Source organism: Nycticebus coucang, chromosome X, assembly GCF_027406575.1.
Source record: "Nycticebus coucang isolate mNycCou1 chromosome X, mNycCou1.pri, whole genome shotgun sequence".
In the NCBI taxonomy this organism is placed as follows: Eukaryota; Metazoa; Chordata; class Mammalia; order Primates; family Lorisidae; genus Nycticebus; species Nycticebus coucang.
This window is the reverse complement of record NC_069804.1, coordinates 65,452,833-65,741,190: the sequence shown is the minus strand read 5'-3', so window position 1 is coordinate 65,741,190 and position 288,358 is coordinate 65,452,833.

Genomic DNA, 288,358 nt, shown 5'->3' with positions numbered 1-288,358 from the left:
GATTGTATATGAAACCAACACATTGTATCCCTTGATTGCACTAATGTACACAGCTATGACTTAACAATAAAATAATAAAATAAAATAAAGAAAAAAAAGAACCAGAATGTTATGTTTTACATAACAATAATTTGCATAAATATTTAAATAAATATTCATAAATATATAAAATAATGCTAAAATATTAGCTCACTCTCTCACATTAATTTACTGTTCTCTTTCGTACTGTATAGGAGGTGACACTATCATGCTAAATGTAAGATGAATGAAGAGGAGATAGATATTCTGAAAGAAATTGTTCTGACTTTGGTATCATCAAGACTTACAATAGGGGTCAAGAATAAAAGAACTTTGAATTTAAAAAGGAGATGCAACAGATACATGCATAACTCTCAAGTACCAATAATATAGGCAAAAATATCAACTTTGAGTGTGTTAAAAATGCAGACATATTGAGAGTGACCATGTAGATGTATTTTTATACTATAAATGAACTTTAAAGAGAGGAGACTTAAATGAGTCTAAATAATGTAGATTTGAATAGAAGACAATGTTTCTGTCTCTGGAGTGATGGCTATGTTCTAAAATACAGGAATATTATCTCTAATTAACTATTAACAACAAGAATATGTTTTTTTGTCTGCATGTTCAGAGTACATTTCAGAGAAGAGAAAATTATTAGAAGTTTAGAAAACTCAATATTATTATTTATATACTGTTTTCTGATGGTTCAAAAGAAGATGTATAAAAAATAAATCCGTTTATTGTGTTCTGCTGGTGGTTGGGTGGGGAAAATAGCTTGACAAATTATTAAATTACTCTTGAAGCTGTAACTGTTGTTATTTCTTTTGTAGCAATCCATGTGAACTAACACTTGTTAATAAAATCTATGCATAGAAAAAAATTACAGTAACTAAAATAAAATATTAGCATAGTATTGCTAATATTACTCTCAGGGGTAAGAGTCTAATGCCTGTGGCTTTTCCAAGCTGTGGTTACATGCTGCAGGTGGCTCCACCATTTTTGAGTCTGGCAGGTGGTGGGCCCATTTGCACAACTCCACTATGCAGTTACACAGTGAGTATTCCTTACTGGGACTCTAAATCCATATTTCTCCCTCAGCACTGCCCTAGTAGAATCTCTCTGCTCTCTCTCCTGTGAAAGATATCTGCCAAGGTACATTTGAAAATTATATGGAAACTGGCAAGTCTTCATGGCTATTGCATTCTTTGTGCCTACAGAATAGACACCACATGGAAGTATACATGTGCTCTCTGGAACATCAACCTGAGAAGTACTTGGGGCCCTTTGAAATACAGCTGGAACCATAGTAGCTGGGATATTTGGGAATAGCATTTGAAGCAGCTCAGGACAGCAGCACCCTAGGCCCAAGCCCTGAAATCAGACTGTGTTTTTAAGCCTCTGGGCCTGTGACAGGATGAAGCCTCAAAAATTTCTGAAATGCCTTTGGGGCTTTTTCCTCATTGCCTTGACTATTATAACTTGGATCCCTTTTCTGTTCAGCTTTACCTTCATATTTCTTTTCTGAATGAAATACTTTTTATCTTCTGAACAACATGGTTGCAAATTTTTGGCATATTTATGCTCTGCTTTCATTTTAATTGTAAGTTCTATCTTTAGTTCATTCATTTGCTTTCATTTCTGATTGTAGGCTTTTAGAAGTAACATTGCCACTTTCTGAACTCTTTGCTGCTTAGAAATTTCTTCCATGAGAGACTATAGATCATGACTCTTAAATTCAACCTTCTGCAAAGTCTTAGGACATAGACACAATAAAGCCAATTTTTTTGTTGTTGTTGTTGTTGTTATGGCATAACTAAGTTGTCCTTTGCTCCATTTCCCAGTAAGTTCCTCGTTTCCACCTGAGGCCTCATCAGCCTGACCTTCACTGTCCATATTTCTATCAGCATTTTGGTGACAACGACTTAACCAGTATCTAAGAAGTTTCAAACTTTTACTCATTTTCTTGTTGTTTTCTGAGCCATCCAAACTCTTCCAAATTTTTCCCATTATTTAGTTCCAAAGGCACTTGAACCTTTTTAGATATTTTTATATTAATACTTTATTACTCAATACCAGTTTTCTGTCTTAGTATGTTTTATATTTCAAAATTATCTTTTTTTTTTATCACAGTTCTTCAGGTTGCACATGAATTATGTCATGTATATCAGCCCCTGGATAAGGACCTAAGGAGATTTTAAGTAATGACAGAAGGTGAAGGGGTAAGTGTGTCACGTGATAACAGAGGAATCAAGAAATAGGAGAGAGAGGTGTCAGGCTGTTGATAACAATAAATTCTTTGAACTCAAAGAGTGAGAACTGACTCATTAACACAAAGATAGCACAAAGTCTTTCATAAGGGATATGCTATCATGACCAAAATGCCTTCCAGTAATCCTCACCTACAACACTGGGGATCAAATTTCAACACAAAATTTGGAGTGGACAAATATTCAAACTCTATCAAAAAGTTATTCTTAAATGTATGTATGTGAAATTTCAATGCATCCAAAATAGCCAGAACAATCTTGAAAAGGACAAATTCAGAGGATTCACACTTAACAATTTTAAAACATATGACTAAGCAATGATAATAAAAACATGTGGAACTCTCATAAAATGGGCATATAAGTCAGTGGAATGAAATTGACAGCTCAGAAATAGACCCAGACTTTTAATGTCCAAATTAGTATTTGACAAGAATGCTCAGTTACGTCAATAAGGCAAGAATAGTCTCTTCAACAAATGATTCTGAGAGAAATGGGTATTCATATGCAGAAGAATGAGGTTTGATCCCTATATCACACCATGTAGAAAAATTTGAACTCATAATGGATCATTTACTTAAATGAAAGAGCTAAAAATATAAAACTATTGGAAGAAAATATAGGGATAAATCTTTGTGAATTTGGGTTTGTCAGCAGTTTATTAAGACACCAAAAGCATAAAAACATACAAATAATAGATAAATAGGAATTCATTGACTTTAAACACTTTTGAACCTCAAAGGACATTGGGACCACAGCTATGGTGCATCTTACAAGGGTACATATGAAATTTACTAGGTGTAGAATATAAATGTCTTAATACAAAAACTAAGAAAATGCCATGAAAGCTATGTTAACCAGTTTTATACAAACATTTCAAGTTGTATATAAAACCACCACATTGTACCCCGTGATTGCCTTAATGTACACAGCTATAATTTAATAAAAAAGGGGGGGCATTGTCAAGAAGGTGAAAACAACTATAGAATTGTAGAAAATATTTGCAAATGATATATCTAATAAGAGTTTAACATACAGGATAAAGAAGTATTAAATAACAAAAAGATAAGCTCTCAGTTTAAAAGTTGCAAGAGACTTATATAGACATTTCTACAAAGGAGGTATACAAACTGCAACAAAAGATGGCTAACACTATTAATCATTAGAGAAATACAAACTGTTATCACAACAAAATTTCATTTTATACCTACTGGTGGGGGTATAATGATTTTTTTTTCATTCTTTTTTTTTTATTGTTGGGGATTCATTGAGGGTACAATAAGCCAGGTTACATTGATTGCAATTGTTAGGTAAAGTCCCTCTTGCAATCATGTCTTGCCCCCATAAAGTGTGATACACACCAAGGCCCCACCACCCTCCCTCCGTCCCTCTTTCTGCTCCCCCCATAACCTTAATTGTCATTAATTGTCCTCATAACAAAATTGAGTACATAGGATTCATGCTTCTCCATTCTTGTGATGCTTTACTAAGAATAATGTCTTCCAAGCCCATCCAGATTAATACGAAGGATGTAAAGTCTCCATTTTTTTTTAACAGCTGAATACTATTCCATGGTATACATATACCACAGCTTGTTAAACCATTCCTGGGTTGGTGGGCATTTAGGCTGTTTCCACATTTTGGCAATTGTAAATTGAGCTGCAATAAACAGTCTAGTACAAGTGTCCTTATGATAAAAGGATTTCTTTCCTTCTGAGTAGATGCCCAGTAATGGGATTGCAGGATCAAATGGGAGGTCTAGCTTGAGTGTTTTGAGATTTCTCCATACTTCCTTCCAGAAAGGTTGTACTAGTTTGCAGTCCCACCAGCAGTGTAAAAGTGTTCCCTTCTCTCCACATCCACGTCAGCATCTGCAGTATTGAGATTTTGTGATGTGGGCCATTCACACTGGGGTTAGATGATATCTCAGGGTTGTTTTGATTTGCATTTCTCTAATATATAGAGATGATGAACATTTTTTCATGTGTTTGTTAGCCTTTCATCTGTCGTCTTTAGAGAAAGTTCTATTCATGTCTCTTGCCCATTGATATAAGGGATTGTTGGATTTTTGATGTGTATTAATGTGAGTTCTCTATAGATCCTAGTTATCAAGCTTTTGTCTGATTCAAAATATGCAAATATCCTTTCCCATTGCGTAGGTTCTCTCTTTGCTTTGGTTATTGTCTCCTTAGCTGTACAGAAGCTTTTCAGTTTAATGAAGTCCCATTTGTTTATTTTTGTTGTTGTTGCAATTGCCATGGCAGTCTTCTTCATGAATTCTTTCCCCAGGCCAATATGTTCCAGTGTTTTTCCTATGCTTTCTTGGAGGATTTTTATTGTTTCATGCCTTAAATTTATGTCTTTTATCCATCTTGAATCAATATTTGTGAGTGGGGAAAGGTGTGGGTCCACTTTCAGTCTTTTACATATAGAAATCCAGTTCTCCCAACACCATTTATTGAATAGGGAGTCTTTCCCACAACGTATGTTCTTATTTGGTTTATCAAAGATTAGGTGGTTGTGAGAGAGACAAGATGGCGGACTGAAGCCAGCTTTCAACAGAGGCTCCCGTCCAGAAGGAGAGTTAAGGGACAGGAATTTAGTAAGTATCCTGGTGGACTTGAGATTCACCAAGAGAGAAGTTTGAAGAACGCACATCAACACCGCTGAGGTAAGCTGCCATCACAAAGACGCAAACAAAAGGTACAAAATCCACCACCAAAGGACGGGAGTCCCCTTCCCCCATGGGACCGGCTCAAGAGCCCCACAATTAAACAAGCGGGCCGAAATTAAAGGCCCTACAACTACACTCCATGGGAAAGACCTTCGAAAAACTGGACCTACCCCCACTACTGGGGTGCCGTGGCGTTCTCCTGCCAGACATAAAACGGAATAAAACTTTGGGAATCCGTTGCCGGCAACCCTCCCGGGGCTCCCCTCACGCCCACTGAGGTCTGGAGGCCTGTCCCCCAGGAGTTCGGAACCTTGGGTGATTTCTCAAGGGGAGTGGACAGTCCCCGAGTTGCGACTGGTCAGCATGGACTCTGAGGCGCGCGAGTGAGGAGAGGGCACCAGGCTGAAGGGGAGTCACGCCTCGCGGCGCTTCCCTACGTTGCAGTGCAGCAACCCTCCCCGGGAACAAAACTGAATAAGACTCTAGCTTCACCGCTGAGAGCTGAGAGCCCTACTCTCACTCGGGGTCTGAGGGCCTTTTCCCCAGGAGTTCGGACCCTTGGGTGATTTCTCGACGGGAGTGCACAGTGCCTGAGCTGCGTCAGGTCAGCGCCGACTCTGGGACACGTGAGCCAGGAGAGGGCACTCTGCTGAGGGGAAATCAAGCCTTGGCGGCACTTCCCTGCGGTGCAGTGCAGGAGCCCTCCCCGGGCCGTATTGTTGCTTAAAACTGAATGAAACTCTAGCTTCCAACACCCCAATCCCATTCGGGGTCTGGGGGCCTATCCCCCAAGAGTTCTGATTCTTGGGGGATCTCTTGAGGGGTGTGGACCCAGCACAAACTGTGGCCGCTCAGTGCTGACTCTGGGGCGAGAGACAGAAGAGAAAAGGGTCGCCTGAGTGCCAAAACCAGAGCAGCAGTTCCCTGGAGGTAGATCAACAGCCGTTTTTTCTTTAACAGCAGAACGCTCAATTCTGGATATACTGAGGCCACACCCCCTGTCTCCCTGGGCAACCAGAGGACGCCACCAGTGAGGGGGGATTTCCTGACACTGCTCACAAACCCGGGAAGCTTCGAGGGCGGCCGACCCAGAGAGGTGATCGGACTCAAACTTCCAAAACCAAAGACGTTTGAACTCAAAACAGCTCATCTTCTGTAGGCGATTTTTACAGGAACAGAGACAGAACCCCGCAAAGTTGTCTGTTCTGTTCTGTTAGCAACATCCATCAGGGATGGAGCTAAGCATGACTTAACACCTCCCTCCCATCACCCGCATCAAACAATCATAGATGTCAGGCCCCCTCTCCTCCTGCTAGATAGCGGCAGTCTGCAGGGGCCTGGAAGACTTCCTTGCGATTCAGGCAGGTGCAAACCCCTGGAGTGTCTGTTCACTGCAGGCAACTGGGTTAGCCATATGCAGAGATACCAGTGACTGGGTCCGACGGAGGGGCAAAGTGGGGAAGGAGACGTCAACCTTCCTAGACTGCTCTGTTTGCTGGGTGGCTCCTCCTGACTCCACGCTGCACTGGGGTGAGCCGTGTCAGAGCAGTCACCAGGCCCCTGTGATCCAGTTCCCAGAGACCTCTTGAACTCTCCACCCGAGAAAAGTGCCTATTGAGAGAGTAGATTCAGAACTTTTCAACTGGGCTAATAGACTGAGGACTTTTCAGGTGATGCCCTGGGTGTATGGTTGTAGGAAGGTTGATTCTCCTTTTCCAACTGGAGCCAGAGGTGGGCAGGCGGGGTGACTTAATTGCTGATTTTTCCACACAGCTGAGACTTCAAGCCAGAGTAGAAGTTGCGATAGGATCGAACAGAAACCAGCTGAAAAGAAGACAGAACCACTTTGCTCCACCACACCAGACAGGGCCCCAGTTTCTCAGGCCACAACACTGTACGGGCTTTCGAAAAAACCCCAGGGGAAAAACCAAAGGGAGTAAAATAACCATGGGGCAGAATCTTCAGAAAAACTCTGGTAACATGAAAACCAGAATAGATCAACCCCCCCAAGAAAAGATATGGCAGATGTGATTGAAGATCCCATTCATAAACAACTGGCTGAGATGTCAGAAATCGAATTCAGAATTTGGATGGCAGACAAGATAACTAAAGTGGAATTAGGAATCCGAGGAGAAATTCAAAAATTGTCTGAAGAATTTAACGAATTTAAAGACAAAACCACCAAAGACTTAGACACACTGAAGCAAGAACTTACAGCCCTCAAAGATATGAAAAATACAGTAGAATCCCTCAGTAACAGAATGGAGCAAGCAGAAGAAAGGATTTCTGACATTGAAGATAAAGCCTTCGAACGCTCCCAAACTCTCAAAGAGGAAGACATATGGAGAGCAGAAACGGATCACTCACTCAGAGAACTCTCAGATAATTCGAAAAAAAGCAACATAAGGATTATAGGAATTTCTGAGAACAATGATGTGGCCTAGAAGGGCCAAGAGGCCCTTCTGCATGAAATTATGAAAGAAAATTTTCCAGACATGCCTAGAGAATCTGAAATTCAGATAGCAGACAGCTTCAGAATCCCAGCACGATTGGACCAAAATAAGTCATCCCCCAGACATATCATAATTAGTTTCACTAAAGTAAACATGAAAGAGAAGATTCTCAAAGCAGCCTGGCGAAAGAGAACTATAACGTACAAAGGTAAGAATATTAGAATAACTGCAGATCTCTCTGCTGAAACTTTTCAACCCAGAAGAGGTTCGTCATCAACTTTCAATCTGCTAAAGCAAAAAAACTTTCAACCCAGGATCTTGTATCCAGCTAAACTAAGTTTCATCTATGATGGAGAAATTAAATGCTTCAATGACATTCATACGTTGAAAAAATGTGCCATAAGTAAACGAGCTCTTCAGCATATTCTCAGACCTATCCTCCACAATGACCAACCCAATCCTATACCACAAAAGTAAACTCACTCAGAAACTTCGGATCAAACTCCAACTTCCACACTGGCGAAAGGATTAAAAATGTCCACTGGACCTTTGAAAAACTCGATACCCAAAATTCCACCAGACTTATCAATACTCTCCATCAAGGTGAATGGTTTAACCTGTACTCTAAAGAGGCATAGGTTAGCTGACTGCATACAAAAACTCAAGCCAGATATTTGTTGCATACAAGAGTCACATCTCAACTTAAAAGACAAATACAGACTCAGGGTGAAAGGATGGTCATCCATATTTCAGGCAAATGGTAATCAGAAAAAAGCAGGTGTTGCAATTTTATTTGCAGATACAGTAGGCTTTAAACCATCAAAAGTAAGGAAGGACAAGAATGGTCACTTCATATTTGTTAAGGGTAATACTCAATATGATGAGATTTCAATTATTAATATCTATGCACCCAACCAGAATGCACCTCAATTTATAAGAGAAACTCTAACAGACATGAGTAACTTGATTTCCTCCAGCTCCATAATCGTCAGAGATTTCAACACTCCCTTGGTAGTGTTGGATCGATCCTCCAGAAAGAAGCTGAGCAAAGAAATCTTAGATTTAAACCTAACCATCCAATATTTAGATTTAGCAGACATCTACAGAACATTTCATCCCAACAAAACTGAATAAACATACTTCTCATCAGCCCACGGAACTTACTCCAAAATTGACCACATTTTAGGTCACAAGTCTAACCTCAGTAAATTTAAAGGAATAGAAATTATTCCATGCATCTTCTCGGACCATCATGGAGTAAAACTTGAATTGAGTAAAAACAGGAACCTGCATACCCATACAAAAACATGGAAGTTTAATAACCTTATGCTGAATGATAGCTGGGTCAGAGATGAGATTAAGAAAGATATCGCCAATTTTTTGGAACAAAACGACAATGAAGACAGAAACTATCAGAACCTCTGGGACACCGCAAAGGCAGTTCTAAGAGGGAAGTTTATAGCACTGCAAGCCTTCCTCAAGAGAACGGAAAGAGAGGAAGTTAACAACTTAATGGGACATCTCACGCAACTGGAAAAGGAAGAACATTCCAACCCCAAACACAGTAGAAGAAAAGAAATAACCAAAATTAGAGCAGAATTAAATGAAATTGAAAACAAAAGAATAATACAACAGATCAATAAATCAAAAAGCTGTTTTTTTGAAAAGGTCAATAAAATTGATAAACCTCTGGCCAACTTAATCAGGAAAAAAAGAGTAAAATCTCTAATATCATCAATCAGAAACAACAAAGACGAAATAACCACAGACTCATCAGAAATCCAAAAAACCCTTAATGAATATTACAAGAAACTTTATTCTCAGAAATAGGAAAATCTGAAGGAAATAGACTGATACTTGGAAGCACGCCACCTTCCAAGACTTAACCAGAATCAAGTGGAAATGTTGAACAGACCCATATCAAGTTCAGAAATAGCATCAACTATATAAAACCTCCCTAAAAAGAAAAGTACGGGACCAGATGGTTTCACGTCAGAATACTACCAAACCTTTAAAGAGGAATTAGTACCTATATTACTCAACCTGTTCCAAAATGTAGTAAAAGAAGGAAGACTACCCAACACGTTCTATGAAGCAAACATCACCCTGATCCACAAACCAGGAAAAGACCCAACAAGAAAAGAAAATTATAGACCAATATCACTAATGAATATAGATGCAAAAATATTCAACAAGATCCTAACAAACAGAATCCAGCAACACATCAAACAAATTATACATCATGACCAAGTTGGTTTTATCCCAGGGTCTCAAGGCTGGTTCAATATACGTAAATCTATAAATGTAATTCAACACATAAACAAATTTAAAAAACAAAGACCATATGATTCTCTCCATTAATGCAAAAAAAGGTTTAGATTATATCCAGCATCCCTTCATGATCAGAACACTCAAGAAAATTGGTGTAGAAGGGACTTTTCTTAAACTGATAGAGGCCATCTACAGCAAACCCACAGCCAATATCATATTGAATGGAGTTAAATTGGAATCATTTCCACTCAGATCAGGAAACAGACAAGGCTGCCCATTGTGTCCATTGCTTTTCAACATTGTAATGGAAGTTTTAGCCACCGCAATTAGGGAAGAAAAGGCGATCAAGGGTATCCATATAGGGTCAGAAGAGATCAAACTCTCGCTCTTCGCAGATGATATGATTGTGTATCTGGAAAACACTAGGGACTCTACTACAAAACTCCTAGAAGTGATCAAGGAATACAGCAGCGTCTCAGGTTACAAAATCAACATTCATAAATCGGTAGCCTTTATATACACCAACAACAGTCAAATTGAAAAAGCAGTTAAGGACTCTATCCCATTCACAGTAGCGCCAAAGAAGATGAAATATTTGGGAATTTATCTAACAAAAGACGTGAAAGAACTCTATAAAGAGAACTATGAAACTCTAAGAAAAGAAATAGCTGAAAATGTTAACAAATGGAAAAACATACCATGCTCATGGCTAGGAAGAATCAACATTATCAAAATGTCCATACTACCCAAAGCAATATATAATTTCAACGCACTCCCTATTAAAGCTCCACTGTCATATTTTAAAGATCTTGTAAAAACATTACTTCGTTTTATATGGAATCAGAAAAAACCTCGAATAGCCAAGACATTACTCAGAAATAAAAACAAAACAGGAGGAATCACACTACCAGACCTCAGACTTTACTACAAATCGATAGTGATCAAAACAGCATGGTATTGGCAAAAAAACAGAGATGTAGATATCTGGAACAGAATAGAGAACCAAGAGATGAATCCAGCTACTTATCGCTATTTGATTTTTGACAAGCCAATTAAAAACATTCAGTGGGGAAAAGATTCCCTATTTAACAAATGGTGCTGGGTGAACTGGCTGGCAACCTGCAGAAGACTGAAATTGGACCCACACCTTTCACCATTAACTAAGATAGACTCTCATTGGATTAAAGATTTAAACTTAAGACATGAAACTATAAAAATTCTAGAGGAGAATGCAGGGAAAACCCTTGAAGAAATTGGTCTGGGTGAGTATTTCATGAGGAGAACCCCCCGGGCAATTGAAGCAGCTTCAAAAATACACTACTGGGACTTGATCAAACTAAAATGCTTCTGCACAGCTAAGAACACAGTAAGCAGAGCAAGCAGACAGCCCTCAGAATGGGAGAAGATATTTGCAGGGTACATCTCTGACAAAGATTTAATAACCAGAATCCACAGAGAACTCAAACGCATCAGCAAGAAAAAAACAAGGGATCCCATCGCAGGCTCTGCAAGGGATTTGAAGAGAAACTTCTCTGAAGAAGACAGGCGCACGGCCTTCAGACATATGAAAAAATGCTCACCATCTTTAATCATCAGAGAAATGCAAATCAAAACTACTTTGAGATATCATCTAACTCCAATGAGACTAGCCTATATCACAAAATCTCAAGACCAGAGATGTTTGCGTGGATGCGGAGAAAAGGGAATACTTCTGCACTGCTGGTGGGAATGCAAATTAATACATTCCTTTTGGAAAGATATATGGAGAACACTCAGAGATCTAAAAATAGATCTGCCATTCAATCCTGTAATTCCTCTGCTGGGCATATACCCAGAAGACCAAAAATCACAACATAACAAAGATATTTGTACCAGAATGTTTATTGCAGCCCAATTCATAATAGCTAAATCATGGAAAAAGCCCAAGTGCCCATCGATCCACAAATGGATTAATAAATTGTGGTATATGTATACCATGGAGTACTATGCAGCCTTAAAGAAAGATGGAGACTTTACCTATTTCATGTTTACATGGATGGAGCTGGAACATATTCTTCTTAGTAAAGTATCTCAAGAATGGAAGAAAAAGTACCCAATGAACACAGCCCTACTATGAAACTAATTTGGGACTCTCACATGAAAGCTATAACCCAGCTACAATTTAACAATAGGGGGAAGTGGGAAAGGGCTGGGGGTGGGTAGAGGGAGGGGGATCGTAGGATCACACCTGTGGTGCATATTACAGGGGTATTTGCGAAACTTGGTAAAGGTAGAATGTAAATGTTTTGGCACAGTAACGGAGATAACGCCAGAAAGTCTATGGTATCCACTGTGATAAAAATGTGCTAAATGGTTTATGAAGCGAGTGTATGATACCCCATGGTCATATAAATGTATACAGTTATGATTTAATAAAAAAAAGACTATATATTGAAAAAAATGATTAGGTGGTTGTAAAATGTTAGTTTCATTTCTTGGTTTTCAATTCGATTCCAAGTGTCTATGGTCTGTTTTTGTGCCAGTACCATGCTGTCTTGAGAACAATGGTTTGTAGTACAGTCTAAAATCTGGTATGCTAATGCCCTCAGCTTTATTTTTGTTACAGAGAACTGCCTTAGCTATACGGGTTTTTTTCCGGTTCCATACAAAACGCAGAATCATTTTTTCCAAATCTTGAAAGTACAATGTAGGTACTTTGATAGGAATGGCATTGAATAGGTAGATTGCTTTGGGAAGTATAGACATTTTAACAATGTTGATTCTTCCCATCCATGAGCATGGTATGTTCTTCCATTTGTTAATATCCTCTGCTATTTCCTTTCTGAGGATTTCATAGTTTTCTTTATAGAGGTCCTTCACCTCCTTCGTTAGGAATATTCCTAGGTATTTCATTTTCTTTGAAACTATGGAGAAGGGAATTGTGTCTTAATTAGCTTCTCATGTTGACTGTTACTGGTGTACACAAAGGCTATTGACTTGTGGACATTGATTTTATATCCTGAAACATTAGTGTATTTTTTGATGACTTCTAGGAGTCTTGTGGTTGAGTCTTTGGGCTTCTCTAAGTATAATATCATGTCGTCAGCAAAGAGGGAGAGTTTAACCTCCTCTGCTCCCATTTGGATTCCCTTTATTTCCTTGTCTTGCCTAATTGCATTGGCTAGAACTTCCAGCACTACGTTGAACAGTAAAGGTGACAGAGGACAACCTTGTCTGGCTCCAGTTCTAACAGGAAAAGCTTTCAGTTTTACTCCATTCAGTAAAATATTGGCTGTGGGTTTGTCATAGATGGCTTCAATCAGTTTTAGAAATGTGCCACCTATGCCTATACTCTTCAGTGTTCTAATTAGAAAAGGATGCTGGATTTTATCAAATGCTTTTTCTGCATCTATTGAGAGGATCATGTGATCTTTATTTTTGCCTCTGTTAATATAGTGGATAATGTTTATAGACTTGCGTATGTTAAACCAGTCTTGCATCCCTGGGATGAAGCCTACTTGATCATGATGAATGACTTTTTTGATGATAAGCTGTAATCTATTGGCTAGGATTTTGTTGAGAATTTTTGCGTCTATGTTCATGAGTGAGATTGGTCTGAAATTCTCCTTTTTGTTTGGGTCTTTTCCTGGTTTTGGTATCAGGGTGATGTTTGCTTCATAGAATGTGTTGGGGAAGATTCCTTCTTCCTCAATTTTTTGGAATAATTTCTACAGTACAGGAATAAGCTCTTCCTTGAAGGTTTGATAGAATTCTGGAGTGAAGCCATCTGGACCAGGGCATTTTTTGGTTGGAAGATTTTTTATTGTTTCTTTGAACTCAGTGCTTGAAATTGGTCTGTTCAGGAGCTCTATTTCTTCCTGGCTGAGTCTAGGGAGAGTGTGTGATTCCAAATATTGATCCATTTCGTTCACATTGTCAAAATTCTGGGCACAGAGTTTCTGGTAGTATTCAGAGATCGTGTCTTGTATCTCTGTGGGATCAGTTGTTATTTAACCTTTATCATTTTTGATTGAGGTTACTAGAGATTTTACTTTTCTATTCCTTGTTAGTCTGGCCAATGGTTTATCTATTTTATTTATTTTTTCCATAAACCAACTCCTTGTTTCATTAATTTTCTGAATGGTTCTTTTGTTTTCAATTTCATTGATCTCTGATTTGATTTTGTATATTTCTTTTCTTCTACCGAGTTTAGGCTTAGATTGTTCTTCTTTTTCCGATTCCATAAGATCCCTTGTGAGATTGTTGATGTGCTCTCTTTCAGTTTTTCGAATGTAGGCATCTAAAGCGATGAATTTTCCTCTCAAAACTGCTTTTGCAGTATCCAACAGGTTTTGGTAGGTTGTGTCTTCATTGTTGTTATGCTCAAGGAAGTTAATGATTTCGTATTTTATTTCTTCCTTCACCCATCTGTTACTCAACAGAAGATTGTTTAATTTCCATGCCTTCGGGTGGGGTCGAGCATTTTTGTTAGAGTTGAGTTCCACATTTAGTGCCTTATGGTCTGAGAAGATACAAGGTAATATTTCAATTCTTTTGATTCTGTTGATATTTGTTTTGTGTCCCAGGATATGATCAATTTTGGAGAATGTTCCATGGGGTGATGGGAAGAATGTATATTCTTTATCTTTGGGATGGAGTGTTCTATATGCATCTATCAAGCACAGTTGTTCTAGGGTCTCATTTAAATCTCTTATATCCTTGTTTAATTTCTGTTTAGAGGATCTGTCCAGCTCTATAAGAGGAGTGTTAAGGTCCCCTGTTATTATGGTATTATCAGATATCATATTGCTCAGACTGAGTAAGGTCTGTTTCAAGAATCTGGGAGCATTTAAATTGGGTGCATAAATATTTAGAATTGAAACGTCTTCTTGTTGTATTTTTCCCTTGACCTATAAAAATTGACCATCTTTGTCTTTATCGACTTTAGCTGCTTTAAATACACATGTATCTGAATATAAGATTGCAACTCCTCTTTTCTTCTGAATTCCATTTCCCTGAAAAATTTTCTTCCAACCCTTGACTCGGAGCTTGATTTTGTCTTTTGAAGCCAGGTGTGTTTCTTGCAGACAGCAAATGCATGGCTTGTGTTTTTTAATCCAGTCAACCAATCTATGTCTCTTCAGTGGGGAATTCAAGCCATTATCATTTATTGAGATAATTGATAAGTGTGGTAGTATTCTATTCGTCTTATTTTGTGAGAGTCCATTGCTTAGTTTTATCTTTTGCATCAGTGTGGAGGTTTGGTTCTGTCCTTTAATTTCTGAGTTCTTACTTTGCTGCTGATACATTGTGGTGGTCAGTGTGTAGAACAGGTTGAATTATTTCCTGTAGAGCTGGTCTTGTTGTGGCGAATTTCCTCAACGTTTGTATATCCGTAAATGATTTGATTTTTCCGTCAATTTTGAAGCTTAGCTTAGCAGAGTACATAATTCTGGGCTGGAAATTGTTCTGTTTAAGTAGATTAAAGGTAGATGACCATTGTCTTCTTGCTTGGAAAGATTCATTAGAGAAGTCTGCGGTCACTCTGATGGATTTGCCCCTGTAGGTCGACTGGCGCTTACTCCTGGCAGCTTGCAGAATCTTTTCTTTTGTCTTGACTTTGGACATGTTCATCACAATGTGTCTTGGAGAAGCTCGGTTAGAGTTGAGGCAACCTGGGGTCCGATATCCCTCTGAAAGCAGTGTGTCAGAATCTTTGGTGATATTTGGGAAATTTTCTATTATAATATTCTCTAGTATGGCTTCCATTCCTCTGGGGCATTCTTCTTCCCCTTCTGGAATTCCTATCACTCGTATGTTGTAATGCTTCATAAAGTCCCATAATTCTGACAGTGAACATTCTGCTTTCTCTCTCTTCTTTTTTGCCTCTTTTACTATCTGAGTTATCTCAAGAGCTTTGTCTTCTACCTCTGAAATTCTTTCTTCTGCATGGTCTAACCTGTTGCTGATACTTTGCATTGCATCTTTAAGTTACCTAATTGACTGTTTCAGTTCCTTCAGCTCTGCTATATCCTTTTTATATTCTTCATATCGTTCATCTCTTCTTTGATTCTGTTTTTGGATTTCCTTTTGGTTATTTTCCACTTTATTAGCAATTTCCTTCATTGTTTCCATCATTTCTTTCATTGTTTTCAACATGTGTATTCTAAATTCCTTTTCTGTCATTACTAACATTTCTTTATAGGTGGAATCCTCTGCAGTAGCTACCTCATGGTCCCTTGGCGGGGTTGTTCTGGACTGGATCTTCATGTTGCCTGGAGTTTTCTGCTGATTCTTCCTCATGAGTGGTTTCTTTTATCTGTTTCCTTGCCCTAATTTTCCTTTCACTTCCTCTTGCTCTTTAAGTTCTCGAGCCTGATTACTAAGGGTTACAGGACCAGAACTGTGAGAAGGTTGAAGAGTAAAAAAGGGATGAAAGATATGAGACAGAGTGATAAGGAAAAAAAAAAATAGAGAAAGGAGAGGGGGTGGGTTAAAGGAATATTGACAAAAAGAAAAGAGGCACAGAAAAGGGAGACAGAGCAATATAGGTGTACAGTAGGGTACTTTGACACAACCTTAAAAAAAACCCACCTTCTGGGGGTACCCAGTTGGGTGGTTCCCTTGAGGTCAGCAGCTCTTTGCTAACCTGATCAGACACAGTACCCCACCTCCACCAAGTAGAGAGGAAAGACAAAAATGCTGTAAATCAAACCAAAACAAGCAAACAGAAAACTTTACGGGATAAAATTGGGTGGAAAACCAAATAATATCGGTAGAAACACTAACAAAAGTGAAGTTCTAATTATTGAAATAGGCAGCAATGGGAAATTATAATTAAACTAGAAAAATTGATAAGGAAAATGGATCTGTATGGAAAAGGTTGAACTTAAAAAACAAAACAACAATCAGCAGCATCAAAATAAACAAAAAACAACAACCCAACCAAAAAAAAAAAAACCACAACCAAAAACAAAGCAGTATGAATATGTTATTGAATATTGTCTGGGCTACACGTGGTCTTCTAGGGTATGAAATATTAATCACAGTTCTGATACGACTGGAGACTGGTAGTTTCTCAAACCCCAGCAGGTAGACACCCGAAATCTCTCTTCAGCCCACTTTAAAGGCACCTTGAACTTGTTCACTTGCTGAGCAGAAACTTTCCCAGGGTTGTGCTTGTCACTCGAATCACTCCTGAAGTGGCTATCCACTTACCCTGTGTGCCAAAACTTGTCTCCCTCTGCCCCCGAGGGTTAGGGCTGCAAGGCGGCTCAGACACTGCCCTTAGGCTACTTGGTCACTGGGTTACCAGCTCCAACCCAATTCTAGCTCTGCGACCCTGAGAGTGGAGCTTGCCGGGGCAGATCACTCACAATGGCTGCCTGTGACCCAGAGCCAAACACTATTAGCTCCTTCTGGCTCATCGGCTCAGACTGGGGCCCTAGACAAAGGCCAAAGTTCTCCGCACTCCCGCTCAGGCTCTCCCCAAGGCAGTTCAGCGGAGTGCCAAGTCCAAAGACACCAAAACAGTTCACAGGTAAGGCCTTTCTGGTTTGCAGTCTCGCTGCTACTGATCTTTCAGTTGCGGGCGGGTTTTGACAGATTGAACACACGTGACCACTTGCTGGTTTTCCACTGTTTTAGTCCTCCTCTTGGGGTCCAGAAGTCTCTCGCTGACTCCCTGTATCCTCTCAGGGGTGATGATAGGCAGATCCCACCAGCCAGAGATGCCTGGAGTCCTATCTCCGCAGACTCACGGTGCCCAGATGCAAGGAAGCTGTTACTCGGCTGCCATCTTGCTCCGCCTCCTATAATAATTATTTTATAAAGGAAAATTACAATCATCACCAAGTATGTGGAGAAATTGGAATTCTAATATGCCAGTGTTTTGCCATGGAAAAATAGAAACCGGATATTTGGGAATGTAAATTGGTGCAGCTACTGTGGCAGTTTCTCAAATGGTGAAACAATTGCACCCTTTTCATTGAAAACAGATATTCACATATTTATGTTTATATTTCAAAATTTTCACAATATTATTCACAAAAGTGAAAAAGGTGGAAGGAAACAAGTATCCTTCAACATATTAAAATAGAAAAGATTAGGCTAAGTGCAATAATACAGACACAAAAGGATAAATACTTTATGATTCTACTTACATAAAATATCTATAACAGATATATTCATAAAGATAGAATGTAGATTAAAACTTGTCAGGTTTGGGGGGGAGAATGGGATGTTTTTACTTAATGGTTACTGAAGTTGTATTTGAAATGATGAAAGAGTTTTGGAAATAGAGTTAATGGTCACACAAAATTATGAATGTAAGTAATGTCACTGAACTCAGCACTTAAAAACATACTAAATGACAAATTTAATGTTACATCAAGAATATGTGTATATACAAACAATATTAACAATTAAAAAGAAAAATAAATGTATTAAATAGGGGCAGAGACAAGATGGTGAACTGAAGCCAGCCTTCCACAGAGGCTCCCGTCCTGAAGGAGAGTTAAGGGACGAAAATTTAGCAAGTAACCTGATGGATTCAAGCAGCACCAAGCAAGAAAGTTGAAGAATGCACATCAACCTCGCTGAGGAGAGTTGTGACCACAAGGACTCAAACAAAAGGTACGAATCCCACCACCAAACGTACGGGAGTTCCCCCTCCCCCACCTGATCGGCTTAAGAACCCCACAAACAAAAGGGCAGAAATCAAAGAACCTCCCACTACACTTACTAGGACCTACCTCCCTTACTAGGGTGCCTAGGTATTCTCCTGCCAGACATAAAACTGTATAAAACTGTAAATATCCTTTGCCAGCAACTCTGAGCTCCCAGAACTTCCCTCCACTCTCTCTGAGGTCTAAAAGCCTGGCCCCCAGGTGTTCAGATTCTTGGATAACTTCTAGAGGAGAGAGGACAGTCCCCGAGCTGCGGCTGGTCAGCACTGATTCTGGGGCATGGGAGGGAGGTGAGAACAGTTAGTGGAGGATGACCCTCACCAGGGTGGTGCTTCCCTGAGGCGTGGTGCAGCAGCCCTACTTGGGCAAAAATACAACCAGGCATGAAACTGAGCAGAACTGTGTGACCTTGCTACCGGTGACTCTTGGCTCCCTGGCTCCCAGCATTCCCTCCGCCCTTGCTCTGTGGTCTGGAGACCTGAGTGCCTGCCGTGTGGCCAGGCAAGGAACTGGGTCAAACTGAGTCTGTTTGCTGCCAGTGGCTCTGGGCTCCAGCTGCTCCCCCCACCCCGCCCTCACTCTGAATCCCAAAGGATTAAGCTGCAGCAGTACAGGCAGACGAGAGACTGGGAGAGAACTGAGTGTGCTCACTGCCAACAGCTCTGGGCTCCCGGTGCTCCCCCCAACCTCGCTCTGTGGTCTGGAGACCTGCTTTGTGGCCAGGCAAGGAACTGGGTCGAACTGAATCTGTTCGCTGCCGGGGGCTCTGGGCTCCAACTGCTCCATCCAACCAGCCCTCAATCTGAAGCCTGAAGGCTTGAGCTGTGGCAGTGTGGACCCGTGAGAGACTCTGGGCTCTGGGGTCCCGGTGCCCCCTCCGCCACCACTCTGTTATCTGGAGGCCTGAACGCCTACGGGGTGGCCGGGCAATGAACTAAGTGGAACTGAGGGTGTTAACTGCTGGTGGCCCTGGGCTCCCACAGCTTCCCCCACCCCATCTCACTCTGAAACATGGAAGCTTGGGCTGTGGCAGTTCAGCAGAGCTAAAGATTGGGAGGAACTGAGGGTGCTCACTGCCGGCAGCTCAGGGCTCCCGGCGCCCCACCCCAGCCTCACTCTGGGAACTGGAGACCTGTCCCCTGGGAGTCCATATTCTTGGGGGATTTGTCGGGGCATGGACAGTGCCCGAACAGCAGCAGGTTGATCCTGAAACTGGGACACAGGAGTGAGGCTAGGGGAGAACCACATCAGAGCGGCAGTTCTGTGAGGAGGCTGAAGCCACACCCCCTGCTTTGCTGGGCAGAGGAGGTCACCATGAGTATAGGATTTGCCTCAGGTGACTCACAGACCTAGGAAACTTACAGGGCAGGTCTGACTCAGAGAACTGTGACTTCAACCCAGAGCAAGTGCTTCACTGGGGTCAAACAGAAGCCAGCTGACGATAAATCAGAACCACTTAGTCCCACCACACAAGACAGGGCCCCAGTCTCTCAGGCCACAACACTGAACTGGCCCTCAACTAAACCCCACGGGAAAAATCAAAGGAAGTAAAACAACCATGGGCAGGAATCAGCAGAAAAACTCTGGTAACATGAATAACCAGAATAGGTAAAACACCCCAAGGAAAGATATGCCAGACGTAATTAAAGATCCCATTCAAAAACAACTGGCAGACATGTCAAACATTGAATTCAGAATTTGGATTGCAGACAAAATTGATAAAATGGAATTAGGAATCTGAGGAGAAATTCAAAATTTGTCTCAAGAATTTAATGAATTTAAAGACAAAAAAAAACAAAGATTTAGACACACTGAAGCAAGAATTTGCAGCCCTTAAAGATATGAAAAATACAGTAGAATCCTTCAGCAACAGAATGGAGCAAGCCGAAGAAAGGATTTCTGACATTAAAGATAAAGCCTTTGAACGCTCCCAAACTCTCAAAGAGGAAGAGAAATGGAGAACAAAAACGGATCATTCTCTTAGAGAGCTCTGGAATAATTCAAAGGCCACTATATGAATAATAGGAGTTCTGGAAAACAATGAAGTGGAATCGATGGGCACAGAGGGCCTTCTGCATGAAATTATGAAACAAAATTTTCCAGACATGCCTAGAGACTCTGAAATTCAGACAACAGACAGTTTCAGAACTCCAGCACGATTCAACCCCAATAAGCCATCCCCCAGACAAATCATAATTAGCTTCACTAAAGTTAACATGAAGGAGAAAATTCTCAAGCTTATCAGGCGAAAGAAAGCCATTACCTATAAAGGTAAGAACATTAGAATGACTGTAGATCTCTCTGCTGAAACTTTTCAAGCCAGAAGAGGGTGGTCATCGACTTTTAATCTCCTAAAGCAAAATATCTTTCAACCCCAGATCTTGTACGCAGCTAAACTGAGTTTCATCTATGATGGAGAAATTAAATACTTTAACGACATTCATATGTTAAAGAAATTTGCCACAACCAAACCAGCTCTTCAGGATATTCTCAGAAATATCCTCCATAATGACCAACACAATCCTCTACTACAAACCTAAACTCACTCAGAAACTCCTGATCAAACTCCAACTTCTACAATGGCGAAAAGATTAGAAATGTTCACTGGACTTTTGAAAAACTCGATACCCAAAATTTTGCCAAACTTATCAATAGTCTCCATGAAGGTGAATGTTTTAAACAGAACTCTAAAGAGACATAAGTTAGCTGATTGGATAGAAAAACTCAGACCAGATATCTGTTGCTTACAAGAGTTGCATCTTAACTTAAAAGAAAAATACAGACTCAGTGTGAAAGGATGGTCATCCAAATTTCAGACAAATGGTAACCAGAAAAAAAGAGGAGTTGCAATTTTATTTGCAGATACAATAGGCTTTAAACCAACAAAAGTAAGGAAGGACAAGAAAGGTCACTTCATATTTGTTAAGGGTAATACTCAATATGATGAGATTTCAATTATGAACATCTATGCACCCAACCAGACTGCGTCTCAATTTATAAGAGAAACTCTGACAGACATGAGCAACATGATTTCCTCCAGCTCCATAATAGTGGGATATTTTAACACTCCTTTGGCAGTGATGGAACAATCTTCCAACAAAAAGCTGAGTAAAGAAATTTTAGATTTAAATCTAACCATCAAGCAATTAGATTTAGAAGACATCTACAGAACATTTCATCCTAACAAAACTGAATACCCATACTTCTCATCAGCCCACGGAACTTACTCCAAAATCCATCACATCTTAGTTCACAAGTCTAACCTCAGCAAATTTAAAGGAATAGAAGTTATTTCATGCATTTTCTCAGACCATCATGGAATAAAACTTGAGCTGAGTAACAACAGGAATCTGCATACTCGTACAAAAACATGGACGTTAAATAACCTCATGCTGAATGATAGCTGGGTCAGAGATGAGATCAAGAAGGAAATTGCCAAATTTTGGAACAAAACGACAATGAAGACACGAAATATCAGAACCTCTGGGACACCACAAAGGCAATTCTAAGACGGAAATTTATAGCACTGCAAGCCTTCCTCAGAAGAACAGAAAGAGAGGAAGTTACCAACTTAATGTGACATCTCAAGAAACTGGAAAAGGAAGAACACTCCAACCGCAAATCCAGTGGAAGAAAAGAAATAACCAAAATCAGAGAAGAACTAAATTAAATTTAAAACTAAAGAATAATACAACAGATCAATAAATCAAAAAGCTGGTTTTTTGAATAGGTCAACAAAATAGATAAACTGAAGGCCAACCTAATCAGGAAAAAAAGACTAAAATCTCTTATCTCATCAATCAGAATGACAATCAGAAATGACAAAGACGAAATAACAACAGACTCCTCAGAAATCCAAAAATATCAGAACCTCTGGGACACCACAAAGGCAATTCTAAGACGGAAATTTATAGCACTGCAAGCCTTCCTCAGGAGAACAGAAAGAGAGGAAGTTACCAACTTAATGTGACATCTCAAGAAACTGGAAAAGGAAGAACACTCCAACCGCAAATCCAGTGGAAGAAAAGAAATAACCAAAATCAGAGAAGAACTAAATTAAATTTAAAACTAAAGAATAATACAACAGATCAATAAATCAAAAAGCTGGTTTTTTGAACAGGTCAACAAAATAGATAAACTGAAGGCCAACCTAATCAGGAAAAAAAGACTAAAATCTCTTATCTCATCAATCAGAATGACAATCAGAAATGACAAAGACGAAATAACAACAGACTCCTCAGAAATCCAAAAAATTTTTAATGAATATTACAAGAAACTTTATTTTCATAAATATGAAAATCTGAAGGAAATGGACAGATACCTGGAAGCTCATCAACTTCCAAGACTGAACCAGAATCAAGTGGAAATGTTGAACAGGCCATATCAAGTTGGAAATAAAATCAACCATACAAAACCTCCCCAAAAATAAAAGCCCGGGACCAGATGGTTTCACATCAGAATTCTACCAAACCTTTAAAGAGGAATTAGTACCTATACTACTCAATCTGTTCCAAAAATTAGAAAAAGAAGGAAGACTACCCAACACGTTCTATGAAGCAAACATCACCCAGATTTCCAAACCAGGAAAAGACCCAACAAGAAAAGAAAACTATACACCGATATCACTAATGAATATAAATGCAAAAAATTTCAACAAGACCCTAACAAACAGAATCCAGCAACACATCAAACAAATTATACATCATGATCAAGTCGGCTTTATCCCAGGGTCTCAAGGCTGGTTCAATATACGTAAATCTATAAATGTAATGCAGCACATAAAGAAATTAAAAAACAAAGACCATAAGATTCTCTCAATCAATGCAGAAAAAGCTTTTGATAACATCCAACATCCCTTCATGATCAGAACACTTAAGAAAATTGGTATAGAAGGGACATTTCTTAAACTGAAAGAGGCCATGTACAGCAAACCGACAGCCAATATCATATTGAATGGAGTTAAATTGAAATCATTTCCACTCAGATCAGGAACCAGACAAGGCTGTCTGTGGTCTCCGTTGCTTTTTAACATTGTAATGGAAGTTTTAGCCACCGCAATTAGGGAAGAAAAGGCGATCAAGGGTATCCCCATAGGTCAGAAGAGATCAAATTTTCGCTCTTCGCAGATGATATCATTGTATATTTGGAAAACACTAGGGACTCTACTACAAAACTCTTAGAAGTGATCAAGGAATACAGGAATGTCTCAGGTTACAAAATCAACATTCATAAATCGGTAGCCTTTATATATATCAACAATAGTGAAGCTGAAAAAAACAATTAAGGACTCCATCCCATTCACAGTAATGCCAAAGAAGATGAAATATTTAGGAGTTTATATAACAAAGGACATAAAACACCTATATAAAGAGAACTATGAAACTCTAAGAAAAGGGATAGCTGAGAATGTTAATAAATGGAAAAACATACCATGCTCATGGCTGGGAAGAATCAACATTGTTAAAATGTCCATACTACCAAAAGCAATACATAACTTCAAGGCAATCCCTATTAAAGTTCCACTGTCATACTTTAAAGATCTTGAAAAAACAATACTTCGTTTTCTATGGAATCAGAAAAAACCTTGACTAGCCAAGACATTACTCAAAAATAAAAACAAAGCTGGAGGAATTACTCTACCAGACCTCAGACTATACTACAAATCGATAGTGATCAAAACAGCATGGTATTGTCACAAAAACAGAGAAGTATATGTCTGGAACAGAATAGAGAACCAAGAGATGAATCCAGCTACTTACCATTATTTAATCTTTGACAAGCCAACTAAAAACATTCAGTGGGGAAAAGATTCCCTATTTAACAAATGGTGCTGGGTGAACTGGCAGGCAACCTGTAGAAGACTGAAACTGGACCCACACCTTTCACCATTAACCAAGACAGACACTTACTGGATTAAAGATTTAAACTTAAGACATGAAACTATAAAAATTATAGAAGAGAGTGTAGGGAAAACCCTTGAAAAAATTGGGTTGGGCGAGTTTTTTATGAGAAGGACCCACAGGGCAACTGAAGGTGCTTCAAATATACACTATTGGGACTTGATGAAACTAAAAAGCTTCTGCACAGCCAAGAACACAGTAAGTAAAGCAAGCAAACAGCCCTCAGAATGGGAGGAGATATTTTCAGGTTATGTCTCCGACAAATGTTTAATAACAAGAATCCACAGAGAACTCAAGCACATTAACAAGAAAAAAACAAGTGATACCTTCGTAGGCTGGGCAAGGGATTTGAAGAGAAATTTCTCTGAAGAAGACAGGTGCGTGGCCTTCAGACATATGAAAAAATGCTCATCATCTTTAATCATCAGAGAAATGCAAATCAAAACTACTTTGACATATCATCTAACTCCAGTGAGACTAGCCTATATCACAGAATCCCAAGACCAGAGATGTTGGCGCGGATGTGGAGAAAAGGGAACACTTTTGCACTGCTGGTGCAAGTGCAAACTAATACATTCCTTTTGGAAAGATATATGGAGAACACTTAGAAATCTAAAAATAGATCTGCCATATAATCCTGTAATTCCTCTGCTGGGCATATACCCAGAAGACCAAAAATCACATCATAACAAAGATATTTGTACCAGAATCTTTATTGCAGCCATATTCATAATCTCTAAGTCATTCAAAAAATCCCAAATGCCCATTGAGCCACGCATGGATTAATAAATTGTGGTATATGTACACCATGGAATACTATGCAGCCTTGAAGAAAGATGGAGACTTTACTTCTTTCATGTTTACATGGATGGAGCTTGAACATTTTCTTCTCAGTAAAGTATCTCGAGAATGGTAGAAAAACTATCCAATGTACTCACCTCTACTATGAAACTAATTTAGGACCTTCACATGAAAGCTATAACCCAGTTACAACCTAAGAATAGTGGGAAGGGGAAAGGGTGGGGAGGGAGGGGGGAGGTTGGCGGGCATTGAAAGGATCACACCTGTGGTGCATCTTACAAGGGTATATGTGAGGCTTGGTATATTTGGAATGTTAATGTCTTAGCAAAGTAACTAAGAAAATGCTAGGAGGGCTATGTCAACTAATGTGATGAAAATGTGTCAAATGGTCTATGAACCAAGTGCCCCAAGATCATATTGATGTACACATTTTTATGTACACTTAAAAAAATAAAAAATAAAAGTATTAAATAGAATTATTCCCTAAGAGAGTTTGAAGAAGAAATTGAATAATTCTACTATATAAGTGCACTTGATAGCTCTTATTTGTTAAGGGTGAGACGAGGAGTTGAAACAAATATTTAGTTCCTAAGTATCAGGGAGCAAAGACTGTAACGTTACTCCATAGAAATGTCTTAAAATCATTTTTCTTTACTTCTTCAGGTAGCTTCTGAATAACTTTATATCACTATGTATCTCTAATCCAATGTGGAGTTGAGGTGAGGTTAAATCACCAGATTATGATGGATAATAATGTCTATTGTCCTTTCGTCCCTCAGAAGTCTTCATATAATATAAGTGAATACATTTAGGAGAAAAATTTAAGAGTCTACTGATGGAGGCATGACAGATGTGTGACCTAGAATCTTGTACCTGCAACTCATGCTCTAGGTATCCACTTCCTATCTTTCCATGGCAGAGCTCACTTCAGAGGTTTAGGCACACAAATGTTTGACGTCAATCTGTCCTTTGATTCTTTGCATGTGTTTGTGGTAGGTGAGATGTTGCTACTGATATCTGTTATTTTTACTACATTTGCTATCCTGATGAGGGGAAAAACTATAGTCAATGGACTGATTTACATTTTTGAAGTCATAAGGATACTTTGTTTACTTTTCTGGGGGTAATTAATCAATAATTATATTCCAATTCTGCAATGAAAAAAATTCAAATCCAAGTGTTGATTTAAAACTGTGATATAGGGCTTCACAAATGACCATTTCTGACTACAAAGCCACTGTACAAGTGATGACCATGTCAGGCCCAATAGGCTGTATGAGGCCAACCTACTTCTTTATCAAGAACACTAAACAGCAGAGAAATTAAAAAATATGGTCGGAAGTGGGCTGTTTACTCCTTAAGATAAATCAAGGAACTCAGGAAAATTGTATTTATTAACCTTGTTTTATAGGCTGAATATTTGTTTCCCACCCCCACCAAATTCAGATGTTAAGATCTAACCCTCAATGTGATCATATTTAAAGAGAAGGCCTTTCTATGGCATGAACATTTGTGTCCTCCGAAAATGAAATCTAACCACAAAGGTAGTGATATTAAGAAATGGAGCCTTTTGGAAATAATTAGGTCATGAGATCTCAATCTTCATAAATTGAATCAGTGACTTATAAAAGAGGATTAATGGAGCCTATTTTCCCTTTTATTCCATGAAAGGGAAGAGCAGAAAGTCACCATCTACGAGGAATGGGCTTGAAAAAAATACCCGAATGTGCTGACAACTTAATCTTGGACTTCTCAGCCTCCAGAACTCTGAGAAACAGATTTCTACTGTTAATAAACTTCACAATGTAGGATATTGTTATAGAAGCCCAAATAGACTAGACAGTCATTGTTACTGAGAAATGAGGTGTTGTAACAAATACCAAAGAATGTGAAAACAGTTTTCTGATAATGGGTAGATTCTGAAAGAATTTAGAAATGCACATTAGAAAAATTCTCTATTGCCATGAAACAGATAATAAAGGGAGATTCTAAAAAGGGATATAAGAAGAAGAGAGATTCAGATAAGCCTAAACATTCTTAGAGATTAGTTAGTTGGTCATGAGCAGAATGTTGGTAGAAATATTAACAGTGCAATCATTCTGATGAGATGTTAGACATACATGAGAAGTATGTTTCTGGAAACAGGAGGTATTGGGTACAAGGCCCAATAATGCTATTTTTTCCCTCCCAGTGGCTTGGTTAAAATGAGAGGATGAAGAAAATGAAAACACAAAGACAAAGAGAAAATTTAAGAGATAGGTTGGCGAAGAGTCTGCATGATCTTCTTAGTGAGGATCAACACACATGCAGAATTTTGTTTCAGGCCAGCTCCATTTTTATTTCATATACCATTGTTTTAATCACAAATCTTATGAGGGAAAGGCAAACAATGATAATATGGTTCTTCTTATGCTTGCATTTATTTTTATTGTTGGGGATTCATTGATGGTACAGAGAACTAGCTTACAATGATCTCATTTGTTAGATAAAGACACTTAAAATTATTTACTGCCTCCAAGAAGTGTGTCACACACCATGATCCCTCTGTCCCCCACCTTGTTCCCTCTCTCTGCTCCCTAATTCCACCCACCCATCAAGTACTAAATCATCAATTTTCCTCATATAAGAATTGAGTACATTGAGTACATTGGATTCTTGTTTCTTGATTCTTGTGATGTCTTTACTAAGTAGAATGTGTTTCTTTCTTTTTTTTTATTGTTGGGGATTCATTGAGGGTACAATAAGCCAGGTTACACTGATTGCAATTGTTAGGCAAAGTCCCTCTTGCAATCATGTCTTGCCCCCATAAAGTGTGACACACACCAAGGCCCCACCACCCTCCCTCAGTCCCTCTGTCTGCTTTTCCTCCCCCCATAACCTTAATTGTCATTAATTGTCCTCATATCAAAATTGAGTACATAGGATTCATGCTTCTCCATTCTTGTGATGCTTTACTAAGAATAATGTCTTCCACTTCCATTAAGGTTAATACGAAGGATGTAAAGTCTCCATTATTTTTTAATAGCTGAATACTATTCCATGGTATACATGTACCACAGCTTGTTAATCCATTCCTGGGTTGGTGGGCATTTAGGCTGTTCCACATTTAGGCGATTGTAAATTGAGCTGCAATAAACATTCTAGTACAAGTGTCCTTATGATAAAAGGATATTTTTCCTTCTGGGTAGATGCTCAGTAATGGGATTGCAGGATCAAATGGGAGGTCTAGCTTGAGTGCTTTGAGGTTTCTCCATACTTCCTTCCAAAAAGGTTGTACTAGTTTGCAGTCCCACCAGCAGTGTAAAAGCGTTCCCGCCTCTCCACATCCATACCAGCATCTGAAGTTTTGAGATTTTGTGATGTGGGCCATTCTCACAGGCATTAGATGATATCTCAGGGTTGTTTTGATTTGCATTGCTCTAATATATAGAAATGATGAACATTTTTTCATATGTTTGTTAGCCATTTGTCTGTGAAATTTAGAGAAGGATATATTCATGTCTCTTGCCCATTGATATATGGGATTATTGGCTTTTTTCACGTGGATTAATTTGAGTTCTCTATAGATCCTAGTTATCAAGCTTTTGTCTGATTCAAAATATGCAAATATCCATTCCCATTGTGTAGGTTGTCTCTTTGCTTTAGTTGTTGTCTCCTTAGCTGTGCAGAAGCTTTTCAGTTTAATGAAGTTCCATTAGTTTATTTTTGCTGTTGTTGCAATTGCCATGGCAGTCTTCTTCATGAAGTCTTTCCCCAGGCCAATATCTTCCAGCGTTTTACCTATGCTTTCTTTGAGGATTTGTATTGTTACATGCCTTAAATTTAAGTCCTTTACCCATCTTGAATCAATTTTTGTGAGTGGGGAAAGGTGTGGGTCTAGTTTTAGTCTTTTACATGTATAAATCCAGTTCTCCCAACACCATTTATTGAACAGGGAGTCTTTCCCCCAAAGTAAGTTCTTGTTTGGTTAATCGAAGTTTAGGTGGTTGTAAGATATTAGTTTCATTTCTTGGTTTTCAATTTGATTCCAATTGTCTATGTCTCTAATTTTGTGAAAGTACCATGCTTTCTTGACAAGTATGCCTTTGCAGTACAGACTAAAATCTGGTAAGCTGATGCCCACAGCTTTATTTTTATAACAAAGAACTGGCTTAGCTATACGGGATTTTTTCTGGTTTCATAGAAAACACAGAATCATTTTTTCCAAATCTTGAAAGTACAATGTTGGTATTTTGATAGGAATGGCATTAAATAAGTAGATGGCTTTTGGAAGTATAGACATTTTAACAATGTTGATTCTTCCCATCCATGAGCATGGTATGTTCTTCCATTTGTTAACATCTTCTGCTATTTCCTTTCTGAGGATTTCATAGTTTTCTTTATAGAGGTCCTTCACCTCCTTCGTTAGGTATATTCCTAGGTATTTTATTTTCTTTGAAACTATGGTGAAGGGAGTTGTGTCCTTAATTAGCTTCTCATCTTTACTATTATTAGTGTATACAAAGGCTACTGAATTGTGGACATTGATTTTATATCCTGAAAAATTACTGTATTTTTTTTTTATTTTTCTTTTTTTTTATTAAATCATAACTGTATACAATGATATGATTATGGGGCATCATACACTCACTTCATAAACCATTTGACACATTTTTATCACAGTGGTTAACATAGCCTTTCCGGCGTTATCTCGGTTACTGTGCCAAAATATTTACATTCTACATTTACCAAGTTTCGCAAATACCCCTGTAATATGCACCACAGGTGTGATCCCACCGATTCCCCTCCCTCTACCCACGCCCCCCTTTCCCACTTCTCCCTATTGTTAAGTTGTAGCTGGGTTATAGCTTTCATGTGAGAGTCCCAAATTAGTTTCATAGTAGGGCTGTGTACATTGGGTATTTTTTCTTCCATTCTTGGGATACTTTACTAAGAAGAATATGTTCCAGCTCCATCCATGTAAACATGAAAGAGGTAAAGTCTCCATCTTTCTTTAAGGCTGCATAGTATTCCATGGTATACATATACCACAATTTATTAATCCATTCGTGGATCGATGGGCACTTGGGCTTTTTCCATGACTTAGCTATTATGAATTGGGCTGCAATAAACGTTCTGGTACAAATATCTTTGTTATGTTGTGATTTTTGGTCTTCTGGGTATATGCCCAGCAGAGGAATTACAGGATTGAATGGCAGATCTATTTTTAGATCTCTGAGTGTTCTCCATATATCTTTCCAAAAGGAATGTATTAATTTGCATTCCCACCAGCAGTGCAGAAGTGTTCCCTTTTCTCCGCATCCACGCAAACATCTCTGGTCTTGAGATTTTGTGATATAGGCTAGTCTCATTGGAGTTAGATGATATCTCAAAGTAGTTTTGATTTGCATTTCTCTGATGATTAAAGATGATGAGCATTTTTTCATATGTCTGAAGGCCGTGCGCCTGTCTTCTTCAGAGAAGTTTCTCTTCAAATCCCTTGCCCAGCCTGCGATGGGATCCCTTGTTTTTTTCTTGCTGATGCGTTTGAGTTCTCTGTGGATTCTGGTTATTAAACCTTTGTGAGAGATATACCCTGCAAATATCTTCTCCCATTCTGAGGGCTTTCTGCTTGCTATGCTTACTGTGTTCTTAGCTGTGCAGAAGCTTTTTAGTTTGATCAAGTCCCAGTAGTGTATTTTTGAGGCTGCTTCAATTGCCCGGGGGGTTCTCCTCATGAAATACTCACCCAGACCAATTTCTTCAAGGGTTATCCCTGCATTCTCCTCTAGTATTTTTATAGTTTCATGTCTTAAGTTTAAATCTTTAATCCAATGAGAGTCTATCTTCGTTAATGGTGAAAGGTGTGGGTCCAATTTCAGTCTTCTGCAGGTTGCCAGCCAGTTCACCCAGCACCATTTGTTAAATAGGGAATCTTTTCCCCACTGAATATTTTTAATTGGCTTGTCAAAAATCAAATAGCGGTAAGTAGCTGGATTCATCTCTCGGTTCTCTATTCTGTTCCAGATATCTACTTCTCTGTTTTTGTGCCAATACCATGCTGTTTTGATCACTATCGATTTGTAGTAAAGTCTGAGGTCTGGTAGTGTGATTCCTCGTGTTTTGTTTTTATTTCTGAGTAATGTCTTGGCTATTCGAGGTTTTTTCTGATTCCATATAAAACGAAGTAATGTTTTTTCAAGATCTTTAAAATATGACAGTGGAGCTTTAATAGGGAGTGCATTGAAATTATATATTGCTTTGGGTAGTATGAACATTTTGATAATGTTGATTCTTCCTAGCCATGAGCATGGTATGATTTTCCATTTGTTAACAATTTCAGCTATTTCTTTTCTTAGAGTTTCATAGTTCTCTTTATAGAGATCTTTCACGTCTTTTGTTAGGTAAATTCCCAAATACTTCATCTTCTTTGGCACTACTGTGAATGGGATAGAGTCTTTAAATGCTTTTTCAATTTGACTGTTGTTGGTGTATGTAAAGGCTACCGATATAGGAATGTTGATTTTGTAACCTGAGACGCTGCTGTATTCCTTGATCACTTCTAGGAGTTTTGTACTAGAGTCCCTAGTGTTTTCCAGATACACAATCATATCATCTCGAAGAGCGAGAGTTTGATCACTTCTGACCCTATATGGATACCATTGATCGCCTTTTCTTCCCTAATTGCGGTGGCTAAAATTTCCATTACAATGTTGAAAAGTAATGGAGACAATGGGCAGCCTTTTCTGGTTCCTGATCTGAGTGGAAATGATTCCAATTTAACTCCATTCAATATGATATTGGTTGTGGTTTTGCTGTAGATAGCCTCTGTCAGTTTAAGAAAAGTCCCTTCTAGACCAATTTTCTTGAGTGTTCTGATCATGAAGGGATGCTGGATATTATCAAAAGCTTTTTCTGCATCAATTGAGAGAATCATATGGTCTTTGTTTTTTAATTTGTTTATGTGCTGAATTACATTTATATATTTACGTATATTGAACCAGCCTTGACACCCTGGGATAAAACCAACTTGGTCATGATGTATAATTTGTTTGATGTGTTGCTGGATTCTGTTTGTTAGGATCTTGTTGAATATTTTTGCATCTATATTCATTAGTGATATTGGTCTATAATTTTCTTTTCTTGTTGGGTCTTTTCCTGGTTTGTGGATCAGGGTGATGTTTGCTTCATAGAACGTGTTGGGTAGTCTTCCTTCTTTTTCTACATTTTGGAACAGGTTGAGTAATATAGGTACTAATTCCTCTTTAAAGGTTTGGTAGAATTCTGACGTGAAACCATCTGGTCCCGGGCTTTTCTTTTTAGGGAGGTTTTGTATAGTTGATGCTATTTCTGAACTTGATATGGGTCTGTTCAACATTTCCACTTGATTCTAGTTAAGTCTTGGAAGGTGGCGTGCTTCCAGGTATCGGTCTATTTCCTTCAGATTTTCATATTTGTGAGAATAAATTTTCTTGTAATATTCATTAAGGATTTTTTTGATTTCTGATGAGTCTGTGGTTATTTTGTCTTTGTTGTTTCTGATTGATGATATTAGAGATTTTACTCTTTTTTTCCTGATTAGGTTGGCCAGAGGTTTATCTATTTTATTGACCTTTTCAAAACACCAGCTTTTTGATTTATTGATCTGTTGTATTATTCTTTTGTTTTCAGTTTCATTTAATTCTGCTCTAATTTTGGATATTTCTTTTCTTCTACTGGGTTTGGGGTTGGAATGTTCTTCCTTTTCCAGTTGCGTGAGACGTCCCATTAAGTTGTTAACTTCCTCTCTTTCCGTTCTCTTGAGGAAGGCTTGCAGTGCTATAAATTTCCCTCTTAGAACTGCATTTGCAGTGTCCCAGAAGTTCTGATAGTTTGTGTCTTCATTGTCATTTTGTTCCAAAAAATTGGTGATTTCTTTCTTAATCTCATCTCTGACCCAGCTATCATTCAGCATAACGTTATTTAACTTCCATGTTTTTGTATAGGTATGCAGATTCCTGTTTTTACTCAATTCAAGTTTTATTCCATGATGGTCCGAGAAGATGCATGGAATAATTTCTATTCCTTTAAATTTACTGAGGTTAGACTTGTGACCTAAAATGTGATCAATTTTGGAGTAAGTTCCGTGGGCTGATGAGAAGTATGTGTATTCAGTTTTGTTGGGATGAAATGTTCTGTAGATGTCTGCTAAATCTAAATATTGGATGGTTAGGTTTAAATCTAAGATTTCTTTGCTCAGCTTCTTTCTGGAGGATCGATCCAACACTGCCAAGGGAGTGTTGAAATCTCCAACGATTATGGAGCTGGAGGAAATCAAGTTACTCATGTCTGTTAGAGTTTCTCTTATAAATTGAGGTGCATTCTGGTTGGGTGCATAGATATTAATAATTGAGATCTCGTCATATTGAGTATTACCCTTAACAAATATGAAGTGACCATTCTTGTCCTTCCTTACTTTTGATGGTTTAAAGCCTACTGTATCTGCAAATAAAATTGCAACACCTGCTTTTTTCTGATTACCATTTGCCTGAAATATGGATGATCATCCTTTCACCCTGAGTCTGTATTTGTCTTTTAAGTTGAGATGTGACTCTTGTATGCAACAAATATCTGGCTTGAGTTTTTGTATCCAGTCAGCTAACCTATGCCTCTTTAGAGGACAGTTTAAGCCATTCACATTGATGGAGATTATTGATAAGTCTGGTGGAATTTTGGGTATCGAGTTATTCAAAGGTCCAGTGGACATTTTTAATCCTTTCGCCAGTGTGGAAGTTGGAGTTTGATCCGAAGTTTCTGAGTGAGTTTACTTTTGTGGTATAGGATTGGGTTGGTCATTGTGGAGGATAGGTCTGAGAACATCCTGAAGAGCTGGTTTACTTATGGCAAATTTTTTCAACATATGAATGTCATTGAAGTATTTAATTTCTCCATCATAGATGAAACTCAGTTTAGCTGGATACAAGATCCTGGGTTGAAAGTTTTTTTGCTTTAGGAGATTAAAAGTTGATGACCAGGCTCTTCTTGCTTGAAAAGTTTCAGCAGAGAGATCTGCAGTTATTCTAATATTCTTACCTTTGTACATTATAGTTTTCTTTCGCCGGGCTGCTTTGAGAATCTTCTCTTTCATGTTAAATTTAGTGAAGCTAATTATGATATGTCTGGGAGATGGCTTATTGGGGTTGAATCGTGCTGGGGTTCTGAAGCTGTCTGCTATCTGAATTTCAGATTCTCTAGGCATGTCTGGAAAATTTTCTTTCATAATTTCATGTAGAAGGGCCTCTGTGCCCTTGGCAGCCACTTCATCGTTCTCCGAAATTCCTATAACCCTTATGTTGTTTTTTTTCGAATTATCTGAGAGTTCTCTGAGTGGGTGATCCGTTTTTGCTCTCCATTTCTCTTCCTCTTTGAGAGATTGGGAGCGTTCGAAGACTTTATCTTCAATGTCAGAAATCCTTTCTTCTGCTTGCTCCATTCTGTTACTGAGGGATTCTACTGTATTTTTCATATCTTTGACGGCTGTAAGTTCTTGTTTCAGTGTGTCTAAGTCTTTGGTGGTTTTGTCTTATAATTCGTTATATTCTTGAGACAATTTTTGAATTTCTCCTCGAATTCCTAATTCCATTTTATTAATCTTGTCTGCAAACCAAATTCTGAATTCGACTTCTGACATCTCAGCCAGTTGTTTATGAATGGGATCTTCAATCACATCTGCCGTATCTTTTCTTGGGGGGGTTGATCTATTCTGGTTATTCATGTTACCAGAGTTTTTCCGCTGATTCCGCCCCATGGTTTACTCCCTTTGGTTTTTCCCCTGGGGTTTTATCGAGGGCCCGTACAGTGTTGTGGCCTGAGAAACTGGGGCCCTGTCTGGTGTAGTGGAGCAAAGTGGTTCTGTCTTGTTTTCAGCTGGTTTCTGTTTGATCCTATTGCAACTTCTACTCTGGCTTGAAGTCTCAGCTGTGTGGAAAAATCAGCAATTAAGTCACCCCGCCTGCCCACCTCTGGCCCCAGTTGGAAAAGGAGAATCAAACCTTCCTACAATCACACACCCAGGGCACCGCCTGAGAAGTCCTCAGTCTATTAGCCCAGTTCAAAAGGTCCGAATCAACTGTCTCAATCGGCACTTGTCTAGGGTGGAAGGGTTCAAGAGGTCTCTGGGAACTGGATCACAGGGACCTGGTGACTCCTCTGACACAGCTCACCCCAGTGCAGCATGGAGTCAGGAGGAGCCACCCAGCAAACAGAGCAGTCTGGGAAGGTTGACATCTCCTTCCCCACTTTGCCCCTCCGTCGGACCCAGTCACTGTTATCTCTGCAGATGGCTAACCCAGTTGCCTGCAGTGAACAGACACTCCAGGGGTTTGCACCTGCCTGAATCGCAAGGAAGTCTGCCAGGCCCCCGCAGACTGCCGCTACCTAGTAGGAGGAGATGGGGCCTGACATCTTTGAGTGTTTGATGCAGGTGATGGGAAGGAGGTGTTCACTCAGGCTTAGCCCCATCCCTGATGGATGCTGCTAACAGAACAGAACAGAACAGACAACATTGTGAGGTTCTGTCTCTGTTCCTGTCGTCGCCTACAGAATACGGGCTGTTTTGAGTTCAAACGTCTTTGCTGTTGGAGTATTGCGTCTGAACACCTCTCTGGGTCGGCCCCGCCCTGGAAGCTTCCCGGGTTTGTGAGCCGTGTGGCCGGAGGCCTCCTCTGGTTGCCCAGGGAGACAGGGGGTGTGGCCTCAGAACATCCAGAAGTGAGCGTTCTGCCGTTAAAGAAAAAACGGCTGTTGATCTACCTCCAGGGAACTGCTGCTCTGGTGTGGGCACTCAGGCGACCCTTTTCTCCTCTGTCCTGCGCCCCAGAGTCAGCACTGAGTGGCCGCAGTTTGTGCTGGGTCCATACCCCTTAAGAGATCCCCCAAGAATCAGAACTCTTGGGGGATGGGCCCCCAGACCCCGATTGGGAGTGGGGGGGGAAGCTTCAGTTTCTTTCAGTTTTACGCAATACTATGGTCCAGGGAGGGCTCCTGCACTGCACCGCAGGGAAGTGCCGCCAAGGCTTGATTTCCCCTCAGCAGAGTGCCCTCTCCTCGCTCACGTATCCCAGAGTCAGCGCTGACCTGACGCAGCTCAGGCACTGTGCACTCCCCTCGAGAAATCACCCAAGGAGCCGAACTCCTGGGGGATAGGCCCTCAGACCCCGAGTGAGAGTAGGGGTTCACAGCTCTCAGCGGGGAGGCCAGAGTCTGATTCAGTCTTGGGCCCCGTATGCCCGGGGAGGGTTGGTGCACTGCACCGCAGGGAAGTGCCGCGAGGCGTGACTCCCCCTCAGTCTGGTGCCCTCTCCTCACTTGCGGGCCTCAGAATCAATGCTGACCTGTCGCAACTCGGTTACTGTCCACTCCCCTTGAGAAATCACCCAAGGATCCGAAGTCCTGGGGGCCGGCCTCCAGACTTCAGTGGGTGGGAGGGGAGCGCCGGGGATTCAGGGTTGCCGGCAAAGGATTCCCAAAAACTTTTATTCAGCCCTATGTCCGGCAGGAGAACACCATGGCACCCCAGTAGGGGAGGTAGGTCCAGTTTTTAGAAGGTCTCTCCCGTGGAGTGTAGTGGGAGGGCCTTTAATTTCTGCCCACTTTTTCAATTGTGGGGCTCTTGAGCCGGTCTCATGGGGGAGGGGGACTCCCGTCCGCTTGGTGGTGGATTTTGTACCTTTTGTTTGCGTCCTTGTGATCACAACTTGCCTCAGTGGTGTTGATGTGCGTTCTTCAGCCTTCTCTCTTGGTGAGGCTCAAGTCCACCAGGATACTTACTAAATTCCTGTCCCTTAACTCTCCTTCTGGACGGGAGCCTTTGTTGAAAGCTGGCTTCAGTCCGCCATCTTGTCTCCCGACTATTTTTTGGTTGCAGTTTGGCCTGGGCCGGGTTTGAATCTGCCACCCTCGGTATATGGGGCTGGTGCCTTACTGACTGAGCCACAGGCGCCGCCCGCTAGCAATATATATTTTCAATGCATTCCCTATTAAATCTCCACTGTCATACTTAAAGATCTTGAAAAAACAATACTTCATTTTGTATGGATTCATGAAAAACCTCAAATAGACAAGACATTACTCAAAAATAAAAACAAAACAGGAGGAATTACGCTACCAGACCTCAGACTATACTACAAATTGATAGTGATCAAAACAGAATGGCATTGGCACGAAAACAGAGAAGTAGATGTCTGGAACAGAATAGAGAACAAAGAAATGAATCAAGCTACTTACCATTATTCAATCTTTGACAAGCCTATTAAAAACATTCCATGGGGAAACTATTCCCTATTTAACAAATGGTGCTGGGTTAGCTGGCTTGCAACCTGTAGGAGACTAAAAGTGGACCCAAACCTTTCACCATTAACTAAGATAGACACTCACTGGATCAAAGATTTAAACTTAAGACATGAAAATATAAAAATACTAGAGGAGAGTGCAGGGAAAACCTTTGAAGTGATTGGTCTGGGCGAGTATTTTATGAGGAGGACCCCCCAGGCAATTGAAGCAGCTTCAAAAATACACTACTGGGACTTGATCAAACTAAAAAGCTTCTGCACAGCTAAGAACACAGTAAGTAAAGCAAGCAAACAGCCCTCAGAATGGGAGAAGATATTTGCAGTTTATATCTGTGACAAAGGTTTAATAACCAGAATCCACAGAGAACTCAAACGCATTAGCAAGAATAGAACAAGGGATCCCATCACAGGCTGGGCAAGGGATTTGAAGAGAAACTTCTCTGAAGAAGAGAGGCACGCGGCCTTCGACATAAGAAAAAACGCTGAACATCTTTAATCATCAGAGAAATGCAAATCAAAGCTACTTTGAGATACCATCTAACTCCAGTAAGACCACTGGCGCAGATGTTGGCACAGATGTGGAGAAAAGGGAACTCTTTTGCACTGCTGGTGGGAATGCAAATTAATACATTCCTTTTAGAAAGATATATGAAGAACACTTACAGATCTAAAAATAGATCTGCCATTCAATCCTGTAATCCCTCTACTGGGCATATACCCTGAAGACCTAAAATCACAACATAACAAAGATATTTGTACCAGAAGGTTTATTGCAGCCGAATTCATAATTGCTAAGTCAGGGAGGAAGCCCAAGTGTCCATTGATCCAAGAATGGATTAATAAATTGTGGTATATGTACACCATGGAATATTATGCAGTCTTAAAGAAAGATGGAGACTTTACCTCTTTCATGTTTACATGGATGGAGCTGGAACATATTCTTCTTAGTAAAGTATCTCAGTAATGTTAAAAATTACCCAATGTACTCAGCCCTACCATGAAACTTATTTAGGGTTTTCACATGAAAGCTATAACCCAGTTACAACCTCAGAATAGGGGGAAGGGGGAAAGGGAGGGGAGGGAGGGTGGCGGTTTGTAGAGAGAGGGGAATTGGTGGGATTACACCAGTGGTGCATCTTACAATGGTGTATGTGAAACTTGGTAAATGGTCTGTGAATCTAGTGAATGCTGGCCCATGATTATATCAATGTACACAGCTATGATTTAATAAAAAAAAATTTATTTTAGGAATCAAGGAATCACTGAATTATATATCAATCATTCTCAGCCTATATTTAAATGATGGGATAAATTAATCCCAAATGTTTTCTTTTCATTTGAATAATTCGCAACACATTTTACGCATTTCTGTTACTTCTTCATTTGTAAACACAAGCTTTTCTTAGTTTCCAAGGGCTGCATTATTGCTGATATATTTTGTGTAAAAATTGTACCAGTCTTCATGTGTGCACAGAATTCAAATAGTAGATATCAAATTTAGTCACTCTTTTGCCAAACAATATTACCTTGTTTCTTTTTCAAATGTATGTTTAACCTGATGAGTTAATTTTATTTTTTAAAATTTAAACCTGAATATTAACAATTTGATGAGAATTTTCGACTCTGTACACTTTAGCATGATGTAGTGTATGAGTTATATATGCATTGGGCATGTGTATTACCTATGAAAGTATCTGTGATGTTTCCCTTTTACAAATATTGCCCATAAATGTTTAGAAAAAAAAAATCAATTGTGGTATATGTACACCATGGAATACTATGCAGCCTTAAAGGAAGATGGATACTTTACCTCTTTCATGTTTATGTGGATGGAGCTGGAACATATTCTTCTTAGTAAAGTATCTCAAGAATGGAAGAAAAAGTATCCAATGTACTCAGCCCTACCGTGAACCTAATTTATGGCTTTCATAGGATAGCTGTAACCCAGTTATAACCTAAGAATATGGGGATGGTGGAAAGGGAGGGGAGGGAGGGGTGCGGTTCACGGAGGGAGGGGGATTGGTGAGATTATACTTGCGGTGCATCTTACAAGGATATATGTGAAAATTAGTAAATGTGGAATGTAAATGTCTTAGCACAATATCTAATAAAATGCCATGAAGGCTGTGTTAACCAGTGTGATGAAAACGTGTCAAACGGTCTATAAAACCAGTGTATGGTGCCCCTTGATCCCATTAATGTAGAGAGCTATGATTTAATAATAAAAAATTTAAAAAATTAAAAGAACTTAAAATTTAATAACAATAACAATGTTTAACATAAGGATTACAAGCAATAACCTTGTAAAGAACGAACGAACATAAATACATTCAGAAAAGGAATAGGACAATTGCTACATCGAAATATTAAGCAATAATTATAATAATAATGCAAAGATATTAACATTCACATTGTCAAATAAGACTATGTCTATTATAGAATGCTTTGACGCTGAGATTAAGTATGGTGTCATCAGTTAACTTCTTATTTTTTTAAAATATCAGAAATAGACAACTAATAATTATAAATGAAAGTAAAAGATAATTTGTAAAAACAGATTATGCTAAATCTTATAGACAACAGAAAAAGAAGAAATAAATCAAAATCATTCTACTTTAATATTAGGCTACACCTGATATTAAAGTTGGAGAAAATATATTATTATAAAGGAGAAATTACAAACATATGCCCCTTATAAATGAGGATACAATATCCTAAACAACATGTTAACCTGTTGGGTTAAAAATTAAAGTTTAATTAATATACTTTGGTCAAAATTAAAAACAATTTATGTGAAGATTAGTCACTATTTTCTTTTCTTTTATTGTTCATTTTTTTTCATCTTTTCCTTTCCCGCAGCCCTTCCCTCCTTCTTTGTCTACTCTCCCTTTCCCCCATGCCCCAGCATGTCATTAATTGTCATTAATTGTCTTCAAATTAAAGTTAAGTTCATAGGATTCATACTTCTCCACTCCTGTGATGCTTCACTAAGAATCATGTGTTCCACCTCCATCCAGGTTAGTACAAATGCTGAAAAATCTCCATTTTTTATGGCTGAATAATATTCCATCATATACATATACCACAGCTTACTGATCCATTCCTGGGTTGTAGGACATTTAGATTGTGTCCACATTTTGGGAATTGTAAACTGGGTTGTGATAAACATGCTAGTATAGGTGTCTTTATAGTAAAAGTTTTTTTTTTCCTTCTGGATAGATGCCCAGTTATCGGATTGCAGGATCAAACAGGAGGTCTAGGTGGAGTTTTTTGAGGTTTCTCCATACTTCTTCCAAAGAGGTTGTATTAGTTTGCAGTCCCACCAGCAGTGTAAAAGTATTTCTTTCTCTCCACAACTGTACCAACATCCGCAGTTTTGAGATTTTGTGATATAGGTCATGCTCGCTGGTGTTAGGTGATATCTCAGGGTGAATTTAATCTGCATTTCACTTACAATTAGGGATGATGAACATTTTTTCATATGATTGTTGGCCATTTGTCTGTCATCTTTGGAGAAGAGAATATTCATCTCTCTTCCCCATTGATGTATGGGATTGTTGTTTTTTTCTTGTGAATAAATTGAAGTTCTGTATAGATCCTGGTTATTAAGTGTTTGTCTGATTCAAAATATGCAAATATTCTTTCCCATTGGGTAGGTTGTCTATTTGCTTTCGTTGTTGTCTCCTTGGCTGTACAGAAACTTTTCAATTTAATTAAATACCATTTGTTTGTTATTGCTGTTGCCGTGGCAGTCTTCCTCATAGAATCTATCCCTAGGCCAATATCTTCCATTGTTTTTCCTATACTTTCTTTGAGAATTTTTATTGTTTAATGCCTTAAATTTAAGTCCTTTATCCATCTTGAATCAATTTTTGTGAGTGGAGAAAAGTACGGGTCAAGTTTCAGTCTTTTACATGTGGATATCCAATTCTCCCAGCACAATTTATTGAATAGCGAATCTTTCCCCCAGTAGACACTCTTGTTTGGTTTATTGAAGATTACATGGGTGTAAGTTGTTGATTTCATTTCCTGGTTTTCTATTTGATTCCAAATGTCTGTGTCTCTATTTTTGTGCCAGTTCCATGCTGTCTTGACCACTACGGCCTTGTAATACAGCCTAAAGTTTGGCATGGTGATACCCCCAGCTTTGTTTTTATTACTAAGAATTGACTTAGCTATACAGGGTTATTTTTTCTTCCATACAAAATGCAGAATTATTTTTTTAAAGTCTTTAAAATAGGATGCTGATATTTTAATAGGGATGGCGTTGAATCAGTAAATTGCTCTGGGAAGTATAGACATTTTAACAATGTTGATTTTTCCCAGCCATGAGCATGATATGTTCTTTCATTTGTTAAGGTCCTCTGCTATTTCCTTTCTTAAGGTTACATAATTTTCTTTATAGAGATCCTTTGCCTCTTTTGTTAGGTATATTTCTCAGTATTTCATTTTCTTTGGGGCTATAGTGAAGGGAGTTGTGTCTTTAATTAACATCTCATCTTGGCTGTTGTTGGCGTATACAAAAGCAACTGACTTGTGGACATTGATTTTATATCCTGAAAAATTACTGTATTTTTTTAATGACTTCCAAGAGTCTTGTGGTTGAGTCTTTAGGGTTTGCTAAGTATAAGATCATATCACCAGCAAAGAGGGAGAGTATTACCTCCTCTGCTCCAATTTGGATGCCCTTTATTTTCTTGTCTTGTCTAATTGTATTGGCTTTAACTTCCAGCACTATGTTGAATAGTAAAGATGACAGAGGACAACCTTGTCTGGTTCCAGTTCTAAGAGGAAAATCTTTTAGTTTGACTCCATTCAGTAAAATATTAGCTGTGGGTTTGTCATAAGTAGCTTTGATCTGTTTCAGAAATATGCCACCTATGCCTATACTCCTCAGTGTTCTAATTAGAAAAGGATGCTGGATTTTGTCAAATGCTTTTTCTGAATCTATTGAGAGGATCATATAGTTTTTAGTTTTACTTCTGTTAATATCCTGAAAATATTTATAGACTTCCATAAGTTAAATCAGACTTTAATCCCTGGGATGAAATCTACTTGATCATGATGTATGACTTCTTTATGATAAGCTGTAATCTGTTGGCTAAGATTTTTTTTTTTTTTCAGATTTTGTTGAGAATTTTTGTATCTACATTCATTAGTGAAATTGGTCTGAAATTCTCATTTTTATTTCGGTCTTTTCCTGGTTTTGTTATCAGAGTGAGGTTTGCTTCATAGAACGTGTTGGGGAAGATTTCTTCCTTCTCAATTTTTTGGAATAATTTCTGCAATATAGGAATAAGCTTTTCTTTGAAGGTGTGAAGCCATCTGGACCAGGGCATTTTTTTGTAGGAAGATTTTTTTTATTGTTTCTTTGATCTCAGGGCTTGAAATTGGTCTGTTCACGACATCTATTTCATATGGGGTAAGTGTAGGAAGAGAGTGTGATTCCAAATATTGATACATTTCCTTCACATTGTTGAATTTCTGAACATAAAGATTCTGGTAGTATTCAGAGATAATCACTTGTATCTCTGTGGCATCAGTTGTTATTTTCCCTCGCTCACTTCTGATGGAGGTTACTAGGGTTTTTACTTTTTTATTTCTAGCTAGTCTAGCAAATGGTTTGTCTATTTTATTCATTTTCTCAAAAAACCAATTCCTATTTGTTTATTTTTGTTGTTGTTGCAATTGCCATGGCAGTCTTCTTCATGAAGTCTTTCCCCAGGCCAATATCTTCCAGTGTTTTTCCTATGCTTTCTTTGAGGATTTTTATAGTTTCATGCCTTAAATTTAAGTCCTTTATCCATCTTGAATCAATTTTTGTGAGTGGGGAAAGGTGTGGGTCCAGTTTCAGTCTTTTACATGTAGACATCCAGTTCTCCCAACACCATTTATTGAATAGGGAGTCTTTCCCCCAGGGTATGTTCTTGTTTGGTTTTTCAAAGATTAGGTGGTTGTAAAATGTTAGTTTCATTTCTTGGTTTTCAATTCGATTCCAAGTGTCTATGTCTCTGTTTTTGTGCCAGTACCATGCTGTCTTGACCACTATGGGTTTGTAGTACAGGTTAAAATCTGGTATGCTGATGCCCCCAGTTTTATTTTTGTTACAGAGAACTGCCTTAGCTATACGGGTTTTTTTCCGGTTCCATACAAACGCAGAATCATTTTTTTCCAAATCTTGAAAGTACGATGTTGGTATTTGGATAGGAATGGCATTGAATAGGTAGATTGCTTTGGGAAGTATAGACATTTTAACAATGTTGATTCTTCCCATCCATGAGCATGGTATGTTCTTCCATTTGTTAATATCCTCTGCTATTTCCTTTCAGAGGATGTCATAGTTTTCTTTATAGAGGTCCTTCACCTCCTTCGTTAGGTATAGTCCTAGGTATTTCATTTTCTTTGAAACTATGGTGAAGGGAGTTGTGTCCTTAATTAGCTTCTCATCTTGACTGTTATTGGTGTACACAAAGGCTACTGACTTGTGGACATTGATTTTATATCCTGAAACATTACTGTATTTTTTGATGACTTCTAGGAGTCTTGTGGTTGAGTCTTTGGGCTTCTCTAAGTATAAGATCATGTCGTCAGCAAAGAAGGAGTGTTTGACCTCCTCTGCTCCCATTTGGATTCCCTTTATTTCCTTGTCTTGCCTAATTGTATTAAACTGAAAAGCTTCTGTACAGCTAAGGAGACAATAACCAAAGAAAAGGGACAACCTACACAATGGGAAAGGATATTTGCATATTTTCAATCAGACAAAACCTTGATAACTAGGATCTATAGAGAACTCAAATTAATCCACATCAAAAAAGCCAACAATCCCATATATCAATGGGCAAGAGACATGAACAGAACTTTCTCTAAAGACGACAGAGGAATGGCTAACAAACACATGAAAAAATGTTCATCATCTCTATATATTAGAGAAATGCAAATCAAAACAACCCTGAGATATCATCTAACCCCAGTGAGAATGGCCCACATCACAAAATCTCAAAAGTGCAAATGCTGGCATGGATGTGGAGAGAAGTGAACACTTTTACACTGCTGGTGGGTCTACAAACTAGTACAACCTTTCTGGAAGAAAGTATGGAGAAACCTCAAAGCACTCAAGCTAGACCTCCAATTTGATCCTGCAATCCCGTTACTGGGCGTCCACCCTGAAGGAAAAATATCCTTTTATCATAAGGACACTTGTACTAGACTGTTTATTGCAGCTCAATTTACAATCGCCAAAATGTGGAAACCGTCTAAATGCCCACCAACCCAGGAATGGATTAACAAGCTGTGGTATATATATACCATGGAATAGTATTCAGCCATTAAAAAAAATGGAGACTTTACGTCCTTCGTATTAACCTGGATGGACGTGGAAGACATTATTCTTAGTAAAGCATCACAATAATAGAGAAGCATGAATCCTATGTACTCAATTTTGATATGAGGACAATTAATGACAATTATGGTTATGGGGGGGAAACAGAAAGAGGGAAGGAGGGAAGTGGGTGGGGCCTTGGTGTGTGTCACACTTTATGGGGGCAACAACATGATTGCAAGAGGGACTTTACCTAACAATTGCAATCAGTGTAACCTGGCTTATTGTACCCTCAATGAATCCCCAACAATAAAAAAAAAAAAGACATTTGTGTTCTACACATGATAATCCAACTTGTACTTGCAATGTGCTCCATAGTTGTGGCCCCCCTACTATCCCCTACAATCCTTCCCATCCCCTACCCATCCCTCTCCCTCCCCTTCCCTCCTTCATCCTAGGCTAAAGTTGTGTTTCATTTTGCATATGTAAGTGTGAGTTATTACAAATTGGTTTCACAGTACTACTGAGTACATTGGATAATTTTTTCCCATTTCTGAGATACTATACTAGGAAGGATATTTTCTAGCTCCATCCATGCAAACATAAAGGAGGTAAAGTCTCCATTTTTTTACAGCTGCATAATATTCCATTGTATACATACACCACAATTTATTAATCCATTCATGGGTCAGTGGGCACTTGGGCTTCTTCCATGACATGGCTATTATAAATTGAGCAGCAATGAACAATCTGGTGCAAATATCTTCATTGCAAAATTATTTTTGGTCCTTTGGATATACACCTAGAAGAGGAATTGCAGGATCAAATGGCAGATCTACATTTAGATCCCTGAGTGTTCTCAAAACTTCCTTCCAAAAGGAACGAACTAGCTTGCATTCCCACCAGCAGTGCAGAAGTATTGCTTTTTCTCCATATCCACACCAACATCTGTTGTTTTGGGATTTTGTGCTGTGGGCTACTCTTACTGGAGTTCGATGGTACCTCAGAGTAGTTTTGGTTTGCATTTCTCTGATGGTTAAAGATAATGAGCATTTTTTCATTTGTCTGTAGGACATGCGCCTGTCTTCTTCAGAGAAGCTTCTGTTCATGTCTCTTGCCCACAAGGAAATGGTATCACTTGTTTTTCGCTTAGTAATATGTTTGAGTTCTCTGTGGATTCTGGTGATTAGACCTTTGTCAGTAGTATAACTTGCAAAAATGCTGTCCCATTCTGAGGACTGTCTATTTGCTTTACTTAGTGTGTTCTTAGCAGTGCAGAAGCTTTTTAATTTGATCAGATCCCAGTAATTTATTTTTGATGTTGCTTCAATTGCCCAGGGTGTCTTCCTCATGAAGTATTTTCCCAGGCCAATTTTTTCAAGCATTTCCCCTGCGCTCTCTCTAAGAATATTAATAGTTTCATGTCTAAAGTTTAGGTCCTTTATCTAGTGAGAGTCAATTTTTGTTAGAGGAGAAAGGCGTGGGTCCAGTTTCAGTCTTCTATAAACTGCCAGCCAATTCATCCAGCACCATTTACTGAATAGGGAATCTTTCTCCCAATTTATATTTTTAATAGGTTTATCGAAAATCAAATGACGATAAGTGTCTGGGTTGACCTCTTGGTCTTCAATTCTGTTCCATACATCTACCTCTCTATTTTGTGCCAGTACCATGCTGTTTTGATCACTATTGATTTATAATGAAGTCTGAAGTCTGGAAGTGTGATACCTCCAGATTTGTTTTTATTTCTGAGTAATGTCTTGGCTATTCGAGGTTTTTTCTCTTTCCATATAAAAAGAAGTACTAATTTTTCCAGATCTTCAAAATATGAGAGGGGTGCTTTAACAGGAATGGCATTAAATCTGTAAATTGCCTTAGGTAGTATAGACATTTTAACAATGTTTATTCTTCCCAGCCATGAGCCTGGTATATTTTTCCATGTGTTAACATCTTCAGCTTTTTCTTATCTCAGATTTCATGGTTCTCTTTATAAAGATCTTTCACGTCCTTAGTGAGATACACTCCCAGATATTTCATCTTCTTTGGCACTATTGTAAAGGGAATCGAATCTTTGATGTTTTTTCCCCTTGACTATTGTTGGTGTATTTGTTGCAGGAAGACAAAGCCAAACGGAGAGAAAGAGCACCCAAACAACACGTTTATAAGAGGAAGTGCTTTATTCACCAGCCGGGAGCTTATAGCATAGAAGAATTCCAAATGGCTGTGATCCTCGATTTCGTTGGTCTTTACCTTTTTATTGACAGGCAAAAGTTCCACCCCAGAGGTACCCTACTCATTGGCCAGTTTGAATCAAGTGGAAGATGCTATTCCCACCCCTACAGAACTACAGGATTTCACAGAACTTGGAAATTTTCAAGTTTCAGGAAGTTAAGTTTACAAATTCCCAAGAGCTGAGTCACCATGAAGAGGCCCCTGCATGTGTATCCTTGTGGTCTCCTTTAGAAGAACTGTTCTTCTAGACCTCACCCTTCTTGGGTATCCTCTTTCATTTCCCCCTTTTGAGACTCTAATATATTTTAATTTGAGTTCCTCAGTATCACCTTGTTTATGCATGTGCCAATATTCCTTTTCAGCACTGAGGTTTTAGGGACTGTGACTCTTCTTGGGTTCTCTACTCAGGCCTTTATAGTACCATGGTGGTGGGCTAATATACATACGAGTTTTTACTTTGCGCTGTGACATTTCTGCCCTTTTTCCAACGTTCAAAGTCCAATTAAGACAAGTCCCTCAAGGAGTTTCCTCAGGCCTCAGCCATGCATTGACCAGCCAGCTCCCAGTATGTGGCTGGAGCAGGACATGTTGATTATCTTAAAAGTTACCTTTACTTTCCAAGGGGCAGTGAAGCCCTATTCAGCCAGCTGTGATGACTACAGGTGATGATTCTTTTCACCTTCACTGCTGTGCATGTGGTCAGAATGATGGTGTAAAGTTTTTTCTACCTTGGTTTCAGGGGGACCAGGTTCTGATTCCAGACCTACATTCGGTTCTTTTGAACTTCCAGAGAGAAAAGATGTACAGACACAAAAGACAGAACACAATTAATTACACCAGTGGAGATTTTTCTTGTTACTCTTTCTAGGAATTTTTTCTATTCAGTTCAGTCTTTTCCAGTTCCTTTAGGAGGTCCTGCTAAAATGCAGAGAACTGATAGATGCCTCTTTGAACAAGACCTGCATCCAGTTAAACTTTGCTTCCTGGCAGAGTTTACCAATTTCTGCTCTTATGGTCATGTTTATGCACTTTATCCTGTCTAAGCTTTGAGGCCAATAAATTATTCAGAACTTTAGCTTATTATTTTCACTAGTTTTTCTATGACGCCTAGCCCATTGTTAAATTTAAACCAAACTACAACCTAAGAACGGGGGAAGGGGGAAAGTGTGGGGAGGGAGGGGGGAGGTGGGTAGAGGGAGGAGGATTGAAAGGAGCACACCTGTGGTGCATCTTACAAGGGTACATGTGAGCATTGGCAAATGTGGAATGTAAATGCCTTGGCAAAGTAATTAAGAAAATGCCAGGAGGGCTATGTCAACTAATGAGATGAAAATATGTCAAATATTCTATGAAACAAGTTTATGGTGCCCCATGATCATATTGATGTACACAGCTATGATTTAATAAAAATAAATAAATAAATAAATAGATAAATAAATAAATAAAATAAATAAATAAATATACCTGGTGGGAGAGCCAGGAATGCAATAGGGCTGTAAAAAAAATAAATAAAATAAAATTAAAAAATAAAATAAAATAAACTAGAGTGGCAGCCTAAATCATGGGACGATTTCTCTGGGCAATCTTTTTACTACTTTAGAAGTCCTTTTTATCCTGGTGGGGAAGGCTTTTACCTATTCCAAGTCTGATAGACCATCATGAGCCAGTACTTGTTCCCTCTAAACCTGGGTATTTCAGTAAAGTCTACCTGGAAATACTTGAAGGACATTGTTCCATACAAGTGGATTCCTGGGGATACTGCTGGTTCTTGGCACGTGTTGAACTGGGTGCCCGTGACACACTGTAGACTGACAGTTTTGGCCAGGGCTGCCAGGTGGGAAATGTAGAAGCACTAGCCCAGCAACTTCATCAAATACTCCTATCACCACGGTGGCTCCTAGAATCTGGGGACTGCTACTCGTCCGTCTGGCATCTTTATTCATCCTCCCTCTGCTTCCTGGCTCCCTTCTGCTGCCAACGACTCCTTGTCCTCTCAGGAGTAGATAGGGGTGATCTCCGGGACCCATGGGATGAGGGGAGCCACTTGCAACACCTGGTGTGGCTGGGAGGCAGCCCTCTCTGCCTCAGTGTCAGCTCTGGTGTTCCCCTTAGCGATGGTGGAAGCATCTCTTTGATGTCCAAGACAGTGCATAACTGCCACCTTTGGGGGTTTCCATACTGCCTCTACCAATTGGAGTATTTCTTGCTGATAATGTCTTTTTTCTCAGCATTTAAGAGTCCGTTCTCCTTGTACAATGTCCCACATACTTGGAGAGTCAGAAAAGCATCCAAATTTTCCCTTTGACTAAGTTCTAGGGCTTAAGCCAAGGCAATTAACTCAGCCTTCTGAGCAGATGTCCCTTCAGGTAGGCGCTTAGCCTTCACAATCTCTGTTAAGATGACCACTGCATACCCAGCCCACTGCTCACCTTGTGCCGTCATGTAACTGCTTCCATCTACATACAAGTCCCAGTCTGTATCTGTCCAGGGCTGGTCACCCAAGTCAGGTCTGCTAGAGTACACATTATCTATAACTTCTGTACAGTCATGCTCAGTCTCTCTTCCACTGACTGGAATGAATGTCGCTGGGTTCAGGGCGTTACATACTTCAACAATTATGTGTGGGTTACCACACATTAAGCTTTGGTACTTAGTTAATCTTGCATTAGAGAGCCAGAAATGTCCCTTTGTATTCATCAAAGTGACCACAGGGTGAGATTCTGAGTTCCTGCCCTAGTGTCAACTTATCGGCTTCTTGCAGAAGGAGAGTATTAGCGGCTAGAGCCCATAAGCAGGGTAGTCATCCTTTTGCCACTCAATCAAACTTCTTAGGGAGGTAGGCTACAGGTCTTGGCCAGGACACAACCAGCTGGGTTAACACACCCACAGCCATTTTATCTCTCTCTGAAACATACAGAGTAAAGGGCTTGGTCAAGTCTGGTAGTCCCAATTCAGGTGCAGTCATTCTCCTTATCTTTAGCTGGGAGAAGGCACGTTCCTGTTCTCCTCCCCACTTCAAGGGCTTTCCTTCCTTTTCTTTAGTTGCCTCATACAAGGGCTTAGAAAAGACAGCCAAGATGGCAAAGTTGGGAATCGAAAGGTGACAGAAGCTGACCAGGCCTAAGAATTTCCAAACATGCTTTTGGCTCATGGGGCTGAGGAGGCAATAAATGACCTGCTTCCATTTCATGCTTAGATACCTCTACCCCTGCTGGAAAGTAAATCTTAGATAATGTACTTGCTGCTGGCAAATCTGGGCCTTCCATTTGGATACTTTATCAGCACATACCTCTAGACATCCTATAAGACAGTCCATGCCTTGAGTGCAGCCCTCTGGCGTAGGGTGTCCTGAAAGGAGGTCATCAACATATTGGAACAGCACACATTCTAATTGCTCAGCCGGGAATTTCTGTAGGTCACGATCCCGCCTTTCTCCAAAAATCGTAGGTGTTTTGAAACCCTGTGGCAACCTGGTCCATGTATACTGTTTCCATGTCTGGTCTCTCCCACTGGAAATCAAACAGTCTCTGGCTTCCCAGAGCCAGCCTTATACTGAAAAAGGCATCTTTTAAGTCCAGACAAGTGGGCCACTTGGCTTCTGCTGTCAGCAGATTCAGCAGAGTAGGATGCAGTGTTACAATTACACCATTTACAGGGAAATTCCAGATAACATTTAATACTACACAAGTTTTTCCAGTGTAGCCAACAGATGACCTTTGTTGAGTTTAAAGGCTTCAGAGTAAATAGAATTACTGCATATAATTCTATACTTTTTGGTCAGTCTCTTAGTCCCATTTAAAAGATCAATTTAGTAAAACAGTTACGTCTCATTTTATGAGTACAGACAAGGCTGGGATCTGAATACAGGTGGACCACAGCCTATTTATCCTCCTTTTAAACTATTTTTCTCTCTCCAATTTCTCTCTTTACTAAAGGCAAAGTATAGTAGAACTAACTTATTTGTCAAAATAAACTGTACCTTCAGTATATGGGGTCTAATTATTTGCATAAAGTGCTGTAAGAATAATTAATTATTAGCCATCTAGGCTCTTCTTTCCTTTAAAACTGGCTTTGCTGGAACCTTTTATAAGGAATCTCAGGCTGGACTTTCTGAAAGCCTTTCAGAGCCCAGGTTTCATCTGTGCCATTAGATACCTGTATGCATTGGGTAAATCCCTCTTCTCTTGAGGTCCCCAAGCACATTTCAATTCCCGGACATGTCAGCAAGCGACCTTCATTACTTACCACAGATCAGGAAATGTTACTGATGGGTATCTGGTCAAAGGGCTTTTTTATTGGCCTTATAAAATCAACCTTAATTTTTTAACGCAGTCTGGACACCTCTGGAAAGGCTATTAAAGCGAAAGCCTTGGTAAATAATCAGTGCCTTCATCATGTCCTACAGAACAAAACGGATTCTTATTGAACTTATGCAAATAACTGTATTGTCAGAAATTAAGAATACTTACCAATGGCTTTCAAATTTTGGTGAAATCAAGGAGAGAGAAAAATAAATGTTTCAAATTCTGCTCATAAGTACATACATTGCTTGAAAAACTACAAATATCTTAAAAGACAGAAAATTATTTTCTTGAATTCTGGAAAACATAACACAGAAAGAATTAACAATATTTCGCACAAAAAGCCATTGCAAACTATCCCAGTTCCATGTGACTGATTTCAGTTCTATTGAAGTTAGGTTAGCCATACTCATAGACATGTTAACCGACAATATATATTAGGACAGACTAAAGTCTTATATGTTAGGACAGAACAATTCTTTTTTTTTTTTTATTGTTGGGGATTCATTGAGGGTACAATAAGCCAGGTTACACTGATTGCAATTGTTAGGTAAAGTCCCTCTTGCAATCATGTCTTGCCCCCATAAAGTGTGACACACACCAAGGCCCCGCCCACCTGCCACTTCCCTTTTTCTTTCCCCCCCATAACCATAATTTTCATTAATTGTCCTCATATCAAAATTGAGTACACAGGATTCATGCTTCTCCATTCTTGTGATGCTTTACTAAGAATAATGTCTTCCACGTCCATCCAGGTTAATACGAAGGATGTAAAGTCTCCATTTTTTTAATGGCTGAATACTATTCCATGGTATACATATACCACAGCTTGTTAATCCATTCCTGGGTTGGTGGGCATTTAGGCTGTTTCCACGTTTTGGCGATTGTAAATTGAGCTGCAATAAACAGTCTAGTACAAGTGTCCTTATGAAAAAAGGATTTCTTTCCTTCTGGGTAGATGCCCAGTAATGGGATTGCAGGATCAAATGGGAGATCTAGCTTGAGTGCTTTGAGGTTTCTCCATACTTCCTTCCAGAAAGGTTGTACTAGTTTGCAGTCCCACCAGAAGTGTAAAAGTGTTCCCTTCTCTCCACATCCACGCCAGCATCTGCAGTTTTGAGATTTTGTGATGTGGGCCATTCTCACTGCGGTTAGATGATATCTCAGGTTTGTTTTGATTGGCATTTCTCTAATATATAGAGATGATGAACATTTTTTCATGTGTTTGTTAGCCATTCGTCTGTCGTCTTTAGAGAAAGTTCTATTCATGTCCCCTGCCCATTGATATAAGGGATTGTTGGCTTTTTTCATGTGGATTAATTTGAGTTCTCTATAGATCCTAGTTATCAAGCTTTTGTCTGATTGAAAATATGCAAATAACCTTTCCCATTGTGTAGGATGTCTCTTTGCTTTGGTTATTGTCTCCTTAGCTGTACAGAAGCTTTTCAGTTTAATGAAGTCCCATTTGTTTATTTTTGTTGTTGTTGCAATTGCCATGGCAGTCTTCTTCATGAAGTCTTTCCCCAGGCCAATATCTTCCAGTGTTTTTCCTATGCTTTCTTGGAGGATTTTTATTGTTTCATGCCTTAAATTTAACTCCTTTATCCATCTTGAATCAATTTTTGTGAGTGGGGAAAGGTGTGGGTCCAGTTTCAGTCTTTTACATGTAGACATCCAGTTCTCCCAACACCATTTATTGAATAAGGAGTCTTTCCCCCAAGGTATGTACTTGTTTGGTTTATCAAAGATTAGGTGGTTGTAAAATGTAAGTTTCATTTCTTGGTTTTCAATTCGATTCCAAGTGTCTATGTCTCTGTTTTTGTGCCAGTACCATGCTGTCTTGAGCACTATGGCTTTGTAGTACAGACTAAAATGTGGTATGCTGATGCCCCCAGCTTTATTTTTGTTACAGAGAACTGCCTTAGCTATACGGGGTTTTTTCCTGTTCCATACAAAACGCAGAATCATTTTTTCCAAATCTTGAAAGTACGATGTTGGTATTTTGATAGGAATGGCATTGAATAGGTAGATTGCTTTGGGAAGTATAGACATTTTAACAATGTTGATTCTTCCCATCCATGAGCATGGTATGTTCTTCCATTTGTTAATATCCTCTGCTATTTCCTTTCTGAGGATTTCATAGTTTTCTTTATACAGGTCCTTCACCTCCATCGTTAGGTATATTCCTAGGTATTTCATTTTCTTTGAGACTATGGTGAAGGGAGTTGTGTCCTTAATTACCTTCTCATCTTGACTGTTATTGGTGTACACAAAGGCTACTGAATTGTGGACATTGATTTTATATCCTGAAACATTACTATATTTTTTGATGACTTCTAGGAGTCTTGTGGTTGAGTCTTTGGGCTTCACTAAGTATAAGATCATGTCGTCAGCAAAGAGGGAGAGTTTGTCCTCTTCTGCTCCCATTTGGATTCCCTTTATTTCCTTGTCTTGCCTAATTGTATTGGCTAGAACTTCCAGCACTACGTTGAATAGCAAAGGTGACAGAGGACAACCTTGTCTGGTTCCAGTTCTAAGAGGAAAAGCTTTCAGTTTTACTCCATTCAGTAAAATATTGGGTGTGGGTTTGTCATAGATAGCTTCAATCAGTTTTAGAAATGTGCCACCTATGCCTATACTCTTCAGTGTTCTAATTAGAAAAGGATGCTGGATTTTATCAAATGCTTTTTCTGCATCTATTGAGAGGATCATGTGATCTTTATTTTTGCCTCTGTTAATATGGTGGATAACCTTTATAGACTTGCGTATGTTAAACCAGTCTTGCATCCCTGGGATGAAGCCTACTTGATCATGATGAATTACTTTTTTGATGATAAGCTGTAATAAATGGGCTAGGATATTGTTGAGAATTTTTGCGTCTATGTTCATGAGTGAGATTGGTCTGAAATTCTCCTTTTTGTTTGGGTCTTTTCCTGATTTTGGTATCAGGGTGATGTTTGCTTCATAGAATGTGTTGGGGAAGATTCCTTCTTCCTCAATTTTTTGGAATAATTTCTGCAGTACAGGAATAAGCTCTTCCTTGAAGTTTTGATAGAATTCTGGAGTGGGAGGGGAGACAAGATGGTAGACTGAAGCCAGCTTTCAACAAAGGCTCCCGTCCAGAAGGAGAGTTAAGGGACAGGAATTTAGTAAGTATCTTGGTGGACTTGAGCCTCACCGAGAGAGAAGGCTGAAGAACGCACATCAACACCGCTGAGGCAAGTTGTGATCACAAGGACGCAAACAAAAGGTACAAAATCAAACACCAAGGGACGGGAGTCCCCCTCCCCCATGAGACCGGCTCTAGAGCCCCACAATTGAACAAGCGGGCAGAAATTAAAGGCCCTCCCACTACACTCCACGGGAGAGACCTTCTAAAAACTGGACCTACCTCCCCTACTGGGGTGCCGTGGTGTTCTCCTGCCGGACATAGGGCTGAATAAAACTTTGGGAATCCTTTGCCGGCAACCCTGAATCCCCGGCGCTCCCCTCCCGCCCACTGAGGTCTGGAGGCCTGTCCCCCAGAACTTCGGATCCTTGGGTGATTTCTCAAGGGGAGTGGACAGTCCCCGAGTTGCGACTGGTCAGCATTGATTCTGAGGCGCGCCGAGTGAGGAGAGGGCACCGGGCTAGGGGGAGTCATGCCTCGCTGCACTTCCCTGCGGTGCAGTGCACCAACCCTCCCCGGGCATAGGGGGCCCAAGACTGAATCAGACTCTGGCCTCCCCGCTGAGAGCTGAGAACCCCTACTCTTACTCGGGGTCTGAGGGGCTATCCCCCAGGAGTTCGGCTCCTTGGGTGATTTCTCGAGGGGAGTGCACAGTGCCTGAGCTGCGTCAGCTCAGCGCTGACTCTGGGACACGTGAGCGAGGAGAGGGCACTCTGCTGAGGGGAAATCAAGCCTTGGTGGCACTTCCCTGCGGTGCAGTGCAGGAGCCCTCCTCGGACCGTAGTATTGCGTGAAACTAAATGAAACTCTAGCTTCCCCCCGCCCCACTCCCAATCCGGGTCAGGGGGCCCATCCCCCAAGAGTTCTGATTCTTGGGGGATCTCTTAAGGGGTGTGGACCCAGCACAAACTGCGGCCGCTCAGTGCTGACTCTGGGGCGCGGGACAGAGAAGAAAAGGGTCGCCTGAGTGCCCACACCAGAGCAGCAGTTTCCTGGAGGTAGATCAACAGCCGTTTTTTCTTTAACGGCAGAACGCTCAATTCTGGATGTTCTGAGGCCACACCCCCTGTCTCCCTGGGCAACCAGAGGAGGCCACCGGTGACACGGCTCACAAACCCGGAAGCCTCCAGGGCGGGGCCGACCCAGAGAGGTGTTCAGACCCAATTCTCCAGCAGCAAAGACGTTTGAACTCAAAACACCCCGTCTCCTGTAGGCGACGACAGGAACAGAGACAGAACCTCACAAAGTTGTCTGTTCTGTTCTGTTCTGTTAGCAGCATCCATCAGGGACGGGACTAAGCCTGAGTGAACACCTCCTTCCCATCACCTGCATCAAACACTCAAAGATGTCAGGCCCCATCTCCTCCTGCTAGATAGCAGCAGTCTGCGGGGGCCTGGCAGACTTCCTTGCGATTCAGGCAGGTGCAAACCCCTGGAGTGTCTGTTCACTGCAGGCAACTGGGTTAGCCATCTGCAGAGATACCAGTGACTGGGTCCGACGGAGGGGCAAAGTGGGGAAGGAGACGTCAACCTTCCCAGACTGCTCTGTTTGCTGGGTGGCTCCCCCTGACTCCACGCTGCACTGGGGTGAGCCGTGTCAGAGGAGTCACCAGGCCCCTGTGATCCAGTTCCCAGAGACCTCTTGAACCCTTCCACCCGAGACAAGTGCCGATTGAGACAGTTGATTCGGACCTTTTGAACTGGGCTAATAGACTGAGGACTCTTCAGGCGGTGCCCTGGGTGTGCGATTGTAAGAAGGTTTGATTCTCCTTTTCCAACTGGGGCCAGAGGTGGGCAGGCGGTGTGACTTAATTGCTGATTTTTCCACACAGCTGAGACTTCAAGCCAGAGTAGAAGTTGCAATAGGATCGAACAGAAACCAGCTGAAAACAAGACAGAACCACTTTGCTCCACCACACCAGACAGGGCCCCAGATTCTCAGGCCACAACACCTTACGGGCCCTCGATAAAACCCCAGGGGAAAAACCAAAGGGAGTAAACCATGGGGCGGAATCAGCGGAAAAACTCTGGTAACATGAATAACCAGAATAGATCAACCCCCCCAAGAAAAGATACGGCAGATGTGATTGAAGATCCCATTCATAAACAACTGGCTGACATGTCAGAAGTTGAATTCAGAATTTGGTTTGCAGACAAGATTAATAAAATGGAATTAGGAATTCGAGGAGAAATTCAAAAATTGTCTCAAGAATTTAACGAATTTGAAGAGAAAACCACCAAAGACTTAGACACACTGAAACAAGAACTTACAGCCCTCAAAGATATGAAAAATACAGTAGAATCCCTCAGTAACAGAATGGAGCAAGCAGAAGAAAGGATTTCTGACATTGAAGATAAAGTCTTGAACGCTCCCAATCTCTCAAAGAGGAAGAGAAATGGAGAGCAAAAACGGATCACTCACTCAGAGAGCTCTCAGATAATTCGAAAAAAAACAACATAAGGGTTACAGGAATTTTGGAGAATGATGAAGTGGCTGCCAAGGACACAGAGGCCCTTCTACATGAAATTATGAAAGAAAATTTTCCAGACATGCCTAGAGAATCTGAAATTCAGATAGCAGACAGCTTCAGAACCCCAACACGATTCAACCCCAATAAGCCATCTCCCAGACATATCATAATTAGCTTCACTAAAGTTAACATGAAAGAGAAGATTCTCAAAGCAGCCTGGCGAAAGAAAACTATAACGTACAAAGATAAGAATATTAGAATAACTGCAGATCTCTCTGCTGAAACTTTTCAAGCAAGAAGAGGCTGGTCATCAACTTTTAATCTCCTAAAGCAAAAAAACTTTCAACCCAGGATCTTGTATCCAGCTAAACTGAGTTTCATCTATGATGGAGAAATTAAATACTTCAATGACATTCATATGTTGAAAAAATTTGCCATAAGTAAACCAGCTCCTCAGGATGTTCTCAGACCTATCCTCCACAATGACCAACCCAATCCTATACCACAAAAGTAAACTCACTCAGAAACTTCGGATCAAACTCCAACTTCCACACTGGTGAAAGGATTGAAAATGTCCACTGGACCTTTGAAAAACTCAATACCCAAAATTCCACCAGACTTATCAGTACTCTCCATCAATGTGAATGGCTTAAACTGTCCTCTAAAGAGGCATAGGTTAGCTGACTGGATACAAAAACTTAAGCCAGATATTTGTTGCATACAAGAGTCACATCTCAACTTAAAAGACAAATACAGACTCAGGGTGAAAGGATGGACATCCATATTTCAGGCAAATGGTAATCAGAAAAAAGCAGGTGTTGCAATTTTATTTGCAGATACAGTAGGCTTTAAACCATCAAAAGTAAGGAAGGACAAGAATGGTCACTTCATATTTGTTAAGGGTAATACTAAATATGACGAGATCTCAATTATTAATATCTATGCACCCAACCAGAATGCACCTCAATTTATAAGAGAAACTCTAACAGACATGAGTAACTTGATTTCCTCCATCTCCATAATCGTTGGAGATTTCAACACTCCCTTGGCAGTGTTGGATCGATGCTCCAGAAAGAAGCTGAGCAAAGAAATCTTAGATTTAAACCTAACCATCCAATATTAAGATTTAGCAGACATCTAGAGAACATTTCATCCCAACAAAACTGAATACACATACTTCTCATCAGCCCACGGAACTTACTCCAAAATTGATCACATTTTAGGTCACAAGTCTAACCTCAGTAAATTTAAAGGAATAGAAATTATTCCATGCATCTTCTCGGACCATCATGGAATAAAACTTGAATTGAGTAACAACAGGAATCTGCATACCCATACAAAAACATGGAAGTTAAATAACCTTATGCTGAATGATAGCTGGGTCAGAGATGAGATTAAGAAAGAAATTACCAATTTTTTGGAACAAAATGACAATTAAGACACAAACTATCATAACATCTGGGACACTGCAAAGGCAGTTCTAAGAGGGAAATTTATAGCACTGCAAGCCTTCCTCAAGAGAACGGAAAGAGAGGAAGTTAACAACTTAATGGGACATCTCACGCAACTGGAAAAGGAAGAACATTCCAACCCCAAACCCAGTAGAAGAAAAGAAATAACCAAAATTAGAGCAGAATTAAATGAAATTGAAAACAAAAGAATAATACAACAGATCAATAAATCAAAAAGCTGGTTTTTTGAAAAGGTCAATAAAATAGATAAACCTCTGGCCAACATAATCAGGAAAAAAAGAGAAAAATCTCTAATATCATCAATCAGAAACAACAAAGACGAAATAACCACAGACTCATCAGAAATCCAAAAAATCCTTAATGAATATTACAAGAAACTTTATTCTCAGAAATATGAAAATCTGAAGGAAATAGACCGATACTTGGAAGCACGCCACCTTCCAAGACTTAACCAGAATCAAGTGGAAATGTTGAACAGACCCATATCAAGTTCAGAAATAGCATCAACTATACAAAACCTCCCTAAAAAGAAAAGCCCGCGACCAGATGGTTTCACGTCAGAATTCTACCAAACCTTTAAAGAGGAATTAGTACCTATATTACTCAACCTGTTCCAAAATGTAGAAAAAGAAGGAAGACTACCCAACACGTTCTATGAAGCAAACATCACCCTGAGCCCCAAACCAGGAAAAGACCCAACAAGAAAAGAAAATTATACACCGATATCACTAATGAATATAGATGCAAAAATACTCAACAAGATCCTAACAAACAGAATCCAGCAACACATCAAACAAATTATACATCATGACCAAGTTGGTTTTATCCCAGGGTCTCAAGGCTGGTTCAATATACGTAAATCTATAAATGTAATTCAGCACATAAACAAATTAAAAACAAAGACCATATGATTCTCTCAATTGATGCAGAAAAAGCTTTTGATAATATCCAGCATCCCTTCATGATCAGAACACTCAAGAAAATTGGTCTAGAAGGGACTTTTCTTAAACTGATAGAGGCTATCTACAGCAAACCCACAGCCAATATCATATTGAATGGAGTTAAATTGGAATCATTTCCACTCAGATCTGGAACCAGACAAGGCTGCCCATTGTCTCCATTGCTTTTCAACATTGAAATGGAAGTTTTAGCCACCGCAATTAGGGAAGAAAAGGCGATCAAGGGTATCCAAATAGGGTCAGAAGAGATCAAACTCTCACTCTTCGCAGATGATATGATTGTGTATCTGGAAAACACTAGGGACTCTAGTACAAAACTCCTAGAAGTGATCAAGGAATACAGCAGCGTCTCAGGTTACAAAATCAACATTCATAAATCGGTAGCCTTTATATACACCAACAACTGTCAAATTGAAAAAACAGTTAAGGACTCTATCCCATTCACAGTACTGCCAAAGAAGATGAAATATTTGGTAATTTACCTAACAAAAGACATGAAAGATCTCTATAAAGAGAACTATGAAACTCTAAGAAAAGAAATAGCTGAAAATGTTAACAAATGGAAAAACATACCATGCTCATGGCTAGGAAGAATCAACATTATCAAAATGCCCATACTACCCAAAGCAATATATAATTTCAACGCACTCCCTATTAAAGCTCCACTGTCGTATTTCAAAGATCTTGAAAAAACATTACTTCGTTTTATATGGAATCAGAAAAAACCTCGAATAGCCAAGACATTACTCAGAAATAAAAACAAAACAGGAGGAATCACACTACCAGACCTCAGACTTTACTACAAATCGATTGTGATCAAAACAGCATGGTATTGGCACAAAAACAGAGAAGTAGATATCTGGAATAGAATAGAGAACCAAGAGATGAATCCAGCTACTTACCGCTATTTGATTTTTGACAAGCCAATTAAAAACATTCAGTGGGGAAAAGATTCCCTATTTAACAAATGGTGCTGGGTGAACTGGCTGGCAACCTGCAGAAGACTGAAATTGGACCCACACCTTTCACCATTAACTAAGATAGACTCTCATTGGATTAAAGATTTAAACTTAAGACATGAAACTATAAAAATTCTGGAGGAGAATGCAGGGAAAACCCTTGAAGAAATTGGTCTGGGTGAGTATTTCATGAGGAGAACCCCCCGGGCAATTGAAGCAGCTTCAAAAATACACTACTGGGACTTGATCAAACTAAAAAGCTTCTGCACAGCTAAGAACACAGTAAGCAGAGCAAGCAGACAGCCCTTAGAATGGGAGAAGATATTTGCAGGGTATAACTCTGACAAAGGTTTAATAACCAGAATCCACAGAGAACTCAAACGCATCAGCAAGAAAAAAACAAGGGATCCCATCGCAGGCTGGGCAAGGGATTTGAAGAGAAACTTCTCTGAAGAAGACAGGCACACGGCCTTCAGACATATGAAAAAATGCTCATCATCTTTAATCATCAGAGAAATGCAAATCAAAACTACTTTGAGATATCATCTAACTCCAATGAGACTAGCCTATATCACAAAATCTCAAGACCAGAGATGTTGGCGTGGATGCGGAGAAAAGGGAACACTTCTGCACTGCTGGTGGGAATGCAAATTAATACATTCCTTTTGGAAAGATATATGGAGAACACTCAGAGATCTAAAAATAGATCTGCCATTCAATCCTGTAATTCCTCTGCTGGGCATATACCCAGAAGACCAAAAATCACAACATAACAAAGATATTTGTACCAGAATGTTTATTGCAGCCCAATTCATAATAGCTAAGTCATGGAAAAAGCCCAAGTGCCCATCGATCCACGAATGGATTAATAAATTGTGGTATATGTATACCATGGAATACTATGCAGCCTTAAAGAAAGATGGAGACTTTACCTCTTTCATGTTTACATGGATGGAGCTGGAACATATTCTCTTAGTAAAGTATCCCAAGAATGGAAGAAAAAATACCCAATGTACACAGCCCTACTATGAAACTAATTTTGGGCTCTCACATGAAAGCTATAACTCAGCTACAACTTAACAATAGGGGAAGTGGGAAAGGGGGTGGGTGGGTAGAGGGAGGGGAATCGGTGGGATCACACCTGTGGTGCATATTACAGGGGTATTTGCGAAACTTGGTAAATGTAGAATGTAAATGTTTTGGCACAGTAACTGAGATAACGCCGGAAAGGCTATGTTAACCACTGTGATAAAAATGTGTCAAATGGTTTATGAAGGGAGTGTATGATGCCCCATAATCATATCATTGTATACAGTTATGATTTAATAAAAAAATTAAAAAAAAAAAAAAAAGAATTCTGGAGTGAAGCCATCTGGACCAGGGCATTTTTTGGTTGGAAGATTTTTTATTGTTTCTTTGATCTCAGTGCTTGAAATTGGTCTGTTCAGGAGCTCTATTTCTTCCTGGCTGAATCTAGGGAGAGGGTGTGACTCCAAATATTGATCCATTTCTTTCACATTGTCAAATTTCTGGGCATAGAGTTTCTGGTAGTATTCAGAGATGATCTCCTGTATCTCTGTGGGATCAGTTGTGATTTCCCCTTTATCATTTCTGATTGAGGTTACTAGAGATTTTACTTTTCTATTCCTCGTTAGTCTGGCCAATGGTTTATCTATTTTATTTATTTTTTCAAAAAACCAACTCCTTGTTTCATTAATTTTCTGAATGATTCTTTTGTTTTCAATTTTATTGATCTCTGATTTAATTTTGTATATTTCTTTTCTTCTACTGAATTTAGGCTTAGATTGTTCTTCTTTTTCCAATTCCATAAGTTCTCTTGTGAGATTGTTGATGCGCTCTCTTTCTGTTTTTTGAATGTAGGCATCTAAAGCGATGAATTTTCTTCTCAAAACTGCTTTTGCAGTATCCCACAGGTTTTGGTAGCTTGTGTCTTCATTGTTGTTATGCTCAAGGAAGTTAATGATTTCCTGTTTTATTTCTTCCTTCACCCATCTGTTATTCAACAGAAGATTGTTTAGTTTCCATGCCTTTGGGTGGGGTCAAGCATTTTTGTTAGAGTTGAGTTCCACCTTTAGTGCCTTATGGTCTGAGAAGATACAAGGTAAAATTTCAATTCTTTTGATTCTGTTGATATTTGTTTTGTGTCCCAGGATATGATCAATTTTGGAGAATGTTCCATGCGGTGATGAGAAGAATGTATGTTCTTTATCTTTGGGATGCAGTGTTCTATATGCGTCTATCAAGCACAGTTGTTCTAGGGTCTCATTTAAGTCTCTTATATCCTTGTTTAATTTCTGTTTAGAGTATCTGTCCAGCTCTGTAAGAGGAGTGTTAAGGTCTCCTGTTATTATGGTATTATCAGATATCATATTGCTCAGACTGAGTAAGGTCTGTTTCAAGAATCTGGGAGCATTTAAATTGGGTGCATAGATATTTAGAATTGAAATGTCTTCTTGTTGTATTTTTCCCTTGACCAATATAAAGTGACCATCTTTTTCTTTTTTGACTTTAGTTGCTTTAAATCCACATGTATCTGAAAATAAGATTGCAACTCCTCTTTTCTTCTGAATTCCATTTGCCTGAAAAATTGTCTTCCAACCCTTGACTCGGAACTTTAATTTCTCTTTTGAAGCCAGGTGTGTTTCTTGCAGACAGCAAATGGATGGCTTGTGTTTTTTAATCCAGTCAGCCAATCTATGTCTCTTCAGTGGGGAATTCAAGCCGTTAACATTTATTGAGATAATTGATAAGTGTGGTAGTATTCTATTCGTCTTATTTGGTGAGAGTCCATTGCTTAGTTTTATCTTTTGCATCAGTGTGGAGGTTAGGTTCTGTCCTTTAATTTCTGAGTTCTTACTTTGCTGCTGATCCATTGTGGTGGTCAGTGTGCAGAACAGGTTGAAGTATTTCCTGTAGAGCTGGTCTTGTTGTGGCGAATTTCCTCAATGTTTGTATATCCGTAAATGATTTGATTTCTCCATCAATTTTGAAGCTTAGCTTAGCAGGGTACAGAATTCTGGGCTGGAAATTGTTCTGTTTAAGTAAATTAAAGGTAGATGACCATTGTCTTCTTGCTTGAAACCTTTCATTAGAGAAGTCTGCGGTAACTCTGATGGATTTGCCCCTGTAGGTCAACTGGCACTTACTCCTGGCAGCTTGCAGAATCTTTTCTTTTGTCTTGACTTTGGACAGGTTCATCACAATGTGTCTTGGAGAAGCTAGGTTAGAGTTGAGGCCACCTAGGGTCCCATAGCCCTCTGAAAGCAGTGTGTCAGAGTCTTTGGTGATATTTGGGAAATTTTCTTTTATAATATTCTCTAGTATGGCTTCCATTCCTCTTGGGCATTCTTCTTCCCCTTCTGGAATTCCTATAACTGGTATGTTGGAACGCTTCATAAAGTCCCATAATTCTGACAGTGAATGTTCTGCTTTCTCTCTCTTCTTTTCTGCCTCTTTACTATCTGAGTTATCTCAAGAACTTTGTCTTCTACCTCTGAAATTCTTTCTTCTGCATGGTGTAACCTTTTGCTGATACTTTCCATTGCATCTTTAAGTTCCCTGATTGACTGTTTCATTTCCTTCAGCTCTGCTATATCCTTTTTATATTCTTCATATCGTTCATCTCTGATTTGATTCTGTTTTTGGATTTCCTTTTGGTTAATTTCCACTTTATTAGCAGTTTCCTTCATTGTTTCCATCATTTCTTTCATTGTTTTCAACATGTGTATTCTAAATTCCCTTTCTGTCATTCCTAACATTTCTGTATAGGTGGAATCCTCTGCAGTAGCTACCTAATGGTCCCTTGGCGGGGTTGTTCTGGACAGGTTCTTCATGTTGCCTAGAGTTTTCTGCTGATTCTTCCTCATGGGCGATTTCTTTTATCTGTTTCCTTGCCCTAATTTTCCTTTCACTTCCTCTTGCTCTTTAAGTTCTTGTGCCTGTGGACTGTTAATATAAGATACTGTAAGTATTAGAGAATTGCTCCTTTAGAAGAACCAGATGCATCTGAGCTGCCTTCTCTCTCTGGAGCTCCAACATAACATCGGGGTGCTGGGCAATCTTGCAGCCTTTGTTCTTATCTAAGGCAACATCACTCCGAACAATATCATCCTCATAGTTTTTTAGATAGTAATCCGGTCCCGGGCCCCCGCGGCTTTTCGCCGGGTTCCTCAGGTTCTGGAACTGCAGGAAGTCGGTTCTTTTGCCCCCGAAGTGCAGAAAGGCGGGAGAAAGTCCCCGGGCTAGGGTCACCAGACGCTTGGAGCTGCAAAGGTAGAGAAAGGGAAGAGGAAAGGATCCCAGGAGAAGGCGAGAGTAGGACAGAACAATTCTTTATAGGTGATTACAGACTAATGTTTTATAATATTGGAATATATATATAACCATAACTCACACAAAATGAATCACCATTTAATATTTGACAATGTTTCCTGTATATTTTGAATAAATTAAATAAGTTTAATTTGTTTTCCCATGACTTTCAGTGGTCTTAATATTTCAAGAAGACCAAATTTAGAGTGTTACTTTTGTTGTTGTTGTTGTTGGCCTAGGCCAAGTTTGAACCCGCCAGTCTTAGTGCATGTGGCCAGGATCGCAACCACTGCCTATGGGCGCCAAACACCAGATTTAGAGTTTTTATTTTGGAATGTTTGTCAAATATCAAAGGCCTAAAACATTTGTTTAAAGAAAATTATAAGCCAAAATATTTTAAAGAAAATACATAGTCAACTGGATCACATGTAAATTCTTTCACAAATTCCCTTTTATGAGCTTTATTTAACCTGCACAGACTATCTACAAACATTCTAAACTTTCTTTAACTTTTTCCCTGCCTTTCACTTTCTTACACAAACACTCTTTTTCAGGCAAAATTTATCACACAAGATTCTTTCTTTACACCATGCCATTTCTCCTTTCTGTCTAATTTATCTTACTTTCAAAAACTCCCCACAAAATAGGATCCCAGTTTACCATGAAGTCACTCATTCACTCAGCCAAACTGATAACTAGAAGGTTTTAAAAGGCAAGAATCTTATCCTTTGACGAAGACTCAGTTTCCCCAACAATTTAAACAACCAAATCATTACATTTTACAAATGAGAGACATTTTATCAGATATAAGATTGATACAGGATTTTCCCACACAGGGCTAGACAGGGAACCCCCATTTTTCAGGCTTAGGTAAGTTTAGACATCAGACTCCCATCTCGAGGCACAAATCTTCTGAGCCCCAGCAAGATCATGGATAAAGCAGCCTGGAACCTTTTGGACAGCTCCACCCTGACTAAGGAGCACACACCCTAATTCCCTCCCCAGACATAAACTGTAGCAAAGACCTAATAACTTTGTCCAAGGTGATTCACTGCATTCATTCATTTGGTAGAACATCCCTTCAGTTTGTAAAGGTATTTTTCCATCTACCCAGTCCTGGCCAAAATATCTCTCCAGGCCAATTATTTACCCCCAGAAAAAGGACTTATGCAGGAAAACTCCGATCTGGGCACCCTCCCCACTTCCAGAAGCTGTTCACCTTGGAGACCTGTTGCTTATATGGATATAGCCTCATCCAGCATGAAATTTACACTCTCTTCTCCATATTTTCAAGGGCCATCCAGAGCTTACTGGACTGCCTGAATCACAACACTTTTCAAGGCATGACCCCTCTGCCAATAGCTCTGGCACTCTCCAATCTCTCTGCATGCCCTTCAATCCAACAAAATGCCTTTTTATCACTGATCTGTGGCCTGCAGGCTCAATTCTCAAATTCCTGGGACCAAACATTTACTGAAGAAATTCCATTAACAAAACTACAACAACATTCTTTCTAATGGCTTTTTATTTTCTCCCAAGTCCCACATGGCCACATGGCCACCACAAAAGACAGAATGAGGAAAACCTGGAACTTCCAGTTTCTCTCAGAATAGCTAGGAGGCAAATTTGGATCATGGAAGAAGGGCACACTCACACATTCGTTTCACCCCACCGATTGTTACCCATCTCAGTCATTCTCAATGCACTCACCTGCACACAATTTCAGCCAATTTCTTAACCTGGGCAGCCTCGATTTCCCACTCAAGCTGCCACTTAGCCATAGGAGGCAAACCAACACTCCCCTAAGCCCTGTGAAGAGAGGTCCAACTCTATCCTCGCAGTTCTCTCAGTCACAGCACATCCACACACTCTCACACACTTCTCAAGAGACCTGCTGGCAATCTAATACCGAAGGAGTTGATCAGGCTCCTCTTCCCCTAAAACTGTAGTGGGATCCCCTGGTTGATCATACCCTGTCTTAGATGTCTTCCTGTAAAGGTACCTGTTCCCGCATGCCAGTTCCACCTGGTGTTTGACTCCTTGAAGACCCGCCGAAGGGGTCATATCTCAGCCCAGTTGAGGTGTCCACACAGGGAAGCCAAACTGCCTCCCTGGTGCACTCAGTGGTTCACATTGCCCAGGCCAATCAGGGGCCCCCACGTGGGTGTCCACAGGATTGGTGGCAACTACCAGGTGCGTGTTCTCTCCAGGGGTGATCTCGCTTCCTGGTCATGGAACCAAAAATGTTGCAGAAAGACGAGTCTCAACGGAGAGAAAAAGCACCCAAACACCACGTTTATAAGAGGAAGCGCTTTATTCATCAGCCGAGAGCTTACAGCATAGAAGAATTCCAAATGGCCGCACTTCCTGACTGTCTTGGTCTTTCTCTTTTTATTGACAGTCAAAAAGTTCCAATCCACAGGTACCCTTCTCATTCGTCAGTTTGAATCATGCGGAAGATGCTATTCTCGGCCCTACAGAACTACAGGATTTCACAGAACTTGGAAATTTCCAAGTTTCAGGAAGTTGAGTTTACAAACTTCCAAGAACTGAGTCACAGTGGAGAGGACCCTGCATGTGTATCCTTGTGGTCTCCTTGAGAAGACCTGTTCTTCTACACCTCACCCTTCTTGAGTATCCTCTCTCATATATAAAGGCTACAGATTTATGAGTGTTAATTTTGTATCCCGAGACATTACTATATTCCTTAATCACTTATAGTAGTTTTGTAGTTGATTCCCTTGGGTTTTCCAGATATATGATTATATCATCTGCAAAGAGTGACAATTTGATCTCCTCTGGTCATATTTGGATCCCATTGATTGCCTTCTCTTGCCTAATTGCAGTGGCTAAAACTTCCATTATAATGTTAAAAAGCAGTGGAAAGAGACGGCATCTTTGCCTGGTTCCTAATGTGAGCAGAAATAATTTTAATTTTACTCCATTCAGTATGATATTGGCTGTGGGTTAGCTGTAGATGGCCTCTATCAGTTTAAGAAATGTTCCTTCTATACCCATTTTCTGAAGCATTCTGATCAAGAAAGGATGCTGGATATTGTCAAAAACTTCCTCTGCATCAATTGAAAGAATCATATGGTCTTTGTTTTTTAATTTGTTTATGGGTTGTATTATATTTATGGATTTATGTATATTGAAAAATCCTTAGGACCCTGGGGTAAAACCCACCTGGTCGTGGTGTATAATTTGTTTGATGTGTTGTTGGATTCTGTTTGGTATAATCTTATTGAATATTTTTAGATCAATATGCATTAGAGATATTGGTCTATTCTTTTCTTCTTGCTACTTTTTCTGGTTTTGGGATCAGGGTGATATTTGCTTTGTACAGTGAGTTGGGAAGTATTCCTTCTTTTTCTATGTTTTGGAAAAGATTAAGTAATATAAGTACTAGTTCCTCTTTAAAGGTTTTGTAGAATTCTGATGTGAAGCCATCTGGTCCCGGGTTTTTCTTTTGGGGGAGATTTCTTATAGTTAATGCTATTTCAGAGCTTGTTATAGGCTTGTTCAACATTTCCACTTCTTTCTGGCTAAGTCTGGGAGGGTGACATGTTTCCAAGTATTGATCTATTTTCTTCATATTTTCATTGTTTCGAGAGTAGTTTTATGTAGTGTTCATTAAGAATTGGCTGAATTTCTGAGGAGTCTGTTGTTATTTGGCCTTTATAATTTCTGATTGATGAAATTAGGGATTTTACTCTTCTACTTCTGGTTAAGTTAGCCAATGGTTTATCTATTTTATTGACCTTTCCAAAAACCAACTCTTTGATTTGTTGGTGTATTGAGTGATTATTTTGTTTTTAATTTCATTAAGTTCTGCTCTAATTTTAGTTATTTCTTTTCTTCTGCTGGGTTTAGTGTTGGAAATTTCTATCTTTTCGAGTTGCTTGAGATGACCCATTAAGTTATTGACTTTCTCTCTTTCCGTTCTCTTGAGGAAGGCTTGCAATGCTATAATTTTTTTCTTTTAAGACTGCCTTTTCTGTATCACAGAGGTTCTGATAGTTCATTTCTTCATTATTGTTTTTTTCCAAAAAATTGATAATTTTCTTCTTAATCTCGTCAATGACCCAGTTATCATTCAGTATGAGGTTATTCAGTTTCCATGTTTTTGTGTGAGTGTGGAGATTCCTTTTGTTACTGAGTTAAACTTTTACTCTGTGGTGGTCCAGAAAAATACAAGGAATGATTGCTATTCTTATAAATTTGCTGAGGTTAGATTTGCAACCTGAGATGTGATCAATTTTGGAGGATGATCCATGGCCTGATGAGAAGAATGTGTATTCGGTTTTGTTAGGATGAAATGTTCTATAGATGTCTATTAGATGTAAATGTTGAATCGTTAAGTTTAATTCTAAAATTTCTTTGCTTAATTTCTTTTTTGAGAATCTATCCAACACTGCCAGAGGAGTGTTAATATAGCCAACAATTATGGTGCTGGGGGAAATCAAATTGCTCAAGTCAGTTAGACTTTCTCTTTTAAATTGTGGTGCATTCTTGTTGGGTGCATAGATGTTGATAATTGAAATCTCATCATGTTGAGTGTTGCCCTTAACAAATAAGAAGTGACCATCATTGTCTTTTCTTACTTTGATTGGTTTAAAGCCTATTGTATCTGAGAATAAAATTCCAACATCTGCTTTTTTCTAATTTCCATTTCTCTGAATTATAGATGACCATCCCTTCACCCTGAGTCTATGTTTATCTTTTAAGGTAAAATGAGATTCTTGAATGCAGCAGATGTCTGGCCTGAGTTTTTTTTATTCAGTCAGCCACCCTGTGTCTCTTTAGAGGACAATTTAAGCCGTTCACATTAATTGAGAGTAATGATAAACCCAATAGTGTTTGGGGTATCGAGTTGTTTGAAAGTCCAGTGCACATTTCTAATCCTTTTGCCACTATGGAAGTTAGAATGTGATCAAAAGTTTCTGAGTGTTTTTACTTTGGTGGTGGTGGATTATGTTGTTCATTATAAAGGATAGGTCTGAGAATATCCTGAAGATCTGGTTTAGTTATGGCAAATTTCTTCAACATGTGAATGTCTTTAAAGTACTTAGTTTCTCCATCATAGATGAAACTCAGTTTAGCTGGATACAGGATCTTGGGTTGAAAGTTATTTTCTTTAAGGGGATTAAAGGTCGATGACCACCCTCTTCTAGATTGAAAGGCTTCAGTGGAGTGATCTTCAATCATTCTAATGATCTTCTTCTTGTATGTAGTTGTTTTCTTACATATTTCAGAATTTTCTCTTTCATATTAACTTTAGCAAAATTAATTATAATGTATCCCAGAATTTTTATTCCAGTTGAGTCATGCCAGTGTTCTGAAACTCTTTGCTGTCTGAATTTCAGAATCTCTGGGCATGTCTGGAAAATTCTCTTTAATTATTTCATGAAGCAAAGCATCTGTATCCTTCACAGCAACCTCATCACTTTCAAGTATTCCTATAAGGCGAATATTAGACCTGTTTGAATTATCCCAGAGCTCTCTGAGAGAATGATCTGTTTTTGTTCTCTACTTTTTTTCCTCTTTGAGTGTTTGGGAGGGTTCAAAAGCTTTCTCTTTAATGTTGGAGATCCTTTCTTCTTTCTGCTCTATTCTGTTACTGAGGGATTCTACTGTATTTTTTTAGATTTTGAGGGCTGCAAATTCTTGCTTTAAGGTGTCAAAATCTTTGGTCATTTTGTCTTTAAATTTGTTAAATTCTTGAGAATATTTTGAATTTCTGTATTAAATTCTAATTTCATCATTTCCTCTATTTTGTTGATACTATTTGTTATTCAAATTCTGAACTTGATCTGACAATGGAGCCATTTGTTGTGAATAGGATCTTGTGCTGTGTCTCCTTTATTGTTTCTTGGGGAAGTTCATCGACTCTGATTATTCATGTTGTCAGAGTTTTTTTGTTGATTCTGCCTCACGACTGTTTTTCACTGTTGGCTATGTGGTCTGGTAAGGTGAGACTGGATTTGTGTTTTCTGAGGTTGCAGTTAACCAGCTCTTTGTTAAGGATCTGAGACTGATGACAGCAGCTTTTTCTCTTTTAACTTTGCAAAGGACCTGCACAGTATTACATTCTCATGCTGGGGAAAGCTGCTTGGTGTGGTGGAGTCAGGTGGCTCAGTCTTGTACTCAAGTGGTTCTTGTCCGATCCTGGTAGATCAGTGAATCTGGCGAAGTCTTAGCTGTGAAGAAATACAAGCATTTAAAAAACCCTGCCTCCCCAGTCAACACCTCGAATAGGAAAATCAACTCTTCCTGTTACTACACAACCAGCGTATCATGCGAGAGGGTCCTTGGGTGATTGCCCCAAGGTAGGGGTTCTGAACCAATTTGCCCTGTCAGTATTAACTCTCAGGTGGGAGAGTTTGAAAGTTTTCAGCAGGTAGATAGCAGAGGTCTAATGGCTGCTCAGATTTGGCTCTCTTTGGTGCTCTACGGAGTCAAAAATGCCTGCCAGGTAGCACAGTAGTATCACGGGGCTGAGTCTCTTTCTAAATTTTATTCCTTTTCCTTTCTTTTTTTTTATTGGATCATAGCTGTGTACATTGATATAATAATGCGGTATCATTCACTAGCTTCACAGACCATTTAGCAAGCTTCACATATACCCTTGTAATATGCACCACTGGTGTAATCCCACCAATCCCTTTCGCTCCACCAACCTCCCGCCCCCTCACCTCCCTTTCCCACTTCCCCCATTCTTACGTTGTAACTGGGTTATAGTTTTCATGTGAAAACCCTAAATTAGCTTCATAGTAGGGCTGAGTACATTTGGTGCTTGTTCTTGCATTCTTGAGATACTTTACTAAGAAGAAGATGTTCCAGCTCCATCCATGTAAACATGAAAGAGGTAAAGTCTCCATCTTTCTTTAAGGCTGCATAACATTCCATGGTGTACATATACCACAATTTATTAATCCATTTGTGGATCGATGGGCACTTGGGCTTCTTCCATGAATTAGCAATTATGAATTGGGCTCCAATAAACATTCTGGTACAAAAATCTTTCTTATGATGTGATTTTTGGTCTTCTGAGTATATGCCCAGTAGAGGGATTACAGGATTGATCCAGAGACAAATGGCGGACTGAAGCCAGCTTTCCACAGAGGCTCCTGTCCAGAAGGAAAGTTAAGGGACAAAAATTTAGTAAGTATCCTGGTGGATCTGAGCTGCACCAAGAGAGAAGTTTGAAGAACGCACATCAACACCACTGAGGCAAGCTGTGATCACAAGGATGCAAACAGAAGGTACAAAATCCATCACAAAGCGGACGGGAATCCCCCACCTCCATAAGACAAGCTCAAGAGCCCCACAATTAAACAAATGGGCAGAAATTAAAGGCCGTCCCACTACACTCCACAGGAGAGACCTTCTAAAAACTGGACCTACCTCCCCTAGTGGGGTGCCATGGCGTTCCAGTGCCTGGCATAAAAATGTATAAAACTTTAAATATCCTTTGCCATCAAACGTGAACTCCCAAAATTCCCCGAAATTCACACTGAGGTCTGGAGACCTATCCCCCAGTAGTACAGATTCCTGGGTGATTTCTCAAGGGGAGTACACAATCCCTGAGCTGCGAATGGTCAGAGCTAACTCTGAGACATGCAAGTGAGGAGAGGGCACTTGGCTGAGGGGGAGTCACTACTCGGCGGGACTTCCCTGCAGGGCGGTGCAGGAGCCCTCATTGGGCAACAATATGGCCAGGCATAAAACTGAGTAAAACTGTAGCTTCCCCATTTCCAGCACTGAGCTAACAGCATTCATTTCAACTCTCACTAGAGGGTCTGGGGGCCTGCCCCCCAGGAGTCCGAATTCTTGGGAGATCTCTCGAAGGGTGTGGACAGAGCATAAACTGCGGCTGGTCAGTGCTGACTCTGGGGCATGAGACAGAGGAGAAAAGGGTCAGCTGGGTGCCCACACCAGAGTGGCAGTTTCTGGAGGCAGATCAACAGCCGTTTTTCTTTAACAGCAAAACGGCTCACTTCTGGATATTCTGAAGCCAAACCCCCTGTCTCACAGGGCAAACACAGGAGGCCACCAGTGAGCAAAGAATTTGCCTGACACTGCTCACAAACCCAGGAAGCTTTCAGGAAAGGGCCGACTCAGAGAGGTAATCGGACACAGAACTCCAGCAGCAAAGACGTTTGAACTTAGAAAAGCCTGTCTTCTGCAGGCGATATTAGCAGAAACAGAGACAGAATGCCGCAAAGTTGTCTGTTCTGTTCTGTTCTGTTAGGAACATCAACCACGGATGGGGCTAAGCCTGAGTGAACACCTCGCCCCCGCCACCTGCATCAAGCACTCAAAGATGTCAGGCCCCATCTCCTCCTACTAGATAGAGGCAGACTGCAGGGGCCTGGCAGATTTACTTGCGATTCAGGCAGGTGCAAACCCCTGGAGTATCACTTCACTACAGGCAACTGGGATAGCCATCTGCAGAGATACCAATAACTGGGTCCGACAGAGGGGCATAGTGGGGAAGAAGACAACAAAAAACATATGATTCTCTCAATCGATGCAGAAAAAGCTTTTGATAATATCCAGCATCCTTTCATGATCAGAACACTCTAGAAAATTGGTCTGGAAGGAACTTTTCTTAAACTGATAGAGGTCATCTACAGCAAACCCACAGCCAATATCATATTGAATGGAGTTAAATTGGAATCATTTCCACTCAGACCTGGAACCAGACAAGGCTGCCCATTGTCTCCATTGCTCTTTAACATTGTAACGGAAGTTTCACCCACCATAATTACTGAAGAAAAGGCAATAAAGAGTATCCATATAGGGTCACAAGAGATCAAACGTTCGCTGTTTGAAAATGATATATGATTCTGTATCTGGAAAACACAAGGGACTCTACTACAAAACTCCTAGAACTGATAAAGGAATGCAGCCACGTCTCAGGTTACAAAATCAACATCCATAAATCGGTAGCCTCCATATACACCAACAATAGTCAAGTTGAAAAAGCAGTTAAGGACTCTATCCCATTCACAGTAGTGCCAAAGAAGAGGAAATTCCTGGGAATTTACCTAAAAAATGAAGTGAAAGATCTCTATAAAGAGAACTATGAAACTCTAAGAAAAGAAATAGCAGAAAAGTTTAACAAATGGAAAAACATACCATGTTCATGGCTGGGAAGAATCAACATTATTAAAATGTCCATACTACCGAAAGCAATCTATGATTTCAAGGCAATCCCCATTAAAGCTCTACTGTCATACTTTAAAGATCTTGAAAAAGCAATACTTCGTTTTATATGGAATCAGAAAAAAGCTTGAATTGCCAAGACATTATTCAAAAATAAAAACAAAGCAGGAGGAATCACGCTACCAGACCTCAGACTACACTACAAATAGATACTGATCAAAACAGAATGGTATTGGCACAAAAACAGAGAAGTAGATATCTGGAACAGAATAGAGAACCAAGAGATGAATCCAGCTACTTACCGTTACTTGATCTTTGACAAGCCAATTAAAAACATTCAGTGGGGAAAAGATTCCCCATTTAACAAATGCTGCTGGGTGAACTGCCTGGCAACCTGCAGAAGACTGAAATTGGACCCACACTGTTCACCATTATCTAACATAGACTCTCACTGGATTAAAGATTTAAACTTAAGACATGAAACTATAAAAATACTTGAGGAGAGTGCAGGGAAAACCCTTGAAGAATTCGATCTGTGCGAGTATATTATGAGGAGGCTCCCCCAGGCAATTGAAGCCCCTTCAAAAATACACTACTGGGACTTGATCAAACTAAAAAGCTTCTGCACAGACAAGAAAATAGTAAGTAAAGCAAGCAAACAGCCCTCAGAATGGGAGAAGATATTTGCAGGTTATATCTCCACAAAGGTTTAATAACCAGAATCCACAGAGAACACAGACGCATTAGCAAGAATAGAACAAGAGATCCCATAGCAGGCTGGGCAAGGGATTTGAAGAGAAACTTCTCTGAAGAAGACAGGCACACGGCCTTCAGACATATGGAAAAATGCTCATCATCTTTAATCATCAGATTAATGAAAATCAAAACTACATTGAGATATCATCTAACTCCAGTGAGACTAGCCTATATCACAAAATCTCAACACCAGAGATGTTGGTGTGGATGTGGAGAAAAGGGAACACTTTTGCACTGCTGGTGGGAATGCAAATTAATACATAACTTTTGGAAAGAGATATGCAGCACACTTAGAGATCTAAAAATAAATCTTCGAACAATGAATGAAAAGATGGCGGACTGAAGCCAGCTTTCAACAAAGGCTCCCGTCCAGAAGGAGAGTTAAGGGACAGGAATAGTAAGTATCCTGGTGGACTTGAGCCTCACCAAGAGAGAAGGCTGAAGAACGCACATCAACACCGCTGAGGCAAGTTGTGATCACAAGGACGCAAACAAAAGGTACAAAATCCACCACCAAGCGGACGGGAGTCCCCCTCCCCCATGAGACCGGCTCATGAGCCCCACAATTGAACAAGCGGGCAGAAATTAAAGGCCCTCCCACTCCACTCCACGGGAGAGACCTTCTAAAAACTGGACCTACCTCCCCTACTGGGGTGCCGTGGCGTTCTCCTGCCGGACATAGGGCTGAATAAAACTTTGGGAATACTTTGCCGGCAACCCTGAACCCCCGCTGCTCCCCTCCCACCCACTGAGGTCTGGAGGCCTGTCCCCCAGGAATTCGGATACTTCGGTGATTTCTCAAGGGGAGTGGACAGTCCCCGAGTTGCGACTGGTCAGCATTGACTCTGAGGCGCGCAAGTGAGGAGAGGGCACTGGGCTGAGGGGGAGTCACGCCTCGCGGCACTTCCCTGCGGTGCAGTGCAGGAGCCCTCCCCGGGCACAAGACTGAATAAGACTCTGCCCCCCCCCCGCTGAGAGCTGAGAGCCCCTACTCTCACTCGGGGTCTGAGGGCCTATCCCCCAGGAGTTCGGCTCCTTGGGTGATTTCTCGAGGGGAGTGCACAGTGCCTGAGCTGCGTCAGGTCAGCGCTGATTCTGGGATACGTGAGCGAGGAGAGGGCACTCTGCTGAGGGGAAATCAAGCCTTGGCGGCACTTCCCTGCGGTGCAGTGCAGGAGCCCTCCCCGGGCACAAGACTGAATAAGACTCTGCCCCCCCCGCTGAGAGCTGAGAGCCCCTACTCTCACTCGGGGTCTGAGGGCCTATCCCCCAGGAGTTCGGCTCCTTGGGTGATTTCTCGAGGGGAGTGCACAGTGCCTGACCTGCATCAGGTCAGCGCTGATTCTGGGATACGTGAGCGAGGAGAGGGCACTCTGCTGAGGGGAAATCAAGCCTTGGCGGCAATTCCCTGCAGTGCAGTGCAGGAGCCCTCCCCGGGCACAAGACTGAATAAGACTCTGCCCTCCCCGCTGAGAGCTGAGAGCCCCTACTCTCACTCGGGGTCTGAGGGCCTATCCCCCAGGAGTTCCGCTCCTTGGGTGATTTCTCGAGGGGAGTGCATAGTGCCTGAGATGCGCCAGGTCAGCGCTGACTCTGGGATACGTGAGCGAGGAGAGGGCACTCTGCTGAGGGGAAATCAAGCCTTGGCGACACTTCCCAGCGGTGCAGTGCAGGAGCCCTCCCCGGGCACAAGACTGAATAAGACTCTGGCCTCCCCGCTGAGAGCTGAGAACCCCTACTCTCACTCGGGGTCTGAGGGCCTATCCCCCAGGAGTTCGGCTCCATGGGTGATTTCTCGAGGGGAGTGCACAGTGCCTGAGCTGCGTCAGGTCAGCGCTGACTCTGGGATACGTGAGCGAGGAGAGGGCACTCTGCTGAGGGGAAATCAAGCCTTGGCTGCACTTCCCTACGGTGCAGTGCAGGAGCCCTCCCCGGACCGTAGTATTGCATAAAACTGAATGAAACTCTAGCTTCCCCCCCCACTCCCAATCGGGGTCTGGGGGCCCATCCCCCAAGAGTTCTGATTCTTGGGGGATCTCTTAAGGGGTGTGGACCCAGCACAAACTGCGGCCGCTCAGTGCTGACTCTGGGGCGCGGGACAGAGGAGAAAAGGGTCGCCTGAGTGCCCACACCAGAGCAGCAGTTCCCTGGAGGTAGATCAACAGCCGTTTTTTCTTTAACGGCAGAACGCTCACTTCTGGATATTCTGAGGCCACACCCCCTGTCTCCCAGGGCAACCAGAGGAGGCCACCAGTGACAGCTCACAAACCCGGGAAGATTCCAGGGCGGGGCCGACCCAGAGAGGTGTTCAGACGCAATTCTCCAGCAGCAAAGACATTTGAACTCAAAACAGCCCGTCTTCTGTAGGCGACGACAGGAACAGAGACAGAACCTCACAAAATTGTCTGTTCTGTTCTATTCTGTTAGCAGCATCCATCAGGGATGGGGCTAAGCCTGAGTGAACACCTCCTTCCCATCACCTGCATCAAACACTCAAAGATGTCAGGCCCCATCTCCTCCTGCTAGATAGCGGCAGTCTGCGGGGGCCTGGCAGACTTCCTTGCGAATCAGGCAGGTGCAAACCCCTGGAGTGTCTGTTCACTGCAGGCAACTGGGTTAGCCATCTGCAGAGATACCAGTGACTGGGTCCGACGGAGGGGCAAAGTGGGGAAGGAGACGTCAAACTTCCCAGACTGCTCTGTTTGCTGGGTGGCTCCTCCTGACTCCACGCTGCACTGGGGTGAGCTGTGTCAGAGGAGTCACCAGGCCCCTGTGATCCAGTTCCCAGAGACTTCTTGAACCCTTCCACCCGAGACAAGTGCCAATTGAGACAGTTGATTCGGACCTTTTGAACTGGGCTAATAGACTGAGGACTTTACAGGCGGTGCCCTGGGTGTGCGATTGAAGGAAGGTTTGATTCTCCTTTTCCAACTGGGGCCAGAGGTGGGCAGGTGGGGTGACTTAATTGCTGATTTTTCCACACAGCTGAGACCTCAAGCCAGAGTAGAAGTTGCAATAGGATCGAACAGAAACCAGCTGAAAACAAGACAGAACCACTTTGCTCCACCACACCAGACAGGGCCCCAGTTTCGCAGGCCACAACACTGTACGGGTCCTCGATAAAACCCCAGGGGAAAAACCAAAGGGAGTAAACCATGGGGCGGAATCAGCGGAAAAACTCTGGTAACATGAATAACCAGAATAGATCAACCCCCGCAAGAAAAGATACGGCAGATGTGATTGAAGATCCCATTCATAAACAACTGGCTGAGATGTCAGAAGTCGAATTCAGAATTTGGTTTGCAGACAAGATTAATAAAATGGAATTAGGAATTCGAGGAGAAATTCAAATATTGTCTCAAGAATTTAACGAATTTAAAGACAAAACCATCAAAGACTTAGACACAATGAAACAAGAACTTACAGCCCTCAAAGATATGAAAAATACAGTAGAATCCCTCAGTAACAGAATGGAGCAAGCAGAAGAAAGGATTTCTGACATTGAAGATAAAGACTTCGAACGCTCCCAATCTCTCAAAGAGGAAGAGAAATGGAGAGCAAAAACGGATCACTCACTCAGAGAACTCTCAGATAATTCGAAAAAAAACAACATAAGGGTTATAGGAATTTCGGAGAACGATGAAGTAGCTGCCAAGGGCACAGAGGCCCTTCTACATGAAATTATGAAAGAAAATTTTCCAGACATGCCTAGAGAATCTGAAATTCAGATAGCAGACAGCTTCAGAACCCCAACACGATTCAACCCCAATAAGCCATCTCCCAGACATATCATAATTAGCTTCACTAAAGTTAACATGAAAGAGAAGATTCTCAAAGCAGTCCGGCGAAAGAAAACTATAACGTACGAAGGTAAGAACATTAGAATAACTGCAGATCTGTCTGCTGAAACTTTTCAAGCAAGAAGAGCCTGGTCATCAACTTTTAATCTCTTAAAGCAAAAAAACTTTCAACCCAGAATCTTGTATCCAGCTAAACTGAGTTTCATCTATGATGGAGAAATTAAATACTTCAATGACATTCATATGTTGAAAAAATTTGCCATAAGTAAACCAGCTCTTCAGGATGTTCTCAGACCTATCCTCCACAATGACCAACCCAATCCTATACCACAAAAGTAAACTCACTCAGAAACTTCGGATCAAACTCCAACTTCCACACTGGCGAAAGGATTAAAAACGTCCACTGGACCTTTGAAAAACTCGATACACAAAATTCCACCAGACTTATCAATACTCTCCATCAATGTGAATGCCTTAAACTTTCCTCTAAAGAGGCATAGGTTAGCTGACTGGATACAAAAACTCAAGCCAGATATTTGTTGCATACAAGAGTCACATCTCAACTTAAAAGACAAATACAGACTCAGGGTGAAAGGATGGTCATCCATATTTCAGGCAAATGGTAATCAGAAAAAAGCAGGTGTTGCAATTTTATTTGCAGATACAGTAGGCTTTAAACCATCAAAAGTAAGGAAGGACAAGAATGGTCACTTCATATTTGTTAAGGGTAATACTCAACATGACGAGATCTCAATTATTAATATCTATGCACCCAACCAGAATGCACCTCAATTTATAAGAGAAACTCTAACAGACATGAGTAACTTGATTTCCTCCATCTCCATAATCGTTGGAGATTTCAACACTCCCTTGGCAGTGTTGGATCGATCCTCCAGAAAGAAGCTGAGCAAAGAAATCTTAGATTTAAACCTAACCATCCAATATTTAGATTTAGCAGACATCTACAGAACATTTCATCCCAAAAAAACTGAATACACATACTTCTCATCAGCCCACGGAACTTACTCCAAAATTGATCACATTTTAGGTCACAAGTCTAACCTCAGTAAATTTAAAGGAATAGAAATTATTCCATGCATCTTCTCGGACCATCATGGAATAAAACTTGAATTGAGTAACAACAGGAATCTGCATACCCATACAAAAACATGGAAGTTAAATAACCTTATGCTGAATGATAGCTGGGTCAGAGATGAGATTAAGAAAGAAATCGCCAATTTTTTGGAACAAAACGACAATGAAGACACAAACTATCAGAACCTCTGGGACACTGCAAAGGCAGTTCTAAGAGGGAAATTTATAGCACTGCAAGCCTTCCTCAAGAGAACGGAAAGAGAGGAAGTTAACAACTTAATGGGACATCTCACGCAACTGGAAAAGGAAGAACATTCCAACCCCAAACCCAGTAGAAGAAAAGAAATAACCAAAATTAGAGCAGAATTAAATGAAATTGAAAACAAAGAATAATACAACAGATCAATAAATCAAAAAGCTGGTTTTTTGAAAAGGTCAATATAATAGATAAACCTCTGGCCAACATAATCAGGAAAAAAAGAGTAAAATCTCTAATATCATCAATCAGAAACAACAAAGACGAAATAACCACAGACTCATCAGAAATCCAAAAAATCCTTAATGAATATTACAAGAAACTTTATTCTCAGAAATATGAAAATCTGAAGGAAATAGACCGATACTTGGAAGCACGCCACCTTCCAAGACTTAACCAGAATCAAGTGGAAATGTTGAACAGACCCATATCAAGTTCAGAAATAGCATCAACTATACAAAACCTCCCTAAAAAGAAAAGCCCGGGACCAGATGGTTTCACGTCAGAATTCTACCAAACCTTTAAAGAGGAATTAGTACCTATGTTACTCAACCTGTTCCAAAATGTAGAAAAAGAAGGAAGACTACCCAACACGTTCTATGAGGCAAACATCACCCTGATCCCCAAACCAGGAAAAGACCCAACAAGAAAAGAAAATTATAGACCAATATCACTAATGAATATAGATGCAAAAATATTCAACAAGATCCTAACAAACAGAATCCAGCAACACATCAAACAAATTATACATCATGACCAAGTTGGTTTTATGCCAGGGTGTCAAGGCTGGTTCAATATACGTAAATCTATAAATGTAATTCAGCACATAAACAATTAAAAAACAAAGACCATATGATTCTCTCAATTGATGCAGAAAAAGCTTTTGATAATATCCAGCATCCCTTCATGATCAGAACACTCAAGAAAATTGGTCTAGAAGGGACTTTCCTTAAACTGATAGAGGCTATCTACAGCAAACCCACAGCCAATATCATATTGAATGGAGTTAAATTGGAATCATTTCCACTCAGATCAGGAACCAGACAAGGCTGCCCATTGTCTCCATTGCTTTTCAACATTGTAATGGAAGTTTTAGCCACTGCAATTAGGGAAGAAAAGGCGATCAAGGGTATCCATATAGGGTCAGAAGAGATCAAACTCTCGCTCTTCGCAGATGATATGATTGTGTATCTGGAAAACACTAGGGACTCTACTACAAAACTCCTAGAATTGATAAAGGAATACAGCAGCGTCTCAGGTTACAAAATCAACATTCATAAGTCGGTAGCCTTTATATACACCAACAACAGTCAAATTGAAAAAGCAGTTAAGGACTCTATCCCATTCACAGTAGTGCCAAAGAAGATGAAATATTTGGTAATTTACCGAACAAAAGACGTGAAAGATCTCTATAAAGAGAAGTATGAAACTCTAAGAAAAGAAATAGCTGAAAATGTTGAAAAATGGAAAAACATACCATGCTCATGGCTAGGAAGAATCAACATTATTAAAATGTTCATACTACCTAAAGCAATATATAATTTCAACGCACTCCCTATTAAAGCTCCACTGTCATATTTTAAAGATCTTGAAAAAACATTACTTCGTTTTATATGGAATCAGAAAAAACCTGGAATAGCCAAGACATTACTCAGAAATAAAAACAAAACAGGAGGAATCACACTACCAGACCTCAGACTTTACTACAAATCGATAGTGATCAAAACAGCATGGTATTGGCACAAAAACAGAGAAGTAGATATCTGGAATAGAATAGAGAACCAAGAGATGAATCCAGCTACTTACCGCTATTTGATTTTTGACAAGCCAATTAAAAACATTCAGTGGGGAAAAGATTCCCTATTTAACAAATGGTGCTGGGTGAACTGGCTGGCAACCTGCAGAAGACTGAAATTGGACCCACACCTTTCACCATTATCTAAGATAGACTCTCATTGGATTAAAGATTTAAACTTAAGACATGAAACTATAAAAATACTAGAGGAGAATGCAGGGAAAACCCTTGAAGAAATTGGTCTGGGTGAGTATTTCATGAGGAGAACCCCCCGGGCAATTGAGGCAGCTTCAAAAATACACTACTGGGACTTGATCAAACTAAAAAGCTTCTGCACAGCTAAGAACACAGTAAGCAGAGCAAGCAGACAGCCCTCAGAATGGGAGAAGATATTTGCAGGGTATAACTCTGACAAAGGTTTAATAACCAGAATCCATAGAGAACTCAAACGCATCAGCAAGAAAAAAACAAGGGATCCCATCGCAGTCTGGGCAAGGGATTTGAAGAGAAACTTCTCTGAAGAAGACAGGCACACTGCCTTCAGACATATGAAAAAATGCTCATCATCTTTAATCATCAGAGAAATGCAAATCAAAACTACTTTGAGATATCATCTAACTCCAATGAGACTAGCCTATATCACAAAATCTCAAGACCAGAGATGTTGGCGTGGATGCGGAGAAAAGGGAACACTTCTGCACTGCTGGTGGGAATGCAAATTAATACATTCCTTTTGGAAAGATATATGGAGAACACTCAGAGATCTAAAAATAGATCTGCCATTCAATCCTGTAATTCCTCTGCTGGGCATATACCCAGAAGACCAAAAATCACAACATAACAAAGATATTTGTACCAGAATGTTTATTGCAGCCCAATTCATAATAGCTAAGTCATGGAAAAAGCCCAAGTGCCCATCGATCCACGAATGGATTAATAAATTGTGGTATATGTGTACCATGGAATACTATGCAGCCTTAAATAAAGTTGGAGACTTTACCTCTTTCATGTTTACATGGATGGAGCTGGAACATATTCTTCTTAGTAAAGTATCCCAAGAATGGAAGAAAAAATACCCAATGTACACAGCCCTACTATGAAACTAATTTGGGACTCTCACATGAAATCTATAACCCAGCTACAACTTAACAATAGGGGGAAGTGGGAAAGGGGTGGGTGGGTAGAGGGAGGGGAATCGGTGGGATCACACCTGTGGTGCATATTACAGGGGTATTTGCGAAACTTGGTAAATGTAGAATGTAAATGTTTTGGCACAGTAACTGAGATAACGCCGGAAAGGCTATGTTAACCACTGTGATAAAAATGTGTCAAATGGTTTATGAAGTGAGTGTATGATGCCCCATAATCATATCATTGTATACAGTTATGATTTAATAAAAAAAAATAAAATAAAATAAAAAAATAAAAAAAATAAATAAATAAAAATAAATCTTCCATTCAATCCTGTAATCCCTCTACTGGGCATATACACTGAATACAAAAATCACATCACAACAAGGATATTTGTATCAGAATATTTATTGCAGCCATATTCATAATTGCGAAGTCATGGAAAAAGCCCAAGTGCCCATCGATCCAAGAATGGTTTAACAATTGTGGTATATGTTCACCATGGAATATTATCCAGCCTTAGAGAAAGATGTAGACTACCTCTTTCATGTTTACATGAATGGAGCTGGAACATTTTCTTCTTAGTAAAGTATCTCAAAATGGAAGAAAAAGTACCCAATGTACTTAGCCCTACTATGAAACTAATTTGGGGCTTTCACATGAAAGCTATAACACAGTTACAACCTAACAATAGGGAAAAGTGGAAAGGGCTGGGAGATAGAGGGGTGTTCTGTAAAGGGAGGGAGATTTGTTTAATTATACCTGTGTTGCATATTACAGGGGTATTTGGGAAACTTGGTAAATGTACAATGTAAATGTCTTGGCACAGTACCTGAGATAATGCCAGGAGGGTATGTTAACCATTGTGATTAAAATGTGTCAAATGGTTTATGAAGTGAGTGTATATGGTGCACCATAATCATATCATTGTATACAGTTATGATTTAATAAAAAAATTAAAAAAAAATAAAAATAAAAATAAAATGTGTCAAATGGTCTATGAAGCAAGTGTATGATGCCCCATGATGATATCAATGTACACAGCTATGATTTAATGAAAAAATTTTTAAAAATGAAAAAAAAATCCATGGCAGATCTATTTTTAGATCTCTAAGTGTTCTCCATATCTCTTTCCAAAAGGAATGTATTAATTTGCATTCCCACCAGCAGTGCAAAAGTGTTCCCTTCTACATTAGATTCATAATAAGGGTGAGTACATTGGGTACTTTTTCTTTCATTCTTGAGACACTTTACTAAAAAGAATATGTTACAGCTCCATCCATGTAAACATGAAAGGAGTAAAGTCTCCATCTTTCTTTAAGGCTGCATAATATTCCATGGTGTACATATACCACAATTTATTAATCCATTCGTTGATCGATGGGCACTTGGGCTTTTTCCAGGACTCACATGAAAGCTATAACCCAGTTACAACCTAAGAATAGGGAGAAAGGGGAAAGCGAGGGGAGGGAGGGAGAAGGAGGGGGATTAATAGGATTAGACCTGCCGTGCATCTTACAAGGGTATATGTGAATCTAGTAAATGTGGAATGTAAAGGTCTTAGCAAAATAACTAAGAAAATGCTACAAAAGCTATGTTAACTAATGTGATGAAAATGTGTCAAACGATCTATGAACCAAGTGTATGGTGCCCCACGATCATACTAATGTACACAGCTATGGTTTAATAAAAATAAATAAAAAAAAAAGTGTTCCCTTCTCTTCAAATCCGTGCCAACAACTCTGGTCTTGGCATTTTGTGATACAGGCTAGTCTCACTGGAGTTAGATGGTATCTCAAAGTAGTTTCGACTTGCATTTCTCTGATGATTAGAGATGATGAGCATTTTTCAATATGTCTGAAGGCCACGCACCTGTCTTCTTCAGAGAAGTTTCTCTTCAAATCCCTTGCCCAGCCTGCGATGGGACCACTTGTTCTATTCTTTCTAATGCGTTTGAGTTCTCTGTGGATTCTTGTTATTAAACATTTGTCAGAGACATAAACTGCAAATATCTTCTCCCATTCTGAGGGCTGTCTGCTTGCTTTACTTACTGTGTTCTTGGCTGTGCAGAAGATTTTTAGTTTGATCAAGTCCCAGTAGTGTATTTTTGAAGCTGCTTCAATTACCTGGGGGTTCCTCCTCATAAAACACTCGCCCAGACCGATTACTTGAAGGTTTTTCCCTGCACTCTCCTCTAGTATTTTTATAATTTCATGTCTTAAGTTTAAATCTTTAATCCAGTGAGAGTCTATCTTGGTTAATGGTGAGAGGTGTGGGTCCAATTTCAGTCTTCTGCAGGTTGCCAGCCAGCTCACCCAGCACCATTTGTTAAATAGGGAATTTTTTCCCTACTGAATGTTTTTAATTGTCTTGTCAAAGATTAAATAATGGTAAGTAGCTGGATTCATCTCTTGGTACTCTATTCTGTTCCAGACATCTAGTTCTCTGTTTTTGTGCCAATACCATGCTGTTTTGATCCCTATCTATTTGTAGTATAGTCTGAGGTCTGTTAACGTAATTCCTCCTGTTTTGTTTTTATTTCTGAGTAATGTCTTGGCAATTTGAGGTTTTTTCTGACTCCATATAAAACGAAGTATTGTTATTTCAAGATCTTTAAAGTATGACAGTGGAGCTTTAATAGGTATTGAATTGAAATTATATATTGCTTTGGGTAGTAAGAATATTTTAACAATGTTGATTCTTCCCAGCCATAGCATGGTATGTTCTCCCATTTGTTAATATTGTCAGCTATTTCTTATCTTAGAGTTTCATAGTTCTCTTTATAGAAATTTTTGTGTCTTTTGTTAGATAAACTCCCAAATATTTCATCTTCTTTGGCATTACTGTGAATGGGATAGTGTCCTTAACTGTTTTGTCAACTTGTCTATTGTTGGTATATGTAAAGGCTACTGATCTACGAATGTTGATTTTGTAACCTGAGACACTGCTGTATTCCTTGATCACTTCTAAGCGTTTTGTAGTAGAGTCCCTAGTGTTTTACAGATAAACTATCACATCATCTGCGATGAGCAAAAGTTTGATCTCTTCTGACCCTATATTAATACCCTTGATGGCATTTTTTCCCTAATTGCGGTGGCTAAAACTTCCATTTCAATGTTAAAAATCAATGGATACAATGGGCAGCCTCGTCTGCTTCCTGATCTGAGTAAAAATGATTCCAATTTACCTCCATTAAATATGATATTGTCTGTGGGTTTGCTGCAGATGGTCTCTATCAATTTAAGAAATGGCCCTTCTATACCAATTTTCTTAAGTGTTCTGTGCATGAAAGAGTTCTGGATATTATCAAAAGCTTTTTCTGCATCAATTGAGAGAATCATGTGGTGTTTGTATTTTAATTTGTTTATGTGCTGGATTACATTTATAGATTTATGCATATTGAACCAGCCTTGAGACCCTGAGATAAAACCAACTTGGTCATGATGTATAAATTGTTTGATGTGTTGCTGGATTATGTTTGTTAGGATCTTGTTTTTTTTTTTTTTTATTTTTATTTTTATTTTTATTTTTTTTAATTTTTTTATTAAATCATAAGTGTATACAATGATATGATTATGGGGCATCATACACTCCCTTCATAAACCATTTGACACATTTTTATCCCAGTGGTTAACATAGCCTTTCCGGCGTTATCTCAGTTACTGTGCCAAAACATTTATATTCTACATTTACCAAGTTTCGCAAATACCCCTGTAATATGCACCACAGGTGTGATCCCACCGATTCCCCTCCCTCTACCCACCCCCCCCTTTCCCACTTCCCCCTATTGTTAAGTTGTAGCTGGGTTATAGCTTTCATGTGAGAGTCCCAAATTAGTTTCATAGTAGGGCTGTGTACATTGGGTATTTTTTCTTCCATTCTTGGGATACTTTACTAAGAAGAATATGTTCCAGCTCCATCCATGTAAACATGAAAGAGGTAAAGTCTCCATCTTTCTTTAAGGCTGCATAGTATTCCATGGTATACATATACCACAATTTATTGATCCATTCGTGGATCGATGGGCACTTCGGCTAGGATCTTGTTGAATATTTTTGCATCTGTATTCATTAGTGATATTGGTCTATAATTTTCTTTTCTTGTTCCGTCTATTCCTGGTTTGGGGATCAGGGTGATGTTTGCTTCATAGAACGTGTTTTGTAGTCTTCCTTCTTTTTCTAGCTTTTGGAACCGGTTGAGTAACATAGTTACTAATTTGTCTTTAAATTTTGCTAGAATTCTGCCGTGAAACCATCTGGTCCCGTGATTTCTTTTTAGGAAGGTTTTGTATGGTTTATGCTATTTCCAAACTTTATATGGGCCTGTTCAACATTTCCACTTGATTCTGGCTAAGTCTTGGAAGGTGACATTCTTCAAACTATTGGTAATTTTCCTTCAGATTTTCATATTTCTGAGAATACATTTTCTTGTAATATTCATTAAGGATTTTTTGGATTTCTGAGGAGTCTGTTGTTATTTCTTCTTTGTAGTTTCTGATTGATGAGATTAGAGATTTTAATACTTTTTTCCTGATTAGGTTGGCCAAAGGTTTATCTATTTTATTGACCATTTCGAAAACCAGCTTTATGATTTATTGATCTGTTGTATTATTCTTTTGTTTTCAATTGCATTTAGTTCTGCTCTAATTCTGGTTATTTCTTTTCTTCTACTGGGTTTGGGGTTGGAATGTTCTTTCTTTTCCTGTTGCTTGAGATGTCCAATTAAATTGTTAACTTCCTCTCTTTCCATTCTCTAAGGAAGGCTTTCAGTGCTATAAATTTCCCTCTTAGAACTGCCTTTGCAGTGTCCCAGAGGTTCTGATTGTTCGTGTCTTCATTGTTGTTTTGTTCTAAAAAATTAGCAATTACTTTCTTTACCTCATCTCTGACCCAGCTATCATTCAGCATAAGGTTATATAACTTCCATGTTTTAGTATGCTTATGCAGATCCCTGTTTTTACTTAGCTCAAGTTTTATTCAATGGTGGTCCAAGAAGATGCATCAAATAATTTCTATTCCTTTAAATTTACTGAGGTCAGACTTGTGACCTAAGATGTGGTCGATTTTGGAGTAAGTTCCATTGGCTGATGAGAAGTATGTGTATTCATCTTTGGGGGATGAAATATTCTGTAGATGTCTGCAAAATCCAAATGTTGGATGGCTAGGTTTAAATCTAAAATTTCTTTGCTCAGCTTCTTGCTGGAGGATCGATCCAACACTGCCAAAGGTGTGTTAAAATCTCTGTGTATTATGGTGCTGGAGGAAATCAAGTTGCTCATGTCTGTTAGAGTTTCTCTGATAAATTGAGGTGCATTATGGTTGGGTGCATAAATATTAATATTGGAAATCTAATCATACTGCGTATTACCCTTAACAACTATGAAGTGACCATTCTTGTCCTTCCTTACTTTTGTTTGTTTAAAGCCTACTGTGTCTGCAAATAAAATTGCAACAACTGCTTTTCCTGATTACCATTTGCCTGAAATATGGACGACAATCCTTTCACCCTGAGTCTGTATTTGTCTTTTAAGTTAAGATGTGAGTGTTGTATGCAACAAATATCTTTCCTGAGTTTTTTTATCAAGTCAGCTAACCTATGCCTCTTTTGAGGACAGTTTAAGCCGTTCACATTAATGGAAAATATTGATAAGTCTAGTGAAGTTTTGGGTATCGAGTTTTTAAAATGTGCAGTGGGCATTTTTAATCCTTTCACCAGTGTGGAAATTGGAGTTTGATCCGAAGTTTCTGAGTGAGTTTACTTTTGTGGTATAGGATTGGGTTGGTCATTATGGAGGATAGGTCTGAGAATATCCTGAAGAGCTGGTTTGGTTATGGCAAATTTCTTGAACATATGAATGTCATTAAAGTATTGAATGCCTCCATCATAAATGAAACTCAGTTTAGCTGGATGCAAGATACAGAGTTGAAAGTTATTTTCTTTAGGAGATTGAAAGCCGATGACCACCCTCTTCTGGCTTGAAAACTTTCGGAAGAGAGATCTGCAGTCATTCCAATATTCTTCCCTTTGAAGGTAATGGTTTTCTTTCTCCTGACTGCTTTGAGAATTTTCTCCTTCATATTAACTTTAGTAAAGTTAATTATGATATGCCTGGGGATGTCTTATTGGGGTTGAGTAGTGCTGGTGTTCTGAAGCTGCCTGCTATCTGAATTTCAGAATCTCTAGACATGTCTGGAAAATTCTCTTTCGTAATTTCATGCAGAAAGGCCTCTTTGCCCAGTGAGGACACTTCATCTGCCTTTGGAACTCCAATGATTTGGATATTTGCCTTCTTCAAATTATCCCAGAGCTCTTGGAGGGAATGTTCCATTTTTGCTCTCCATTTCTCTTCCTGTTTGAGAGTTTGTGAACGTTCAAAGGCTTTATCTTCAATGTCAGAAATCCTTTCTTCTGCTTGCTCCATTCTGTTTCTGAGGGCTTATATTGTATTTTTCATATCTTTGAGGGCTGCAAATTCTTGCTTCAGTGTGTCTAAGTCTTTGGTGGTTTTGCCTTTAAATTCGTTAAATTCTTGAGACAACTTTTGAATTTCTCCGTGAATTCCTAATTCATCTTTGTTAATCTTGTCTGCAATCCAAATTCTGAATTCAATTTCTGACATCTCAGCCAGTTGTTTATGAATAGGATCTTCAATTACATCTGCCATATCTTTCCTTGGGTGGGTTGATCTATTCTGGTTTTTCATGTTACCAGAGTTTTTCCACTGATTCCACCCCATGGTTGTTTTACTCCCTTTGATTTTTACCCCTGGTGCTTTGTTAAGGGCCCTCCTGTACAGTGTTGTGGCCTGAGAAACTGGGGCCCTGTCTGGTGTGGTGGGGCTAAGTGGTTCTGTCTTGTTTTCAGCTGGTTTCTGTTCTACCCTAGTGAAACAGATACTCCAGATTGAAGTCTCATCTGTGCAGAAATATAAGCTATTAAGTCACCTTACCCCCCACTGATAAACAATTGTAAAAGAAAAATCAAACCTTCCTACCATCGTGCATCCAGGACACCACCTGATTTGTCCTCAGGTGATTGGTTCAGTTCAAAAAGTCCAAATCAATTGTCTCAGTCTGCACCTGTCTTAGGTGAGAGAGTTTAAGAGGTCTCTGTGAACTGGATCACAGGGGTCTGATGACTACTCTGGTGTGGCTTGCTCCAGTGCTGCTTGGAGTCAGCAGAAGCCAACCAGCCAATAGATCAGTCTGCGATGGTTACTGCCTCCTTCTCCATCTTGCATCGCTGTTGCACCCTGTCACTGATAGCCCTGCAGTTGGCTGACCCAGTTGCCTGTAGTGAATTGGTACTGCAGGAGTTTGCACCTGCCTGAATCACAAGGAAGTCTGCCAGTCTGCTGCTGTCTGCATCTCTCTAGCAGGAGGAGGTGAGGCCTGACAACCTCGGGTGCTTTATGAAGGTTGGGGGGTTTTCACTCAGGTCCAGTCTCACCCCTGATTAATGTTACTGACAGAACAGAACAGAACAGTTTTGGATTTCCCCTGCAGAAGTGAAGCTGAATTGAGATCCTAATCAGCTTGTCTTTGCTCTTGTATTGTCTATAGGCTGACGATCCCCTGAGGGCCTGGTGTTTAGTAAAGCGGACCTCTGGGTCAGCCGCACCCTGGGAGTTTCCCCGGTTTGCAAGTTGGAGTTGCCTCAGGCAAATCCTATACTCAGAGTCTCTGGTTGCCCAGGGAGACGGGAGTGTGGCTTCAGAATATTCAGTAGTGAGCTGTATTGCTATCAAAAGAGGGATGCTGTTTTATGGTGCAGGCAACCACTGCTCCAGTGTAGATCCCTTCCGGCCCACCATCCTCTCTCTGCTCCCATACCCCAGAGTCTGCACTGACCAGCTGCAGCCTAGCACTTTCTACACCCCTGAAGCAATCGCCCAAGAGTCTTTACCCCTATGGGACAAGCCTCCAGACCTTGGAGCGAGAGCAGAGGGGAGCACGGGGAGCGCTGGTAGCCTGGGGTTGCAGGCAGAGAACAAACACAGCTTTACACAGTTTTATGCCTGGCTGTATTGTCACCAAACGACGGCTGTCACACTGTGCCTCAGGGAACTGCCACTCTGGTGTGGTCCCCTCTCCGCTGACCGGGATGGCCTCCAGACCTCAGTGTGAGTGAAAGGGTGTGCTGGGAGCTCAGAATTCCAGGTAGAGACTATATACAGTTTATACAGTTTTATGCCTGGCAGGAGGATGCTGTGGCACCCTAGTAGGGGAGGTAGGTCCAGTTTTTAGATGGTGTCTCCTGTGGAGTATAGTGGGAGGACCTTTGAACTCTGCCTAGTTGTTTGTGGGGCACCCTGAACCGTTCTCATGGGGGAGGGGACTTCAGTCCGCTTGGTGATGGATTTTGTACCTTTTGTTTGTGTCCTTGTGGTCATAGCTCGCCTCAGCACGGTTGACATGCGTTCTTCAACCTTCTCTCTTAGTGCCGCTCAAATCCACCAGGTTACTTGCTGAATTTTTGTCCTTTAAATTTTTGTCCTTTAACTCTCCTACTGGATGGGAGCCTCTGTGGAAAGCTGGCTTCAGTCAGCCATCTTGTCTCCTCCCTCAACTTTGTTCCTTTTTCATGCCCAATCACGGATGACCCCACAGGGCTGCAGTCTTGTTCCCTCCAATAATGCAAAGTGCCAGGGCTTAGTGCGTGTTAGAGTCAAAGGAAGGTCAATGCCTCTGAGGCCCAGCCAATGCCCTCGGCTACCAGCCATCTGGGGGAGCTGAGGCCTGCCTGCCTCAGTTGTTCTATTACCACTGGCAAGTGTTCCACTTGGGGTCCAGTCGAATCCTTGGGGTACCAGTTCTTCAAATGCTTATCTCCCTCAGCTGCCGCATCTTTGCCCCTGCCGCTCTGCAGCACCAGTATCCCTATAGAGTGACTTCTGGTTTCCTCTGTCATTGCACAGATTTGGTGGGGTTTTCTCCAAGATTAGACCCCAGCGTGATCACTCTATTGTTGCTGGATCTTTGTGGGAAGTGCCCCTGCCCAGCTCACTGCCACTGCCAAAGCCAGAGAATTCCGGCTGTAGAGCAGCTCTAGGAGCATACTGCACACAGATCTGGCAGCAGGAGCTGGGTATACTGCAAGCAATTCTGCCAGAATCCAGCTCCCAGTGACTTCATCAATTAGAACACTACTCCACTGGCAATTCTGGTCGGGCAGGGGCCTAGCGTGGATGTAGGGTGGACGTGGTGTGTGGCTTCAGCAGTCTTCAGTCGGGCATGGCACAGCACGTGGCCTCAGCAGTCCAGGCGGGTGATGCACAGCACAGAGGCAGGGAGGGCACTGGGGGCACAGAGCGGCTTGGAGATAGGGAGGGAGCGGGGGACCTACCTGGCTGGGCACGGGGCACTTGGTCAGGCAGGGTAGGGGAGCGCTAGTCCTGAGCCTCCTCCCTCAGTCTCTGCAGGGTTTAGGGATCTTGTTTAACCAGCTAGGGATGAAGGATGGACTGACAGTTCTGAATTTCAGGAAACTAACATTTCAGGAAAAATGTTAGTTCAGTTTTTCTGCCTGGTAAGAGAATGTTGAGAGTCACTGCAGGGTCCCTCTGGAGGAAGTAGTCCCCACTTCTTATTGCTTTCACCAGTGATTTGAGACAAGAGATCCTCAGTTCACTACTTGCCTGTAGAAACCCCATAGGAGCAAACGGAGTACGAAAGGAAAAAGAAAAAAGAACCCATAGATTTCTTCGGGGAGGGGTTGGGCATTTTTCCTTTCGGTTGAGTTTTGTACCTGGAGATTGTTGTCTTGGAATCACAGCTTGCCCCAGAAAGGGTGGCCTGTAGTTATCTCTCTTCTCTCTTGGCTGGGCTTCCTGTATTCAGCTCAATTGAATACCCTGTGGACATTATCCTTCTCTCTGGACAGCAGCCTATGTTGGAGGCTCCTCTCAGTCAGCGATCTTGCCCCTCCCCTGAAATTCTAATTGTTAATGAAGGCAAAAATGAAAGATTGTATTTAAACTAGTATAGTGGAGAAAAAAAAAAGAAAAAAGAAAAATACCAGGGGATAATGTTGAAATTAAGAAAAAAAAAAAGAACAAACATAAAAAGAAAACCCCCCAAAAAACCCCACCCCCCCCAAACCGAAGAACAAAATATTATACATATCTTGCTTAATATTGTCCTGGCAACAGGTGATCTTCTGAGGTATAAGATGTTAATCACAATGTTGATACAGCTCTATGAGATGGACACTGGAGGCCTCTGCTGATCTCTCATACCTCATGGTCTTGGGAGCCCAAAAATGTCCTCAGCCCACTTAAAAGACACTTCAAACTATGATCCTTGGCCAAGCAGAAGCTTTCCAAGGAATGCACTTATCCCTGGGATTTTTCCCAGTATGGCTACCTGCTTATCCAGTGCATCAAATCCAGACTCCCACTATGCCCCTGAGGGCCAAGGCTGTTAATCTACCACACTTGGAATTCTGCACTTCCCCACTGTCTCAGTACCCTCCTTTGGGCAGCTCGGTCACTAGATTGCTCACCCAAGTTCTCCCAGGTGATCTCTGTGCTGCAACACACAGAGGCAGCTCTCCCACAGCAGTTGTGCCTGCAGCCCACAGCTGAATGATATTAGTTCCCTTCTGGCTCAGCATCTCAGACCGGGGCCCCAGACAACACGCAAAGCCATCTGCACACACCAGCCCAAGAACTCCCAAGCAGTTCAATCGAGTGCCCAAGTCCACGAAAATCAAAACAGCCCACAGGTGAGGCTTTTTCTGCTTGCATTCTTGCTTTTGCTATGGGTACAGCTGTAGGCAGCCTCTGACCGAAAAAACACACCCACCACTTGTGAGATTTTCCACTGCTTCTGTCTTCCTCATGGGGTTCAGAAGTCTCTCACTGGCTTCTTGTGTCACCAAAGGGAAGCCTCTGAATAAAACCCACTGGCCAGATATGCCTGGGGTCTTCTCTCACCACTGTCACTGCACCTGGCTGCACAGAAGCTGTTACTCGGCAGCCATCTTTTCTCTTCTCTCGATAGTGGTTTTTTATATTAATCATTGATCTTTTGTATCTCTGTTATGTCTGATGTTATCTCCCCCTTTTCATTTCTGATTGAAGGTATTAAAATCTTATCAATTTCTAGTTAATCTGGCCAAGAGTTTACCAATTTTTTACCAATTAAACTTTTCAAAGAACCAGATTTTTGTTTTACTGATATTAATGGTCCTTATGTTCTTAATTTCATTTAATTCTGATACGATTTTGGTTATTTCTTTTCTTCTGCTAGGTTTGGGATTGAATTGCTGTCCCTTTCCAGTTCCTCAAGATTGTTCATTAGTGCATTGATGTGTGCTCTTTTACTTTTTTAGACATGGACTTTTAATGTAATAAATGTCCCTCTTAGGGGTGCCATTGCTGCATTTCACAGGTTTTGATGGCTTTTTGATTGATTATCATTTTATGAAAGATATCTAATGATGTCCTTCCTTATCTCTTCCTTATCCCAGCTGTTCAGCATAAGGTTGTTGTTTAGGGTCCATGACCTTGTGTGGGGATACATGTTTTAATTTATTTCATGGTGGTCAAAAAAAGATACAAGGTATAATTTCTAATGTTTTAAATTTTTTTCAATTTGATTTGTGCCTTTAGATATTATGAACTTTGGAGAATGCTCTGTGGGCTGATAGTAACTAGGTATACTCAATTTTATGAGGATGGAATATTCTGTATAAGTCTGGTAAGCCCACTTTTTCTAAGGTCATGTTTACTTCTAGATTTTTTGTTTAGTTTCTGCTTGGAGGAACTGTCTAGTCTATGAGAAGGGTATCACAATCCCTAATATTATGGTGTTGTAGAATATTATATTATTCATGTTGGTTAGAGTTCATTATATATATCTAAGTTGGGTGCATACATTTTTAGAATTAAAATGTCTTCTTGTTAAATTGTTCACTTGACCAGTACATAGTGTCCATCTTTGTATTTATTTGTTTTTGTTGTTTTAAATCCAATTGTGTCTTCACATAAGATGCAACACTTGCTTTTTGTTTTTGTTTTCCATTTGCCTACATATTGTTTTCTGACTCTTCACTGTGAATTTCCTCAATGTTTGCATGTCAGTTAAAAACTGGATTTACCAATTGAATATGAAATGTTGTTAATCAGGATACAGAATCCTAAGTTGAAAATTGTTTTGTTTAATAAAGCTAAAGGCAAACGTTCATCATCTTCTGGCTTAAAAAATTACAGCTAAAAAGTCTATTGTCACCCTGATAATTTTGTCCTTGAAGGTAAGCAGTTGTTTACACCTGAGTGCTTGCAGAATATTCTTCTTCATTTTGACTTGGCTCAATTAATTACAATGTATCTTGAAGATATTTTGTTTGAATTAAGTCATTCTGGGGTTCTGAATATATCTAGTATATGAATTTCTCACAATGCTTCGGAAATTCTCCCCCATGATGTTTTGAAGTAGAATTTCCATACTTTTAGGATTGTCTTTTTCTCCTTCAGGAATCTTTATGATTCAAATATTTGTATTTGGTATAGTTCCTTGTCTCCCTCAGAGAAATTTAAACTTTTATTCTCTTTTTCCTGCCTCTTTGAATGATTGTGTTAGTTCAAATGTTTCATCTTCAATTTCTTAGATTTTTTTCTTCTCCATGTTCTGTTCTGTTGCTGTTCTGTTCTCAAACCCCCCCCCTTTGGTTGACTCCTGCATATCAGATATTTACATTACAAATGATAACAGTAGCAAAATTACAGTTATGAAGTAGCAACAAAAATAATTTTATGCTTGGGGTCACTACAACATGAGGAACTGTATTAAAGAGTTGTGGCATTAAGAAGGTTGAGAATCACTGCTTCAATGCCTCTTTTAATTCCTTATGCTCTGCTTTATCCTTCCCAATTATGTTCTAATCTTTGATGACTTTGTCTTTAATTTTACTAATTTCTTGAGACAGTTTTTGTATTTTCTATTGGATTCATTTTTCTATCTTCTACTCATTTCCATTCATCTTATTTATCATCCATATTCTGAATTCTATGTTTGTCATTTCAATAATTTATCTATTAATCCTATTTTCAGTTGTTTTTCCTTTTAACCTTTTGGGGGATTTGACCAGCTCTGATTTTTCATGTTTCTTGGTTCTTCTGCTGATTACTTTAGGTGTCTTTTTAATTTATTTATATATTTATTATACTTTTAAGCTGAAATATTAGGTTGTCCCTAAATCATTATTAAGAGATTATTTAATAGATATTTCTTAAGCTGTAATGAGAAGACCTGTTTGAACACCAAAACTAGTGGGCTTAAGTCATATCTAAAGTCTCCAGGTTGTGGAGCTCACCAATCCCCTTCACCACTTACTCCAAATGAATAGTTGCTTATATCTGTACCTCTTCCCACACACAGCCTCCTGTAGCTTTCTTAGAGGACTTTAGAATATTGGAATCCCTGAGGACTGTCCTTGCTTTGTTCAAGCTGGGTGTAATGGGACAAGGATCAGGACCTCCACATTATGGTCCTAGGCCAGAGGCGGCTCCCAAATTGCAAGCCACACTGTCTTTGTAGAGTTATAAGCCACCTGTGGCCTATTTCTCTAAGAAATTAAATATAGTAGAAAAAGGGTGGCCCATTTGTTTGACAGCAATTGCTGCTATTTGCAATATTTTGAAGGAAGCAGAAAAGTTTACATTTGAACAAATGGTAACTGTTCATGCAGTACATTATGTGTTACTCCTTCTATAATAGAAAGTGGCTGGCAGTTAACAGCTAGCTAACTGGGCAAATATCAATATACTCTGTTACATAATTCTAATGTAACTTTATAAGAAGCATCCAATTTGAATTCTGACACTTTGCTACCTATAGACTCTCATTGCTCAATTCATGACTATATTAAAATCTTTGACAACATATGTTTTTGGTACCTGGATTTAAATGATTAGTCCTTGTCAAACCTAGATGAGGAGTTTTTCACAGATTGGAGCAGCTTCATGGAGCATGGAAAACATAAAGATGCATATGTTGTGGTTATCAACCAACAGATAATTGAGTCACAAACTTTACTTGCTGAGACATCTGCCCAAAAGTCAGAATTGATTTTATTAACCAGAGCCCTATATTATGGAAAAGTAAGTATATCAATATTTATACAGATTTGTAGTATGGCTTTATGATGGTACATGCTCATGGAGCTATTTGAAAAGAGCAATGATATCTTACTTCTAGAATAAAGAAATGATATATAGTCCCCAAATACTTTAACTATTAAAAATAATTTCACTGGGAAGAGGCAAGATTGCTGACTGAAACCAGTGTTCAGCAGAGGCTCCCATACAAAGGGAGAAATAATGGCCAGAACCAACCCCATAAAGCAGAAGATTGAAAGCTAAGCTTACAGAGAGAATTGATAGGTTCACTTCACCCCTGCTGAGGCAAGCTGTGACTCCAAGGAAACAAATTACAGGTACAAAACCTGTCCCAAAGAGGATGGAAATCCTTCCCCTGCTCCCCCACGAGAGCATCTTAAGGCGAGTAGTAAGAGAATACCTTCTGTTTCACCAAAGGGGAGAGACTGACTGAGAGCTGGGACTCCCTCCACAGAGAGATACAACTGCAAGCCCAGGCAGTCTCTTGTCTGGGCCAAAAGTTGAACTAATATTCTCCCTACCTCCCCAAACCCCCAATCCACCCTTCCATCCTCTCCTGGTGGTCTGGTGGACAACCCCCTGCAGAGTCCAGAGTGTCTGGTGAGTTTTTGCTGGGGCAGAGAATCTCATGAGCTGTGGGTCAGTTGTGCTGAAACTATAACTTTAATAGAAGCAGGTAATCACAGAGGGGAGAGAGACTTACCCCTTGTTGGAAAGAGCATAGCAGGGGACCTGCACCACCAACCACTGGGGACTCCCATGCCACTGGCACCCCGCTGGCTTCTGCTACCCACTTGTCACTACCCACCAGCTCCCCACCCAAGTCCTGTAACCTGTGCAGCTGGAGGCCCAAGGCCAGTGGGTCCACCCTCCAGCTCCCCACCTGGCTCCTGCAACCCATGCGGCCAACTGCTGGTTCCCTGCCCAGCTCCTGCAACCCACATGACTGGTGACAATGACCCCCAGCTCCCCACCCAGTTCCTGTGACCTACACACAGCAGTACCACAAACCATTGGCACCACCCTTGACAGTGGCAGTGCCACCTCTGACAGTAGTGGCAGCTCCACAGTCACTTCCACTGGGGTCAATTTGGGAAAGACACCTCTCCAATTCTGTGGAACATGAAGAAAACCTGATCTGACCTGCAGGGGGTCCAGAGGTGGAGTGTGGTCAAGGCAGAGAACCACACTCCTCCATGGTAACCCCTGGCTAAGTACAGACACAGATGGAACATTCCCCAGTTTCCAATGATCACTGAAGGGAATCAGGCCTGAACTAGTCCCACCTGCAGGTCGCACAGTGAGATGGCCTGGTCAGGGAGGCATTGTCTCCTCTTTGACCTAGCTGCAAATCTCTGGTGTACTTAAGTATTAGAGAGAGCTGGGCTACAGCTCTGCTGGGTAACCAGTGACAGGTGATGGTGGTACAAAGTGGGAAAAGAGGCACCCAGAATGAGTCATACTTGAGCTTCCAGTGGACCCCTGCTATCCAGTTGCTGGAGAACTTTTGAACTCTCCCACTTGACGTGTGTTTGTGCTGACTAGGAAAACTGGTTTGGAATGTTTGATCTGGGCCAATCACCCAGGGAATCTCAAAGGTTATACCCTGGCTGTGTTGTAGAGGGAGGGTGTGATTCTCCTCTCCCAGTTATTTCCAGTGGGGGGCAGGGTGTCTTAATTGCTTGTATTCCTCCACAACTTAGATTTAAACCCAAAGTCACTGATCCACTAGAATTGGTCAGAGTCTAGCTAAATACAAAACAGACCCCCCTCACCCCATCATACCAACTGGATCCCCAGAGTCTCAGACTGTAGTACTGAATGGGAACTTGGTAAAGCCACAGGGGAAAAGCTGCAGGCACTATTCCCAGCACTCTGGTAAAAGTCTGATTAATTACATCTCCAGGAGCCCTCAATTTAATTTCACTTTATCAGCCTCTCTTAAAAATTGGTGAAAAATGACCAGGAGGTGGAATCAGTGAAAAAATTCAGGCAACATGAATAACCAGAGTAGACCAACTCCCCCAAGGTACAACAAAGGAGATGCAACAGAAGGTCTTATTGATAAACAAATGGCTGAGATGTTAGAAATTGAGCTCATAATTTTAATAGTATATAAGATTAACAGAATTGAAATAAAACTAGAAATAGAAATTCAAGGAGTAATTCAAGAGTGAGTTTAAGAATTCAATGAATTCAAAGATAAAATCACAAAAGATTTTCACAAATTGAGGCAAGAATTTGCATCCCTCAAAGACCTGAGAAATACAGTAGAATTCCTCAGTAATAGGATGGAGAAGGAAGAAGAAAGAATCTCAGACATTGAAGAAATAGCTTTTGAACACTCCAAAATGCTCAAAGATGAAGAGAAATGGAGAGCAAAAATGGATCATTCCCTGAGAGAGTTTTGGGACCACTCCTAAAAAAGCAAACATTTGTATTATTGGACTTCCTGAAGGTGATGAGAATGATTTGAAAGGCACAGATGCTCTACTCCAAGAGATTTTAGAGGAAATTTTTTCAAACATGGCAAGAGATACTAAAATTCAGATAGTAGTTTCAGAACCCAGCACAACTCAGTCCAAATAAAGCATTCCCTAGACACATTGTAATAACTTTACCAAAGTTAATATGAAAGAGAAAATTCTGTAATCAACCAGACATAAGAAAATCATAAACTACAAGGAGGTTGTTAGAATGACTGCAGATTGTTCTCCTGAAAATTTTCCACCCAGAAGAGGATGCTCATCAAACTTCAATATCCTAAAACAAAATAACTTTCAGCCCAGGATCCTGAATCCAGCTAAAGTGAGTTTCATTTATGATGAAGAAGTCAAATACTTTAATGACATTCACACATTGAAGATATTTGCCATAACTAACCCACCATTTCAAGATATTTTCAGATCCATACTCCATAATGACAACCAAAGTAAACTCACTCAGAAATTATTGATCAAAACCGAAGTTCAACAGTGATGAAAGGATTAAAAATGTCCACTGGTCTTTTCAAAAACATGACACCAAAAATACTAACAGGCTACTCTAAATTAATGTGAATGGCTTAAAATACTACTCTCAATTAACGTGAATGGCTTACATTATCCACTACAGAGGCACAGGTTATCTGACAGGAAATGAAAACTCAGGCCATATATCTGCTGCATACAAGAATCTCATCTTATCTTAAAGGATAAATACAGACTCAGGGTGAAGGGATGGACAACTATACTCCAGGCAAATGGACAACAGAAAAAAGCAGGGGTGGCAATTTCATTTGCAAATACATTATGCTTAAAACCAACAACAGTAAGAATAGACACAGATGGTAACTTCCTATTTGTTAAGGGAAACACTTAACATGATGAGATATCAATTATTATTTGTGCACTCAACCAAAATGCTCCTCAATCTATAAGCAAGACCCCAACAGGCATGAACAATTTGATATCTTCTAGCACTATAATAGGTGGAGGTTTTACAACACCTTTGGCAGTGTTGGAGAGATCCTCCAAGAAGAAACTAAGCAAATAAATTCTGGACTTAAACTTCAGCACACAACAATCAAATCTAATAGACATCTACAGAAGATTTTATCCTAACAAAATCGAATACACATTCTTCTCATCAGCCCTGGGAACATCCTCCAAAATTGATCACATCTTAGGTCATAAGGCTAACCTTAGCAAATTTAAAAGAATTGAAATTATTCCTTGTATTTTCTCAAATCATCACAGAATAAAAGTTGAACTCAACAATAACAGGAATCTGCATGCTCATACAAAGACACAGAAACTAAATAACCTTATGCAAAAGACAGCTAGGTCAAAGATGAGATTAAGCAGTAAATTATCAAGTTTTTGGAACAGAATGATAATGAATATATGAATTATCAGAACCTCAGGGATACTGCAAAGGCAGTCTTAAGAAAGAAATTTATAGCATTTCAAGTCTTCCTTAAGAGAACAGTAAGAGAGGAAGTCGACAACTTAATGAGACATATCAAGCAACTGAAAAAGGAAGAACACTCCAACCCCAAACCAAGCAGAATAAAAGAAATAACACAAATTAGAGCTGAATTAAATAAATGTCAAAAACAAATGAATTATTCAAAAGATCAATGAATCCAAAAGTTGGTTTTCTGAAAACATTAACAAAATTGATAAACCCTTGGCTAGCCTAATCATAAATAGACAATTAAAATCTCAAATTTCACCGTTCAGAGTTGACAAAGGTGAAATAACAACAGGCACCTCAGAAACTCAAACAATTCCTAATGAATACTACAAAAAACTCTATTCCAGAAACATGAAAATCTGAAAGAAATTGACCAACACTTGGAAGCAAGCTACCTTCCTCGACATACCAGAAGGATAGAAATGTTGAAGAGACCTATATCAAGTAGTGAAATACCATTAAATACATGAAATCTCCCCATAATGAAAACTCCAGGACCAAAGGCCTTCACATTGAAAATCTACCAAACCTTTAAAGAAAAACTAGTACTTATATTACATAACATTTTCCAAAACACAGAAAAAGAAGGAATACTTCCCCAGACATTATATGAAGCAAACATCACCCTGATCCCAAAGTCAGGAAACGACCCAACAAGAAAAGACAATTAGGGAAGAGGAGAGCAAGGTGGGGGGTGATACGGGAGGAGAGAGGGTGTTTGCGGGGACATCACCTAATGTGCATGATACAATGCTATGTTTCAAAACAATTAAGAACTGAGCATAATTGTGATGGATGTATTACTTAGTTCAATATAAGCATTTTAGGATGATGGGAAGATGGCGGACTGAAGCCAGCTTTCCACAGAGGCTCCCATCCTGAAGGAGAGTTAGGGGATGAAAATTTAGCAACTAACTTGATGGATTCCAGCAACACCAAGTGAGAAAGTTCTAGAAAGCACATCAACCCTGATGAGGAGAGCTGTGACCACAAGGAAGCAAACAAAAGGTACAAAACACATCACCAAGCGGACAGGAGTCCCCCCTCCCCCACCTGATCGGCTTAAGAGCCCCACAAACAAAAGAGCAGAAATCAAAGGCCCTCCCACTACACTTCACGGGAGAGACCTACTACAAACTGGACCTACCTACCTTACCAGGATGCCTAGGCATTCTCCTGCCAGGCATAAAACTGTATAAATCTGTAAATATCCTTTGCTGGCAACTCTGAGCACCCAGCACTTCCCTCCACTCTCTCTGAGGTCTGAAAACCTGTCCCTCAGGAGTTCGGATTCTTGGGTGATTTCTAAAGGGGAGAGGACAGTCCCTGAGCTGTGGCTGGTCAGTGCTGATTCTGGGGCATGGGAAAGAGGTGAGGACAGTCTGCGGAGGGAGACACTCACCACGGTGGATCTTCCCCGAGGAGAGGTGCAGCAGCCCTCCTTGGGCAACAATACAACCAGGCATAAAACTGAGTTGAACTCGCTACCAGCTACTCTGAGCTCCCTGCTGCTCTGAGCTCCTGGTGCTCCCCCCGCCCTCGCTCTGTGGTCCGGAGACCAGAGCGCCTGCTGTGTGACAGGGCAGGGAGCTGGGTGGAGCTGAGTCTGTTTTTCGCTGCCTGGTGGTTCTGGGCTACAGCCGCTCCCTTCACCCTGCCCCCACTCTGAAGCCCGAAGGTTTGTGCAGCGAAGGTACAACCAGGCAAGAGACTGGGAGGAACTGAATTTGCACACTGTCCACCAGGCTCCCTACGCCTCGGAGCCCCTGCTGGCTCTGGGCTCCAGGTGTTCCCCCCACCCTCACTCTGTGATCTGGAGACGTGAGCGCCTGCCATGTGGCCAGTCAGGGAACGGGAGGCAATCGAGTCTGTTCGCTGACTGGCTGTTCTGGGCTCTAGCCGCTCCCCCCACCCAGCCCCAACTCTGAAGCCTGAAGGCTTGAGCTGCGGTGGTACAACCGGGAGAGAGACTGGGAGGAACTGAATTTGCTCACTGTCAACTGGGCTCCTGTGGCTCGGAGCCCCTGCTGGCTTTGAGCTTCTGGCACTCCCCCACACGCTAGCTCTGTGGTCTGGAGACCAGAGTGCATGCCGTGTGGCTGGCCAAGGAACTGGGTGGAGCTGAGTCTGTTCACTCCCCAGCAGTTCTGAGCTCCAGCCGCTCCACCCACCCCACCCTCACTCTGAAGCCTGGAGGCTTGGGCTGCAGGGGTGCGGTGGAGCCAAAGATTGGGAGAAATTGAGTGAGCTTGCTGCCGGTGGCTCCATGCTCCCAGGGCCCCACCTCACCCCCACTCTGGGATCTGAAGGCCTGTCCCACAGGAGTCCAGATTCTTGAGGGATTTGTCTGGGCGTAGAGAGTGCCCGAACTGCAGCTGGTTGGTCCTGACTCTGGGACACAGGAGTGAGGCTGGGGGAGACCCACATCAGAGCAGCAGTTCCCTGAGGTGGCTGAAGACATACCCCATGCCTCCCTGGGCAATGAGAGGAGGCAACCCCTGAGTATAGGATTTGCCTGAGGTGACTCACAGACACCAGAAACATCCAGGGTAGGGCCGACTCAGAGAACTGAGACTTCAACACAGAGTAAGTGCTTCACTGGGGTCAAACAGAAGCCAGCTGACAATAAGACAGAACCACTCAGCCCCACCACACAAGACTGGGACCCAGTCTCTCAGGCTACAACACTGAACAGGCCCTCAACAAAACCCTAGGGGAAAAATCAGAGGGAGTAAAACAACCGTGTGGCGGAATCAGCGGAAAATCTCCGAAAACATGAATAACCAGAATAGATCAACCCCCCAAAAAAGAAATGGCAGATGTAATTGAAGATCCCATTCATAAACAAATGGCAGACATGTCAGAAATCGAATTCAGAATTTGGATTGCAGACAAGATTGATAAAATGGAATTAGAAATATGAGGAGAAATTCAAAAGTTGTCTCAAGAATTTAATGAATTTAAAGACAAAAGCACCAAAGACTTAGACACACTGAAGCAAGAATTTACAGCCCTTAAAGAAATGAAAAATACAGTAGAATTCCTCAACAACTGAATGGACCAAGCAGAAGAAAGGATTTCTGACATGGAAGATAAAGCCTGCCAACGCTGAAAAACTCTCAAAGAGGAAGAGAAATAGACAGCAAAAACGGATCATTCTCTAAGAGAGCACTGGGATAATTCGAAGAAGGCAACTATACAAATACTAGGAGTTCCGGAAAACGATGAAGTGGCATCTATGGGCAAAGAGGCACTTCTGCATGAAATTATGAAAGAGAATTTTCCACACATGCCTAGAGATTCTGAAATTCAGACAGCAGATTCAGAACTCCAGCACGATTCAACCCCAATAAGTCATCAACCAGACATATCATAATTAGCTTCACTAAAGTAAACATGAAGGAGAAAATTCTCAAGGTTATCAGTTGAAAGAAAGCCATTACTTACAAAGGCAAGAACATTAGAATGACTGCAGAACTCTCTGTTGAAACTTTTCAAGCCAGAAGAGGGTGGTCATCTACTTTTAATCTCCTAAAGCAAAATAACTTTCAACCCCAGATCTTGTACCAAGTTAAACTGAGTTTCAGCTATGATGCAGAAATTAAATAATTTAACGATATTCATATGTTGAAGAAATTTGCCACAATGAAACCAACTCTTCAGGATATTCTCAGACCTATCCTTCATAATGACCTACCCAATCCTCTACTACAAACGTAAACTCACTCAGAAACTCCTGATCAAACTCAAACTTCTACAATGGCGAAAAGATTAAAATTGTCCGCTACAATTTTGAAAAACTCGATACCCAAAATTTCACCAAACTTATCAACAATCTCCATTAATGTGAATGGCTTAAACTGTCCTCTAAAGAGACATTGGTTAGCTGACTGGATACAAAAACTCAGACCAGATATCTGTTGCTTACAAGAGTCACATCTTAACTTAAAATACAAATACATACTCAGGGTGAAAGGATGGTCATTCATATTTCAGGCAAATGGTAATCAGAAAAAAGCAGGTGTTGCAATTTTATTTGGAGACACAATAGGCTTGAAACCAACAAAAGTAAGGAAGGACAAGAATGGTCACTTCATATTTGTTAAGGGTAATACTCAATATGATGAGATTTCAATTATTAATATCTATGCACCCAATCAGAATGCACCTCAATTCATAAGAGAAACTCTAACAGACATGAGCAACTTGATTTGCTACAGCTCCATAGTAGTCAGAGATTCTAATACTCCTTTGGCAGTGATGGATTGATCCTCCAACAAAAAGCTGAGTAAAGAAATGTTAGATTTAAAACTAACCATCCACCATTTAGATCTAGCAGACATCTACAGAACATTTCATCCTAACAAAACTGAATACACATACTTCTCATCAGCCCACGGAACTTACTCAAAAATGGATCACATCTTAGGTCACGAATCTAACCTCAGAAATTTCAAGTAATAGAAGTTATTCCTTGCATCTTCTCGGAACATCATGGAATATAACTTGAGCTGAGAAACAACAGGAATCTACATACTCATACAAAAACATGGAAGTTAAATAACCTCATGCTGAATGATAGCTGGGTCACAGATGAGATCAACAAGGAAATTGCCAAATTTTTGGAACAAAACGACAAAGAAGGCACGAATTATCAGACCCTCTGGGACTCCTCAAAGGCAGTTCTAAGAGGGAAATTTATAGCGCCGCAAGCTTTCCTCAGGAGAATTGAAAGAGAGGAAGTTAGCAACTTAATGGGACATCTCAAGCAACTGCAAAAGGAAGGACACTCCAACCCCAAAGCCAGTAGAAGAGAAGAAATAACCAAAATCAGAGCAGAACTAAATGAAATTGAAAACAAAAGAATAATACAACAGATCAATAAATCAAAAAGCTGGTTTTTTGAAAAGGTCAACAAAATAGATAAATCACTGGCTAACCTAATCAGGAAAAAAAGAGTAAAATCTCTAATCACATCAATCAGAAATGACAAAGACAAAATAACAGCAGACTCCTCAGATATCAAAAAAAATCCTTAATGAATAGTTCAAGAAACTTTACTCTCAGAAATATGAAAATCTAAAGGAAATGGACCAATACTTGGAATTCGTCACCTTTTAAGACTTAACCAGAATCAAGTGGAAATGTTGAACAGGCCCATATCAAGTTAGGAAATAACATCAACAATACAAAACCTCCCGAAAAAGGAAAGCCCGGAACCAGATGGTTTCACACCAGAAATCTACCAAACCTTTGAAGAGGAATTAGTACCTATACTACTCAACCTGTTCCAAAAGGTAGAAAAAGAAGGAAGACTACCGAACACGTTCTATGAAGTAAACATCACCCTCATCCCCAAAACAGGAAAAGACCCAACAAGTAAAGAAAATTATACACTAATATCACTAATGAATATATACGCAAAAATATTCAACAAGATCCTAACAAACAGAATCCAGCAACATATCAAACAAATAAAACATCCTGATCAAGTTGGCTTTATCTCAGGGTCTCAAGGCTGGTTCAATATACGTAAATCCATAAATACAATTCAGCACATAAACAAAGTAAAAGTCAAATATCATATGATTCTCTCAATCGATGCAGAAAAAGCCTTCAATAATATGCAGCATCCCTTCATGATCAGAACACTTAATAAAATCGGCATAGAAGGGACATTCCTTAAACTGATAGAGGCCATCTATAGCAAACCGACAGCCAATATCATATTGAACAGAGTTAAATTGGAATCATTTTCACTCAGATCAGGAACCAGACAAGGCTGACCATTGTCTCCATTGCTTTTTAACATTGTAATGGAAGTTTTACACACTGCAATTAAGGAAGAAAAGACAATCAAGGGCATCCACATAGGGTAAGAAGAGATCAAACTTTTGCTCTTTGCAGATGATATGATTGTATATCTGGAAAACACTAGGAACTCTACTACAAAATTCTTAGAAATGATCAAGGAATGCAGCAATGTCTCAGGTTAAAAAAATCAACATTCATAAATCGGTAGTCTTTATATATACCAACAATAGTCAAGCTGAAAAAACAATTAAGGACTCCATCTCCTTCACAGTAATGCCAAAGAAGATGAAATTTTGGGGCGTTTATCTAACAAAGGATGTGAAAGATCTATATAAAGAGAACTATGAAACTCTAAGAAAAGATATAGCCGAGAATGTTAATAAATGGAAAAACATACCATGCTCATGGCTGGGAAGAATCAACATTGCTAAAATGTCCATACTACCCAAGCAATATATAACTTCAATGCAATCCCTATTAAAGCCCCACTGTCATACTTCAAAAATCTTTGAAAAACAATACTCCGTTTTATATGGAATCAGAAAAAACCTCGAAATGCGAAGAAATTACTCAAAAATAAAAACAAAGCAGGAGGAATTACGATACCAGACCTCAGACTATACTGCAAATCGATAGTGATCAAAACAGCATGGTATTGGCACAAAAACAGAGAAGTAGATGTCTGGAACAGAATAGAGAACCAAGACATGAACCCAACTACTTACAGTTATTTAATCTTTGACAAGCCAATTAAAAACATCCAGTGGTGAAAAGATTCTCTATATAACAAATGGTGCTGTGTGAACTGGCTGGCAACCTGTAGAAGACTGAAACTGGATCCACAGCTTTCACCACTAACCAAGATAGACTCTTACTGGATTAAAGACCTAAACTTAAGACATGAAACTATAAAAATACTAGAAGCGAGTGCAGGGAAAACTCATGAAGAAACTTGGTTGCGTGAGTTTATTATGAGAAGGAGACCCCCCAGGCGATTGAAGCAGCTTCAAAAATACACTTTTGGGACTTGATCAAACTAAAAAGCTTCTGCACAGCTAAGAACACAGTAAGTAAAGCAAGCAAACAGCCCTCAGAATGGGAGAAGATATTTGCTGGTTATGTCTCTGACAAAGTTTTAATAACCAGAATCCACAGAGAACTCATTCGTATTAGCAAGAAAAGAACAAGGGATAACATCACAGGCTGGGCAAGAGACTTGAAAAGAAACTTCTCTGAAGAAGACAGGCGAGCGGCCTTCAGACATATGAAAAAATGCTCATCATCTTTAATCATCAGGGAAATGCTAATGAAACCTACTTTGAGATATCATCTAACTCTAGTGAGACTAGCCTATATCACAAAATCACAAGACCAGAGATTTGGCACAGATGTGGAGAAAAGGGAACACTTTTGCACTGCTGGTGGGAATGTAAACTAATACATTCCTTTTGGAAAGATATATGGAGAACACTTAGAGATCTAAAAATAGATCTGCCATTCAATTTTGTAATCTCTCTGCTGAGCATATACCCAGAAGACCAAAAACCACATCACAACAAAGATATTTGTACCAGAATCTTTATTGCAGCCCTGTTGATAATTGCTAAGTCATGGAAAAAACCCAAGTGCCCATCGGTCCACGAATGGATTAACAAATTGTGGGATATGTACACCATGGAATACTATGCAGCCTTGAAGAAAGATGGAGACTTTACCTCTTTCATGTTTACATGGATGGAACTGGAACATATTCTTCTCAGTAAAGTGTCACAAGAATGGAAGGAAAATTATCCAATGTATTCACCCCTACTATGAAACTAACTTAGGACCTTCACATGAAAGCTATATCCAAGTTACAACCTAAGAACAGGAGGAAGGGGGAAAGCGTGGGTAGGGAGGGGGCGGTGGGCAGAGGGAGGGGGATTGAGAGTATCACACCTGTGGTGCATCTTACAAGGGTACATGTGAGGCTTGGCAAATGTGGAATGTAAATGTCTTGGCAAAGTAACTAAGAAAATGCCAGGAGGGCTATGTCAAGGAATGAGTTGAAAATGTGTCAAATATTCTATGAACCAAGTGTATGGTGCCCCATGATCATATTGATGTAAACAGCAATGATTTAATAAAAAAAAAAAACAATATAAGCATTTTACATTGTATAATAAAGAAGTACCAAAACACCATAAATGCATCAATGTGCAAAGCTATGGTTTAATAAAAGTGAAAAAATAAAATTATAGACCAAATTATTTAATGAATATAGATGCAAAAATATTCAATAAGATCCTAGCAAATACATTCCAGCAAAACATCAAATTACACACCATGACCAAGTTGGTTTTATCCCAGGATCTGAAGGATAGTTCAATATATGTAAATCTATAAATATAATACATCACATAAACAAAATAAAAAAGAAAGGCCATATGATTCTCTCAATTGATGCAGAAAAAGCTTTTAATAATATCCAGTATCCTTTTATGAACAGAACACTTAAGCAAATATGTATAGAAGGGACATTTCTTAAACAGATAAAGGCCATCTATAGCAAACTCACAGTCAATATCGTATTGAATGGAGTTAAACTGAAATCATTTCCACTCCCACCAGCATTGCAGAAGTATTCCCTTTTCTCCACATCCACATGAACATTTATAGTTTTGGGATTTTGTGATGTGGGCTACTCTTACTGGAGTTAGGTGGTATATCAGAGTAGTTTTGATTTTGATGATGCAGTTTGCATTTTCCTGATGATTAAAGCTGATGAGCATTTCTGTATGTGTCTGTAGACCATGTACCTGTCTTCTTCAGAGAAGCTTCTGTTCATGTCTCTTGCCCACAATGAAATGGGATCACTTGTTTTTTTCTTAGTAATAAGTTTATGTTCTCTGTGGATTCTGGTTATTAGACCTTAGTTGGAAATATAACTTGCATAAATGCTGTAATTGGGTAAATGAGAAACAAGATATGTTGATCAGTAGGATGTAAGCACTCCAATTTGTACAAATAATCAACACATCGAATCCCATAATGGAATAAATTTATTTATGGTCTATACAAATGACTTAATAAAAAGAAAGAAAGAATTTTCACTCAGATCAGGAACAGACAAGGTTGCCCATGGTCTCCCAAGATTTTTAACACTGTAATGGAAGTCTTAGCCAGCGCAATAAGGCAAGAAAAGGTGATCAAGGATATCCATATATCAGGGTCAGAGGAGATCAACCTTTCACTCTTCACAGATGTTTGTATATCTGGAAAACAGCAGGGATTCAACAACAAAACTCTTAGAAGTGATCAAGGAATACAGTAGCATGTCAGGTTACAAAACTAATACTCAAAAATCTGTGGCCTTTATTTATACCAACAATAGTCAAGCTGAAAAAATAGTTGAGGACTCTATGCTGTTCACAGTACTGCCAAAGAAGATGAAATATTTGGGAGTTTACCTAACAAAAGACATGAAAGATTTCTATAAAGAGAAGTATGAAACTCTAAGAAAAGAAATAGCTAAAGATGATAACAAATGAAAATCAGACCATGCTCATGTCTGGGAGGAAAGAACATTGTTAAAATGTCCATACTACTCACAGCAATATACAATTTTAATGTAATCCCTATTGAAGTTCCACTGTTATACTTTAAAGACCTCAAAAAAATAATACTTTCTTTTATATGAAACCAGAAAAAAATCTTGAATAGCCAAGACATTACTCGGAAATGAAAATAAATAAGAAGGAATCATGTTACTAGCCCTCAGACTACACTATAAATCGATAGAGATCAAAACAGGATGGTACTGTCAAAAAACAGAAAGGTAGATATATGGAACAGAATAGAAAACCAAGAATGAACCCAGCTACTTACCATCATTTGATCTTTGATAAGCCTATCAAAAACACTCAGTAGGCCGAATTGAATGAGGTAATAAAACTGAGCCACAAGATGGCGGCAAAGTAGCACCTTCCTTGCAACTGGGCACCATGAGTCTGGGGAAACAAGACTCCAGGGATCTCTGGACGGGATCTGCCTATAATCATCCCTTTGAGGACACAGAGAGTCAGGGAGAGACTTATGGACCTCAAGAGGAGGACAAAAGCAGTGGAAAACTGGCAAGTGGTTGCATGCGTTTGTTCTGTCTAATCCCACTTGTAGCTGTAAGTACGGCAGCAGTGAGATTGAAAACTGGAAAAGTCTTACCTGTGAGCTGTTTTGGTGTTGTTGGACTTGGCACTCTGTTGAACTGCCTTGGGAGTGTGGAGAATTTTGTGCATTGTCTAGGGCCCCAGAAGGAGCCACTGAGCCAGACGGAGCTTAGTGTTTGGCTGTGGGTCATGTGGAGCCATTGTGGGAGAACTGTCCCTGCAAGATCTATCCTCAGGGTCACAGAGCAAGGATTGGGTGAGAGCTAGTAATCTAGTGACTGAGCAGCCTAAAGGCAGGGACTGAGCACCTTACACCTTTAACCCTCAGAGGCAGAGTGAGACCAGTTTTGGCACACTGGGTGAGTGAATAGCCACTTCAGCAGCAATCCCAGCGACAAGTGCTTTCCTGGGAAAGTTCCTGCTTAGGAAAGTTTAGAAATTTAAAATGCCTTTTAAGAGGGCTGAAGAAAGGTTTCAGGTCTCCATCCAGTGAGGTTTGAGAATTCAGCAGAGGCCTCAAGTCATATCAGCATTGGGATTAACATCTCAAACGCCAGAAGATAACTGTTGCCCGAACAATATTGAACAAGATATATATACTGCTTTGTTTTTGGTTCGGTTTTTGTTGTTCCTGTTGTTGTTGTTTTGTTTTTTAATTTCAACCTTTTCCCTATAGATTTTTCTTTTTTTTCTTTCTTTTCTTTCTCAGTTTGTCTGCTTTAAATACAATTTCCCATTGTCGCCTTTTTTAATAATAAGAACTTCATTTTTCCTAGTGTTACTACTCCTATTATTTGTATTTCCAGCCAATTTTATCCCATACAAGTTTTCTGTTTGCTTGTTTTCCTTTGATATCTAGCATTTTGGTCTTTTCTCTCTACTTGGTGGAGGTGGGGTACTGTGTCTGATCAGTCTAGCAAAGATCTGCTGACCTCGAGGGAACCACCCAATCAAGCACCCCCAGAGGTTGCAGTTTTTCTTTAAGATTGTGACAAAGTACCCTACTATATGCCTATAAAGCTCTTTCTTCATCTTTCTGTGCCTCTCTTCTCTTTGTCAATATTCCCTTTTACCCATCCACTCTCTTTTCTCTTTTTTCTTTCTTTCTTTCTTTCCTTCTTTCTTTCTTTTTCTTTCTTTTATCCCTTGTTGCTCTTCAACCTTCTCATTCTTCTGGTCCTGTACCAAAAGAACTCATCGAAACCCTAGTCCACAGGCACAGCAACTTAAAGAGCAAGAGGAAGTGAAAGGAAAATTAGGGCAAGGAAACCGATAAAAGAAATCACAGATGAAAAAGAATAAGCAGAAAACTCATGGCAACATGAATGAGCAGTCCAGAGCATCACCTCTAAGGGACAATGAGATAGCTACTGCAGAGGATTCTACCTATACAAAAATGTTAGGAATGACAGAAAGGAAATTTAGAATACACATGGTGAAAACAATGAAAAAAATGATGGAAAAAATGAAGGAAACTGCTAATAAAGTGGAAAATAACCAAAAGGAAATAAAAAAACAGAATCAAATACCAGATAAATTTATGAAGAATATAGAAAAGATATAGCAGAGCTGAAGGAACTGAAGCAGTCAATAAGGGAAGTTAAGAATGCAATAGAAAGTAGCAACAGATTAGATCATTCAGAAGAAAGAATTTCGGAGGTAGAGGACAAAGTTCTTGAGAGAACTCAGATAGTTAAAGAGGCAGAAAAGAAGAGAGAGAAAGCTCTCTCTTCTATATTCTATAAAGAATGTAGAACAGATATAGCAGAGCTGAAGGAACTGAAGCACTCAATAAGGGAAGTTAAGAATGCAATAGAAAGGAGAGGGAGACAAGATGGCGAACTGAAGCCAGCTTTCAACAAAGGCTCCCGTCAAGAAGGAGAGTTAAGGGACAGGAATTTAGTAAGTATCCTGGTGGACTTGAGCCTCACCAAGAGAGAAGGCTGAAGAACGCACATCAACACCGCTGAGGCAAGTTGTGATCACAAGGACGCAAACAAAAGGTACAAAATCCACCACCAAGCGGACGGGAGTCCCCCTCCCCCATGAGAACGGCTCTGGAGCCCCACAATTGAACAAGCGGGCAGAAATTAAAGCCCCTCCCACTACACTCCACGGGAGAGACCTTCTAAAAACTGGACCTACCTCCCCTACTGGGGTGCCGTGGCGTTCTCCTGCCGGACATAGGGCTGAATAAAACTTTGGGAATCCTTTGCCGGCAACCCTGAATCCCCGGCGCTCCCCTCCCGCCCACTGAGGTCTGGAGGCCTGTCCCCCAGGACTTCGGATCCTTGGGTGATTTCTCAAGGGGAGTGGACAGTCCCCGAGTTACGACTGGTCAGCATTGACTCTGAGGCGCGCCGAGTGAGGAGAGGGCACCGGGCTGAGGGGGAGTCACGCCTCGCGGCACTTCCCTGCGGTGCAGTGCACCAACCCTCCCCGGGCATACGGGGCCCAAGACTGAATCAGACTCTGGCCTCCCCGCTGAGAGCTGAGAACCCCTACTCTCACTCGGGGTCTGAGGGGCTATCCCCCAGGAGTTCGGCTCCTTGGGTGATTTCTCGAGGGGAGAGCACAGTGCCTGAGCTGCGTCAGGTCAGCGCTGACTCTGGGACACGTGAGCGAGGAGAGGGCACTCTGCTGAGGGGAAATCAAGCCTTGGCGGCACTTCCCTGCCGTGCAGTGCAGGAGCCCTCCCCGGACCGTAGTATTGCGTGAAACTGAATGAAACTCTAGCTTCCCCCCGCCCCACTCCCAATCCGGGTCTGGAGGCCCATCCCCCAAGAGTTCTGATTCTTGGGGGATCTCTTAAGGGGTGTGGACCCAGCACAAACTGCGGCCGCTCAATGCTGACTCTGGGGCGCGGGACAGAGGAGAAAAGGGTCGCCTGAGTGCCCACACCAGAGCAGCAGTTCCCTGGAGGTAGATCAACAGCCGTTTTTTCTTTAACGGCAGAACGCTCACTTCTGGATATTCTGAGGCCACACCCCCTGTCTCCCTGGGCAACCAGAGGAGGCCACCGGTGACACAGCTCACAAACCCGGAAGCCTCCAGGGCGGGGCCGACCCAGAGAGGTGTTCACACGCAATTCTCCAGCAGCAAAGACGTTTGAACTCAAAACAGCCCGTCTCCTGTAGGCGACGACAGGAACAGAGACAGAACCTCACAAAGTTGTCTGTTCTGTTCTGTTCTGTTAGCAGCATCCATCAGGGACGGGGCTAAGCCTGAGTGAACACCTCCTTCCCATCACCTGCATCAAACACTCAAAGATGTCAGGCCCCATCTCCTCCTGCTAGATAGCGGCAGTCTGCGGGGGCCTGGCAGACTTCCTCGCGATTCAGGCAGGTGCAAACACCTGGAGTGTCTGTTCACTGCAGGCAACTGGGTTAGCCATCTGCAGAGATACCAGTGACTGGGTCCGACGGAGGGGCAAAGTGGGGAAGGAGACGTCAACCTTCCCAGACTGCTCTCTTTGCAGGGTGGCTCCTCCTGACTCCACGCTGCACTGGGGTGAGCTGTCTCAGAGGAGTCACCAGGCCCCTGTGATCCAGTTCCCAGAGACCTCTTGAACCCTTCCACCCGAGACAAGTGCCAATTGAGACAGTTGATTCGGACCTTTTGAACTGGGCTAATAGACTGAGGACTTTTCAGGTGGTGCCCTGGGTGTGCGATTGTAGGAAGGTTTGATTCTCCTTTTCCAACTGGGGCCAGAGGTGGGCAGGTGGGGTGACTTAATTGCTGATTTTTCCACACAGCTGAGACTTCAAGCCAGAGTAGAAGTTGCAATAGGATCGAACAGAAACCAGCTGAAAACAAGACAGAATCACTTTGCTCCACCACACCAGACAGGGCCCCAGTTTCTCAGGCCACAACACTGTACGGGCCCTCGATAAAACCCCAGGGGAAAAACCAAAGGGAGTAAACCATGGGGCGGAATCAGCGGAAAAACTCTGGTAACATGAATAACCAGAATAGATCAACCCCCCCAAGAAAAGATACGGCAGATGTGATTGAAGATCCCATTCATAAACAACTGGCTGAGATGTCAGAAGTCGAATTCAGAATTTGGTTTGCAGACAAGATTAATAAAATGGAATTAGGAATTCGAGGAGAAATTCAAAAACTGTCTCAAGAATTTAACGAATTTAAAGACAAAACCACCAAAGACTTAGACACACTGAAACAAGAACTTACAGCCCTCAAAGATATGAAAAATACAGTAGAATCCCTCAGTAACAGAATGGAGCAAGCAGAAGAAAGGATTTCTGACATTGAAGATAAAATCTTCGAACGCTCCCAATCTCTCAAAGAGGAAGAGAAATGGAGAGCAAAAACGGATCACTCACTCAGAGAGCTCTCAGATAATTCGAAAAAAAATAACATAAGAGTTATAGGAATTTCGGAGACTGATGAAGTGGCAGCCAAGGGCACAGAGGACCTTCTACATGAAATTATGAAAGAAAATTTTCCAGACATGTCTAGAGAATCTGAAATTCAGATAGCAGACAGCTTCAGAACCCCAGGACGATTCAACCCCAATAAGCCATCTCCCAGACATATCATAATTAGCTTCACTAAAGTTAACATGAAAGAGAAGATTCTCAAAGCAGCCCGGCGAAAGAAAACTATAACGTACAAAGGTAAGAATATTAGAATAACTGCAGATCTCTCTGCTGAAACTTTTCAAGCAAGAAGAGGCTGGTCATCAACTTTTAATCTCCTAAAGCAAAAAAACTTTCAACCCAGGATCTTGTATCCAGCTAAACTGAGTTTCATCTATGATGGAGAAATTAAATACTTCAATGACATTCATATGTTGAAAAAATTTGCCATAAGTAAACCAGCTCTTCAGGATGTTCTCAGACCTATCCTCCACAATGACCAACCCAATCCTATACCACAAAAGTAAACTCAATCAGAAACTTCGGATCAAACTCCAACTTCCACACTGGCGAAAGGATTAAAAATGTCCACTGGACCTTTGAAAAACTCGATACCCAAAATTCCACCAGACTTATCCTTACTCTCCATCAATGTGAATGGCTTAAACTGTCCTCTAAAGAGGCATAGGTTAGCTGACTGGATACAAAAACTCAAGCCAGATATTTGTTGCATACAAGAGTCACATCTCAACTTAAAAGACAAATACAGACTCAGGGTGAAAGGATGGTCATCCATATTTCAGGCAAATGGTAATCAGAAAAAAGCAGGTGTTGCAATTTTATTTGCAGATACAGTAGGCTTTAAACCATCAAAAGTAAGGAAGGACAAGAATGGTCACTTCATATTTGTTAAGGGTAATACTCAACATGACGAGATCTCAATTATTAATATCTATGCACCCAACCAGAATGCACCTCAATTTATAAGAGAAACACTAACAGACATGAGTAACTTGATTTCCTCCAGCTCCATAATCGTTGGAGATTTCAACACTCCCTTGGCAGTGTTGGATCGATCCTCCAGAAAGAAGCTGAGCAAAGAAATCTTAGATTTAAACCTAACCATCCAATATTTAGATTTAGCAGACATCTACAGAACATTTCATCCCAACAAAACTGAATACACATACTTCTCATGAGCCCACGGAACTTACTCCAAAATTGATCACATTTTAGGTCAAAAGTCTAACCTCAGTAAATTTAAAGGAATAGAAATTATTCCATGCATCTTCTCGGACCATCATGGAATAAAACTTGAATTGAGTAACATCAGGAATCTGCATACCCATACAAAAACATGGAAGTTAAATAACCTTATGCTGAATGATAGCTGGGTCAGAGATGAGATTAAGAAAGAAATCACCAATTTTTTGGAACAAAATGACAATGAAGACACAAACTATCAGAACCTCTGGGACACTGCAAAGGCAGTTCTAAGAGGGAAATTTATAGCACTGCAAGCCTTCCTCAAGAGAACGGAAAGAGTGGAAGTTAACAACTTAATGGGACATCTCACGCAACTGGAAAAGGAAGAACATTCCAACCCCAAACCCAGTAGAAGAAAAGAAATAACCAAAATTAGAGCAGAATTAAATGAAATTGAAAACAAAAGAGTAATACAACAGATCAATAAAACAAAAAGCTGGTTTTTTGAAAAGGTCAATAAAATAGATAAACCTCTGGCCAACCTATTCAGGAAAAAAAGAGTAAAATCTCTAATATCATCAATCAGAAACAACAAAGACGAAATAACCACAGACTCATCAGAAATCCAAAAAATCCTTAATGAATATTACAAGAAACTTTATTCTCAGAAATATGAAAATCTGAAGGAAATAGACCAATACTTGGAAGCACGCCACCTTCCAAGACTTAACCAGAATCAAGTGGAAATGTTGAACAGACCCATATCAAGTTCAGAAATAGCATCAACTATACAAAACCTCCCTAAAAAGAAAAGCCCGGGACCAGATGGTTTCACGTCAGAATTCTACCAAACCTTTAAAGAGGAATTAGTACCTATATTACTCAACCTGTTCCAAAATGTAGAAAAAGAAGGAAGACTACCCAACACGTTCTATGAAGCAAACATCACCCTGATCCCCAAACCAGGAAAAGACCCAACAAGAAAAGAAAATTATAGACCAATATCACTAATGAATATAGATGCAAAAATATTCAACAAGATCCTAACAAACAGAATCCAACAACACATCAAACAAATTATACATCATGACCAAGTTGGTTTTATCCCAGGGTCTCAAGGCTGGTTCAATATACGTAAATCTATAAATGTAATTCAGCACATAAACAAATTAAAAAACAAAGACCATATGATTCTCTCAATTGATGCAGAAAAAGCTTTTGATAATATCCAGCATCCCTTCATGATCAGAACACTCAAGAAAATTGGTCTAGAAGGGACTTTTCTTAAACTGATAGAGGCTATCTACAGCAAACCCACAGCCAATATCATATTGAATGGAGTTAAATTGGAATCATTTCCACTCAGATCAGGAACCAGACAAGGCTGCCCATTGTCTCCATTGCTTTTCAACATTGTAATGGAAGTTTTAGCCACCGCAATTAGGGAAGAAAAGGCGATCAAGGGTATCCATATAGGGTCAGAAGAGATCAAACTCTTGCTCTTCGCAGATGATATGATTGTGTATCTGGAAAACACTAGGGACTCTACTACAAAACTCCTAGAAGTGATCAAGGAATACAGCAGCGTCTCAGGTTACAAAATCAACATTCATAAATCGGTAGCCTTTATATACACCAACAACAGTCAAATTGGAAAACCAGTGATGGACTCTATCCCATTCACAGTAGTGCCAAAGAAGATGAAATATTTGGGAATTTACCTAACAAAAGACGTGAAAGATCTCTATAAAGAGAACTATGAAACTCTAAGAAAAGAAATAGCTGAAAATGTTAACAAATGGAAAAACATACCATGCTCATGGCTAGGAAGAATCAACATTATCAAAATGTCCATACTACCCAAAGCAATATATAATTTCAACGCACTCCCTATTAAAGCTCCACTGTCATATTTTAAAGATCTTGAAAAAACATTACTTCGTTTTATATGGAATCAGAAAAAACCTCGAATAGCCAAGACATTACTCAGAAATAAAAACAAAACAGGAGGAATCACACTACCAGACCTCAGACTTTACTACAAATCGATAGTGATCAAAACAGCATGGTATTGGCACAAAAACAGAGAAGTAGATATCTGGAACAGAATAGAGAACCAAGAGATGAATCCAGCTACTTACCGCTATTTGATTTTTGACAAGCCAATTAAAAACATTCAGTGGGGAAATGTTCCCTATTTAACAAATGGTGCTGGGTGAACTGGCTGGCAACCTGCAGAAGACTGAAATTGGACCCACACCTTTCACCATTAACTAAGATAGACTCTCATTGGATTAAAGATTTAAACTTAAAACATGAAACTATAAAAATACTAGAGGAGAATGCAGGGAAAACCCTTGAAGAAATTGGTCTGGGTGAGTATTTCATGAGGAGAACCCCCCGGGCAATTGAAGCAGCTTCAAAAATACACTACTGGGACTTGATCAAACTAAAAAGCTTCTGCACAGCTAAGAACACAGTAAGCAGAGCAAGCAGACAGCCCTCAGAATGGGAGAAGATATTTGCAGGGTATATCTCTGACAAAGGTTTAATAACCAGAATCCACAGAGAACTCAAACGCATCAGCACGAAAAAAACAAGGGATCCCATCGCAGGCTGGGCAAGGGATTTGAAGAGAAACTTCTCTGAAGAAGACAGGCGCAAGGCCTTCAGACATATGAAAAAATGCTCATCATCTTTAATCATCAGAGAAATGCAAATCAAAACTACTTTGAGATATCATCTAACTCCAATGAGACTAGCCTATATCACAAAATCTCAAGACCAGAGATGTTGGCGTGGATGCAGAGAAAAGGGAACACTTCTGCACTGCTGGTGGGAATGCAAATTAATACATTCCTTTTGGAAAGATATATGGAGAACACTCAGAGTTCTAGAAATAGATCTGCCATTCAATCCTGTAATTCCTCTGCTGGGCATATACCCAGAAGACCAAAAATCACAACGTAACAAAGATATTTGTACCAGAATGTTTATTGCAGCCCAATTCATAATAGCTAAGTCATGGAAAAAGCTCAAGTGCCCATCGATCCACGAATGGATTAACAAATTGTGGTATATGTATACCATGGAATACTATGCAGCCTTAAATAAAGATGGAGACTTTACCTCTTTCATGTTTACATGCATGGAGCTGGAACATATTCTTCTTAGTAAAGTATCCCAAGAATGGAAGAAAAAGTACCCAATGTACACAGCCCTACTATGAAACTAATTTGGGACTCTCACATGAAAGCTATAACCCAGCTACAACTTAACAATAGGGGGAAGTGGGAAGGGGGGGTGGGTAGAGGGAGGGGGATCGGTGGGATCACACCTGTGGTGCATCTTACAGGGGTATTTGCGAAACTTGGTAAATGTAGAATATAAATGTTTTGGCACAGTAACTGAGATAACGCCAGAAAGGCTATGTTAACCACTGTGATAAAAATGTGTCAAATGGTTTATGAAGCGAGTGTATAATGCCCCATGATCATATCAATGTATACAGTTATGATTTAGTAAAAATAAATAAAAAATATTAAAAAAAAATATAACAGAGAAATCAAATCATTTACTGATATACAAACATTGAGGAAATTTGCCACAACAAGATCAGCTCAACACGGACTACTACAACCTGTTCTATAGACTGACCATCAGAATGGATCAGCAGCAAAGTAAGAACTCAGAAATTAAAGGACAGAACCTAACTTCTGCACTGATGCAAAAGATAAAACTAAGCAATGAACTCTCACAAAATAAGATAATTAGAACACTAAAGCACTTATCAATTATCTCAATAAATGGTAATGGCTTGAAATTCCCACTGAAGATGCATAGATTCGATGACTGGATTAAAAAAACACAAGCCATCCTTTTGCTGTCTGCAGAAAACACACCTGGCTTCAAAAGACAAATTACAGCTCCGAGTCAAGGGTTGGAAGACAATTTTTCAGGCAAATGGAATTCAGAAGAAAAGAGGAGTAGCAATTTTATTTTCAGATACATGTGGATTTAAAGCAACTAAAGTCAAAAAAGACAATGATGGTCACTTTATGTCTGTCAAGACAAAAATACAACAAGAAGACATATCAATTCTAAATATTTATGCACCCCATTTCAATGCTCCCAAATTCTTGAAACAGACCTTACTCAGTCTGAGCAATGTGATATCCAATGATGCCATAATAACAGGGGATTTTAACTTTCCACTTACAGAGCTGGACAGATCCTCTAAACAGAAATTAAACAAAGATATAAGAGATTTAAATGAGACCCTAGAACAACTGTGCTTCATAGATGCATATTGAACACCCAATCTCAGAGATAAAGAACATAAATTCTTCTCATCACCCCATGGAACATTCTCCAAAATAGATCATGTCCTAGTACACAAAACATACATCAACACAATCCAAAGAATTGAAATTTTACTTTGTATCTTCTCAGACCATAAGGCACTAAAGGTGGAACTCAACTATAACAAAAACGTTTGACCCCACATGAAGGCATGGAAATTAAACAACCTTCTGTTGAATGACAGATAGGTGTAGGAAGAAATAAAACAGGAAATCATTGACTTTCTTGAGCATAACAACAATGAAGACACAAGCAACCAAAACCTGTGGGATACTGCAAAAGCAGTTTTGAGAGGAAAATTTATCACTTTAGAAGCTTACATTCGAAAAACAGAAATAGAGCGCATCAACAAACTAACAACCCATGGAATTGGAATAAGAAGAACAATCTAAGACTAAACCCAGTAGAAGAAAAGAAATATCGAAAATCAAAGCAGAGATCAATGAAATGGAAAACAAAAGAATCAGTCAGAAAATTAATGAAATAATGTTATGGTTGTTTGAAAAAATAAAAAATATAGATAAATCTTTGGCCACACTAACTAGAAATAGAAATATGAATTCTCTAGTAACCTCAATCAGAAGATAAAGGGGAAATAACAACTGATCCCAAAGAGATTCAAGAAATCATCTCAGAATACTACCAGAAACTCTATGTCCAGAAAGTTGACAATGTGAAGGAAATGGATCATATTTTAGAATCACACCCTCTCCCTAAACATAGCCAGGAAGAAATAGAGCTCCTGAACAGAAAAATTTCAATCACTGAGATGAACGAAACAATAAAAAAGCTTCCAACCAAAAAATTGCCCTGCTCCAGATGGCTTCACACCAGAATTCTATCAAACCTCCAAGGAAGAGCTTATTTCTGTACTGCAGAAATTATTCCAATAAATTGAGAAGAAAGGAATCTTCTCTAATACATTCTACAAAGCAAACATCACCCTGATACCAAAACCAGGAAAAGGCCCAAATAAAAAGGAGAATTTCAGATAAATTGCACTAATGAATACAGCTGAAAAAATTCTGAAGAAAATCCTAGCCAATAGATTACAGCTTGTCATCAAAAAGTCATACATTATGATCAAATATGTTTCATTCCAGGGATGGAAGGCTGGTTTAATGTTCTCAAGTCCATAAACTTTATCCACCAAATTAAGCGAGGCAAAAATAGAGACCATATGATCCTCTCAATAGATGCAGAGTAATCATTCAATAAAATCCAGCATCCTTTTCTAACTAGACCACTGCAGAGTATAGGCATAGGTGGCACCTTTCTGAAATGGATTAAACCTATCTATGATAAACCCACAGCTAACATTTTACTGAATGGCATAAAACTGAAAGATTTTCCTTTTAGAACTGGAACCAGACAAGGCTGTTCTCTGTCACATTTACTATTCAACATAGTGCTGGAAGTTCTAGCCAGTAAAATTGTAAAGACAAAGAAATAAAGGGAATCCAAATGGGAGCAGAGGAGGTCAAACTCTTCCTCTTTGCTGATGACATGATCTTATGCTTAGAGAATTCCAAAGCCTCAATGACAAGACTCCTGGAAGTCATCAAATAATAGAGTAATATCTCAGGATTTAAAATCAATGTCCACAAGTCAGTAGCCTTTGTACACACCAATAACTGTCAAAATGAGAAGCTAATTAAGGACACAAATCCCTTCACTATGGTTTCAAAGAAAATGAAATACCTAAGAACATACCTAATGAAGGAGGTGAAGGAACTCTATAAAGAAAATTATGAAATCCTCAGAAAGGAAATAGGAGAGCACTTTAACAAATGGATGAAAAAACCATGCTCATGGCTGGGAAGAATCAACATTGTTAAAATGTCTATACTCCCCAAATCTATCTACCTCTTCAATGCCATTTCTATTAAAATACCAACATCGTACTTTCAAGATTTGGAAAAAGTGATTCTGCATTTTGTATGGAACCAGAAAAGGCCACGTATAGGTAAGGCAGTTCTTAGTAATAAAAATAAAGCTGGGGACATCACCATACCATATTTTAGGCTGTACTACAAAGCCATAGTGGTCAAGACAGCATGGTACTGGCACAAAAATAAACACATAGACACTTGGAATCGAATAGAAAACCAGGAAATGAAACTAAAGTCTTACAACCACCTAATCTTTGATATACCAAACAATAACATTCATTGGGAGAAAGACTCCCTATTCAATAAATGGTGTTGGGAGAACTGGATATCCACATGTAAAGACTGAAACTGGACCCACACCTTTCCCCACTCACAAAAATTGATTCAAGATGGATAAAGGACTTAAATTTAAGGCATGAAACAGTAAAAATCCTCAAAGAAAGCATAAGAAAAACACTACAAGCTTTTGGCCTGGGGAAAGTCTTCATGAAGAAGACTGCCATGGCAATTGCAACAGCAACAAAAATAAACAAATGGGACTTCATTAAACTGAAAAGCTTCTCTACAGCTAAGGAGACAACAACCAAAGCAAAGAGACAACCTACACAATGGGAAAGGATATTTGCATATTTTCAATCAGACAAAAGCTTGATAACTAGGATCTATAGAGAACTCAAATTAATCCACATGAAAAAAAGCCAACAAACTCATATTTCAATGGGAAAGAGACATGAATAGATCCTTCTCTAAAGAAGACAGACGAATTTTAACAAACTTATGAAAAAATATTCATCATCCCTATCTATTAGAGAAATGTAAATCTAAACCACCCTGAGATACCATCTTACCCCAGCGAGAATGGCCAACATCACAAAATCTCAAAACTGCAGAGGCTGGTGTGGATGTGGAGAGAAGGGAACACTTTTACTGCTTTTTCACTGCTGGTTCAACTTCAAACTAGTACATCCTCTTTGAAAGAATGTATGGAGAAAACTCAAAGGACTCAAGCTAGACCTCCCATTTGATTCTGCAATCCCATTACTGGGCATCTACCCAGAAAAAAAAAAAATCTTTTATCATAAAGACACTTGCACTAGACAGTTTACTGCAGCTCAATTTACAATCGCCAAAATGTGGAAACAGCCTAAATGCCCACCAACCCAGGAATGGATTAACAAGCTGTCATATAGGTACACAATGGACTACTATTCAGCCTTTAAAAAATGGAGACTTTACATCCTTTGTATTAACTTGGATGGAAATGGAAGACATTATTTGTAGTAAAGCATCACAAGAATGATGAAGCATGAATCCTATGTACTCAATTTTGATATGAGGACAATTAATGACAGTTAAGGTCACCATGGGGTGAGGGAAGTGGAGAGCAGAGAGAGAAAGAAGGAGGCAGTGGTGGAGAAAGGAAGAGCAGAGAGAGGGAAGTAGGAAGGAAGGTAGGGCTTTTGTGTGTGCCACAACTTTTGAGGGCAAGTCAAGATTGCAAAAGGGACTTTGCCTAACAAATTCAATCAGTGTAATATGGTTTATTGTACCCTCAATGAATCCCCAATAATAATAATGATAATAATGATAAAACACTCAATGGGGGATAGACTCCCTATTTAACAAATGGTGTTGGTTGAACTGGCTTGCAACCTTAGAAAACTGAATCTTGACCCACTCCGTTCCTCATTAAAATAATTGATTATAAGTGGATAAAAGATTTAAACTTAAGACAAGAAACTATAAAAATGCTAGAAGAGAGTGCAGGGAAAACACTTGAAGAAATCGGACAGAGAGAATATTTTATGAGGAGGACCCCCCCCCCAGGCAATTGAAGCAACACCAAAAATACATTACTGGAATCTGATCAAACTAAAAATCTTCTGCACAGCCAGAAACACAGTACATAAAGCAAGCAGACAGCCGACACAATGGGAGAAGATATTTGCAGGTTAGGTCTCTGACAAAGGTTTAATAACCAGAATCCACAGAGAACTCAAACATATTAGTAAGAAAAGAACAAGTGATCCCATCTCAGGCTGGGCAAGGGACTTGAAGAGAAATTTCTCTGAAGACAGTTGCATGGCCTACGGAAATATGAGAAAATGCTCATCATCCTTAATCATCAGAGAAATGCAAATCAAAACTACTTTGAGATAACATCTAAGTCCAGTAAGATTAGCCCATATCACAAAGTCCCCAAACCAGAGATGTTGGCATGGATGTGGAGAAAAAGGAACACATCTACACTGCTGGTGGTAATGCAAACTAATACATTCCTTTTGGAAAGATGTTTTGAGAACACTTAGAGATCTAAAAATAGACCTACGGGGGGGGGCGGAGACAAGATGGCTGACTGAAGCCAGCTTTCCACAGAGGCTCCTGTCCAGAAGGAGAGTTAAAGGACAGAAATTTAGCAAGTAACCTGGTGGATTTGAGCTGCACCAAGAGTTGAAGAATGCACATCAACCACGCTGAGGAGAGCTGAAACCACAAGAATACAAACAAAAGGTACAAAATCCATCACCAAGTGGACAGGAGTCCCCTCCCCCATGAGAACATCTTGGAGTGCCTCACAAACCAACGGGCAAAGTTCAAAGGTCCTCTAACTACACTCCATGGGAGAGACCCTCTAAAAACTGGACCTACCTCCCCTACTAGGATGCCACAGCTTTCACCTGCCAGGCATAAAACTGTATATGTTCTCTACCTGCAACTCTAAGCTCCCAGCACTCTCCTCCACTCTCACTCTTAGGTCTGGAGGCCTGTCCCCCAGGAGTCATTATTCTTGGGTGATTTCTTGAGGGGTATGGAGAGTGCCTAAACTGCAGCTTGTCAGTGCTGACTCTGGGGCTCAGGAGCGAGGAGAGGACAGTTGGCTGAGAGGGAATGACACCAGAAAAGCAGTAACCTTATTAACAGAGCAGCAGCCATCTTTTAACAACAACATGGCTCACTCCTGGATATTCTGAAGGCACACCCCCTGTCTCCCTGGGCAACCAGAGGAGGCCAGCAACCACCACAAACAGATCTGGGATGGAAATACAGGCCACGTGAGTAAAGGATTTGCCTGAGGCAATACCCACCAAAGTGGAGAGCAGGGACGAGAAAAGCACTCGCAGATCCCGGAAGTTCCCTGGGTGGGGCTGACCCAGAGGACCACTTTACTGAGCCTAAGATGCAACTGGCCTGCAGGGGATTGTTAGCCTGTAGACAAAGGAAGGAAGCAGGATAGAACTGACATGGGAATTTAGCAGGAACAGAAACAAAATCCCACATAGTTGTTCTGTCAATAACATCAATCAGGGGCGGGGCTGGAACTGAGTGAACACGCCCCAGCCATCATCAAGCACCCAAGGTTGTCAGGTCTCACCTCCTCCTGCTAGGTAGAGGCAGAGTGCAGTGGCCTGGCTGAACAGATATAGATTTCCTTGTGATTCAGGGAGGTGCAAACCCCTGGAGTATCTTTTTACTACAGGCAACTGGGTCAGCCAACTGCAGGGCTATCAGTGACTGGGTGTGACAGAGGTGCAAGGGGGGGAAGGAGGTATCAACCTTCCCAGACTGATCTATTTGCTGGGTGGCTCATCCTGACTCCATGCAGCACTGGAGTAAGCCATATCAGAGTAGTCACCAGACACCTGTGATCCAGTTCCAAGAGACATCTTAAATTCTCCCACCTGAGACAGGTGCTGACGGAGACAATTGATTTGGACCTTTTGAACTGAGCCAATAGCCTGAGGAGTATTCAGGTGGTGCCATGGGTGTGTGGTTGTAGGAAGGTTTGATTTTCCTTTTCCAATTGTTGCCTGTGGTGGGCAGGGTGACTTAATTGTTGTTTTTTCTCCACAGCTGACACTTCAACCAAGAGTAACTGCTTCACTTGGGTCGAACAGAAACCAGCTGAAAACAAAACAGAAACACTTAGCCACACCACACCAAACAGGGCCCCAAATTTTCAGGCCATAGCACTGTATGGGTCCTTGGCAAAGCTCCAGGGGAAAAATCAAAGGGCGTAAAACAATCATGGGGCAGAATCAGCTGAAAAACTCTGGTAACATGAATAACCAGAATAGAGAAACCCCCCAAAGAAAGATGTAGAAGATGTAACTGAAGATCCCATTCATAAACAACTTGCTGAGATGTCAAAAATTGAATTCAGAATTTCGATTGCAAGGAAGATTAATAAAGTGGAGTAAAATTTGGAATGAGAAATTCGAGCAGCAATTTAGAAGTTGGAATTAAAAATTCAAGAAGAAATTCAAAAGTTTTCTCAAGAATTTAACGAATTTAAAGACAAAACCACCAAAGATTTGGAAAAACTGAAGCAAGAATTGGCAGCCCTCAAAGATATGAAAAATAAAGTAGAATCCCTCAGTAAAAGAGTGAAGCAAGCAGAAGAAAGGATTTCTGACATTGAAGACAAAGACTTTGAACGCTCCCAAACTCTCAAACAGGAAGAGAAATGGAGAGCAAAAATGAATCATTCTCTCAGAGAACTCTGAGATAATTCGAAGAAGACTAATATCTGCCTCATTGGAATCTCTGAATCCGATGAAGTGACCTCGCTAGGCACAGAGGACCTTCTCCATGAAATTATGAAAGAGAATTTTCCAGACAAACCTAGAGATTCTGAAATTCAGATATCAGACAGTTTCAGAACCCCAGCACAACTCAATCCCAATAAGACATCCCCCATATATCATAATTAACGTCACTAAAGTAAATATGAAGGAGAAAATTCTCAAAGCTGCCAGGACAAAGAAAACCATTACCTACAAAGGAAAGAATATTAGAATGACTGCAGACCTCTCTGCTGAAACTTTTCAAGCCAGGAGAGAGTGGTCATTGACTTTTAAAATCCTAAAGCAAAATAACTTTCAGCCCCGGATCCTGTATACAGCTAAACTGAGCTTCACTTATGATGGAGAAATTAAATAATTTAATGACATTCATATGATGAAGAAATTTGCCATAACCAAACCAGTTCTGAAGGATATTCTCAGACCTATCCTGCATAATGACCAATCCAATCCTCTACCACAAAAGTAAACTCACTCAGAAACTTTTGATCAAACTCCAACCTCCACACTGGCGAAAGGATTAAAAATGTCCACTGGACGTTTGAAAAACTCGATACCCAAAATTTTACCAGACTTATAAATATTCTATATTAATGTGAACAGCTTAAACGGTCCTCTAAAGAGGCATGGGTTAGCTGACTGAATACAAAAACTCAGGCCAGATATTTGTTGCATACAAGGGTCACATCTTAAATTAAAAGACAAATATAGACTCAGGGTGAAAGGATGCTCATCAATATTTCTGGCAAATGGTAATCAGAAAAGAGCAGGTGTTGCAATTTTATTTGTAGATACAATAGGCTTTAAACCAACAAAAGGAAAGAAGGGTGAGAATAGTCACTTCATATTAGTTAAGGGTAATACTCAATATGATGAGATTTCAATTATTAATACCTATGTACCCAACAAGAATGCACCTCAATTTATAAGAGAATCTCTAACACACATGAGCAACCTGATTTCCTCCAGCTTCATAATTGTCACAGATTTCAACACTCCTTTGACAGTGTTGGATTGATCCTCAAATAAAAAGCTGAAAAAAGAAATTTTAGATTTAAACCTAACCATCCAACATTTGGATTTATGAGACATCTACAGAACATTTCATCTGAAAAAACTGAATACACATACTGCACCTGAGCCCACGGAACATACTCCAAAATCGATCACATCTTAGCTCACAAGTCTAACCTCATTAAATTTAACGCAATACAAATTATTCTTTGCATTTTCATGTAGCAACATAGAATAAAAGTTGAGCTCAGAAACAACAGGAATCTGAATACTCATACAAAAACATGGAAGTTAAATAACCTTATGCTGAATGACAGCTGGGTCAGAGATGAGATTAGGAAGACACTTGCCAAATTTTTGGAACAAAACAACAATTAAGACACAAATTATCAGAACCTCTGGGATACCGCAAAGGCAGTCCTAAGAGGGAATTTTATAGTACTGTAATCCTTCCTCAAGTGAACAGAAAGAGAAGAAGTTAACAACTTAATGGGACATCTCAAGATACTGGAAAAAGAAGAACATTCCAAGCCCAAAACCAGTAGAAGAAAAAAAATAACCAAAATTAGTGCAGGATTAAATGAAATTGAAAACTAAAGAGTTATACAACAGATCAATAAAACAAAAAGTTGGTTTTTTGAAAAGGTCAATAAAATAGATAAACCTTTGGCCAACCAAATCAGGAAAGAAAGGGTAAAATCTCTTATCTCATCAATCAGAAACGACAAAGACAATATAACAACAGACTCCTCAGAAATTCAAAAAATCCTTAATGAATATTATGAGAAACTTTATTCTCAGAAATATGAAAATCTGAAGGAAATTGACCGATACTTGGAAGCACGTCACCTTCCAAGAATTAGCCAGAATCAAGTGGAAATGTTGAACAGTCCCATATCAAGTTCTGAAATAGCATTAACCATACAAACCCTCCCTAAGAAGAAAAGTCCAGGACCAGATGGTTTCACTTCAGAATTTTACCAAACATTTAAAGAGGAAGTAGTACCTATATTACTCAACCTTTTCGAAAAGGTTGAAAAAGAAGGAAAACTACCCAACACGTTCTATGAAGCAAATGTCACCCTGATCCCCAAACCAGGAAAAGACACAACAAGAAAAGAAAATTATAGACCAATATCACTAATGAATATAGATGCAAAAATATTCAACAAGATCCCAACAAACAGAATCCAGCAATACATCAAACAATTTATACATCAGGACGAAGTCGGTTTTATCCCAGGGTCTCAAGGCTGGTTCAATATCCCTAAATCTATAAGTAAAATTCAGAACATAAAAAAATTAAAATCAAAGACCGTATGATTCTCTCAATTAATGCAGAAAAAGCTTTTGATAATATACAGCATCCCTTCATGACCAGAACACTTAAGAAATTTGGTATAGAAGGGACATTTCTTAAACTGATAGAGGCCATCTACAGTAAACCAACAGCCAATATCATATTGAATGGAGTTAAATTAAAATCATTTTCACTCAGATCAGGAACCAGACAAGGCTGCCCATTGTCTGCACTGCTCTTTAACATTATAATGGAAGTTTTAGCCACCGCAATCAGGGAAGAAAAGGCGATCAAGTGTGTCCATACAGGGTCAGAACAGATCAAACTTTCACTCTTCACAGATGATATGATTGTATATCTGGAAAACACCAGGGATTCTACTACAAAATTCTTAGAAGTGATCAAGGAATACAGCAGCATCTCAGGTTACAAAATCAACATTCATTAATGAGTAGCCTTTATATATACCAAGAATAGCCAAGTTGAAAAAACAGTTAAGGCCTCTATCCCATTCACAAAAGTGCCAAAGAAGATGAAATATTTGGGAGTTTATCCAACAAAGGACGTGAAAGATCTTTATAAAGAGAACTATGAAACTCTAAGGTAAGAAATACCTGGAAATGTTAACAAATTGAAAAACATATCATGCTCATGGCTGGGAAGAATCAACATTGTTAAAATGTCCATGCTACGCAAAGCAATATATAATTTCAATGCAATACCTATTAAAGCTCCACTGTCATACTTTAAAGATCTTGTAAAAAAACAAAACTTCATTTTTTATGGAATCTGCGAAAACCTTGAATAGCCAAGATATTAATCAGAAATATAAACAAAGCAGGAGGAATCACGCTACCAGACCCCAGACTATACTACAAATCGATAGTGATCAAAACAGCATGTTACTGGCACAAAAACAGAGAAGTAGATGTTTGGAACAGAAGAGAACCAAGAGATGAATATAGCCACTTACCGTTATTTAATCTTTGACAATCCAATTAAAAACATTCAGTGGGGAAAAGATTTTCTATTTAACAAATGGTGCTGGGTGAACTGGCTGGCAACCTGCAGAAGACTGAAATTGGACCCACACCTTTCACCGTTAACTAAGATATACTTTCACTGTATTAAAGATTTAAACTTAAGACATGAAACTATAAAATACTAGAATAGAGTGCAGGGAAAACCCTTGAAGAATTCGGTCTGGGTGAGTATTTTGTGAGGAGGACTCCCTGGGCAATTAAAGCAGCTTCAAAAATACACTACTGAGACCTGATCAAACTAAAAAGCTTTTGCACAGCCAAGAGCATAGAAAGTAAAGCAAGCAAACAGCTCTCAGAGTGGGAAAAGATATTTGCAGGTTATTTTTCCTACAAAGGTTTAATAACCAGATTCCATGGAGAACTCAAACGTATAAGCAAGAAAAGAACAAGTGAGCCCATCGCAGGCTATGCAAGGGACTTGAAGAGTAACTTCTCTGAAGACAGGCACACGGCCTACAAACATATGAAAAAATGCTCATCATCTTTAATCATCAGAGAAATGCAAATAAAAACTACTTTGAGATATCATCTAACTCCAGTAAGATTAGCCTATATCACAAAATCTCAAGACCTGACATGTTGGCGTGGATGTGGAGAAAAGCGAACCCTTCTACACTCCTGGTGGGAATGCAGATGAATACATTCCTTCTGGAAAGATGTTTGGAGAACACTTAGAGATCTAGAAATAGATCTGCCGTTCAATCCTATAATTCCTCTACTAGGCATATAACCAGAAGACCAAAAATCACATCATAGCATAGATATTTGTACCAGAATGTTTATTGCAGCCCTATTCATAATTACTAAGTCATGGAAAAAGCTCAATTACTTATTGATCCATGAATGGATTAATAAATTTTGGTATATGTACACCATGGAATATTATGCAGCCTTATATAAAGATGGAGACTTTACCTCTTTCATGTTTACATGGATGGAGCTGGAACATATTCTTCTTAGTAAAGTATCTCAAGAATGGAACAGAAAGTATCCAATGTACTCAGCCCTACTATGAAACTAATTTATGGCTTTCACATGAAAGCTATAACCCATTTACAGCCTAAGGATAGGGGGAAGGGGGAAAGGGAGGGGCGGAAGGGGGGAGTTGGGTAGAGGGCGGCAGATTGGTGGGATTACTCCTGCGGTGCATCTTACATGTGAAACTTAGTAAATGTGGAATGTAGATGTCTTAGCACAATAACTAAGAAAATGCCAGGAAGACTATGTTAACCAGTGTGATGAAAATGTGTCATGAGGTCTATGAAACCAGGGTATCGTGCCCCATGATCACATTAATGTACACAGCTATGATTTAATAAAATAAAAACATAAATAAATTTAAAATAAAAATAAAAATAGACCTACCATTCCGTCCTACAATTCCTCTACTAGGTATATATTCAGAAGACCAAAAATAACATTAGAACAAAGATATTTGTACCAGAATGTTTATTGCAGTCCAATTATGATTGCTAAATCATGGAAGAAGACCACGTTCCCATTGACCCACAAATGGATTCATAAATTGTGGTATATGTACACCATGGAATAATAAGCCACCTTAAAAAAGATGGAGACTTTACCTCTTTTATGTTTACATGGATGGAGCTAGACCATATTCTTCTTAGCAAAGTATATCAAGAATGGAAGAAAAAGTATTCAATGTACTCGTTCCTACTATGAAACCAATTTTTAAGTGCACACACTTTCATAGGAAAGGTATAACCCACCTACCACCCACAATGAAGAGGAAAGAGGAGAGGGAGGGAATAGGAGGCAGTAAGATGTGTTGAGGAAGGGTAATTGGTGAAACCACACCTATGGTGCATTTTATAAGGGTACATTTTAAATCTACTGAGTGTAGAATGAAAGTATTTCTAATTGTATATAAAAGCAGCCCATTGTACCCCATAATTGCAGTAATGCACACAGCTATGATTTAATAAAAATAAATAAATAAATAACAGAACAAAAAAATAATAATTTTACTGACTAAGGAAGTAGTCATCATGCACTGCTGGTGATAGAAAACAGACACATATATTACAAAAGGGAATAATTTGTAGATCAAATGGCAATAGGACAGACTGATAAATAAATTGGCAATTAACTCCAGTTTCCTCTTTTCAGTTAGGTAAACATGATCCCTGATATTCTAAATAGAATCTGGAATGAGATAAATAATGGGAATTCTCTACAATATAATAATCATAACTGGCTCAAGAATAAGGAAGTAAAGATCCTACTTCTCAAATTTCTTGTCAGGCCAGTGCTTGAGTAGATTCTTCAAAGTACACGTTTTAGAAGAGATGTCACTTTACAATGAGTACAGTCTCATATGACTGGGCACCACTTGCAAAGAACTATTTAAGCATTAATCCAAAGCTGCCCATATGCTTAAAGTAATCTAAATCCTCCTGGACACTCACATTTTTTCTAAATTAGGGAACACAGTGGACATAGAGTTTCTTAGAAGTTGTCTGGCTGGTAGACTTTACCATGATGCCACAAGTCTCTTGAAATTTTTATTATTTACTGGTCTTTGTTGATACTTTTTTAGTATGGGTTGAATATTAACCTATCAAATTTAGATGGGCATCAGAAGTCAATAAGACCATTTTAAAAGAAATCATTCTTAGATTTTAACTTCCATTAACTCTACAAAGTGATAATGGAGCAGCCTTTATTGCCAAAATCACCCAAGAATTATTAAAAATTTTAGAATTGGTTGGAAATTGCATTTATCATGGAGCCTCCAGTCTTTAACAAAAACCGAACACATGAATAGAACCTTAAGAAAGACTTTCTTCAAAATCTGTCATGAAACCAATTAAATTTGGGATAAGGTGTTATTCCTTGTCCTGTTGAGAATTCAGATGTCCCCCAGAAGTAAGTCAACACTTAACTCTTATGAAATTTTATGTGGAAGACCATTGCTAAGAGCTTTCAGTCAGGGCTCATTCAATGATTGTCTGCCTCCACAGATGGAGGCTCATTTATATGTAAAACAACTCAGTAATATGCTAACTAGTATTTCTAAGTTAGTTCCCAACAGGCTGTAGTTTCCAACAGAGGTCTCCCCTCAGTTTGTAAAGCCAAGGAGACAAGGCGTTGCTGAGAACCTGGAGAAATCAACATCCTGAAGACCAACTATAGCCCCAATGAATCACTCCACTGAGTTGCTCCTGACGACTCATTTATCAGTTAAACTCACAGGAGTTAGGTTGTGGATTTCTCAATTTCAGATAAAAGAGGCACCCCATGACATAACTCACACCTCCAGGGTTCATCACCCTTTGAGAGACTTAAAAATGAGTGGGCTTGTGATCCCTTTCAGGACCTAAAGTTATTCTTCCATATAAAATATAACTAACATCAAGTTATATACCCTATGCATTTTGTTTGCTCTTTGGAGATCTCTATTTGCCTGGGAAAACAACTCTTTAGTCTGAATTTCTCAAGCTATGCTAATTTGTCTAACTGCTGGGTATGTCATCCCAAACCTGATGCAGCACAAGACCATTCTGATACTATAGTTGTCCCTGTATACAATTTCACTAATGTACCCTCTTATATTTGAATTTATGAATACTGTCTCTTGAATCATTTACAGCATATGATTCCATACTTAGAAGTTCTATTGTGCTTTCTGACATAGCAACTTATCAAACATTATGTACAAAGTGACAGTGAGTACTCATACTCTCACAAGTGTACTTTCTGCTTGGTGATTTGTCCCTCTTAATTAACCACTTATTGTAAAACTGCAACTATTATAGTCTTTTCTGCACCATCCTCTTTAAAATGTTTTAATCCCTTGGATAAATATCATAGGGAACCTATTTGTGTCATAGTACACCAGCAAAAAAATGTATCCTCAAAGCTTATGGAAACTAAGTCTGTTAGCTTCTGTTGGGATAGGATCAAAACCCTTATACAGACTCTTGATTTAAAAATTTAAGCCACCTACGATGCATTGTAGAAGGGTACAGGTGAAATTTATTAAATGTAGAATATAAAAGTCTGAACACAATAATTAAGAAAATGCCATGAAGGCTATGTTAATCAGTTCAATGAAAATATTTCAAACTGTATATAAAACCAGTACACTGTACCTCATGATTGCATTATAGTACACAGCTATGATTTAATAAAAAATAAAAATAAAAATTTAACCCTAATATTGTCTAAAACTAAAAATGCTTATATAAACCTTTAAACAAAAACAGATACTATTTGTGTATCCCTTAGGTATAATTTTGTCTGTGGAAAAAATAAATCTCCTTAGGCTTATGATTGTTTATCTTGACAATAAAAGCACTTGTTTATTAAGACTCCTCACCACTCCCTTTTTGGTTCCTAACAGATTTAAGAGACTACATCTGGAGTACTCAAAAACAGTATCTCTCAAGGAAAATCCCGAATGGAAATGACTACTACCATGGTGGGTAGTGACAGCTCACCAACACATTCTCAATAAACCTATCTATCTGTAAGCACAACAGAAATCTTTAGATCCTTTTGCTCAAGTGTTTCTTGACAATCACATTACTTATGACAACATTTTAAAAGAATAGGGGATATTTGTGTCATAGGAAATTGTCTATACTACACTTCTACAAATACCTCTACAAAAATGAAAATATATCTTGATAAAATTAGACAATAGCTTGGTGATTACAGCAGGCTAACAAAAATAATCTAGAAATAGGGAATTAGTTCTCCAAATTATTCTTTTATGTTTCTTAGGCTATTTGTTTATTCTTTCAAAGACTTCAAAATTTAGCCTTTCCTTTTTACTTTTTTATTTACTACAAAAACAAATATACAACCTATTAAGTATAAACTAAAATGTCATTTCAAAACAATGGCCAAAAACACTCAAATTATGCTAATGGAGATGTTCAATTATTCACCCATAACATGTGAGTACTTTTAACAGCAGGCTCAAAAACTTTTATTACTCATAGCCCAATTATGTCCGCACTTTAGCAGGAAACAACCAGATTAATAGATTCCTTGCTTACCCAAGATTGAGGCATGAACAAAGAAAGGGGGAATTGCATTTGGCTCCATAAGCAAGAAAACAGTTCTTAAATACTTTTTGTATTTCTTTTATGTATTAAGCTCCCAAACCAGTAATATTTGCTGACCAGAACTTTGTAACTTCTTGTTTTACTGATGCATTCTTTCCAATTTGAGTTTCTTTCCCAGGAATGGCAGGACATCCTTACAGCCATGAGACAACTGCAGAGTCTTATACCACCTATTTGTCAAAAAAAGACAAGATAAGCAATTCGCCACCACAGATTGTACTCAAGGACCACTACACCTGCTCACAAGGCTAAAAGAATGAATAATATTAAACCCTAAATTATACTTAAATTCGTGCCCTGGGAGGGACTTATCCATCATTCTTTTGCTCATGAAATGTATATACTAACACGATTTCTCACTGCACTTGCATGCCCTGCACTCCACCCCCAATGCATAGTGATGTTCATCCTTCTTATACATTATGCATTATCTTTTCTTTCTTTCCTTTTTTGTTTTTTGAGACAGAGTCTCAAGCTATAACCTTTGGTAGAGTGCAATGGTGTCACAGATCACAGCAACCTCAAATTCTTGGGCTTAAGTGATTCTCTTGCCTCAGCCTCCTGAGTACCTTGGGACTACAGGCACCCACCACAACGCCCAGCTACACATTATTCATTTTCACCTTCATAACTCTCCTGACCTGTTGATTCGAGAGATGGATTTGAAGTAGACTATGCCTCTACTTACCAGTCAATGCATCTTTTGACACTAATCTTTTCCTGCTTGATAATCCTCATAGTCTCAATAATTGGCTTTCTGTGCAGGGAACATGAACACCCCCCTTGTGGCTTTGTTAATAGTTGCATTGGCTATTCAAATTTGAAGAGAAACTTCTCTGAAGAAGACAGGCGCGCAGCCTTCAGACATATGAAAAAATGCTCACCATCTGTAATCATCAGAGAAATGCAAATCAAAACTACTTTGAGATATTGTCTAACTCCAGTGAGACTAGCCTATATCACAAAATCTCAAGACCAGAAATGTTGGCGTGGATGTGGAGGAAAGGGAACACTTTTGCACTGCTGGTGGGAATGCAAATTAACACATTCCTTTTGGAAAGAGATATGGAGAACACTTAGAGATCTAAAAATAGATCTGCCATTCAATCCTGTAATTCCTCTGCTGGGCATATACCCCGAAGACCAAAAATTGCATCATAACAAAGATATTTGTACCAGAATGTTTATTGCAGCCCTATTCATAATTGTGAAGTCTTGGAAAAAGCCCAAGTGCCCATCGATCCACGAATGGATTAACAAATTGTGGTATATGTACACCATGGAATATTATGCAGCCCTAAAGAAAGATGGAGACTTTACCTCTTTCATGTTTACATGGATGGAGCTGGAACATATTCTTCTTAGTAAAGTATCTCAAGAATGGAAGAAAAAAATACCCAATGTACTCAGCCCTACTATGAAACTAATTTAGAGCTTTCACATGAAAACTATAACCCAGTTACAACCCAAGAATAGGGGGAAGGGGGAAAGGGAGGGGAGGGAGGGGGCAGGTGGGTAGAGGGAGGGGGATTGGTGGGATTACACCTGTGGTGCATCTTACAAGGTTATATGAGAAACTTAGTAAATGTGAAATGTAAATGTCTTTGCACAATAATTAAGAAAATGCCAGGAAGGCTATGTTAACCATTGTGATAAAAATGTGTCAAACGGTCTATGAAACTAGTGTATGATGCCCCATGATCATATCAATGTACACAGCTATGATTTAATAAAAAAAATCTTTTCTGACTCCATACAAGTTATAGAACTATTTTTCTATATCTTCAAAAAATGACAGGTATTCTTAAATGAATTACATTCACTCTGTAAATTACTTTGTGTAGTATAGACATTTTAACAATGTTGATTATGCTGATCTATGACCATGATATCTTTTTGCATCCATTTATATCCTCTGCAGTTTCTTTCTTCACTGCTTATTATACTCCTTATAGAAGATTTTCACCTCCTTATTTAAATATATCCCTAGTTATTTTATTTTCTTTGTTGTTATTTTGAAAGTTATTGTGTCTTGTCTTTGATTTGATTCTCAACTGGACTTTTGTTGGTGTATGGAAAAGCTACTCCTTAGGGTACATTGATTTTATATCCTGGGAATTTGCTGAATTTAATTATCAATTCTAGGAGTCTCTTGATTGATACAATGTGGTTTTCTTGAGATAAGATCATATCATCAGCAAAAAATGTTAGTTTGACCTCTTCTTTCCCCATTTGGATACCCTTGATTTTCTTCTTTTGTCTGATTGCTCTCGTTAGGACTTCCAGAACTATGTGGAATAGAAGTGGTTACAGTAGTCGATCTTGTCTGGTTCCAGTTCATGCTTTGAATCTTTTCTCCATTCAGTGTCATGTTGGTTGTGGGTGTACTGTATACAGTTTTAATAATTATGATCTATGTCTCATCTATGCCTATTTAAAAAAGTATTCTTGTCATAAAGAGGTGGTGAATTTTCTCAAAGTCTTTTTTAAGCATATATTGAAAGGATCATATGGTACTTGTTTTTGCTTGCATTTATGGGGTAAATTACATGTATAGATTTCCATATGCTGAATCAACCTTGCATCTCTGGGATGCAGCCCACGTGGTTTTGGTGATTATGTTTTTCTTTGATGTGCAGCTAAATTAGGTTTGCTAAGATTTCTTTGGAGAATATTCGTATCTATATTGAAAAGTTACATTGGTCTGTAGTTTTTCTAGTTTTTTTTTTGTTTGCGTGGTTGCTTATTGTTATGGTTTGTATTCTTTTCTGGATTTGATTTCAAAGTGATATTGGCTTCATAGAATGAGTCTGGCAGGATTTCTTCCTTCTCACTATTATAGAATAATTTCTGAAGTATAAGTACAAGTTCTTCTTTGTAGGATATTTTAAATTTGAAAAGCCCTGGTTCAGGATTGTTGTTGTTAGAAAAAAAAATTTTTTTTGGCACATGCAGTTGGAAACATGGAGCTGATATACTGGTTCAATGCAGAGTTGTCACAAAACTTCAATTTATAAAAAAAAATGTAATATCTGCAAAGCACAATAAAGCAAAGTGCAGCAAAATGAAGTATGCCTGGACAATGTCAGATCTAAATCTATCACAGAACTGGGAGCAGCAGTGTAAAATAGAGTGAAAAGCATGAGCTCTACAATCCCAGTGATACAAATATGTGGGGGCTTTGTTGTTGTTGTTGTTTTTTTCTTGTAGAGACAGAGTCTCACTTTATCGCCCTTGGTAGAGTGCTGTGGCATCACACAGCTCACAGAAACCTCCAACTCTTGGGCTTAGGTGATTCTCTTGCCTCAGCCTCCAGAGTAGCTGGGACTATAGGCGCCCACCACAATGCCCAGCTATTTTTTTGTTGCAGTTTGGCCGGGGCCGGGTTTGAACCCACCACCCTTGGCATATGGGGCTGGTGCCCTACCCGCTGAGCCACAGGCACCACGCACGAATATGTTTTTATCTTATCCTCTTTTAGGAAGAATAATTTTTCTGGGTACACAATTCCAAATTGAGGGGATTTTAAAATTGATATTCAGCATGATTTTACTTTCTTCTGGCAGAAGATTTTTTATTGCTCCTTCAGTTTTGGGACTTGATATTGGTTTGTTCAGTTCTATTTCTTTCTTATGGCACTAGGGAGTTTGTGTGGTTCCAAGATTTTTTCCATTTCCTCTACACTGTCAAGGCTATAAACATAGATATTTTTATAGTATTCAGAGATGATGACTGTATTTCAGTGATACAAGTTGTAATACCTCCTTTTTCACTTCTGGTTGGGCTTACCGGAGTTCTTTCTTTTCTATTTATGGTTGATCTATAAAGAGTCTTGTCAATTTTGTTTATCTTTTTAAATAACCAACTATTTGTTTCACTTATCTTCTGTATAATCCTTTTTTATCAATTTCACTTATTTCTTCTACAATCTTTGTTATTTCTTTTCTGCTGATGGGTTTGGGTTTAATTGGCTCTTTTCCAGTTCCTTGAGATGATTCATTAGATTGTTGCTTTGTGATGTTTATGTCTTTTGGATGTAGGTATTTATGGCTGTGAGTTTTCTTCTCAGGGATGCTCTTCCCATATCCTGTGTATTTTGATAACTTGTGTTACCATTATCATTTAGTTTGAAGCATCTTTTAATTTCTATCATTATCTCATCCTTGACCCAGCTATCATTCAGCAATAGTTTGTTTAGTTTTCATGACTTTGCATCGGTTTGAATGATTCTGTTGGAACTGATTTCTAGCTTTACTTGACTGTTGTCTAGGATGATACATGATACAATTTCTATTTTTTAAAATTTTTTTGAGACATGTTTTGTGGCCTAGAATGTAAGAAATCTTTGAGAATCTCCCATGAGCTGATAAGAAGAATGAATATCTAGTAATTTGTGGGAAGAATATTCTCGAATGTCTGTTAGGTCCATTTTTTTTCAGAGTTTGTATAATTCCATTGTTTGTTTGCTTATTTTTGGTTTGGAAGATCCATTCAGTTTTGTCAGTGAGGTGTTGAAATCCCTGGCAATTACAGTGCTGCTGTTTGTAATTTTGTTTAAATCAAGTAGGATTTACGTTATGAATCTGGTCATTCCCATGTTAGGTCCAAATATATTTAGGATTGTTATGTCTTCTTGTTGAATTGATTCCTTCATCAACATATAATGACCAACTTTTCGTTATTTACTTTTGTTGATTTAAATGGCTACTCTAGCTTTCTTTTGTTTTCCATTTGGATGGAATGTTGTTTTCCTTTCGTTCACCTTGAGTCTGAATGAATCCTTGTGGGTTAGGCATATTTACTGGAGGCAACAGATACTTGACTTATGTTTCTTCATCCGTTCAGCCAGCCTATATCTTTTGAGTGCGGAGTTTAAGCCATTCACATTTATTGAAAGAATTGATAAAGGGAGTTGATTTCTCATCATTGTGTTGAATAGACCCTTATTTCTTTGTTTTATCTCTTGAGCCATTTTGGTATCTAGGCTCTGAAATTTAGCTTTTAGATAGTTTCATAGTAGTGGGTCTATATTGTGCTGATCAGTGTGCAATGCAGATGTGAAAATTACCAAAGAGCTGATATGGTCTTCACAAATCCCCTAAGTGTTTTCTTACCCAAGAAAATATTTATTTTTCCTTTATATAAGCAAATTAGCTTTGCAGCATGCAAAATTCTAAGCTGACCTTTGTTCTGAGGATGGGGATCTAATTCCATTTTCCTTGTAAGGAACCAGTTGAGGAGTTTGAAGTTAGTCTTAACAGTTTTCATTTGTTAATTAACTGCTACTTTTACCTTACTGCTTGTATTTATTTGTTGTTGTTGTTGCTGTTGATATTGTTGTAGATTTCGGCAAGGGTGGAGTTTGAACCCACCACCTCTGGTATACGGGGCCAGCACCATATTCCTTGAGCCACAGGTGCCACTCACCTTACTGCTTGTAAGAGTGACTCTTTTTTGATTAAGTTGGTCAGCATAAAGACTAGGTGTCATAGTGATTTCCTATTTATTATGAATTTCCTGGGAGTCCTATGTGATCCTTGTTCCTGGATAGTGAGATTTCTAACAAGGCCAGTGAAATTCTTTTTAATTATTCCCTCTTTCTCTTTGCTCTTACACATGCCATGATTAATTTGTTTGGCCTCTTTATATAATCCCAAATTTTTTGTAGGCTTTATTTGTTACCCTTATTTCTTTGTACTTTCTATTGGACTGGCTTGTTTGGGTCATAGGTATTATCTTCGAGTTCAGTGGGTCTTTCTTCTTCCTGTTCTGTTCTGATTTATTATTAAAACTTCCTACTATGTTTTTTCTTTTTTTTATTAAATCATAGCTGTGTACATTGATATGATCATGGGGCATCATTTTCATACCATGTTTTATATTCCCTTAGTAAAATTTTTTACTTCCAGAATTTATTTGCTTTTTCTTAATAATTTGATTTTTTTAGAGAATGTGTTATTCTTTTTCTGCCTTGATTTTGTGGCTTCTTTGTTTGGGTTTCTATTTTATCTTACATGTTATTGAGCTTTTTATAACTTGTATTCATAGTTCTTTATCTTTCACTGAATTTGTTTTGGAGAGGACAGGCGGGCTGGACCTTCCCTGTGTGTGGATTATTGTAGTGGAAAGACAGTTGGAGAGGCCCAGTGAAGTGGTGGATTGCTATATATGAGGGATAATTTAAAATCACAGACTCTGTTGTAGAGATTCTTCCCTGCTCAGCCATGCCGGCCAGCAGGCCCCTCCCTTACGGAGGTCAGCAGCTTGTAAATGCTGACAAAACCCAATTGACAAATAATCATTCCTGAACTGAGGGAGGCATCTGAAAGGAGAGCCACTCAAAAACACAGGGAGCTGGGCAAACTGTTGGACAATTGAAGGGAAGGGATCCTGCCTGGGAAACAGACATTTTGAACTACACAAAAGGGCAGGCACCTTTCCCCCAGGTGTTGGTGGGGGCTGGCAGTTTAGGCTGCGTGGCGAACTGGCGGGTGCCAATCCAAAATAGAATCTCTGAACCATAAAACCCCAAATATGTACCCGGAATGCTCCAACACTGGGACCCAGCTTGAAGCCGCGGACCCGGCTTTGGCTGCTAAAGCCAGGAAGATACTGAAGCTGCGGACCCGGCTTTAGCTGCTGAAGCCGCGAACTTGGCTTCAGCCCCGGGAGACAGCTACAACAGATAAAACCGCAAGCCTGCCAATGAATACACGAACTCAGCACCACTCCCCCTAGAGCCGATTGCAGTTGCCAGTTTGCAGGAGAACCTGGGAAAAGAGTGGAAAGGCTTGAGAATCATGGACACCTGCACTGAGTGGGAAAGTCAGTCGCAAGTGCTGTCTGGAAAAGAACAGCAGAGGTTACACAATTCTTAAGTGACAAACTTTTACAGAAATTCCAAAATGGCGATCGGCCATGGTAAGTGGTTACCATGGTAACAGTATAAACTGTAAATCAACTATAAGCCTTGGAAGCACTCACAGAGCCACCTGGTGTCCAGAAAGTATACTGCAGTATGAATATATTCCTACAAAAGTTGATTCCTAAAGCACACATGTAGATAAACATAGGTATACTTCTACACGCAAGAATATTTTTCTAGTTGGTGCCTTTTTTTCTTTGGTTTTCGTGCTTTTGTTTGTTTGTTTTGTTTTTGTCTGTTTTTTACTCACCATTTTCTTAGAGAACATTTCGATAATTTTTTATTATTACTTTTCATATAGATATATTTTTTATTTCTATGTCTTCTAAATTTAATTTCTTCTTTCTTTTCATTTAACATTCCTAATAACACCACTTTTTTCTCTGTTTTTTTTCTTTCAATCAATTTAAGATTATCACTATTTTAATTGCAGTTGTTCTTATACTGCTTTTGACGTGGTGGAGACATACTGCTCTTGACATACCTGTATGTCTATGCGTTTCTGTCTGTCTCTGTATCTATGGCCCCGTGTGCCTGGCAATCTTCGTATCTGTTTATTTGTTCATTTGGTCTCAATGAGCTTGGTGTTACAACCTGCAACTCTGAGCTCCTAACACCCCCCTCCACTCTCACTCCATGATCTGGAGACTTGCCCCCCCCAGGAGTCCAGATTCTTGAGTGAACACTCGAGAGGTACAGACAGGACCTGGACTGCAGCTGGCCAGTGCTGACTCTGTAGCAAAGGAGCAAGAAGACGATGGTCAGCTAAAAGGGAATTACACTGCAGGGGTGGTGCCATGAGGTGCAGAGCAACAGCCGTCTTCAGCAATAACAAGGCCCACCCCCAAATATCCCACAGCCTCTCCTCCTATCTTCCTGGGCAACCAGATGAGGCCAAGCATCTTCTCAGATGGCAACCACCATGGAACAGACACTGGGACTGAAACACAGGCCCTGTGAGTAAAGGGTTTGCCTGAGGAGAAACTGACCTGGGTGGAACACGGGGACAAGAAAACACACCCGCAGAGCCAGAAACTTCCAAGGTGGGGCTGAACCAGAGGAATGCATGACAGAGCCTAAGATGCACCTGGCCCTCAGGGGATCACCAGCCTATAGACAAAGGAGGCAAAGAGGCTATAGCCGACAACTGATCGTGCTGCGAATACAAAACCACAGGACAAAAGACAGGGCCTGAAGGCACAGGTTCTGGGAATTCAAATCAGCTTCTCCTCTGCAGCAGAATCTAGCAGTATCAGAAACAAACTCCCACAGGGTTGTTAAGTTCACCCAGTAACATAAACTAAGGGTGGGGCTGGAACTGAGTGAACACCTCCAGCCTCCATCAAGTGCCCGAGGTTGACAGGCCATACCACCCCCTGCTGGATAAAGACAGAGAGTAGCGGACAAGAAGAGCAAACACAGAATATCCTGTGACTTAGGCAGGTGCAAACCCCTGGAGTATCTGCTTACTGCAAACAACTGACTGGGTCACAGCCCTGTGGGGCTAGCAGCGACTGGGTGTGACAGAGCTACAATGTGGGTAAGGAGGCATCAATCTTCCCAGACTGATCTATCTACTGGGTGGCTCTTCCAGACTCCATGCAGCACTGGAGCAAGCCATATTAGAGCAGTCAGCAGACCCCTGTGATCCAGTTCCCAGGGACTTCTTGAACTCTCCCACCCGAGGCAGCTGCTGACTGAGACAATGGATTTGGACCTTTTGAACTGAGCCACTCACCTGGGGACTATCCAGGTGGTGCCCTGGGTGTGTGGTTGTAGGAAGGTTTGATTTTCCTTTTCCATTTGTTGCCTGTGGTGGGTGGGGTGACTTAATTGCTGGTATTTCTCCACAGCTGAGACTTAAACAAAGAGTAACAGTATAACTAGGGTCAAATAGAAACCAGCTGAAAACAAGACAGAACCTCTTAGCCCCACTACAACAAACAGGGCCCCAGTTTCTCAGGCCAAAACACTGTATAGGTCATCAACAAAACACCAGGGAAGAAATCAAAGGGAGTAAAATAATCATGGGGCGGAATCAGAGGAAAAACTCTGGTATCATGAATAACTAGAATAGATCAACTAACCCCAAGGAAAAGTACGGCACATGAAATTGAAGATTCCATTCACAAACAACTGGCTGAGATGTCAGAAATCGAATTCAGAATTTGAATGGCAAACAAGATTAACAAAATGGAACTAGGAATACATGGAGAGATTCAAAAGCTGTCTCAAGAATTCAATGAATTTAAAGACAAAACTACCGAAGACTTAGAAACACTGAAGCAAGAATTTGCAGCGCTAAAATATATGAAAAATACAGTACAATCCCTTAGCAACAGAAAGGACCAAGCTGAAAAAGGATCTCTGACATCGAAGATAAAACTTTTGAACATTCCCAACTCTCAAAGAGGAAGAGAAATGGAGAGCAAAATTGGATCACTCTCTCAGAGAGCTCTGGGATAACTCAAAGAAGGCAAATATCCGACTCATAGAAATTCCTGAAACAGATGAAGTGGCCTCACTGGGCGCAGAGGCCCTTCTGCATGAAATTATGAAAGAGAATTTTCCATCCATGCCTAGAGAACCTGAAATTCAGATAGCAGATAGCTTCAGAACCCCAGCACGACACAACCCCAATAAGACATCCCACAGGCATATCATAATTAACTTCACTAAAGTCAATATGAAGGAGAAAATTCTCAAAGCGGCCAGGCGAAAGAAAACTATAACCTTCAAAGGGAAGAACACTAGCATGACTACAGATCTCTCTGCTGAAAATTTTCAAGCCAGAAGAGGGTGGTCATCAACGTTTAATCTCCTCAAGCAAAATAACATTCAACACCAGATCTTGTACCCACCTAAACTGAGTTTCATTTATGATGGAGAAATTAAATACTTTAATGACATTCAGATGCTAAAGAAATTTGCCATAACCAAACCAGCTCTTCAGGATATTCTCAGACCTATCCTCCATAATAACCAACCCAATCCTCTACTACAAAAGTAAACTCACTCAGAAACTTCTGATCAAACTCCAACTTCCACAATGGCAAAAGGACTAAAAATGCCCACTGGACTTTCGAAAAACACAATACACAAAATTTCACAAAACTTCTCAATACTCTCCATTAATGTGAATGCCATAAACTGCCCTCTAAAGACATAGGTTAGCTGACTGGATACAAAAACTCAGGCCAGACATTTGTTGCATACAAGAGTCACATATTAACTTAAAAGGCAAATACAGACTCAGAGTGAAAGGATGGACATTCATATTTAAGGCAAATTGTAACCAGAAAAAAGCAGGTGTTGCAATATTATTTGTGGATACAATAGGATTAAACCAACAAATGTAAGGAAGGACAAGAATGGTCACTTAATATTTGTTAAGGATAAGACTGATATGATGAGATTTTAATTATTAATATCTACGCACCCAACCAGAATGCACCTCAATTTATAAGAGAAACTCTAACAGACATGAGCAACTTCATATCCTCTGACTGTATAGTAGTCGGAGATTTTAACATTCCTTTGGCAGTGATGGATCGATCCTCCCAGAAAAAGCTGAGTAAAGAACTTCTAGATTTAAATCTAACCATCCAGCATTTATGTTTAGCAGACATCTACAGAACATTTTATCCCAACAAAACTGAATACACATACTTCTAAGCAGCCCACGGAACTTGCTCCAAAATCAATCACATCTTAGGTCACAAGTCTAACCTCAGTAAATTTAAAGGAATAGAAATTATTCCATGCATCATCTTGGACCACCATGGAATAAAACTTGAGATGAGTAACAACAGGAATGTGCATATTCATACAAAAATATGGAAGTTAAATAACCTTATCCTGAATGATAGCTGGGTCAGAGATGAGATAAAGAAAAAAAATGCCAAATTTCTAGGAAAAAACAACAATGAAGACATGAAATATCAGAACCTCTGGGACACAGCAAATTCAGTTCTAAGAGGGAAATTTATAGCACTGCAAGACTTCCTCAAGAGAACGGAAAGAGAGAAAATAAGCAACTTAATGGGACATCTCAAGAGACTGGAAATGGAAGAACACTCCAACCCCAAATCCAGAAGAAGAAAGAAATAACCAAAATCAGAACAGAACTAAATGAAATTGAAAACAAAAGAATAATACAACAGATCAATAAATCAAAAAGCTGGCTTTTTGAAAAGTTGAACAAAATAGATAAACCTTTGGCCAACCTAATCAGGAAAAAAAGAGTAAAATCTCCAATCTCATCAATCAGAAATAACAAAGACGAAATAACAACAGACTCCTCAGAAATCCAAAAAATCCTTAATGAATATTATAAGAAACTTTATTCTCAGAAATACGAAAATCTGAAGGAAATTGACAGTTACTTGGAAGCACGTCACCTTCCAAGACTTAACCAAAATCAAGTGGAAACGTTAAACAGGCCCATATCAACTTCAGAAATAGCATCAACCTTACAAAATCTCCCCAAAAAGAAAAGCCTGAAACCAGATGGTTCTACGTCAGAATTCTAGCAAACTTTAAAGAGGAATTACATTACTCTATATTACTCAACCTGTTCCAAAAGGTAGAAAAAGATGGAAGTCTACCCAACACGTTCTATGAAGCAAACATCATCCTGATCCCCAAACCAGGAAAAGACTCAACAAGAAAAGAAAATTATAGACCAATACCACTAATGAATATAGATGCAAAAATATTCAACAAGATTCTAACAAACAGAATCCAGCAACATATCAAACAAATCATACATCATGACCATGTCGGTTTTATCCCAGGGTCTCAAGGCTGGTTCAATATACGTAAATCTATAAATGTAATTCAGCACATAAACAAATTAAGAAACAAAGACATGATTCTCTCAATCGATGCAGAAAAAGCTTTTGATAAAATCCAACATCCCTTCACGATCAGAACACTTAAGAAAATTGGTATAGAAGGGAAATTTCTTAAACTGCTTGAGGCCATCTACAGCAAACCGACAGCCAATATCATACTGAATGGAGTTAAATTGGAATCATTTTCACTCAGATCTGGAACCAAACAAGGCTGCCCATTGTTTCCATTGGTTTTTAACATTGTAATGGAAGTTTCAGCCACCGCAATTAGGGAAGAAAAGGCAATCAAGGGTATCCACATAGGGTCAGAAGAGATCAAACTTTCGCTCTTCGCAGATGATATGATTGTAAATCTGGAAAATACTAGGCACTCTACTACAAAACTCTTAGAAGTGATCAAGGAGTACAGCAGCATCTCAGGCTACAAAATCAACATTCAAAAATTGGTAGCCTTTATATATACCAACAGTAGTCAAGTAGAAAAAACAATTAAGGACTCTATCCCATTCACAGTAGTGCCAAAGAAGATTAAATACTTCGGAGTTTATCTAACAAAGGACGTGAAAGATCTATATAAAGAGAACTATGAAATTCTAAAAAGAGATAGCTGAGAATGTTAACAAATGGAAAAATATACCATGCTCATGGTTGGGAAGAATCACCATTGTTAAAATGTCCATACTACCTAAAGCAATATATAATTTCAATGCAATCTCCATTAAAGCTCCACTGTCATACTTTAAAGATCTTTAAAAAACATTACTTCGTTTTATATGGAATCAGAAAAAACCTCGAATAGCCAAGACATTACTCAAAAATAAAAACAAAGAAGGAGGAATCACGCTACCAGACCTCAGACTATAGTACAAATTGATAGTGATCAAAACAGCATGGTACTTGCACAAAAACAGAGAAGTAGACGTCTGGAACAGAATAGAGAATCAAGAGATGAATCCAGCTAATTACCGTTATTTAATCTTTGACAAGCCAATTAAAAACATTCGATGCAGTAAAGATTCCCTATTTAACAAATGGTGCTGGGTGAACTGGCTGGCAACCTGTAGAAGACTGAAAGTGGACCCACACCTCTCACCATTAAACAAGATAGACGCTCACTGGATTAAAGATTTAAACCTAAGACATGAAACTATACAAATACTAGAAAAGAGTGCAGGGAAAACCCTTGAAGAAATTGGGTTAGGTGAGTTTTTCATGAGAAGGACCCCCCTGGCAATTGAAGCAGCTTCAAAAATACACTATTGGGACTTGATCAAACTAAAAAGCTTCTGCACAGCCAAGAACACAGTAAGTAAAACAAGCAAACAGCCCTCAGAATGGGAAAAGATATTTGCAGGTTATGTCTCTGACAAAGGTTTTATAACAAGAATCCACAGAGAACTCAAACGCATTAGCAAGAACAGAACAAGGGATCCCATCGCAGGCAGGGCAAAGGACTTGAAGAGAAACTTCTCTGAAGAAGACAGGCACATGGCCTTCAGACATATGAAAAAATGCTCATCATCTTTAATCATCAGACAAATGCAAATCAAAACTACTTTGAGATATCATCTAACTCCAGTGAGACTAGCCAACATCACAAAATCCCAAGACCAGAGATGTTGGCGTGGATGTGGAGAACAGGGAACACTTTTGCACTGCTGGTGGGAATGAAAATTAATACATTCCTTTTGGAAAGAGATATGGAGAACACTTAGAGATCTAAAAATAGATCTGCCATTCAATCCTTTAATCCCTCTACTGGGCATATACCCAGAAGACCAAAAATTATATCATAACAAAGATATTTGTATTAGAATATTTATTTCAGCCCTATTCATAATTGCTAAGTCATGGAAAAAGCCCAAGGGCCCATGGATCCACGAATGGATCAATAAATTGTGGTATATGTACACCATGGAATATTATGCAGCCTTAAAGAAAGATGGAGACTTTACCTCTTCCATGTTTACATGGATGGAGCTGGAACATATTCTTCTTAGTAAAGTGTGTCAAGAATGGAAGAAAAAATACCCAATGTACTCACCCTTATTTTGAAACTAATATTGGACCTTCACATGAAAGCTATAACCCAGTTACAACCTAAGAATAGGGAGAAGGGGGAAAGGGAGGCGAGGGGGGGTAGGTGGATTGAGGGGGATTAATGGGATTACACCTGCAGTGCATCTTATAAGGGAATATGTGAATCCTAGTAAAAGTGGAATGTAAAGGTCTTAGCAAAATAACTAAGAAAATGCCACTAAAACTACGTTAACTATTGTGATGAAAATGTGTCAAACGGTCTATGAACCAAGTGTATGGTGCCCCATGATCATACTAATGTACACAGCTATGATTTAATAAATGTAAATATATATATATATATAAGAAATTGTTTCCTTTATATTGGTAAGAAGTTATTGATTTTTGGAGGTGTGTCTTTTTGCTCTGAATTTTCATGTTTCCAGATATCTTATTTTGATTGTTTCTCATCTTGTCTCTTAATTCAGAGCTGCAGGTGATAGATATGGCTTGTGTACCTGTCTCTGTGTCCCCAAGGATTTATCCCTTACCATGGGGAGGAGTGCTGGTACTGAATTGCCTTTGGGATGTTTTAGAAAGTTTGATAAACCTCTCAGGTTATCTCTAACTTAATTTTCTTCACATCTTTCAAATGGAGTGTAATTCATTTGGTCCTCCTGTTTAATCTCTGAGCTAGTGGATTGTATTTGTGAGTACAAATCTGCTTCTCCCTCATTGTTTCATTCTGCTTAGATATGGTGTTGTTCCCCCATCATTTATTAAAATTTGTGTATTTGAACATGCTTTTGAGATGTTATTTTGTGCCTGGAGTGGGCTCTGGTCATCCAGATAGGACACAAACATGTTCTAAGCTTTAGGAAGGACCCTGTAGTTCCTGAGAGTTTTCTTGATCCCTACTCCCCGGGAAGTGGAGAGAGGAGAAAAACAGACTGTGGATGCAATGTGAGATACTGAAAGGCTTTGCTATGCCTCCACAGGACTCTGTGGTTAATTATCTGGCCTCTAAGCGCATGTGTTGGTATGGACTTCAGGGCAATCTCTCCACCGTGAGTGCATCTTGAGAGGCATTCAGGTGAAATAAAAGGCCCTAGGCCAGGCTTTTTATGTCCCTGTGGAAGGAGCTAAGAAAATTTCACCCCAAAATATGATTCCTTGGTATAAAGTTTATTTTGAATTAAAGGATATTCATGATCAGGAAACATTGGATGAAGACTTTCCTATATATACCTAAAATCTGAAGGGGGTGCTTGCCCCCTCGTCACATTCTAATAGATCTGGCTTCCAGGTCATTTGAAATATAATACCTATCTATCAGGTTAATTTACAAATCTATCTGTTTCCCTTCATTACACATAACCCCTAGCAATCACTTTTGCACCTATGCTTCATAGTTTCTCTCTTCCGTCCCTTCTGAAAGGCATCTTTAAAAGTCACTGACCTTCACTAAGTTTTTAGGAAAATCATTCTTGTTGTTGCCCCCCACCATGCTCATGGTATTGGGAAATAAATTTTTCTCTTATTAATCTACCATAACTGTGAGTTGAACTTTTCAGCGAACCAACCAAAGGGAACAGGGCAAGTTTCATCGTGATGCCTACAGTTTTAGGTAGTTGTCAGGATCTCAAAGCCACAATGCTCTCCAGAAGGCCACAGTGGGAGAACTGGAACCCCGAAACCAGTTGGCACATCAGGCATCCCATCTGTGAGCTCTAGTTGAGCAGATGTTAAAAGATCTTTGTTCTTTCCATTTTTAAGGTTAATGAGAGAAATATTTTTGTTGGTGACTAGTCTTGTAAGTGACTCTGGTACTTGTATATTCTTTGTGGTATATGAATATTCATGTTGTTTGATTCCATCTCCTCCCAGAAATAAATTCTAACTGCTGTCATTGTTATTGCTTGTTTCTGTTTTGTCACTTGTCTTTCTGTATCATTTTGTCTAAAGAGGGTTACCATAGGGTGAAACTTGGGCCTAGCCCCTCACCAGCCTGACATTCAAACCAGCCCTGCATACTAGCAGTTATATAGTTTCTGCTGGTCTGGTGTCTTTTAAGATGAACTTTATTATGGGTCCCTGAAACTAAAACCATATGAAGTTTCCCTCTCATTCTATTTTATGTCTCTGCACTTGAATTTGTGACTGTGTGAGAATTCTCTCCTCCGTCTCAATCATCCAGAGGGCATTTTTTCTTGGGAACATGTCAGGGGGCTAGTATGGAAAGACTGGTAGTCCAGGACCCATAAGATTCTAAGTAGCACACTGTGTGTACTGAACATGTCAAGTTCTGAGGTGTAAGTCTTCTGTAATTGTCTATTCTAACATAAATCTATTTCTGAGAGTGAAGTTTGAAAATCGTGGAAACTGTATCCTCTAAGCGTTTTCCAGGAACACCTCAACTTTATATGGTAAAATTTTCCTCTAAACCTAGAAGGCTACCACCAGGGCTTTCTATAAATTGGCTTATTAGACTGAGTCATTTTTGAAATAAATATACCATAGAAAATTCTAATTATAAATGGATAGAAGATGGATCCTTTGAACTAGAAAAACTCCTTAATTTGAAGAAAATTTTACAAAGGTCTCATCTGAAGCAATTGCCTTATTTATATTTATGGGAAGATCAAATTAAAAGTGAAACAAACATCAGTGTTGTGGCTAGCCTCAAAAATTCTCTTAAATAAAACTGAAGAGCATAAATCTGAATTAAAGCAAAAGTTAAAATCTGTCTCCACCTTAAACCTCCCTCCAATTTATCCTCTTTTCTATCCTCAATTACCTGTTTCTTATCCTCCAGAAGATCTTTTGAATCACTATGTTCCTGGTCAAAATAAATCTCAAAATCCAACCCCAATTCTTCAACAATCATTCTTAGGAGATACTAAAACTATCACGACCACACCTTTTCCAGGAAACTGTGCTGATAACCACTTGCCTAACTTAATCTCTGTATCTCTCTAAAATTTACAAAAGGCCCTTAGGCCTAATTTATAATCCCAAAACATACAGGTTGATTGCATAACAACTGATAAGCAAGAAGTAGGCCTATCACAGAGCCAAAGTAAAGCTCGATTTTCTGTGCCATACAATGCCTCGTATTTCCCAGAGCAGTATAATCTAACTCCATCAGTCCTGGACCTCCCTATGCAGTGCCCTTTAAGAATGTATCCAGGCCCTCCAACACAGAGAATTCATGTCTCCTGGACTGCACCAGATATCCTGAATTACAAAACCCTTTTGCCTACACTTTCAGAAGATCACACCAAATTTAGAGATGAATTAGAGAGGCTTATAGCCATTGATAATCCCACACAAAGAGATCTTGATTGGCTGCTGAGGGGTATTCTCCTCACACATAATTATACTGCAGTCATTAGACAAGCCAGAAGGCCTCTAAGAGAAGATTCTATCCCTAGAGAGAACAGGTGGCAAGATCCTCTTCCTGGACACCCTATGAATAACCAAGAAATTACTCAGCTAAATGCTGACATTCAGAGTCAATTAAGGGAAATATTAGATGCTTTCTGTCCTAAAGTAATTTGGTCTAAAGTTGAATTATGTACTCAGAAGGAGGGAGAGCATCCTAAAGCCTTTATTGAAAGATTTATCCATGTTTTCCAAAGACATACATCATTAGATCCTGAAGCGCCAGAGCAATCTTGTAACTTCTGCCATAGTTGGAAATTTACTTTCAGACATAATAAAAAAAAAAATCAAAATAGTATAGTTGGCTGAACTGGTCAAACTTTAAGTGTTATAATAGAAGCAATTACACAGTTTTCTGAAAATAACTTACAAGGAAACAATAAAAAGAAAGATCTAAAATCCACAATCCTTGCTTTGAAAATTAAATCATTGCAGAAGCAAAAACAGTTCTCTGAAAATAAATTAAGATCATCTTATTTAGTTCCTCCAGATGTCTACAGATACTGCAGAAAACCTGGGCTTCGAAAAATTAACTGTCTGGCCCTTAAGAAAAAGGGAAACTCAAAGATAAACTTCCTCAAGTCTCAGAAAGTTAATTTTTCTCCTTTGAGACAATACCCAGTCAATTTACAGGGACAGCCAATCCTCACTCACACCCCAGACTCCACCATTAAACTCAAAATAGAGGATAAGGAACTAGAACTTTTAATTGACACTGGTGCAACATTTTCTACCATTCAAGCAGAAGAATTATCTCTACCTATCACCTTTAATTCTATTAAAGCTATTGGAGCTTCTGGACAACCTACTTTGTTACCTGTCTCTCAAGTTATCCTGTACTTCTAGGTCCTCTAAATACTCACTATGCCTTTCTAATATCTGATTCTTCACCACCAAAACTTTTTGGTAAAGTACTGTTATGTAAATTTATTTATTTATTTATGTTATTAAATCATAGTTGTGTACATCAATATGATCATGGGACACCATACACTTGGTTCATAGAATATTTAACACATTTTCATCTCATTAGCTGACATGGCCCTCCTGGCATTTTCTTAGTTACTTTGCCAAGACATTTACATTCCACATGTGACAAGCCTCACATGTACCCTTGTAAGATGTACCACAGGTGTGATCCTTTCAATCCCCCTCCCTCTAACCACCTCCTCACTCCCACCCCACGCTTTCCCCTGTTCTTAGGTTGTACCTTGCGTATAGCTTTCATGTGAAGGTCCTATGTTAGATTCATAGTAGGGGTGAATACATTGCATATTTTTTCTTCCATTCTTGAGAAACTTTACTGAGAAGAATATGTTCCAGTTCCATCCATGTAAACATGAAAGATGAAAAGTCTCCATCTTTCTTCAAGGTTGCATAGTATTCCATGCTGTACAATACCACAATTTGTTAATCCATTCGTGGATCGATGGGCACTTGGGTTTTTCCCATGACTTAGCAATTATGAATACGGCTGCAATAAAGATTCTGGTACAACTATTTTTATTATGATGTGGTTTTTGGTCTTCTGGGTATATGCCCAGCAGAGGAATTACAGGATTGAATGGCAGATCTATTTTTAGATCTCTAAGTGTTCTCCAAACATCTTTCCAAAAGGAATGTATTAGTTTGCATACCCACCAGCAGTGCAAAAGTGTTCCCTTTTCTCCACATCCGTGCCAACATGTCTGGTCTTGAGATTTTGTGATATAGGCTAGTGTCACTGAAGTTAGATGATATCTCAAAGTAGTTTTGATTTGCATTTCTCTGATGATTAAAGATGATGAGCATTTTTTCATATGTCTGAAGGCCGTGCACCTGTCTTCTTCAGAGAAGTTTCTCTTCAAGTCCCTTGCCCAGCCCGCGATGGGATCACTTGTTCTTTTCTTGCTAATGCATTTGAGTTCTCTGTGGATTATGGTTATTAAACCTTTATCAGAGACATAACCAGCAAATATCTTCTCCCATTCTGTGGGCTGTTTGCTTGCTTTACTTACTGTGTTCTTGGCTGTGCAGAAGCTTTTTACTTTGATCAAGTCCCAAAAGAGTATTTCGGAAGCTGCTTCAATCACCCGGGGGGTCCTTCTCATAAAAAACTCACCCAACCCAATTTCTTCAAAGATTTTCCCTGCACTCTCTTCTAGTATTTTTATAGTTTCATGTCTTAAGTTTAGGTCTTTAATCCAGTAAGAGTCTATCTTGGTTAATGGTGAGAGGTGTGGGTCCAGTTTCAGTCTTCTACAGGTTGCCAGCCAGTTCACCCAGCACCATTTGTTAAATAGGGAATCTTTTCCTCATCGAATGTTCTTTTTTTTTTTTTTAATTTGGCCGGGGCTCGGTTTGAACCCGCCACCTCTGGCATACGGGACCGGCACCCTACCCGCTGAGCCACAGGCACCGCCCCGTCATCGAATGTTTTTAATTGGCTTGTCAAAGATTAAATAACGGTAAGTAGCTGGATTCATCTCTTGGTTCTCTATTCTGTTCCAGACATCTACTTCTCCGTTTTTGTGCCAGTACCATGCTGTTTTGATCACTATCCATTTGTAGTATAGTCTGAGGTCTGGTAGAGTGATTCGTCCTGCTTTGTTTTTATTTTTGAGTAATGTCTTGGCTATTCGAGGTTTTTTCTGATTCCATATAAAACGAAGTATTGTTTTTTCAAGATCTTTAAAGTATGACAGTGGAACTTTAATAAGGATTGCGTTGAAGTTACATATGGCTTTGGATAGTATGGACATTTTAACGATGTTGATTCATCCCAACCATGAGCATGTTATGTTTTTCCATTTATTAACATTCTCGGCTATCTCTATTCTTAGAGTTTCATAGTTCTCTTTATATAGATCTTTCACATCCTTTGTTAGATAAACTCCCAAATATTACATCTTCTTTCGCATTACTGTGAATGGGATAGAGTCCTTAATTGTTTTTTCAGCTTGACTATTGTTGGTATATATAAAGGCTACCGATTTATCAATGTTGATTTTGTAACCTGAGACGTTCCTGAATTACTTGATCACTTCTAGGAATTTTGTAGTAGAGTCCTTACTGTTTTCCAGATATAATATCATATCGTCTGCGAAGAGCGAAAGTTTGATCTCTTCTGATCCTATTTGGATGTCTGTGATCGCCTTTTCTTCCCTAATTGCGGTGGCTAAAACTTCCATTATAATGTTAAAAAGCAATGGCGACAATAGGCAGCCTTGTCTAGTTCCTGATCGGAGTGGAAATGATTCCAATTTAACTCCGTTCAATATGACATTGGCTGTCGGTTTGCTGTTGATGGCCTCTATCAGTTTAAGAAATGTCCCTTCTATATCTATTTTCTTAACTGTTCTGATCATGAAGCGATGTTGGATGTTATCAAAAGCTTTTTCTGCATCAATTGAGAGAATCATATGATCTTTGTTTTTTTACTTTGTTTACGTGCTGAATTACATTTATAGATTTACGTATATTGAACCAGCCTTGACACTCTGAGATAAAGCCAACTTGATCATGATGTATGATTTGTTTGATATGTTGCTGGATTCCTTGTTAGGATCTTGTTGAATATTTTTGCATCTACATTCATTAGTGATATTGATCTATAATTTTCATTTCTTATTGGGTCTTTTCCTGTTTTGGGGATCAGGGTGATGTTTGCTTCATAGAACGTGTTGGGTAGTCTTCCTTCTTTTTCTACATTTTGGAACAGGTTGAGTAATATAGGTACTAATTCCTCTTTAAAGGTTTGGTAGAATTCTGATGTGAAACCATCTGGTCCCGGACTTTTCTTTTTAGGGCGGTTTTGTATGGTTGATGTTATTTCCGAACTTGAAATCAGCCTGTTCAACATTGCCCCTTGATTCTGGTTAAGTCTTGGAAGGTGATGAGCTTCCAAGTATTGGTCCATTTCCTTCAGATTTTCATATTTCTAAGAGTAAAGTTTCTTGTAATATTCATTAAGGATTTTTTTGATTTCTGAGGAGCCTATTGTTATTTCGTCTTTGTCATTTCTGATTGATGAGATTAGAGATTTTATTCTTTTTTTTCCTGATTGGGTTTGCCAACGGTTTATCTATTTTATTGACCTTTTCAAAAAACCAGCTTCTTGATTTATTGATCTGTTGTATTATTCTTTTGTTTTCAATTACATTTACTTCTGGTCTGATTTTGGTTATTTGTTTTCTTCTACTGGGTTTGGGGTTGGGGTGTTCTTCCTTTTCCAGTTGCTTCAGATGTCCCATTAAGTTGTTAACTTCCTCTCTTTCCGTTCTCCTAAGGAAGGCTTGAAGCTCTATAAATTTCCCTCTTAGAACTGCCTTTGCAGTGTCCCAGAGGTTCTGATAGTTCATCTCTTCATTGTCGTTTTGTTCCAAAAATTTGGCAATTTTTTTCTTGGTCTCATCTCTGACCCAGCTATCGTTCACCATCAGGTTATTTAACTTCCATGTTTTTGTATGAGGATGTAGATGTCTGTTGTTACTCAGCTCAAGTTTCGTTCCATGATGGTCTGAGAAGATGCATGGAATAACTTCTATTCCTTTAAATTTACTGAGGTTAAATTTGGGACCTCAGATTTGATCGATTTTGGAGTAAGTTCAGTGGACTGATGTGAAGTATGTTTATTCAGTTTTGTTAGGATGAAATGTTCTGTAGATGTCAGCTAGATCTAAATGCTGGATGGTTAGATTTAAATCCAAAATTTCTTTACTCAGCTTTTTGTTGGAGGATTGATCCCTCACTGCCAAAGGAGTGTTAAAAACTCTGACTATTATGGAGCTGGAGGAAATCAATTTGCTCATGTCTGTTAGAGTTTCTCTTATGAATTGAGGTGCATTCTGATTGGGTGCATAGATATTAATAATTGAAATCTCATCATATTGAGTATTACCCTTAACAAATATGAAGTGAACATTCTTGTCCTTCCTTACTTTTGTTGGTTTCAAGCCTATTGTGTCTGCAAATAAAATTGCAACACCTGCTTTTTTCTGTTTACCATTTGCCTGAAATATGAATGACCATCCTTTCACCCTGAGTCTGTATTTGTCTTTTAAGTTAAGATGTTACTCTTGTGGCAACAGATATCTGGTCTGAGTTTTTGTATCCAGTCAGCTAACCTATGTCTCTTTAGAGGACAGTTTAAGCCATTCACATTAATGTAGATTATTGATATGTTTGGTGAAATTTTGGGTATTGAGTTTTTCAAAAGTCCAGTGAAAAAATTTAATCTTTTCGCCATTGTAGATTTTTGAGTCGATCAGAAGTTTCTGAGTGAGTTTACGTTAGTAGTAGAGGATTGGGTTGGTCATTATTAAGGATAGGTCTAAGAATATCCTGAAGAGCTGGGGTTTTTGTGCCAAATTTCTTCAACATATGAATGTTGTTAAAGTATTTAATTTCTCCATCATAGATGAAACTCAGTTTAGCTGGGTACAAGAGCCGGGGTTGAAAGTTACTTTGCTTTAGGAGATAAAAAGTTGATGACCACCCTCTTCTGGCTTGAAAAGTTTCAGCTGAGAGATCTGCAGTCATTCTAATGTTCTTTGTAGGTAATGGCTTTCTTTCGCCTGATAACCTTGAGAATTTTCTCCTTCATGTTGACTTTAGCGAAGGTAATTATGATATGTCTGGGGGATGACTTCTTTGGGTTGAGTCGTGCTGGAGTTCTGAAACTGTGTGCTATCTGAATTTCAGAATCTCTAGGCATGTCTGGAAAATTCTCTTTCATAATTTCATGCAGAAGGGCCTCTGTGCCCATCGATGCCACTTCACCATTTTCCGGAACTCCTCTTATTCGTATATTTGCCTTCTTCGAATTATCCCAGAGCTCTCTAAGACAATGATACATTTTTGCTCTCCATTTCTCTTCCTCTTTGAGAGTTTGGGAGCGTTCGCAGGCTTTATCTTCGATGTCAGAAATCCTTTCTTCTGCTTGGTCCATTCTGTTGCTGAGGGATTCTACTGTGTTTTCCATATCTTTAAGGGCTGCAAATTCTTGCTTCAGTGTGTCTAAGTCTTTGGTGGTTTTGTCTTTAAATTCGTTAAATTCTTGAGACAACTTTTGAATTTCTCCTCGTATTCCTAATTCCATTTTATCAATCTTGTCTGCAATCCAAATTCTGAATTCAACTTTTGACATGTCTGCCAGTTGTTTATGAATGGGATCTTCAATTACATCTGCCATATCTTTCCTTGGTGGGGGTTTATCTATTCTGGTTATTCATGTTACCGGACATTTTGCTCTGATTCTGCCCCATGGTTGTTTTACTCCCTTTGATTTTTCCCCTAGGGTTTTATTGAGGGCCCATTCAGTATTGTAGCCTGAGAGACTGGGTCCCTGTCTGATTGTGGTGGGGCTGAGTGGTTCCATCATATTTTCAACTGGCTTCTGTTTGACCCCAGTGAAGCACTTACTCTGGGTTAAAGTCTCTGTTCTCTGAGTTGGCCCTACCGTGGATGTTTCCGGAATCTGTTAGTCACCTCAAGCAAATCCTATACTCAGGGATGGCCTCCTCTTGTTGCCCAGGGAGGCAGGGGTATGGCTTCAGCGGCCTCAGGGAACTGCCACTCTGATGTGGGTATCCCCCAGCCTCACTTCTGTGTCCCAGAGTCAAGACTGACCAGCCACAGTTGAGGCACTTTCCACGCCCCAACATATCCCTCAAGAATCTGGACTCCCAGGGGACAGGCCTCCAGATCCCAAAGTGGGGGTGGGGTGGGGCTCTGGGAGCTCAGAGCCACAGGGAGCCCAGTTGACAGCAAGCAAATTCAGTTCCTCCCAGTCTCTCGCCGGTTGTATCGCCCCAGCTCAAGCATTCAGGCTTCAGAATGTGGGTGGGGGGAGTGGCTGGTGCCCAGAACTGCTGGGCAGTGAACAGACTCAGCTCCACCAAGTTCCCTGCCCAGCCACAGGGCAGGCACTCAGGTCTCCAGAGCACAGAGTGGGGGCGGGTTTAGCACCAGGAGCCCAGAGCCATCAGGGGCTCCAAGCCACCGGGAGCCCAGTCGGCAGCAGGCAAATTCAGTTCCTCCCAGTCTCACTCAGTTTTAACGCCGCAGCTCAAGCCTTCAGGCTTCAGATTGGGGGCAGGGTGGGGGGAGCAGCTGGAGTCCAGAACCACCCAGAAGCGAACAGACTCAACTCCACCCGGTTCCCTGCCCAGCCGCAGGGCAGGGGCTCAGGTCTCTGGACCACAGCGTGAGGGCGGGGCGAGCACTGGGAGCCCAGAGCCAGCAAGGTCTCAGAGCTGCAGGGAGCCCAGTTGGCATCGAGCAAATTCAGTTTCTCCCAGTCTCTCGCCAGGTTGTACTGCCGCAGCTCAAGCCTTCAGGCTTCAGAGTGGGCGTGGGGTGTTGGGGAGCGGCTGGAGGCCAGAACCGCCGGGCAGCGAACAGACTCAGCTCACCCCAGTTCCATGCCCAGCTACACAGCAGGCGCTCAGGTCTCTGAACCACAGAGTGAGGTCGGGGGAACTCCTGGAGCCCAGAACCAGCAGGGCCTCCGAGCCATAGGGAGCCCGGTGGACAGCGAGCAAATTCAGTTCCTCCCAGTCTCTTGCTCGGTTGTACCGTCGCAGCACAAACCTTCAGGCTTCAGAGTGGGGGTGGGGTGGAGGGAGCAGCTGGAGCCCAGAACTGCCAGGCAGAGAAAAACAGACTCAGCTCCACCCAGCTGCCTGCCTAGTCACATGGCAGGCGCTCAGGTCTCCGGACCACAGACAGAGGGCGGAGGGAGCACCAGGAGCTCAGAGCAGCAGGGAGCTCAGAGCAGCTGGTAATGAGTTCGACTCACTTATATGCCTGGTTGTATTGTTGCCCAAGGAGGGCTGCTGCACCTCTCCTCGGGGAAGATCCACCCTGGTGAGTGTCTCCCTCCGCAGACTGTCCTCACCTCTTTCCCATGCCCCAGAATCAGCGCTGACCAGCCACAGCTCGGGGACTGTCCTCTCCCCTTTAGAAATCACCCAAGAAATCGAACTCCTGAGGGACAGGTTTTCAGACCTCAGAGAGAGTGGAGGGAAGTGCTGGGTGCTCAGAGCAGACAGAGCTGCAAAATATGCCACAAAAAATGGTCCCCCATCCTTTTTCCATTCAACTTATTACCCTCCCCTTATCTGGCATCATTAATCATCAGATTAATACACCACAATCTGAAAAAGATAAATGGATACATAGTGGTGCTAAACAGTTATCAAATGGATTATATATTTGACTAAAGGGACTCCCTGTGACCCCCTTTCTTTTAGCTTTGGGACTTTCACTTATCTCCTACCAAGTGGGACATATGCACAAATGGGGATAATTAAGGAAGTAAAAAATAGTTGGTACCACCTTGGAATCCAAAAAAATCTCTGACCAAGTTATTTCTTAATGTACTATTTGTAAATCTCCCCAAATCTCTGGAGGAGACAAATAACCTTTAGGGATCCCAAAAGACCCACATTGCCTTTTGCGGCACTCCAAAGTGATTTTATAGATTTACCTCTAGCTTTATGTTTTTCTCATTGTTTAGTTATTGTCTGAGTGTTTAGTTGACGGACTGAATGTTATCCAACCTGACGTGCAGATGCTACAATAGTAAAGAAATTGGTAACTGAAATAATTCCTTGATTTGCTATACTTTATGGATTGAATAAGATCAAGGAACACATTTTACAGCAGAAATAAATATCTACTTGCAAAGGTTATGGGATACTTATTAAAATTTCATGCCCCATATCACCCTCAATCCTCAAGATAGGTAGAATGTAAAAACTTAGACATAAAGATAACTTTGGCAAAAATATGTCAAGACATTGGTCTTAAATGGCCAGAAGCATTATTCCTGGCCCTTATAAAACCATATACCTCAAATAGAAGACATAGTTTAAAACACTTTGAAATAGTGTTTGGCCACACTATGTCTACTGGCACCTCTAAAACTCCTGGGATGACTGGAAAGTAAAGGGATATGATACCATGACCAGCTATATATAGGCACTAACTAAGGTACTTAGAGAATATCATCAAAGGTGTAAAGGGTATGGCCTTTGCCAACTGACAAGCTTTGCCATCCCTTCCAGCCAGGAGATTGTGTATATATCAAAGTTTTTAGAAGAAAACATGCACCGTCACCCCACTGGGAAGGCCCTTATGAAGTACTGCTAACCACCTATACTGACATAAAAGTGAAGGAAAAGCCCTTCTGGATTCATATAAGCTGTACCAGAATACACTGAGACAGTTGGAAGATGTCCCCTACAGGTGATCTGAAAGTAAGGGTTTCCAGGGCCAATCCCCAGGCTCCTGAAGCAGATGACTCCACAAAGTAGACAACTGTTCCCAAGATCACAGATCAAGAAACCTCATTTAAATCTATATTCCCTGCCTTCAAAATCCCCAGTACTCACTTTTAAGCAATTTTTCCTTTAGCTATCCCCCTCCACTTTCAGAAGTTAAAACATTGTAAGCTGAGTGAAGATTGCCTCACTCTATTCCATTCTCTCTCTCTCTCTCTTTTCTTTTTAATCTTCCACTATAGCTCTTCTTTGAAACTATGCCTTACTCTTTTCAAACTAACCCTTAGTATTTCTCCAGCAGGTCAAGTGCAGACACGACACCCCTTTGCACCAGTCTTTCAAACCCTGGCCACACTAACTAATCAATCTGATTGCTGGATATGTCAACATCTAGATCATACAAGAGAACATGAATTCATTTTTATCTCTGCTGATGTGAGTGCCTGGTGGAACCAATCTGGAAAATGGATGAATGATAAGATGTGGCATCCACAGCCAGAGAAGAAGCAACATGCACCTTCATCTGCTGGTGAGACAACTGGACATAGAAAAATTGTGGAACTGCCTTTTGTTCAGGTGAATTCACTAGACAAGCAGTTTTTCCTCTGCATTGAAAATTGTAATGATGCTGGATCTTTTTAGATGACATCCTGGAACACTATTGTGATCAAAACCTATGGTTTGATTCTACAGATGGCATTCTTGCAACTCTCACCAAGATCATAAATGATGCCAACACTCACCTTCATATTGACAGACAGTACATGCCAAATCATAATATGTTATGAACAGCCTACAGGCCAGGCATGTGAAACTTGGGACAGTTTACTCTCTCCCTCTGTTAAATGGCCAGGCACTAACAATTACATTTGTATTGAGCAAAAGTCTGGACTTACATGGTTAGGCAACAGCAGCAAGCCATATAACTGTCAAAGCCAGATGAAAGGCCTTTTATATCAAATATTCCTCAACCTATTCTGTTTCTACAAATTAACAGAGACACATGACAACTGTATATGTGAATGTGGCAGTGAGGAGGAGAAGACAGCAAACACCAGGCTGGAAGGTCACAAGTTCTAACCTGACTCTGTCATAAATAACACCAGTCTTTGTATCTTGTGTGGTAGCAAGGTATGCAAATGGTTACCACCCAATGGTCAAGATGCTGTGTGCTTGGTTATTTGACACCCTCTGTTACCAAGTACTCCACTTTATATGCCAGTCAATTACAAACTTGGGGTCTTTTGTTCATAAGGTTGAACCTTATAAGCATACGAAATGTGACATTATAAAAAAAATCCTTGTATATCATAACTCAAAGCTCTTTTGAATGCTCATGATCCTTTACCCAGCATTTGGACCTTATGAAATTGAAAGAGCAGTCATGAATCCCTCCATGGTAATAGAACAAGAGCTCAACATCACCATGCAGGCATTGAGAATGCTTCAAGCAGAGGTTAACAGCTTATCATCTGTTGTAATTCAAAATCACCACATCCTGGATGCCTTGATAGCTCAACAAGGAAGATCATGTACTCTTCCTGGGGGAAAAAATGCTTTTATGTAAATCACTCAGGGCAAATAGAGACTGATCTACATCTCTTAAGGGACAAGATAAATATTCTTCATCAAATTAATGAAGTGAAACCATTCTATTGCACTGACTCTTTCCCAGGAATGGGAGACTGGTTTAATGGGGTATGGAAAAATATGCTCAGATCTGTTCTTTTCTGCTTATTTATTATCATTCTAATTTATGTTCTTATATCTCTTTTCAAGCAGTTATTAAATTACTAACCTGCTCTCTCTCTTCACAGTTACCAACTCAGCTCTTAATGTGTGAAACTTCTAGGGAAGTTCCAGATGAGGGGAATGAGGGTGTTAAGAAAATTTCACCACAAAATATGATTCCTTGGTGTAAAGATTATTTTGAATTAAAGGCTATTCATAATCAGGAAACTCTGAAGACTTTCCTCTATCTACCTAAAATCTTAAAGTGCTGATATACTGCTTATCACATATTGATAGATCTTGCCCTAAGGTCAATTTGAAGCACAATACATGTCTCTCAGGTTAATTTACTAATCAATCTGTTTCCCTCGTTCTACCCATCCCACCCTAGCAACCACTTGCAACAAATACACTTTCCAGTTTCTCTCTCCCCTCCATTCTAAAAGGTATCTTTAAAAGCCATTGACTATCACTGAGACTTTGGGAAATCACTCTTGTTTTATTCCCTGTGTGCATAGTATTTGGAAATAAACCTTTGTCCTATTAATCTACCATAACTGAGACTTGATATTTTCAGCGAACCAACCTAGAGGAAAAGGGCAAATATCCCCAAGACCTCTTCATCATTAATTACCTAAAACAATAAAATAGGTAATAAAAGCATTGATAGCCTAAATACAAGAATAATAATATTTAAGAGCCAGCAAATAAAAGTACTTTGTAAGAGTAGCTAGAACTTGTCTTGTCTGTATGTTTATATGTCTATATAGGTCATTTGCATGTGATATTTTACTACCAAATTATATAAAAAGAGCTCTAATTAATTGGCTTGATTTATTAAGTGCTTAAATCAAATATTTTATCAAGCAGACAGAAATTAACTCTTCTTTTTAGTTCAAATGACACTAAGGATACCATAAATTACTTAACTTCTGCTTGATTTTCATTTTGATTCTTTTACACACTGATTCACAATATCTCTGTAATGTTTAGTTAATCTGCATGCTACAGAGATACGGTGAGTCTCCATCAGTATTTTCTCATTCTCTGACCTGATCAAGACTATAATTTTTCTTTTTTTTTTATTAAATCATAACTGTATACATTGATATGATCATGGGGCATCATAAACTAGCTTCATAGACCATTTGACACATTTTTATTACAATGGTTAACATAGCCTTTCCAGCGTTACCTCAGTTACTGTGCCAAAACATTTACATTCTACATTTACCAAGTTTCGCAAATACCCCTGTAAGATGCACCACAGGTGTGATCCCACCGATCCCCCTCCCTCTACCCACCCCCCCTTCCCACTTCCCCCTATTGTTAGGTTGTAACTGGGTTATAGCTTTCATGTGAGAGCCCCAAATTAGTTTCATAGTAGGGCTGAGTATATTGGGTACTTTTTCTTCCATTCTTGAGATACTTTACTAAGAAGAATATGTTCCAGCTCCATGCATGTAAACATGAAAGAGGTAAAGTCTCCATCTTTCTTTAAGGCTGCATAGTATTCCATGGTGTACATATACCACAATTGATTAATCCATTCATGGATCGATGGGCACTTGGGCTTTTTCCATGACTTAGCAATTATGAATTGGGCTGCAATAAACATTCTGGTACAAATATCTTTGTTATGTTGTGATTCTTGGTCTTCTGGGTATATGCCCAGCAGAGGAATTACAGGATTGAATGGCAGATCTATTTTTAGATCTCTGAGTGTTCTCCATATATCTTTCCAAAAGGAATGTATTAATTTGCATTCCCACCAGCAGTGCAGAGTGTTCCCTTTTCTCCGCATCCACGCCAACATCTCTGGTCTTGAGATTTTGTGATATAGGCTAGTCTCACTGGAGTTAGATGATATCTCAAAGTAGTTTTGATTTGCATTTCTCTGATGATTAAAGATGATGAGCATTTTTTCATATGTCTGAAGGCCGTGCGCCTGTCTTCTTCAGAGAAGTTTCTCTTCAAATCCCTTGCCCAGCCTGCGATGGGATCCCTTGTTTTTTTCTTGCTGATGCGTTTGAGTTCTCTGTGGATTCTGGTTATTAAACCTTTGTCAGAGTTATACCCTGCAAATATCTTCTCCCATTCTGAGGGCTGTCTGCTTGCTCTGCTTACTGTGTTCTTAGCTGTGCAGAAGCTTTTTAGTTTGATCAAGTCCCAGTAGTGTATTTTTGAAGCTGCTTCAATTGCCCCAGGAGGTTCTCCTCATGAAATACTCACCCAGACCAATTTCTTCAAGGGTTTTCCCTGCATTCTCCTCTAGTATTTTTATAGTTTCATGTCTTAAGTTTAAATCTTTAATCCAATGAGAGTCTATCTTAGTTAATGGTGAAAGGTGTGGGTCCAATTTCAGTCTTCTGCAGGTTGCCAGCCAGTTCACCCAGCACCATTTGTTACATAGGGAATCTTTTCCCCACTGAATGTTTTTAATTGGCTTGTCAAAAATCAAATAGCGGTAAGTAGCTGGATTCATCTCTTGGTTCTCTATTCTGTTCCAGATATCTACTTCTCTGTTTTTGTGCCAATACCATGCTGTTTTGATCACTATCGATTTGTAGTAAAGTCTGAGGTCTGGTAGTGTGATTCCTCCTGTTTTCTTTATATTTCTGAGTAACGTCTTGGCTATTCAAGTTTTTTTCTGATTCCATATAAAACGAAGTATTGTTTTTTCAAGATCTTTAAAATATGACAGTGGAACTTTAATAAGGAGTGCGTTCAATTATATATTGCTTTGGGTGTTATGAACATTGTGATAATGTTGATTCTTCCCAGCCATGAGAGTGGTATGTTTTTCCATTTGTTAACATTTTCAGCTATTTGTTTCCTTAGAGTTTCATAGTTCTCTTTATAGAGATCTTTCACGTCTTTTGTTAGGTAAATTCCCAAATATTTCATCTTCTTTGGCACTACTGTGAATGGGATAGAGTCCTTAACTGCTTTTTCAATTTGACTGTTGTTGGTGTATATAAAGGCTACCGATTTATGGATGTTGATTTTGTAACCTGAGACGCTGCTGTATTCCTTGATCACTTCTAGGAGTTTTGTAGTAGAGTCCCTAGTGTTTTCCAGATACACAATCATATCATCTGCGAAGAGCGAATGTTTGATCTCTTCTGACCCTATATGGATACCCTTGATCGCCTTTTCTTCCCTAATTGCAGTGGCTAAAACTTCCATTACAATGTTGAAAAGCAATGAAGACAATGGGCAGCCTTGTCTGGTTCCTGATCTGAGTGGAAATGATTCCAATTTAACTCCATTCAATATGATATTGGCTGTGGGTTTGCTGTAGATAGCCTCTATCAGTTTAAGAAAAGTCCCTTCTAGACCAATTTTCTTGAGTGTTCTGATCATGAAGGGATGCTGGATATTATCAAAAGCTTTTTCTGCATCAATTGAGAGAATCATATGGTCTTTGTTTTTTAATTTGTTTATGTGCTGAATTACATTTATAGATTTATGCATATTGAACCAGCCCTGAGACCCTGCGATAAAAGCAACTTTGTCATGATGTATAATTGGTTTGATGTGTTGCTGGATTCTGTTTGTTAGGATCTTGTTGAATATTTTTGCATCTATATTCATTTGTGATATTGGTCTATAATTTTCTTTTCTTGTTGGGTCTTTCCCTGGTTTGGGGATCAGGGTGATGTTTGCTTCATAGAATGTGTTGGGTAGTGTTCCTTCTTTTTCTACATTTTGGAACAGGTTGAGAAATATAGGTACTGATTCCTCTTTAAAGATTTGGTAGAATTCTGACGTGAAACCATCTGGTCACGGGCTTTCATTTTTAGGGAGGTTTTTCTGAACTTGAGGGTGGTATTTCTGAACTTGATATGGGTCTGTTCAACATTTCCACTTGATTCTTGTTAAGTCTTGGAAGGTGGTGTGCTTCCAAGTATGGGTCAATTTCCTTCAGATTTTCATATTTCTGAGAATAAATTCTCTTGTAATATTCATTAAGGATTTTTTGGATTTCTGATGAGTCTGTGGTTATTTCGTCTTTGTTGTTTCTCATTGATGATATTAGAGACTTTACTCTTTTTTTCTGATTAGGTTGCCCAGAGGTTTATCTAGTTTATTGACCTTTTAAAAAAAAAAGATTTTTGATTTATTGATCTGTTGCATTATTCTTTTGTTTTCAATTTCATTTAATTCTGCTCTAATTTTGGTTATTTCTTTTCTTCTACTGGGTTTGGGGTTGGAATGTTCTTCCTTTTCCAGTTGCTTGAGATGTCCCACTAAGTTGTTAACTTCCTCTCTTTCCATTCTCTTGAGGGAGGCTTGCAATGCTATAAATTTCCCACTTAGAACTGCCTTTGTGGTGTCCCAGATGTTCTGATAGTTTGTGTCTTCATTGTCATTTTGTTCCAAAAAATTGGCGATTTCTTTCGTAATCTCATCTTTGACCCAGCTATCATTCAGCATAAGGTTATTTAACTTCCAAGTTTTTGTATGAGTATGCAGATTCCTGTTGTTACTCAATTCAAGTTTTATTCCATGATGGTCCTAGAAGATGCATGGAATAATTTCTATTACTTTAAATTTACTGAGGTTAGAATTGTGACCTAAAAGGTGGTCAATTTTGCAGTAAGTTCCGTGGGCTGATGAGAAGTATGTATATTCAGTTTTGTTGGGATGAAATGTGCCGCGGACCACCCTGTCGGTGGGCTTCAGTCCGAGGGAGAGCAGGGAGAAGGAACGAGGAAGGTTGAGAGGTCGGCGCAGGAATGACAGTCTGACACACCACGGGTCGGAGTATGCCGCTGCAACTTTACTGTGAAACTTATGCAAGTACTTATACACTTCTACTTACAGGTAGGGGGCGTCATTGGTTACACAAGATTTATTTTGAGTTAGTGGAAAGTTACAGATTTTTCCTTTACGGTTGCAGTTTTCGTGCTTAGGTAAGCTCTGATTGTTTTAGATATTTTTAACAATGTAATTACTCTGTCTCTGTTCTTAGTTGATAACAGTTAAAAGCATACCTAAAATAAACAGTACAAAGTTTAAGTCACTACAAAAGAGCTGATCTCAGCATGGTTGTGAAATTGTTTTACTCCTAAATCATTGGTATTTACTGTGATGGTATTTATTACTTAAACGTTTTAGTGCCTGACTTATAGGCGGCACTGAGTCTAGCAGGCTCGTGCCTTATCTTATCCTGTAGTGCGGTGGGTCCAGCCTTGAGAAAGCACATTGTGATTAGTATCAGAGCACACAGACCTATGCTAAAGAAAAACAAAGTAATAAATTTTAAAGGCTGCCACGGTCATTCAAGCTCCTGCGGGTGACTTGGCACATAGAGCACCGTTTCTGATGCCGTTTGTGCAGGGGTCGCTGGGGGCGAAGCTCCGTGGAGCACAAGCCTCCTTACCGGCGTTCTAAACGCGGTCAGTGCCGCCTCGCTTCGGCGGTAATGCCGTGGGCGCGGCATTTCCCCCTTTTTTATTATTAAACCGCAGCTCGAAGACCTCCTGGCGAATGGAAGTTATAGATGTAAAAAAACAACGAATGAGACAAGGTAACAGCAGAACAGTAAGAAGTAACAGACATCCTATTATTGCTATAAACACAAAGTATTGGGTCCAATCAATAGGATTGAGTGCCCTAAAGCTATTACTTAGTGATTCAGCTAGTGTTTGAAGGGAAGTTGTTGGCAAATGGGCTCGACTCATAGCTGTGATGTCTTGTCAAAGAAGGCTCAAATCATGTGTTATATCATTATCTTTCCATGCTCCTTGTAAATGAGCTTGCACTTTATTCCAAGGCTCGGATATATTGTAAGGTAATGGTGTAATGCAAATAGCTTGGAAAGCAGAATGGCATCTGGTTTGTAATTTTTGTTGTATATTTTTAATATCCTGTCCTAATGCTAAAACTACCTCTTCCAATACATTCAATTTTGCTTCAAGTTTACTATCAATACTAGCTTGTGTCATTAAAGCTAAGGTTACATTACTGCTAAGGGTATTGACATAATGTGCAGTATGTACTTGTTGTATTAAAGCTGTGGTGGCAACGGCAAAAGTAGTAATTATAGAAATTAAAGCTGTAATGCCTAAAATTAAAGCGGCCACAAATCTTTTAGGTCTCATTAAATCATTAAGCGTTTGTAAAACTTGTAGTGCTGCATTGTCATACCATGGATCATCTTGTAAGTCTACAGGTAACATTACATAAGAAGGCCTTTTTACAATTAACATAACATTTAGTCGAGGATCAAGTCGCCCATCAAAGGAAGCAATACAATTAGTTATTTTACAAGAGATACAGGTTATTTTATAGGACTTTCTATGTTCAGTTATACTTAAATAACTTGCAGATGCTAATAACAATGCATAGGGATATCCCACACACACCCTAGCAGGTATAGCAGCAGGCCCCGTCATGTCTGGTTTTTTTTCTAAAATTATATTTGAGGCTGCAACTAGTCTAAATAAATCATAATGAACTTGAGTTATGTTCTGGCTCTGTGCAACCCATATGTGTTCCACCAAACCAGGTGAATACCAACGCCTAATTTTTTGTGGGGGAAAAGATGACCATCTATATCTATGAAATTTCATACTATTGTCTGTTAAATATTGTTCATAATTTCCTTCTCCTGAAGAAGCAGAATAGTCCCAAATGGTTAGTTTAGAATTTACTGGGACATGTCGACTGGCTGCTTCAGCAAAACCACATGTCAGCCAGACGGGAGTTTTTGTTAATGATGAGTCCCAAAATTGATTTATATCTCTATATTTTTCTTTGCAATTGGGGATATGTAAGGTAGTCACCTTTTCAAAAGTTTCATTAAAGTTTGAATATCCTAAAGTTTGTAATTGATATTCCCATACATAACGCTTACCAGGGTCATTGGGATCAGGAGCGTCCGTTAGAAATACTCTGAAGCTGGTTTTCAGGCAGAATGGGGGTGCTTGCCCCTTAAGAGAAAGACAAATGGGGAGCGAGTCCGCTCTACCCGTAAAGTTAACAAAGGAGGAGGCGTGGCCCCGCGATTCTGAATCCTGAAAGCCTCCTAGACGGAGGGTGTCATTGGTTAATATTTTAATCGATTCCTGATCAAACCAGCCAACAGGATGAAGCAAAGGTGGATTGGGAACATATGCCCAGTAGGCGGTGCTTTCTACTTTGGGACTTGAAATGAGAGTTAAGAAAGCTATAAAATACATGCAAGGAGTCAGGGATTTTCCCTGGGAAAGTAGTAGTTGTTTGGCTTGTTGGGTAAGAGTCTTAATTTGCATCCAGGTGATTTTTTTCGCGATCGGCGAGTTTACTTTCATTTTCTCCAAGCGGCGGGTGAGGTCCTGCAGCGGCCGCTGGCGCCTCCTTCTGCGTTGTCTTTTCCGGAGGAGCTGGCTTGACCAGTCGGTCTGGAATCCAGATGGGCGATTCCGCATCCTGTGGAAAAACACAAGCATACCCTCGTCCCGAAGTTATGAGGACATCTGGCCCTTTCCATAACCCTGATAATAAGTCTTTCCAAAGAACTCTCGGTAAAACAGTTTTTGTTTCCGGCTGCCAGTGTATAAATGCCGGACTATGATTTTCAGAATTAACATTTAAATGATTTAATACAAATAATGCGTGTGACAAAATATGGTGGGGGGAGAAGTATGTGTGAGCTTTTTGTAATCGTTCAATTTGAAGTTTCAATATTTGGTTAGCTCGTTCTACAATGGCCTGTCCTTGCGGATTATAAGGAATTCCTGTAGAATGAGCTATTCTCCATTGAGTACAAAAATTAGTAAATGCTCGAGAAGTGTAAGCAGGAGCATTATCTGTTTTTAATTGAAGAGGGACTCCTAATTGTTGAAAACATGTAAACAGATGCTGAATGACATCTTTGTAAGCCTCGCCAGATCTTGCAGAGGCGCAAATATAATGTGAAAAGGTATCCACAGTTACATGTACATACGCCAACTTCCCAAAAGTTGGTACATGAGTGACATCCATCTGCCATAATATATTGGGTCGTAAACCTATGGGATTAACTCCAAATTTTAATGGATGGTGAGTAAGAGGGCATGCTTTGCATTGTAAGACTATTTGCCTTGCTTGTTCTCTAGTAATGTGAAACATTTTTCGTAAAGCATTGGCATTTTGGTGATGTAGGGCATGGCTATCTTCTGCTTGAGTGACAGTGGCTACTACAGTTCTTGTTAATAAGTCTGCAGTAGCATTCCCCTGGGCTAAAGGCCCTGGTAACTGTGAGTGTCCTCTTATATGGCCAATATAAAATTGATTGTGTCTTTGTTGAATTAAACCTTATAATTTTTTGAGTAAAGGCAGTATAGTAGAAGTTCCTGTTAAAAGAGCAGTTTCTAGGGCTGGAAATAAGGAAGCAACATATTTAGAATCTGTATAAAGATTAAACTTCTGATTAAAGTGTTCAAAAGCCATGATTAGGGCCAACAGTTCCGCTTGCTGAGCTGAAGTCTGTGCCACTTCCTTTATGAGAGGTGGCAAGCCAGACGTAAAAACCACAGCTTTTCCTGTTGAAGAGCCATCAGTGAATAATGTAATAGCCTGAGATATCGGTTGCTTGGCACACATTAGAGGAAATACAAGTGAAACTGTTTTAGCGAATTCAATTAAAGGGTGTTTTGGATAATGATATAAAATTTGACCTGTATAACCTTGCAAAGCTAAAATCCAATCGTCATTATTTTGTAATAATTGCTCTATTTGTGTTTTATTATAAGCGGTTACTATGACATGTGGTTCTTTACCAAATAATTCTCTAGATCTCTTTCTGCCTTTGTCTATTAATAAGGAAATTAAATATGGATAGTCGGCAACGACTTTTGCTTGCATATGTGGCAAATGGAGCCACTCTAAAACACCTGACTGCCATAAGCAAGCAGTAGGGGTGTAATCAGTGGAAAAAATTAGTAGAGACCATGGTTTTTGATAATTAACTTGTTTCACTTTGGCCTGACTGAGTGCAGGTTCTACAATTTCTAACGTTTGTAAAGCTTCTTTGGTTAGTAATCTAGGAGAGCGTGGATCTGAATCCCCTTGTAAAATAGCAAATAAAGGACTAAGAGTCCCTGTGGTAATTTTCAAGTAAGGCCGAATCCAATTTATATCTCCTAAGAGTTTTTGATAATCATTAAGTGTTTGTAATTTGTCTCTTCTAATGTGCACCTTTTGTGGGGTTATATAATCAGAATGAATCCATTGACCTAAATAGCTAAATGGTTTATCTTTTTGAATTTTTTCTGGGGCTATGATTAGACCGAATTTAGTTAATTGTTCTATGGTATTTTCCAGCATAAGTTGTACTTGTGATTGGTGCTGATGGGCTAATAAAATATCATCCATATAATGAATGATATAGGCATCTGGGAACTGTTTTCTTAGCATGGACAAGGCAGCTGCTACGAATTTTTGACATAATGTAGGGCTGTTTTTCATGCCTTGTGGTAAAGTTTTCCATTGATATCTCTTATAAGGTTCTTGTAAATTCAATGAAGGGACGCTAAAGGCAAAACGAGGACAATCATCAGGATGTAATTTAATAGTGAAGAAACAGTCTTGTAGGTCGATAATTATTATTGACCAACCTTCAGGTATGGCAACAGGGGAAGGGAGTCCGGGTTGTAAGGCTCCCATGTCCTCCATTACTGCATTGACTGCCCTTAAATCTTGTAATAGTCTCCATTTTCCAGATTTTTTCTTTATTACGAACACAGGCGTGTTCCATGGGCTGGTGGATTCCTCTAGGTGACCTTTGTCCACCTGGTCTTGGACCAGAGTTTGTAACACCTGTAATTTTTCTTCTGTAAGGGGCCACTGACTAACCCAGACAGGTGTATTTGTTAACCAAGTTATTTTAGTTGCATGATTTTCTGCAGTGGCCCCTATATAAAATGCTGGTCATTTAAATGATCGGCAGTAACTAATTTAAGATCCATAGAGCTCAAGATGTCTCTGCCCCACAAAGTAAAAGGTAGGGAAGGTAATACATATGGTTGAATAACACCTGTTTTTCCCTCAAACTCCCATGAGAGGTAAGCTGAACTTTGCATAACTCCTGAAGCTGAGCCAAGACCAATTAAGGAAGAACCGGTTCTATGTACTGGCCAGGACTGAGGCCATTCGGAAGCTGCAATACAGGTTTTGTCTGCTCCTGTGTCCATTAAACCTTTAAATATCTTTCCATTCAATTTCACCTTTTGAAATGGTCTTTCATTTAAATCATGTACCAGAGCCACATAATCAGTGGAGCCAAACTGACCTTGTTCCCTAGTTGCCTTTAAGTGAGGATTGGGTAAAGGGACATATGGTAATAACAATAATTGAGCAATTCTTTGCCCTTTGTGAATTTGTGTAGTTTCTACTAATGCCCGAACCATTATTTTGATAGTATTTTGAGTGTCTGAGTCAACTACTCCTGGAATAACTTCAAAGTTTTTAGTATAATTTGAACTTCTACCAATTATAATTCCAACCGTTCCAGGCAAAAGTTGCCCATTCACTGCAGTGGGGATTAAAGTAACACCGTCCCATTTGGATAATAAGACATCCCTTTCACTTGCTAAATCTAAACCTGCACTTCCAGGTGTGCCTCTTTGAAGATTATGAATAGTGAATTCAGGCGCCTGAGGATTTAAAGTGGACGGTTGCTGCGTGCCCTGCAGTGCAGCATGATCTCCCTTGGGGTCAGGGCTGGGAGAATGCCCCCTCTCTAGTTTTTTGATTTTCTTATTTCCTGTTCCTCAGTGTCTGCGTCACCCTTGTCATTATTCAAGGGGGTTCCATCCTTATGAAACTTTGATTTACATTCATTTTTCCAGTGTCGCCCCTTTTTACAACGAGGGCATAAGCCGGGCGGTTCCCCCCTCGGCTTATTGGCATGGGACCATTTACAGTCCTTCTGCATATGTCCTGGCTTGCCACAATTGTAGCAAGTGTTAGCAGGGGATCTTTGCCCCTTTCCTCCTTTATTAAAGGAGTTTTTAACATAGGCGCTGAATTTCTGACCTTGCATTGCTGCAGCATAAGCCATACCTTGGACTATAGCTGGTGAGGCATCCATACATGCTTTAATGTAGTCCGGCAGAGTGCCTGCCTTTCCCAAGGGTCGTATAAGATCCTGACACAGCGTGTTGGCATTTTCCCAAGCTAATTGTTTAAGTAACAATGATGTGCCCTCTGACGGTGGGAGCATTCTATTGATGGCTTCCTCCAGTCTTGATATAAATTCCTGGTACGGTTCTTCAGTACCTTGTCTAATGTTCGCTAAAGTGCCACCCTTGGCACCTGGAGGAGGGATTCTGCGCCAAGCGCTAACAGCGTTTTTTGTTATTGCTTCTAAGAATTGTCGGGGAATGGCCGTTTGTGCCTGAGGAGTAGCAAAATCATCAGTTCCTAATAACATAGCCATAGTGGGCTTAGGTCCTCTTTTACCAGAAAATTGAGTAATTGTATCTTTCGATCTATCCTCATATTCTGTTCTCCACAAGATATAGTCCCCAGCTGACAGAGTGGCTTTGGCTGTTTGATGCCAATCATAAGGGGTGAGCCAAAGGCTTGCAACCAGATCTACAATCTGTAAAGTATAGGGCGCAGAGGCGCCCGAAGTACGGACAGCCTGCTGCAACTCTTTTAGCGTTTTAAGAGGCAGAGGTTCCCATACAGGGCTCTCATTGTCAGTTGTTGGTTCTCTGACTGGGAATGCAAAAGTACAATCCCCCTGTCTACGGGCCTCTCGCATAGCGCCCTGAAAACCCATGGGTGGCAAAGGGGGGCGAGGAACTCGCTTAGCTGGACGTGCATTTGCCGTATTCACAAACGCTACGGGGGGCTTATGATCATGATCAAAGAAATCCTCTTCTTCATCCTGTTTTTCCATCTCATCGGCCAAATCCCAGTCATCATCAAAGGAGCCCTCTGGTCCCAGTAACGGGGGGGCCGTGGCCATAGCACATAGAGGCTCTAACTCTCCTTCTATAGCATCTTCTACTGCAACATCCTCATATATAGGCTGACTTTTAGAGTCAGAAGCAGTTTCACGTACGAATGCTTCAAAAGACGTGGTGTCAGCCAATAACTCTCTAATCTGTAACCATAGGGGAAAGGCTTGAGCAGGGAGTGTATGTTCCCCGTACGCCTGCACATAACGGCGCATTTCCCGTCCAACTCTTTTCCAATCATCCAAAGACAGTGCCCCTTCCTCCACGAACCAAGTGCTGACAAGCTTAATAAAATGCATAAGATCCTCCAGCCGCTTGAGGGACACATTGAACCCGTTTTTAGCCAACATACACTGTAACATAATACTCAGCATTTTTTCTTCCTTAGTCAATGCGTGCCCCATGAGTCCTGCGATTACTTACACTTAACCGGTCAGCCTTTACCGGCGGGTCTGCAGCTCCCTGGTAAGAGCCGCCTTCAACCTTGGAAGAGAGAAAAGGGAAAGAGAGAAAATTACCTGTCCTTCAGGTCCCTGTTCGGGGCGCCACCTGCCGCGGACCACCCTGTCGGTGGGCTTCAGTCCAAGGGAGAGCAGGGAGAAGGAACGAGGAAGGTTGAGAGGTCGGCGCAGGAATGACAGTCTGACACACCACGGGTCGGAGTATGCCGCTGCAACTTTACTGTGAAACTTATGCAAGTACTTATACACTTCTACTTACAGGTAGGGGGCGTCATTGGTTACACAAGATTTATTTTGAGTTAGTGGAAAGTTACAGATTTTTCCTTTACGGTTGCAGTTTTCGTGCTTAGGTAAGCTCTGATTGTTTTAGATATTTTTAACAATGTAATTACTCTGTCTCTGTTCTTAGTTGATAACAGTTAAAAGCATACCTAAAATAAACAGTACAAAGTTTAACTCACTACAAAAGAGCTGATCTCAGCATGGTTGTGAAATTGTTTTACTCCTAAATCATTGGTATTTACTGTGATGGTATTTATTACTTAAACGTTTTAGTGCCTGACTTATAGGCGGCACTGAGTCTAGCAGGCTCGTGCCTTATCTTATCCGGTAGTGCGGTGGGTCCAGCCTTGAGAAAGCACATTGTGATTAGTATCAGAGCACACAGACCTATGCTAAAGAAAAACAAAGTAATAAATTTTAAAGGCTGCCACGGTCGTTCAAGCTCCTGCGGGTGACTTGGCACGTAGAGCACCGTTTCTGATGCCGTTTGTGCAGGGGTCGCTGGGGGCGAAGCTCCGTGGAGCACAAACCTCCTTACCGGCGTTCTAAACGCGGTCAGCGCCGCCTCGCTTCGGCGGTAATGCCGTGGGCGCGGCAGAAATGTTCTGTAGATGTCTGCTAAATCTAAATATTGGATGGTTAGTTTTAAATCTAAGATTTCTTGCTCAGATTCTTGCTGGAGGATCGATCCAAAACTGTCAAAGGAGTGTTGATATCTCCAACGATTATGGAGCTGGAGGAAATCAAGTTACTCATGTCTGTTAGAGTTTCTCTTATAAATTGAGGTGCATTCTGGTTGGGTGCATAGATATTAATAATTGAGATCTCATCATGTTGAGTATTACCCTTAACAAATATGGAGTGACCGTTCTTGTCATTCCTTATTTTTGATGGTTTAAAGCCTACTGTATCTGCAAATAAATTTGCAACACCTGCTTTTTTCTGAGTACCATTTCCCTGAAATATCGATGACCATCCTTTCACCCTGAGTCTGTATTTGTCTTTTAAGTTAAGATGTGACTCTTGTATGCAACAAATATCTGGCTTGAGTTTTTGTATCCAGTCAGCTAACCTGTGCCTCTTTAGAGGACAGTTTAAGCCATTCACATTGATGGAGAGTATTGATAAGTCTTGTGGAATTTTGGGTATCGGGTTTTTCAAAGGTCCAGTAGACATTTTTAAACCTTTCACCAGTGTGGAAGTTGGAGTCTGATCCGAAGTTTCTGAGTGAGTTTACTTTTGGTATAGGAATGGGTTGGTCATTGTGGAGGATAGGTCTGAGAATATCCTGAAGAGCTGATTTACTTATGGCAAATTTTTTCAACATATGAATGTCATTGAAGTATTTAACTTCTCCATCATAGATGAAACTCAGTTTAGCTGGATACAAGATCCTGGGTTGAAAGTTATTTTGCTTTAGGAGATTAAATGTTGATGACCACTCTCTTCTTGCTTGAAAAGTTTCAGCAGAGAGATCTGCATTTATTCTAATTTTCTTACCTTTGTACGTAACAGTTTTCTTTCACCGCGCTGCTTTGAGAATCTTCCTTTCATGTTAACCTTAGTGAAGCTAATTATGATATGTCTGGGGGATGACTTCTTGGGGTTGAATCGTGCTGGGGTTCTGAAGCTGTCTGCTATCTGAATTTCAGATTCTCTAGGCATATCTAGAAAATTTTCTTTCATAATTTCATGGAGATGGGCCTCTGTGCCCTTCGAGGCGACTTCATCATTCTCAGAAATCCCAATAATTCGTATATTGCTTTTCTTCGAATTATCTGAGAGCTCTCTGAGTGAGTGATCCGTTTTTGCTCTCCATTTCTCTTCATCTTTGAGAGATTGGGAGTGTTCGAAGACTTTATCTTCAATGTCAGAAATCCTTTCTTCTGCTTGCTCCATTCTGTTGCTGAGGGATTCTACTGTATTTTTCATATCTTTGAGGGCTGTAAATTCTTGCTTCACTGTGTCTAAGTCTTTGGTGGTTTTGTCTTTAAATTCTTTAAATTCTTGAGACAACTTTTGAATTTCTCTTCGAATTCCTAATTCCATTTTATTAATCTTGTCTGCAATCCAAATTCTGAATTCGATTTCTGACATCTCAGCCAGTTGTTTATGAATGGGATCTTCAATCACATCTGCCGTATCTTTTCTTGGGGGGGGTGATCTATTCTTGTTATTCATGTTACCAGAGTTGTTCTGCTGATTCCGCCCCATGGTTATTTTACTCCCTTTGATTTTTCCCCTGGGGCTTTATCAAGGGCCCGTACAGTGTTGTGGCCTGAGAAACTGGGGCCCTGTCTTGTATGGTGGAGCTAGTGGTTCTGTCTTGTTTTCAGCTGGTTTCTGTTCGATCCTATTGCAACTTCTACTCTGGCTTGAAGTCTCAGCTGTGTGGAAAAATCAGTAATTAAGTCACCCCACCTGCCCCGCTCTGGCCCCACTTGGAAAAGGAGAATCAAACCTTCCTACAACCGCACACCCAGGGCACCGCCCGAAAAGTCCTCAGTCTATTAGCCCAGTTCAAAAGGTCCAAATCAAGTGTCTCTATCGGCACCTGTCTCGGGTGGGAGAGTTCAAGAGGTCTCTGGGAACTGGATCACAGTGGCCTGGTGACTCCTCTGACACGGCTCATCCCAGTGCAGCGTGGAGTCAGGAGGAGCCACCCAGCAAACAGAGCAGTCTGGGAAGGTTGACGTCTCCTTCCCCACTTTGCCCCTCCGTTGGGCCCAGTCACTGGTATCTCTGCAGATGGCTAACCCAGTTGCCTGCAGTGAACAGACACTCCAGGCTTTTGCACCTGCCTGAATCGCAAAGAAGTCTGCCAGGCCCCCGCAGACTGCCGCTATTTAGCAGGAGGAGATGGGGCCTGACATCTTTGAGTGCTTGATGCAGGTGATGGGAAGGAGGTGTTCACTCAGGCTTAGCCCGGTCCCTGATGGATGCTGTTAACAGAACAGACAACTTTGCGGGGTTCTGTCTCTGTTTCTGCCAAAATCGCCTACAGAAGACGGGCTGTTCTGAGTTCAAACGTCTTTGGTGCTGGAGGTTTGTAAGACTATAATTTTTCACAGAGGCCCACTTCTGTTCAAAATGTTGATCTTTTCCTCCAGAAACAAGGTGCTATTTTAGACCCTCTCATTCTTTTAAAGACTCTAGCTGAATGAGGCCATAAAGCCTAGTAGTGTTGTGGCTCAAGAATCAAGCCACAGCACAGTAGACAGGGAGGGCCCCTATGTAAGGGCTTTGCCTGACCACCCAGGATCTGACATACAGAGGAAAAGAAGGTACTAGAAAATATACACACCTGAACACACACACACACACACAGTGTTTTGATCTTGAGAGATGAAAGCATATCAGCCCCTCACAAGGCTAGCAGGTATTGCCTCACCCTGAGTATTCAAGACCTTTGTATTAGGAGTTTCAGGGGCATGCATACCCAAGGCAAAAAGGGAGAAAGTAACAGTTTTATGTCTCAATTAAAGAGGTGGTTCTTAGTTTAAGGAAGAAAGGTATCAGGCTGAAGTACAGGGGAATACTAAGCTACATCTCAAAGAATATTTTGGGTTGCATTTAATGAAGGAAAGTTACAGCCCACAGGTTAGCTGTCTTTAATTGCAGGGTAGTGATCAATTGCTTTCTAACATTATTTATATCTTGTCTCTAAGCTGCTGATATCTATCTAGACATTTCTCAGACTACTTTCTTATCTACTCTGCTGGACTTTTCAACCCTCCCTCACTACTTTAGGTGTGCATCTCAGCAGAGAGGCTGAGGCCTGGGTCCATTTTCTCACAGGAGTGAAATGCCAGCCTCTTCTAGCTTTCACCCACATCTCCTCACTCTTTGGTTTTTTTTTTTTGAGCAGAGGAGCTTTAGATAGTACTGTCTTTAACAGAGTGAAATTAACATAACTACAGGGTGAAAAAGTTTTTAGAGGTTTAGGGTTTTGTTGATTGAAGTAAACAGTCATTGGAAAGGTTTTGGAGGTTTTAGGGTGTTGTTGATTGAAGTAAACACCATTGCTTCTGCATGGGTGTTTTGCTGGAAGAGTCAGAGACAGAGCATTCACTACTGCAAGAAAACGTAGAAACAGAATAACAACCAGAGAAACAGCAATATAAATTCGTAAATTTAGGTCGGAAAGCTAAGTTTTTGAACTAAACCAATTAACCACATTTTTTAATCTAACTAAGATTTATCTTTCTGCATCATCTCATAGTTGTTTTAGTTGTTGCATTAATTTTTTTTGAAGGGCAGTTAGGTCTTGATTAAGATGACTTTTCAAACATACCTTGGAGGTACATTTTAACTTTATCCCGTTTTTTAATGCATTAAATGAGATGGTAGTGAAGCACATGATTTTGTAGTCTTTATCACAAACCAGTTTTTGTTCTGTCCACATGGCCTTTTGTTTTTCACCCATCTAAGGAACTGCTGCTTCTAGGACAGTATGCCTTTTGAAAATTTCTTGATCCACTGTAGCCAAAGATTAGAGTTCTGAAGTAGTATTTTGAAGATATTTATTTATTTGATGGGTGGTGTGTATTACTTGTAAAAGGGCCAGATTGGAAGTTACAGCAGTAGCCACAATTGCAGTGGCAGTGATAACAGAGATTAATTAAATACTGAGAAAATATTTGGAATAATTTTTTTCAAGAACTGGGCTAATTTGTCCTAATGTATTCTCTTGTTTCTATGGCTGGATAAGGTTAACGAGGAGTCGGCTTTCAGTTCTCCTTTTAAGGAAGTAAACATTAATTAAATTTAACTGGGTTGTAGTCAAATACTTTTGGTGGGAGGGATTGGTACTTCTGAGCTAAATGTTGTTCCAGGTGTGGATTCTCTGTTAGGGCATTTGGCAAGTAGAGATTTTTCATCTCTGGAACTGGAGTCTCCTCTTCTATTGGTTGCCAGCTCATGTTAAGGCTTTACAAGATGAGTTGGAATCTAGAGAGGACCTGCTGGAGATTAAATGGCAGCATAATTCCACTACTATGCCAAAAGTTTGGCAGGTTTTAGCCATTTAGGGCTTCCCAGAGGTTCTTTGTATAACACCAGAGACTTGGTGTCTTTTTCTAGTGGAGTAAATTGTCTTTCACTGGCAGTAAGGCCATTTTTTAAGCAAATTAAAAAATTAAGGGTAAATACAATTGCTCTTGTGTAGCAAGTCTATTCTTCATACTACCCCATCTTTGTTTGAAGATTAAGGTCTTGATTAGCCTTTGTCTTGTGTTAACTTAGTGTGACAATTTAGTATGATAACTTTGGCTTTTTTGATTCAAGCCAACCTCAAATTACGTAAATAGTTTACATTAGTAGTCATTATTTGTCTTTCTTGTGTGTAAGTAACTGTCTAATTTAACACTTTCTATCTGATTTGCAGAATCAAGGGGGTATGTGAGTATTGGGCTTTGTAATAGCTCTCTGTCAGAGCAGGATCAGATTTCTATGTAAATGGAAGGAAAGAAATAAAGTTCTGGAGTGTAATATAAATCAAAAGAAGGTATTTGTTAAAAATATGTCCAGTTACGGTAAGAGCAAGCCAGACAGAGCAGTGTTAATTAAGAAAGAAAAGCAGTTGCTGTTTTAAAAAGCAAAGAGTACTGTTTTTTTCTTTAGTTCCGAATGAATAACCGACCTTGAGTCTTCTGCTAAGAGCTAATACCTTATCTTCAGGACACTGCTAACATAGCAACCACAAATTTTAGCAGGCAAAATACAAATGTTCTGACCTTTGATGATATGTAGTTTTTTTTCTTTTCAATGTCTTTCCCTTTTTTTTTATTAGATCATAACTTTGTACATTATTGAATTTATGGGGTATAATGTGCTGATTTTATATACAATTTGAAATGGTTACATCAAACTGATTAACATATCATTCACCACATTTATTTAATTATTGTGTTTAGACACATATATTCTATTATTAGTATATTTAACATGCAACCTGTTTCTATAGATCTAAATTTAAGGTTTTTTTAAATCTGGGAACCAAAAGCAATGCAGCCATACAGTTTGCAAAAGTGAAACTAAGGTTTTTCATCTAGCCTGCAATCAGAAGCTTTTAATAGCTGTTTAAGGGTAGCAATGTATACATGTTGTGTTCTTAAAAGTTGTTGTGATATGTTTTAAAAGTCCCCTGAAGTGAATTCAGCAAAACGGAGATTTCCCATCCAGCAGGTATCCCTGGGATTCTTATCTTAGCCAATGGATGTGCATCCTAGTGTTCCCTGCAATGGATGTTTCCTGCTCTGTGCATTGTTGCCTGAGGTCCGATTAGTTGGCCTGTCACATGGGGGTCACCAGATGAAAGGGTTTGGAGTCAGCAGAAAAGGGGCTCTGGGCATGAGAAATGAAGGGACTTGACACAGAGTTTGTCTGTGTTGGGGGTGGGGTGGTGTGGGGTAGTGGGGACTGAGGAACTCTGGTAAGAAACCTCCTGGGTTTATTATGATAAAGCAGGAAAAAGTAGTTAAAAGTTACTTATAGGACATCAACATTAAAAAAGAATGAATATGGAAATTGTCAGACAGAATATCTACAATTTGTTATGCATGCAAAATCTCAGATGTTAAGGAAGACTTTGCCTCTAGCAACAAGAGACCTTTGGAATTTACAGAATCTTTACCATAATCATTAGGTCCGGTATTGCCACACCTCACATATGCATTTTCCCTTGGATGACAGTTTTCTGACACACACACAACTCATATGCCATTCTTGTGATTCTCCAGGTCTCTAAACGGGAAGTGAAACTTATGCTAAAGATCAGGGCTCAGTTTCCTCTACAAACCTGAGCATAGTCACAATTTCTTTAACCAAGTCCCTCCAGTTGTATGAGAATCATTTTAGGAGGTTCAGGATCCTCCCATGTGATTGCACCAAAGAGTGTTTACCAGGGCAGCAGCAAAACAAGAAAAGGAAGAAAAAAAAATACTCTAGAAAGGCTGCTTGCATGTTAGGAGAGTTCTACTTTGTAGGTTTTGGGATCAAGAACGAATAGCACAGTGGAAAAGATATGCTCTATTCAGACTTTAGAAGTGGGGAAATTTTTAGCATCTTGGGCAACTTTCTTTATCATTCCCCAGGTGACTAATGGAACTGGTGAGTGGTGATGGCCATGGCAGAAATGCCTTTCAGAGAGAGGTTGAGTCTCCCTCTCATATTGTTAAGATACCTAATAGTCAGGTGGCCTGCCATGACTGGCAATGCTCTCTGGAATCTATCCTTACCTACAAGTATTTTGGGCTAGGGGTTCTTTGGTGCCTGCTGTAGTAATGGTCTGGATAATGGTGATTGACGAGATCTCGAGCTCTCTGTTTCAGTATCATTTCTTTCTGTTCTTCTGAGAGATCCTCTCTCTCACAAAGTAATAAAAACAGAAATGAGGTATCAGTTATGGCTGGGTGAAGAAGGCCTTCTGTTTTGCTCCACCCATTGGCTGTTCCACAGGCTCAGAGGTGTACCCGAGTTCAGAGAGCTCTCCCTTATGCACAGGTTTAGGCAACTCATGGTAAGGTTTGACTTGATGGAGCTGGTAGCCAATGGGGTCCTATTGGAGACAAAATGACCACTTAATCCCACCCCCAGGTTAGAAGTTTCATCAGACCTAATCAATGAGGAATACCCAAAGGTACTTTGTAGAGGACTAAGGGCTTAGGGCTGTTGTTGGGAAGCAAGAAATGGCCTTCAGAGGCAGAAAGGTTATCATTGGAACAGTTTAAAAAATTAAAATAAGTAAGGCTTTGTGTAGTTGGTACTGCAGAGCAGGAGATCTTTCATTCTTCCTTCCTTTACTTTACATAGTTGTGTTTTAAGAAGGCCACTTGCTCTTCCAACAATGGTTTGGCCTGGGGGATTACAAAGTATTCTGGTGGAATGTTTGTCATTGTTGACAACAAAGCTGAAATGAGTGTAACATTTAAGCAGGGCCATTGTCAGTTTTTAATTGTATGGGAAGTCCTAAATGGGACAAAGTCGAAATTAGTTGTTGTTTTTTAACATGCTTAAATATTTCCTCAATTGCTGAATAATTAAGAGGTTGGCTAGGGAATAATTTTAAAGCCATAAATTGCAGCGGCCAATTCATCCCTTTGTGTGGGAGTATGACCAGAAGTAAGACAAGGCAGCCACTCAGTTTTTCTGGAGCCATCAGTAATTATTGTGAGGGGATTTTTTGGGAGTGGGGGTTAGTGAAATAGAATTTAAAAAGCTTAAGGGGATAAAGCTGTAGACCAACTAGGTCTTTCAGAGTTGGCAAAGTGAATTGTATGTCACAAGAAATGTTTGCCAAAGAGACTTGCACCTTTTCACTTTGTATCCATGCAATTTGAAAAGCTTTTCATATATAAGCCTGTAATAAGGATATGGGGGTCATATCCTATTAGCTGTTGACATCTTATTCTTCCATGAAAGATTAGAGAAAATCTCTGATCTAGTGGAGTGTATATTTTTTTAGAAGGATGATGAAGAAGAAATAACCACTCAATTATACCTAAATTAGGTGAGAAATGGCATAGTAGTCAAGTGAGTGCATGAAGGGTGTTTAAAATTAAAAGCATAATGGGAGAGGACATTTGCAGGTTATGCTTCTGGCAAAGGTTTGATAACCAGAATCCACAGAGAACTCAAAGTTATTAATAAGAAAAGAACAAGTGGGGGGATGATGGAAAGACGGCGGACTGAAGCCAGCTTTCCACAGAGGCTCCTGTCCTCAAGGAGAGTTAGGGGACGAAAATTTAGCAAGTATCCTGATGGATTCGAGCAACACCAAGCGAGAAAGTTGAAGAACGCACATCAACCCCGCTGAGGAGAGCTGCGACCACAAGGAAGCAAACAAAAGGTCCAAAACCCATCACCAAGGGAATAGGAGTCCCCCCTCCCCCACATGATCGGCTTAAGGGCCCCACAAACAAAAGGGCAGAAATCAAAGGCCCTCCCACTACACTTCACGGGAGAGACCTACTACAAACTGGACCTACCTCCCTTACTAAGATGTCTAGGCATTCTCCTGCCAGGCATAAAACTGTATAAATCTGTAAATATCCGTGGCTGGCAACTCTGAGCACCCAGCACTTCCCTCCACTCTCTCTGAGGTCTGAAAGCCTATCCTCCAGGAGTTCGGATTCTTGGGTGACTCCTAAAGGGGAGAGGACAGTCCCCGAGCTGTGGCTGGTCAGCACTGATTCAGGGGCACGGGAGAGAGGTGAGGACAGTCAGCAAAGGGAGACCCTCAGCAGGGTGGCACTTCCCCGAGGCGAGGTGCAGCAGCCCTCCTTGGGCAACAATACAACCAGGCATATAAGTGAGTCGAACTCATTAACAGCTGCTCTGAGCTCCCTGCTGCTCTGAGCTCCTGGTGCTCCCCCCGCCCTCGCTCTGTGGTCCGGAGACCTGAGTGCCTGCCGTGTGACTGGGCAGGGAACTGGGTGGAGCTGAGTCTGTTTTTCTCTGCCTAGCAGTTCTGGGCTCCAGCTGCTCCCTCCACCCCAACCCCACTCTGAAGCCTGAAGGTTTGTGCTGCGACGGTACAACCGAGCAAGAGACTGGGAGGAACTGAATTTGCTTGCTGTCGACCGGGCTCCCTACGGCTCGGAGGCCCTGCTGGCTCTGGGCTCCAGGAGCTCCCCCGACCTCACTCAGTGGTTCAGAGACCTGAGCGCCTGCCGTGTGGCTGGGCAGGGAACAGGGTGGAGCTGAGTCTATTTGCTGCCTGGTGGTTCTAGACTCCAGCCGCTCCCCCCACCCTGCCCCCAATCTGAAGCCTGAAGGCTTGAGCTGCGGCATTAAATCTGGGTGAGTGACTGAGAGGAACTGAATTTGCATGCTGCCGACTTGGCTCCCTGCGGCTCGGAGCACCTGCTGGCTCTGGGCTCCTGGTGCTACCCCCGCCCTCACTCTGTGCTGTGGAGACCTGAGCGCCTGCCCTGTGGCTGGGCAGGGAACTGGGTGGAGCTGAGTCTGTTCACTGCCCAGCGGTTCTGGGTTCCAGCCACTCCCCCAAACCTGCCCTCACTGTGAAGCCTGCAGGCTTCGGCTTTGGCAGTGTGTTGGAGCCAAAGATTGGGAGGAATTGAGTGAGCTTCTTGCTGGTGGCTCTGAGCTTCCAGCACTCCACCCCACCCTCACTCTGGGATCTGGAGGCCTGTCCCCTGGGAGTCAAGATTCCTGAGGGATTTCACGGGGCGTGGACAGTGTGCAAACAGTGGCTGGTCGGTCCTGACTCTGGGACACAGGAGTGAGGCTGGGGAAGACCCACATCACAGCGGCAGTTCCCTGAGGTGGCTGAAGTCATAACCCCTGCCTCCCTGGGCAACCAGAAAACACCACCCCTGAGTATAGGGTATTTGTCTAAGGTGACTCACAAACCCCGGAAACATCCAGGGTAGGGCTGACTCAGAGAACTGAGACTTCAACCCAGAGTAAGTGATTTACTGAGATCAAACAGAAGCCAGCTGAAAATAAGTCAGAACCACTCAGCCCCACCACACAAAACAGGGCCCCAGTCTCTCAGGCTACAACACTGAATAGGCCCTCAACAAAACCCTAGGTGAAAAATCACAGGGCGTAAAACAAACATGGGGCGGAATCAGTGGAAAATCTCCAGTAACATGAATAACCAGAATAGATCAACACCCCCAAGGAAAGAAATGGAGGATGTAATTGAAGATCCCATTCATAGACAACTGGCAGACATGTCAGAAATCGAATTCAGAATTTGGATTGCAGACAAGATTGACAAAATGGAATTAGGAATCTGAGGAGAAATTCAAAAGTTGTCTCAAGAATTTAACGAACTTAAAGACAAAACCACCAAAGACTTAGACACACTGAAGCAAGAATTTGCAGCCCTTAAAGATATGAAAAATACAGTAGAATCCCATAGCAACAGAATGGACCAAGCAGAAGAAAGGATTTCTGACATGGAAGATAAAGCTTTCGAACACTCCCAAACTCTCAAAGAGGAAGAGAAATGGAGAGCAAAAACGGATCTGTCTATTAGAGAGCTCTGGGATAATTCGAAGAAGGCAAATATACGACTAATAGAAGTTCTGGAAAACGATGAAGTGGCCACAATGGGCACAGAGGCCCTTCTGCATGAAATTATGAAAGAGAATTTTCCAGACATGCCTAGAGATTCTGTAATTCAGATAGCAGTTTCAGAACTCCAGCACGATTCAACCCCAATAAGTCATCCCCCAGACATATCATAATTAGCTTCACTAAAGTCAACATGAAGGAGAAAATTCTCAAGATTATCAGGCGAAAGAAAGCCATCATCTACAAAGGTAAGAACATTAGAATGACTGCAGATATCTCTGCTGAATCTTTTTAAGCCAGAAGAGGGAGGTCATCAAACTTTTAATCTCCTAAAGCAAAATAACTTTCAACCCCGGATCTTACCCAGCTAAACTGAGTTTCATCTATGATGGAGAAATTAAATACTTTAACGACATTAATATGTTGAAGAAATTTGCCGCAACCAACCAACTCCTCAGAATATTCTCAGACCTATCCTCCATAATGACCAACCCAATTCTCTACTACAAATGTAAACTCACTCAGAAACTCTTGATCAAACTCAAACTACTACAATGGCAAAAAGATTAAAATTGTCCACTGGACTTTTGAAAAACTCGATACCCCAAATTTCACCAAACTTATCAATAATCTCCATTAATATAAATGGCTTAAACTGCCCGCTAAAGAGACATAGGTTAGCTGACTGGATTCAAATACTCAGATCAGATATCTGTTGCTTACAAAAGTCACATATGAACTTAAAAGACAAATACAGACTCAGGATGAAAGGATGGTCATCCATATTTCAGGCAAATGGTAACCAGAAAAAAGCAGGTGTTGCAATTTTATTTGGAGACACAATAGGCTTGAAAACAACAAAACTAAAGAAGGACAAGAATGGTCACTTCATATTTGTTAAGGGTAATACTCAATATGATGAGATTTCAATTATTAATATATATGCACCCAATCAGAATGCACCTCAATTCATAAGAGAAACTCCAACAGAAATGAGCAACGTGATTTCCTCCAGCTCCATAATAGTCGGAGATTTTAACACTCCTTTGGCAGTGAGGGATCAATCCTCTGAAAAAAAACCTGAGTAAAGAAATTCTAGATTTAAATCTAACCATCCAGCATTTAGATCTAGCAGACATCTACCGAACATTTCATCCTAACAGAACTGAATACACATACTTCTCATCAGCCCACTGAACGTACTCCAAAATCGATCACATCTTAGGTCCCAAAGCTAACCTCAGTAAATTTAAAGGAATAGAAGTTATTGCATGCATCTTCTCGGACCATCATGGAATAAAACTTGAGCTGAGTAACAACAGGAATCTACATACACATACAAAAACATGGAAGTTAAATAACCTCATGCTGAATTATAGCTGGGTCAGAGATGAGATCAAGAAGGAAATAGCCAAATTTTTGGAACAAAACAACAATGAAGACACGAAGTATCAGAACCTCTGGGACAACGCAAAGACAGTTCTAAGACTGAAATTTATACCGCTGCAAACCTTCCTCAGGAGAACAGAAAGAGAGGAAGTTAGCAACTTAAACGGACATCTCAAGCAAGTGGAAAAGGAAGAACGCTCCAACCCCAAACCCAGTAGAAGAAAAGAAATAACCAAAATCAGAGCAGAACTAAATGAAATTGAAAACAAAAGAACAATACAACCAATCAATAAATCAAAAAGCTGGTTTTTTGAAAAGGTCAACAAAATAGATAAACCATTGGCCAACCTAATCAGGAAAAAAAGAGTAAAACCTCTAATCTCATCAATCAGAAATGAAAAGATGAAATAACAACAGATTCCTCAGAAATCAAAAAAATCCTTAATGAATATTACAAGAAACTTTACTCTCAGAAATATAAAAATATTAAGGAAATGGACCGATACTTGGAAGTTCGTCACCTTCCAAGACTTAACCAGAATGAAGTGGAAATGTTGAACAGGCCCATTTCAAGTTCAGAAATAACATCAACCATACAAAACTTCCCCAAAAAGAAAAGTTTGGGACCAGATGGTTTCACATCAGAATTCTACCAAACCTTTAAAAAAGAATTAGTACTTATATTACTCAAACTGTTCCAAAATGTAGAAAAAGAAGGAAGACTCCCAAAAACGTTCTATGAAGCAAACATCACCATGATTCCCAAACCAGGAAAAGACCCAACAAGAAAAGAAAATTATAGACCAATATCCCTAATGAATATAGACGCAAAAATATTCAACAAGATCTTAACAAACAGAATCCAGCAACATATCAAACAAATCATACATCATGATCAAGTTGGCTTTATCCAAGGGTCTCAAGGCTGGTTCAATATACGTAAATCTATAAATGTAATTCAGCACATAAACAAAGTAAAAAATAAAGATCATATGATCCTCTCAATCGATGCAGAAAAAGCTTTTGATAACATCCAACATCCCTTCATGATCAGAACACTTAAGAAAATTGGTATAGAAGAAACATTTCTTAAACTGAAAGAGGCCATCTACAGCAAACCGACACCCAATATCATATTGAACGGAGTTAAATTGGAATCATTTCCACTTAGATCAGGAACCAGACAAGGCTGCCCATTGTCTCCATTGCTTTTTAACATTGTAATGGAAGATTTAGCCACCACAATTAGGGAAAGAAAGGCGATCAAGGACATCCACATAGTTTCAAAAGAGAAGAAACTTTCGCTCTTCACAGAGGTTATGATTGTATATCTGGAAAACACTAGGGACTCTACTACAAAACTCTTAGAAGTGATCAAGGAATACAGCAACTTCTCAGTTTACAAAATCAACATTCATGCATCAGTAGCCTTTATATATACCAACAATAGTCAAGCTGAAAAATAATTCAGGACTCTATCCCATTCACAGTAATGCCAAAGAAGATGAAATATTTGGGAGTTTATCTAACAAAGGATTTGAAAGATCTATATAAAGAGAAGTATGAAACTCTAAGAAAAGAGATAGCCGAGAATGTTAATAAATGGAAAAACATACCATGCTCATGACTGGGAAGAATCAACATTGTTAAAATGTCCATACTACCGAAACCAATATACACCTTCAACGCAATCCCTATTAAAGCCCCACTGTCATACTTTAAAGATCTTGAAAAAACAATATTTCGTTTTATATGGAATCAGAAAAAAAACACAAATAGCCAAGATATTACTCAAAAATAAAAACAAACAGGAGGAATTACGCTACCAGACCTCAGACTATACTACAAATCGACAGTGATCAAAACAGCATGGTATTGGCACAAAAACAGAGAAGTAGATGTCTGGAACAGAATAGATAACCAAGAGATGAATCCAGCTACTTACCGTTATTTAATCTTTGACAAGCCAATTAAAAACATCCAGTGGGGAAAAGATTCCCTATTTAACAAATGGTGCTGGGTGAACTGGCTGGCAACCTGTAGAAGACTGAAACTGGATCCACACCTTTCACCACTAACCAAGATAGACTCTTACTGGATTAAAGACCTAAACTTAAGACATGAAAGTATAAAAATACTAGAAGAGAGTGCAGGGAAAACCCTTGAAGAAATTGGTTTGGGTGAGTTTTTTATGAGAAGGACCCCCCGGGCGATTGAAGCAACTTCAAAAATACACTTTTGGGAATTGATAAAACAAAAAAGCTTCTGCTTTATCCAAGAACACAGTAAGTAAAGCAAGCAAAAAACCCACAGAATGGGAGAAGATATTTGCTGGTTATGTCTCTGACAAAGGTTTAATAACCAGAATCCACAGAGAACTCAAACGCATCAGCAAGAAAAGAACAAGGGATACCATCACAGGCTGGGCAAGAGAATTGAAAATAAACTTCTCCGAAGAAGACAGGCGAGCGACCTTCAGACATATGAAAAAATGCTCATCATATTTAATCATCAGAGAAATGCAAATAAAAACTACTTTGTGATATCATCTAACTCCAGTGAGACTAGCCTAAATCACAAAATTTCAAGACCAGAGATGTTGGCGTGGATGTGGATAAAAGGGAACACTTTTGCACTGCTGGTGGGAATGCAAACTAATACATTCCTTTTGGAAAGGTATATGGAGAACACTTAGAGATCTAAAAATAGATCTCCCATTCAATCCTATAATTTCTCTGCTGGGCATATACCCAGAAGACCAAAAATCACATCATAACCAAAATATTTGTACTAGAATCTTTATTGCAGCCCTATTCATAATTGCTAAGTCATGGAAAAACCCAAGTGCCCATCGATCCACGAATGGATTAACAAATTGTGGTATATGTACACCATGGAATGCCATGCAGCCTTGCAGAAAGATGGAGACTTTACCTCTTTCATGTTTACGTGGATGGAGCTGGAACATATTCTTCTCAGTAAAGTGTCTCAAGAATGGAAGAAAAAATATCCAATGTATTCACCCCTATTATGAAACTAACTTAGGACCTTCACATGAAAGCTATAACCAAGTTACAACCTAAGAACAGGGGGATGGGGGAAATCATGGGGAGGGAGGGGAAAGATGGGTAGAGGGAGGGGGATTGAAAGAATCACACCTGTGGTGCATCTTACACCATGTGAGGTACATGTGATGCTTGGCAAATGTGGAATGCAAATGTCTTGGCAAAGTAACTAAGAAAATGCCAGGAGGGCTATGTCAATGAATGAGATGAAAATGTGTCAAATATTCTATGAACCAAGTGTATGGTGCCCCATGATCATATTGATGTACACAGCTATGATTTAATTTAAAAAAAAAAGAAAAGAACAAGTAATCTTATTATTTTTGGGCAAAGGACTTTAATAGAAGCTTCCCTGAAGAAGATAGGCACCTAGCCTACATACACATGAAAAAGTGCTCATCATCTTTAATCATCAGGGAAATGCAAATCAAAACCACTTTGAGATATCATCTAACTCCAGTAAGACTGGGTCACATAACAAAATTCCACAACTACGGATGTTGGTGTGGATGTGGAGAAAAGGAAACATTTCTGCACTGCTGGTGGGAGTGCAAGCTAATACATCCCTCGTGGAAAGAAATATGGAGAATACTGAGGGATCAAAAGTAGACCTGCTTTTCGATCCTGCAATCCCTCTACTAGGTGTATATCCAAAAGACCAAAAATTGCAGCTCAATTCATAATAGCCAAGTCATGGAAATAGCCGAAGTGCCCCTCAACCCATGAATGGATTGATAAATTGTGGTATGTCTATACCATGGAATATTATGCAGCCTTAACAAAGATGGAGACTTTACCTATTTTACATTTACATGGATGGAGCTGAACATATCCTTCTTAGTAAAGTATCTCAAAAATGGAAGAAAAAATATCCCATGTATTCAGTACTATTATGAAACAAATTTACAATCACTCACACTTTCATATGAAGAATAGATCACAACTACGGCCCAAGATGAAAGAGGGAGAAGGGGGAGGTGGGGAGGGAGTGTGGAGGTCAGATCAAGGGAGGGTAAATAGTGGGATCACACCAATGGTGCATAATACCTGGGTACATGTCAGATATATTAGTATAGAGTATAAATGTCTTAATACAATAACTAAGTAAATGAGATAAGGTATATATTAACCAGTGTGATGTAAGCATTCCCAATTCTATATGAAGTCAGCACATTGTACCCCATAAATTTATTAATGTATACATGATCTATGTGTTTATGATTTAACAAAAAATTAAAAATGAGTAATGGGCAAAATTTCTTGGACTCTAGTTAATTATTTAGTACTAATGAGTTGTTCAATGTAAGTTAAATCTTTTCTTCCTTGGGAAGGTAAAACATGTGGGGAATCAAGGGCTGGAATGCTTTTATAACAACAGATGGTCAAAGCCAATTTATATGTCCAAGTAATTTTTGTAAGTCATTCATAGATAGTCAGGAACATGCAGAATGACTTTTTGGGATTTGATAGTTCTCTCAGATTATACATAACTTAAATACTGCCAGAGTAAGGTGTGCTATATTCATGGAAGTAAGGAGATTTATAAAAGATTGTTAAGTCTATTTTGGTCTAGGCGGCAAAGTAAAATATCATCCATATTATAATATATTAACACCATTGGAAACTAGTTCCTAGTGGGAAATAAATCAGTGGCCACAAACAATTGACATAGGGTCGAACTGTTCACCATTCCTTGGGGTATAACTTTCCTTTGAAAATGTTCAGTGGTACAGAGTGGTTTAGAGTAGGAATGTAAAAAGCAAATCTATTGTTATCTGAGGGATAAAGGAGGATAGTGAAAAATAATTCTTTAAATCAATAATAGCTAATTTATAATTTGGGGGGATAAGAGCAGGGTTGGGAGCTCAGGTTGTAAAGCTCTCACAAGGGCAATTTGGGTGTTAACTGCTCTTAGGTTATAAATGAGTCTCTATTTGCCAGATTTTTTAAGAACACAAAACATGGTGGTGTTCCAGGGACTGGTGGAATGTTCATTGGCACTAGTTAGAAGTTGTTCTTGGACAAGCATTTTTACTTACTTTACTTGTTTAAATTTATTTATTTATTATTTATTTATTTTTAAATCATAGCTGTGTACATTTGTCCAAACAAGGGGTACAATGTGCTGGTTTCATATGCAAACTGAAATATTCTCATCAAACTGTTCAACATAACCTTCATGGCATTTTCTTAGTTATTGTATGTAGATATTTGTATTCTACAGTTAGTAAGTTTTGCCTGTACCCATTCTAAGATGCACCATAGGTGTGTCCCCACGCATAGCCCTCCCTCCACCCTGACTTCCCCCACTCCTTTCCCCTCCCTTGGCCCTTTCACATATTCTTGTACTATAGATGGGTTAAAGCCTTCATATGAAAGCTATAAATTACCTTCATAGTAGGGCTGAGTACATTGGATACTTTTTCTTCCATTCTTGAGATACTTTACTAAGAACAATGTGTTCTAGCTCCATCCATGTAAGCATGAAAGAGGTAAAGTCTCCATCTTTCTTTAAGGCTGCATAATATTGCATGGTGTACATGTACCACAATTTGCTAGTCCATTCGTGGGTTGATGGGCATGGGCACTTGGTCTTCTTCCATGACTTAGCAATTATGAATTGGGCTGCAATAAACATTCTGGTACAGATGTCTTTGTTATTTTGTGATTTTTGGTCTTTGGGATATATACCTAGTAATGGAATTAGAGGGTCGAATGGCAGGTCTATTTTTAGATCTCTAAGTATTCTCCAAACATCCCTTCAAAAGAAACGTAATAGTGTGTATTACCACCAGCAGTGTAGAAGTGTGCCCTTTTCTCCACATCCAAGCCAACATCAGGCTCTCAATGCTGGTTTAATATACATTAATCAACAAATGTAATTCAGCACATAAACAAACTAAAAAATAAAGACCATATCATTCTCTCAATTGATGTAGAAAAAGCTTTTCATAATGCACAGCATCCATTCATGATCAGAACACTTAAGAAAATTGGTATAGAAGGGACATTTATTAAACTGACAGAGGCCATCTACAGTAAACCCACAGCCAATATCGTATTCAATGGAGTTAAATTGAAATAATTTCCACTTAGATCAGGAACTAGGCAAGGTTGCCCCTTGTCTCCATTGCTCTTTAACATTGTAATGGAAGTTTTAGCCTTTGCAATTAGTGAAGAAAAGGCAATAAAGGGTATTCACATAGGGTCAGAAGAGATCAAACTTTCACTCTTTGCAGATGACATGATAGTATATCTGGAACACACTAGGGATTCTACTACAAAACTTTTATAAGTTATTAAGTAATACAGCAATGTCTCAGGCTTCAAAATCAACACCCATAAATCTGTAGCCTTTATATATACCAACAATAGCCAAGTCAAAAAAAGAGTCAAGGACTCTATTCCCTTCACAGTAGTGCCAAAGAAGATGAAATATATGGGAGTTTATCTAACAAAGGATGTGAAAGATCTCTATAAAGAGAACTATGAAACTCTAAGAAAAGAAATAGCTGAAGATGTTAACAAATGGAAAAACATGCCATGTTCATGGCTGGGAAGAATCAACATCATTAAAACGTCTATACTATCCAAAGCAATATATAATTTTAATGCAATTCCTATTAAAGGTCCATTGTCATATTTTAAAGATCTCAAAAAAATAATCCTTCATTTCGTATGGAATCAGAAAAAAACTCAAATAGCCATAACATTACTCAGAAATAAAAACAAAGCAGGAGGAATTACGCTACCAGACCTGAGACTGTACTATAAATCGATAGTAATCAAAACAGCATGGTACTGGCACAAAAACAGAGAAGTAGATGTCTGGAACAGAATTGAGAACCAAGAGAGGAATCTAGCTACTTACCGTTATTTGATCTTTGACAAGCCAATTAAAAACATTCAGTGGTGAAAAGATTCCCTATTTCACAAATGGTACTGAGTGAACTGGCTGGCGTTCTGTAAAAGACTGAAATTGGACCCACACCTTTCACCATTAACTAAGATAGACTCTCACTGGATAAAAGATTTAAACTTAAATCATGAAACTATAAAAATACTTGAAGAAAGTGCAGGGAAAACTCTTGAAGGAATCATCATGGGTGAATATTTTATGAGAAGGACTCTCCAGGCATTTGAAGCAGTATCAAAAATACCTTACTGAGACCTGAACAAACTAAAAAGCTTCTGAACAGCCAAGAACATCGTAAGTGAAGCAAGCAGGCAGCCCTCAGAATGGGAGAAATTATTTGCAGGTTATACCTCTGATAAAGGTTTAATAACCAGAATCCACAGAGAACTCAAACGTATTAACAATAACCAGAATCCACAGAGAACTAAAACGTATTAGCAAGAAAAGAACAAGTGATTCCATCTAAGGGTGGGCAAAGGACTTGAAGAGAAACTTCTCTAAAGAAGACAGATGCACGATCTACAGACACATGAAAAAAAGCTTATCATTCTTAATCATCAGAGAAATGCAAATCAAAACTACTTCGAGATATCACCTAACCTCAGTAAGAGTAGACCACATAATAAAATCCCAAAATCAGAGATTTTTACTTATTTTAATTTCTCCCATTTTATTAGACACTAATTCACCCAAACTTGAGAGTCAGATTTCCAGGTGAGTTTGAGTGGTTGATCGACATCAGTGGCCATTAAGATTGGTTTGGTAGAAATTTCTACTTTCCATTGGGACAAGAGATCTCTGGCCCACAAAGTAAGTTGGGGGGATTCATAATATAAGGTTTAATACTTGACTTCTACCTATATGGCCCAGTAAAAGGTCAGATAGAATTTGGATTCCTCCCACATCAGTGACGGTAGTCAAAATGCTTCAGTTTCCCATTTTAGGAGGCCAATCTTTGGTGGAGATAGTAGTGATATAATGATACCAGTAAATTAACATTTATAGTAATGGAAAATTAAGATTATTTGGAGTTAATTTTGGCAGCCCAGAAAACAAATGCAAATGGTTGTAAGGAAGTTAAAGACTGGTTGCAGGTGCTGCGAGGGATGTCAGTCACATTGAGGGTGGCAGTAAGTGTGGAGCCTTCGAAGGCTTGTGAGGGAAATGAGAGATGGAGGGGATTGACTATTTGGCTTGAGGGATGGTAGGGCTGGCACCCCTCCTTCCATTTCCTGCTGGAGGTTTTCTTTATCATCAAATTTAGAGTGTCATTGATTGGCCCAATGAAATCCTTTGTTACATCTAGAATAAATCTTTTTGTGGGAATTGTATTTCTTGTGGCTTGTTATTGGATTGAAGGGGCCAGGACCTTTGGAAATGCATATCTTGACCACATTTAAAGCCTTTTTTTTTTTTTTTTTTTTTTAGTGTTTAAAGCCAAAGCTAGAGCTTGAGTTTGGGCCTCTCCTAAAGCTTCATGCCTGAAGCATCCTGAAGTGATAACTTGAAAATCTTTGATAAAATTATGTACTGGAGCAGAAGGTTTGTTCATAAAAATGGGCAGAATAACTTGTTGGCGATCTCAGTTGGCATTGACATATGCCTATTATTTTAAAGGGATTTTGCCAGCATGTTGGTGATTGATTTGGTGATTAATAGCCTGCTAAAAGTGAGTGATAAAATGTAAATAGGGCTCTTTAGACTCTTGCATGATGGTAGCGAATGTGCCTGTAGGGGAATTAGTGTCAAGCCCTTAAACCAGGCTTTTAAAGCTGCAGAGGAGAAAAGCTGGAAGACTTTCTGATCCAGTTCTATTTGTTGTTCTGTTCTGGAAATTTTGCCTCTGCCAGTAATATATTAAATACAATATCATTATCTCTCATTTCAGTGTTTTGTACACAGACAATTTTTTTTTTCAAATTCATGTAACCAAATGCGATTTTGAGCAGGGACAGTAGTAATTTTAAATTTTAATCTCCAATCAGAGGGGGTCATGATATTGCTTTAGAGATATTATTTGTGAGACTTCTGGTGTAGTTATATTGGATGCCATTTTATCTTACTAAGATCTTTCATAAGTTTAAAGGGGACAGAAACATATTTTGGGACCCTTCTTCCTTTAGAAATTTTACCAGGGAAAGCCTGTAAAGTTATCTTCAGGTTCAGATCCTTCCTAATAAGCTTGAGTGAGCATAGTTTCACGAGATAATTCGCCAGGCTTGGAGAGGGAGGAAATTGGAGCATCTGACTGTGAGTTAGGTGACTGTGTTTTTTATCTTTTACTTGGGAGGCTCCACCTTCTTCTTGGCAGGGGGGTTAACAAAAGGGTTATTAGTGGAATATTTGCGGGAGATTTGGAAAGGTTTCATTATTGTTAGTGGGCCACTGGGCTGAATTGACTATAAAGCTACTTGACATATATTCCAGGTGGTTAAATTCTGGACACCAACTGGGTCTAAAGATTGGTGAAAACAGGTGTCAATTTTCTCTCAGTTACTTAATTTCAAACTACTTCTCTCCAAGTACCACAGACACTGGTAGTGAATGAAAGTAAGGAGCTCCATTAGGTCCTAGTTAGGGACTTTACACCTGGAGGCATGAAGGAGTTTTTGGTGTTGTAATTTGTGTGCCTTTTGTTCTTTAGTAAGAGACTGAATCATAACTAAACTAGTACAGTGGTAACCATGGATGAAAAATAGACAAAAATTATAAAAGCCACCCTCAGCTGGTGGAAAGTCTTGCTAAGAGCTCCTGAATAAAATGGAAGAGATCCCAAAGAGTAAGTAATGGGGGGGGTGAGGACACTACTGGAATTCCCTGGCCCAAATGAATAGAAAGTATGTAAACCAAGGTACAGAATACATGAAAGAAAGTAAGAGAAAAGTGCCTCAAAAGCATGTGAAAAATTATCAGAAATTTACAATATGGACTGGGTGAAAGGAAATTTCTCCCTTTCTTTAACTGGGGCAAATGCTAAAAATAGGTAAAGGGTGAAAAAGAAAGTCCATTTGTCTTCCTTCTGAAAAGCCTCCTTCAAGAGACACTGGACATTGACCCCAGCCAGAATCTATCAGTTGATGCAATTCATCCTTGGTAAGTGGGACAAGCAGTGGGAGAGAAGAGAAGGGAAAGAAAGATTTTTTCCAGCCTTTTGGCTACCAGCCAGATATGGATAGACCCCCCCTAATTAAGCCACACTTCCAGTTGGAATCCTCCCCAAAAGGGAAGAAGGTTGGAGGGGCTTATGTCACAAGAGGTTATGGAGGAAATGGAAGAGAGGAGAAGTGGCATAATGTGACAATGTGCTTGGTGCAAACTTTAATAATGGATACTGTAAAATGAGGCAAAAGAAAGGGAGGAGAAAGTTGGGGTTCAGTAAGTAGAAATGGAGAAATTGAAAATGAAAGAGAAAGAAATCTCATAAGGGAAACACAGACAAAATTTAATTCCACTGTCAGGCTATTGCACTTTGCATATGGTGACTTTATTCTCTCTTACTGAGAGATGAGTGAAGTTAATCTTTTACAGGATTGTGAAACTTTCCTCAGAGATGGCAGACATCATGGCCCCATGTTGGGTGCCTATTGTCGAGGTCATGGCATGCAGACTCCAACCTGGTTTGTAAGCTGTCTTGGAAATGATGCTGAGAAAAAATAATCTACACCAGTTTAAAACACAAAGTCCGAGAATGCCTAAAGAAAGGCATATACATTATCTGAGGCTGCCAGCAGACTGGGACAATGCAGCAATTCTCTGGGTTCTTCAGAAGGCTTTCATTAATTTCTAATGAAAGCACATATGCAAAATGCAAAAATGCCATAAGATAGGGATAAAAGAATCCCAAGTCCCCAGGAAGCTTGGATATAGACAGAGGCTGAGAATAGAGTTTTTGTAATAATCATTATTTTTGAATTTCTGTGAAGGCTGTGGTTATCTCATCTCGGTCATTTCTTACTGATGAAATTAGAGACTTTACTCTTTTATTTCTGATTAGGTTAGCCTATGGCCTATCTATTTCACTGACCTTTTCAAAAAACCAACTTTATGATTCACTGATCTGTTGTATAATTCTTTTATTTTCAATTTCTTTTAATTCTGCTCTGATTTTGGTTATTTCTTTTCTTCTGCTAGGTTTGGGGTTGGAATGTTCTTCCTTTTCCAGTTGCTCAAGATGTCTCATTAAGTTCTTAATTTCTGCTCTTTTCATTCTCTTGAGGAAGGCTTGCAGTACTATAAATTTCCCTCTTAGTACTTCCTTTTCAGCGTCCCAGAGATTCTGGTAGTTTGTGTTTTCATTATAGTTTTGCTCCAACATTTGGTAATTTCTTTCTTAATCTCATTAATGACACAGCTATAATTTAGCATAAGATTATTTAGTTTCCATGTCTTTATGTGAGTTTGCATATTCCTGTCGTTACTGAGTTCAACTTTTATTCCGTGATGGTCCGAGAAGATACAAGGAATAATTTCTATTTTTTTCTCTATCTTTTTTTTTTTTTTATTGTTGGGGATTCATTGAGGGTACAATAAGCCAGGTTACACTGATTGCAATTGTTAGGTAAAGTCCCTTTGGCAATCATGTCTTGCCGCATAAAGTGTGACACATACCAAGGTCCCACCCCCCTCCCTCCATCCCTCTTTCTGCTTCCCCCCAAAAAACCTTAATTGTCATTAATTGTCCTCATATCAAAATTGAGTACATAGGATTCATGCTTCTCCATTCTTGTGATGCTTTACTAAGAATAATATCCTCCACTTCCATCCAGGTTAATAAGAAGGATGTAAAGTCTCCATTTTTTTTAATGGCTGAATAGTATTCCATGGTATACATATACCACAGCTTGTTAATCCATTCCTGGGTTGGTGGGCATTTAGGCTGTTTCCACATTTTGGCGATTGTAAATTGAGCTGCAATGAACAGTCTAGTACAAGTGTCCTTATGATAAAAGGATTTCCTTCCTTCTGGGTAGATGCCCAGTAATGGGATTGCTGGATCAAATGGGAGGTCTAGCTTGAGTGCTTTGAGGTTTCTCCATACTTCCTTCCAGAAAGGTTGTACTAGTTTGCAGTCCCACCAGCAGTGTGAAAGTGTTCCCTTCTCTCCAAATCCATGCCAGCATCTACAGTTTTGAGATTTTGTGGTGTGGGCCATTCTCACTAGGGTTAGATGATATCTCAAGGTTGTCTTGATTTGCATTTCTCTAATATATAGAGATGATGAACTTTTTTTATATGTTTGTTAGCCATTCATCTGTCATCTTTAGAGAAGGTTTTATTCATGTCTTTTGCCCATTGATAAATGGGATTGTTGGCTTTTTTCATGTGGATTAATTTGAGTTCTCCATGGATCCTAGTTATGAAGCTTTTGTCTGATAGAAAATATGCAAATATCCTTTCCCATTGTGTAGGTTGTCTCTTTGCTTTGGTCGTTGTGTCCTTGGCTGTACGGAAGATTTCCAGTTTAATAAAGTCCCATTTGTGTATTTTTGTTGTTAATAATTTCCTGTTTTATTTTTTCCTGCACCCATCTGTTAGTCAACAGAAGATTGTTTAATTTCCATGCCTTTGTGTGTGGTCGAGCATTTTTGTTAGAGTTGAATTCCACCTTTAGTGCCTTATGGTCTGAGAGGATATAAGGTAAAATTTCAATACTTTTGATTCTGTTGATATTTGTTCTGTGTCCCAGAATATGATCAATTATGGAGAATGTTCCATGGGTGATGAGAAGAATGTATATTCTTTATCTTTGGGATGGAGTGTTCTATATGCGTCTATCAAGCACAGTTGTTCTAGGGTCTCAATTAAATCTCTTTTATCTTTGGTTAAATTCTATTTAGACGATCTGTCCAGCTCTGTAAGAGGAGTATTAAACTCCCCTGTTATTATGGAATTATCTGATATCATATTGCTCTGACTGAGTAAAGTGTGTTTCAAGAATCTGGGAGAATTTAAATTGGGTGCATAAATATTCAGAATTGAAACATGTTCTTGTTGTATTTTGCCCTTGACCAACATAAAGTGACCATCTTTGTCTTTTTTTAATTTAGTTGCTTTAAATCCACATGAATCTGAAAATAAGATTGCAACTCCTCCTTTCTTCTGAATGCCATTTGCCTGAAAAATTTTCTGCCAACCCTTGACTCAGAGTTTTAATTTGTCTTTTGAAGCCATGTGTGTTTCTTGCAGACAACAAATGGATAGCTTGTGTTTTTAAATCCAGTCAACCAATATATGTCTCTTCAGTGGGGAATTCAAGCCATTAACATTTATTGAGATAATTAATAAGTGTGGTCATATTATATTCATCTTATTTTGTGAGAGTCCATTGCTTAGTTTTATCTTTTGCAACAGTGTGGAGGTACGGTTCTGTCCTTCAATTTCTGAGTTCTTACATTGCGGGTGATCCATTGTGGTGGTCAGTGTGCAGAACAGGTTGAAGTATTTCCTGTAGAGCTGGTCTTGTTGTGGCGAATTTCCTCAATGTTTGTATATCCGTAAATGATTTGATTCATCCATCAATTTTAAAGCTTAGCTTAGCAGGGTACAGAATTCTGGGCTGGAAATTGTTCTGTTTAAGTAGATTAAAGGTAGATGACCATTGTCTTCTTGCTTGGAAAGTTTCATTAGAGAAGTCTGCGGTCACTCTGATGGATTTGTCCCTGTAGGTCAACTGGCTGTTTACTCCTGGCAGCTTGCAGAATCTTTTCCTTTGTCTTGACTTTGGACAGGTTCATCACAATGTGTCTTGGAGAAGCTCGGTTAGAGTTGAGGCAACTTGGGGTTCGATATCCCTCTGAAAGCAGTGTGTCAGAATCTTTGGTGATATTTGGGAAATTTTCTTTTATAATATTCTGTAGTATCTCTTCCACTCCTCCAGGGCATTATTCTTCCCCTTCTGGGATTCCTATAACTCGTATGTTAGAACGCTTCATAAAGTCCCATAATTCTGACAGTGAATGTTCTGCTTTCTCTCTCTTCTTTTCTGCCTCTTTTACTATCTGTGTTATCTCAAGAACTTTGTCTTCTGCCTCTGAAATTCTTTCTTCTGCATGGTCTAACCTGTTGCTCATACTTTCCAGTGCATCTTTAAGTGCCCTAATTGACTGTTTCATTTCCTTCACCTCTGCTATATCCTTTTTATATTCTTCATATCATTCATCTCTTATTTGATTCTGTTTTTGCATTTCCTTTTGGTTATTTTCCACTTTATTAGCCGTTTCCTTCGTTGTTTCCATCATTTGTTTCATTGTTTTCATCATGTGTTTTCTGCTTTCTCTTTCTTTCATTCCTAACATTTCTTCATAGGTGGAATTCTCTGCATTACCTACCTCATGGTCCCTTGGCGGGGTTGTTCTGGACCGGTTCTTCATATTGCCTGGAGTTTTCTGTTGATTCTTCCTCATGAGTGATTTCTTTTATCTATTTCCTTGCCCTAATTTTCCATTCACTTCCTCTTGCTCTTTAAGTTGGATTTCTTTTATCTTTTTCCTTGCCCTAATTTTGCTTTCACTTCCTTTTGCTCTTTAAGTCCTCGTGTCTGTGGACTAAGGGTTTGATGAGTCCTTTTGTTACAGGACCAGAAGGGTGAGAAGGTTGAAGAGCAAGAAAGGGATGAAAGAAAGGAGGACTGAGTGAAAAGAAAAAAAACATAGAGAAAGGAGACAGGGTGGGTAAAAGGAATATTGACAAAAAGAAGAGAGGCACAGAAAGAGGGAGACAGAGCAATATAGGTCTACAGTAGGGTACTTTGACACAACCTTAAAAAAACCCACCTTCTGGGGGTGCCCAGTTGGGTGGTTCTCTTGGGGTCAGCAGCTCTTTGCTAACCTGATCAGACACAGTACCCCACCTCCACCAAGTAGAGAGGAAAGACAAAAATTCTATAAATCAAACCAAAACAAACAAAAAGAAAAATTTATGTTATAAAATTGGGTGAAAACCCAAATAATACTGTTAGAAACACTAGCAAAAATGAAGTTCTAGTTATTGAAAAAGGCAGCAATGGGAAATTACAATTAAACTAGAAAAATTGAGAAAGAAAAAAGATCTGTATGGAAAAGGTTGAAATTAAAAAACAAAACAACATGAACAACATCAAAATAAACAAAAAACCAACCAAACCAAAAAAAAAAAAAAAAAACACAGCCAAAAAAAAGCAGTATGTGTATGTTGTTGAATATTGTCTGGGCAACACGTGGTCTTCTGGGGTATGAGATGTTAATCACAGTTCTGATATGACTGGAGGCTGCTGATTTCTCAAATCCCAGCAGGTAGACAGCCTAAATCTCTCTTCAACCCACTTAAATTTTGAACTTGTAAACTTGCTGAGCAGAAGCCTTCCCAGGAATGTGCTTGTCACTGGAATCACTGCTGAAGTGGCTTTCCACTTAGCCAGTGTGCCAAAACCGGTCTCACTCTGCCCCTGAGTGTTAGGGCTGCAAGGCGCCTCAGACCCCACCCTTAGGCTACTCAGTGCTGGGTTACCAGCTTCCACCCGATTTTAGCTCTGCGACCTTGAGAGCGGAGCTTGCTGGGGCAGATCGCTCAGAATGGCTTCCTGTGGCTCACAGCCACACACTATTAGCTCTGTCTGGCTCAGCGGCTCAGACTAGGGCCCTAGACAATGGCCAAAGTTTTCCGCACTCCTGCTCAGGCTCTCCCCAAGGCAGTTCAGATAATTGCCAAGTCCAAAGACACCAAAACAGTTCACATGTAAGGTCTTTCTGGTTTGCAGTCTCGCTGCTACTGAACTTACAGTTGCGGGCGGGATTAGACCGATTGAACACACACGACCACATGCCAGTTTTCCACTGTTTTAGTCCTCCTTTCTTGCTGACTCCCTGTATCCTCTCAGGGGTGATGATAGGCAGATCCCACCAGCCAAAGATGCCTGGAGTCCCATCTCCCCAGACTCACGGTGCCCAGATGCAAGGAAGGTGTTACTCGGCCGCCATCTTGCTTTCCTCCTGACAATAATCATTTCTTTTTTTAAAAATTCACTGAATTTATCCTTGTGACCTAAGATGAGATCAATTTTTGAGGATGTTCCATGCGCTTATGAGAAGAATGTTATTTTCTGTTAGGATAAAATGTTCTGTATATGTCTGTTAAATCCAATTGTTGGATGGTTAATATTAAGTCTAAAATTTCTTTGCTTAGTTTCTTATTTGAGGATCTATACAACACAGCCAACAGGGTGTTAAAATCTCCAGCTATTATAATGCTGGAGGTAATCAAGTTGCTCATTTCAGTTTGAGTCTTTCTTATGAATTGAGGAGCATTCTGGGTGGGTACACATATATGAATAATTATAATCTCATCGTGTTGATGGTTTCCTTTAACAAATATGAAGTGACCTTCCTTATCTTTTCTCACTTTTCTTGGTTTAAATCTTATTGTGTCTGTAAGGAAAATTTCCACACCTGCTTTTTTCTTTTTGCCATTTGCCTGAATTATATATGACCATACCTTCACCCTGAGTCTATATTTATCTTTTAAGGTAAGGTGAGATTCTTGTATGCAGCAAATATCTGGCATGAGTTTTTGTATCCAGTCAGACAACCTTTGCCTCTTTATAGAGCCATTTAAGCCATTCACATTAATTGAGAGTAGCGATACGGCTGGTATTATTTTGGGTGTCTAATTTTTCAAAAATCCAGTGGACTTTTTTAATCCATTCACCACTGTGGAAGTTAGATTCTTATCAAAATTTTCTGGGTGAGTTTACTTGGGTGGCAAAGCACTGTGGTGGTCATTTTGAAGGATGGGTCTGAGAATATCCTGCAGAGGTGGCTTAGTTATAGCAAATTTCTTCAGCATGTGAATATCACTAAAGTACTTAATTTCTCCATCATAAATGAATTGCCATTTAGCTGGATACAGGATCCTGTTTTCAAAATTGTTGTGTTTTTAGAGGTTGAAGGTAGATTACCTTCCTCTTCTTGCTTAAAATGTTTCAGCAGAGAGATCTGCAGTCATACTAATATTCTTCCCCTTGTAGCTTATGGCTTTCTTAGGTCTTGCTGTTTGCAGAATTTTCTCTTTCATATTAACTTTGGGAAAGATAATTATGATGTGCCTCAGACATGTCGTATTCAGATTGAGTCATAGTGCGGTTCTGAAACCGTCTGCTATCTGAATTTTATTATCGCTTGTCATACTTGAGAAGTTGTCCTTCATTATCTCATGAAGTACAGCCTCTGTGCCATTCAAAGCAAACTCATCACTTTCAGGAATTCCTATAAGGTGAATATTAGTTTTCTTCAAATTATCCTAGAGCTCTCTGAGAGAATGATCCATTTTTGCTCTCCACTTCTCTTTCTCTTTGAGCATTTGGGAGTGTTCAAAAGCTTAGTCTTTGATGTTCGAAATCCTTTCTTCTGCCTGCTCCATTCTGTTACTGAGGGATTCTACTCTATGTCTCATATCTTGGAAGGATGCAACTTCTTTTCACAATGTGTCTAAATCTTTGGTGATTTTGTCTTTGAATTCATTGAATTCTTGAGATATATTTGAATTATTCCTAGATTGTCTATTTCCAACTTTACTTGCATTCTGTTGATCTTATTTGCATCCAAATTCTAAATTTGGTTTCTGACATCTCAGCCATCTGTTTTTGAATGGGATCCTCTGGTTTGGCTGGTTTGTCATTCCTTCTGAGAGTTGAACTATTCTGATTATTCATCTTTCCAAAGCTTTTCCACTGATTCCATCCCATGATTGTTTTTCAGTGTTTAGCTAGGTGAGCAGGTAAGGTGAAATTGGATTGGAGACTTCAGGGCTTGTGGTTGACCAGACCTTCACCAAAGAGCTGGGACTGGTGACTGCAGCTTTTCCTCTAAAATTGTGCAAAGGACGTGTACAGTACTACAGCCTGTGATTCTAGGGACATGTTGGTGTAGTGGGGGTTATTTGGCTCTGTCTTGTTTTCAACTGATCTCTGTTCAATCCCAGTGAATTGGTGACTTGGGGTTGCAGTCTCAGCTTGGGAGAAATATAAGCAAATAAGACATCCCTTCCCCCACAGGTAATACCTGGTAGAGGAAAATCAAACCTTCTCACTACAACAAAACCACAGTAACACCTTGGAGGGTCCTGGGTTGATTTGTCCAGTTCAAGAGTTCCAAACAAATTGGCCCAATTGTTGTGTGACTGGAGAGGCGAAAAAACAGGAGCGTTGCCATGGGTATAAACTCGCTTCTGTGATTATTAAGTCAAGAAACAGACTACACAAAATGGAATGGTGTGTAGTGAAATTCTTTATTCAGCATTTAGATACTTTTCTAGTCACGTACACACTTTTAATCTATCATCTGTTAGTTCCATCATTATCTTATTTTACCTATCTGAAATTAACTTGGAAGGAAACATTCTGTTATCATATCAATACAATCACTTTTGTAGTAAACCTCTTCTTCTAAACACTGACTAATCTCTGGGCAGGTGTGTAAACAAAATCATAAAGAAGAAAGTAGCCACAGGGGAACAGAGTTAATGGAAGAATATCTTCAAGCATTCACTCAGTTTATTCAGTGTGAAGTAATGACTGTGTCTTTTCCTCGGGGCAGAGTACCTATAGACCTCTGACAATATGTTGTTAACATACGTCAACCCTCTGGCCCGTATCTCTGAGGAAGGGCAGCATGCCCTTTAATGTCAGGCTTCACGGGGTGCACAGCTTCAGAGAATGGACTTATGGAATTTTTAACTCCAGGCAAGCCAACAACTTTGTGTGTGTCCCGGGGGGCCAAGGTCCCTTAAGCCTCTGGAAGAAAAGCAAGTCATTTTAAATTCACACTGAGTTCACTTTGAGTGCTTGATGTAGGATATGTTTATTTCTAAATATTATCCTATATTTCCGCTTTCTGTTTTTTGATGAATATCATTCATATCTGTCATCATTAAAGCAAACACCTGCGCATAATGTTCATTTCACTTTGAGCATGCTTCATTTTCTTACAATTTAAATATAAAATGAATCCAATAATCAAAAATAATGCTAATGATCCTACTGAACTTTCTATAAGTTCCTGTATTTTTGGAAGAGGATTCATTTGTTCGATTCCATCAGCTACGCTTTGTAATATCTGCTCTCCATCTATTTTTTGTAACTTATTTTCAAAAGTGGAATATACCTCATGTTGCAAATTTACAATTTCCTTAGTTAAATTATCATTTTTTAACAAATGCTTTTTAACATTCTCCCAAGGAAATTTGCTCTCATTATATTTAACAGGGGTTATACAAAAAGTAGTTACATTCCAATCATATTTTAACTTCATTTGTTTCTTTAAGCTAAATAATTCATCCCACAACATAACAACAGCTTGTTCTAAATCAGCAATTTCATTATATAATTCAGTGTCAATTTGTTTTTGAGCAGTCCATAATTGTTCAGTGTTTATGCCAATCAGCCACAAAATTATGTGTTCTGATTACTTGAGTTAAAGCCACCTCAGAGATGGTAGAAGAAGCTGTCACAGCAATAATTCCTAGAATGGCAGCAATCAAAAGTCCAATAATATCTTAGTTCTTTTTAAGACTCTATCAGCCAGAAGTTAAGGACTTTCACTTCAGGGCAGGAGATTCTTGCCATGGTCTGGTTAAATTCACTGGTATTCACACACCTGTCCTGGCCCTCAACAAATACAGCTGTTCCTTTTGAGGATCAAATCTTAGAGAACTATTAATACAAGTAAACAGTTGACACACAGGACAAAACAATTCTCCTGTTTCTTTTTTCCACTTTATTTTGCCCTTAAGCCACACAAAGGGTCATTGAACACAGGCTTGAATGTATCTTTCATCATGGACAGTAAATTCCATACCATAAGTATTGGGTGTGGTGGTTTGATGATAAAACAATCCACCAGTCCAACCTTTCATAGGTTTTAGGGTTTTGCTACTTTCCACAATGATTTTGTTTAGGAAAGCCATAAATTCCAGGTGCGGGGGGTGCAAACCCAACATCTGTCCAACTCATAGGTGTTATATTAATATTAATTTATTTTTATTTATAGGATAAGTAATCTCATCTCTTGGCAACTCAATGTGAATAGGTCTTTTATTACTGTCAAGTAAAGTTGCCTTTGGACTCCAGTCCATTATAGGACCTTTAGAAGTATTAGTTAAGAAAACAATTTGATATCTTTTACTTCAAGTCCAATGCACCAATTCCGTTTTTAATGTAAAACTTCTTTACAAGAAGGAGCTTCCACATCTATAGTAGTAAAACCTGGGATAAAACGAGAGATGGAATTAGCACTTAACATAAACATCTCATGTTTGATGTCATTCCCAGAAGCTGGCTGATCATAATGACTTAGCCAGTACTGTACAGTCATAGTTAAACACTGATATTGTTGACCAAAACAAATAGGAGGGCCAGTGACCCCAGAAGTATAACTAACAAGCTTCATTCCCTCTTGTTCAGGTTTAAATGGTCCTCAGGTATCACAGGGTCCTGGGAGCCAGACAGATTCACTTGTAAATATGGGGACTGTGGGTTCTGTCCAACTAACCCCTCGCAGCAACAGTGGATTAGGGACATAAGTCCAATAATAAAATTCCTTTCCTTCTACAGTTGACATAAGGAAAGCAAACATTGCTAAAAAATATTCACAAATGTTAACTTACGCTTTTGTTTGTGTAGGCTTGTCACAGCAGCTTTCCCTAGTTTCTGCATTTCTTGCATGGTCACCATTTCTGGGTGCACTGATGTCATCTTCTTTCTCTTTACGTTCTTCTGGGTCAAGGTTAGGCACTGGAAAATCATGGCTAATTTGTTCACGCGAAATTCCAACAGGTTTCTCTGCCATTGTTTCCTCATGGGTAATTTCTGAGTTTAATATTTTAATCTAGAACCCAAAGGTTACGGTCTCCTGTGGAAATATAAGCAAATCCCTTTCCCCATTTTACGACAGTGGCAGGAATCCACTGATTACTTATGTTGTCCTTGTAATATACTCATTGGTCGGTAGATGCTGGTGTGACCACACTCCAGTGGTTAAATGCTAGAGTTTCATTTTCATCATTCAAATTTAAAAAATGTAAAGTAAATAGAGCAGAAGATAATCTGTTTCTTGGGGAGCTGTACTCTCCCTCCCCTTTCTGTCTTATCAGCATAGATTTTAATGTTCTATTTTGTTTTTCAAATATAGCCTGACCCTGGATATTCTGAGGAATACCTGTTAGATGATTTATTTGATGAAGATTATAAAATTGTTTGCGTTTATTTGAAATATATGCTGATCCATTATCTGTTTTTATAGTTTGTTTTACCCATAATAGCAAAGCATTCTAATAGATGTGTAATAACAGCATCTTCTTTTTCAGATGTTAATGCTGTTGCCCATGAAAAATGAGAATAAGTATCCACAGTATGATGTATATATTTTTAATTCCAAATTCTAGAAATTTGCCATAGTAGATTAGATTTAAATCCTCTAGGATTAACTCCCTTGGGGAAAGGAGATGCTACTAAAGGTTGGCAAGTGGGACAAGATCAGACTACGGCTCTGAGTGCCAAGTGATTTCATGTCTCTGTTTTAACAAACTTGCATTAGAATGATGAATATTATGTTCTTTTTTTTCCGTTTTTTTTTTAATATTATTGGGGATTTATTGAGGGTACAATAAGACAGGTTACACTGATTGCTAGGTAAAGTCCCTCTTGCAATCATGTCTTGCCCCCATAAAGTGTGATACACACCAAGGCCCCATCCACCTCCCCCCTTCCCTCTTTCTGTTCCCCCCCATAACCATAATTCTAATTAATTGTCCACATATCAAAATTGAGTACATAGGATTCATGCTACTCCATTCTTGTGATGCTTTACTAAGAATAATGTCTTCCACGTCCATCCAGGTTAATACGAAGGATGTAAAGTCTCCATCTTTTTTAATGGCTGAATAGTATTCCATGGTATACATATACCAGAGCTTGTTAATCCATTCCTGGGTTGGAGGGCATTTAGGCTCTTTCCACATTTTGGCGATTGTAAATTGAGCTGCAATAAACAGTCTAGTACAAGTGTCCTTATGATAAAAGGATTTCTTTCCTTCTGGGTAGATGCCCAGTAATGGGATTGCTGGATCAAATGGGAGGTCTAGCTTGAGTGCTTTGAGGTTTCTCCATACTTACTTCCAGAAAGGTTGTACTAGTTTGCAGTCCCACCAGCAGTGTAAAAGTGTTCCCTTCTCTTCAAATCCACGACAGCATCTGCAGTTTTGAGATTTTGTGATGTGGGCCATTCTCACTGGGGTTAGATGATATCTCAGGGTTGTTTTGATTTGCATTTCTCTAATATATAGAGATGATGAACATTTTTTCATGTGTTTGTTAGCCATTCGTCTGTCGTCTTTAGAGAAGGTTCTATTCATGTCTCTTGCCCATTGATATATGGGATTGTTGGCTTTTTTCATGTGGATTAATTTGAGTTCTCTATAGATCCTAGTTATCAAGCTTTTCTCTGATTGAAAATATGCAAATATCCTTTCCCATTGTGTATGTTGTCTCTTTGCTTTGGTTGTTGTCTCCTTAGCTGTAGAGAAGCTTTTCAGTTTAATGAAGTCCCATTTGTTTATTCTTGTTGTTGTTGCAATTGCCATGGCAGTCTTCTTCATGAAGTCTTTCCCCAGGCCAATATCTTAAAGTGTTTTTCCTATGCTTTCTTGGAGGATTTTTATTGTTTCATGCCTTAAGTTTAAGTCCTTTATCCATCTTGAATCAATTTTTGTGAGTGGGGAAACGTGTGGGTCCAGTTTCAGTCTTTTACATGTAGACATCCAGTTCTCCCAACACCATTTATTGAATAGGGAGTCTTTCCCCCAAGGTATGTTCTTGTTTGGTTTATCAAAGATTAGGTGGTTGTAAGATGTTAGTTTCATTTCTTGGTTTTCAATTCTATTCCAAGTATCTATGTCTCTGTTTTTGTGCCAGTACCATGCTGTATTGAGCACTATGGCTTTGTAATACAGACTAAAATCCGGTATGCTGATACCCCCAGATTTATTTTTGTTACAGAGAACTGCCTTAGCTATACGGGGTTATTTCCAGTTCCATACAAAACGCAGAATCATATTTTCCAAATCTTGAAAGTATGATGTTGGTATTTTGATAGGAATGGCATTGAATAGGTAGATTGCTTTGGGAAGTATAGACATTTTAACAATGTTGATTCTTCCCATCCATGAGCATGGTATGTTGTTCCATTTGTTAATATCCTCTGCAATTTCCTTTCTGAGGATTTCATAGTTTTCTTTAAAGAGGTCCTTCACCTCCTTCTTAGGTACATTCCTAGGTATTTCGTTTTATTTGAGACTATGGTGAAGGGAGTTGTGTCCTTAATTAGCTTCTCCTCTTGACTGTTATTGGTGTACACAAAGGCTACTGACTTGTGGACATTGATTTTATATCCTGAAACATTACTGTATTTTTTGATGACTTCTAGGAGTCTTGTGGTTGAGTCTTTGGGGTTCTCTAAGTATAAGATCATGTCGTCAGCAAAGAGGGAGAGTTTGACCTCCTCTGCTCCCATTTGGATTCCCTTTATTTCCTTGTCTTGCCTAATTGTATTGGCTAGAACTTCCAACACTACATTGAATAGTAAAGGTGACAGAGGACAACCTTGTCTGGTTCCAGTTCTAAGAGGAAAAGCTTTCAGTTTTACTCCATTCAGTAAAATATTGGCTGTGGGTTTGTCATAGATAGCTTCAATCAGTTTTAGAAATGTGCCACCTAGGTCTATACTCTTCAGTGTTCTAATTAGAAAAGGATGCTTGATTTTATCAAATGCTTTTTCTGCATCTATTGAGAGGATCATGTGATCTTTATTTTTGCCTCTGTTAATATGGTGCATAACGTTTATAGACTTGCATATGTCAAACCAGCCTTGCATCCCTGGGATGAAGCCTACGTGATCATGATGAATGACTTTTTTGATGATAAGCTGTAATCTATTGGCTAGGATTTTGTTGAGAATTTTTGCGTCTATGTTCATGAGTGAGATTGGTCTGAAATTCTCCTTTTGTTTGGGTCTTTTCCTGGTTTTAGTATCAGGGTGATGTTTGCTTCATAGAGTATGTTGGGGAAGATTCTTTCTTCCTCAATTTTTTGGAATAATTTCTGCAGTACAGGAATAAACTCTTCCTTGAAGGTTTGATAGAATTCTGGAGTGAAGCCATTTGGACCAGGGCATTTTTTGGTTGGAAGATTTTTTATTGTTTCTTTGATCTCAGTGCTTGAAATTGGTCTGTTTAGGAGCTCTGTTTCTTCCTGGCTGAGTCTCGGGAGAGGGTGTGATTCCAAATATTGATCCATTTCTTTCACATTGTCAAATTTCTGGGCATAGAGTTTCTGGTAGTATTCAGAGATGATCTCTTGTATCTCTGTGGGATCAGTTATTTCCCCTGTATCATTTCTGATTGAGGTTACTAGAGATTTTCCTTTTCTATTCCTCGGTAGTTTGGCCAATGGTTTATCTATTTTATTTATTTTTTCAAAAAACCACCTCCTTGTTTCATTAATTTTCTGAATGATTCTTTTGTTTTCAATTTCATTGATTTCTGATTTATTTTGGATATTTCTTTTCTTCTACTGAGTTTAGGCTTAGGTTGTTCTTCTTTTTCCAATTCCATAAGATCTCTTGTGAGATTGTTGATGTGCTCTCTTTCTGTTTTTGTAACGTAGGCATCTAAAGCGATAAATTTTCCTCTCAAAACTGCTTTTGCGGTATCCCACAGGTTTTCGTAGCTTGTGTCTTCATTGTTCTTATGCTCGAGGAAGTTAATGATTTCCTGTTTTATTTCTTCCTGCACCCATCTGTTATTCAACAGAAGATTGTTTAGTTTCCATGCCTTTGGGTGGGATCGAGCATTTTTGTTAGAGTTGAGTTCCATCTTTAGTGCCTTATGGTCTGAGAAGATACAAGGTAAAATTTCAATTCTTTTGATTATGTTAATATTTGTTTTGTGTCCCAGGATATGATCAATTTTGGAGAATGTTCCATGGAGTGATGAGAAGAATGTATATTCTTTATCTTTGGGATGGAGTGTTCTATATGCGTCTATCAAGCACACTTGTTCTAGGGTCTCATTTAAGTCTCTTACATCCTTGTTTAATTTCTGTTTAGAGGATCTGTCCATCTCGGTAAGAGGAGTGTTAAGGTCCCCTGTTATTATGGTATTATCAGATATCATGTTGCTCAGACTGAGTAAGGTCTGTTTCAAGAATCTGGGAGCATTTAAATTGGGTGCATAGATATTTAGAATTGAAATGTCTTCTTGTTGTAGTTTTCCCTTGACCAATATAAAGTGACCATCTTTGTCTTTTTTGACTTTAGTTGCTTTAAATCCACATGTATCTGAAAATAAGATTGCAACTCCTCTTTTCTTCTGAATTCCATTTGCCTGAAAAATTGTCTTCCAACCATTGACTCGGAGCTTTAATTTGTCTTTTGAAGCCAGGTGTGTTTCTTGCAGACAGCAAATGGATGGCTTTTGTTTTTAAATCCAGTCAACAAATCTATGTCTCTTCAGTGGGGAATTCAAGCCATTAACATTTATGGAGATAATTGATAAGTATGGTAGTATTCTTTTCGTCTTATTTTGTGAGAGTCCATTGCTTTGTTTTATCTTTTGCATCATTGTGGAGGTTTGGTTTTTTCCTTTCATTTCTGCGTTATTACTTTGGTGCTGATCCATTGTGGTGGTCAGTGTGCAGAACAGGTTGAAGTATTTCCTGTAGAGCTGGTCTTGTTGTGGCGAATTTCCTCAATGTTTGTATATCCGTAAATGATTTGATTTCTCCATCAATTTTGAAGCTTGGCTAGCAGGGTACAGATTTCTGGGCTGGAAATTGTTCTGTTTAAGTAGATTAAAGGTAGATGACCATTGTCTTCTTGCTTGGAAAGTTTCATTAGAGAAGTCTGCGGTCACTCTGATGGATTTGCCCCTGTAGGTCAACTGGTGCTTACTCCTGGCAGCTTGCAGAATCTTTTCTTTTGTCTTGACTTTGGACAGGTTCATCACAATGTGTCTTGGAGAATCTCGGTTAGAGTGAGGCGACCTGGGATCCGATAGTCCTCTGAAAGCAGTGTGTCAGAATCTTTGGTGATATTTGGGAAATTTTCTTTTATAATATTCTCTAATATGGCTTCCATTCCTGTGGGGCATTCTTCTTCCCCTCTGGAATTCCTATAACTCGTATGTTGGAACGCTTCATAAAGTCCCATAATTCTGACAGTGAACGTTCTGCTTTCTCTCTCTTCGTTTCTGCCTCTTTTACTATCTGAGTTATCTCAAAAACTTTGTCTTCTACCTCTGAAATTCTTTCTTCTGCATGGTCTAACCTGTTGCTGATACTTTCCATTGCATCTTTAAGTTCCCTGATTGACTGTTTCATTTCCTTCAGCTCTGCTATATCCTTTTTATATTCTTCATATCGTTCATCTCTGATTTGATTCTGTTTTTGGATTTCCATTTGGTTATTTCCCACTTTATTAGCAGTTTCCTTCATTGTTTCCATCATTTCTTTCATTGTTTTCAACTTGTGTATTCCAAATTCCCTTTCTGTAATTCCTAACATTTCTTTATAGGTGGAATCCTTTGCAGTAGCTACCTCATGGTCCCTTGGCGGGGTTGTTCTGGACTGGTTCTTCATGTTGCCTGGAGTTTTCTGCTGATTCTTCCTCATGGGTGATTTCTTTTATCTGTTTCCTTGCCCTAATTTTCTTTTCACTTCCTCTTTAAGTTCTCGTGCCTGTGGAAGTTGCGTGTGGGTTTAGACGGATTGAACACATGCAACCACTTTCCGTTTTTCCACTGTTTTAGTCCTCCTCTTGGGGTCCAGAAGTCTCTGGCTGACTCCCTGTATCCTCTCAGGGGTGATGATAGGCAGATCCCACCAGCCAGAGATGCCTGGAATCCTATATCCCCAGACTCACAGTGCCCAGATGCAAGGAAGCTGTTACTCGGCTGCCATCTTGCTCTGCCCTATCGCTAATTTGAACTCTTGAGTCAAAGCTAGCTGATGTCTTTTAAAATTTTTTCAACTGAAGTTTTCCAAAGATGATGATTTTTATAAATAAATGCCCAGCTCCTGCAGCGGTGTTGCCGGCCGGGTTCTGAGTAGGTCCAGTCCATGTTGAATGCCGTGTCGCTGCCCGGCATCTCGAATATTATGTTCTTCTTGGTCCGTAAATACTGTCCCTATTAATTGATCTACCATATGATTACCTTTCAATAAAGGTCCAGATAATCCTGTATGGGCTCTAATATGTGTAATATAAATACCTTTTACTCGAGCTCTTATTAAATTTTGTAGCTTTTGAAACAACAAATTTAATTCTGAATTATTTTCAGTTAAATTAACAGTCTCAATATTTTGTGCTACAATTGTACTAAATATTGAATCCATAATTATATTTATCTCTTGATCTGGATAATCACTTAATAGCATTAGTATAGCAAATAACTCAGCTTTTTGGACAGATTGATAAGGAGACTGTTCGACCTTTTGTGTTTTTTCTCCTACATATCCTGCAATTCCTTTCTTGTTAGCATCAGTATATAAAGTGAGAGCATTATCTAAAGGATGTTCTTCAATGATTTTTGGTAGTATCCAATTAGTTCTTTTAAGAAATTGAATTTTTTTATCCTTAGTAGAATGGTTGTCTGTAAGTCCTAGGTAATCTGAAAGAGCAATTTGCCATTCAGTGTTGAAGATAAATAAATTATTAATTTGAGAATTAGTAAGAGGCACAAATATTTTTTTCAGGGTCTTTACCAATTAGTTGTCTAAACCTTTGACGTCCTTTTACAATTATTGTGGCCATTTTATATGTATGTGTTTGCATTTTCTTAATTGTTTTATTAGGTAGTAAACACCATTCTAAAATTATTTTCCTGTGTTAACAGTCCAGTAGGGGAATGACTGGAAGGAAACACATATAAATAAAAATGACCAATTTCATCAATTCTATCTATTTGAGATTACTGGATATGTTGTTCTTTCCACTGTAATTCTTTTTCTGCCTCAGCATTTAATACTCTAGGGCTTTTTAAATTGGCTGGCCCTTCTAAAGTTGCAAGCAAATTTTTTAGAGCATACATGGGAATTCCCAAACTATGTCTAATCCAACTTATATCTCCTAATAGTTTTTAAAAATCATTCAGAGTTTTTAAAGTATTTCTTCTAATAGTTACTTTTTGTTTAATTATTTTTTGCCTAGATATTTTATATCCTAAATATTCCCAAGGATCTGTATACTGTATTTTGTCCTCAAAAATTAGAAGCCCAAACTGCTGGCAATTTTCTTTTACAGTTTTAAACATCTGTTGTAAATTTTCCTTGTGAGGGATTAAGATGTCATCCATATAATGTAAGCACATTTCCTCCGGGAAAAGTGTTCTTACTATTTCTAAAGGCTGATTTACAAAAAGTTGACACAAAGTGGGGCTATTCAACATGCCCTGAGGAAGGACCTTCCAATGGAAGTGTGTAACAGGTTTTTCTGAGTTTAAAGTGGGAATAGTAAAAGCAAATTTCTCGGGGGCGGAGCAAGATGGCAGCCGAGTAACAGCTTCCTTGCATCTGGGCACCGTGAGTCTGGGGAGATAGGACTCCAGGCATCTCTGGCTGGTGGGAACTGCCTATCATCACTCCTATGAGGATACAGGGAGTCAGCGAGAGACTTCTGGACCCCAAGAGGAGGACTAAAACAGTGGAAAACCGGCAAGTGGTCGCATGTGTTCAACCCGTCTAAACCCGCCCACAACTGTAAGTTCAGTAGCAGCGAGACTGCAAACCAGAAAGGCCTTACCTGTGAACTCTTTTGATGTCCTTGGACTTGGCACTGAGTTGAACTGCCATGGGGAAGGCCTGAGTGGGAGTGCGGAGAACTTTGGCCGTTGTCTAGGGCCCCAGTCTGAGCCGCTGAGCCAGACGGAGCTAATAGTGTTTGGCGGTGGGTCACACGGATCCATTGTCAGTGATCTGCCCCGGCAAGCTCCGCCCCCAGGGTAGCAGAGCTAGAAACGGGTGGGAGCTGGTAACCCAGCAACCAAGTAGCCTAAGGGTGGGGTCTGAGCCGCCTTGCAGCCCTAACCCTCAGGGGCAGAGTGAGACCGGTTTTGGCACACTGAGTAAGTGGATAGCCACTTCAGCAGTGATTCCAGCGACAAAGCTGGGAAAGCTTCTGCTCAGCAAGTTTACAAGTTCAAAGTGCCTTTTAAGTGGGCTGAAGAGAGATTTAGGGTGTCTACCTGCTGGGGTTTGAGAAATCAGCAGCCTCCAGTCGTATCAGAACTGTGACTAACATCTCATACCCCAAAAGACCACGTGTTGCCCAGACAATATTCAACAACATATACAAACTGCTTTGTTTTTGGTTGTGCATTTTTTTTCTTTTTTTTTTTTGTTTGGTTGGGTTTTTTTGTTTGTTTATTTTGACGTTGTTGATGTTCTTTTGTTTCTTAATTTCAATCTTTTCCATACAGATCCCTTTTTCTTTCTCAATTTTTCTAGTTTAATTATAATTTCCCATTGCTGCCTTTTTTAATAACTACAACTTCATTTTTGCTAGTGTTTCTACCGCTATCACTTGGTTTTTCACCCAATTTTATCGCCATAAAGTTTTCTGTTTGCTTGTTTTGGTTTGATTTATAGCATTTTTGTCTTTCCTCTCTACTTGGTGGAGGTGGGGTACTGTGTCTGACCAGGTTAGCAAAGAGCTGCTGACCTCAAGGGAACCACCCAACTGGGCACCCAACCCCCAGAAGGTGGGGTTTTTTAAGGTTGTGTCAAAGTACCCTACTGTACACCTATATTGCCCTGTCTCCCTCTTTCTGTGCCTCTCTTCTTTTTGTCAATATTCCTTATCCCTACCCCCTCTCCTTTCTCTATCTTTCTTTTTTTTCTTATCACTCGGTCATCCTTTCTTTCATCCCTTTTTTGCTCTTCAACCTTCTCACCTTTCTGGTCCTGTAACCCTTAGTCCACAGGCACAAGAACTTAAAGAGCAAGAGGAAGTGAAAGGAAAATTAGGGCAAGGAAACAGATAAAAGAAATCACTCATGAGGAAGAATCAGCAGAAAACTCCAGGCAACATGAAGAACCAGTCCAGAACAACCCGGCCAAGGGACCATGAGGTAGCTACTGCAGAGGATTCCACCTATACAGAAATGTTAGGAATGACAGAAAGGGAAATTAGAATACACATGTTGAAAACAATGAAAGAAATGATGGAAACAATGAAGGAAACTGCTAATAAAGTGGAAAATAACCAAAAGGAAATTCAAAAACAGAATCAAATAAGAGATGAACGATATGAAGAATATAAAAAGGATATAGCAGAGCTGAAGGAAATGAAACAGTCAATCAGGGAACTTAAAGATGCAATGGAAAGTATCAGCAACAGGTTAGACCATGCAGAAGAAAGAATTTCAGAGGTAGAAGACAAAGTTTTTGAGATAACTCAGATAGTAAAAGAGGCAGAAAAGGAGAGAAAGCAGAACGTTCACTGTCAGAATTATGGGACTTTATGAAACGTTCCAACATACGAGTTATAGGAATTCCAGAAGGGGAAGAAGAATGCCCCAGAGGAATGGAAGCCATACTAGAGAATATTATAAAAGAAAATTTCCCAAACATCACCAAAGATTCTGACACACTGCTTTCAGAGGGCTATCGGCCCCAGGTCGCCTCAACTCTAACCGAGCTTCTCCAAGACACATTGTGATGAACCTGTCCAAGGTCAAGACAAAAGAAAAGATTCTGCAAGCTGCCAGGAGTAAGCGCCAGTTGACCTACAGGGGCAAATCCATCAGAGTGACCTCAGACTTCTCTAATGAAACTTTCCAAGCAAGAAGACAATGGTCATCTACCTTTAATCTACTTAAACAGAACAATTTTCAGCCCAGAATTCTGTACCCTGCTAAGCTAAGCTTCAAAATTGATGGAGAAATCAAATCATTTACGGATATACAAACATTGAGGAAATTCACCACAACAAGACCAGCTCTACAGGGAATACTTCAACCTGTTCTGCACACTGACCACCACAATGGATCAGCAGCAAAGTAAGAACTCAGAAATCAAAGGACAGGACCTAACCTCCACACTGATGCAAAAGATAAAACTAAGCAATGGACTCTCACCAAATAAGACGAATAGAATACTACCACACTTATCAATTATCTCCATAAATGTTAATGGCTTGAATTCCCCACTGAAGAGACATAAATTGGCTGACTGGATTAAAAAACACAAGCCATCCATTTGCTGTCTGCAAGAAACACACCTGGCTTCAAAAGACAAATTAAAGCTCCGAGTCAAGGGTTGGAAGACAATTTTTCAGGCAAATGGAATTCAGAAGAAAAGAGGAGTTGCAATCTTATTTTCAGATACATGTGGATTTAAAGCAACTAAAGTCAAAAAAGACAAAGATGGTCACTTTATATTGGTCAAGGGAAAACTACAACAAGAAGACATTTCAATTCTAAATATCTGTGCACCAAATTTAAATGCTCCCAGATTCTTGAAACAGACCTTACTCAGTCTGAGCAATATGATATCTGATAATACCATCATAACAGGGGACTTTAACACACCTCTTACAGAGCTGGACAGATCCTCTAATCAGAAATTAAACAAAGATATAAGAGATTTAAATGAGACCCTAGAACAATTATGCTTGATAGACGCATATAGAACACTCCACCCCAAAGATAAAGAATATACATTCTTCTCATCACCCCATGGAACATTCTCCAAAATTGATCATATCCTGGGACACAAAACAAATATCAACAGAATCAAAAGAATTGAAATTTTACCTTGTATCTTTTCAGACCATAAGGCACTAAAGGTGGAACTCAACTCTAACAAAAATGCTCAAGCCCACCCAAAGGCATGGAAATTAAACAATCTTCTGTTGAATAACAGATGGGTGAAGGAAGAAATCAAACAGGAAATCACTAACTGCCTTAAGCATAACAACAATGAAGACACAAGCTACCAAAACCTGTGGGATACTGCAAAAGCAGTTTTGAGAGGAAAATTCATCGCTTTAGATGCCTACATTCGAAAAACAGAAAGAGAGCGCATCAACAATCTCACAAGAGAACTTATGGAATTGGAAAAAGAAGAACAATCTAAGCCTAAATTCAGTAGAAGAAAAGAAATCTCCAAAATCAAATCAGAGATCAATGAAATTGAAAACAAATGAATCATTCAGAAAATTAATGAAACAAGGAGTTGGTTTTTTGAAAAAATAAATAAAATAGATAAACCATTGGCCAGACTAACTAGAAATAGAAAAGTAAAATCTCTAGTAACCTCAATCAGAAATGATAAAGGGGAAATAACAACTGATCCCACAGAGATACAAGAGATCATCTCTGAATACTACCAGAAACTGTATGCCCAGAAATTTGACAATGTGAAGGAAATGGATCAATATTTGGAATCACACCCTCTCCCTAGACTTGGCCAGGAAGAAATAGACCTCCTGAACAGACCAATTTCAAGCACTGAGATCAAAGAAACAATAAAAAAGCTTCCAACTAAAAAATGCCCTGGTCCAGATGGCTTCACTCCAGAATTCTATCAAACCTTCAAGGAAGAGCTTATTCCTGTACTGCAGAAATTATTCCAAAAAATTGAGGAAGAAGGAATCTTCCCCAACACATTCTATGAAGCAAACATCACCCTGATACCAAAACCAGGAAAAGACCCAAACAAAAAGGAGAATTTCAGACCAATCTCACTCATGAATATAGATGGAAAAATTCTCAACAAAATCCTAGCCAATAGATTACAGCTTATCATCAAAAAAGTCATTCATCATGATCAAGCAGGCTTCATCCCAGGGATGCAAAGCTGGTTCAACATATGCAAGTCCATAAACGTTATCCACCATATTAACAGAGGCAAAAATAAAGATCACATGATCCTCTCAATAGATGCAGAAAAAGCATTTGATAAAATCCAGCATCCTTTTCTAATTAGAACACTGAAGAGTATAGGCATAGGTGGCACATTTCTAAAACTGATTGAAGCTATCTATGACAAACCCACAGCCAATATTTTACTGAATGGAGTAAAACTGAATGCTTTTCCTCTTAGAACTGGAACCAGACAAGGTTGTCCTCTGTCACCTTTACTATTCAACATAGTGCTGGAAGTTCTAGCCAATACAATTAGGCAAGACAAGGAAATAAAGGGAATCCAAATGGGAGCAGAGGAAGTCAAACTCTCCCTCTTTGCTGACGACATGATCTTATACTTAGAGAACCCCAAAGACTCAACCACAAGACTCCTAGAAGTCATCAAAAAATACAGTAATGTTTCAGGATATAAAATCAATGTCTACAAGTCAGTAGCCTTTGTATACACCGATAACAGTCAAGAGGAGAAGCTAATTAAGGACACAACTCCCTTCACCATAGTTTCAAAGAAAATGAAATACCTAGGAATATACCTAACGAAGGAGGTGAAGGACCTCTATAAAGAAAACTATGAACTCCTCAGAAAGGAAATAGCAGAGGATATTAACAAATTGAAGAACATACCATGCTCATGGATGGGAAGAATCAACATTGTTAAAATGTCTATACTTCCCAAAGCAATCGACCTATTCAATGCCATTCCTATCAAAGTACCTACATCGTACTTTCAAGATTTGGAAAAAATGATTCTGCGTTTTGTATGGAACCGGAAAAAACCCCGTATAGCTAAGGAAGTTCTTAGTAACAAAAATAAAGCTGGGGGCATCAGCATACCAGATTTTAGTCTGTACTACAAAGCCATAGTGCTCAAGACAGCTTGGTACTGGCACAAAAACAGAGACATAGACACTTGGAATCGAATTGAACACCAAGAAATGAAACTAACATCTTACAACCACCTAATCTTCGATAAACCAAACAAGAACTTACCTTGGGGGAAAGACTCCCTATTCAATAAATGGTGTTGGGAGAATTGGATGTCTGCGTGTAAAAGACTGAAACTGGACCCACACCTTTCCCCACTCACAAAAATTGATTCAAGATGGATAAAGGACTTAAATTTAAGGCACGAAACAATAAAAATCCTCAAAGAAAGCATACAAAAAACACTGGAAGATATTGGCCTGGGGGAAGACTTCATGAAGAAGACTGCCATGGCAATTGCAACAACAACAAAAATAAACAAATGGGACTTCATTAAACTGAAAAGCTTCTGTACAGCTAAGGTGACGATAACCAAAGCAAAGAGACAACCCACACAATGGGAAAGGATATTTGCATATTTTCAATCAGACAAAAGCTTGATAACCAGGATCTATAGAGAACTCAAATTAATCCACATGAAAAAAGCCAACAATCCCTTATATCAATGGGCAAGAGACATGAATAGAACTTTCTCTAAAGATGACAGACGAATGGCTAACAAACACATGAAAAAATGTTCATCATCTCTATATATTAGAGAAATGCAAATCAAAACATCCCTGAGATATCATCTAACCCCAGTGAGAATGGCCCACATCACAAAATCTCAAAACTGCAGATGCTGGCGTGGATGTGGAGAGAAGGGAACACTTTTACACTGCTGGTGGGACTGCAAACTAGTACAACCTTTCTGGAAGGAAGTATGGAGAAACCTCAAAGCACTCAACCTAGACCTCCCATTCGATCCTGCAATCCCATTACTGGGCATCTACCCAGAAGGAAAAAAATCCTTTTATCATAAGGACACTTGTACTAGACTGTTTATTGCAGCTCAATTTACAATCGCCAAAATGTGGAAACAGCCTAAATGCCCACCAACCCAGGAATGGATTAACAAGCTGTGGTATATGTATACCATGGAATACTATTCAGCCATTAAAAAAAATGGAGACTTTACATCCTTCGTATTAACCTGGATGGAAGTGGAAGACATTATTCTTAGTAAAGCATCACAAGAATGGAGAAGCATGAATCCTATGTACTCAATCTTGATATGAGGACAATTAATGACAATTAAGGTTATGGGGGGGGAAGCAGAAAGAGAGAGGGAGGGAGTAGGGTGGGGCCTTAGTGTGTGTCACACTTTATGGGGGCAGGACATGATTGCAAGAGGGACTTTACCTAGCAATTGCAATCAGTGTAACTGGCTTATTGTACCCTCAATGAATCCCCAACAATAAAAAAAAAAAGAAAAAAAAAAGCAAATTTCTCAGCATCCTCAGGATTAAGAGGAATGGTAAAGAAACAGTCCCTAAATCAATTATGATAATAGAATAAGTTTTAGGAATTAGACATGGGTTAGGTATTCCTGATTGTAAGGTTCCCATCGAAGAAATAACTGCATTAATTCATCTTAAATCAGTCACCATTCACCATTTTCCACATTTCGTTTTTATTAGGAATACTGGGCTATTCCAGCAGCTAGATGTGTATGTAATATGGCCTGCTGTTAACTGTTCCTGAACTATATTATTAAGCACTTTTAATTTTTCATAAGGGAGCAGCCACAGTTCAACCCTTATCGGTTTATCTGTTAATCATTTTAATGGCAGGGCAAAGCGCTGAACAGGAGCCTCTACATAAAACCCACATGAAGAGCAGGCAAGCTTAGTCCGATTTTGTCATTTCCCATTCTTACAATTTCAAGTTTTATGTAGGAGAGGGGTCAATGGGATTATACCACATATTCATCATTATAGTCTTGGCTGGTTTGGAAATAGTTGGAATAGTAATCATGGCTCCCCACTGCTGTAAAAGATCTCTGCCCCATATAGATAATGCAATAGGAGCCACATAGGGGAGTAATTGAGCTCTCTGACCCTCAGGGCCAGAACAGTCTAACACTTTGCTCAATATCAAAGTTCCCATACCAACAAAGGTAGCTTTAATTTTCTATTTTGGCCAGCCCCTAGGCCATATGAAAGAAGCAGTTATCAAAACATCAGCTCCTGAATCTACTAGTCTAGCAATTGCCATTTTATCAGCAAAAGTTACTGTACACTGAGGTCTGGAGTCATTAAGGAAAGTATGGCAGAAAACCTGTTTTCCAGTGTTGCCAAAGCCACCTTCCCACTTTATGGGAGTGGCCTGTCCTTTATGATATGGCAGTATTAAAATTTGTGCAGTTCTTTGACCATCTCTTAATTTTATATTCTGGGTAGAAGAAGCCATAAGCATAATTTCCCCTTGAAAATCAGAATCAATAACTCCAGGATGTATGTTTAAACCTTCCATTGTTAAACTGCTTCTACCTAAAATAAGCCTCACAGAGTCTGGTGGAATAGGGCCATAAATTCCAGTCTGAAGTTTTCTAGGCTTTTGTCTAGCTAAGATTTCTTCCTCAGATACTATTGGTTTGTCTAAAGCTGCAATTCCTTGAGTTGCATGAAAGAGATCCTGAACATGTAACTTCACTGGCTCTATTTCAATTAGTTGTTCTGATTCGCCTGTGCATGTGTTACCCCATTGTCCACTGAAAATGGATTTTGAGTACTCGTATTGTTCATTCTCGGGCCCTGATCTGGGCCCTGTACCTCATTTTTTGGATCCTGAGCTGGAATACATTCTATTCTGGGCAGCACAAGTTTGCTGACTTTATCTTTAACAGATTTACATTCATTAGTCCAATGTTTATCTTTTCCGCAGCGGCGGCATAGGCCAGGTGTTTGCGGCTTGATATCCTGAACTACAGTATCTGGAGCACTTTCAATTTTAGGTTTGCGACATTCAGAACACAGATGCCCTATTTTTCCAAAATTAAAACATTTTGCTTTCTTTTTAGTCTCATTAAGTGCCTCCACCAAGGCTGCAGCATTAAGCTTTGCCTGAAATGTTCCAGAGCCAATATCCCTACAAGTGCGGAGACATTGTTCAATGGAAACATTGTCTTGATTTTTGACAGGTGTCAGGGCCAACTTACAATCTGAATTGGCATTCTCAAATGCTAATTGTAATAAAAGCATCTGTCTGGCCTGTTCTCCAGGAATAGACCTTTCAATAGCGGTCTGAAGTCTAGCTACAAATTCAGAATATTGTTCATTGTTTGCTTGCATGATTCTTGTAAAAAACTGTTTAACCCCATCTTTTTCCTCTAGTCTTTGCCAAGCTCTAATACAAACATCTTTAACCTGCATTAATAAGTCTTGTGTTAATTGCAGCTGTTGGTGAATGTCAGCCACAGGGCCAGTACTCATTAAAGAGTTAACTGACGTTCCCTGAGCTCGATTTTGCAAAGTTGCCTCTTCCAGCCACCAAGCCTTGGATTGTAAAAATTGACTAGGGCTCAATATAGTATGAGCTAATGTTTCCCGGTCAGCAGGAATAAAAATATGATTTGTATAATATGAATTTAAAATGCCAATCACAAAAGCAGAAGTAGGTCCATAAGCATAAACGGCATCTTTCGTTGTTCTTAAAAATTTTACTTCTATAAGAGCATGTTGAGCAGGTCGTGATTGACCATTCTCTCGAATTTCCCTGAAAACAGGATATGCTTGTATAACAGGCTCTTTATTATTACCAAATTCTGTAATTTGAAGTGAGTTCTCATTTGATATAGCCAATTCAGATAAATCTAAAGGAAAGTGATACCGTGCAGTGAAGCGAGAATCTGGGGGATTAGACCACACAGGATAGATTCCTGGTGGAGCATTATGATGTAAGGGGCCTGCCCTCCAGACCATAGGACCTGCTGGTGCAGAAGGAGTTAGAGACTTGTAAGGTGGAAGCCCATTTTTACAAGAACCTGCTTTAGAGCTTGCTCTAGAGGAGAGTATTTCAGCTCCCTTCATTTCTAGGAAGGCAATTCTTTGATTCATTGTTTGAAAATTTTCAACCATAACCTTTTTAAGATGTTCAAACTCAGACTCTTTTGGAGCTGATTCATCAGCCATTTCCACTAATTCCAGACAGCTCTCTGCATCACTCTTTAGACTAATTAAGTCACGCACATATTTCTTTGAAGGCTTATTAAGCTCGGGTTCAGAATGGGAATGTGGCATATCATATTCATGTTCTGCTTCTCTGAGACTTTCTGCAGCCTGCTCTGGCTGGTCTAACTGACCCAGCTTGGGCAAGGGAGGCGGGAGTGGCAATTCATCAGCGCCAATATCCTCAGTCTCAGAGGTTTGTTCAGAACATATCCAAAACAGTTCCAACGTGATATGAACCAGTTGACAGGTTGCCAATATTTCCCTGCTTATAAAATTGCCTTTTTGGTGGGCTTGACACAGAGCCCGACCCTCTTTCTTCCATACTTTCAAATTAAGCTGGACTTTCCCATCAGGAGTGAACCAGCGGCAATGCTTAACAACCACATGGAAAAGTTCCCTCAGGTTACTGGTTTTTACCAGATTTTTAGTGGTAGAAATCAGAGTTTTTAAAATAGCAATATTCTGGCCCTCCAAAGAGGAAGAGAGCTGAAGACTCATATTATTTCCCCCCATGTTTCTTGCTATGCTGAAGATGTCCCACGTACTCTGCATGGCAATTGCACCATCCCAGTTACAGGGTTCTCAAGCTTACCTCAAATGGCTTCAGCGAAGATCTCACTGATGCATCCTGGTAGAGGTAGCCGTCTACCAGCCTGGTGTCCAGAAAGTCTTTCTGCTCCTTCACGATCCCCTTAACCTGCCAACTATGCCAATATATTGTGTGACCGGAGATGCAAACGAACAGCAGCTTTGCTGTGGGTGTAAACTTGCTCCTGTAATTATTAAGCCAAGAAACAGACTACAGAATATGTGATGGTGTGTAGTGAAATTCTTTATTTGGGGTTTAGATTTTATACTTTTCTAGTCACATACACACTTAATCTATCATCTATTAGTTCCATCATTATCTTATTTTACCTATCTGAAATTAACTTGAAAGGAAATATTCTGTTATCATATCAATACAATCACTTTTTTCATAAGCATCTTCTAAACACTGACTAATCTCTGGGCAGGTGTGTAAACAAAATCATAAAGAAAGTAGCCACAGGGGAACAGAGTTAATGGAAGAATATCTTCAAGCATTCACTCAGTTTACTCAGTATGAAGTAATGACTGTGTCTTTTCCTCAGGGCAGAGTACCTATAAGACCCCTGACAATATGTTGTTAACATATGTCAGCCCTCTGGCCTGTATCTCTGAGGAAGGGCAGCATGTGCTTTGATGTCAGGCTTCATGGGGTGAACAGCTTCAGAGAATGGACTTGTGGAATTTTTAACTCTAGGCAAGCCAACAACTCTGTACGTGTCCCAGGGGGGCTCAGATCCCTTAAGTCTCTGGAAGAAAAACAAGTCATTTTAAACTCATACTGAGTTCACTTTGTGTGCTCAGTGTAGGATATGTTTATTTCTAAATATTATCCTACACCAATCATCACCCACTCTCTACCTGGAGAGTTCAAAAGGTCTCCAGCAACTAGATAGTAGGCATCTACTGATAGCTCAAGTGTGGCTTGATTTGGTGCTCCAAGGAGTCAGTAAGGCCCATCCAGTAGACAGTTTGGAGCAAGGGGGCTGAGGCCTCTTTCCCCACTTTGCTCAACCCTCACCACTGGACTCTAGTAACCCCACCACCAGTCTCTGTTAACCCAGTCTCTGTTGACCAGTTCTGTCCAATAAGCAAATTAGCCAGGCCTTTTTGCCTGCCAGTGTCAAAGTAAAGTCAATGCCTCCTCCTCTCAGTTATCACCCTCTGCCACCAGCCAGCAGGGAGAGCTGAAGCCTGCATGTCTCAGGCACTCAATGGCAGCTGGAGAACATTCCACCTGGGCTCAATCTAAAGCTGAGGATATCCAGACAGCAAAAGAATTTCTCCCTCAGCCACCGCACCTTTATTGCCACTGTTCTGCAGCTCTGGTATCCATATAGGGCGAGGTCTTGTTTTCTCTGTCAGATCACAGTGCTGGGGAGGTGACTCTCCAAAATTAGACCTGAGCAGAATCACTTTATTAATGCTGATGTTGGACGGGAAGTGGCCCCACTTAGGCTGGTGCACCTCAGAAGTTCCTGAGTCTCCAACTATGAAGAGACCCAAGTCTCTGCCTGCTGCTGAGGTATACTTTCTCAGATCCAGTCCAGACTCTTTTCCCTCTATGTCTTTCCGTACTGTTACTGGAGTCACAGATACAGCATAGCTGCACTGCCTCCATCTATGCAATACCCAGTCCTAGACAACAAGTGCAGACATTCTGGTCTCTGCAGGGGTTGGACCTCTAGACCGCCAGGCCAGGGGAAAGTGTATACTGGAAGTTCAAGATAGCAAGGCAAATGTTCAAACTTCCTGCCAGAGAAGAGAATTCCTGGGCTTACAGCAGGGACTCTCTGGAGAAGGAGTCCCAGCTTTCTGCAATTCTCTCCAGTAGGGTGTGGAAGAGAACATCAATTCATCATTCACTGCTAGAGATCCCACAGCAGGCAAGCAACTCCCTTGGGGGAGGGGACTAACACACACCCTCTTTGGGATGAGTTCTGTGCCCGAAATTTGTTTCCTTGGAGTCGTAGTTTGCCTCGGCAGGGAAGACGTGCAATTATCTATCTCTTCTCTCAGCTCAGATTCCCTCCTTTGGCTTTTTGGGTTCTCTCTCACCAGCCATTATTTCTGCCTCTGGACTGGAGCTTCTGTTGAAAGCTGGCTCCAGTCAGCAATCATCCTCCATCCCCCCTTGTTCTGATGCCATGGGAGAGCTGAGCTAAACATCCATCATTTCCACCATCATGCTCTGCCTGGAGACAGATTTTTGTCAAAAAGACCCTATTAAGTAATTTTCATACCAACAGAAATAAATCAGTGGGAACTGATCATTGTATGAAGCTTCTCCATAGCTAAGGAACAAACAATTAAATCAAATAGACAACTTTCATAATGGGGAAAGATGGCAGCTGGAGAATGTTCCACCTAAGCTCAGTCTAAACCTTTTACACATCTGAGATAGAGCTAGTAACAGGAATCTACAGAGAACTCAAACAAGTTAACAAGAAAAGAGCAACAAATTCCATTAATTATTGGGCAAGAGACATGAACAGAACCTTCTCCCAAGAAGACAGATGTATCCCGACAAACACATGAAAAAATGCTCATCGGGAGGGGAGAAAAGATGGCGGACTGAAGCCAGCTTTCAACAGAGGCTCCCATCCAGAAGGAGATTTAAGGGACAGGAATTTAGTAAGTATCCTGGTGGAATTGAGCCTCACCAAGAGGGAAGGTTAAAGAACGCACATCAACACCGCTGAGGCAAGCTGTTATCACAAAGACACAAACAAAAGGTACAAAATCCACCACCAAGCGGACGGGAGTCCCCCTCCCCCATGAGACCGGCTCAAGAGCCCCACAATTGAACAAGCGGACAGAAATTAAAGGACCTCCCACTACACTCCAGGGAGAGACCTTCTAAAAACTGGACCTACCTCCCCTACTAGGGTGCTGTGGCATTCTCCTGCCGGGCATAAAACTGAATAAAACTTTGGGAATACTTTGCCGGCAACCCTGAATCCCCGGCGCTCCCCTCCCGCCCACTGAGGTCTGGAGGCCTGTCCCCCAGGACTTCGGATCCTTGGGTGATTTCTCAAGGGGAGTGGACAGTCCCCGAGTTGCGACTGGTCAGCATTGACTCTGAGGCGCGCCGAGTGAGGAGAGGGCACCGGGCTGAGGGGGAGTCACGCCTCGCGGCACTTCCCTGCGGTGCAGTGCAGCAACCCTCCCCAGGCATACGGGGCCCAAGACTGAATCAGACTCTGGCCTCCCCGCTGAGAGCTGAGAACCCCTACTCTCACTCGGGGTCTAAGGACCTATCCCCCAGGAGTTCGGCACCTTGGGTGATTTCTCGAGGGGAGTGCACAGTGCCTGAGCTGCGTCAGGTCAGCGCTGACTCTGGGATACGTGAGCGAGGAGAGGGCACTCTGCTGAGGGGAAATCAAGCCTTGGCGGCACTTCCCTGCGGTGCAGTGCACCAACCCTCCCCGAGCATAGGGGGCCCAAGACTGAATCAGACTCTGGCCTCCCCGCTGAGAGCTGAGAACCCCTACTCTCACTCGGGGTCTGAGGGCCTATCCCCCCGGAGTTCGGATCCCTGGGTGATTTCTCGAGGGGAGTGCACAGTGCCTGAGCTGCTTCAGGTCAGCACTGACTCCGGGACACGTGAGCGAGGAGAGGGCACTCTGCTGAGGGGAAATCAAGCCTTGGCAGCACTTCCCTGCGGGGCAGTGCAGGAGGCCTCCCCGGACCGTAGTGTTGCGTAAAACTGAATGAAACTCTAGCTTCCCCCGCCCCACTCCCAATCGGGGTCTGGGGGCCCATCCCCCAAGAGTTCTGATTCTTGGGGGATCTCTTGAGGGGTGTGGAACCAGCACAAACTGCGGCCGCTCAGTGCTGACTCTGGGGTGCGGGACAGAGGAGAAAAGGGTCACCTGAGTGCCCAGACCAGAGCAGCAGTTCCCTGGAGGTAGATCAACAGCCGTTTTTTCTTTAACGGCAGAACGCTCACTTCTGGATATGCTGAGGCCACACCCCCTGTCTCCCTGGGCAACCAGAGGAGGCCACCGGTGACACGACTCACAAACCAGGAAGCCTCCAGGGCGGGGCCGACCCAGAGAGGTGCTCAGACGCAATTCTCCAGCAGCAAAGACGTTTGAACTCAAAACAGCCCGTCTCCTGTAGGCGACGACAGGAACAGAGACAGAACCTCACAAAGTTGTCTGTTCTGTTCTGTTCTATTAGCAGCATCCATCAGGGACGGGGCTAAGCCTGAGTGAACACCTCCTTCCCATCACCTGCATTAAACACTCAAAGATGTCAGGCCCCATCCCCTCCTGCTAGATAGCGGCAGTCTGCGGGGGCCTGGCAGACTTCCTTGCGATTCAGGCAGGTGCAAACCCCTGGAGTGTCTGTTCACTGCAGGCAACTGGGTTAGCCATCTGCAGAGATACCAGTGACTGGGTCTGACGGAGGGGCAAAGTGGGGAAGGAGACGTCAAACTTCCCAGACTGCTCTGTTTGCTGGGTGGCTCCTCCTGACTCCATGCTGCACTGCGGTGAGCTGTGTCAGAGGAGTCACAAGGCCACTGTGATCCAGTTCCCAGAGACCTCTTGAACCCTTTCACCCGAGACAAGTGCCGATTGAGACAGTTGATTCGGACCTTTTGAACTGGGCTAATAGACTGAGGACTTTTCAGGCGGTGCCCTGGGTGTGCGATTGTAGGAAGGTTTGATTCTCCTTTTCCAAGGGGCCAGAGGTGGGCAGGCGGGGTGACTTAATTGCTGATTTTTCCACACAGCTGAGACTTCAAGCCAGAGTAGAAGTTGCAATAGGATCGAACAGAAACCAGCTGAAAACAAGACAGAACCACTTTGCTCCACCACACCAGACAGGGCAACAGTTTCTCAGACCACAACACTGTACGGGCCCTCGATTAAACCCCTGGGGAAAAACCAAAGGGAGTAAACCATGGGGCGGAATCAGCGGAAAAACTCTGGTAACATGAATAACCAGAATAGATCAACCCCCCAAGAAAAGATACGGCAGATGTGATTGAAGATCCCATTCATAAACAACTGGCTGAGATGTCAGAAGTCGAATTCAGAATTTGGTTTGCAGACAAGATTAATAAAATGGAATTAGGAATTCAAGGAGAAATTCAAAAACTGTCTCAAGAATTTAACGAATTTAAAGACAAAACCACCAAAGACTTAGACACACTGAAACAAGAACTTACAGCCCTCAAAGATATGAAAAATACAGTAGAATCCCTCAGTAACAGAAAGGAGCAAGCAGAAGAAAGGATTTCTGACATTGAAGATAAAGTCTTCGAACGCTCCCAATCTCTCAAAGAGGAAGAGAAATGGAGAGCAAAAACAGATCACTCACTCAGAGAGCTCTCAGATAATTCGAAAAAAAACAACATAAGAGTTACAGGAATTTCGGGGATGATGAAGTGGCTGCCAAGGGCACAGAGGCCCTTCTACATGAAATTATGAAAGAAAATTTTCCAGACATGCCTAGAGAATCTGAAATTCAGATAGCAGACAGCTTCAGAACCCCAGCACGATTCAACCCCAATAAGCCATCTCCCAGACATATCATAATTAGCTTCACTAAAGTTAACATGAAAGAGAAGATTCTCAAAGCAGCCCGGCGAAAGAAAACTATAACGTACAAAGGTAAGAATATTAGAATAACTGCAGATCTCTCTGCTGAAACTTTTCAAGCAAGAAGAGGCTGGTCATCAACTTTTAATCTCCTAAAGCAAAAAAACTTTCAACCCAGGATCTTGTATCCAGCTAAACTGAGTTCATCTATGATGGAGAAATTAAATACTTCAATGACATTCATATGTTGAAAAAATTTGCCATAAGTAAACCAGCTCTTCAGGATGTTCTCAGACCTATCCTCCACAATGACCAACCCAATCCTATACCACAAAAGTAAACTCACTCAGAAACTTCGGATCAAACTCCAACTTCCACACTGGCGAAAGGATTAAAAATGTCCACTGGACCTTTGAAAAACTCGATACCGAAAATTCCACCAGACTTATCAATACTCTCCATCAATGTGAATGGCTTAAACTGTCCTCTAAAGAGGCATAGGTTAGCTGACTGGATACAAAAACTCAAGCCAGATATTTGTTGCATACAAGAGTCACATCTCAACTTAAAAGACAAATACAGACTCAGGGTGAAAGGATGGTCATCCATATTTCAGGCAAATGGTAATCAGAAAAAAGCAGGTGTTGCAATTTTATTTGCAGATACAGTAGGCTTTAAACCATCAAAAGTAAGGAAGGACAAGAATGGTCACGTCATATTTGTTAAGGGTAATACTCAATATGACGAGATCTCATTTATTAATATCTATGCACCCAACCAGAATGCACCTCAATTTATAAGAGAAACTCTAACAGACATGAGTAACTTGATTTCCTCCAGCTCCATAATCGTTCGAGATTTCAACACTGTCTTGGCAGTGTTGGATCGATCCTCCAGAAAGAAGCTGAGCAAAGAAATCTTAGATTTAAACCTAACCATCCAATATTTAGATTTAGCAGACATCTACAGAACATTTCATCCCAACAAAACTGAATACACATACTTCTCATCAGCCCACGGAACTTACTCCAAAATTGATCACATTTTAGGTCACAAGTCTAACCTCAGTAAATTTAAAGGAATAGAAATTATTCCATGCATCTTCTCGGACCATCATGGAATAAAACTTGAATTGAGTAACAACAGGAATCTGCATACCCATACAAAAACATGGAAGTTAAATAACCTTATGCTGAATGATAGTTGGGTCAGAGATGAGATTAAGAAAGAAATCAATTTTTTGGAACAAAATGACAATGAAGACACAAACTATCAGAACCTCTGGGACACTGCAAAGGCAGTTCTAAGAGGGAAATTTATAGCACTGCAAGCCTTCCTCAAGAGAACGGAAAGAGAGGAAGTTAACAACTTAATGGGACATCTCACGCAAGTGGAAAAGGAAGAACATTCCAACCCCAAACCCAGTAGAAGAAAAGAAATAACCAAAATTAGAGCAGAATTAAATGAAATTGAAAACAAAAGAATAATACAACAGATCAATAAATCAAAAAGCTGGTTTTTTGAAAAGGTCAATAAAATAGATAAACCTCTGGCCAACCTAATCAGGAAAAAAAGAGTAAAATCTCTAATATCATCAATCAGAAACAACAAAGACGAAATAACCACAGACTCATCAGAAATCCAAAAAATCCTTAATGAATATTACAAGAAACATTATTCTCAGAAATATGAAAATCTGAAGGAAATAGACCGATACTTGGAAGCACGCCACCTTCCAAGACTTAACCAGAATCAAGTGGAAATGTTGAACAGACCCATATCAAGTTCCGAAATAGCATCAACTATACAAAACCTCCCTAAAAAGAAAAGCCCGGGACCAGATGGTTTCACGTCAGAATTCTACCAAACCTTTAAAGAGGAATTAGTACCTATATTACTCAACCTGTTCCAAAATGTAGAAAAAGAAGGAAGACTACCCAACACGTTCTATGAAGCAAATATCACCCTGATACCGAAACCAGGAAAAGACCCAACAAGAAAAGAAAATTATAGACCAATATCACTAATGAATATAGATGCAAAAATATTCAACAAGATCCTAACAAACAGAATCCAGCAACACATCAAACAAATTATACATCATGACCAAGTAGGTTTTATCCCAGGGTGTCAAGGCTGGTTCAATATACGTAAATCTATAAATGTAATTCAGCACATAAACAAATTAAAAAACAAAGACCATATGATTCTCTCAATTGATGCAGAAAAAGCTTCTGATAATATCCAGCATCCCTTCATGATCAGAACACTCAAGAAAATTGGTCTAGAAGGGACTTTTCTTAAACGGATAGAGGCTATCTACAGCAAACCCACAGCCAATATCATATTGAATGGAGTTAAATTGGAATCATTTCCACTCAGATCAGGAACCAGACAAGGCTGCCCATTGTCTCCATTGGTTTTCAACATTGTAATGGAAGTTTTAGCCACCGCAATTAGGGAAGAAAAGGCGATCAAGGGTATCCATATAGGGTCAGAAGAAATCAAACTCTCGCTCATCGCAGATGATATGATTGTGTATCTGGAAAACACTAGGGACTCTACTACAAAACTCCTAGAAGTGATCAAGGAATACAGCAGCGTCTCAGGTTACAAAATCAACATTCATAAATCGGTAGCCTTTATATACACCAACAACAGTCAAACTGAAAAAACGGTTAAGGACTCTATCCCATTCACAGTAGTGCCAAAGAAGATGAAATATTTGGGAATTTACCTAACAAAAGACGTGAAAGATCTCTATAAAGAGAACTATGAAACTCTAAGAAAAGAAATAGCTGAAAAAGTTAACAAATGGAAAAACATACCATGCTCATGGCTAGGAAGAATAAACATTATCAAAATGTCCATACTACCCAAAGCAATATATAATTTCAACGCACTCCCTATTAAAGCTCCACTGTCATATTTTAAAGATCTTGAAAAAACATTACTTCGTTTTATATGGAATCAGAAAAAACCTCGAATAGCCAAGACATTACTCAGAAATAAAAACAAAACAGGAGGAATCACACTACCAGACCTCAGACTTTACTACAAATCGATAGTGATCAAAACAGCATGGTATTGGCACAAAGACAGAGAAGTAGATATCTGGAATAGAATTGAGAACCAAGAGATGAATCCAGCTACTTACCGCTATTTGATTTTTGACAAGCTAATTAAAAACATTCAGTGGGGAAAAGATTCCCTTTTTAACAAATGGTGCTGGGTGAACTGGCTGGCAACCTGCAGAAGACTGAAATTGGACCCACACCTTTCACCATTAACTAAGATAGACTCTCATTGGATTAAAGATTTAAACTTAAGACATGAAACTATAAAAATACTAGAGGAGAATGCAGGGAAAACCCTTGAAGAAATTGGTCTGGGTGAGCATTTTATGAGGAGAACCCCCCGGGCAATTGAAGCAGCTTCAAAAATACACTACTGGGACTTGATCAAACTAAAAAGCTTCTGCACAGCTAAGAACACAGTAAGCAGAGCACGCAGACAGCCCTCAGAATGGGAGAAGATATTTGGAGGGTATAACTCTGACAAAGGTTTAATAACCAGAATCCACCGAGAACTCAAACGCATCAGCAAGAAAAAAGCAAGGGATCCCATCGCAGGCTGGGCAAGGGATTTGAAGAGAAACTTCTCTGAAGAAGACAGGCGCACGGCCTTCAGACATATGAAAAAATGCTCATCATCTTTAATCATCAGAGAAATGCAAATCAAAACTACTTTGAGATATCATCTAACTCCAATGAGACTAGCCTATATCACAAAATCTCAAGACCAGAGATGTTGGCGTGGATGCGGAGAAAAGGGAACACTTCTGCACTGCTGGTGGGAATGCAAATTAATACATTCCTTTTGGAAAGATATATGGAGAACACTCAGAGATCTAAAAATAGATCTGCCATTCAATCCTGTAATTCCTCTGCTGGGCATATACCCAGAAGACCAAAAATCACAACATAACAAAGATATTTGTACCAGAATGTTTATTGCAGCCCAATTCATAATAGCTAAGTCATGGAAAAAGCCCAAGTGCCCATCGATCCACGAATGGATTAATAAATTGTGGTATATGTATACCATGGAATACTATGCAGCCTTAAAGAAAGATGGAGACTTTACCTCTTTCATGTTTACATGGATGGAGCTGGAACATATTCTTCTTAGTAAATTATCCCAAGGATGGAAGAAAAAATACCCAATGTACACAGCCCTACTATGAAACTAATTTGGGACTCTCACACGAAAGCTATAACCCAGCTACAACTTAACAATAGGGGGAAGTGGGAAAGGGGGGGGTGGGTAGAGGGAGGGGAATCGGTGGGATCACACCTGTGGTGCATATTACAGGGGTATTTGCGAAACTTGGTAAATGTAGAATGTAAATGTTTTGGCACAGTAACTGAGATAACGCCAGAAAGGCTATGTTAACCACTGTGATAAAAATGTGTCAAATGGTTTATGTAGTGAGTGTATGATGCCCCATAATCATATCATTATATACAGTTATGATTTAATAAAAATAAAATAAATAAACTTAACCATCCGACAAGGGCGGAGCTTGATGGCGGACAGGACAGACGTGTAGCCCACCTCTCCCAAGCCACCAGGTGAGAGGAAAGGCGGTCTGGACCTTCCATGTGTGTGGATTATTGGAGTGGACAGACAGCTGGAGACGCCCAGCGAACTGGCAGTTTGCTATATATGAGTGGTAATTTAAAATCACAGACTCTGTTGTAGAGATTCTTCCCTACTTGGCCTTGCTGGCCAGCAGGGCCCTCCCCCACGGAGGTCAGGAGCTTGTAAATGCTGACAATATCCAATTGACAAGTAATTAATCCTGAACTGAGGAAGACATCTGAAAGGAGATCCACTCAAAACCACAGGGATCTGGGCAAACTGTTGGACAACTGAAGGGAAGGGATCCTGCCGGGAAACAGACATTTTGAACTACCCAAAAGGGCGGGCACCTTTTCCCCAGGTGTTGGAGGGGGCTGGCGGTTCAGGCTGCGCAGCGAACTGGCGGATGCACATCAAAAACTCTGAACCATAAACCTCAGAATAAATCCCCCGAACGCTCCAACCACGGGAACAGGCTTGAAGCCTAGGACCCGGCTTTGGCTTCTGGAGCTGGAAAGCACTGAAGCCGCGGACCTGCTTAGGCTGCTGAAACCCCGGGAACCAGATAAAGGAGATAACGTGCGAACTCAACACCACTCCCCTTATGGCCGATTGCAGTCGCCTGTTTGCGGGGGAACCTGGGAACAGAGTGGAGGCACTTAGGAAGCATGGACACCTGCACTGAGTGGGAAGGTCGGTCACAAGTTCTGTCCGGAAAAGAACAGTTCCACAATTCTTAGGCGACAAAATTTTCAGAAACTCCAAAATGGCGATTGGCCATGGAAGGTGGTTACCATGGTAACGGTATAAACTGTAAACCAGGTATAAGTCTTGAAACCAATCACAGCGCCACCTGGTGTCCAGAAAGTATATTGCAGTACGAATATATTCCTACGAATGTTTATCCCTACAGCAGACATATAGATATTTATAGGTATATTTCTACCACAAGAATATTTTTGCAGTTAGTGCCTTTTTGTTTGTTCTGTTTTGTTTTGTTTTGCTTTTTTTTTTTTTTTTGGTTTTCGTGGGGGTATTTTTGGGTTTTTTTGCTGTTGTTTTCTTTTTGTCTGATTTTTCCTCACCATTTTCTTACAGGAGATTACGATAATTTTTATTATTACATTTTATATAGATATATTTTTTCTATGTCTTCTAATTTTAATCTCTTCTTTCCTCTCACTTAACATTCTACTAACACAACTTTTTCTCTCCTTTTTTCCCTTTCTTTCAATTATTTTACAATTATCACTATTTTTATTGCAGTTGTTCATATATTGCTGTTGTCGTGGCTATTGCTTGTATGTTTATGTGTTTCCATCTGTCTCTGTATGTATGGACCCATGGGCCTGGTAACCATTGTATCTGTTTATTTGTTCATTTGGTCTCAATGAGCTTGCTGTTATGACCTGCAACCCTGAGCTCCTAACACCCCCTCCACACTCACTCCGTGATGTGGAGACCTGCAACCACAGGAGTCCAGATTTTGGGTGAACTCTCAAGAGGTGTAGACAGGATCTGACTGCAGCTGCCAGTGATGACACTGTAGCAAAGGAGCAAGAAGAAAACGGTCGGCTGAGAGGGAATTACACTGGAGCAGTGGTGCCCCGAGGTGCAGAGCAACAGCTGTCTTCAGCAATAACAAGGCCCACCCCCAGATATCCCATAGCCTCTCCTCCTGTCTTCCTGGGAAACCAGATGAGGCCGAGCATCTTCTCAGATGGCAACCACCATGGAACAGACCTGGGACTGAAACACAGGCCCCGTGAGTAAAGGGTTTTCCTGAGACGGTACCGACCAGGGTGGAACACGGGGACTAGAAAACACACCCGCAGAGCCAGGAAACTCCTAAGGTGAGGCTGATCCAGAGAACCACTCTACTGAGCCTAAGATGCAAATGGCCCTTAGGGGATCACCAGCCTATAGACAAAGGAGGCCAAGAGGCTACAGCCAACAACTGATTGTGCTGCGAATACAAACCCACAGGACTAAAGACAGGGCCTGAGACACAGGTTCTGGGAACTCAAATCAGCCTCTCCTCTGCAGAGGATTCTGGAAGGGTCAGAAACAAACTCCCACAGGGTTGTTCCCTTCACCCAGTAACATAAACGAAGGGTGGGGCTGGAACTGAGTGAACACCTCCAGCTTCTATCAAGTGCCCGAGGTTGACAGGCCACACCACTCCCTACTGGATAAAGACAGAGAATAGCAACCTAGTCGAGCAGACACAGACTACCCTGTGACTTAGGCAGGTGCAACCCCCTGGAGTATCTGCTTACTGCAGACAACTGACTGGGTCACAGCACTGTGGGGCTAGCAGCGACTGGATGTGACAGAGCTGTAAGGTGGGGAAGCAGGCATCAATCTTCCCAGACTGATCTATTTACTGGTGGCTCATCCTGACTCCATGAAGCACTGGAGCAAGCCATTTTAGAGAGGTCACCAGACCCCTGATATCCAGTTCCCAGGGACCTCTTCAACTCTCACACCCGAGGAAGCTGCTGACTGAGACAATAGACTTGGACCTTTTGAACTGAGTCACTCACCTGGGGACTATCCAGGTAGAGCCCTGGGTGTGTGGTTGTAGGAAGCTTTGATTTTCCTTTTCCATTTGTTGCCTGTGGTGGGTGGGGTGACTTAATCGCTGGTATTTCTCCACAGCTGAGACTTCAACCCAGAGTAACTGTTTCACTAGGGTCACATAGAAACCAGCTGAAATCAAGTCAGAATGACTTAGCCCCTCTACACGAAACAGGGCCCCAGTTTCACAGGTCACAGCATTGTACGGGTCCTTGACAATACACCAGAGGAAAATCAAAGGGAGGGAAACAATCATGGGCCAGAACCAGTGGAGAAACTCTGGTAACATGAATAACCAGAATAGATAAACGCCCCCAAGGAAAGATACGGCATATGAAATTGAAGATCCCATTCACAAACAACTGGCTGAGATGTCAGAAATTGAATTCCGAATTTGGATGGCAAAAAAGATTTAAAAAATGGAGTAAGGAATTCGTGGAGAAATTCAAATGTTGTCTCAAGAATTTAACAACTTGTTGTGGCGGGCGCCTGTAGTCCCAGCTACTCGGGAGGCTGAGGCAAGAGAATCGCTTAAGCCCAGGAGTTGGAGGTTGCTGTGAGCTGTGTGAGGCCACGGCACTCTACCGAGGGCCATAAAGTGAGACTCTGTCTCTACAAAAAAAAAAAAAAAGAATTTAACGACTTTAAAGACAAAACCACGAAAGACTTAGACACACTGAAAAAAGAATTTGCAGCCCTCTAAGATAAGAAAAGTACAGTGGAATGCCTTAGCAACAGAATGCACCAAGCAGAAGAAAGGATCTCCGACATCGAAGATAAAGCCTTTGAACGCTCCCAAACTGTCAAAGAGGAAGAGAAACGGAGAGCAAAACGGTATCACTCACTCAGAGAGCTCTCAGATAACTCGAAGAAGGCAAATATCCGACTCATAGGAATTCCTGAAACAGATGAAGTGGCCTCAGTGGGAGCAGAGGAACTTCTGCATGAAATTATGAAAGAGAATTTTCCAGACATGCCTAGAGAACCTGAAATTCAGATCGCAGATAGCTTCAGAACCCCAGTACGACTCAACCCCAATAAGAAATCCCCCAGCATATCATAATTAACTTCACTAAAGTTAATATGAAGGAGAAAATTCTCAAAGTGGCCAGGCAAAAGAAATCTATTACCTTCAAAGGGAAGAACATTAGAATGACTGCAGATCTCTCTGCTGAAACTTTTCAAGCCAGAAGAGGGTGGTCATCAACGTTTAATCGCCTCAAGCAAAATAACTTTCTTTTATTTTTTTTTTTATTGTTGGGGATTCATTGACGGTACAATAAGCCAGGTTACACTGATTGCAATTGTTAGGTAAAGTCCCTCTTGCAATCATGTCTTGCCCCCATAAAGTGTGACACACACCAAGGCCCCACCCACCGACCTCCTTCCCTCTTTCTGTTGCCCCCCATAACCATAATTGTCATTAATTGTCCTCATATCAAAATTGAGTACATAGGATTCATGCTTCTCCATTCTTGTGATGTTTAATAAGAATAATGTCTTCCAATTCTATCCAGGTTAACACGAAGGATGTAAAGTCTGCATTTATTTAAATAGCTGAATAGTATTCCCTGGTATATATATACCACAGCTTGTTAATCCATTCCTGGGTTGGTGGGCATTTAGGCTGTTTCCACATTTTGGCGATTTTAAATTGAGCTGCAATAGACAGTCTAGTACAGGTGTCCATATGATAAAAGGATTTCTTCCTTCTGGGCAGATGGCCAGTAATGGGATTGCAGGATCAAATGGGAGGTCTAGCTTGAGTGTATGAGGTTTCTCCATACTTCCTACCAGAAAGGTTGTACTAGATTGCAGTCCCACCAGCAGTGTAAAGTGTTCCCTTCTCTCCACATCCACGCCAGCATCTGCAGTTTTGAGATTTTGTGATGTGGGCCATTCTCACTGGGGTTAGATGATATCTCAGGGTTGTTTTGATTTGCATTTCTCTAATATATAGAGATGATGAACATTTTTTCATGTGTTTGTTAGCCTTTCATCTGTCGTCTTTAGAGAAAGTTCTATTCATGTCTCTTGCCCATTGATATAAGGGATTGTTGGCTTTTTTCATGTGGATTAATTTGAGTTCTCTATAGATCCTAGTTATCAAGCTTTTGTCTGATGGAAAATATGCAAATATCCTTTCCCATTGTGTAGGTTGTGTCTTTGCTTTGGTTATTGTGTCCTTAGCTGTAGAGAAGCTTTTCAGTTTAATGAAGTCCCATTTGTTTATTTTTGTTGTTGCTGCCATTGCCATGGCAGTCTTCTTCATGAAGTCTTTCCCCAGGCCAATATCTTGAAAAAACATTACTTCGTTTTATATGGAATCAGAAAAAACCTCGAATAGCCAAGACATTACTCAGAAATAAAAACAAAACAGGAGGAATCACACTACCAGACCTCAGACTTTACTACAAATCGATTGTGATCAAAACAGCATGGTATTGGCACAAAAACAGAGAAGTAGATATCTGGAATAGAATAGAGAACCAAGAGATGAATCCAGCTACTTACCGCTATTTGATTTTTGACAAGCCAATTAAAAACATTCAGTGGGGAAAAGATTCCCTATTTAACAAATGGTGCTGGGTGAACTGGCTGGCAACCTGCAGAAGACTGAAATTGGACCCACACCTTTCACCATTAACTAAGATAGACTCTCATTGGATTAAAGATTTAAACTTAAGACATGAAACTATAAAAATTCTGGAGGAGAATGCAGGGAAAACCCTTGAAGAAATTGGTCTGGGTGAGTATTTCATGAGGAGAACCCCCCGGGCAATTGAAGCAGCTTCAAAAATACACTACTGGGACTTGATCAAACTAAAAAGCTTCTGCACAGCTAAGAACACAGTAAGCAGAGCAAGCAGACAGCCCTCAGAATGGGAGAAGATATTTGCAGGGTATAACTCTGACAAAGGTTTAATAACCAGAATCCACAGAGAACTCAAACGCATCAGCAAGAAAAAAACAAGGGATCCCATCGCAGGCTGGGCAAGGGATTTGAAGAGAAACTTCTCTGAAGAAGACAGGCACACGGCCTTCAGACATATGAAAAAATGCTCATCATCTTTAATCATCAGAGAAATGCAAATCAAAACTACTTTGAGATATCATCTAACTCCAATGAGACTAGCCTATATCACAAAATCTCAAGACCAGAGATGTTGGCGTGGATGCGGAGAAAAGGGAACACTTCTGCACTGCTGGTGGGAATGCAAATTAATACATTCCTTTTGGAAAGATATATGGAGAACACTCAGAGATCTAAAAATAGATCTGCCATTCAATCCTGTAATTCCTCTGCTGGGCATATACCCAGAAGACCAAAAATCACAACATAACAAAGATATTTGTACCAGAATGTTTATTGCAGCCCAATTCATAATAGCTAAGTCATGGAAAAAGCCCAAGTGCCCATCGATCCACGAATGGATTAATAAATTGTGGTATATGTATACCATGGAATACTATGCAGCCTTAAAGAAAGACGGAGACTTTACCTCTTTCATGTTTACATGGATGGAGCTGGAACATATTCTTCTTAGTAAAGTATCCCAAGAATGGAAGAAAAAATACCCAATGTACACAGCCCTACTATGAAACTAATTTGGGACTCTCACATGAAAGCTATAACCCAGCTACAACTTAACAATAGGGGGAAGTGGGAAAGGGGGGGGTGGGTAGAGGGAGGGGAATCCGTAGGATCACACCCGTGGTGCATATTACAGGGGTATTTGTGAAACTTGGTAAATGTAGAATATAAATGTTTTGGCACAGTAACTGAGATAACGCCGGAAAGGCTATGTTAACCACTGTGATAAAAATGTGTCAAATGGTTTATGTAGTGAGTGTATGATGCCCCATAATCATATCATTGTATACAGTTATGATTTAATAAAAAAATTAAAAAAAAAAAGAAATAAAAACAAAACAGGAGGAATCACACTACCAGACCTCAGACTTTACTACAAATCGATAGTGATCAAAACAGCATGGTATTGGCACAAAAACAGAGAAGTAGATATCTGGAACAGAATAGAGAACCAAGAGATGAATCCAGCTACTTACCGCTATTTGATTTTTGACAAGCCAATTAAAAACATTCAGTGGGGAAAAGATTCCCTATTTAACAAATGGTGCTGGGTGAACTGGCTGGCAACCTGCAGAAGACTGAATTTCGACCCACACCTTTCACCATTAACGAAGATAGACTCTCATTGGATTAAAGATTTAAACTTAAGACATGAAACTATAAAAATACTAGAGGAGAATGCAGGGAAAACCCTTGAAGAAATTGGTCTGGGTGAGTATTTCATGAGGAGAACCCCCCGGGCAATTGAAGCAGCTTCAAAAATACACTACTGGGACTTGATCAAACTAAAAAGCTTCTGTACAGCTAAGAACACAGTAAGCAGAGCAAGCAGACAGCCCTCAGAATGGGAGAAGATATTTGCAGGGTATATCTCTGACAAAGGTTTAAGAACCAGAATCCACAGAGAACTCAAACACATCAGCAAGAAAAAAACAAGGGATCCCATCGCAGGCTGGGCAAGGGATTTGAAGAGAAACTTCTCTGAAGAAGACAGGCGCACGGCCTTCAGACATATGAAAAAATGCTCATCATCTTTAATCATCAGAGAAATGCAAATCAAAACTACTTTGAGATATCATCTATCTCCAATGAGACTAGCCTATATCACAAAATCTCAAGACCAGAGATGTTGGCGTGGATGCGGAGAAAAGGGAACACTTCTGCACTGCTGGTGGGAATGCAAATTAATACATTCCTTTTGGAAAGATATATGGAGAACACTCAGAGATCTAAAAATAGATCTGCCATTCAATCCTGTAATCCCTCTGCTGGGCATATACCCATAAGACCAAAAATCACAACATAACAAAGATATTTGTACCAGAATGTTTATTGCAGCCCAATTCATAATAGCTAAGTCATGGAAAAAGCCCAAGTGCCCAACGATCCACGAATGGATTAATAAATTGTGGTATATGTATACCATGGAATACTATGCAGCCTTAAATGATGATGGAGACTTTACCTCTTTCATGTTTACATGGATGGAGCTGGAACATATTCTTCTTAGTAAAGTATCCCAAGAATGGAAGAAAAAGTACCCAATGTACACAGCCCTACTATGAAACTAATTTGAGATTCTCATATGAAAGCTATAACCCAGCTACAACTTAACAATAGGGGGAAGTGGGAAGGGGGTGTGGGTAGAGGGAGGGGGATCGGTGGGATCACACCTGTGGTGCATCTTACAGGGGTATTTGCGAAACTTGGTAAATGTAGAATGTAAATGTTTTGGCACAGTAACTGAGATAACGCCGGAAAGGCTATGTTAACCACTGTGATAAAAATGTGTCAAATGGTTTATGAAGCGAGTGTATGATGCCCCATGATCATATCAATGTATACAGTTATGATTTAATAAAAAAAATGAAATATGAAAATCTGAAGGAAATTGACCGTTACTTGGAAGCACATCACCTTCCAAGACTTAACCAAAATCAAGAGGAAATGTTGAACAGGCCCATAACAAGTTCGGAAATAAAATCGCGGCTCCAGAAGCCAAAGCCGGGTCCTAGGCTTCAAGCCGGTTCCCGTGGTTGGAGTGCTAGGGGGACTTATTCTGAGTTTTATGGTTCAGAGTTTCCCTTTTGGATGTGCGCCAGCCAGTTCACAGCGAAGCCTGAACTGCCAGCCCCCTCCAACACCTGGGGGAAATGTGCCCGCCCTTTTGGGTAGTTCAAAATGTCTGTTTCCCAGGCAGGATCCCTTCCCTTCAATTGTCCAACAGTTTGCCCAGCTCCCCGTGTTTTTGAGTGGCTCTCCTTTTGGATGCCTCCCTCAGTTCAGGATTAATTATTTGTCAATTGGATTTTGTCAGCATTTACAAGCTGCTGACCACCGTAGGGGAGGGGCCTGCTGGCCGGCACGGCTGAGCAGGGAAGAATCTCTACAACAGAGTCTGTGATTTTAAATTACCCCTCATATATAGCAAACCGCCAGTTCGCTGGGCATCTCCAGCTGTCTGTCCACTCCAATAATCCACACACAGGGAAGGTCCAGACGGCCTTTCCTCTCACCTGGTGGCTTGGGAGAGGTGGGCTGCACATCCGTCCTGTCCGCCATCATGCTCCGACTCCCAAATATGGTCTTGAAAAAAACAAAAAGAATTGAAAGTAGATCTACTATCTGATCCATCAATATCATTGGTTGGTGTGTAACAAAAAGGGGGGAAAAGGGTGATTTTTATAAAAAGAACACCTTCACTCAAATGTTTTTAGCAGGACAATTCACTATGTCCAATACATGAAAACAATTCAAGTGCCCACCAATGCCTGAATGTAGTAATAAAATGTGTTATATACATACTGTGGAGCCAGCCATAAAAAATAGCAGTATTGTATTTTTGATATAACTTTGAGGGAAGTGGAAAGCGTTATTCTAAGTGAAAGATCACAAGAATTGACAAGAAATCACATGTACTCCATACGAAATTTGAAGTAATTGATCAACACTTAATTGCACTTATATAACTATTTTTTTTAATTTCAGGTTAATGTGAGGTTTCAATTCACAAGGTCACACTATGGGAATTTGTTAGGTAGAGTCCATATTGTCGTTGTGTCCCAAATGCAAAAAGTGTGCATTACACACCTACACTGTGCCCATTGAGTAGGAGCACACCAATCCCACCTTCCTCTCATCTCCCTGCTCTCTCATTTTCCTTCCCCAAAATAGAATTTAATTGACTTTTACTCCTATGTGAGCATGAATTAGATCATCTACTGGCTTCATATTAGTACTGAGTACATTGCATACCTACTTTTCCATTCCAGTGATACTTTACTATGAAGACTGTGTTTTAACTCCATCCAGCTTAATACAAAGGATGTAAAGTCACCACCTTTTTGTGGTTGAATACTATTCCATGGTATACATATACCAGAGTTGATTAATCCATTTTTAAGTTAATGGGCATTTAGGTTGTTTCCCTATTCTGGCTATTATAAATTGAGCTGTGATAAACAATCTAGTACCAAGGTCTTTATGATAAAATTATTTATTTTCTTCTTGGTAGAAATACCTAGTATTGGTATTCTGAGGTCAAATAGAAGGTTTAACTTGAGTTCTTGATGATACTTCATTATTAATTCCAAAGAGGATATGTGAGTTTGCAATCCCACCAACAGTGTAAAGCTTTCCCCTCTCACTAAATCCACACCAGAATATGAAAAATTAGGACATTGTGATGTGGGATATTCTCACTGGGTTAGGTGATGTCTCAGAGTTGTTTTGATTGGCATTTCTCTGATGATTAAGAACAATGAGGGGAGGGGAATCGGAGGGATCACACCTGTGGTGCATATTACAGGGGTATTTGCGAAACTTGGTAAATGTAGAATGTAAATGTTTTGGCACAGTAACTGAGATAATGCCGGAAAGGCTATGTTAACCACTGTGATAAAAATGTGTCAAATGGCTTATGAAGTGAGTGTATGATGCCCCATAATCATATCATTGTATACAGTTATGATTTAATAAAAAAAAAAAGAACAATGAGCATTTTTTCATGTTTGTCAGCCACTCATCTGCCTTCCTCAGAGAAGCTTCTGTTCACATCTCTCCACTAGTGATAGTTGGGATGGTTTGCTCTCTGTATGTTGATTAATTTCAGTTCTCTATAGATCCTAGTTATCAAGCCTTTCTCTGATTTGGAACAAGAAAATATTTTCTCTTATTCTGAAGGTTGCCTATTTGTATTAATCATTGTCTTCTGAGCTGTGCATAAGCTTTTTAGTTTTATTAAGTCCAATTTATTTATTTTTGTTGTTCTTGTGATTGCCACCAAAGTTTCCTCATAAAATCTTTCCCAAGTCCAACATCACCAAGAGTTTTTCCCAAACTTTCTTTTAATTGTTTTATATTTTCATGTCCTAGTTTTAAACATGTTATCCAACCTGAGTCAATTTTTGTAAATGATGAAAAGTGTAGGTCCGGGAGGCGGAGCATGATGGCAGACAGGACGGACGTGTAGCCCACCTCTCCCAAGCCATCAGGTGAGAGGAAAGGCGGTCTGGACCTTCTCTGTGTGTGGATTATTGGAGTGGACAGAGAGCTGGAGACGCTCAGTGAACTGGCGGATTGCTAATATGAGGGGTAATTTAAAACCACAGACTCTGTTGTAGAGATTCTTCCCTGCTCAGCCATGCCGGCCAGCATGCCCCTCCCCTACGGAGGTCAGCAGCTTGTAAATGCTGACAAAACCCAAATGACAAATATTTATTCCTGAACTGAGGGAGGCATCTGAATGGAGAGCCACTCAAATCCACGGGGAGCTGGGTAACCTGTTGGACAATTGAAGGGAAGGGATCTTGCCTGGGAAACAGACATTTTGAACTACCCAAAAGGGTGGACACATTTCCCCCAGGTGTTGGAGGAAGCTGGCGGTTCAGGCTGCGGGGTGAACTGGCGGATGCCGATCCAAAAGGGAAACTCTGAACTATAAAACTCAGAACAAGGTCCCCGAACACTCCAACCACGTGAACTGGCTACAGCCGCTGAAGCTGCAGACCCGGCTTCAGCACAGGGAACCAGCTACAGCCCCTAAAGCCACAAACCCGCCAGCGACCATGCACCCAGCACCACTCTCCGCACAGCCAATTGCAGTCGCCAGTTTGCAGGAAAACCTGGGAACAGAGTGGAAAGACTTAAGAAGCATGGACATCTGCACTGAGCGGGAAGGTCAGTTGCAAGTGCTGTCTGGAAAAGAACAGCCGAGGTTACACAATTCTTAGGCGACAAACTTTTACAGAAATTCCAAAATGGTGATCAGCCATGGAAGGTGGTTACCGTGGTAACAGTATAAACTGTAAATGAGGTATAAGCCTCGGAACCACTCACAGCGCCACCTGGTGTCCTGAAAGTATATTGCAGTATGAATATATTACTACGAAAGTTGATCCCATCAGCAGAAATATAGATATATAGGTATATTTCTACACGCAAGAATATTTTTGTAGTTGGTGCCTTTTTTTGTTTGTTTTGTTTTGTTTTTTCTTTTGCTTTTCATGTTTCTTTGTTTTGTTTTGTTTTTGTCTGATTTTTCCTCACCATTTTCTTGGAAGAGATTTTGATAATTTTTTATTATTACTTTTTATATAGATATATTCTTTATTTTGATGTTTTCTAATTTTACTTTCTTCTTCCTTCACTTTTAACATTTCTACTAACACCACATTTTTCTATCTTTTTTTCCTTTGTTTCAATTATTTTACGATTATCACTATTTTTATTGCAGTTGTTCTTATATTGCTGTTGCCGTGGCTGTTACCTGTATGTCTATGTGTTTCCGTCTGTCTCTGTACCTATGGGCCCGTGTGCCTGGTAACCTTTGTATCTGTTTATTTGTTCATTTTGTCTCAATGAGCTTGGTGGTACGACCTGCAACACTGAGCTCCTAGCACTCCCCTCCACTCTCACTCCATGATCTGGAGACCTGCCCCCCCAGGAGTTCAGATTCTTGGGTGAACCCTTGAGAGGTGTAGACAGGACCTGGACTGCAGCTGGCCAGTTCTGACTCTGTAGCAAAGGAGCGAAAAGACGATGGTCAGCTAAGAGGGAATTACACTGGAGTGGTGGTGCCCCGAGGTGCATAGTAACAGCCATATTCAGCACTAACAAGGCCCACCCCCAGATATCCCATAGCCTCTCCTCCTGTCTGCCTGGGCAACCAGATGAGGCCGAGCATCTTCTCAGATGGCAACCACCATGGAACAGACCTGAGACTGTTCAGACCCCGTGAGTAAAGGATTTTCCTGATGCAGTACTGACCTGGGTGGAATACACCTGCAGAACCGGGAAAATCCCAGGGTGGGGCTGATCCAGAGAACAGCTTTACTGAGCCTAAGATGCACCTGGCCCTTAGAGGATCACCAGCCTACAGACAAAGGAAGCCAAGAGGCTACAGCTGACAACAGATCATGCTGCAAATACAAACCCACAAGAGTAAGGGCAGGGCCTGAGGCACAGGTTCTGAGAACTCAAATCAGCCTCTCCTCTGCAGAAGAATCTAGCAGGGTCAGAAACAAACTCCCACAGGGTTGTTCCGTTCACCCAGTAACATAAACTAAGGGTGGGGCTGGAACTAAGTGAACAACTCCACCCTCCATCAAGTGCACAAGGTTGACACGCCACACCACTCCCTGCTTGATAAAGACAGAGAGCAGTGGTGAAGACGATCAGACACAGACTACCCTGTGACTTAGGCAGGTGCAAACTTCTGGAGTATCCCCTTAATGGAGACAACAGACTGGGTCACAGCCCTGTGGGGCTAGCAGCGACTGGGTGTGACAGAGCTGCAAGGTGGGGAAGGAGGCATCAACCTTCCCAGACTGATCTATTTACTGGTTGGCTCTTCCTGACTCCACACAGCACTGGAGCATGCTATATTAGATCAGTCACCAGACCCCTGTGATCAAATTCCCAGGGACCTCTTGAACTCTCCAACCCGAGACAGCTGCTGACTGTGACAATTGATTTAGACCTTTTGTACTGAGCCACTCACCTTGGGACTATCCAGGTGTTGCCCTTGGTTGGTGGTTGTAGGAAGGTTTGATTTTCCTTTTCCATTTGTTGCCTGTGGTGGGTGAGGTGACTTAATTGCTGGTATTTCTCCACAGCTGAGTCTTCCACCCAGAGTAACTGTATCACTAGGGTCAAACAGAAACCAGCTGAAACAAGGCAGAACCACTTAGCCCCTCTACACCAAACAGGGCTTCATTTTCTTAGGCCAAAACACTGTACAGGTCCTCGACAAAACACCAGGGGAGAAATCAAAGGGAGTAAAACAATCATGGGGAAGAATCAGCAGAAAAATTCTGGTAACATGAATAACCAGAATATATCAACCCCCTCAAGGAAAGATATGGCAGATGCAATTGAATATCCCATTCACAAATAACTGGTTGACGTGTCCGAAATCGAATTCAGAATTTGGATGGCAAACAAGAGTAACAAAATGGAAATAGGAATTCGAGGAGAATTTCAAAAGCTGTCTCAAGAATTTAATGAATTTAAAGACAATACCACCAAAGACTTAGACAAACTGAAGCAAGAATTTGAAGCCCTCAAAGATATTAAAAATAAAGTAGAATGCCTTAAGAACAGAAAGGACCAAGCAGAAGAAAGGATTTCTGACATTGAAGATATAGCCTTTGAATGCTCACAAACTCTCAAAGAGGAAGAGAAATGGAGAGCAAAAACGGATCATTCTCTCAGAGAGCTCTGGGATAACTGGAAGAAGGCAAATATCCGACTCATATGAATTCCTGAAACAGATGAAGTGGCCTCACTGAGCACAGAGGCCATTCAGCATGAAATTATGAAAGAGAATTTTCCAGACATGCCTAGAGAACCTGAAATTCAGATAGCAGATAGCTTCAGAACCCCATCACTACTAAATCCCAATAAGACATCCCCCAGGCATATAATCATTAACTTCACTAAAGTTAACATGAAGGAGAAAATTCTGAAAGTAGCCAGGAGAAAGAAAACTATTGCCTTCAATGGGAAGAACATTAGAATGACTGCAGACCTCTCTGCTGAATCTTTTCAAGCCAGAAGAGGGTGGTCATCAACGTTTAATCTCCTAAAGCAAAATAACTTTCAACCCCGGATCTTGTATCAAGCTAAAATGAGTTTCATTTATGATGGAGAAATTAAATACTTTAATGACATTCATATGCTAAACAAATTTGCCATAACCAAAGCAGCTCTTCAGGATATTCTCACACCTATCCCCCATAATGACCAACCCAATCTTCTACTACAAAAGTTAACTGACTCAGAAACTTCTGATCAAACTCCAACTTCCACAATGGTGAAAGGATTAAAAGTGTCCACTGGACTTTTGAAATACTCAATACCCCAAATTTCACCGAATTTATCAATACTCTCCATTAATGTGAATGTCTTAAACTGCCCTCTAAAGAGACATAGGTTACTGACTGGATACAAAAACCCAGGCCAGATATTTGTTGCATACAAGAGTCACATCTTAATAGACAAATACAAACTCAGGGTGAAAGGATGGTCATTCATATTTCAGGCAAATGCTAACAAGAAAAAAACACGCGTTGCAATTTTATTTGCGGATACAATAGGCTTTAAACCAACAAAAGTAAGGAAGGACAAAAATGGTCACTTCATATTTCTTAAAGGTAATACTTAATATGATGAGATTTCAATTATTAATATCTATGCACCCAACCAGAATGCACCTCAATTTATAAGAGAAACTCTAACAGGCATGAGCAAATTTATTACCTCTAACTCAATAATAGTTGGAGATTTTAACACTCTTTTGGCACTGATGGATCAATCCTCCAACAAACAGCTGAGTAAAGAAATTCTAGATTGAAATCTAACCATCCAGCATTTGAATTTAGCAGACATCTACAGAACATTTCATCCCAACAATACTGAATACACATAATTCCCATCGCCCCACGGAACTTACTCCAAAATCGATCACATCTTAGGTCACAAGTCTAACTTCAGTAAATTTGAAGGATAAGAAATTATTCCATGCATGTTCTCTGACCACTATGGAATAAAACTTGAGATGAGTAACAACAGGAATCTGCATACTCATACAAAAACTTGGAAGTTAAATAACCTTGTGATCAATGATAGCTGGGTCAGAGATGAGATCAAGAAGGAAATTGCCAAATTTTTGGAAGAAAACGATAATGAAGACATGAACAATCAGAACCTCTGGTACAACGCAAAGGCAGTTCTAAGAGGGAAATTTATAGCACTTCAAGCATTTCTCAGGAGAACGGAAAGAGAGGAAGTTAACAATTTTAATGGGACATCTCAAGCAACTGGAAATGGAAGAACACTCCAATCCCAAACCCAGTAGAAAGAAAGAAATATCCAACATCAAAGCAGAACTAAATGAAATTGAAAACAAAAGAATAATACAACAGATCAATAAATCAAAAAGCTGGGTTTTCGAAAAGGTCAAGAAAATAGATAAACCTTTGGCCAACCTAATCAAGGAAAAAAGAGTAAAATCTCTAATCTCATCAATCAGAAATGACATAGACGAAATAACAAAACACTGCTCAGAAATCCAAAAAAAATCCTTAATGAATATTGCAAGAAACTTACTCCCAGAAATATGAAAATCTCAAGGAAAGTGACCAATACGTGGAAGCACATCACCTTCCAAGATTAACCAGACTCAAATGTAAATGTTGAACAGGCCCATAACAAGTTCGGAAATAACATCAACCATACAAAATTTCCACAAAAAGAAAAGACCGGGACCAGATGGTTTCATGTCAGAATTCTACCAAACCTTTAAAGAGGAATTAGTACCTATATTACTCAACCTGTTCCAAAAGGTACAAAAAGAAGGAAAACTACCCAACTTGTTCTTTGAAGCAAACATCACCCTGATCCCCAAACCAGGAAAAGACCCAACAAGAAAAGAAAATTACAGACCAATATTACTATAGAATATAGATGCAAAATATACAACAAGATCCTAACAAACAGAATCCAGCAGCAAATCAAACAAGTTATACATCATGAACAAGTCGGTTTTATCACAGGGTCTCAAGGCTGGTTCAATATACATAAATCTATAAATGTAATTCAGCACATAAACAAATTAAAAAACAAAGACCATATGATTCTCTCAATAGATGCAGAAAAAGCTTTTGATAACATCCAACATCCCTTCATGATCAGAACACTTAAGAAAAATGGTATAGAAGGGACATTTCTTAAACTGGTAGAGGCCATCTACAGTAAACCCACACCCAATATCATAATGAATGGAGATAAATTGGAATCATTTCCACTCAGACCAGGAACCAGACAAGACTGCCCATTGTCTCCATTGCTTTTTAACATTGTAATGGAAGTTTTAGCCACCGCAATTAGCAAAGAAAAGGCAATCAACGGAATACTCATAGGATCAGAAGAGATCAAACTTTCTCTCCTTGCAGATGGTATGATTGTAAATCTGGAAAACACTAGGGACTCTACTACAAAACTCTTAGAAGTGATCAAGGAATACAGCAGCATCTCAGGTTACAAAATCAACATTCATAAATCGGTAGCCTTTATATATACCAACAATAGTCAAGTTGTAAAAAAAATTAAGGACTCTATCCCATTCACAGTAGTGCCAAAGAAGATGAAATATTTGGGAGTTTATTTAACAAAGGATATGAAAGATCTATATAAAGAGAACTATGAAACTCTAAGAAAAGAGATAGCTGAGAATGTTAACAAATGGAAATACATGCCATGATCATGGCTGGGAAGAATCAACATTATTAAAATGTCCATACTACCCAAAGCAATATATAATTTCAACACAATCCCCATTAATTTCCACTGACATACTTTAAAGATCTTGAAAAAACAATACTTCATTTTATATCGAATCAGAAAATACCTCGAATAGCCAAGGAATTACTCAAAAATAAAAACAAAGTAGGAGGAAACATGCTACCAGACCTCAGACTATACTACAAATCAATAGTGATCAAAACAGCATGGTATTGGCATAAAAACAGAGAAGTAGATTTCTGGAACAGAATAGAGAACCAAGAGATGAATCCAGCTAATTACCGTTATTTAATCTTTGACAAGCCAATTAAAAACGTTCAATGGGGAAAAGATTCCCTATTTAAAAAATGGTGCTAGGTGAACTTGCTGGCAACCTGTAGAAGACTGAAACTGGACCCACACCTGTCGCAATTAATCAAGATAGACTCTCATTGGATTAAAGATTTAAAGTTAAGACATGAAACTATAAAAATACTAGAAGAGAGTGCAGGGAAAATCCTTGAAGAAATTGGGTTGGTCGAGTTTTTTATGAGAAAGACCCCCTTGGCAATTGAAGCAGCTTCAAAAATACACTATTGGGACTTGATCAAACTAAAAATCTTCTGCACAGCCAAGAACACAGTCAGTGAAGCACGCAAGCAGTCCTCAGAATGGGAGAAGATATTTGCAGGTTATGTCTCTGACAAAGGTTTAATAACTAGAATCTACAGAGAACTCAAATGCATTAGCAAGAAAAAAGCAAGGGATCCCATTGCAGGCTGGGCAAGTGACTTGAAGAGAAACTTCTCTGAAGAAGACAGGTGTGCAGCCTTCAGACATATGAAAAAATGCTCATCATCTTTAATCATCAGAGAAATGAAAATCAAAACTACTTTGAGATATCATCTAACTCCAGTAAGACTAGCCTATACCACAAAATTCCGGGACCAGAGATGTTGTCGTGGATGTGGAGAAAAGGGACCACTTTTGCACTGCTGGTGGAGTTGCAAATTAGTACCTTTTTTGGGAAAGATATATGGAGAACACTTAGAGATCTAAAAATAGACCAGCCATTCAATCATGTAATTCCTCTACTTGGCATATACCCAGAAGACCAAAAATCAATTTATAACAAATATATTTGTACCAGAATGTCTATTGCAGCCCTATTCATAATTGCTAAGTCATGGAAAAAGCCCAAATTCCCATCGATCCACAAATGGATTAATAAATTGTGGTATATGTACACCATGGAATACTATGCAGCCTTAAAGAAGGATGGAGACTTTACCTGTTTCATGTTTACATAGATGGAGCTGCAACATATTCTTCTTAGTAAAGTGTCTCAAGAATGGAAGAAAAAGTACCCAATGTACTCACCCCAACTATGAAACTAATTTAGGACCTTCACATGAAAGCTATAACCCAATTACAACCTCTGAATAGGGGGAAGGGGAAATGGGAAAAGTGTGGGGAGGGAGGGGGGATGGGAGTAAATGGAGGGAGATTGACAAGACATCTTCGGTGCCTCTTACAAGGGTATATGTGAAACTCAGTAAATGTGGAATATAATTATCTTAGCAAAATAACTAAGTAAATGCCAGGAAGGCTATGTTAACTAGTGTGATGAAAATCTGTCAAACGGTCTGTGAACCTAGTGTATGGTGCCCCATGATCATATTAATATACACAGCTATGATTTAATAAAAAAAATGCACTCTGCCCTGCCAGAACCTTGACCTTTCTGTACCCCACCCTGCTGCTGGAGCCTCATCCCCCGTGGTCCATGAGCTGCTGCTACAGCCATCTCCCTGGCCATGGGAGCTGCTTGGGAGCTATACAGGGAGACCTCCCATGAAGATTCAGCAGTAGTAGAGCAATCCCACTGGGGTCTAATCTTGGAGATACACTCCCCATCTCTGAGGACTGCCAGAGGAAGCCAGACCTCGCCCTATATGGATACCAGTGCTGCAGAGCAACTGGGGAAAAGCTGCAGTGGCTGAGGGAGAAAATCATTTGCCGAAATGTTTTTCTCAGGTTTGGACTGAGTTCAGATGTAACACCATCCATTTGCCATTGAGTACCCTGGGCAGGCATGTCTCACCTCTCTGAGGCAGCAGAGGAAAGAGGGTGGTGGCTGGGCAAAGGGGGCATTGAATTTCCTTTGACCCTGGCAGATGCAAAGCCCTGGCATATCTGCTTATTGGAGGGAGCAGGACCACAGCCCCATGGGATGAGTGGTGATTTGGCATGAAAGAGTTGCAATGTGGGAAGGGGTTACCAGCCACCTGGTCAAACACTGCTACAGGGCAGGCCTTTCTGACTCTACTGAATGCCAGAGTGAGCTACAATTGAGCAGGCAGTAGTCCTCTGCTACATAGTTGCTGGAGACCTTTCGAACTCTCACACTTGAGAGTTGGTACTGACTGGTTCAATTGGTTTGAAAATCCTCATCTGAGCCAATCACACAAAGAATCTCTCGGGTGTTACCCTAGTTGTGTGGCAATGGGAAGGACTGATTTTCCCTTCTCAGTTATTGCCCATGGGGGGCGGGGTGTCATAGTTGCTTGTATTTCTGAAAAGCTGAAACTTCATCCCAGAGTCACTGATCCACTAGGATTGGGAAAAGACCATCTGAATACACGATACAGCCACCAAAGCCCACCACACAAAGTAGGTTCCCAGAGCCTCACACTGTACTACTGTACAGGTCCCTTGCACAGCTGTAGGGGAAAAAGCTAGTCACCAGTTGCAGATCTTGGAAAAGGGCTGATTAACCACAACTCCAGGAGCCTCCAATCCAATTTCACATTACCTTCCCATCTATGCAAATGTTGAAAAATAATCATGGAGTGGAACCAGCGGAAAACCTCTGGCAACATGGGTAATCAGAGTATCTCAACTCCCCCAGGAAATGAAAAACGGACCCATCAGATGATTCCATTCATAAACAAATGGGTAAGATGTCAGAAATAAAGTTCAGGATTTGGATGGCAAATAAGATCAAAAGAATGGAGGTAAAGATGAAATTAGAATTTCAAGCAGTAATTCAAAAGATGTCTCAAGAATTCAATTAATTGAAAGACAAAATCACCAAATATTTTGACACATTGATGCAATAACTTGCAGCCCTCAAAATCTGAAAAATACAGTAGAATCCCTCAGTAACAAAATGGAGCAGGCAGAAGAAAGGATCTCTGACATTGAGACAAAGCTTTGAACACTCCAAAATACTCAATGAGGAAGAGAAGTGGAGAGCAGAAATTGATCATTCTCTCAGAGAGCTCCTGCATAATTCAAAGAAAATCTATATTTGCCTTATGGAAATTCCTGAAGGCAACGAGGTTGCTTTGAAAGGCAAAGATACTCTACTGCAAGAGATAATCGAGGAGAACTTCCCAAACATGGTAAGAGATTCTGAAATTCAAATAGCGGACAATTTCAGAACCTCAACATGACTCATCCAAATAAACCATCTCCAAGACACATTATAATTATATGTGCCAAAGTTAATATGAAGGAGAAAATTCTGCAAGCAGCCACACATAAGAAAACCATAAGCTACAAGGGGAAGAATATTAGAATGATTGCATATCTCTCTGCTACAAACTTTCAAGTAAGAAGAGGGTGTTCATCAACCTTTAATCTTCTAAAACAAAATAACATTCAACACAGGATCCTGTATCCAGGTAAATTGAATTTCATTTATGATGGAGAAATTAAATACTTTAATCACATTCACATGTTATAGAAATTTACCATAAATAAAACAGCTCTCCAAGATATTCTCAGACCCATCCTCCATAATGAACAGCACAATCCTCTACGACCAAAGTAAAGCCACTCAGAAACTTTTCATCAAACTTCAACTTCCACAGTGGTGAAAGGATTAAAAATTTCCACTGGACTTTTGAATAATTCAATATCCAAAATACTACCAGGTTTATCAATACTCTCAAAAAATGTGAATGACTTAAATTGTCTTCTAAAGAGAGAGAGTATTGCTAACTTGATACAAAAACTGAGGCCAGATATCTACTGAATACAAGAATCTCATCTTACCTTAAAAGATAAATATAGACTCAGTGTGAAGGGATGATCATCTATAATTCAGGAAAATGGAAATCACAAAAAAGCACGTGTTGCAATTCTATTCGCAGATACAATAGGCTTTAAACCAAGAAACGTTGGGAAAGATAAGGATGATCACTTCATATTTGTTAAGGGAAACACCCAACACGATGAGATTTCAATTATTAACATTTATGTGCCCAACCAGAACGCACCTCAATTTATAAAAGAGACTATAACTCACACGAACAACTTGATTTAATCAAAAAGCAAAACAGTTGGAGATTTTAACACCCCTTTGGCAGTGTTGGATAGCTCCTCCAATAACAAACTAAACAAATAAATTTTTGACTTACAATTACCCATTCAACATAGGATTTAAAAGATATCTACAGAACATTTCATCCTAACAAAACTGAATACACATTCTTCTCATCAGCCCATGGAACAGCCTCCAAAATAGATCACATCTTAGGCCACAAGTCTAGCCTTAGCAAATTTAAAAGAATATAAATAATTACTTGTATTTTCTTGGAACATGATAGAATCAAAGTTGAACTCAGGGGGCCGGAGACTAGATGGCGAAATGAAGCCAGCTTTCCACAGAGGCTCCCGTCCTGAAGGAGAGTTAAGGGACAAAAATTTAACATGTAACCTGATGGATTCAAGCAGCACCAAGCGAGAAAGTTGAAGAATGCACATCAACCCCGCTGAGGAGAGCTGCAACCACAAGGACACAAACTAAAAGTACAAAACCCACCACCAAGCGGATGGGAGTTCCCCCTCCCCCACATTATTGGCTTAAGAAGCCCACAAACAAACGGGCAGAAATCAAAGACCCTCCCACTACACTTCACAGGAGAAACCAACTAAAATCTGGACCTACCTCCCTTACTAGGGTGCCTAGGCCTTCTCCTGCCAGACATAAAACTGTATAAAACTGTAAATATCCTTTGCCGGCAACTCTGAGCTCCCAGCACTTCCCTCCATTCTCTCTGAGGTCTAAAAGCCTGTCCCCAGGAGTTCGGAATCTTGGGTGACTTCTAGGGTGAAGAGGACAGTCTCCAAGATACGGCTGGTCAGCGCTGATTCTGGGGCATGGGAGAGAGCTGAGGACAGTCAGTGGAGGGCGACCCTCACCAGGGCGGCACTTCCCTCAGGCATGGTGCGGCAGCCCTCCTTGGGCAACAATACAACCAGGCATAAAACTGAGCGGAACTGTGAGACCTCGCTACTGGTGGCTCTGGGCTCCTGGCTCTGGGCTCCCAGCGCTCCCTCCGCCCTCGCTCTGTGGTCTGGAGACCTGAGCACCTGCCGTGTGGCCAGGCAAGGAACTGGGTCGAACTGAGTCTGTTCGCTGCCAGTGGCTCTGAGCTCCAGCTGCTCCCCCCACCCCGACCTCACTCTGCAGCCTGAAGACTTGAGCTGCAGCGCTGCGGCCAGTTGAGATACCGGGAGGGAGCTGAGTGTGCTCGCTGCCAACAGTTCTGGGTTCCCGGTGCTCCCTCCCCCACTGTGGTCTGGAGATCTGAGCGCCCGCCAGCGGCTCTGAGCTCCAGCTCCTCACCCCACGCTGCCCTCACTCTAAAGCCTGAAGTCTTGAGCTGCAGTGCTCTAGCCGGGTGAGAGACTCTGGGCTCCTGGTGCTCACCCCACCCGCGCTCTGTGATCTGGAGATCTGAGCACCTGCCGGACGGCCAGGCAATGAACTAAGTGGAAATGAGTGTGTTCACTGCCAGCGGCCCTAGGCTCCCACCGCTCCCCCAACCCTGACCTCACTCTGAAATTGGGAGGCTTGGGCTGCGAAGGTGCAGCAGAGCTAAAAATTGGGAGGAACTGAGTGTGCTCACTGCTGGCGGCTCAGGGCTCCCGGCGCCCAACGCCACCCTCACTCTGGGATCTGGAGGCCTGTCCCATGGGAATCCAGATTCCTGGGGGATTTGTCGGGGCGTGGACAGTGGCCGAACTGTGGCTGGTGGGTCCTGAATCTGGGATGCCAGAGTGAGGCTGGGGGAGAACCACATCAGAGAGGCAGTTCCCTGAGGTGGCTAAAGCCACACCCCTGGCCTCCCTGGGCAACCAGAGGAGGCCTCCACTGAGTATAGGATTTGCATGAGGTGACTCACAGACCAAGGAAACTTACAGGGCAGGGCCTACTCAGAGACCTGAGACTTCAACCCAGAGCAAGTGCTTCACTGGGTTCGAACACAAGCCAGCTGAAAATAAGTCAGAACAACTTACCCTACCACACCAGACAGGGCCCAAGTCTTTCAGGCCACAACAATGAACAGGCCCGCAACTAAACCCCAGGGGAAAAATCAAAGGGAGTAAAATAACCATGGGACAGAATCAGCAGAAAAACTCTGGTAACTTGAATAACCAGAATAGATCAACTTCCCCAAGGAAAGATATGGCGGATGAAATTGAAGATCCCATTCATAAACAATTGTCAGACATGTCAGAAATTGAATTCAAATTTTGGATTGCAGACAAGATTGATAAAATTGAATTAGGAATATGAGGATAAATTCAAAACTTGTCTCAAGAATTTAACGAATTTAACGACAAAACCACCAAAGATTTAGACACACTGAAGCAAGAATTTGCAGCCCTTAAAGATATGAAAAATACAGTAGAATCCCTCAGCAACAGAACGGACAAACAGAAGAAAGGATTTCTGACATCAAAGATAAAGCCTTAGAACGCTCCCAAACTCTCAAAGACAAAGAGAAATGGAGAGCAAAAACGGATCATTCTCTTAGAGAGCTCTGGGATAATTCAAAGAAGGCTAATATATGAATAATGTGAGTTCCAGAAAACGAGGAAGTGGCATCGATGGGCACAGAGGCCCTTCTGCATGAAATTATGCAAGAGAATCCTCCAGACATGCCTAGAGATTCTGAAATTCAGATATCAGACAGTTTCAGAACCCCAGCATGATTCAACCCCAATAAGTCATACCCCAGACATATCATAATTAGCTAAACTAAAGTTAACATGAAGGAGAAAATTCTCAAGGTTATCAGGCAAAAGAAAGCAATTACCTACAAAGGTAAGAACATTAGAATGACTGGAGATCTCTTTGCTGAAACATTTTAAGCCAGAAGAGTTTGGCCATGGACTTTTAATCTCCTAAAGCAAAATAACTTTCAACCCCGGAAATTGTACCCAGCTAAACTGAGTTTCATCTATAATGGAGAAATTAAATACTTTAACAACATTCATATGTTGAAGAAATTTGCCACAACCAAACCAGTTCTTCAGAATATTATCAGACGTATCCTCCATAATGACCAACCCAATCCTCTACTATAAACGTAAACTCACTCAGAAACTTCTGATCAAACTCCAACTTCTACAATGAAGAAAAGATTAAAAATGTCCACTGGACTTTTGAAAAATTCGATACGCAAAACTTCACTAAAAGTATCAATAGTCTCCATTAATGTGAATGGCTTAAACTGTCCTCTAAAGAGACATAGGTTAGCTGACTGGATACAAAAACTCAGAACAGATATCTGTTGCTTACAAGAATCACATTTTAACTTAAAAGACAAATACAGACTCAAGGTGAAAGGATGGTCATCCATATTTCAGGCAAAAGGTAAGTAGAAAAAAGCAGGCGTTGCAATTTTATTTGCAGACACAATAGGCTTTAAAATAACAAAAGAAAGGAAGGACAAGAATGGTCACTTCATATTTGTTAAGGGTAATACTCAATATGATGAGATTTCAAATATTAATATCTATGCACACAAACAGAATGTACCTCAATTTATGAAAGAAACTCTAACAGACATGAGCAATTTGATTTCCTCCAGCTCCATAGTAGTCGGAAATTTTAACACTCCTTTAGCAGTGATGGATCGATCCTCTAACAAAAACCTGAGTAAAGAAATTTAAATTTAAATCTAACCATCCAGCATTTAGATTTAGCAGACATTTACAGAACATTCCATCCTAACAAGTATGAGAATACACATACTTCTCATCAGCCCACGGAACTTACTCCAAAATCAATCACATCTTAGGTCACAAGTCTAACTTCAGAATATTGAAAGGAGTAGAAATTATTCCATGCATCTTCTCAGACCATCATGGAATAAAACTTGAGATGAGTAACAACAGGAATCTGCATACTCATACAAAAACATGGAAGTTAAATAACCTCATGCTGAATGATAGCTGGGTCAGAGATGAGATCAAAAAGGAAATTGCCAAATTGTTGGAACAAAATGACAATGAAGACACGAACTATCAGAACCTCTGGACACCGCAAAGGCAGTTCTAAGAGGGAAATTTATAGCACTGCAAGCCTTCCTCAGGAGAATGGAAAGAGAGGAAGTTAGCAACTTAATGGTACATCTTAAGCAACTGGAAAAGGAAGAACACTCCAACCCCAAACCCAGTAGAAGAAAAGAAATATCCAAAATCAGAGCAGAACTAAATGGAATCAAAAACAAGAGAATAATACAACAGATCAATAAATCAAAAAGCTGGTTTTTTGAAAAGGTCAACAAAATAGATAAACTGCTGTACAACCTAATCTGGAAAAAAAGAGTAAAACTCTAATCTCATCAATAAGAAATGACAAAGACGAAATAACAACAGAATCCTCAGAAATCCAAAAATTCCTTAATGAATATTACAAGAAACTTTACTCTCTGAAATATGAAAATCTGAAGGAAATGGACCGATACTTGGAAGCTCATCACCTTCCAAGACTTAACCAGAATCAAGTGGGAATTTTGAACAGGCCCATATCAAGTCCAGAAATAACATCAACCATACGAAACCTCCCCAAAAATAAAAGCCCGGGACCAGATGGTTTCACATCAGAATTCTACCACAATTTAAAGAGGAATTAGTACCTATACTACTCAACCTGTTCCAAAAGGTAGAAAAAGAATGAAGAATACGCAAGATGTATTATAAAGCAAACATCACCCTCTTCCAAAAAACAGGAAAAGATCCAACAAGAGAAGAAAACTACAGACTGATATCACTAATGAATATAGATGCAAAAATATTCAACAAGATTCCAACAAACAGAATCCAGCAACACATCAAACAAATTATACCTCATGATCAAGTTGGCTTTACCCCAGGGTCTCAAGGATGGTTCAATATACGTAAATCCATAAATGTAATTCAGCACATATAGAAAGTAAAATCAAAGACCATATGATTATCTCAATCGATGCAGAAAAAGCTTTTGATAACATCCAACATCCCTTCATGTTCAGAACACTTCAGAAAATTGGTATGGAAGGGACATTTCTTAAACTGATAGAGGCCATCTATAGCAAACCGACAGCAAATATCATATTGAACGGAGTTAAATTGGAATCATTTCCACTTAGATCAGGAAACAGACAAGTCTGCCCATTGTCTCCATTGCTTTTTAACATTGTGATGGAAGTTTTAGCCACCACAATTAGGGAAGAAATGGCGATCAAGGGTATACGCATAGGGTCAGAAGAGATCAAACTTTTGCTCTTCGCAGATGATATGATTGTACATCTGGAAAACACTAGGGACTCTACTACAAAACTCTTACAAATGATCAAGGAATATAGCAGTGTCTCAGGTTACAAAATCAACATTCATAAATCGGTAGCCTTTATATATACCAATTACAGTAAAGCTTAAAAAACAATTAAAGACACTATCCCATTCACAGTAATGCCAAAGAAGATGAAATATTTGGGAGTTTATCTAACAAAGGACGTGAAAGACCTATATAAAGAGAACTATAAAACTCTAAGAAAAGAGATAGCCGAGAATGTTAATAAATGGAAAAACATACCATGCTCATGGCTGGGAAGAATCAACATTGTTAAAATGTTCATACTACCCAAAGCAATATATAACTTCAACGCAATCCCTATTAAAGTTCCACCGTCATACTTTAAAGATCTTGAAAAAACAATACGTCGTTTTATATGGAATCAGAAAAAACCTCAAATAGCCAAGAAATTATTCAAAAATAAAAACAAAGCAAGAGGAATTACTCTACCAGACCTCAGACTATACTACAAATTGATAGTGATCAAAGCAGCATGGTATTGGCACAAAAATAGAGAAGTAGATGTCTGGAAAAGAATAGAGAACCAAGAGATGAATCCAGCTACTTACCGTTATTTAATCTTTGACAAGCCTATTAAAAACATTCAGTGGGGAAAAGATTTCCTATTTAACAAATTGTGCTGGGTGAACTGGCTGGCAACCAGTAAAAGACTGAAACTGGACCCACATCTTTCACCATTAATCAAGATAGACTCTTACTGGATTAAAGATTTAAACGTAAGACATAAAACTACAGAAATACTAGAAAAGAGTGCACGGTAAACCCTTGAAGAAATTGGGTTGGGCGAGTTTTTATCTAAAGGACCCCCCGGGCAACTGAAGCAGCTTCAAAAATACACTACTGGAACTTGATGAAACTAAAAAGCTTCTGCCCAGCCAAGAACACAGTAAGTATAGCAAGCAAACAGCCCACAGAATGGGAGAAGATATTTGAAGGTTATGTCTCTGACAAAGGTTTAATAACCAGAATGAAGAGAGAACTCAATCGCATTAGCAAGAATGGAACAAGTGATCCCATCGCAGGCTGAGTAAGGGACTTGAAGAGAAACTTCTCTGAAGAAGACAGGCACGCAGCCTTCAGACATATGAAAAAATGCTCATCATCTTTAATCATCAGAGAAATGCAAATCAAAACTACTTTGAGATATCATCTAACTCCAGTGAGACTAGCCTATATCACAAAATCGCAAGACCAGAGATGTTGTCGTGGATGTGGAGAAAAGGATACACTTTTGCACTGCTGGTGGGAATGTAAATTAATACATTCCTTTTGGAAATATATATGGAGAACACTTAGAGATCTAAAAATAGATCTGCCATTCAATCCTGTAATTCTCCTGCTGAGCATATTCCAGAAGACCAAATATCACATCAGAAGAAAGATATTTGTACTAGAATGTTTATTGCAGCCTTATTCATAATTGCTACATCATGGAAAAATGCAAATACCCAATGATCCATGAATGGATTAATAAATTGTGGTATATGTACACTATAGAATACTATGCAACCTTGAAGAAAGATGGAGACTTTACCTCTTTCATGTTTACATGTATGGAGCTGGAACATATTCTTCTCAATAAAGTATCTCGAGAATGGAAGAAAAATTATCCAATGTACTTACCCCCACTATGAAACTAATTTAGGACCTTCACATGAAAGCTATAATCAGTTACAACCTAAGAATAGGGGGAAGGGGGAAAGGGTGGTGGGGGAGGGGGGAGGTGGGTAGAGGGAGGGGCATTGAAAGTATCACACCTGTGGTGCATCTTCCAAGGGTATATGTGAAGCTCAGTAAACGTGGAATTTAAATGTTTTAGCAAAGTAACTAAGAAAATGCCAGGAGGGCTCTGTCAACTAATGTGATGAAAATGTGTCAAATTGTCTATGAACCAAGTGTATGGTGCCCCATGATCATATTGATGTACACAGCTATGATTTAATGAAAAAGAAAAAAAAGTTGAACTCAATAACAACAGGAATTTGCATACTCATACAAAATTATGGAAACTAAATAACCTCATGCTGAATGATAGCTGGGTCATACATAAGATTAAGAAGGAAATTACCTAATTTTTTGGAACAAAAAGATAATGAAGACACAAAGTACCAGAACCTCTGGGATAATGCCAAGGCAGTCCTAAGAGGGGCATTTATAGAGTTGCACGCCTTCCTCAAAAGAACGGAAAAAAAGGAATTCAACAATTTAATGAGGTATTTCAAGCAACTAGATAAGAGGGAACACTCCAACCGTAGATCCAGCAGAAGAAAAGAAATAACTAAAATTAGAGCAGAATTAAACGAAATTGAAAACAAAAAGATTATAAAGCAGATCAATAAATCAATAACTTGGTTTTATGAAAAGGTCATTAAAATAGATAAACCCTTGGCCAACCCAACCAGAAATAAGAAAGTTAATTCCCTAATTTCATCAATCAGAAATGACAAAGGCCAAATAATTACAGATTCCTCAGAAAATCAAAAAATCCTTATGAATAATACAAAACACTTTATTCTGAAAAGTATGAAAATTTGAAGGAAATAGACACATATTTGGAAATATGCCACCTTACTAGACTTATCCAGAAAGAGGTAGAAATGTTGAGGAAGCCTATATCGAGTTATGAATAGCATCAATTATAAGAAATTTCCCCCAAAAGTAAATCCCAGGACCAGATGACTTCACATCAGAATTATATCAAACCTTTAAAAAGGAACTAGTACCTATATTACTTAATCTTTTCCAAAACATCAAAAAGAAGGAATGCTCCCCAACACATTCCATGAAGCAAATATCACCCTGATCCCCAGACGATGAAAAGACCCAAAGAGTATTATAGATCAATATCTCTAATGAATATTGATGCAAAAATATTCAGTAAGATCCTAGAAAACAGAATCCAGCAAGACATCAAACAAATTATACATCATGACCAGGTGTTTTTCATCCCAGAGTCCCAAAGATGGTTCAATATATGCAAATCTATAAATATAATTCATCACATAAACAACATAAATAACAAACACCATTTGATTCTCTCAATTGATGCAGAAAAACCTTTTGATAATATCCAGCATCCTTTCTTGATCAGAACACTTAAGAAAATAGGTATAGAAGAAACATTTCTTTTTTTTTTTTTTTTTTTGTAGAGACAGAGTCTCACTCTATGGCCCTCGGTAGAGTGCCGTGGCCTCACATAGCTCACAGCAACCTCCAACTCCTGGGCTTAAGCGATTCTCTTGCCTCAGCCTCCCGAGCAGCTGGGACTACAGGCGCCCGCCACAACGCCCAGCTATTTTTTGGTTGCAGTTTGGCCAGGGCCGGGTTTGAACCCGCCACCCTCGGTATATGGGGCTGGCGCCCTACTGACTGAGCCACAGGCGCCACCCAGAAGAAACATTTCTTAAACTGATAGATAGAGGCCATCTACAGAAAACCCATAACAAATACCACATTAAATGGAGTGAAATTGAAATCATTTCCATTTAGAACAGGAAACATTTAAGGCTGCCCATTGTCTTCACTGCTTTTTAACATTTTAATGGACGTCTTAGCCATCACAATCAGGCAAGAGAAGGCAATCAAGGGGATCCAAATAGGACCAGAGGAGATCAAACTGACACTCTTCGCAGATGATATAATTATATATCTGGAAAACCCCAGGGACACAACTACAAAACTTCTAGAAGTGATCGAGGAATGCAGCAGTGCCCCAGGATACAAAATCAATACTCAAAAATCTGGAGCCCTCATATATATCAACAATAGTTAAGGGGAAAAACAATCAAGGACTCTATTCCCTTTACAATACTGGCAAAGAAGATGAAATATCGTGGAGTGTACCTAACACAGGATGTGAAAGATCTCTGTAAGGAGAAATATAAAACTCTAAGAAAAGAAATAGCTGAAGATGCTAACAAATGGAAAAATATACCATGCTCATGGCTAGAAGAATCAATATTGTTAAAATGTCTATTCTCCCCAAAGCAATCTGCAGACTTAATGCAATCTCTATTAAAGTACCTCTGTCATACTTTAAAGATCTAGAAAAATTAGTACTTAGTTTCATATGGAATCAGAAAAAAACTCGAATAAGCAAGACATTACTCAGAAGTAAAAAAAAAATCAGGAGGTATAAGGCTACCAGACTTCAGACTATACTATAAATCTGTAGTGATCAAAACAGCATGGTACTGGCACAAAAATAGAGTGGAAAATATATGGAAGAGAATTGAAATCCAAGAGATCAATCCAGAAACTTATCGTCATTTGATCTTTTGTAACTCTATCAAAAATATAAATTGGCAGAGAGATTTCCTATTTAACAAATGGTGCTGAGTGAATTGGGTGGCTACTTGTAGAAGACAGAAACTGGACTCATACCTTTTTCTTCTAACAAAAACTGACTCTCACTGGTCAAAAGACTTATACTTAAGACATGAAAGTATAAATTCTTGGAGAGAGTGCAGGGGAAACACTTGAAGAAATTTACCTGGGAGAATACTTTATGAGGAGGACCCCCCAGGCAATTGAAGCAACATCAAAAATATACTACTGGGACTGATCAAACTAAAAAGCTTCTACACTGCCAAGAACACAGTAAGTAAAGCAACTAGACAGCCCTCAGAATGGGAGAGGATTTTTGCAGTTTCTATTTCCCACAAAGAAACACAAGCTAATAAACACAAGCTACAGAGAACACAAACTTATTAATAAGAGAAAAACAGGTGATCCTATTTCACTGTGGGCAAAAGACATGAACAAAAGCTTCTCTGAAGAAGACAGGTGCATGGCCTGCAGACACATGAAAAAATGCTCACTAAGATGTGATTGGAAAGACCCAACAAGAAAAGAAAATTATAGACCAATATCACTAATGAATATAGATGCAAAAATATTCAACAAGATCCTAACAAACAGAATCCAGCAACACATCAAACAAATTATACATCATGACCAAGTTGGTTTTATCCCAAGGTCTCAAGGCTGGTTCAATATACGTAAATCTATAAATGTAATTCAGCACATAAACAAATTAAAAAACAAAGACCATATGATTCTCTCAATTGATGCAGAAAAAGCTTTTGATAATATCCAGCATCCCTTCATGATCAGAACACTCAAGAAAATTGGTCTAGAAGGGACTTTTCTTAAACTGATAGAGGCTATCTACAGCAAACCCACAGCCAATATCATATTGAATGGAGTTAAATTGGAATCATTTCCACTCAGATCAGGAACCAGACAAGGCTGCCCATTGTCTCCATTGCTTTTCAACATTGTAATGGAAGTTTTAGCCACCGCAATTAGGGAATAAAAGGCGATCAAGGGTATCCATATAGGGTCAGAAGAGATCAAACTCTCGCTCTTCGCAGATGATGTGATTGTGTATCTGGAAAACACTAGGGAATCTGCTACAAAACTCCTAGAAGTGATCAAGGAATACAGCAGTGTCTCAGGTTACAAAATCAACATTCATAAATCGGTAGCCTTTATATACACCAACAACAGTCAAATTGAAAAAGCAGTTAAGGACTCTATCCCATTCACAGTAGCGCCAAAGAAGATGAAATATTTGGGAATTTACCTAACAAAAGACGTGAAAGATCTCTATAAAGAGAACTATGAAGCTCTAAGAAAAGAAATAGCTGAAAATGTTAACAAATGGAAAAACATACCATGCTCATGGCTAGGAAGAATGAACATTATCAAAATGTCCATACTACCCAAAGCAATATATAATTTCAACGCACTCCCTATTAAAGCTCCACTGTCATATTTTAAAGATCTTGAAAAAACATTACTTCGTTTTATATGGAATCAGAAAAAACCTCGAATAGCCAAGACATTACTCATAAATAAAAACAAAACAGGAGGAATCACACTACCAGACCTCAGACTTTACTACAAATCGATAGTGATCAAAACAGCATGGTATTGGCACAAAAACAGAGAAGTAGATATCTGGAACAGAATAGAGAACCAAGAGATGAATCCAGCTACTTACCGCTATTTGATATTTGACAAGCCAATTAAAAACATTCAGTGGGGAAAAGATTCCCTATTTAACAAATGGTGCTGGGTGAACTGGCTGGCAACCTGCAGAAGACTGAAACTGGACCCACACCTTTCACCATTAACGAAGATAGACTCTCATTGGATTAAAGATTTAAACTTAAGACATGAAACTATAAAAATACTAGAGGAGAATGCAGGGAAAACCCTTGAAGAAATTGGTCTGGGTGAGTATTTCATGAGGAGAACCTCCCGGGCAATTGAAGCAGCTTCAAAAATACACTACTGGGACTTGATCAAACTAAAAAGCTTCTGCACAGCTAAGAACACAGTAAGCAGAGCAAGCAGACAGCCCTCAGAATGGGAGAAGATATTTGCAGGGTATATCTCTGACAAAGGTTTAATAACCAGAATCCACAGAGAACTCAAACGCATCAGCAAGAAAAAAACAAGGGATCCCATCGCAGGCTGGGCAAGGGATTTGAAGAGAAACTTCTCTGAAGAAGACAGGCGCACGGCCTTCAGACATATGAAAAAATGCTCATCATCTTTAATCATCAGAGAAATGCAAATCAAAACTACTTTGAGATATCATCTAACTCCAATGAGACTAGCCTATATCACAAAATCTCAAGACCAGAGATGTTGGCGTGGATGCGGAGAAAAGGGAACACTTCTGCACTGCTGGTGGGAATGCAAATTAATACATTCCTTTTGGAAAGATATATGGAGAACACTCAGAGATCTAAAAATAGATCTGCCATTCAATCCTGGCATATACACAGAAGACCAAAAATCACAACATAACAAAGATATTTGTACCAGAATGTTTATTGCAGCCCAATTCATAATAGCTAAGTCATGGAAAAAGCCCAAGTGCCCATCGATCCACGAATGGATTAATAAATTGTGGTATATGTATACCATGGAATACTATGCAGCCTTAAAGAAAGATGGAGACTTTACCTCTTTCATGTTTACATGGATGGAGCTGGAACATATTCTTCTTAGTAAAGTATCCCAAGAATGGAAGAAAAAATACCCAATGTACACAGCCCTACTATGAAACTAATTTGGGACTCTCACATGAAAGCTATAACCCAGCTACAACTTAACAATAGGGAGAAGTGGGAAAGGGGGGGGTGGGTAGAGGGAGGGGAATCGGTGGGATCACACCTGTGGTGCATATTACAGGGGTATTTGCGAAACTTGGTTAATGTAGAATGTAAATGTTTTGGCACAGTAACTGAGATAACGCCGGAAAGGCTATGTTAACCACTGTGATAAAGATGTGTCAAATGGTTTATGAAGTGAGTGTATGATGCCCCATAATCATATCATTGTATACAGTTATGTTTTAATAAAAAAAAAAAAAAAAAAGATGTGATTGGGTGGCGCCTGTGGCTCAAGGAGTAGGGCGCCGGTCCCATATGCCGGAGGTCGCCGGTTCCAACCTAGCCCCAGCCAAAAACCACAAAAAAACCCACAAAACTAAGATGTGATCGATTTTGGAGTAAGTTCCGTGGGCTGATGAAATGTATGTGTATTCGGTTTTGTTGGGATAAAATGTTCTGTAGATGTCTGCTAAATCTAAATGCTGGATGGTTAGATTTAAATCTACAATTTCTTTACTCAACTTTTTGCTGGAGAATCGATCCATCACTGCCAAAAGAGTGTTAAAATCTCAGACTATTATGGAGCTGGAAGAAATCAAGTTGCTCATGTCTGTTTGAGTTTCTCTTATAAATTGAGGTGCATTCTGGTTGGGTGCATCGATATTAATAATTGAGATCTCATCATATTGAGTATTACCCTTAAAAAATATGAAGTGACCATTTTTGTCGTTCCTTACTTTTGTTGGCTTAAAGCCTATTGTATCTGCAAATAAAATTGCAACAGATGCTTTTTTCTGGTTACCATTTGCCTGGAATATGGATGACCATCCTTTCACCCTGAGTCTGCATTTGTCTTTTAAGTTAAGATGTGACTCATATGCAACAGATATCTGGCCTGAGTTTTTGTATCCAGTCCACTAACATATGTCTCTTTAGAGAAAATTTTAAGCAATTCACATTAATGGAGAATATTGATAAGTTTCGTGAAATTTTGGTTACCAAGTTTTTCAAAAGTCCAGTGGACATTTTTAATCCTTTCGCCATTGTGGAAGTTGGAGTTTGATCAGAAGTTTCTGAGTGAGTTTACTTTTGTACTAGAGGATTGGGTTGGTCATTATGGAGGATAGGTCTGAGAATATCCTGTAGAGCTGGTATGGTTATGTCAGATTTCTTCAACATATGAATGTCATTAAAGTATTCAATTTCTCCATCAGAAATGAAACTCAGTTTAGCTGGATACAAGATCCTGGGTTGAAAGTTATTTTGCTTTAAGAGATTAAAAGTCAATGACCACCCTCTTCTGGCTTGAAAAGATTCAGCAGAGAGATCTGCAGTCATTCTAATGTTCTGCCCTTTGAAGGCAATAGTTTTCTTTCTCCTGGCCACTTTGAGAACTTTCTCCTTCGTATTAACTTTAGTGAAGTTAATTATGATAAGCCTGGGGGCATCTCTTATTGGGTTGAGTCGTGCTGGGGTTCTGAAGCTGTCTGCTATCTGAATTTCAAGTTTGGAAAATTCTCTTTCATAATTTCATGCAGAAGGGCCTCTGTGCCTATTGAGGCCACTTCATCTGTTTCAGGAATTCCTGTGAGTCGGATATTTGCTGTCTTCTAGTTATCCCAAAGGTCTCTAAGAGAATGATCTGTTTTTGCTCTCCATTTATCTTCCTCTTTGAAAGTTTGGGAGTGTTCAAAGGTTTTGTCTTCAATGTCAGAAATCCTTTCTTCTGCTTGGTCCATTGTGTTGCTGAGGGATTCTACTGTATTTTTCATATCTTTGAGGGCTGCAAAGTCTTGCTTCAGTGTGTCTAAGTCTTTGGTGGTTTTGTATTTAAATTCATTAAATTCTTGAGACAACTTTTGAATTTCTCCTTGGATTCCTAATTCCATTTTATTAATCTTTTCTGCAATCCAAATTCTGAATACAATTTCTGACATATCAGCCAGTTGTTTATAAATGGGATCTTCAATTACATCCACCAGATCTTTCCTTGTGTGGGTTGATCTATTCTGGTTATTCATGTTACCAGAGTTTTTCCTCTGATTCCACCCCATGGTTGTTTTACTCCCTTTGATTTTTCCCCTGGGGCTTTGTTGAGGGCCCATAGAGCATTGTGGCCTGAGAGACTGGTGCCCTGTCTGGTGTGGTGGGGCTAAGTGGTTCTGTCTTATTTTCAGCTGGTTTTTGTTTGACCCCAGTGAAGCACTTACTCTGGGTCAAAGTCTCAGCTCTCTTTTTTGGCCCCACCCTGGACGCTTCCAGGGACTGTGAGTCACTTCAGGCAAATTCTTTACTCATGCGTGGCCTCCTGTGGTTTTCCAGGGAGAAAAGGGGTGTGGCTTTAGCCACCTCAGGGAACTGCCACTCTGGTGTGGGTCTCTCCTAGCCTCACTCCCACGCCCCAGAGTCAGCACTGACCAGCCGCAGATCGGGCACTGTCCATGCCCCAATAAGTCCCCCAAGAATCTGGACTCCAGGGGACAGGCCCCCAGATCTCAGAGTGAGGGCAGAGGGGAAGCGCTGGGAGACCAGAGCCGCCGGCAGTGAGTACACACAGTTTCACTCAGTTTTATGCCTGGCCTTGCTGCCACTGCTCATGCCTCCAGATCTCAGAGTGAGGGCGGGGGGTGGAGCACTGGGAGCCCAGAGCCACCAGTAGCAAACACACTCACATACACTCAGTTTTATGCCCCGCCAAACCACCACCTCTCCAGCTTCCAGATCTCAGAGTGAGGGCAAGGGGGAGAGCGCTGGGAGCCCAGAGACGCCAGTAGAGTGCACACTCAGTTCCACTCAGTTTTCTGCCCAGCACTTCTGCCACTCAGGCCTCCAGATCTCAGAGCGAAGGTGGGGGGTGGAGCACTGGGAGCCCAGAGCCGCCAATAGCATTCACACTCAGTTCCATTCAGTTTTTTGCCCGGCCACACCACTGCTGCTCAGGCCCCCAGTTCTCTGAGTGAGGGCGGGGGGTGGAGCGCTGGGAGCCCAGAGCCACCGGTAGCAAGCACACTCAGTTCCACTCAGTTTTATGCCTGGTGGACCACCACTGCTCAGGTCTCCAGATCTCAGAGTGATGGCTGGAGGTTGTGGGGGGAGTGCTGGGAGCCCAGAGCAACTGGCAGTGAGCTCACACAGTTCCACTCAGTTTTATGCCTGGTTGTATTGCTGCCCAAGGAGGGCTGGGAATTCAAAGTTGCAGGCAAAGGCTATTTACAGTTTTATACAGTTTTATGCCTGGCAGGAGAACGCCTTGGCACCCTAGTAGGGGAGATAGGTCCATATTTCAGTAGGTCTCTCCCGTGTAGTGTAGTGGGAGGGCCTTTGTTTTCTGCCCGTTTGTTTGTGGGGCTCTTAAGTCGATCGAATGGGGGAGGGGGAACTCCTGTCTATCTGCTCAGTGATGGGTTTTGTACCTTTTGTTTGCATCCTTGTGGTCACAGCTCTCCTCAGCAGGATTGATGTGACTTCTTCAACTTTCTCTCTTGGTGCTGCTCAAATCCATCAGGTTACTTGCTAAATTTTCATTCCTTAACTCTCCTTCAAGACAGGAGCCTCTGTGGCAAGCTGGCTTCAGTCTGCCATCTTGTCTCCCTCCCGGAGTGCATTTTATACAGGGAAGATGCACAGTTGCTCTGGCAGGGCGGGGCTTGCAGCATGTGGCTCTGGCTGGGTGGGGCACATGGCATGCAGGTATGGCAGGGCAGGGCACACAGATCACAAGCCTCTCCCCATAGCTGGTTCTCACTTTCACAGAGCAAGCCTGACAGCCTCCAACCTTTGTCTGCACTACTGCTGGGCTCAGTGTTATGGTGTAGCTTTTCTACCATGGCCCTTGCAGGTCCCAGACCTGGCAATGAACCAGGGACATTCAGATCTCTACAGTGGTTAGGCTTCTGGTTGGTCAGCTAAGAGGGGGAAGTTTGACTGAAAGTTCAAAATGGCAGGAAAACCTTTAGTTCAACTTTCATGCCTGGCAAGAGAGTGCTCAGGGTCACAACAGGGTTCCTCCCAATAAGTAGTCCCCACTTCCTAAAACTCTCTCCTTTGGGGTGAGGCAAGAGTTCCTCAGTTCACCATTTGCCTGTAGAAAACCTACAGTGAACGAAAAAGAAAAAAGAAATCAACAATCTTGGGGGAGGGTGTGGATACTTTTCCTTTGGGATGAGTTTTTACCTGAAATTTGCTTTCTTGGAGTCACAGCTTGCCTCAGCAGAGGTGACATGTGGCTATCACGCTTCTGTCTCAGCTTGGGTCCCAGTGTTCAGCATTGTTGGGTACCTTCTGGTCATAATCTTTCCCTCTGAATGGGAGCTTCTGTTGAAAGCTGGCTCTAGTCAGCCATCTTGCCCATCCTCTTTATACGCTACTCTTAATAAACTTAACATGTACCTTTGCAAAATGTACAATAGGTGAGTTCCCTCTGATTACCCTCCCTCAACTCTGGGTTTTTAGTTCTCTTTTTTTGTTGGTCCCTTTCCTGGTTTTGGCATCAGGGTGATGTTTGTTTCATAGAAGATGTTGGGGAAGGTTGCTTCCTTCTTGATATTTTTGAAGAGTTTCTGCAGTATGGGTACAGGTTCTTTTTTGAAGGTTTGATAGAAATCTTGTATGAAGTCATCTTGTCCATGGGTTTGTTGTTGTTGTTGTTGGAAGATGTTTTATTGTATCTTCAATTTCAGTGCTTGATATTGCCCTATTCAAAGATTTGTTTCTCCCTGATTAAGTCTATGAAGATAATGTGATTTCCAGATATTGATTTATTTCTTCTACATTGTCAATATTCTGAGCATAAAGGTTTTTTTATAGTGTTCAGAGATATTTTATTGTATATTTGTGGTATTGATTTTATTTCCCCTTTTCGTTTCTGACTGGAGTTATTAGAGATTTTACTTTTCTGTTTCTAGTTATTCTGGGCAGAAGTTTACCATTTTTTAAATTTTCTTGAAGAACAATCTTTTTGTTTCATTTATTTTCTGAATGATTCTTTTGTTTTCTATTTTATTCATTTCTGTCTTGATTTTTTTTTCTTTTCTTTTGGTAAGTTTGGTATTAGATTGCTCTTCCTTATTCATTTAATTATGATTATTATTTAGGTTGTTGTGCTATCTTTCTGATTTTTGGATGTAACTGTCTAATGCAATAAATTTCCCTTTAAGGATTGTGTTTGCCATATTTCCACACATTATGGTAACTTATAGATTCATTTTTCTTATGATCAAGGAAATTAATTATATCTTCCTTTATCTCTTCCTTGATCTAACTATCATTCAGCATATGGTTGTTTAATTTCCAAGCTTTTGTGTTGGGATGAAAATTTTTGTTGGAGTCGACTTCCACCTAAATTGTGTTGTGGTCTGAGAGAATATAAGGTAAAATTTCAATTATTTTAATTTTGTTGAGGTTTTATTTGTCTCATAAAATACGATCTATTTTTGGAGTATGTTCCAGGAACTGATGAGAACATATATTCCTTAGCTTTTAGATGTTGTGTTTTGTATGTGTCTACTGAGCCCAAATGTTTTAAGATTGAATTTAATCCCCTTGTTTATTTATTTTAGGCTTATAGTATCTGATCAATTCTGCCAGAAAGGAGTTAAATTCCCCAGCTATTTTGGTGCTGTGGGATATCATATTTGCTCAGATTTCACTTTCTGCTTCATAAATCTGGAAGCATTTAAGTTGTGTGCATAAAAATGTATATTTGAAATGTCTTCTTGTTGTGTTGTTCCCTTCACCAGTATGAAGTGATCATCTTTGTCTCTGTTAACTTTAATTGCTTTAAATACACTTGTATATGAAAATAAGATTGCATTCCCTTCATTGTTATTTCTAAGTGCCTGAAACACTGTTTTCTATCCCTTTATCCTGAGTGCTGTTTTGTTTTTCCATGTTAGCTGGATATAGCAAATAGATGGGTCATGCTTTTTTTATCCAATCAGCCATCCTATACCTCTTCCCTTGGGAAATCAAGACACCAGCATTCATGGAGAGAATTGATAAGTATGGTGCTGTTCTATTCATTTTATTTTGTGAAAAATAATTGCATACTTTTATGCTTTCCTTTATTGTGGAAGCCCTGTTTTGTCCTTTAGTTTCTGGGTTTGACTTGGTAGTTGTTCATGATGTTGGTTCCTCCTCATGTGTGTTTTCTTCTTGTTCACTTCCTTTTCCATTTTTACTTATCATTACCTTCTTCATTTTAATTACTTTTCTCAGAGCTTAAGTGTTGATGTGGTCTTTTTTTATTAGATCAAAAGGAAGAGGAGGGTAAATAGTTAGAAGGGCAAAATAATAGAAAAATATAAGAAGAAAAAAAGAAGGGGGAAAGAAAAGAATTGAAGAAAATGAGATAAGCAGGGCAGAAAGAGAGAGACAGAAGAAATGGTGGTTCTCAGCAGGGTGCTATAACTACATCCACAACTCTAGGCCTTTTGGGCAGGCCTTGAAGGCAGGTTCCTTGAAGTCAGATCTCCTTACCAGCATTAACAAAAGAAAGACCCCTACAACCACTAAATGTGGAAGACAAAAAACAGAATTACGTTTCAGTCAGTACCTACCAATACTGTCTTTCTAAAGGCCAAAGCTAGAAGGATAACCTGGACCATGAGCTCATGACCTCCTTAAGCCAGACCCTGCAGCACTAAGAGAAAAGAAGAAAAAAGGAAGTAAAATAAAAAAAGAAAATTAAAAATACGATTATCTATGATAAAGAAAAAATTGTGATATCTTAACTGTTGTTTTAGAAATTTATGTGGGAAAGATGAGAAAATGATAATATCTCTACAAACCAAGAGAAAAAAGGAGAGAAGTAAAAAGGGAAGAAAAAAAGAAAGAGGCCGAAAACTCACTGAAGAAAGTAAAAATGAAAAATAAAAATACAATCAAAAATAGAGGACCTAGAGATGAAACAAGCTACTTACCATCACTTGATTTTTTTTTTTTTTTTTTGTAGTTTTGACTGGGGCCGGGCTTCAACCTGCATCCCACACACAGTGTATAAGACCAGCACTTTACTCTTTGAGCCACAGGTGCCAGCCCCATCATTTGATCTTTGATAAGCCACTCAAAAACATTCAGTGGGGAAAAGACTCTCTACTTAACAAATGGTGCTGGGTGAACTAGCTAGCGACCTGTAGAAGACTGAAACTGGACTCACGCCTTTCTCCATTAACAAAGATAAACTCTCTCTGGATAAAAGATTTAAACTTAAGACATGAAACTATAAAAATACTAATAGAAAGTGCAAGGAAAACACTTAAAGAAATTGGCCTGGGAGAATATTTTATGAGGAGGACCCCCGGGCAATTGAAGCAACAGCAAAAATACATTACTGGGATCTAATCAAACTAAAAAGCTTCTGCACAGCCAAGAACACAGTATGTACAGCAAGCAGGCAGCCCTCAGAATGGGAGAAGATATTCGCAGGTTATGTCTCCAACAAAGGTTTAATGACCAGAATCCAAATGTATTAGCAAGAAAAGAGAACTCTAATATACTGGCAAGAAAAGAGAACTCAAACGTATTACCATGAAAAGAAGTGATCCCATCTCAGTGTGGGCAAGGGACATGAATAAAAACTTCTCTGAAGAAGACAGGCACACGGCCTACAGACACATGAAAAAATGCTCATCATTCTTAATCATTAGAGAAATTCAAATCAAAACCACTTTGAAATATCATCTAACTCCAGTAAGATTACCCCACATCACAAAATCCCATAACCATAGATGTTGGCATGGATGTGAAAAAAAGAGAATACTTCTGCACTGCTGGTGGGAATGCAAACTAATACTTTCCTTTTGGAAAGATGTTTAAGAGATCACTTAGGGATCTAAAAATAGACCTGCCATTTGATCCTGCAATTCCTCTACTAGGTATATATCCAGAATACCAAAAATCACTTTATAACAAAGATATTTGCACCAGAATGTTTATTTCAGTCCAATTCAGAATTGCTAAGTCATAGAAGAAGCCCAGGTGCCCAATGACCCACAAATACATTAATACATTGTGGTATATGTACACCAAGGAATATTACGCAGCCTTAAAAAATATGGAGACTTTACCTCTTTCATCTTTACATGGATGAAGCTGGAACATATTCTTCTTAGCAAAGTATCTCAAGAATGGAAGAAAAAGATCCAATGTACTCAGCCCTAATATAAAACCAATTTATAAGCACCCACACTTCCATATGAAAGCTACAATCCAACTACAGCCCAAGATGAAGGGAAAAGAGGAGGGGTACGGGAGAGGAGGGAGCATTATAAATGGAGGGAGGGTAATTGGTGGGAACACACCTATGGTGCATTTTACAAGGATACATGTTAAATCTATTAAGTGTAGAATATAAATGTCTTAATACAATAACTAAGAAAATGAGGTGAAGGCTATTTTAACCAGTTTGATTAAAGTATTTTAAATTGTATTTAAAACCAGCACATTGTACCCCATAATTGCATTAATGCACACAGCTATGATTTAATAATATATATATACAACCAAAAAATAAAAACAAAAACAACCACAACAACAAAAAATGGAAAAAAGTGTATGTTTGTATAACTATTATGTATAGTTATAGTTTTATTATATAGATAGAGAGAGAGAGTGAGCGCCTGGTCACCAGGTGGCACTGTGGTGTTATGATGTGAAGAAAGCAGGCTGCTATTTCTATATACAAAATGAGGGCCAGAGGCACCTTTCTGGTTGCTAAGTAGATTCATTCTTGTCTTCCTGACTTATTTGCCCTCAATCAGGACCTAGTAGCTTTGTTAGCATTTAGTCCCTGTGGGATTGGGTTCCTAAAGTTCTCTCCAATTTCCTTAGGAAGCACATCAAACAGTGCCCCCTACCAACAAAGTGAACTTCCTGAGGATGCAAGGTCACTCACCTTACTCAAAGGATGGTTTCTCAACTCAGCAAGCCCTCTAGGGCCTGCTGTATACTAGGACATCACAGACTGTTCCTCAAGTTCCACTTCCCCACAATGGCAGCACCGCTAGTAACCAAGAAAATCAGAGATCACTGCACAGTATTCAATCTGGATCCCGTTCAAGTCCACTCACTTATTTAAGCCTTCCAAGGCAGCTCCAGTGAGCATTTTAGTCTAAAATCATAAAACTGCAGGATCGCCCTTTCCTGTCCCCAGTCCTCCACATGAGGGCTGGCTGGCTGGTGCCTGCCAGTATGTAAGCACTTGCCTTATGTGCTAGTTTTCCTCAGCCCCAGACCTCCTCACTGGCTTCTGGAGTCCACCACTGCTTCAATGCGCCCTCACAATGATGCTCCTGGGTAAGTTTCCCCAGCCAGTGGTGGCTAGAGTTTTCATTCCCATGTCTTAAAATCAGTGGCTAGTAAGAAGCTGTTTTTAATCTGCCACGTTGCTACACCGAATCAGTTTTCTTTTCTGGGGGGAGTAAATTCTATTGAAAATCAAGTTGAAGTAGGGGGAGAAGTGGACAGGTAATTTCACACCTATTTGGTACAGTGCACACTGTCTAGGTGAAGGACACACTTAAGCGTATAAATTTGACTCAATCTGTACAAAAACAAAATTTGTAAACAAAACATGTGTCCCCCACTAATATTCTGAAAATTTTCTAAAAAGTAAAAGAAACAGATAAAAATGATCAACATCATTAATCATCAGTAAATGAAAATAAAGAACACACCAATTTATCACATCACACCTGTTAGAATGACTATTATTAAAAAACAAAAACAAATGTTGGTAACGATGTAAGAAATGGAAACACTGTTGGTGAGACTGTCAATTGGTGCAGCTACTATGAAAAACAGTATGGAGTTGGGTGACGCCTGTGGCTCAAAGGAGTAGGGCACCAACCCCATGTATCAGAGGTGGCAGGTTCAAACCTGGCCTCAGCCAAAAAAAAAAAAAACAGTATGGAGCTTTCTTACAAATTTAAAAATAAAACTTCCATATGATTCAGCAATCCCACTTCCGGATATGTGCCCTAAGAAATTGAAATCAGGATCTCATTCACTTCTATGTTTATTGCAACATTATTCACAATGGCCAAGATATGGAAGCAACTGTAGTATATAACATAACAATGAAATATTTATTCTGTCTTAGAAAAGAGAAAATAAACTCCTGCCATTCATGACAAAATGGACAAATGTGGAGGGCATTATATTAAGTGAAATAATAAGATGCAGAAGGACAAATACCATGTATATGAGAAATAAAAAACTAGTAAATCTCACATAGGTGAAGAATAACATGGTGTTTTGCCAGAGGGAATAGAAAAATGAAAAATATTAGTGAAAGAGTAGAAAGTTTCAATTGCATGAGATGAATAAATTCTAGAGGTCTACTACACGGCACAGTCCCTGTAGTATATAATACTGTATTTTAATCTTTGCTAAGAAGACAGATCTCACATTATGTGTTCTTATCACAAATAACATTGAACAGAATATCATGTACTGGTTACAAATCCTAGAGGAATACTCCAAAAAATTCTTCCCATTGCCTCTTGGTTTTAAAGTTTCAGCATAGCTTTAGTCATATAGAAAAGGGACAGAGCAAGATCAGCTTCAGTAGTGTATGGGGGTCTTTACAGGTAGCCAACGTGTCTATGGCATGCCCCTTTCCTGGTGAAGAAGAACTAAATACTTTCCTTAGGAGGCCAGACATGGCAGAGGAATTGACCAGGTTCCATGTGACACAGAAGCTTAAGCAGTAAAAAGATACATACGTTGAACTTATACCAGGGAAAGATATCCTTGTACAAGGCAATAAGCCCATCACAGGGCATGTAGGTATTTTATTTCTTGGTAACAAAATGTTCTGGGCCAAAAGTGTATTTATATACTTAACTCAGCTAAGTGGTCAAAGATTGCAGGCATGAAAATGCCTTTTGCATCAAATAAAAATAATAAGAAGAACAAAGAAAGCAGGAGGTAACTACTTTGAGATATCATCTAACTCCAATGAGACTAGCCTATATCACAAAAATCTCAAGACCAGAGATGTTGGCGTGGATGCGGAGAAAAGGGAACACTTCTGCACTGCTGGTGGGAATGCAAATTAATACATTCCTTTTGGAAAGATATATGGAGAACACTCAGAGATCTAAAAATAGATCTGCCATTCAATCCTGTAATTCCTCTGCTGGGCATATACCCAGAAGACCAAAAATCACAACATAACAAAGATATTTGTACCAGAATGTTTATTGCAGCCCAATTCGTAATAGCTAAGTCATGGAAAAAGCCCAAGTGCCCATCGATCCACGAATGGATTAATAAATTGTGGTATATGTATACCATGGAATACTATGCAGCCTTAAAGAAAGATGGAGACTTTACCTCTTTCATGTTTACATGGATGGAGCTGGAACATATTCTTCTTAGTAAAGTATCCCAAGAATGGAAGAAAAAGTACCCAATGTACACAGCCCTACTATGAAACTAATTTGAGACTCTCACATGAAAGCTATAACCCAGCTACAACTTAACAATAGGGGGAAGTGGGAAGGAGGGGTGGGTAGAGGGAGGGGGATCGGTGGGATCACACCTGTGGTGCATCTTACAGGGGTATTTGCGAAACTTGGTAAATGTAGAATGTAAATGTTTTGGCACAGTAACTGAGATAACGCCAGAAAGGCTATGTTAACCACTGTGATAAAAATGTGTCAAATGGTTTATGAAGCGAGTGTATGATGCCCCATGATCATATCAATGTATACAGTTATGATTTAATAAAAAAAATAAATAAAAAAAAAGAAAGCAGGAGGTAATTTTAAAGAGTGAGTTAGTGATTTTAATGATCTGAATCAAACAGCCAATGTAAGAGGAAAAAAAAAACTTCTTTAAGGAATACTTTTTGTGCAAAACATGATCTACACAGAGAATCAAGTAAAACAAGTGACTAATTTGAGTGCATTTTGGCATTTCGTGTGCAGGACTTCAATATTTGAAATTTCCATTTTCACTGGTTATTATGCATTCTGAATGAATCTTATGTAGTTCTTCTTAGAGATAATAATGAAATACTGCAATAATGTCCATTTGATGTTTTTATATTGCTAAGCTTAACTGAAAAATACTGAAGAATATTCAAATAGTGGCACTGATCTTTCTGCCCGGGTGCTGTTGATCAAAGTCTCTTAGTCAGCAAGATGGCTGACTACAGGCATCTTTTGTGAGAAGCTCCTGTCTAGTAGGAGAAAAGTTGGATTGAAGTGAACTCAAAGAAGTCAAAATTGAGGATTTGAGCACAATGAGAAGACAAGATGGTGCATATGGTCTCCACTCAGACAAGCTCTGAGGGCAAGAAAGAGGAAAAAACATAGCAGAGATCAGGTAAGGAGGAATTGGACCGAAGGTGCCTGGTGCTGTACAGGATGAGAGATCACTTCCCCAACTGGGAGGCCTATACGAGGTTTTCCTTTTTTTTTTTTTTTGTAGAGACAGAGTCTCACTGTACCGCCCTCGGGTAGAGTGCGTGGAGTCACACAGCTCACAGCAACCTCTAACTCTTGGGCTTACGTGATTCTCTTGCCTCAGTCTCTCGAGCAGCTGGGACTACAGGCGCCCGCCACAACGCTCGGCAATTTTTTTGTTGCAGTTTTGGCCGAGGCTGGTTTTGAACCCACCACCCTCAGCATATGGGGCCGGCGCCCTACTCAATGAGCCACAGGCGCCGCCCCAACAAGCGAGAAGAGAACAAAGGAACTCTTACCTCACCCTGCAGGAAAGAGTTGGAAGTTTCCAGTTCTTCTGCACCTGGGAATATCCACCTCTGACACTTCATCCTGCCTAGCACAAAAGTAAACAATTTCTTTTATTTGAGACAGAGTCTCAAGCTGTTGCCCTGGGTAGAGTGATGTGGCATCACAGCTCACAGCAACCTCAAACTCTTGGGCTTAAGTGATTCTCCTGCCTCAACCTCCCAAATAGCTGGGACTAAAGCTGCAATGCCCAGCTATTTTTGTTGTTGTTGCAGTTATCATTGTTGTTTTATATGGTCCAGGTCAGGTTCAAACCAGTTAACCTTTGTGTATGTGGCTGGTGCCCTATCCACTGAGCTACAGACAACACCCCAAGGTGAACAAATTTTGTCTCTGTAGTCCTGAGCTCACAAACCACCCTTTTCCCTCTCTGGTTGCCTGATGGACTGCCCCCTTCAGAGGCTGAGGTGTTTGATAAGTTCCCCAAGTGACTTCTGCATTGTGTGGGCTGCTGAGCTGAGGGGTGCCCTGCTCCCTGCTGTGAGATGAAACAGTGCTCCTGCAGCTCCAACTGTTTGGTATGTTTAGGTGTGTCTCTCCTGGCTCTCACTCCTGGAAGTGGACAACTTTCCACTGCCTTCTGGAGAGCCCCTGCCTGATGTCTGTGCCTGGAAACCCATATCAACCCTCGGCTTCCCTCCTAGCAACTTGGAGAGGGACAAGCCTAGACTCTGGCGATAGGGACTGGAAAGTTCCAGGAACTAGACCCCATCCTCAGCTGTGGGTGATAACTGAATTTTCTCAGGTCCGCAGCCAGAACTCGGAGTGGAGGAAAGGTTCAGCACTTCTCTAAGCTTCTGTATATAGGGTTTGTTCATAATGCTGGAGCGAGTTCAGTTGAAACTCTTGGTTAGAACTGTCCACATATTCTTATTCTCCAGCCACTACTGTCCAAGGCTACAGGTTCACTGATAATTTAAATTGTTTTCACAAGGAGGGATTGGTGCCATGAAGGGTGGGAACAGTGGGTCTATCTGTGAATTCCCTCCTCCAGCTTTTACCAGTGGGGGCAGGGCTACACCTGTTTCAATCTATTTCAGGGAATTTTTTATATATACATATTTTCTTTTATTAAATCATAGCTGTGTAAATCAATATAATCATGGGGCACCATACACTTGGTTTATAGACCATTTGACACCTTTTCATCACATTAGTTGGCATAGCCCTCCAGGCATTTTCTTAGTTACTTTGCTAAGACATTTACATTCCACATTTACCAAGCCTCACATATACCGTTGTAAGAAGCACCACAGGTGTGATCCTTTCAATCCCCCTCCCTCTAATGACCTCCCCCCTCCCTCCCCATCATTTCACCCTTCCCCCTATTCTTAGGTTGTAACTGGATTATAGCTTTCATGTGAAGGCCTGAAATTAGTTTCATAGTAGGGGTGAGTACATTGGATACATTTTCTTCCATTCTCGAGAAACTTTACAGAGAAGAATATGTTCCAGCTCCATCCATGTAAACATGAAAGAGGTAAAGTCTCCATCTTTCTTCAAGGCTGCATAGTATTCCATGGTGTACATATACCACAATTTATTAATCCATTTGTGGATCAATGGGCACTTGGGTTTTTTCCATGACTTAGCAATTATGAATAGGGCTGCAATAAATACTCTGGTACAAATAGCTTTCTTATGATGTGAGTTTTGGTCTTCTGAGTATATGACCAGCACAGGAAATACAGGATTGAATGGCAGATCTATTTTTGGATCTCTAAGTGTTCTCCATATATCTTTCCAAAAGGAATGTATTACTTTGCATTCCCACCATCAGTGCAAAAGTGTTCCCTTTTCTCCGCATCCACGCCAACATCTCTGGTCTTGAGATTTTGTGATATAGGCTAGTCTCACTGCAGTTAGATGATATCTCAAAGTAGTTTTGATTTGCATTTCTCTGATGATTAAAGGTGATGAGCAATTTTTCATATGTCTGAAGGCCACACGCCTGTCTTTTTCAGAGAAGTTTCTTTTCAAGTCTCTTGCCCAGCCTGTGATGGTATCCCTTGTTCTTTTCTTGCTAATGCGTTTGAGTTCTCTTTGGATTCTGGTTATTAAACCTTAGTCGGAGACATAACCTGCAAATAACTTCTCCCATTCTGTGGGCTGTTTGCTTGCTTTACATACTGTGTTCTTGGCTGTGCAGAAGCTTTTTAGTTTGATCAAGTCCCAGTAGTGTATTTTTGAAGCTGCTTCAATTGCCAGGGGGGTCCTTCTCATAAAAAACTCGCCCAACCCAATTTCTTCAAGGGTTTTCCCTGAACTCTCTTCTAGTATTTCTATAGTTTCATGTCTTAAGTTTAAATCTTTAATCCAGGGGCAGAGCATGATGGCAGACAGGACAGACGTGTATCCCACCTCTCCCAAGCCATCAGGTGAGAGGAAAGGCAGTCTGGACCGTCCCTGTGTGTGGATTATTGGAGTGGACAGACAGCTGGAGATGCCCAGCGAACTGGCAGATTGCTATATATGAGGGGTAATTTAAAATCACAGACTCTGTTGTAGAGATTCTTCCCTCGGCCATGCCGGCCAGCAGGCCCCTCCCCTACGGAGGTCAACAGCTTGTAAATGCTGACAAAACCCAATTGACAAATAATTATTCCTGAACTGAGGGAGGCACCTGAAAGGAGAGCCACTCAAAACCACGGGGAGCTGGGCAAACTGTTGGACAATTGAGGGGAAGGGATCCTGCCCAGGAAACAGACATTTTGAACTACCCAAAAGGGCGGGCACCTTTCCCCCAGGCATTGGAGGGGGCTGGAGGTTTAGACTGTGCGGTGAACTGGCGGGCGCCAACCCAAAAGGGAAACTCTGAACCATAAAACTCAGAATAAGTTCCCAGGACCCTCCAACCCTGGGACGCAGCTTGAAGCCGCGGACCTGGCTTTGGCTGCTAAAGCCAAGAAGCTACTGAAGCCGCGGACCAGGCTTTAGCTGCTGAGGCCGCGAACTTGGCTTCAGAACCGGGAGCCAGCTACAACAGATAAAACCGCAAGCCCACCAGCGACCGCGCGAACTCAGCACCAATCCCCCTACAGCCGATTGCAGTCGCCAGTTTGCAGGAGAACCTGGGAACAGAGTGGAAAGACGTGAGAAGCGTGGACACCTGCACTGAGTGGGAAGGTCCGTTGGAAGTGCTGTCTGGAAAAGAACAGCCGAGGTTACACAATTCTTAGGCAACAAACTTTTGCAGAATTCCAAAATGGCCATCGGTCATGGAAAGTGGTTACCAGGGTAACAGAAAACTATAAATCAGGTATAAGCCTCAGAACCACTCACAGCGCCACCTGGTGTCCAGAAAGTATATTCCAGTACAAATACATTCCTACGAAAGTTGATCCCTACAGCACACATATAGATAAATATAGGTATATTTCTACACACAAGAATATTTTTTTAGTTGGTGCCTTTATTTTTTTTTTTTGGTTTTCGTGGTTTTTTGGTTTGTTTGCTTTGTTTTTGTCTATTTTTTCCTCACCGTTTTCTTAGAGGTGATTTCGATAATTTTTTATTATGACTTATTATATAAACATATTTTTTATTTCTGTCTTCTGTTTTTTTTTTTATTAAACCATAGCTGTGTACATTAGTATGATCATGGGGCACCATACACTTGGTTCATATATCGTTTGACACATTTTCATCACAATATTTAACATAGCTTTTGTAGCATTTTCTTAGTTATTTTGCTAAGAACTTTACATTCCACATTTACTAGGATTCACATATACCCTTGTAAGAAGCACCGCAGGTGTAATCCCATTAGTCCCCCTTCTTCCGCCTCCCTCCCCCCTCCCTCCCCTCCCTTTCCACTTTCTCCCAATTCTTAGATTATAACTGGGATATAGCTTTCATGTGAAGGTCCTACATTAGTTTCATAATAAGGGTGAGTACATTGGGTACTTTTTCTTCCATTCTTGAGACACTTTACTAAGAAGAATATGTTCCAGCTCCATCCATGTAAACATGAAAGAGGTAAAGTCTCCATCTTTCTTTAAGGCTGCATAATATTCCATGGTGTACATATACCACAGTTCATTACTCCATTCGTGGATCGATGGGCACTTGGGCTTTTTCCATGACTTAGCAATTATGAATACGGCTGCAATAAATATTCTGATACAAATATGTTTGTTATGGTGTGATTTTTGGTCTTCTGGGTATATGCCCATTAGGGGGATTACGGGATTGAATGGCAGATCTATTTTTAGATCTTTAAGTGTTCTCCATATCTCTTTCCAAAAGGAATGTATTCATTTGCATTCCCACCAGCAGTGCAAAAGTGTTCCCTTTTCTCCACATCCACG